Source organism: Anas acuta, chromosome 3 (assembly GCF_963932015.1).
Source record: "Anas acuta chromosome 3, bAnaAcu1.1, whole genome shotgun sequence".
NCBI classification, from domain to species: domain Eukaryota; kingdom Metazoa; phylum Chordata; class Aves; order Anseriformes; family Anatidae; genus Anas; species Anas acuta.
The window spans coordinates 117,658,365-117,941,616 of NC_088981.1; the positions used below are offsets into that span (position 1 = coordinate 117,658,365).

A 283,252-nucleotide genomic window follows, 5' to 3' on the forward strand; every position below is an offset into this window, starting at 1 on the left:
TCTGCAAGCAGGGAGAGTCATGTGCACCCCATGGACCTCCAGATGGCAATTTTTCATTGTGCTGATGATTTCATGAGACAGTACCTTTCATCCAAGCTTGCTTTCTGCCAGTTTGCACTACCCCTCCTGGTACCAAACCCGGGCACTTCACAGATAGAGTTCCCTCTCTGGTCCCTCAGCCAAATCAAGAAGAGCTGGAAAGGGACGGTGAGATCGGGAGAGCAGACGAGGATTAGCAGTCACAACAACAAACTCATTTATCAGGCAGAGATGCCCATCGTGTCCTTCCTCCGCATCGGCAGCTCTCCTTTCTCTTCCAAGTCTCAGCTCCTGAATGCCCTGCTGAGCAGGAAGAAACATGACACTTTTTTCCACCACCATTGCGAAGGCAGCACCAAAGACTGCTTCCTGATGAAAGGTGTTGTGGAGATCTCCTGGTACCTTCCCCGTGGTAGTGACAACGACAGCTTTAATGGCCCTGTTGCTTTCTGTAACCTGCATGGAGATGCGAGGGATCACGAACCCCAGCTGCAGTTTTTACAGGAGATCTCTACCGTGAACGTGGTTCTTGTTTCTGAGTTGGATCAGAGCAACGAGAAAAAAGGCAGGAGAATTTTACATGATCTGTGGCAGTCTCAGAGGCCTTTGGTTTGCCTTTTCACTGAGAAAGAGAGCGTTGCAGCTGTCCGATCTAGCCAAAACGTAAGAATAGGGATCAAGAACAGAAATGAAGCAGAATTAGTGGCTGAGCTGACAAAAACCATCCGAGACCTAGTGGAAGGGTCGAGCACGCTTGTTAGCCTCAATGCATGCCTGAGCACAGCTCGCCAGCACGGCTTCTTAGTCGATGAAGATGCAGAAGCGTGCGTGACAGCCAAAGAAACAGCAATCACACTGGTGAATCTGTTGAAGAAGGAGAAGTTGTCTGAGATCAAATCACAGCTACTGCCTCTTCAGGGAAAACTGTGGTACATGTGGTGTGAAAAGGACAAAGAACTCACTCGCTTGCAGGAAAAGGGGAACAAGAGCATAGAGCATCATCGGAGCCAAATTGAATTGGAGAAGTCTGCAATACGAAGAAAGCAACTAGGCAAAGCGTTTCCCCTCAATCAGCTGATGAAAACAGTCCTTGACTTTCTCCATTCACAGCCAGACAATACCAAGAAATTCTTTCTGCAGTGGATGAAGATCTTCATGGGCGACATCTCCTCTGATCGCCTTGATGAGCTGAAGAGAGAGTACCATCAGTTATGGTCTCAAATCCTGGCATTAAAGAAAAGCAATGAAAGCAACAACCTGAAAACTCTATTGGTTAAGAAATTAGATGCCCTTTCTGATGAAATCAATGATTCGTCCATTGGCCTTGAGCATATTTTGAGAGAGGTGGGGCAGATTTATGAGGCACTGGAATCAACATACTCCAAAGAAAATTGGTATGTCAAACTATCTGAAATTGCTGCCAATCTGATGGTTTTAGGGTATCCCATTGAGCTGATGGATGGCGATGCTTCTTATGTACCACTGCAATGGATTGGAGCCGTCTTTGACAGGTTAATTGAGAAGCTAGGGGACAAGCGAATATTTGTGCTTTCCGTGCTTGGCATCCAGAGCACAGGGAAGTCAACCCTGCTGAATGCCATGTTTGGTCTCCAGTTTAAGGTCAGCTCAGGGAGGTGCACCCAGGGAGCGTTTATGCAGCTCATTAAAGTGGACGAGAAGCTCCAACAGGATTTGAACTTTGATTACCTGCTTGTTGTTGACACAGAAGGACTTCGTGCCATAGAGATGGCCAATAAGCAGTCACTTAACCACGACAATGAGCTGGCCACCTTTGTCATTGGCATCGGAAACATGACTCTGATCAACATCTTTGGAGAAAATCCTTCGGAAATGCAAGACGTCCTTCAGATTGCTGTGCAGGCTTTCCTGAGGATGAAGCAAGTTAATATTTCCCCAGGCTGCCTCTTTGTGCACCAAAACGTGGGCGAAATAACCGCAAAGGAAAAGAACATGGAGGGACAAAGACGTCTGCAGGAAAAGCTGGATGAAATGACCGTGATTGCGGCCCAGCAGGAATTCTGTGACATCACCTGCTTCAGCGACGTCATCCGCTTTGACGTGAACACCCACATTCATTACTTTGCTCACCTGTGGGAAGGAAACCCACCGATGGCACCGCCCAACCCCACCTACAGCCAGAACGTCCAGGAATTAAAGAGCAAAATTCTTCAAGCTGCCAAGAAGGAATCGCACAGCAGCGTTTTGAGGCTCTCCAGCTTTAAAGTTCGTATTAGTGACCTGTGGAATGCCCTGCTGAATGAAAACTTTGTTTTCAGCTTCAAGAATTCAGTGGAGATTGCTGCCTACAAGAAACTGGAAACTGCATTTAGTCAGTGGACCTGGCAGCTGAGAAGTCACATCTTAGACTTGCAAATGAAACTGGAAAACAAGGTGCGGAACGGGGAGTTGGACAAGGTCACCACAGAACACCTTGAAAAACTGGTGCAAGAGAGAAGTGATGCCATCACCAAGAACATGGAAACGTTCTTCAGTGAAGACAGAGACCATGAAATACTGATCCAGTGGAAAAGCAGCACGGAACTGAAGCTGAAAGAACTGAGAGAGTCCCTTCTTGTTGAAATGCGAAGGAAGTGTGAGAAACTTCTAGAAGTAAAGAAGAGCCAGAGTAAAATGGATGAGAGGAAGTCTGAATATGAAAATGAGCTCCTGAGAAAGAGCAGAGAGTTGGCCTTGTCTCTAAAAGGCCAGAAATTAGGTGAAAGTGAACTGAGAAACCGCTTCAATTCTATCTGGATGGAGTGGCTTTATGAAGTCTCTTCTGCTGCTCCCCCTCAGGAAGAGGTGGACATTGATGTGGACATAGAAAATATCCTTCTAGATCACTTTAAGGAGCCTAATGTAGATAAACACATATTGAATTTATACCAAAATAATACATTTTCTCTTGACATAGAGAAACATGTGTCTAAGAAAAAAGGCTTCCGCATGTTTTATAAGGGTTTCAACGATGCCGATGTGAACAACATGCACCACATTACAGATAGCATCATAAAGCGTGTGAAGGAAAGCATTGAGAAGAAGGAAAAAGATAAAATGGATTACAGTCGAACTTTTATTCATGAAATACTAAACGAAGTGGAGGGAGGTATGAAGTCTGTTCCTAACACTGCAAATTACACTTTTAATAAAGATTACAAAATAGATTTATCACTGCACCTGTGCAGAATGGCAGCAGAAAGGTTTAAAGACATGCACACAGCATTCAGGAAAGCAAATGATCCAGTCGTCTACCTGGAGAGCAAGAGAGAAGACTTCTTTAAATGTTTCCAGATTTCCTGCCAAGGAGCCTCTTGTATCACAACATTTGCTGATTTCCTGTGCAGCAAGATTGCCCCAGCTCTTCGACACGCCATCTACGAGAAGACAGCTCTTGACATAGCTCGAGACGTGAAGGATAAAATTCCAGATTTCGGAGGCAATAGATCCACTCTGGAAGCTTGCATGCTGAAATACCTAGCAGAAAATGAACATTTTCAAAAATTCATGTATTATCTTAATGCCCCAGGAGAATTTTTAAATAATTACATTAAGACAAAAGTTGAGACGTACTGTTTAGATAAGAACAGAAGGCTAGAGATGTTTTTAAGAGAATCCCTCTCTCGTTACTATGAAAACATTCAGTCAGCTGTTTTTGCATCAACCACGGTTGTCAAAGACAGAAAAGACAGAAAGGATCAAATCTCTCTTTGGCTGGATGAATTCTGCAGAGCACTTGGAGACATGATAAGCTTGCCCAGGAGCGACCTGAAGGGCATTGAACGTCAGGAGATAACAGACATAGAGTTCCTGAATAATGCCATGACAGAAGCACTGTCTCCCGTTATTGATGATCTCAGGAAGGAGTTTAAAGAAGCTCGTATGAGCTCCTTTGAAAGGCAGCCTCACACAATAGTGGCTGAGCAGTTTGCAGGGTGCCAGGAGCAGTGTCCATTTTGTGAGGCTGTTTGCACTAACACTATGCCAAACCATGACGGAGACCACCGGGTTGTCTTCCATCGTCCACAAGCTTTCACAGGACTCAAATGGCATGAAAAAAGAGGATCTAAATGGCATGAAACAGACAACCTAGTCATTGATATTTGTTCTAGCAGTGTTTCAAGTGACTGCTCATTCAGGATTGGTGAAGACACATGGATCCCCTACAAGAAATACCGGGATGCAGGACCTCCATATTCCACTTGGAGCATTCCTCCTGATCCATCCATGCAAGCATACTGGAAATGGTTTGTGTCTTCTTTCAGGACACAGCTAGAACAATGCTACAATGGGAAATTTCATGGCAAAGGAGAAATTCCTGCTTCATGGCAAAGAGTTACAAAGCAGAATGCACTCGCTCAGCTGGAGAAATGTTAGGCTAAGTTGGTACGAAGGAAAAACTGCAAGTGCTTTGCATTTTAGAAGAACATAATACGGGGATAACCACAAAATCTTCTTGTAATGATTATGACTTAAACCTTGTCAATAAAACTAAATGTAATTGCTACAATATTGGGTGAACTGAGGAGTGCTTCTCATGCTGCTGCTCAGCGATTCCTTTGCTGTGTGATAAAGTCCAAGTCCTCTTCCTTTCTTGCCATAAATATTTACATCAGCTTTGTCTTAAAGCAAACTAGAAAAATATTCCGGTAGCAAGCAGTCATACCGCCAAGATCAAGACCAAGTGCCAGATGAAGAGCAAAGGCAGCATTAGCAAGTACCAGTTTTATCAACTGCTATGGGAAAAGAAATGACACTGGCAAAAGAACAGTTTCCCTGCAGCAATACTTGTCACACTTGCAGAAAGGACAGCGGGGTCTGCGAGCAGGTGAACATTTGTGGGGAACTTGGCTATTTTGTTTTTTGGGATTCTTATTTGCACTCATAAACTCAGTGCTCGGGTGCCGTTTTCTTTCTGATGTCATTAAAGCAATTAACGCAGCAGCCTATGTGGATTTAGACAGTGATTTTTGACTGTGTGGTTATTAGGTATATGTCCTAGGTTAAGATGTGCCCCCACTTCCATGAGCCATTCCTACTCATGAGCCTGGCAAAGTTCCCTCCAGCACCTAGCCACCCCAACTGCTTTTGCCAAACACTTCTGTGTTGGGTAAAAGCCCTTTATAACCAACGTAGAGAATTAGACAGCTTTGCAGCTTCCTCAGCAGCTGTCAGCAGTGCGTGAGCTTAGCATTTGTGCTGTCAAGACGGGCAGGTGACAACTGAAGAAAAAGGGTCTGGAGAACATGGAAGTGGCTCTGCCTGTACCAGCGCAGAGGGAGGGGGTGTTTACTGTGCACTTTTCCTGCAATCCTGCTGCAAACCCAATGACCAGAATCTCCTGAAGAACTGTCAAGAGTGGTGATTCATTATAATGCTTTGTAGTCTTTGCTAAGAAACTGTTTGAGTTGGACTGGACTAGTCTCTGTGTGCTTCATTTCAAGGTGAGTCACAATTCTCCTAGAATCATAAAATCAGAATGGTTTGGGTTGGAAAGGACTTTGAAGATCATCTAGTTCCAATCCCCCTGCTATGGGCAGGCCCACCTCCCACTAGATCAAGGTTGCTCAAAGCCCCATCCAGCCTGGCCTTGAACACCTCCAGGGATGGGGCATCCACAGCATCTCTAGGAAACCTGTGCCAGTGCCTTATTGCTGTCATATTAAAGATTTTCTTCCTTGTTTCTAATCTAAATCTCCCCTCTTTTAGTTTAAAGCCATTATCCCTTGTCCTATTGTTACACGTCCTGATAAAGAGTCCCACCCCAGCTTTCCTGTAGAATCCTAGAATCATGAAGCTTGGAAAAGCCCTCCAAGATCATCTGGTCTAACCATCACCTGATCACCAATGTCACCACCAAACCATGTCCCCAAGCACCACGTCCAACCTCTCCTTGAACACCCCCAGGGATGGTGATGCCACTGCCTCCCTGGGCAACCCATCCCAAGGCCTGACTGCTCTTTCTGAGCAGAAATGTCTCCTCATTTCCAGCATGAACCTCCCCTGGCACAACTTGGGCCCATTCCCTTCTTATCGATGGGTGTCACATTTGCAAGTCTCCAGTCATCTGCAACATCTCCAGTTGACTAGGCCCGCTGATACATGATGGAAATGATGGAGGGGATCCTTCCTCAGCACTGGTGAGGCCCCGTCTGCAGTACTGGGAACAGGTCTGGGCTCCCCAGGATGAGAGAGACCTGGACGTACGGGAAAGAGGCCATGAAGACACTGCATTCCTAACTCATCTAACAGTCCAGCCATCAAATTCATCTCTCTCCAAGACTGTTCTGTCCAAGGCCATTTCCAAAACCATCAACAATCGTCTCAGAGTTTGTGCAGGATGGGAAAAGCCCCCGCGCTGAAGCAGGCCAAGAGCAGCTGCTCCTGGCAGGAGGACCAGGGGTGAACAGGGACTCACAAGCCCCCCCGGCCCTAATTCATCTAATAGTCCGGTACATCTCGCACACCAGAGTAAATCAGGAAACAATAATTTTATACGCCCCCCGGGATAATAAGCTGATAAAAAATACAACCAGTATGCATTTGTCAAGACCAAATGCTATCCTGACAATCTAATTCCCTTCACTGATGGCTTAATTGGCCTTGAGGATGGGGAGACCAGGCTGAGCCTCACTATGACCAACTCCCAGGGCAGGATGAGGCCTTGGTGATGCAGCTTGGGGAAGGGTCTGCAAACCCCCAATCCCAACCTGCTTCCTAAATGCAAGGCTAGGTGGCAGCCAGCCTGGGGCTCTGGGAATGTGTGTCAGCTGTGCAAGGCTGCTCCAGAAGGGTAAAACCTCTAATTTTGAGGTGGATGTGGTGGGAGTGTTTTGGGGGAGGACAGAGCAAAGGCAGCAGTCCCTGGGCAGGACTCCGTACGATTTTACATTTGCATCCCACTAGGCCGGGGTGCGGGCCAGCACAGGCAGGCAGCAGAAAAAACAACAGACCCACAGCTGAAACACAAAGAGTAAATTTATTTTCATTACAGAATCACAGAATAGTCTAGTTTGGAAGAGACCTCCAAGATCACCTAGTCCAACCTCTGACCTAACACTAACCAGTCCTCCACTAAACCATACCACCAAGCTCTACATCTAAACGTCTTTTCAAGACCTCCAGGGATGGTGACTTAACCACTTCCCTGGGCAGCCCGTTCCAATGCCTAACAACCCTTTTGGTAAAGAAGTTTTCCCTAATATCCAACCTAAACCTCCCTTGGCACAACTTCAGCCCATTCCCTCTCATCCTATCATTGGTGTGTGTATATTTGATGCCATACTTCTGATGCAGCAACTGTTGATAAAATCACAGAAGCCCGGAGCAGTTTGGGCTGGCAGGGCCCTCAGAGCCCCCCCCAGTGCCACCCCCTGCAAGGTCTTAACACCCTTTGGTACATGTGTGTGATGTCGGTCTCTGACAGAAGATCTGCAGCTGGTAAGGGGCCTCTCAGCCTCCAGCAGTGTCCTGGAGAGCTGTCCCTGATCGTGGGGTGGCCGCCACCACGCGGCCCGCTGCTGTGCAGGGAAAGCCCCCAAAAGCTCATGCAGCCATATTTATGGAATAAAGCGGTTGGCTTGTAGTCAGACTACAAAAAATGGGAAAGGCAAGCACAACACTCCTTGCACCCACGACTTCTTTTACTCCCTGATAAATTAGTCTTGGAAGAACCTCCTGCTATTCGCTTGTTAATCACATGATGATGAAATGGCCTCAAGTTGCACGAGGGGACGTTTAGGTTGGATATTAGGGAAAATTTGTTCACTAAAGGGTTGCGAGGCATTGGAAGAGGATGCCCAGGAAAGTGGTTGGGCCACCATCCCTGGAGGTGTTCAAAAGGCGTGTAGAGGTGGCGCTTAGGGACATGGTGTAGTGGTAGACTGCTCAGTGCTAGGTTAACAGATGGACGTGGTGGTCTTGGAGGTCTGTGCCAACCTAAATGATTCCATGGTCCTGGGAACTGGTTTCCAGGCTGAAGAACATCAAAGCACACCACACAACCTGATTCAGGGGGGTTCCAAAGAACAGGCAGGAATCAAGGAAGTTCGTGGCCTGGTCAGGGCCTAGGCCTTTCTTTCTTGGGAGCCCGAGCCAAGCTGCTATGGGCTAGGTCAAGGAGTTGAGTGCATCCATCGCAGTTAACCGTAGGTATTCTTGTTAGTGGTGGTTGGCAGTAATCTGTAATCAGGTAGAGAAGCTTAGGGAATAAAGCCTCGGTGTCCTCATGTATCATGGACTCCTGTGAACCACCAGCTGCAATTTCCATGCACCCAAGGGTGACACAGGAAAGGTGTTGGGTGGCAGTGCCTGCAGGGTGGTAGGGGACATCCCTTGGCACAGATGTCCCTCCAGACATCTTCCAGTGCTTGTTTTACCACCTCTACCAGGGTGCACTTCCCCAGTTTGGTGCCTCTCAGCCCCAGTTTGGACCTGTTTGCCCTTTGGAGGATGCAGGCCTGAGCAGCTCCAAGGGGCAGGAGAAGGACAGCAGCTCAGCTCTGTGCTGATGTCCCAGGATCCCGGGACAGGAACAGCCGGATGGACTGCCACAATGCCCAGGACATCCCGAATCAACAGCCCCAGGAGGTCATACAGCAGCCAAGAAGAGGAAGCCTTGAGTGAGCATCCTCTTGTGCATCCCTCTGGAGCCCATGGTGCTGCAGGAGGTTACCAGCGTGAAGGCAGGGGAGACAAAGGAAGGGATGGGCAGCAGCTGGGGCACACCAGGAGATGTGCTGTAGAAATCCAGATTCTGAAGGAGCAGGGGCAACAGGACAGGGGACACACAGAGAGTGTCATCTGCCTGGATGCCCAAAACAGCCCCAACAGGATCCCTCAGCACAATGGCTTAGAAAGGTAAGGCTGGGATAAGAGAGAGGGTCCTAACATGGAAAAGCAGTTACTGAAAAGGGAGAAAGAACAAATGGTGAATTGTCACTGTGGAGGGAAGCCTCCGGGGAACACCCCCTGAATACTCAAGAGAAGATGGGAGCTGTGGTGGTGGCACTGACCAGTAGTAAGGGGCTGCAAAGGCTGTGGCAGGATGGAAGGAGACCGGCTGCTGAAAGGGCAGACTGCTCTGCAAAGAGATGCACACCCAAAAAGCAGGCTCAGCCTCACGCCTCCAGGGATGAATATGACGCCAGCTCCCCAGGCGAGACCTTGGGGTTGTAACAAGCAGGTCCACAATGGCAAAGATGTTCGAGCCAGGGAGCTGGGAAGAAACGTGTCTGCGGGGCAGGGGAAAATGTGCACGTGGCAAGGGTTTGCTGGGCCAGGAGCACGCTTGCTGGAAGCATCCTGCTTTGTGAAGCCTGGAGCAGACGGAGCTTTCTCCCACCTGACCGTGGGAGCAGAAAGGAGCCACCAGCACAAGGAGCTCCTGCCCCTGCAGCACCCCCACCGCCAGCAGGAGCACTGATTCCCACTCTGGGCATTCACATCTTCAACACGTGCTGCCCCCAGTGAGATTTGGGATTAGGGGAGGTGAGGTTTGGGATTGGGGGAGGTGAGATTTGGGATTAGGGGAGGTGAGATTTGGGATTTGGGGAGCCATGCCAGCAGGGACTACAGGAATAAAAGTACAAACGGGTGCAAAACCAGATGGCACAGCATGAAACAACCTGTGGTCCATGCAGGGGAGCAGCAGGACCTGGCCCCAGCCAGTGCTCCACTGCCCTATAAACTCGGGGTCCCCAGCCCCCTGCAAGCCCCAGCCCCCTACAAGCCCCAGCCCCGGCTCTTTGCAGAACAGAATGGGCAAATTGGGAGTGAGCCCCCATCACCCAGTAACTCCCCTGTCACCCACCACGCTGGCACCCTCAGGCTGCCCTGGCTGTGCCCCAGACCCCCGGGGGATCCAAGCACAACAGCAGTGCCAGGACCCCATATGCAGCTGGGCTGCTGTGCATGGGTACAACAGGCTCCCAGCAAGGAGTGGGGAACCTTCTACCTCATGCCCAAAGCCAAGGCTGCCTCTCCTCGCTGTCTGGGAGGCAGCAGGTCCCTCAAGCACAGCCACTCTGGAGGTTCCACAGCTCCAGCCACGTTTGTTGAGGCCCTCAGCCCTGCCCTGCTGCTCTGCACACCCTGCCAGCCCCGGGGTCGGAGGCAGAGGGTGCCCCAGCACCTCCTTCGTGGGCTCCCCCATCGATGCGCTGCTCCCGGGCACAGCCAAGGAAGGTGTCACACCTCCGTGTCCCCTCTCTGTATCCCTCACACCCTGGGGTTGCAGCAGGATCTGGTGGCTGGGGACAATCCCTGCTGTGTTATTGCCACAGGGCTCCCCACACCCCGCGGGGCGCAGTGGCACCTTGTGGGACCCGGTGTCACCCGGCAGCAGGTGGCTCACGGGGCGAGGGGCGAGGGCAGGCTCCTTCTCCTCGCGCAGCCCTGCCTCTCCAGCCAGGTTTGGGTTTTTCTGGGGGACACGGTAGCCTCGGGACTCCTTCCAGCACTGCTTCCATGTCGTGTGCTTAATTCCAGCCGCCGCTTTGTCATCCCATGGCATCGCCTCCCTGCTCGCAAGCTCCTGTCCACGTCACTCTGAGGACAGAGGTGACCGCAGACCATCTGGAGGCACCCCCGGCGTCCTCGCGGCCGGTGCCCCCCGTGGATGCGCTAAGGGGGATGCTCACCCCCGGCAATGCTCAGCAGCTCCTCCAGCTCCTGCTGCAGCCGCAGCCCCAGCAGCTCCCGCAGCAGCTCTCGGCGCCGGCTGCGGGGGGCGACCCCCATGCGCCGCAGGGTCCCCTCGGTCATTCGCAGTAGGGCCCGGCCGCTGACCCCGTGCTCGGCCGCCAGCTGCACCAGGTCCCCGTCCCCGCACCGCGCATCCAGCCAGGCGCACACCTCCGGCACTGACCACTGTGCTGGGGGCCCCTCCGAGACCTGCACCGGGAAGAGAGGGGTGAGCTGGGGTGTCCCCTCGCCCCCCCAGCCCGTCCCTCCAGCCCCGTGGGGGATACGGAGTCAGGCTGGCTGCTCCATGCCCAAATTCCACCCCTCCCCGAAATGGGACCCTTCTACCATCCCCGTGCCCATGCTGGTGCCGGTGCTCACATCCCCGTGGGGTCTCCCGTTCACCCCCGGGGACACTCCAGTCCCCAGTCCCCCAGCCCCCAGCCCCTGCCCTCACTCACCTCGGCCAGCGAACATCCCTCCGACAGAACCTCGGCACCATCCTGCACCTCGGCACCATCCTGCGCCTCGGTGTCCATGTGGGGGTCCGGCAGGGCGCGGGGGCAGCTGGGGCTCCCTACAGAGGGGGCTGCAAAAGCTGGGGTGAGCACAGCCCCCTGCACCCCTGTTCCACACCATCCCCTGGGGTGTGGTGGCTGCCCTCCCCCAGTGCAGACCCCTCCTGCCCACCCAATTCCCGTCCCCCCAGTTGGAACTGGGACAAGGCCCCAGCACCCATCCTGCCGCGTGGGCGCACGGAGCCGGGCACACCCGGGAAGCGAGACCAGCCCCAGCTCCCCACCACCTCCGCAAGCCCCGGGGGGCTCCGGCGTGCCCTGGCACCCCCAAGCCAGCCCAGACCCCTTCCCCAGCCCAACATCCTCCTCCCAACCACCCTGCAGCTCACACCTCCGCCCTGGGTCGAGCAGGAACCCACCGCATGGGAAGCAGGAGAGCAAAAGGAACCTTTGCCCGGGCGCTCCCTCTGCAGGCACCCCAACAGCACCCAGGGCTGCCAGGGGCGCGGCGGCTGCTCTGCGAGCTCCAATCGTGCTCCCCCTTCCTCTTTGCCCTACCCCAGCCCTGGCTTCACCCTCCCCACCCAGCTCCAGGGGTTGGCGAGACCCCAGCCAGAGCCAGACACAAGGTTTTCCAGGGGTTGGAGGAGGGCAGAGCGGGGCAGCATCCTTACCACAACCAGGTGCAGGAGCTCTGCAAAGGCTCCCCCCTCTCCCATCCCCGTTAGGTGCAGAAGGGGCCCATCGCAGCCCGTCCCACGGGGTAAAAGCCCCCACGCAGATCGGCACGGGGCGCACCGCAGCAGCCTCACCTCCAGCGCGAGCGCCAGAACAGGGCGAGCCCCGAGGATGAGTCACATCCCGAAGTGTTGCAGCCCTGCCCCTACCTGCAACAGTCCCCGCTGCCCGTGCCCCCCTTCCACGCAGCCCCGGGGGGGGTCCTGGGGCCAGCTCAGTGCCCACGCAGGCAGCGCCAGGCTGGGTAGCAAAGTGAGCAACCAGACATCGCTGTCGGGTGGCAAAATATCTTTAAAGGCTGCTGAAGCCAACACATCCCGCAAAGTAGGAGTGCACCAAGCTATTAAGCAACTTCCAGGGGTGGGGAGAAAAAAAAATAAAAGAAAAAAAAAAAGTCTTGTGCATCCAGGTAGACGCAGAGCTGGCAGGACGTTGACGGAGCCCTGGGAACGTGCTCCTACGTGTGTGGGAACGCCGGGGAGTGCAGTGGTGCTGCTTCACACTGTCCTACCCCAATGGGCTGGGAGGCATGGAAAGGAGGGTGGGGATCAGTGCCTGGTCTCCACAGCACCTCTCCCCATCCCCAGACCCCAAAAAGACCTCTGCCCCGTGAAGCTCTTGGTGACGTGGACGCCCCCAGCTACCCAAATGTGGGCAGAGGGATGGATTTTCAGCCACTCCAGCTGCCCAGAACGGTCCGACCGCAGCAGAGCCTCCCTCTGCTGGGACACCAGGTCCACAAAGCACACGAGGTGTTTATAGAAAACCAAAGTGCTGCCCCTGCTCCTCAGCTTCCCTCCCACCCACAGGCAGCTCGGCACAGAGCAGCAGCATTGCACAAGACTTTCAGCCAGCACCAAGCAGGCAGCACCCGCAGTCCCACCCAGCTCTTATCGCAGCTTTGCCTCCGCAATTGCAGGGCTGCTCAGCAGCAGGTGGCTGGCAGAGGCAAGGTTCCTTCCGTACAAGGGAGCCGAAGATTTTTGCAGGGTGTTTTGGAAGATTTCTGTAGTGCCTGGCATAGCCCTAGCCACCCTCATTGTAATAAAAACATGAAAAGATGAGGGAGGAAAATAACTCAGAACATTAACCAAAAGGGCAGGAACAACAATCTCATGTTCGCAAAATCCTGGGAGAATGACGAGTCTGCAGAACTGATGTTTGTTTGTCACCAGCTTGTTTCTGCCCAAGTGTTATCCTGTCCCTATTTCTGAATTTTAAAAACATCAGACACCAAAAACTGTGGAATTAGGGTGCACAGAGAGGCAAGGGAGAGGGGGGAAAAAAAACACCAGCCAAACTTTCTTTTCTCTCCTGGTTTATTGTGGCAAACATCAGCGAGATTCAATTCTGAGGCAATTTGCTCTTTCCATGCTGTTCAGACATCGTGCAATCTTTCCCCTTTGAACCAGGTCAGCCACTTGAGTTTAAACCTGCTTCTGAAGTTGTTACTCCCTACAACGGCACGTTACCCCACATCTCAGCCTGCCGACATTCAGCACTTTGTGGATCTCCTCACCTCTGAGCTTCATTCTTTGTACAGCACTTGGGAATCCTTCTTTTTTTCTTTTCCAGGGAAAAAGAAAATAATAAATCTTGCTTCCTGAAGAATTACAGTAGAAATCAGACTGGCTACAAGGACCTCGGAGACACTAAGAGCCACATTAACTTTTATTTTCCTCGACCTGGAATACGTCTTAGAGTGCGTTTATTAGCTGAAAATTACCAGCAGTGTAGCTAAAAGGTATTTACAAAGGCCACCAAAAATCCTTCCCAAGAAGGATTGTTTGTATCTTTTTATTAGTGCATTGAAATGGCATTGCCAGGCACAGAATACTTGTTGATGAATACTCGTTCAGCAGTCCCTTGTCCCATTACTGAGGGTAGAGCTCCACTAGCGTCGCGTGCCCCTAGAAATGGAGAGAAAAAGAGAACAGGCACAGAAAGGACTGGGTATTACAGGCAGCAGTCAACAGGAGATGCCCACCTCCCGCCCATACTAAAATAAAGGTGAGGTGGGAGCCCAGAGCTGACTCACGATCAGATTTGCTCTGGCAGCTCCGTGCCAGCACAGGGCTGCTCCAGGTGCCGAGGCAGACCAGCACACCACGCTGCTCCCAAGGCAGCCCCTAAAGCACTCAGCGAGGGGTGAGCCAGGGCCAGGTCCTCGGGTTACCCACAGAACTACCCCCAGGCAGCACAATGCTCAACCAGGGCTCCCATCCCCAACCTGATGGAAATCAGGAACATTCCATCTCCCACCCATTTTTCTTGTAGTGTGGGTGATTAGGGTCTGGTGGCCAGAAGATGTCGCGCTGTACGGAAAGGTGGAGCCTTTCCCCTGATGGACAGTAGCGCGTGGTCTGTGGCGTAAGCAAGCGGAAATGACGTTGTGGGCCTCGGCTATATAGCACTGTGTAACTCGGCAATAAACACCATTTGCCATCCAGCACATTGGTGTCTGTGAGCCGATGGACCGAGCGGCCTGGGGTTGGTCGCTGTGCCGTTCCTGAACAAGGTCGCCACTGCCCCTGAAGGCAACAAGTGGTGCCGAAACCCGGGAAAACTCCTGGATTCGGGTGAACAGCGGCCGGAGCGGCAGGACCAGCCCAGAGGGGAGGACGCTCCCAGCCCAACAAGGAAGATGGAAACCCTTGTGAAGGTCGTATCAAAATTACCCAAGCAATGGGGTGAGTTAGCTGAGGAAGCCAGGGGCGCCACTGGGGATCCAGGGTCTGATGAAATCTGGGCGAGACCACCGCCATATACGCCCCAAGACGGCGCCAAACTAGAAGACGAAGGGTGGGGCAAAGATGCCTCCTGCGTGAGCGGGGAGGAAGTGCTAGGTTTAACTAACACACGCAAATGGTGGAGGTGAACGAGAAAGAGAAGGGTTGTGGGGGCGACCGGGAAGGAGGTAGAAACGCAAGCGAGGGCCAGAGAGCCAATCAGAACGTCCATCCGAAAAAATGCTCTTGTGGGGCAAACACCTCACCAAGAAGAAGGCGGGGCGAGCCACGAGGGAGAGAACGGCCTGCCCACAAGGGTGGTGGGCTCGATGGAAGGGTACTGGAACTCGGAGGTGACTAGTCAGTAGAGTTCCGACTCTGGATCAGATACTGATTCAAATTCGGAGGAGGAGGAGGAAATGGGGACAGATAGAGTCAAAAGCAAAAATATCCCCATCCGAAATAAAGCAGAACCGTGAGGGGGAGAAATTTCTCTCATGGATTGGAGGAAAATTAAGATTGTGTGCGCTGACTGGGCCCCATTTGCCACACTAGCATTCCCGGTCCAGGTGACAGACGGGGGACAGAGGGTCCACTCGCCAATAAACCCTAAGAATGTACAAGCGATTGTTAAAGCCATCGCGGATAAAGGGCTTAATTCTGCAATGGTCTCCACCCTCATAGATGGTGTTTTTGGGGGAGACAATATGCTCCCGTTTGATATAAAACAAACTTGTAGACTGATCTTTGACGAGGAAGGGATGATCGTTTCTAAACAAGAATGGGAGGACAACTGTACGAGACAACTGGCCCAAGTAACTGGGGTGGATCACCCACTATATGGCTCTAGCCTGCAGCGGCTAATGGGTACGGACCCAACAATGATCACCCCCCAGGCGCAAGCCCAGGGCCTGCAGGCCCATGAAGTTATGGCAACTACTCCTGCGGCCAGAGAAGCTATTCATACAGCCTCTAGAGTTATTGCCAAACCATCGCCATGGTCAAAAATAAAACAAAGTGAAAGCGAGAGCTTTTCACAATTTGTAGATCGTCTCCAGGCAGCGGTCGACTCTTTGACACTGCCCATGGAGGCAAAAGGCCCAGTCGTAGCAGAATGCCTATGCCAGCAGTGTAATTCGGCAACCAAAGAAATCTTGCGATCACTGCCGGCGGGGTCTAGCATCGCGGACATGATTAAACATGTCGCAAAAGAAGAGCACCTAACCCCGATCCAGGTAGCTGTTCGCACCGCAATAGCTAACGTGATGGCATGTTTTAAATGTGGCCAGGCAGGCCACATCACGGCAAATTGCCCTCAGTTGGGGGGTCCGCCAACAGCGCTCCCCCCATGCCAAAACAGACCCAGAAGACTGTGTTGGGTCTGTGGAAAGAAAGGGCACTTTGCCAAGGAATGCAGATCTAAATCCCAGGGAAATGGGAGGGGGAGAGGGCAATTGGGCCACGCACAGCCCTCTCCCACTTGGGACATGAGGCGGTCCAACTATGCCAACCCCAGATGGGGTGCGGTGCCCCCGAACCCACTGCCCCCTCAAGAGGGGACCAATTTTATGGCTCAACCGACAGTCCAGCCAAACCTGTCCTTATCTCAGGGACAGCAAGGACCACCCTCTGGGGGCAAGACCCCAGGGTGGCCCTGGCAGTAAAGTGTGATAACCCGCCAGTGGTGTGGGGGATCTGTTCCCTTTATGATACCTTAAATGACACCACCATTAGTGTCTCCTTTTTGATTGATACTGGAGCAGACATTACAGTTATCCCTGAGACGAGCTGGCCTCCGAGTTGGAAATTGGAAGATGTCCCCATGGTGGGTGGAGTTGGGGGATTAACCCAAGCTCGCAAGAGCGCTCAATTGGTTGTAATCACGCTCCACACTAAAAAGGGACCGGAGAAAACCATTACTCTCTTCCCACATGTCATGTCAAAAGTCCCTCCCCTGTTGGGAAGGGACGCTTTAGCCCTATTAAAAGCCAGGGTGACAAATTTACCATAAGGGCCACTGCCGCATACCCACTTCCACCGATTAGACTGATGTGGAAATCGTCCGACCCAGTGTGGGTCGAGCAATGGCCGCTGTCGAGGCCTCGAATGGGTGCTCTTCTCGAGCTAGTCGACCGCGAACTACAACGAGGTCATATAGAGCCTTCTACTAGCCCATGGAACACTCCAGTTTTTGTAGTACCCAAGCGAACCAGTGAAGAATTTCGCCTCCTCCATGAGTAAAGTAAAGTAAAGTGAAGTAAACAAGATAATTCAACCAATGGGTCCTGTCCAAACGTTGTTGCCTATGAACTCTATGATACCGGAAGGGCAACCTTGTGCCGTCCTTGATATTAAGGACTGTTTTTTCTCGATACCTCTACATGAAGAAGACAAGGAGCGGTTTGCTTTCTCTGTTGTGTTTCCAAACAGCCAACGCCCCAACTTACGCTTCCAGTGGAAAGTGCTGCCTCAAGGAATGATCAACTCGCCTACTATCTGCCAGATCACGGTGGATCAGGCGCTGGCGCCAGTTCGGCGCAGTGACCCTACCGCGTCTATCATCCAGTACATGGACGATACCCTGATCGCTGCGCCGTCAGGAAGTCAAGTGGACCAGCTAGTGTCAACAGTCTCAGAAACTCTAAAAACAAACGGGTTTGAAATCGCGAGCGCAAAAATTAAAAAAGGACCATGTGTAAGTTTTTGGGGAGTGGGGATCACAAGTTCTTACATAACCTCCCCCCCCCCCCAGTTCGGAACATCAAAACGCTCCATGATATGCAACAATTAGTGGGATCCTTACAATGGCTCTGCAATATTGTCCTGATTCCTCCCGAAACCATGGCTCCCCTGTACGATCTTTTAAAAGGAAAAAAACCATGGGAGCAAAAGACTCTGACAACAGAAGCAATGAACTCTCTCGATTTTATCGAGCGAAAAGTATCATTAAGCATGCTCGCCAGGTGGAACCCGAATGAACCACTTGATCTGTATGTATACTTCACGGAAAGGGGGAGAGTAGGGGCACTAGCCAAGGGCCCCCCTCAAAAAGTTCAACCAATACAGTGGACAGTCCTAGGAAAACCGTCACGTGCATTCTCTCCAGGAGTCGAGTGCCTTGGTAACCTCATCATGAAAGGCCAAAAACTCGCCCTAAGACACCTAGGTATCGAACCCGCCACGATATATCTACCCTTTTGTAAACAGCTGCTACCGCAATCAGTAGTGATGTCGGAATCTCTAGCCATAGCCCTTGCCGGATTTCGCAGAGAAGTTCAATACGCTATTAAGCCCCCTTGGGCTCAAATGCTGAAAATTGTCAACATCGACCTCCAACGGAAGATCATGGACTGGCCCCAATGGGGACCAACGGTCTTCACAGGTGCATCCTCAGCAACCTCAACCGCAGCAGCGGTATGGCAATCGGGAGGAGAATGACACAGCATTAAAATGAACGATCGTGCGCTTTCAGTCCAGCAATTAGAAGCGACGGCCGTAGTACTAGCCTGTGGACTGTTCCCAATGGAACACCTCAACATAGTGACCGATTCAATGTTCGTAGCCAAACTTTGCTTGGCCATGTCGGGGCCCGGCGTGTCAACATCCACGGTCGCTCTAATGCTAGAAGAAGCACTTTTCTCCCGAAAAGGCACTATATCGGTCACCCACGTCAACAGCCACAACCCAATCAAAGGGTTTTACCAAATCAGTAACGACAAAGCAGACGCCGCTGCAAAAAGATTATGGACACTAAAAGATGCCCGCTAGCTACATGAGTCCCTCCACACTGGAGCTAAAGCGCTAGCTAAGAGATGTGGGATTTCGACCACCGACGCGAAACACATAGTAGCTACGTGTCCCCACTGTCAAAAAGCACTCCTATGGTCCAGTGGAGTCAACCCCAGAGGTCTCAAAGCCTCTGAGGTGTGGCAGACAGATTTTATGCTCTTTCAGTTGCTGAGACCTCGAGTGTGGCTAGCGGTAACCGTAGACGTATATAGCGGGGTGATCGTAGCCACACAACACTTTAAGGCCGATTCCAAAGCAACCATTCAACATTGGCTGACAGCCATGGCGTGGCTTGGCGTCCCTAATCAGATCAAAACGGACAATGGTTCGAATTTTGTGTCCAAATCAGCCCAGGCATTCGCTCAGAAATGAGGTATTACTCTAATATACGGCATCCCGTATAATAGTACAGGACAAGCCATAGTCGAACGAGTGAATCAAACTCTGAAATCTAAGTTAGAGGTATTAGCAAAAGCAGAAGGTTTTACCACCACCGTTCCCTCGGGAGACCAAGCACACTTGCTAGCGACCACTTTGTTAGCACTAAATCAATTCCCCAGGGGAGAGGAGGTGAATAGCCCCATCCAAAAACATTGGGCCACTCGAGCACAAGATGAAGGCCTGTCAGTTATAGTTAGAAACGAGCTGGGAGAATGGGAACAAGGGTGGAAATTAGTTCTGACAGGGCGAGGGTATGCTGCAGTCGAAAAAGATGGCAGGGTCAAATGGTGTCCGCTTAAGTCCATCAAACCGGACCTTCAGAATAAAACTAATGAAAACTGTGAGCTTCTGTTCACAGGAATGGATCATCGGATGCCCCTGCAATCTGTATACTCACGTGACAAGAGAAGCCAATAAGTCGGCAAGCGTCCTGTCTACGCCTGAGAGTTCCACACTGGCAGAATCCAGACAACAGCGAAGTGGCCTCCGTTGGGGGGAAGGGGAGGTTACTTTTTGTGATCTTTGGACCTTGTATACTAAATAATTTTGTGTCATTTGTTGGAAGCCGGTTAGAGAAAGTTGGCATTGTGTTGGTAGAACACCAACAACTACTTTAAGAGTATTTACTCAGGGTTATCCCCAGTTATCCCTAGTTATCCCAAGTTACACCCCACTGTTACCAGTTACCTCCTAGTTTTCTCCTGGTTATTGTGCCTTATGTTTTTTGTTAAAGTTATGATGTCTACCTCTTAAGATTGTTATAAAGTATAAAACTGAGACGGGAGCAGAATTGTTTTTTAGATTGTTATATTTTAGCTAATTTGGTTGTGCATAGGGAGGGGGGAAATGTGGGTGGTTAGGGTCTGGTGGCTGGAAGATGTCGCGCTGTACGGAAAGGCGGAGCCCCTCCCTTGATGGGCAGTAGCGCGTGGTCTGTGGCGTAAGCAAGCGGAAGTGACGTTGTGGGCATCAGCTATATAACACCATGTGACTCGACAATAAACGCCATTTGCCATCCACCACATTGGTGTCTGTGAGCTGATGGACCGAGCGGCATGGGGTTGGTCGCTGTGCCGCTCCTGAACCAGGTCGCCACTGCCCCCTGAAGGCAACACCGGAGAGGGCTGCTCCTCCGTCCCCTACCCCCGAGCAGAGCCCATTTCCCCTGTGCGAAAAGCCCTGCTGCCCTCCGGGCATCTCGCAGCCCAGTAGGATATGGGTGAAACAGCAAGCAGGAGGCCGCCAAGGGGTCTCCGCATGTGGCCCCTACCCTGCCCAGTGCATGTCAGCAGAGACCTACCTGCCCTCCCTGGTGCTCCGCAGCTCCAGTAGCATCTCAGCCGAGCTCCCGCACCATCTCAGCGCAGCCCCTTGTGGTGGTTTTACTCAGGTGGGCAGCCGAGCTCCACCACAACCGCTCTCTCACTCCCCCTCTCCTCAAAAAGGAAGGGGGAGAAAACACAACACAGAGAACTCGAGGTTTGAGATGAGAAAGGTTTAATTAAAGGGAAAGGGAATGGGGAGGAAAAACAGAAACAAAAGAAACAGTCAGTCCGCGCGGAAGCACAGAGAGAGGAAAAATTATTCTCTACTTCCCATCAGCAAGCGGTGTTCGGCCACGTCCTGGGAAGCAGGGCCTCAAACGCGTAGCGGTTGTTCAGGAGGAACAGCCCTCTCCCCCACGAGAGCCCCCCCTTTTATTGCTGAGTGTGACATCAGGTGTTATGGAATATCCCTTTGGTTGGTTTAGGTCAGCTGCCCTGGCAATGTCCCCTCCCCATCACTTGCCCACCCCCAGCCTGTTGGCTCTTGGGGGCTTGGAAGGAGTCCTGATGCCAGCACTACGCAGCAATAGACACAACACTGGAGTGATATCAGTCCTGTTCCAGCTACGAGTGCAGAGCACAGCACTGTGCGGGCTGCTGCAGGGAAAAGGTGACTCCAGCTCAGACAGACCCAACACATCATAGAAGGAGATAAGCTTGGTTTCATAACCTCTCCTGGCACCGAGGTCAAGCTCACAGGCCTTTAGTTCCCTGTGTCCTTCTTATGACTCTTCTTATAGATAGCCATCACATTTGCAAGTCTCCAGTCATCTGCGACATCTCCAGTTGACCAGGACCGCTGATATATGATGGAAATTGGCTCAGCAATCACATCTGCTAGTTCCCTCAGCACACTCAGGTGGATCCCATCTGGCCCCATGGACTTGTGACAGTCCAGGTGGAGCAGTAGGTCTCTTACTCTTTCTATCTGAACATATGTATATAAAGCAAGTGAGCTGTTTGGGGATGTCAAATACACTCACACACACACTTGAGCCATAGAACGAAACAACAAAGAATTTCTTAATGAGTTAGCTTGTTAAAATTAATGAGTTAATGAGTTAGCATTGTTATACCAACAATGCCTTTTTCAAATCAGACCAACCTAAAAGTTTTTAGTCCTAACACATGCCACTGCATGGTCTGAGAGTGGAACACGCTGGTACTCACCTACACATGGTACATGGTTTTGATACAGCATGGTGTCAAAATAGAGATGCTATGAAACTGCGTAAAAAGGATAGCAAGCATGGGCTACAACATGCAGCACAGGCAGATGCAGTGAGAACTAACAAAGTGTAGAGTGATCACTTTTGTAACCAAGGCCACCCCCAACGCCAGGACAAGCTGTTCCACAACAGACCAAACAACTTACACATGCCACCGCGTGGTCCACTGTTGGAAGAGATCGATATTCCACAATCCGTACTACACACTGTTGGAACAGAGAGTCTATTACTGATATCAGCCAGGGCAATAGACATGGAACACAGAATGCAATTCATAGGAGAATTACACAGTAGTTTTGTAGCCATGCCACCACCACCCCCCGCCCCACACACACACACCCGCCCCATACAGTCTCCAAATTGCTTCCTGCTATCATTCATCTTCAGTTGTTTGCTTAATTCTTCTCATTCCTTCACTGGTACCAACTGGGAATGATTGTACAACACATACCCCCAGAGTCCTCGCAACTGTGACCATGGACAAGTAACAAAAATCAATTGCAGTTCTATTTTGTAGCAAAGCATGCCTTATTAAATTTAGGCCAAGCAGCAAGCCAGATAGCGCATAGTGGCATTGCTAAATTTCCTTAGCCAGCACCTTAGGTGATTTAGGGTGGTTAACACTCAAGCACTAGCCAGGACAGGTTTCATACTATTCATCCACCATAAAACTAAGTCATTTTCCATGCATACATGAAAAATGTGCAATAGGTGACCGAGAACGAGCCCAGGAAGCTCAATCCTTGGGACAGGAGGATTGGTGTCTCCCAGCTCTGGATAACCAACCATTCCAGGAGTGACTCCAGGTCTCGCAGATTGACGCTCAGGACACGTATTGGCCACAAAAGTGGCTACCCATTGATTTCCCAAAGGGGCTCCAACCAGACAGGTGGAAAAAGGTTCTGCGGTGTAGCAAGACCCAGGCACGTGGTCTTGGCCTGGGGCATTAGTCTGGGTTACCATATGTTCTGTTGAGGGAGTGCGACGATCCAGGCCAACCTGAAAAACAGCCAGGGGGGATCAGGGGTGAAAGATAGCAGCTGGGAGAGAAACAGAAGTGATAAACACCCTTACAGACACTAAGGTCAGTGAAGAAGGAGGGAGAGGAAGTGTTGCAGGTGTCGGAGCTGAAGTTCCCCTGCGGCCTGTGGTGAGGACCGTGGTAAAGCAGAATGTCCCCCTGCAGCCCATGGAGTACCACGGTGGAGCAGGGTTCCACGCTGCAGCCTGTGGAGGAGACCACGCAGGAGCAGGTGGACCTCCACAGAACGAGACTGCCACCTGTGGAGGATCCCCACTGGAGCAGATTCCAGGCCGGACCTGTAGCCCGTGGAGAGGAGCCCAGGCAGGAGCAGGTGACCTGACAGGAGCTGCTGCCTGTGGGGGACCCATGCTGGAGCAGTTTGCTCCTGAGGGTTGGACCCCACGGTACAGACCCATATCTGGAGCAGTTTTGGAAGAGCTGCTGCCTGTGGGCAGCCCACACAGGATCAGTTCAGGAAGGACGGCATACTGTGGGAGGGACCCTGTGTGGAGCAGGGACAGAGAGTGACCAAGAACGAGCGGCAGAGACAAAGTGCCATAGACCAACCACAACTCCCATTCCCCCATTCCCCTGCATCTCGTGGGAAAGAAGGAGGTGGAGGAGGGTGGATGGGGAGAAGGCATTTTTGGTTCCTTTCCTTTGTTTCTCACTTCTCTAGACCATTCTTTTGCCTGTAATAGGCAACAAATTTTCTAATCTCCCTACTCTGAATCTGTTTTGCCCATCAACAATTTTGAGTAATTGTTGAGCAATGTCCTCGTCCTTATCTCAAGCCTTGAGCCCTTTGTATCATATTTTCTCCCCTTTTTCCTTTGAGGTGGAGGAGTGAGAGTGGCTGAGGTGGAGCTCGGCTGCCCATTCGAGCAAAACCACCACACATAACTACCTCGGTAGCAACTAGAATGTGAGCCTCCTCCACTATTTTTCCTACCCGGACTGCTTGCATTTGCAACTTGAGTTTCATGAGTTTCCCCGTGACTGGTTGCTCCCCTAGACCCCGAACCAGGCTTAAAGCTCCGTTATGTTTTCCTGGGTTACCATGTATAATACTGACCTCTGCCCCAGCGTCCACTAACGCCCTAATCAGTTGCTTGTTTATTTGGTTCCACCATGTAGTTCAAAGGATAAAGAGCTGTGGGTGCTGTCCAGTTACATAATTGTCCATAAGTTCTGGGGTGATTCGGGTCCCAGTGGGGGTCTGTCAGGGAAATACAAAGAATTTATTAATGAGTTAGCTTGTTAACATACCAACCCCAGGGTGATGACAAGGGTACTGATGTGCACAATGCTTTTCCCAGTCATTGGTGTCATAGATACTGTTAGAAATGGCTCATTCTTCAAAATAGGATTAAATAAAAAATAGGATTTATTAAAAGAATAGAGATAAGCAAACAGCGCTGGGTGCACCGGGAGTCTCCGCTCCACCAGGACGCACACCAGTTACATCAAGTAGCTGATTTTTATGCTCCTAGACTAATACATATTCATTACTACTTCTAAAAAAAATAGGTTATTATAATTAGCTTCCGGGACCCAGTCCCTCCTACTGGAGCATTTGCATCAGTCTCCGGTGGTCCCTCTGGGGGTTTCTAGGGGTCTTTCATGCTGAAGGCTCGTAGTCTTCCTCTCCAATTTTTTTCTCGTCCTTCCCCTTTGTACTTCCTTGGCACCGTGTCGAGTGTATACAGCATCCCCTGCAGGTCTTGTCTCCCAGCTGTCCTTCAGCTTCTTTTTTTTTCTTCTTCTTAATCTCTTGGCCACCTGGCCAGATATCAGAGGTTTGCATAGTATCCCATAACAGTCACTAGTTGTTATCAGTTGTTCTGAAACCCCCAGACATCAAAGACTTCATACAAACACAAGTAGCTTTCTTATTAAGACATTCCTCACCAGCCATTCACAGGGACAGTCACACCTATAGCAGTGTTAAGTTAATCTCGAAGAAGACAAAAAAAAGAAAGGCTGTAACTGTTAGAAATAGAAGTCCGGAATAACAAAAGCAAACAGGTTCATAAATTTGAGCAGTATTTTCTGAAGACTTGATAAATTGACTAGAATGAGGGGGAGACTGGGACACACTGCATCTGTGGTTCAAGAATTAAATTGCCAGTGCAGGACCCAGAGGCAGACAGGACTGTTCTTTATTGACACGAATTGTTAAAACATTCCTAACAATACTTAGCCAGGTCGTGGTCGGCATCCTGTTGGTGCGGTAGGCATCAATGTCTTGCAGGTTTCCCTGGGGAGGCAAAATTAACCTTGGTTGATGTTCCTGCCTCCCCCCCCCCCCGACACAGAGCAACTTGCTGTGTTTATAGGTTGTGCCCCTGCACAACCAAGGTAAACGACCTGATGTGATCTTCTTGGACTTTAGCAAAGCTTTTGACACAGTTTCCCATAGGATCCTGCTGGACAAAATGTCCAGCGTAGAGATAAAAAAAAAAAAAATCATACGATGGGTGAGCAATTGGCTGATGAGCAGGCCTCAAAGGGTTGTGGTAAATGGGGCCACTTCTGGATGGCAGATGGTCACTAGTGGGGTCCCCCAAGGCTCCACTTTAAAGAGTCAGTCCTCTTCAATCTTTTTATAAACAATTTGGATGTAGGATTAGAATGTGTTTGGAGCAAATTTGCCAACGACACCAAACGTGAAGGAGTTGTAGACTCGGATGAGGTTGGAAAGGCCTTGCAGAGAGATCTGGACAGACTGGAGAGCTGTGCGATCACCAACCACATGAAGTTTAACAAGAGCAAGTGCCAGGTCCTGCTCCTGGGATGGGGCAACCCTGGCTATACGTACAGACTGGGGGACGAAATGCTGTAGAGCAGCCCCACAGAGAGGGGTCTGGGGGTTGTGGTTGACAGCAAGTTGAATATGAGCCAGCAGTGTGCCCTGGCAGCCAGGAGTGCCAACCGTGTCCTGGGGTGCATCAAGCACGACATCTCCAGTTGGTCGAGGGAAGTGATTGTCCTGCTCTGCTCTGCTCTGCACTGGTGCAGCCTCTCCTTGAGTACTGTGTGCAGTTCTGGGCACCACAGTACAAGAAGGACATTAAACTGCTGGAGAGTGTCCAGAGGAGGGCGACGAAGATGGTGAAGGGCCTAGAGGGGAAGACGTATGAGGAACAGCTGAGGGCACTGGGCCTGTTCAGCCTCGAAAGAGGAGGCTGAGGGGAGACCTCATCGTAGAACAGCTTCCTCACTAGGGGGAGTGGAGGAGCAGGCGCCAATCTGTACTCCTTAATCACCAGTGATAGCACCTGTTGGAATTTTGTCAAGCTGAGGCAGGGGAGGTTTAGGCTAAACATCAGGAAGAGGTTCCTTACTGAGAGGGTGGTCGCACACTGGAACAGGCTCCCCAGGGATGTAGTCACTGCACCAAGCGTGTCGGAATTGCGCCAGGAGTTGGACTCAATGATCCGTACAGGTCCCTTCCAACTCAGGATATTCTATGATTCTCTGATTCTGTGCATAATCCCAAAGTCAGGGCAGCGCACAATTGGTGGCCGTGGCCTCACAGAGCACTTGGCAATACTTGACAGGCTACTGCGATAACGCACAGCCACGTGCCCAGGGTGTGCTGTGCTGATAGCAGTATTTTTTCAATCCAGGTGACTTGCAGCCTGGTGCCATAGTGCTGAACAAGCAATATGTACTATCAAAGGTTAGAGTTCTTCCTTGCTACTTTCACAGCAATCCCTGTTTCACATTGGACCAACCTAGCTGTTTAGTTCTAACACATACCCGTCCATTGGGATTTATTTCTTTTTCATCATTCTCTGTGAATAAACTGTTATTCTTTTTTCACAGGTCTTCAACTGCAATCCTAATTTGACTATTCAATCTCCCCCGAATTAATTTGTTCCTGCTTCAGGTACATGTAACAATTGCCAGGTGACCCTTTTAGTCTCCCAGTTTAATTCAGTAGACTCAAAAAGTGACACCAACATTCCAGACCTGTCTACCTCTGTTATTCTTAAGGTATTACTAGTCAAATTAAGTCCTGGTATCTTATAAGCTAAGGATGATTTGGCTGCCCCAAATTCTATCTGCTAAGAATACAGACTCCTTATTAGGCCCCACCTCCAAATTTATCAAGGGGTCTTGGTGGGACGACTCTTCAGAGAACCTCTGACTGCCCTATTCTGAGTTTTTGATAGTGAACAATCTCTCTTCCCTTTTCAGTTCAGGGCATTCTCCTTTAAAATGACCAATCTGCCTGCATTTCAAACATCTTCTCTGTACCTGTTCCTGTTGTGGCCGGGGAGCAGGTGGCCACTTTGATTTTCCATTCCTGTTTCCTTTTTCTTCTTGATTCTTCCAAAAGTGGAGATTTGTTATTAACATGTAAATTTAAGTCTTTCTCAGGCCTATATGCTGGCCAAACTACTGCAGGAGGCATTGTAGAACTGCAGGAGGCTCTTACTGACCCATTTCTCCAGGCTGGCTGGATCCCTTGGGTGGGCTGCAGCACCCTCTGGTGTATCCCCTGCTCCTGCCAGCTTTGTGCCATCTGAAGACCTGGTAAGGGCTCCCTCTGCGCCATCACCCACATCATCAATGAGGATTAAAGTCAAACTGAACCAGACCCGCTACTGACCCCAGGGTACTCTGCTGGTTACTGGCCTCCAACTAAACCAGTCCATGGCCTTTCAAACAGTTTTTGATCCACATCATGCTGCACATCCAGCCCAAACGCTGCCTGCTTGTCTATGAGGATCTGAGGGGAGCCAGGGTCAAAGTGCTGTCTGATAAAGCTTTCACATTTCTTACCCAGTGTGCAATACTCCAGATACACACAATAGGTTGTGATATTGGTTTTTAGAGCATTTCACAAATCTGAGTGCCAAGTTGCTTTTCCACAAAGCCGGCCCGAATCTTGACTTTCCCTGATGATTTTTATAAAATTCTACACAGTAGAATTTTAAACTTATAAACTCCCTTTTACCCAGGGAGTTTGTTGAGTCCACTTCTGTGGTGGTTTTACTTGGGTGGGCAGCTGAGCTCCACCACAGCCACTCTCTCGCTCCCCCTCCTCAGAGGGGAGCAGGGAGAAAATACGATGAAAAGGGCTCAAAGGTTGAGATAAGGACAAGGATATCACACAGTAATTATTGTGACGGGCAAAACAGACTTGGCATAGGGAGATAGTAAGATTTATTGCTTATTACTAAACAAGCTAGAGAACTGAGAAACAAAGGAGAGAAACCAAAGGCACCTTCCCCACATCCACCCTCTTCCAACTCCTTCCCCCAAGCAGCGCAGGGTAATGGGGGAATGGGAGTTGTGGTCAGTCTATGGCACTTTGTCTCTGCCGCTCCTTCTTGGTCACTCTCTGTCCCTGCTCCACGCGGGGTCCCACCCACGGGTTGCCATCCTTCCCAAACTGAGCCTGCGGGGGCTTCCCACAGGCAGCAGCTCTTCCAGAACTGCTCCAGATATGGGTCCATACCACGGGGTCCATCCCTGTGAGGGGAAGAAGAGGGGAAGGAGGGGGGGGGGGCTCTCATTATGAACACTTCTGTCCTCCCAAACAACTGCTATATGTATTGAGGCCCTGCATCCTGGGATTTAGCTGAACGTCATTCATTGATGGGAAGTAGACAGGAATTTCTTTTCTCTCTCCCTGTGCTTCCGCAAAGCCTTCACTTGTGTTTATTTTTTTCTGCTTGTTTTGGTTTTTCCTTCTTTTCCTTTTTTTCCCCATTAATTAAATTAGATTAAATTTAATTTAATTAAATTAGATTCAATTAGATTAAATTAAATTAGATTAAATTAGATTAAATTAAATTAATTTAAATTCGCTTATCTCAGTCCATGAGTTTTTTGGGTTTTGTTTTCTTTTAAGCATACTTTCTTCTCCACATCTTCTTCAAAGGAGGGGGAGTGAGAGCACATTGTGGTGGAGTTCAGCTGCCCAGCAAAGTAAAACCACCATACCCCCCTGCCTGGGGCTTGGGATGCAGATGCCCCAGCAGCCTGGCTCAGCCCCAGCACAACCTGCAGCTGCCAAATTTCACTTTCAGGTGCTGTATCATCTAATGTCCTGACTTCCAAGAAAGAAGAAAGCCTCTCCCTGCTGTGTAAACAGGAAGCTTCAACCAGTGCAGAGGCTTGGGGCTCTGTAAGGGGTGGGGTAAGAGCTGGACTTTGGCAGTGCAAGAGCTGGGCTGAGGCAGTGCAGCAGCTGGGCTGAGAGGCTGCCGGAGCTGGGCTGAGGCGGTGCAGAAGCTGCAGAGCACCAGGGAGGGCAGGTAGGTCCCCGCTGACTTGCGCTGGGCAGGGCAGGGGCCACACAGCGAGCCCCGTTTTCCCCCAGGCCTCTGGTGCCCAACCACCCTCTTGGTGAAGAACATTTTCCTGATATCCAGCCTGACCCTCCACTGTCCCAGCTCCATGCCGTTCCCTCGGGTCCTATTGCTGGTCACCAGAAAGCAGCACCTGCCCCTCCGCTCCACTCGTGAGGAAGTTGGAGGCCACTATGAGGTCTCCCCTCAATCTCCTCTTCTCCAGGCTGAACAATCCAAGTGACTTCAGCCGCTCCTCATATGTCTTCCCCTCTAGAAAATTTACCATCGTTGTTCCCTTAGTTAGTAGTTTTGCATGACAAAAGTGTAAGGGTATGTGGATGGCGAGAGTGTTGGCTTCATTAAGGTTATCCAGTCTCCAGTTGCTACTTGATGGGCCAGAGATTGCCTCTCTCCAGGCAATCCCTTTCTCTACCTCGTGTGGGCGAGTGCTCTAAGGATGAGGAGCCAGTGACGGGTGAGACCAGTCCTGCTAGGTTATACATGGGTGCTGTTGAAGACAGCGCCTTGTCCATGGCTATTTGTGCAGCCGTGCCAGTGGTTGCGTGTGTCTGTCTGTCTGTGTCTGCCTGTCTCGGGGGTGTCCGAGGCTGGGTTCCAGCAGCAGGGCAGAAGAAATGCGTGGGCCAGGAACTATGGAGAGGCCTCTTCGAAGGGGTGGTGGCCTCCTCTAACCTGATGTAACCAAAGTCTCTTTTCCCCTTCCACAGCCATGGAGTCACAGGAGGAGAGAGCAGATGCTGGGGATAAGGCACGAATTGCTAAGCAATTGCTGGCAGAAGCACTTGAGAAGGAAGGACTTGATGAAGAATACTGGCTCCCCAAACTGTCAGAGATATTGGGTGTTAAGTCAATAAATGCTTTGAAATATCTGCAATATGAAGACTACATTAAACTGGAGTGTGAAATACGGTCCCCCTGGGAGACCAAGGCACTCCGAAAGCTCTTGGGAACCACAGACAACGAAACAGCTGTTGATGAGCTGCAGAAGCAGCACTTGGAGATGATGAAGCAGAGACAAGAAGCAGCCAAGTCAATCCTACGGGAGCTGGAAGAAATGCAGAAGAGCCGCAGACACAGCAAGGAAAAGATAAGACAAAAAGAGACAGGACATGGGATTCCCAGGGAGTTCTGGGCACCACCAGTACTGGCACCACCAGTACCATTGCTGGATGAGCTGGTGAGCATCCAGAAGCAACTGGAGCAGCAGGAGAAGTCCATGGGGGAGAGGGAGAACGTCTCTGACGAGGAGGTCCTGAGGCGGGCATCGGGAGGCCTGGCTCTGCAGGGGATTTACCAAACCAAGAGCCTGGAGGATGTGCTGGCAAAGCGAGAGCAACTCATCAGGGTCCCTGATGGCTTCATGCTCACTGGTCCAGTGCAAGGGTCGCTGCTTGACAGGAAGGAGTTCTCCTCCTCTGCAGCAGAAGCCACTTTCACCAAGTCCATGGAGCAGCTGGGGTTCAGCATCAGCGCTTCTGCCAGTGACAGGTTCTCAGGGCTCATTGTTGAAAGAGGTGTAGATTCCAGCAAGTCCTCACAGTCAGAGGACTCCCGTTGGTCACACTCGGAGCAGGCGTACATTTGCACCACCATGTACCAGTACATGCCTCTGGCCTCCTACTACTTCCAAAAGGACCAGCTTCGCCTCTCAGACACAGCCCTGCGAGAGCTGCAAGACATCGAACAGCTTCTGAGCATCACCCAGGAGGCAGACAGGTTCCACCTACTGAAGAGCAGGTGCGCCAGCTTCTTCAGCAGGTTTGGGTCCCACGTGAACCAGGGACCCATCCACTTTGGGGGAATATTCTGGTGCAAAGCATCTGCCGAAGGTTTCAGGGCAGAGCAATGGGATGAGATGAAGCAACAAACATCTGAAGCACTGAACAGCTACGTCGGGGCTAGCTTCAGCGGCTTCGGTACCAAGTGGGGAGTGAAGGGGGATGCTTCAAAGTCCAGCTCACAGGCATCATTTCAGGGAAGAGACAGAAGCAGCACCCACAGAGCAGTTCAGCTCTATGTGACCAAAACAGGGGGCCCAGCAGAGACAGATTCCCTTCCCGAGTGGAAATGCGGGCTTGTGGCCAATAACACAACCTGGTGTGTGATCGACCGGGGCTCTCAGCTGATCCCAGTGTGGGACATAATCCTGTCCAACCACAGCAGCGATTTTAAATCCTCCCATCAAATGAGCAGCGGCCTCAGGACTGTCTACGAAGCGCTAACGAATCACAGCACCAGTGTGATCTTTGGAGAGGAACTGGCCAGTGCTGTAGAAGAGGCCAGAGCTTTCCTGGAACAAGTGAAGACCTGGATGGGGATAGTGGATGAAAAGAAACTGCTCATGTTGCTAGATTTTAAACAGGGTCTGAATAACAGAACAAAAAATCACAGTGTCTGGATCAACATATGTCTGTCAGACAAAGCATTGCAGGAGTTCCTGGTGAACACTGTTTCTTTTTGCCAGAAGTCTTCTCCAGAAAACACCACCTACATCAAATCTCTGCTGCAGTGCCTGCTTGATCCTCACATCTATTTTGTCAGGGACTTCCCCAGAGCTTCCTTTATTATGCAGTGGGTCTTCCAGAAGGAACAGACACTTCCCAAAATTTCCAATATTTCCAATCTTGAAGATCTCAATACGACACTGCTGCAAATGAAGGAGTACATCATGGAAGTCACCTACGCACCGGCAACTTCTGTATCTGCCATTCATGACGCAAAGATCAAAGCCACCTTCACTATAAGCCTGGCTGTTTCTTCCTTGCTCCAGTCTCTGCAGCAAAGGGCACAGGAAGACATAGAACTCTTAGTGCTCTTAGTTACAGCCAGCACGGGATACCAAGTAGAAAGCAGCACATTTCAGTGCCTCCTTGGGTGTCGAGAAATTAATTTCATGATACAGGAAATGCACGTGGCACATAACAAATATCAGAGCCTGAAGGAACAGGATGTTTACAGAGCTCAGGCCTTCCTGCTGCTGACGGGGCTCACCATAACTTCTGAAAACAAGAAGGTGACCCCTGAGCAGAAGAATGACCGCTTAGTTTTCATGAAAGAAAAGATGAAAAACACATGGTCCACAGAGATGAAAGCTCTCCTCGAAAAGCACAATGCATTCAAAGACTGGGAGATGCTGGAAAGAGATTTGCAATACTTCATCAATAGTCGAGTGGAGAACATATCTGAGAACCTGAAGAAAGACAGTATAACCAGAGATCTGGAAGATGCTTTTCAAGGCATGCAGCCTCCCAGTCACTGCAAACCCAAATCAGACAGCAGCAAATCCAAAGCAAGTCAAGCCATTACAAACCCAGAGTTCCTCAACTTACTTAAGCGCCTCGGGCTGGAAAGGTACTATCCAAGAAAAGTGGGCACAGAAGATTTCCACATAATACACCAGACATCTGTACACAACAGCCAGCCCAGCAAGGACAGCGAGCTACCATTTTACTTCCTGCAAAGGCTCCTGACCGTGGATTATCGGGTGAGGTACCTGACTTGCAAGGAGACGAGTAAGCCAGGAGTTGTTCCCACACCAAACACCTCAGCGGAGGAGCACGAGCCCTCTGATTCCTTTGATGACTTTCTCAGTGACTTGGACAAAGGAGCCCCTGAATCTGCAAGCAGGGAGAGTCATGTGCACCCCATGGACCTCCAGATGGCAATTTTTCATTGTGCTGATGATTTCATGAGACAGTACCTTTCATCCAAGCTCGCTTTCTGCCAGTTTGCACTACCCCTCCTGGTACCAAACCCGGGCACTTCACAGATAGAGTTCCCTCTCTGGTCCTTCAGCCAAATCAAGAAGAGCTGGAAATGGACGGAAGGATCGGGAGAGCAGATGAGCATTAGCAGTCACAACAACAAACTCATTTATCAGGCAGAGATGCCCATCGTGTCTTTCCTCCGCATCGGCAGCTCTCCTTCCTCTTCCAAGTCTCAGCTCCTGAATGCCCTGCTGAGCAGGAAGAAACACGACACTTTTTTCCACCGCCATTGCAAAGGCAGCACCAAAGACTGCTTCCTGATGAAAGGTGTTGTGGAGATCTCCTGGTACCTTCCCTGTGGTAGCGATGACGACAGCTTTAATGGCCCTGTTGCTTTCTGTAACCTGCACGGAGATGCAAGGGATCATGAACCCCAGCTGCAGTTTTTACAGGAGATCTCTGCTGTGATCGTGGTTCTTGTTTCGGAGTTGGATCAGAGCAACGAGAAGAAAGGCAGGAGAATTTTACATGATCTGTGGCAGTCTCAGAGGCCTTTGGTTTGCCTTTTCACTGAGAAAGAGAGCATTGCAGGTGGCCGATCTGGCCAAAACGTAAGAATAGGGATCAAGACCAGAAATGAAGCAGAATTAGTGGCTGAGCTGACAAAAACCATCCGAGACCTAGTGGAAGGGTCGAGCATGCTTGTTAGCCTCAATGAATGCCTGAGCACAGCTCGCCAGCACGGCTTCTTAGTCGATGAAGATGCAGAAGCGTGCATGACAGCCAAAGAAACAGCAATCAAACTGGTGAATCTGTTGAAGAAGGAGAAGTTGTCTGAGATCAAATCACAGCTACTGCCTCTTCAGGGAAAACTGTGGTACATGTGGTGTAAAAAGGATAAAGAACTCACTCGCTTGCAGGAAAAGAGGAACAAGAGCATAGAGCATCATCGAAGCCAAATTGAATCGGAGAAGTCAGCAATACGAAGAGAGCAACTAGGCAAAGCGTTTCCCCTCAATCAGCTGATGAAAACAGTCCTTGACTTTCTCCAGTCACAGCCAGACAATACCAAGAAATTCTTTCTGCAGTGGATGAAGATCTTCATGGACGACATGTCCTCTGATCGCCTTGATGAGCTGAAGAGAGAGTATCATCACTTATGGTCTCAAATCCTGGCATTAAAGAAAAACAATGAAAATAACAACCTGAAAACTCAATTGATGAAGAAATTAGATGCCCTTTCTGATGAAATCAATGATTCGTCCATTGGCCTTGAGCATATTTTGAGAGAGGTGGGGCAGATTTATGAGGCACTGGAATCAACAAACTCCAAAGAAAAATGGTATGTCAAACTATCTGAAATTGCTGCCGATCTGATGGTTTTAGGGTATCCCATTGAGCTGATGGATGGTGATGCTTCTTACGTACCACTGCAATGGATTGGAGCCGTCTTTGACAGGTTAATTGAGAAGCTAGGGGACAAGCGAGTATTTGTGCTTTCCGTGCTTGGCATCCAGAGCACAGGGAAGTCAACCCTGTTGAATGCCATGTTTGGTCTGCAGTTTAACGTCAGCGCAGGGAGGTGCACCCGGGGAGCGTTTATGCAGCTCATTAAAGTGGACGAGAAGCTCCAACAGGATTTGAACTTTGATTACCTGCTCGTTGTTGACACAGAAGGACTTCGTGCCATAGAGATGGCCAATAAGCAGTCACTTAACCATGACAATGAGCTGGCCACCTTTGTCATTGGCATCGGCAACATGACTCTGATCAACATCTTTGGAGAAAATCCTTCGGAAATGCAAGACGTCCTTCAGATTGCTGTGCAGGCTTTCCTGAGGATGAAACAAGTTAATCTTTCCCCAGGCTGCCTCTTTGTGCACCAAAACTTGGGCGAAATAACCGCAAAGGAACAGAACATGGAAGGACAAAGACGTCTGCATGAAAAGCTGGATGAAATGACCATGATTGCGGCCCAGCAGGAATTCTGTGACATCACCTGCTTCAGCGACGTCATCCGCTTTGACGTGAACACCCACATTCATTACTTTGCTCACCTGTGGGAAGGAAACCCACCGATGGCACCGCCCAACCCCACCTACAGCCAGAACGTCCAGGAATTAAAGAGCAAAATTCTCCAAGCTGCCAAGAAGGAATCGCACAGCAGCGTTTTGAGGCTCTCCAGCTTGAAAGTTCGTATTAATGACCTGTGGAATGCCTTGCTGAATGAAAACTTTGTTTTCAGCTTCAAGAATTCAGTGGAGATTGCTGCCTACAAGAAACTGGAAACTGCATTTAGTCAGTGGACCTGGCAGCTGAGAAGTCACATCTTAGACTTGCAAATGACACTGGAGAACAAGGTGCGGAATGGGGAGTTGGACAAGGTCACCATGGAACACCTTGAAAAACTGGTGCAAGAGAGAAGTGATGCCATCACCAAGAACATGGAAACATTCTTCAGTGAAGACAGAGACCGTGAAATACTGATCCAGTGGAAATGCAGCACAGAACTGAAGCTGAAAGAACTGAGAGAGTCCCTTCTTGCTGAAACGCGAAGGAAGTGTGAGAAACTTCTAGAAGTAAAGAAGAGCCAGAGTAAAATGGATGAGAGGAAGTCTGAATATGAAAACGAGCTCCTGAGAAAGAGCAGAGAGTTGGCCCTGTCTCTAAAAGGCCAGAAATTAGGTGAAAGTGAACTGAGAAACCACTTCAATTCCCTCTGGATACAGTGGGTTACTGAAGTGTCCTCTGCTGCTCCCCCTCTGGAACAGGTGGACATTGATGTGGACATAGAAGATGTGCTTCTAGATCACTTTAAGGAGCCTAAGGTAGATATACGAATCAGAATGTTTTCCCAAAAGACTGTCTTTTGTGTTGACAAAGAGAAACACGTGTCTAGGAAGAAAAGTTTTTTTGGCTTTTCTAAAAGTTTGGACGATGCAGATGAGAACAGCATGCAACGCATTACAGATAGCATCATAAAGCGTGTGAACGAAAACATTGAGAAGAAGGAAAAGGACAAAATGGATTACAGTCGAACTTTTATTCATGAAATACTAAATGAAGTGGAGGAAGGTATGAACTCTGTCCCTATCACTGCAAATTACAGTTTTAATAAAGATTACAAAATGGAAATATCACTGTACCTGTGCAGAATGGCAGCAGAAAGGTTTAAAGACATGCATGCAGCATTCAGGAAAGCAAATGATCCAGTCGTCTACCTGGAGAGCAAGAGAGAAGACTTCTTTAAATGTTTCCAGATTTCCTGCCAAGGAGCCTCTAGTATCACAACATTTGCTGATTTCCTGTGCAGCAAGATTGCCCCAGCTCTTCGACGTGCCATCTATGAGAAGACAGCTCTTGACATAGCTCGAGACGTGAAGGATAAAATTCCAGATTTCGGAGGCAATAGATCCACTCTGGAATATTACATGCTGAAATACCTAGCAGAAGAAGAAGAATTTGTGAATTTCATGTATTATCTTAATGCCCCAGGAGAATTTTTAAATAATTACATTAAAACAAAAGTTGAGACGTACTGTTTAGATAAGTACAGAAGGCTAGAGATTTTTTTGAGACAGTGCCTCTCTCATTACTATGAAAACATTCAGTCAGCTGTTTTTACATCAACCACGGTTGTCAAAGACAGAAAAGACAGAAAGGATAAAATCTCTCTTTGGCTGGATGAATTCTGCAGAGCACTTGGAGACGTGCTAAACTTGCCCAGGAGCGACCTGAAGGGCATTGAACATCAGGAGATAACATACGTAGAGTTCCTGAATAATGCCATGACAGAAGCACTGTCTCCCGTTATTGATGATCTCAGGAAGGAGTTTGAAGAAGCTCGTATGAGCTCCTTTGAAAGGCAGCCTCACACAATACTGGCTGAGCAGTTTGCAGGGTGCCAGGAGCAGTGTCCATTTTGTGGGGCTGTTTGCACTAACACTATGCCAAACCATGACGGAGACCACCGGGTTGTCTTCCATCGTCCACAAGTTTTGAGAGGATACAGATGGCATAAAACAGACAACCTAGTCATTGATATTTGTTCTAGCCTTGTTTCAAGTGATTGCATATTCAGGATTGGTGAAGACAGATGGATCCCCTACAAGAAATACCAGGATGCAGGACCTCCCTATTCCACTTGGAGCATTCTTCCTGATCCATCCATGCAAGCATACTGGAAATGGTTTGTGTCTTCTTTCAGGACACAGCTAGAACAATGCTACAATGGGAAATTTCATGGCAAAGGAGAAATCCCTGCTTCGTGGCAGGAAGTTACAAAGCAGAACGCACTCGCTGAACTGGAGAAATGTTAGGCTAAGTTGGTATGAAGGAGAAACTGCAAGTGCTTTGCATTTTAGTAGAACGTAATACGAGGATAACCACAAAATCTTCTTGTAATGATTATGACTTAAACCATGTCAATAAAATTAAATGTAATTGCTGCAACTTTGGGTAAACTAAGGAGTGCTTCTCATGCTGCTGCTCAGCAATTCCCTTGCTGTGTGATAAAGTCAAAGTCCTCTTCCTTTCTTGCCATAAATATTTACCTCAGCTTTGTCTTAAAGCAAACTAGAAGAACATTCCTGCAGGAAGAAGTCATACTGCCAAGATCAAGACCAAGTGCCAGATGAAGAGCAAAGGCAACATTAGCAAGTACCGGTTTTATCAGCTGCTATGGGAAAAGATATGACACTGGCAAAAGAACAGTTTCCCTGCAGCAATACTTGTCACACTTGCAGAAAGGACAGCGGGGTCTGCGAGCAGGTGAACATTTTTGGGGAACTTGGCTATTTTGGTTTTTGGGATTCTTATTTGCATTCATAAACTCAGTACTCAGGTGCTGTTCTCTTTCTGATGCCATTAAAGCAATTAACGCTGCAGCCTATGCGGATTTAGACAGTGATTTTAACTCTGTGGGTATTAGGTATAAGTCCTAGGTTAAGATGTGCCCCCACTTCCATGAGCCATTCCTACTCATGAGCCTGGCAAAGTTCCCTGCAGCTCCTAGCCACCCCAACTGCTTTTGCCAAGCACTTCTGTGTTGGGTAAAAGCCCTTTATAACCAATGTAGAGAATTAGACAGCTTTGCAGCTTCCTCAGCAGCTGTCAGCAGTGCATGATCTTAGCGTTTGTGCCTTCAAGATGGGCAGGTGGCAACTGAACAAAAATGGTATGGAGAACATGGAAGTGGCTCTGCCTGCACCAGTGCAGTGGCAGGGAGTGTTTACTGTGCACTTTTCCTGCAATCCTGCTGCAAACCCAATGACCAGAGTCTCCTGAAGAGCTGTCAAGAGTGGTGATTCATTATAATGCTTTGTAGTCTTTGCTAATAAACTGTTTGAGTTGGACTGGACTGGTCTCTGCGCGCTTCATTTCAAGGTGAGCTACAATTATCCTAGAATCATAAAATCAGAATGGTTTGGGTTGGAAAGAACTTTGAAGATCATCTAGTCCCAACCCCCCTGCTATGGGCAGGGCCACCTCCCACTAGATCAAGGTTGCTCAAAGCCCCATCCAGCCTGGCCTTGAACACCTCCAGGGATGGGGCATCCACAGCATCTCTAGGAAACCTGTGCCAGTGCCTCACTGCTGTCATAAAGATTTTCTTCCTAATTTCTAATCTAAATCTCCCCTCTTTTAGTTTAAAGCCATTACCCCTTGTCCTATTGCTACACGTCCTGATAGAGTCCCACCCCAGCTTTCCTGTAGAATCCTAGAATCATGAAGGTTGGAAAAGCCCACCAAGATCATCTGGTCCAACCATCACCTGATCACCAATGTCACCCACCAAACCATGTCCCCAAGCACCATGTCCAACCTCTCCTTGAACACCCCCAGGGATGGTAATGCCACTGCCTCCCTGGGAAACCCATCCCAATGCCTGACTGCTCTTTCTGAGCAGAAATGTCTCCTCATTTCCAGCATGAACCTCCCCTGGCACAACTTGGGCCCATTCCCTTCTTATCAATGGGTGTCACATTTGCACGTCTCCAGTCATCTGCAACATCTCCAGTTGACTAGTGATTTAAAGATCAAAGCCGAATTTCCTTAAGTGGTATATTCTTTATTGCAGCGCTGGATGCACGGGGGATCTTTCCACCAAAAACTCTGCTTATTTCCTTTGTATTATGATGGACAGTAATTAGAGTCTTTTCTCCATTTTCCTGAATGCCTTTTAAAATTTTAATTAGGTCTTGCTGTTTAACTAGTTGCTTCACTAGTGTGAGGTTCATCCCAATAGGTGTAGGTAGTAACTTATGATACATTGTGTTGTTAGACTTGATCAGCTCGTGGGATACCACTGGTGCCAAATATAGAAAATCACACCCGACGATTCTAACAAAATTACAAATACAAAAATTAGAATGATTTTTGCTATGGAGAGTTATATTCTCTTTGTCTATTTCTACAAAATCACAAGCAGTTCTTAAACACATGCACCCTTGACCAACATATACAAGCACAGTCTTTTGACCAGTATTTGGATGAATTTCAAAGTGGCAGATACCTTGCTCAGTGTCAAAACATACATCCTGAGCATCAATTGTATTACTTTCACAAATAAATCCTTGTTGTTCCCGGGTAACACATGATTCTAGATTTACAGACTGCCATTTCCCATTCTTCATTCGTGCGCATGTTCTATACTCCGAAGGATAAAGCACTGTCTTTTCATGGTTTAATCCTAGTGCAAGGATCGGGTGAATAACATGAACCATGGCATTACGTATAGTAAGCACGAAGGCAGTAGCCATGTTAACAACGGGATCATAAGTAAAAGACACCAGGTTCCACCAAGACTGGAACTTCTTCTCAAAATCATTGGTATTGTCCCAAACTGCCTTTCGGACTTCAGCTGGAAAAATGCCTTCACTTCCTTCCCTAATAATCAGAGCAGCCATTGCCTGCAACCATAACTGTCCTTGCATACAACTAAGAGCTAAGGATACATTATCTTGAACCATACTAAGTGCATCTATTATTAGTTTGTGGTCTTGGTCTTCTGCATTTTCCCATTTTGGTAACACCCTTGAAACTTGCCATTGGCTAGTTCCCAATGCCAATAAGGATGATTGTAGGGGTTGTTTTAATTTTGTCAAATCACTTGTTGCTGTGGCTAGCTTATTCATTAATATTTCTGAATCAATTCAATTTAAAATTCCTAACCCTGTTCCTAGCATTCCAGTTAAGTCTCTTCGTGTCCTGCCCCTGAAGTGTACTTGCTTCTGTGACCATATTGTCCAGTCTTCAAATGATGTTCTTAAGAAAGGAGAACAGGCTGGTTGAACTGCCGAGATGTTGATTTGTATTAGCAATTCAACACGCTTGAGTGACCATTCTGGATTAAATAACAATTGCTGTTGGCCCGTGTTCCTTACTATATACAGGCCTATTTCATAAATTTTGGGTTCCAGTTTAATTAGAGGTGGGGCATGGGTTGTAGAGGGTCTCACTGTTGTAGGAAGTGCCGCATATATTGTAAAATTTAATATGAGGCCCTCACCATTATTGACTTTGAACTGTTGGCCATTATTATTATTCCAAAAACACCTGATTTCTACATTCTGTGTTAATATAAAATTATACCAGCAATCCAATTTACCTGGGCGAATACAACCCTCTTGTTGTTCATTTTTGGAAATCGGTTTAACTAAAATCCCCGTTGCTTTCTTGTCGGTTGTTCCATTAAACATTCGACACCCTATTTTAATTTCACCCCCTATGGTTCTTTGGTGTGTCCACCCTTCCCATCATTTTCGCCATTCTGATGGTTTATATAAATAGTTACCATTTGTTCGCCAGATGACCATGACTGATAACTTTCCATTAAAATTCTTATCCTCTGTTGTTACGGCTTCAGTCCAAGGCCACCCACCATTCTCTATTATCACAGAGGCACCTTCTTGAATCACAATTACAACTATAAGCCATAAAAACAAAACAATTCTATGAACAAATCTTCTGCCAACCATATTACCAAATACTCCCAACCATAATGTCCTCATTTTGTTCAACTAAGCTTTAGTTTCAGTTCATCGTCACCTGGTGTTACTTTCCAAGGAGCTCCTGGAGCCTTCTTCACTCGGGAATAGTGGATCCAAGCAGCTTGTTCTCTAATCTTGATAGCAGTGTGAGTTGTCAGCAACACTTGATATGGTCCATTCCATTTTTCCTCTAGGGGTTGTCCTGAAAAAGTCTTTATATATATATAGTCCCCAGGCTTAAAGGGGTGGATTGGTTGATCCAACCCTCTAGCCCTGGTCCCTAACACAAATTTATGTACTTTATTTAATTGTTTTTGAAGTTCAGTTATATAAGTATATAAATATTCGGATCCCAGCTGCGTTAGATCCTCTCCACTAAATAGAAATTGATATGGCCTTCCATATAAAATTTCAAAGGGACTCAAATTCTCTTTTACTCTAGGTTTAACTCTAATTCTGAGTAATGCTAAAGGGAGGGATTGAGGCCATGACAAATTAGCCTCTTGTCAGATTTTAGCTATTTGTTGTTTAATTAAATGGTTCATTTTTTCTACCTGTCCACTTGCCTGTGGTCTATAAGGAGTATGTAGTTGCCAATCTATCTTTAAGATCTTACTTTTCTGTTGTACCACTTGTGCACAAAAATGTGAACCTCTATCAGAAGACATCGCTACTGGAATCCCGTAGCATGGTATTATTCCATTTAACAAGACTTTAACCACTTCTCTTGCTTTGTTTGTTTGACAGGGAAAAGCTTCAGGCCATCCTGAAAACGTGTCAGTCAGAACCAGTAAATAATGATACCCCCCTTTTCTAGGGAGTTCTGAAAAATCAATTTGCCACTGTTGTCCTGGATAATTTCCTTTACCAATTATTCCAAATTTTATTCTATTCTTAGTATTGGGGTTATTATGTAAACAGATGCTACATTGTTGAGTTACTTGTTTTATTGTTGTGTATAAATTTCGTCCCACTAATGTCTGACTCATGCTCTTATGCAATGTGTCAGCTCCCCAATGTGTTTTACTGTGTTCTGTAAGACCTATGGGCCATACCAAATTAGAGGTTATTATCACTCGGTTATCTTTTAAATATACCCATCCATCTGGTTTCCTTTTACCTTTCAAATCTTCAATTAATTTTAAGTCTTCTTTTGTATAATTTGGCTTTTGGTTCATGTATATAGTTTGGATTTTACCGTCTGGTATCAAAGACAATGCCTTCACCTCAATTATTTCAGCTGCCCGTTTAGCCTCCTGATCTGCCAATCGATTTCCAATTTCAAAATCGTCATTCCCCTTTTGGTGTCCCCGACAATGCATGATAGCTACCTTTTCTGGTTGTTTTACTGCCTCTAACAACCTTAAAATTTCTTCAGCATGTTTTATCTGTTTTCCCTGAGCAGTCAGCAATCCATGTTATTTCCAAATTTCTCCATGAGCATGTACCACACTGAATGCATATTTAGAATCTGTCCAAATAATTATTTTCCTTCCTGCTGCTAGTTCCAGTGCTCGCGTAAGAGCAATTATCTCTGCTTTCTGGGTGGATGTCCCGGGGGTAATTGTTTAGACTCGATTACCTGTTGAGCAGTTGTAACAGCATATCCTGCCTTACGTTGTCCTCGTTTTACAAAGCTGCTTCCATCAGTATACCAAGATTCATCAGCATCTTCTAAAGGTTCTTCCTTAAGATCGGCTCGACTAGAATACAGAGCCTCCATTGTTTCTATACAATCATGAGTTATAGGTTCATCCAGAGTTCCGCTAAGGAAAGAAGCTAGATTTACGACGTTAGTGCCCACAATTTCCACATCATCTTGTTCTACTCATATTGCTTGATATTTTAAAAATCTTTGTGGTGAAAGCCAATTATTTCCTTTTTGTTCCAAAACTGTTGAGACCGTATGGGAGACTAACACTGTCATTTTCTGTCCCATTGTAAACTTCCGAGCTTCTTGTATATTGATAACAACAGCTGCAACAGCTCGAAGGCATCCGGGCCATCCTTTACTTACTTCATCTAATTGTTTAGAGAAGTAAGCTACTGCTCGTTTATAGGGACCCAATCTTTATGCTAGTACTCCCAAAGCTATCCCTTGTCTCTCATGAGAAAACAACCAAAAGGGTTTTGAGAGATCCGGTAATCCCAAAGCCGGAGCTTGCATCAATTCTCGTTTAAGTTGTTTAAAGGCGTTTCGTGCTTCTCCAGTCCAGACTAACTTTGACTGATTACTCTTTATCAATTCATATAGAGGCTTTACCATTAGTCCATAATTATAAATCCAAAGGCGACACCAACCTGTCATTCCTAAAAAGGTTCGTAGCTCCTTTACCGTTTGGGGTTCTGGAGTCTGGCAAATGACTTCCTTACGTTCAGTTCCTAGTTCTCGCTGACCTCCCGAAATTCCAAATCCCAAGTAGGTTACGTGTTGTTGAACCAGCTGGACTTTCTGTTGAGAGACTCGATATCCATTTAAACCCAGAAAATTAAGGAGACTTATAGTCCATTGAATACAACTCTCTTTAGTCTTGGTAGCTATTAAGAGATCATCTACGTATTGTAACAAAGTCCCTTCAGTGTCCAGAGGTATCCAAGTTTCAAGTTCCTTTGCTAATTGGTTTCCAAATATAGTGGGGCTATTTTTGAATCCTTGAGGTAGCACTGTCCACGTTAGCTGTGTCTTTCTGCCTGAGTCAGGGTTTTCCCATTCAAAGGCAAATAGGTTTTGGCTTTCAGTGGCTAAAGGTAGGCAGAAGAAGGCATCTTTTAAATCCAGTACGGTAAACCAGACTTGACAATTCCTTAATTTAGTCAGCAAAGTATAAGGGTTTGCCACTACTGGATGTATATCCTCGGTGATCTTATTTATGGCCCTCAGATCCTGAACTAGCCTATATCTTTTTCCATCTGCCTTTTTAATTGGCAATATGGGTGTATTGTATTCTGATTCGCATTCAATCAATAATCCATACTGTATAAATCTATCAATTACCTCTTTAATTCCTTTCCTATCTTCTATCCTCAAAGGATATTGCTTAACCTTAACGGCTTTCTCTCCTGGCTTTAATTTAATAATTATTGGGGTCACATTTTTAGCTCTTCCAGGAACTTCAGTGGCCCAAACTCCTGGATATACTTGATTTATGATCTCTAAGGGCATTTCACTTTTAGGGTCCGTTTGTATTAGTGCCAAGCTTAACACGTTTATTAGTTGTTCTTCTCCTATCCTTAATTTCATTTTCCCCTTTTCAAAGATAATTTCTGCTTCTAATTGTTCTAACAAATCTCGACCTAATAGAGATTTTGGAGATCCAGGTAGGTATAAAAATCTATGTATTCCCATTTGTTTTCCCAATTTTTATTTCAATGGTTTTAAGAAAAAGGCTTTTTCTTGTTGGCCAGTGGCTCCCATCACAGTCACAAAGTCTTTATCTTCTGGTATTAGTTTCTGGTTCAGCACTGAGTAAGAAGCTCCCGTGTCTATTAAAAATTCCATCTCCTGTTCCAATTTCCCTAGCTTAATTTTAACCAGTGGATCTGCTAGGGTAGAGTCCTCCGGTCCCCCTCATTGGTTCGTAACCATTACTAGCTTGTTTCCCTGTTGCCGCTTCGGGCATTCATTTTTCCAATGTCCTACCCCTTTACAATAGGCGCTCTGTTCAGCCCGCAAGGAGGATCACATCATCCTTCCCCCCCTTCTCCTGCCTCGAAGAGGTTCTTTCTGTTTTCGTAGGGCTGCCACAGTGGCAGTCGCACTTGTTTCACCTAATTTTTGTCTTTCATTCCCCTCGCAATTTCTAAACACCCTCCAAGCTTCTTCTATTAATCTTTCTAAATCCCTTACGTCTGGTTCTTTCATTTTCTGAAGCTTTCTTCTAATATCTTCTGTCGATTGACCTAAAAATAGAGATACTAACCGAAGTCTACCCTCCTCTGAGGAAGGGTCTATAGTGGTAAACTTCTGCATTGCCGCCCTCAGCCTTTCAAGAAATTCTGATAGGGTTTCTGAGATTCCCTGTTTTATTGTATATAGTCTTGACCATTCCCTGTTTTATTGTATATAGTCTTGACCAATTCACAGACTTTGGTATTGCATTTTCTAAAGCAATCCTAATCCATTCTTGATATCGTTTTAGCATCCTATAATCATTTTCATCATTATAATCCCAATTAGGATCTGCCCTAGGCACATGTACTTCCACTGTGCCGGGCAGGACTCCTGAGGCTACCTGGGTTTGTACAAGCGTTCTTGCAGCTTTAACTATTAACTGTTTTTCAGTTTCTGATAATGCAGCCAACATTATCTCTATATCCCTCCAATCCGGGTCTAAGCTTTTCATGATCAATTCAAACCTTTTGGCCACCGCCTCTGGATCATCTCGATACCCTGTCACTGCCTCTTTCCAAGAGCCTAGTTCATTAGTTGTGAAGGGTACTTTAATTCTAGCAGGTCCATTAGCTCCCATAGCCTGCCACAGAGGGGCTTGGATTATCGGTCCTAATTTACTCCGTGTACAAGCAGTTATCGGAGTAAACCCCTTAGAGTCTATGTCATTTTCAACTCTTTCAACTTCTATTCCAGTACCTACATCACCAGTCTTAGGTGGCAAAACATAATCTTCCATCTTTTCCTCCGGCTCATTTAATTTTAAACATCTCTGCCCAATGCTACATGCCGAACAACACCTCCTTATCTTCACCGCTCCATCCCTCCTCATATCCTTTTCTATTGATAAGATTAAAGGGTCTTGTGGAGCCAGATTAATGCCACACTCCTTCTGCCATTCTGTGTGGTTTCTCAGAGTAAAAAACATATCCGCATATGGAGACTTCATCCCACTTTCCTTCCCTCCTTAAAAATAACATTAATTGCAATAGAGTGTTATAATTCAAACTCCCATTTCTAGGCCATTTTTCTCCATCTTCTAATTTGTAAAGAGGCCACCACTGATTACAATATTTTATCAGAGCTTTCTTATTTTCACCTCCACCCGGGACCCCTCCTATATCCTTCCAATGACTCAAAATACAGCCCAACGTACTTTTCTTAGGAATTTCACTGCTTTCTCGCCCCCCCCCCCCCCCATTTTCTAATTCACACTTTCAAAATATATGTATCACTTACAAAAATGTGGGCACGCAGGTATCTTTCAATAGCAATGTCACAAAACTACTATTATTACCAGGAGATATTGCCAAAGTCACAATAACAATAATCAGAGTCAAATTCCACATGCGATAGGTCAGAATACCGAAATATGTAACACTATAACAATATCTTTCTTATAACAATGTCACGAAACTACTATTATCACCAAGAAAATAGCCAAAATTGCAGTAACAATAACCAGAGTTAAATACCACACTCCATGAGTCAGAAAACCAAAATTGGCAACACAATTCTAGATGGACCTTAAAGCGAACTCTTTCCTTAAGGTCCCCAAATATACTTATGGTGCTTACCACAAAGTATATACCAAATACTGCCTTGCAGAAGATCACCTTCCAACTTACAGACAGTTCCAGATCCAGATGGACCTTAAGGTCCCCAAATATACTTGTGGTACTAACCACAAAGTATATACCAAATACTGTCCTGCAGAAGATCACCTTTTGGCTTAACAGACAGTTCGAGATGACCGGTTTACCAGAAAACCAAACCAGAATAAAGAATATACTCACTTACAATGATGGGGTCCTTGTCTGCCTCTGCAGTGATCCAGTGAGTCGAGGATTCCCTCCAGGAAATCCCGGGGGTACCCTAGAGAGTCCTGTCCCCAGCGGGTCCTGCGGACCGGCAGAGAGGTTGTCCCATCTGGGGTGCCAAATTGATTTAAAGATCAAAGCCGAATTTCCTTAACTGGTATATTCTTTATTGCAGCGCTGGATGCACGATAGGTGGAAAGATCCCCCGTGCATCCAGCGCTGCAATAAAGAATATACCACTTAAGGAAATTCGGCTTTGATCTTTAAATCACGAGGCCCACTGATACATGATGGAAATTGGCTCAGCAAACACATCTGCTAGTTCCCTCAGCACCCTCAGGTGGATCCCATCTGGCCCCATGGACTTGTGACAGTCCAGGTAGAGCAGCAGGTCTCTTACTCTTTCCACCTGAATTGTCGGGGGGTTATTCTGCTCCCCATTCCAGATTTCCAGGTCGGGAGCCTGAGACCCTGAGGCTGAGACCTGAGGATAACTGGTCTGACTGCTGAAGACAGATGTAAAGAAAGCATTGAGAATCTCAGCCTTTTCCTTATTCTCCGTAGTCATGTTCCAGTAAAAGATGGAGACTCTCTTTGGTCCTGCTTTTACTATTAGTATAGTTGTGAAAATGTTTTTTATTGTCTTTCACCACAGCTGCCAGATTGAGTTCATGCTGGCCTTTAGCCTTTCAGATTTTCTCTCTGCATATGCTAGCAAACTCCTTGTACTCTCCCTGAGTTCCCTGCTCCTTCTTCCAAAGGAGGCAAATGCTTTTTCCCTCAAAGACTCAGCAAAAGTTCCCTGATCATCCATGTCAGTCTTCCTCCCCAACAGCTCTTCTTAAGGCCCATGGGGACAGCCTGATCCTGCAAGTTGGAGTCCTATACGAGAGCAAGCACTGACGATTGCATGACTTCTGCCAGCTGCTTGTAGAATGCCTCTTAGAATCATGGAATCATAGAATGGCGTGGGTCGGAAGGGAGCTTAAAGACCATCTAGTTGAAACCGCCCTGCCATAGGCAGGGATGCCACCCACTAGATCAGGATTGCCAGGGCTTCATCCAGACTGACCCTGAACACCTCCAGGGATGGGGCATCCACAGCCTCTCTGGGCAACCAGTTCCTGTGCTTCTCCACCGTCTGCGTGAAGAATTTCTTCCTAACATCCAATCTAAATCTTCCCTCTTTCAGTTTAAAACCATTCCCCATTGTCCTACCATTATCTACCCAAGTAGAAAGTCCCTCTTCACCCTTTTTATAAGAACTCTTGAAGTATTGAAAGGCTGCGATGAGGTCCCCCCAGAGCATTCGCTTCTCCAGGCTGAACATCCCCAGCTCTCTCAACCTTTCTTCCTAGGAGAGGTGCTCCAGCCCTCTGATCATCTTTGTGGCCCTCCTCTGGACCCACTCCAATAGCCCCATATCTTTCTTGTGCTGGGGGCCCAGGACCTGGACGCAGCACTCCAAGGGGGACCTCACAAAGGCAGAATAGAGGAGGACAATCACCTCCCTTCACCTGCCGGCCATGTCTCTGTTGCTGCAGCCCAGGATGCAGTTGGCCTTCTGGGTTGCAAGTACACACTGACAGCTCACGTCGAGCTTCTCATCCACCAAAACCCCCAAATCCTCCTGCGCAGGGCTGCTCTCAATGAGTTCTTCTCCCAGCCTGTACTCATGTCCGGGATTGCCCCGTCCCAGGTGCAGCACCCTGCACTTGGACTTGTTGAACCTCATTCGGTTCACGGGGGAACACTTCTCAAACTTATCCAGGTCTCTTTGGATAGCATCCCTTCCTTCTGTCGCTCCCCTTCTCTGGTCATCCCTTTTCCAAGCTGTCAACTGACCAAGGCCTTCTCTGAGGTGTGCACTCACCAGGATCAAAACTGAGAGTTGGCCTCTGCCTGTCATTATTTATAAATCTTAGGTTTCCAAATAATTATGAATATCAAGAATAAGATGCATGCTTCTACAAGAATAAAAACCCCTTGCGGGCACTCCAATCCTGTATAAGCCAGTCCTTTCTCCCAGTCACAAGTCACATTCATTAGTTATGTGAGATATGTTCACCTGATTCGTGTCAGTATGGAACAATGCTAGGGCTGCATGGTATGATGAATGTGACCTTCTGTCTTACATACCCTTGTATAACCACAAGTCTAAGAAAAACAGAGTGGTTAATGTATATAATTCTTGGATCTTGCAAAGGAATGTTTGAGCAATTCATGTCGATAGAGCGCTTGAAGGGAAATGTATTTGTAGGTTTTTCCTTGAAGTCTCTGATATCTGCGAGGTTTCAGAATAACTGCTAACTATTATGATTATTGCATGGGACACTATGCAAGTCTCTGATATCTGCCCAGGAGATTAAGGAGATGGGGAAAGCTGAAGAACAACTAAAAGACAAAGCTTACAGGGGATGTTGCACAGTCTCTGACATCCAGCCAAGTTGGACAAAGGAGAAGGACAAGAGGGAGGAAGACTATGAGCCTTCAGCATGAGAGACCCCCAGAGACCCCCAGAGGGACCACCAGAGACTGATATGCATGCGCCAGTAGGAGGGTTTGGATTCCGGAAACTAATTATAATAACCCTGTTTTTTTTTAGAAGTAGTAATGAATATGTATTAGCCTTGCAGCATAAAAATCAGCTGCTTGATGTAACTGGTGTGCGTCTTGGTGGAGCGGAGGCTCCTGGCGCACCCAGCGCTGTTTGCTTACCTCTATTCCTTTAATAAATTGTAAAATTTGATTATAGACATATTTTGAAGACTGAGCCATTTATTACAGTTACCTCTGAAAATAAAAAGTTGATTTACAATTATAGTTTACAATTACACAAGTTTAGTCTCTAAAACCAGCTTTGACAGGTGTTTCTTTAATGTCTGATTCATTTGTTCCACTTTCCCAGAGGAGGAAGGATGCCATAGGGTATGAAACTAACATTTTATTCCTGAAGTTCTCATTAATCCTTGTAAAATATATGAAGGAAAATGACTCCCTTGATCTGAGTTTATATTTTCAACAATCCCATATTCAGGGATTATTTGTTCTGGAATTACCTTCTTCACCTGAATATTAGATGTCACTGATATTGAAGGAAAGCTTCTACCCATCCTGACAAATGGTCAGTTAAGCTAGCAACTTAAATCTGCCTACTTTACGTTATTCAGTAAAAGCTACCTGGAAGCTCTGAAAAGGTCAAAGTCCTGGCTCCCATCCACCCAGAGGCTGTTTCCACACAGCCTTCTTATTCACCCGTTGGTGTGTTATGCAACTGTTGCACACCTGCTTAACTATGGTAAACATTCCTACACTCACATATTTTCTCAGTACAACATCACACATTGCCTGGACTCCTCAGTGGCCTCCTTGATGTAGAACAGATAAAATTTCCCCCATTATTTGTTTATTTACTGTTTCTCTACCATCAAGGAGAGTCCACTGTCCTTCTGACTTCTTTGCTCCTAACTCCTTGAAGGTTTCTATCTCTTTTTCATCGAATATTTGCTTTTCAGGTGAAGGCTTTATTTCAGGTACAAGAAACAGCTTCATTTCTACTCCTAATTGCAAGGACAATTCTTCAGCCTTTTCATCTGCAATTCTGTTTCCCCATTCGACTAGGGAGTTTCCCTTTGATGTCCTCTCACATGCACCATAGCAATCTCTTTTTCAGATTTTCCAAAATCTGTCTAATTGATTCTTCATGGACCAATTCTTTTCCCTTACTGTTTACTGAACCCCTTTCTTCCCAAATGATTTCCAAATGTATTTACCACCCCATATGTGTATCAAGAATCTGTCTATATAGTTCCCTGTTTCCCTTGTAACAACTTAAATGCTTGATTTAATGCATATAATTCACAAGTTTGAGCTGGCCAATTAATAGGCAGTCTTCCCACTTCCTCAGCTTTCCCAACTATCCCTTTGACAATGGCATAACAATTGCATAGCCTTCCTTGTATCATCCTAGAAGATCCGTCTGTGAACAATGTTTCCCCTTCTTCATCCAAGGGTACATCTTGTAAATCTAATCTGATCTTTGTTTGCTCATTTCTTAGACCTAAGCAGTTATGTTCCACATCCATTGGATCTTCACTTCCCTTTGACAAGAAGGACGAAGGATTCAAAACAGATTCAGGGGTTACAGTTAAATCATCCTTTTCAGTCAGGACAGCTTCATATTTCAGTATTTTAGAGTCTATCAGCCACCTTCCTGCTTTCTGAGTAAGGATGGTCTTCACTTGGTGAGGGGTAACAACACTGCATTGTCCCCCTGTGGTTAATTCTTTCCTGCTCTCTTCCACCAGTAAGGCAGTTGTTGCCACTGCCTGAATACACTCGCCAGTCCCGGTATACAGCATCTAATAATTTAGACAGATATGCTACAGGTTTTCTTGTCTCGTCCCATTCTTCATCTTCATCTGATCTTCATCAGATCTTGTTTTAACTGTTCCTCTATTTATTTTTCTTCTTCTGTCCAATTCAATGCATTAAGGTTTTCCTTCAGTAATTTGAGATATAACTTGTTTGTTGTCTGCGCATATGCCTCTATCCAAAATCTGCTATATCCATTTAAACCTAAAACTTTTCTTAATTCTTTCTTTGTTCGAGGTAGAGGAAGTTGCACAATTCCCTGAATCCTTTCAGGGTTTATTCTCCGTCTGCCCTCAGAGACTAACTCTTCCAAATATCTTACTTCTTTTTCCACATATTGTAATTTAACCTTAGATATATTTGGCCAATGTTCTCTTAAAAAAACTCAAGAGTTCGTTTGTGGCTTCTTTTACCTTTGATTTTTCTACCCCTAGATATCAACAAATCATCTACGTATTGTAACAATGTCACCCCTTCTGGGACCTGAAATGTTTCTAAAATCTTTCCCAATAGTCAGCCAAACAAACTGGGGGATTCAGTGAATCCTTGAGGCAAAACAGTCCAACAAACAACAAAATATTGTTGTTTCTGGGTCTTCCCATTCAAATGCAAAAATATCCTGACTTTCAGGGTCCAATGGGCAAGCCCAAAAAACATCCTTGAAATATGTAACAGTGAACCATTCGTGCTCATAAGGAATTTGACCCATCAGGGTGTAAGGGTTAGGAACCACAGGGTGGTGTTTTCATTCTATCTCATCAACCTTTCTCAGGTCTTGCACCAATCAGTACAAGTCGTCTGGCTTTCATACTGGTAAAACTGGAGTGTTATAAGGTGACATACAAGGCTCCAAAAGACCATCCCTAATTAAAGTTTGCAGTACAAGATTCAGGCCCATTTTTCCTTCAAAAGGCATAGGCTACCGCCATTGTTTCACTATTCCACTCCCTTCTTGAACAGTTGTTTTAAAGGAGCTATATTAAGTCCCCCACAATTTTTTTCCCTTACCCTCTTCTAGTTAGATTTCAGGGGCAGAAGCTGAATGGTTCAGCCCAGCAATGATCAGACAACAGCTATATATACATATGTATATAAAGCAAGTGAGCTGTTTGGGGATGTCAAATACACTCACACACACACTTGAGCGATAGAATGACAAAGAATTTATTAATGAGTTAGCTTGTTAACATACCAACAATGCCTGTTTCAAATCAGACCAACCCAACGGTTTTTAGTCCTAACACATGCCACCGCATGGCCTGAGAGTGGAACACGCTGGTACTCACCTACACATGGTACATGGTTTCGATACAGCATGGTGTCAAAATAGAGATGCCATGAAACTGCGTAAAAAGGATAGCAAGCGTGGGCTACAACATGCAGTACAGGCAGATGCAGTGAGAACTAACAAAGTGTAGAGTGACCATTTTTGTAACCAAGGCCACCCCAACGCCAGGACAAGCTTTTCCACAATAGACCAAACAACTTACACATGCCACCGCGTGGTCCACTGTTGGAAGAGATCGATATTCCACAATCCGTACTACACACTGTTGGAACAGAGAGTCTGTTACTGATATCAGCCAGGGCAATAGACATGGAACACAGAATGCAATTCACAGGAGAATTACACAGTAGGTTTGTAGCCATGCCACCTCCCCGCACACACACGCCCCCACCCCATACAGTCTCCAAATGGGTTCCTGCTATCATTCATCTTCAGTTGTTTACTTAATTCTTATTCCTTCACTGGTACCAACTGGGAATGATCGTACAACACATACCCCCAGAGTCCTCGCAACTGTGACCATGGACAAGTAACAAAAATCAATCGCAGTTCTATTTTGTAGCATAGCATGCCTTATTAAGTTTAGGTCAAGCAGCAAGCCAGATAGCGTAGCCCTAGTGGCATTGCTAAATTTCCTTAGCCAGTACCTTAGGTGATTCAGGGTGGTTGACACCCAAGCACTCCCAAGCACTAGCCACGCCAGGTTTCATACTGTTCATTCACAATGAAACTAAGTCATTTTCCATGCATACTGCAGATGACACCAAGCTAGGTGCGTGTGTTGATCTTCTCGAGGGTAGGGAGGCTCTGCAGGAGGATCTGGATAGGCTGCACCGATGGGCTGAGGTCAACTGCATGAAGTTCAACAAGGCCAAGTGCCGGGTCCTGCACCTGGGGCGCAATAACTCCAAGCAGAGCTACAGGCTGGGAGATGAGTGGTTGGAGAGCTGCCAGGCAGAGAAGGACCTGGGAGTGATGGTGGATAGTCGGCTGAATATGAGCCAGCAGTGTGCTCAGGTGGCCAAGAAGGCCAACGGCATCCTGGCTTGTATCAGAAACAGTGTGACCAGCAGGGCTAGGGAGGTGATCGTCCCCCTGTACTCGGCTCTGGTGAGGCCTCACCTCGAGTACTGTGTTCAGTTTTGGGCCCCTCGCTACAAGAAGGACATCGAGGTGCTTGAGTGGGTGTAGAGAAGGGCGACGAAGCTGGTGAGGGACCTGGAGAACAAGACCTACGAGGAGCGGCTGAGGGAGCTGGGCTTGTTCAGCCTGGAGAAAAGGAGGCTCAGGGGTGACCTTATTGCTCTCTACAGGCACCTCAAAGGAGGCTGTAGCGAGGTGGGCGTTGGTCTGTTCTCCCATGTGCCTGGTGATAGGACGAGGGGGAATGGGCTTAAGTTGCGCCAGGGGAGTTTTAGGTTAGATGTTAGGAAAAACTTCTTTACCGAAAGGGTTGTTAGGCACTGGAACAGGCTGCCCAGGGAAGTGGTGGAGTCACCATCCCTGGAAGTCTTTAAAAGACGTTTAGATGTAGAGCTTAGGGATATGGTTTAGTGGGGACTGTTAGTGTTAGGTCAGAGGTTGGACTCGATGATCTTGAGGTCTCTTCCAACCTAGAAATTCTGTGATTCTGTGTGCATACATGAAAAATGTGCAATAGGTGACCGACAACGGGTCCAGGAAGCTCAATCCTTGGGACAGGAGGCTTGGTGTCTCCCAGCTCTGGATAATCAACCATTCCAGGAGTCACTCCAGGTCTCGCAGATTGACGCTCAGGATACGTATTGGCCACAAAAGTGGCTACCCATTGCTTTCCCTATGGGGCTCCAACCAGACAGGTGGAAAAAGGTTCTGAGTTGTAGCAAGACCCAGGCACGTAGCATCTTGGCTTGGGGCATTAGTCTGGGTTACCCTATGTTCTGCTGAGGGAATGCGACGACCCAGGCCAACCTGAAAAACAGCCAGGGGGGATCAGGGGTGAAAGACAGCAGCTGGGAGAGAAACAGAAGTGATGAACACCCTTACAGACACTAAGGTCAGTGAAGAAGGAGGGGGAGGAAGTGTTCCAGGTGTCGGAGCTGAAGTTCCCCTGCGGCCTGTGGTAAAGCCCATGGTGAAGCTGGCTGTCCCACTGCAGCCCATGGAGTACCACAGTGGAGCAGGGTTCCACGCTGCAGCCTGTGCAGGAGACCACGCAGGAGCAGGTGGACCTCCACAGAACGAGACTGCCGCCTGTGGAGGTTCCCCACTGGAGCAGATTCCAGGCCGGACCTGTAGCCCATGGAGAGGAGCAGGTGACCTGGCAGGAGCTGCTGCCCGTGGGGGAGCCTGGTTGGAGCAGTTTTCTCCTGAGGGATGGACCCTACGGTATGGACCCATATCTGGAGCAGTTCTTGAAGAGCTGCTGCCTGTGAGAAGCTCACACAGGATCAGTTCAGGAAGGACGGCATCCTGTGGGAGGGACCCCGCGTGGAGCAGGGACAGAGAGTGACCGAGAAGGAGCGGCGGAGAAGAAGTGCCATAGACCGACCACAACTCCCATTCCCCCATTCCCCTGTGTGAGATATGTTCATCTGATTCGTGTCAGTATGGAACAATGCTAGGGCTGCATGGTATGATGAATGTGACCTTCTGTCTTACATACCCTTGTATAACCGCAAGTCTAAGAAAAACAGAATGGTTAATGTATATAGTTCTTGTACCTTGCAAAAGAATATTTTAACAATTTGTGTCAATAGAGAACAGTTCTGTCTGTCTCTGGGTCCTGCACTGGCAATTTAATTCTTCCACAGATGTGATTTCTTCCCTTTCCTCCCAGTGTCCCAGTCTCCCCCTCATTATAGTCAATTTATCAAATCTTCAGAAATATTCCTCAAATCGATGAGCCTATTTGCTTTTGTTATTCCAAACTCTTATTCCTAACAGTTACAGCCTTTTTGCCTTCTTTGTGGTTGATTTAGCACTGCTATAGATGTGACTGGAGTGTTCCTGTGAATGGCCTGTGAGGAATGTTTTAACAACACGTGAAGTGTCAATAGAGAGCTATTTGGATTTGTATGTTCTTTCTTTGAAGTCTCTGATGTCTGGGGGTTTCAGAACAACGGCTAACAACTAGTGGCTGTTATGGCTTCTGAATGGGACACTATGCAAGCCCCTGATATCTGGCCAGGTGGCCAGGAGATTAAGGAGAAGAAAGAAGCTGAAGGACGGCTAGAAGACAAAACTTGCAGGGAACGCTGTGTAAGCTTTTGACATGCTGCCAAGGAGTAAAAAGGGGAACGACAAGAAAAAAACTTGGAGAGGAAGACTACGAGCCTTCAGCATGAAAGACCCCCAGAGACACCCAGGGGGACCACTGGAGACTGATATGCATGCGCCAGTAGGAGGGTTTGGATCCCAGAAGCTAATTATAATAACCCTGTTTTTTTTTTAGAAGTAGTAATGAATATGTATCAGCCTAGGAGCATAAAAATCAGCTGCTTGATGTAACTGGTGTGCGTCTTGGTGGAGCGGAGGCTCCTGGCGCACCCAGCGCTGTTTGCTTACCTCTATTCCTTTAATAAATTGTAAAATTTGATTATAATCCTTTTTTGGGACTAAGCAATTTATAACACCTGCATCTCATGGGGGAAGGAGGTGGAGGAGGTTGGATGGGGAGAAGGCGTTTTTGGTTTCTTTCCTTTGTTTCTCACTTCTCTAGCCTGTTCTTTTGCCTGTAATAGGCAAAAAAAAAAAAAAAAAAAAATCTCCCTACTCTGAATCTGTTTTGCCCATCACAGTAATTGTTGAGCAATCTCCTCATCCTTATCTCAAGCCTTGAGCCCTTTGTATCATATTTTCTCCCCTTTTTCCTTTGAGGAGGAGGAGTGAGAGTGGCTGAGGTGGAGCTCAGCTGCCCGTTCGAGTAAAACCACCACACATAACTACCTCAGTAGCAACTAGATTGTGAGCCTCCTCCACTATTTTTCCTACCCGGACTGCTTGCATTTACAACTTGAGTTTCATGAGCTTCCCCATGACTGGTTGCTCCCCTAGACCCCGCACCAGGCTTAAAGTTCCGTTATGTTTTCCTGGGTTGCCATGTATAATACTGACCTCTGCCCCAGCGTCCACTAACGCCCTAATCAGTTGCTTGTTTATTTGGGTCCACCATGTAGTACAAAGGATAAAGAGCTGTGGGTGCTGTCCAGTTACATAATTGTCCATAAGTTCTGGGGTGATTTGGGTCCCAGTGGGGGTCTGTCAGGGGAACACAAACAATTTATTAATGAGTTAGCTTGTTAACATACCGACCCCAGGGTGATGACAAGGGTACCGATGTGCACAATGCTTTTCCCAGTCATTGGTGTCATAGATACTTAGCCAGGTCGTGGTCGGCATCCCGTTGGTGCGGTAGGCATCAATGTCTTGCAGGTTTCCCTGCAGAGGTAACATTAACCTCGGTTGATGTTCCTGCCCACCCTCCCCCCCCCCCCCCTCCTGACACAGAGCAACTTGCTCTGTTTATAGGTTGTGCCCCTGCACAACCAAGGTAAACGACCTGATGTGATCTTCTTGGACTTCAGCAAAGCTTTTGACACAGTTTCCCATAGGATCCTGCTGGACAAAATGTCCAGCGTAGAGATAAAAAAAAAAAAATCATACGATGGGTGAGCAATTGGCTGATGAGCAGGCCTCAAAGGGTTGTGGTAAATGGGGCCACTTCTGGCTGGCAGATGGTCGCTAGTGGGATCCCCCAAGGCTCCACTTTAGGGAGTCAGTCCTCTTCAATCTTATTATAAACAATTTGGATGTAGGATTAGAAGGTGTTTGGAGCAAATTTGCCAACGACACCAAACTTGGAGTAATTGTGGACTTTGTTGAAAGTGGAAAGGCCTTGCAGAGAGACCTGGACAGACTGGAGAGCTGGGCGATCACCAACCACATGAAGTTTAACAAGAGCAAGTGCCAGGTCCTGCTCCTGGGACGGGGCAACCCTGGCTATACATACAGACTGGGGGACGAAACGCTGGAGAGCAGCCCCGCAGAGAGGGGTCTGGGGGTTGTGGTTGACAGCAAGTTGAATATGAGCCAGCAGTGTGCCCTGGCAGCCAGGAGTGCCAACCGTGTCCTGGGGTGCATCAAGCATGGCATCGCTAGTTGGCTGAGGGAAGTGATTGTCCTGCTCTGCTCTGCGCTGGTGTGGCCTCTCCTCGAGTACTGCATGCAGTTCTGGACACCACAGTACAAGAAGGACAATAAACTGTTGGAGAGTGTCCAGGGGAGGGCGAAGAAGATGTTCAACGGCCTAGAGGGGAAGATGTATGAGGAGCGGCTGAGGGCACTTGGCCTGTTCAGCCTCGAAAGAGGAGGTGTGGTGGTTTTACCGTGCTGGGCAGCTAAACCCCACAACCGCTCTCTCATCTCCCCTCCTTTAGATGAGGAGGGGGAGAAGTAAAGCAAAGAACAACTCACGGGTTGAGATAAGGATAATTTAATTAAAGGGAAATAATTATAATAATTAAATAAAGACTACCATGAACCAAACAATTTAACTGAGGGGAAATAAAAAGGGAAAGGGGAAAAGGGAGGGGAAAAGGAAAAATAAACAGAAGGGAGGAAAACAAACAAACAAAATAAATGAAGGCTATATGGAAGTGCAGAGGAAAGAAATTACTCTCTACTTCCCACAAATGAGCAATGATTGACCACGTCCTTGAAGCAAGGCCTCAACGCACGCAGCCGGTGTTGAGAGGAGGACCGACGTCTTCTCAACAAGAGCCCACCCCCCCCCTCTTCTTCCTGTTTCCACCTTTCATTGCTGAGTGTGACAACACATGGTATGGAATATCCCTTTGATTGGTTTAGGTCAGCTGCCCTAGTAATGTTTCTCTCCTCACTTTTTGCCCACCCCCTAGGAGGGTTAGAGAAAGGTCCAATGCTGTGCCACTGCTGCTCAGTAGTAGACACAACACTGGTGTGATACCACTGCTGTTCCAGCTACAAGTACAGAGTACGGCAATGTATGGGCTGCTGCCGGGAAAGTTAACATTCCAGCCAGACCCAATACAACCTCCACCTCTTATTCCACTTATTCCATAACATTTGTGTCACACTCAGATCCCCATACTTCAGCATACAAGCGTTCTCATCATTATTCCTTGTCCTTTAACAGGACAAGGATTTAACAGGACAGGATTAATAGGCAGGTGTATCTTTTCATTCCATAGGTCTTTCTTGGAAAATGTTCATAAGAACTGTTGACGATTAGGTCTTCATCTGCCAAAGTGGCCACTCAAGGCAGGTGGAGTTGGATGTCTGGACACCAGCACCAGCTTAGCTCGAGTCCTTGTTGCACTGCCCGGCTCCTTGCAAAGTTGACCTGTCGTTGATCCTATAGCATCTTCCTACAACATATAACTTAGATTACAGATTAGTTTTCTTTCAATGTCAAATCTCCTTGAGGCACACACTTGATATCCCCATTCTTTTGCATGACCCACCAGGTAGACCCTGGTCCTTGGGCAAAGACAACCCCATGAGTGGGTTTGCCTTTTCCCGAGGCAGGAGCAACCCACACTGCCTTCCCCATCCACCTTCCTATATGCACTACGGGAACTTTACCTCCTTTCACAGTGTGTAGGGGTTTTGTTTCGGCAGGACCAGCATGGCTGTCAGACCCCCTGTTGATAACTAACAAAGTGGCTTCTGGTAGATTTGTGTCCCATTGTTTCCACGTCCCAGCACCTAATTATTGTAACATAGTCTTTAACAGTCCATTGTACTTCTCAACCTTCCCAGAGGCTTGTGGGTGATAGGGGATGTGGTACACCCATTCAATACCACGCCTCTTTGCCCAGAAGGTAACAAGATTGTTTTGGAAATGACTCCCATTGTCAGACTCAATTCTTCTGGTGTACCATGACGCCACAATACCTGTCTTTCCAGGCCCAAGATAGTGTTTCGGGCCGTGGCATGGTTTACTGGATATGTTTCCAGCCACCCAGTAGTTGCTTCTACCATGGTGAGTATGTACCGTTTGCCTTGGCGAGTTTTTGGGAGTGGTCTGATATAGTCAATTTGCCAGGCCTCACCATATTGAAACCCTAGCCATCTCCCCCTGTTCCAGGGAGGTTTTACCTTCATGGCTTTCTTGATTGCAGCACAAGTCTCACACTCCTGGGTAACCTGTGTGATGGCCTCAATGGTCAAGTCCACCCCTCGATCACGAGCCCATCTATAAGTGGCATCCCTCCCCAGATGTCCTGATGTTTCATGGGCCCATCAAGCTACAAACAGCTCACCCTTACGTTCCCAGTCTAGGTCCACCTGAGCCACTTCAATTTTGGAAGCTTGATCCACTTCTTCGTTGTTCTGATGTTCTTCAGTAGCGCAACTCTTGGGCATGTGAGCATCTACATGACGTACCTTTACAGCCAGGTTTTCTACCTGGGCAGAAATATCTTGCCACAGTGTAGCAGCCCAGATAGGTTTACCTCTGCGCTGCCAGTTGTTCTGTTTCCATTTTTGCAGCCACCCCTACAGAGCATTTGCATCCATGCGTCAGTGTAGAGATACAATACTGGCCCTTTTTCTCTTTCAGCAATTTCTAGGACCAGTTGTAGAGCTTTCACTTCTGCATCCTGACTCGACTCACCTTCCTCTTCCATGGCCTCCACAACTTGTCGTGTGGGACTCCACACAGCAGCTTTCCATTTCCTACCACACGGCAGGATCCGTCAGTGAACAACACATACTGCTTTCTGTCTTCTGGAAACTCATTGTATGGTGGTGCTTCTTCCGCACAAGTTACTTCTTCTGTCGGTACTCCGAAATCCCTGCCCTCTGGCCAGTTCATAATCTCTTCCAGGATTCCTGGGCGGTTGGGTTTCCCCATTCGAGCCCGCTGTGTAATTAACGCTACCCATTTACTCCACGTAGTGTCGGTTGCATGATGTGTAGTGGGGATTTTCTCTTTGAACATCCAATGTAACACAGGTAGCCGTGGGGCCAGGAGGAGTTGTGCTTCTGTACCAACAACTTCTGAAGCGGCTCGAATCCCCTCATATGCTGTTAATATTTCCTTTTCAGTTGGGGTGTAATTGGCTTCTGATCCTCGATAGCCTCGGCTCCAGAACCCCAGAGGTCGGCCTCGAGTTTCTCCTGGGGTCTTGTGCCAGAGGCTCCAGGTGAGCCCATGCTCCCCAGCTTCAGTGTACAGTATGTTTTGCACAGCTGGTCCGGTACGGACAGGCCAAAGGGCTACTGCACGAGCTATTTCTTGTTTGAGTTGTTCAAAGGCCTGTTGTTGCTCAGGGCCCCACTCAAAATAGTTTCTCTTTCGAGTCACTTGATATAGAGGACTCACAAGCTGACTATAGCCGGGCACATGCATTCTCCAGAATCCCACGAGGCCTAGGAAAGCTTGTGTTTCCTTTTTGCTAGTTGGCGGAGACATTGCTGTTATTTTATTGATCACATCCGTTGGAATGTGGCGACGTGCATCCTGCCATTTTACCCCCAAGAACTGTATTTCCTGTGCAGGTCCCTTGACCTTATTCTGTTTAATGGCAAAACCAGCTTTCAGGAGAATTTGGATTATTTTCTTCCCTTTCTCAAAAACTTCTTCTGCTGTTTTGCCCCACACGAGGATGTCGTCAATGTACTGAAGGTGCTCAGGAGCTCCCCCTTGCTCCAGTGCAGACTGGATCAGTCCATGGCAAATGGTAGGGCTGTGTTTCCACCCCTGGGGCAGCCGATTCCAGGTGTATTGGATGCCCCTCCAAGTGAAAGCAAACTGCGGCCTGCATGCTGCTGCCAAAGGGATGGACATTAGCAATATCAATTGTGGCGTACCATTTGGCTGCCTTTGACTCTAGTTCATACTGAAGTTCTAGCATGTCTGGCACTGCAGCACTCAGTGGTGGCGTGACTTCATTCAGGCCTTGATAGTCCACTGTTAGCCTCCACTCGCCATTAGACTTTCGTACTGGCCATATAGGACTATTAAAGGGTGAGCGAGTCTTGCTGATTACTCCCTGACTCTGCAGTCGGTGAACCAACTCATGGATGGGAATCAGGGAGTCTCAGTTGGTGCGATATTGTCGTCAGTGCACCGTTGTAGTAGCAATTGGTACCTGTTGTTCTTCAACCTTCAGCAATCCTACAACAGAAGGGTCTTCTGAAAGGCCAGGCAGGGTAGACAGCTGCCTAATCTTCTCTGTGCTCAAAGCAGCTATGCCAAAAGCCCACCAGTATCCTTTTGGATTCTTGAAGTACCCTCTCTTGAGATAGTCTCTGCCAAGGATACACGGAGCCTCTGGGCCAGTCACAATGGGATGCTTTTGCCACTCATTCCCAGTTAGACTCACTTCAGCTTCCAGTACAGATAGTTGTTGGGATCCCCCTGTCACTCCAGAGATAGAGGTGAGTTCTGTCCCTTGGTAGCCTGATGGCATTAAGGTACATTGTGCGCCAGTGTCCACTAAAGCTTTGTATTCTTGTGGTTCTGATGTGCCAGGCCATCGGATCCACACAGTCCAATAAATCCGGTTATCCCTCTCCTCTACCTGGCCAGAGGCAGGGCCCCTCTAGTCCTGGCTGGAGCGTCTGCCACTTAATTCTTGCAAATGAGAGGTAGAGGTCCCTTCATCAGGGTCAAGAATAATATCAGCTCTTCTACTGCCTCTGGGGTACTGCCCAATAGAAACTGGAGCAGCATTTCCCTTAGGAGCCCCTCTTCTTGCTGCTGTATTTCCTTTCAGTTCACGTACTCGAGCAGCTAGGGTTGAAGTAGGTACACCATCCCATTTCCTCATATCTTCCCCATGGTCACGCAGATAAAACCACAAGGTGCCATGTGATGTACGTCTTGGGTACTCTCTCTCTTGAGCAGGTGAATGCTGATTCTTAGTGGCTGAATTATCACTCTGTCTAAATGAGGGGGAATATACTTGTTCCACGAGCTTGTCAAGTCCTTTAGACAGCTTCTCCACAGCTGAGACACAGGACTCTAGCGGAGCAGAGAGATTGTCTTCATATTGTTGAAGCTGGCAGGACACATCATACATTGTTGGTCCTATCCCCTCGTCCCAGCGAATTGCTGCCAGGGTACTGGCATGTGCTGATGGTGCACTCCGCACAAATTTACGCCACATGGATGTTGTGCACTGGACTTCATCGGGGTCTTGAGGTGTCTGGGCATTGTCCAAATCACTATAAATCATCTCCCACACAGCTAATTCCCGCAGATGCTGGAGACCTTTATCCATAGTGGTCCACTTGCCTATGTGATATACAGTATCTTCCTTATGGGGATATCTTTCTCTCATAGCTGCCAGGAGTCGTCTCCAGAGGCTGAGGGCCTGTGCTCCTCTCCTGATTACTTTGTCGATTACTTTTTCTCTAGAGAGGGATCCCAGCTGCTTGGCTTCATTGCCTTCTAATTGTAGGCTATTGGCCCCAGCATCCCAGCATCGGAGCAGCCAAGTGAGGATGTGTTCACCTGGGCGTCGACCATAATCCTTTCGTATTTCTCGCAACTCACTCAGGGATAAGGATCGAGTGATTTCTGATTCCTTTATGATTTCCGTCTCTTCTTCCTGCTGTTTTTGTGATGGCTCTGCTTTAGAGGTGCCTGCCATTTCCCCTTCTCCCTCCTTCTTAGGAGAGCCTTCTTCCCTTACTAAACGAGCTGACCTCCGTTTCCATTGTTTTGACTTGACTATGGGGGCGACTGATACCATAGTTGGTTGGTCCTCTGGGTCAGCCACAGCATGTGTTACTTGGTCATCAGATTCAGAGACTTCCTCCCTCTCTTCAAGTTGCTGGATGATGTTAAACAGTGTTTGATAGGAATAAGCCAGGACCCAGCACAATGCTTCAAGCTGTCGTTCTCCAGCATTATCAGGGTCAGGACATACAACTCTCAAACATTCTACCAAGTTTTTAGGATTTAGCACTTGCTCAGGGGTGAAGTTCAAAACTATTGGAGGAGACACTCGTGACAGGTATCTGCCAACATCATCCCACACACCTTGCCACTCACCACAAGACTGTTTCGGGACAGATTCCCAAGTAAGTTTTCTAAACAATCGACTAATCTTAGAGAGAAAATGAAACCTGTTATTCAGAATTAGAAATAGCAATACATGGGTTACAGATGGATCTTCAAAATACTCCCAAACTGTTGTAATTAGCCCACTGTGGAAGAAGGGAAAGATACCATTCCTAATATTGTTAATAAACTGGTGTCCAGATGAGAAAAGGAAGGCAGTGTAGTTCTGAATATTCTCTGAAAGATAGTTTCCATGGGACCCAAATGATAACAGCGCAGAGCCTGAATTCCAGATTAAACCCAAGGTCAGTGCTTGGCAGCACAGCGAATTAAAAAAAGTGAACACAGATTGTAGCACTTTGTTGGATCGGATACATAGGAGAAAGGAGAATATGACACGGATTGCATGACATATGAACAAAGCTATTATTATTAACAGGACAATGGACATGGTTACTAGCAAGCAAGTGTGTTAGTTGTATGCGTTTAATCAATTCTATTGTTATCCCAACCCTTCGAGCCCCACGTTAGGCGCCAAAAAGGACTGTGGTGGTTTTACCGTACTGGGCAGCTAAACCCCACAACCGCTCTCTCACTCCCCCTCCTTTAGATGAGGAGGGGGAGAAGTAAGGCAAAGAACTATTCACGGGTTGAGATAAGGATAATTTAATTAAAGGGAAATAATTATAATAATTAAATAAAGACTACCATGAACTAAACAATTTAACTAAGGGGAAATAAAAAGGGAAAGGGGAGGGGAAAAGGAAAAATAAACAGAAGGGAGGAAAACAAACAAACAAAATAAATGAAGGCTACATGGAAGCGCAGAGGAAAGAAATTAATCTCTACTTCCCACAAATGAGCGATGATTGACCACGTCCTTGAAGCAAGGCCTCAATGCACGTAGCCGGTGTTCAAGAGGACGACTGACGTTTTCTCAACAAGAGCCCACCCCCCCCCTCTTCTTCCTGTTTCCACCTTTTATTGCTGAGTGTGACATCACATGGTATGGAATATCCCTTTGATTGGTTTAGGTCAGCTGCCCTAGTAATGTTTCTCTCCTCACTTTTTGCCCACCCCCTAGGAGGGTTAGAGAAAGGCCCAATGCTGTGCCACTGCTGCTCAGTAGTAGACACAACACTGGTGTGATACCACTGCTGTTCCAGCTACAAGTACAGAGTACGGCAATGTATGGGCTGCTGCCGGGAAAGTTAACATTCCAGCCAGACCCAGTACAGCCATCCACATAGCCTTACACTTTTGTCATGCAAAACTACTAACTAAGGGAACAACGATGGTAAATTTTCTAGAGGGGAAGACATATGAGGATCGGCTGAAGTCACTTGGATTGTTCAGCCTGGAGAAGAGAAGACTGAGGGGAGACCTTGTGGTGGCCTCCAACTTCCTCATGAGGGGAGCAGTGGGGCAGGTGCCGCTCTCTGCTCTCTGTTGACCAGCAATAGGACCTGAGGGAACAGCATGGAGCTGGGATAGGGGAGGTTCAGGCTGGATATCAGGAAAACATTCTTCACCGAGAGGGTGGTCGGGCACTGGAACAGGTTCCCCCGGGGAAGTGGTCACGTCACCGAGCCTGCCAGAGTTCAAGTGTTTGTACAATGCTCTCAGACACATGGTCTGATTTTTATTTATTTTTTGGGTGTTTCTCTGGTGGCCCAGGAGTTGGATTCAATGAGTCTTGTGGGTTCCCTAACTTGCATATTTTATGATTGTATGTATCTAATGGGAGGTGTCCCTGCCCAGGGCAGCTAATTGGAATTGGATGATTGTAGTGGGTTTACGTGGCAAGGTTTTGGTAGCAGGGGGCCATAGCGGTGGTTTCTGTGAGAAGGATCTAGAAGCTGCCCCAAGTTTGGTAACGGCCCCACTGCTGACCAGAGCTGAGCCAATAAGCGATGTTGTTTTGCGCCTCTGTGAGAGCATATTTAAGACAGGGAAAAAAACGCTGTGCCATAAAGCAGCTGGGAGAGTGAGAGGAGTGAGGAAAATCACAGAATCGCAGAACTGTAGGGGTTGGAAGGGTCCTCGAAAGATCATCGGGTCCAACCCCCCTGCCAAAGCAGGTTCCTCAGAGCAGACTGCCCAGGTAGTGTCTCAGCTCAGCTCCTGCACCATCTCAGCGCAGCCCCTGCACAGCCTCAGCCCACCCCTGACCCCACTCTTTATAGAACCTCAAGCCTCTGCACTGGCCGCAGTTTATTGGTTACACGGCAGGGAGATATTTTTTGCTTTCCTGGAAGTCAGGCTGTTATCTTTCAGGCAGTGCCAGAAAGTGAAACTTGGCAGTTGCTGACTGTGCTGGAGCAGCCACATCCCCAGGCACTCAGAATCACAGAATCATGGAATCACAGAATTTCTAGGTTGGAAGAGACCTCAAGATCATCAAGTCCAACCTCTGACCTAACACTAACAGTCCCCACTAAACCATATCCCTAAGCTCTACATCTAAACGTCTTTTAAAGACTTCCAGGGATGGTGACTCCACCACTTCCCTGGGCAGCCTGTTCCAATGTCTAACAACCCTTTCAGTAAAGAAGTTCTTCCTAACATCTAACCTAAAACTCCCCTGGCGCAACTTTAGCCCATTCCCCCTCGTCCTGTCACCAGGCACGTGGGAGAACAGAACAACGCCTAGCTCGCTACAGCCTCCTTTGAGGTACCTGTAGAGAGCAATAAGGTCACCCCTGAGCCTCCTTTTCTCCAGGCTGAACAAGCCCAGCTCCCTCAGCCGCTCCTCGTAGGACTTGTTCTCCAGGCCCCTCGCCAGCTTCGTCGCCCTTCTCTGGACCCACTCAAGCACCTCGATGTCCTTCTTGTAGCGAGGGGCCCAAAACTGAACACAGTACTCGAGGTGTGGCCTCACCAGAGCCGAGTACAGGGGGACGATCACCTCCCTAGCCCTGCTGGTCACAGGAACAAATTAATTAGGGGGTGATTGAATAGTCAAATTAGGATTGCAGTTGAAGACCTGTGAAAAAAGAGTAACAGTCTCAATGAATTTATTTACAGAGAATGATGAAAATGAAATAAATCCCAATGGACGGGTATGTGTTAGAACTGTTATAAATGGCTCAGTCTTCAAATTAGGATTATAATCAAAGTTTACAATTTATTAAAGGAATAGAGGTAAGCAAACAGCGCTGGGTGCACCGGGAGTCTCTGCTCCACCAGGACGCACAGCAGTTACATCAAGTAGATGATTTTTATGCTCCTAGACTAATACATATTCATTACTACTTCTAAAAAAAATGGGTTATTATAATTAGCTTCCGGGACCCAGTCCCTCCTACTGGAGCCTGCGCATCAGTCTCCGGTGGTCCCTCTGGGGGTCTCTAGGGGTCTTTCATGCTGAAGGCTCGTAGTCTTCCTCTCCAAGATTTTTTCTTGTCCTTCCCCTTTGTACTCCTTGGCAGCGTGTCAAGTTTACACAGCATCCCCTGCAGGTCTTGTCTCCTAGCCATCCTTCAGCTTCTTTTTTTTTCTTCTTCTTAATCTCTTGGCCACCTGGCCAGGTATCAGAGACTTGCATAGTATACCATAACAGTCACTAGTTGTTATCAGTTGTTCTGAAACCCCCAGACATTAAAGACTTCACACAAACACAAATAGCTTTCTTATTGACACTTCACGAGTAATTAAAACATTCCTCACCAGCCATTCCCAGGGACAGTCACACCTATAGCAGTGTTAAGTTAATCTCGAAGAAGACAAAAAAAAAGGCTGTAACTGTTAGAAATTGAAGTTCGGAATAACAAAAGCAAACAGGTTCATAGATTTGAGGAGTATTTTCTGAAGACTTGATAAATTGACTAGAATGAGGGGGAGACTGGGACACACTGCATCTGTGGTTCAAGAATTAAATTGCCAGTGCAGGACCCAGAGGCAGACAGGACTGTTCTTTATTGACACGAACTGTTAAAACATTCCTCACAGAACTAAACAGTTAGGTTGGTCCAATGTGAAACAGGGATTGTTGTGAAAGTGGCAAGGAAGAACTCTAACCTTTGATAGTACATATTGCTTGTTCAGCACTATGGCACCAGGCTGCAAGTCACCTGTGTTAGGAATGTGAACGGGAACTTCAGCTCCAGCACCTGGAACACTTCCTCCCCCTCCTACTTCACTGCCCTTAGTGTCTGTAAGGGTGTTTATCACTTCTGTTTCTCTCCCAGCTGCTGTCTTTCACCCCTGATTCCCCCCGGCTGTTTTTCAGGTCAGCCTGGGTCGTTGCACTCCCTCAACAGAACATATGGTAACCCGGGCTAATGCCCCAAGCCAAGATTCTACGTGCCTGGGTCTTGCTATACTGCAGAACCTTTTTCCACCTGTCTGGTTGGAGCCCCATTAGGAAAGCAATGGGTAGCCACTTTTGTGGCCAATACGTGTCCTGAGTGTCAATCTGTGAGCCCTGGAGTGACTCCTGGAATGGTTGGTTATCCAGAGCTGGGGAGACACCAAGCCTCACGCCCCAAGGATTGAGCTTCCTGGGCTCGTTCTCGGTCACCTATTGCACATTTTTCATGTATGCATGGAAAAGGACTTAGTTTCATGGTGGATGGATAGTATGAAACCTGGCGTGGCTAGTGCTTGAGCGTTAACCACCCTGAATCACCTAAGGTGCTGGCTAAGGAAATTTAGCAATGCCACTAGGGCTGCGCTATCTGGCTTGCTGCTTGACCTAAACTTAATAAGGCATGCTATGCTACAAAATAGAACTGCGATTGATTTTTGTTACTTGTCCATGGTCACAGTTGCGAGGACTCTGGGGGTATGTGTTGTACGATCATTCCCAGTTGGTACCAGTGAAGGAATGAGAAGAATTAAGCAAACAACTGAAGATGAATGATAGCAGGAACCCATTTGGAGACTGTATGGGGTGTCTGTGTGTGTGTGGGGGGGGGGGGGGGGGGTGGCATGGCTACAAAACTACTGTGTAATTCTCCTATGAATTGCATTCTGTGTTCCATGTCTATTGCCCCGGCTGATATCAGTAACAGACTCTCTGTTTCAACAGCGTGTAGTACGGATTGTGGAATATCGATCTCTTCCAACAGTGGACCACGCGGTGGCATGTGTAAGGTTGGTCTGTTGTGGAACAGCTTGTCCTGGCATTGGGGGTGGACTTTTTCCAAATTGATCACTCTACACTTTGTTAGTTCTCACTGCATCTGCCTGTACATCATGTTGTAGCCCATGCTTGCTATCCTTTTTATGCAAATATTTTTAACATTTTTATGCAGTTTCATGGCATCTCTATTTTGACACCATGCTGTATCGAAACCATGTACCATGTGTAGGTGAGTACCAGCGTGTTCCACTCTCAGGCCATGCGGTGGCATGTGTTAGGACTAAAAACCGTTGGGTTGGTCTGATTTGAAACAGGCATTGTTGGTATGTTAACAAGCTAACTCATTAATAAATTCTTTGTCATTCTATCGCTCAAGTGTGTGTGTGAGTGTATTTGACATCCCCAAACAGCTCACTTGCTTTATATACATATGTATATATAGCTGTTGTCTGATCATTGCTGGGCTGAACCAATCAGCTTCTGCCCCGGAATCTAACTAGAAGAGGGTAAGGGAAGAAAATTGTGGGGGACTTAATATAGCTCCTTTAAAACAACTGTTCAAGAAGGGAGTGGAATAGTGAAACAATGGCGGTAGCCTATGCCTTTTGAAGGAAAAATGGGCCTGAATCTTGTACTGCAAACTTTAATTAGGGATGGTCTTTTGGAGCCTTGTATGTCACCTTATAACACTCCAGTTTTACCAGTATGAAAGCCAGACGACTTGTACTGATTGGTGCAAGACCTGAGAAAGGTTGATGAGATAGAATGAAAACGCCACCCTGTGGTTCCTAACCCTTACACCCTGATGGGTCAAATTCCTTATGAGCACGAATGGTTCACTGTTACATATTTCAAGGATGCCTTTTGGGCTTGCCCATTGGATCCTGAAAGTCAGGATATTTTTGCATTTGAATGGGAAGACCCAGAAACAGGCCGTGAACAACAATATTTTGTTGTTTGTTGCACTGGTTTGCCTCAAGGATTCACTGAATCCCCCAGTTTGTTTGGCCAAATATTGGAAAAGATTTTAGAAACATTTCAGATCCCAGAAGGGGAGACATTGTTACAATATGTAGATGATTTGTTGATATCTAGGGGTAAAAAAATCAAAGGTAAAAGAAGCCACAAATGAACTCTTGAGTTTTTTTAAGAGAACATGGGCTAAAAGTATCTAAGGTTAAATTACAATATGTAGAAAAAGAAGTCAGATAGAGGGTAGATGGAGAATAAACGCTGAAAGGATTCAGGGAATTGTGCAACTTCCTCTACCTAGAACAAAGAAAGAAGAAAAGTTTTAGGTTTAAACGGATATAGCAGATTTTGGATAGAGGCATATGCACAGACAACAAAGAACTTATATCTCAAATTATTGGAGGAAAACCTCAATGCATTGAATTGGACAGAAGAAGAAAAAGAAATAGAGGAACAGTTAAAACAAGATCTGATTACAGCACCAGTCTTAGCTCTTCCTGCCCTAAAGAAATCATTTCATCCTTTCATAACTGCAAGTGAGGGTGCTGCTTTGGGGGTCTTAACCCAAGAATGGGACGAGACAAGAAAACCTGTAGCATATCTGTCTAAATTATTAGATGCTGTATACCGGGACTGGCGAGTGTATTCAGGCAGTGGCAACAACTGCCTTACTGGTAGAAGAGAGCAGGAAAGAATTAACCACTGGGGGGCAATGCAGTGTTGTTACCCCTCACCAAGTGAAGACCATCCTTACTCAGAAAGCAGGAAGGTGGCTGATAGACTTTAAAATACTGAAATATGAAGCTGTCCTGACTGAAAAGGATGATTTAACTGTAACTCCTGAATCTGTTTTGAATCCTGCCTACTTCTTGTCAAAGGGAAGTGAAGATCCAATGGATGTGGAACATAACTGCTTAGGTCTAAGAAATGAGCAAACAAAGATCAGATTAGATTTACAAGATGTACCCTTGGACGAAGGGGAAATATTGTTCACAGACGGATCTTCTAGGATGATACAAGGAAGGCTATGCCATTGTTAAAGGGGCAGATGGGAAAGCTGAGGAAGTGGGAAGACTGCCTATTAATGGGCCAGCTCAAACTTGTGAATTATATGCATTAAATCAAGCATTTAAGTTGTTACAAGGGAAACAGGGAACTATATAGACAGATTCTTGATACACATATGGGGTGGTAAATACATTTGGAAATCATTTGGGAAGAAAGGGGTTCAGTAAACAGTAAGGGAAAAGAATTGGTCCATGAAGAATCAATTAGACAGATTTTGGAAAATCTGAAAAAGAGATTGCTATGGTGCATGTGAGAGGACATCAAAGGGAAACTCCCTAGTCGAATGGGGAAACAGAATTGCGTATGAAAAGGCTGAAGAATTGTCTTTGCAATTAGGAGTAGAAATGAAGCTGTTTCTTGTACCTGAAATAAAGCCTTCACCTGAAAAGCAAATATTCGATGAAAAAGAGATAGAAACCTTCAAGGAGTTAGGAGCAAAGAAGTCAGAAGGACAGTGGACTCTCCCTGATGGTAGAGAAACGGTAAATAAACAAATAATGGGGGAAATTTTATCTGTTCTACAACAAGGAGGCCACTGGGGAGTCCAGGCAATGTGTGATGTTGTACTGAGAAAATATGTGAGTGTAGGAATGTTTACCATAGTTAAGCAGGTGTGCAACAGTTGCATATCACACCAACGGGTGAATAAGAAGGCTGTGTGGAAACAGCCTCTGGGTGGATGGGAGCCAGGACTTTGACCTTTTCAGAGCTTCCAGGTAGCTTTTACTGAATAACGTAAAGTAGGCAGATTTAAGTTGCTAGCTTAACTGACCATTTGTCAGGATGGGTAGAAGCTTTTCCTTCAATATCAGTGACATCTAATATTCAGGTGAAGAAGGTAATTCCAGAACAAATAATCCCTAGATATGGGATTGTTGAAAATATAAAGTCAGATCAAGGGAGTCATTTTCCTTCATACATGTATGTTTTACAAAGATTAATGAGAACTTCAGGAATAAAATGGTAGTTTCATACCCCATGGCATTCTTCCTCCTCTGGGAAAGTGGAACAAATGAATCAGACATTAAAGAAACACCTGTCAAAACTGGTTTTAGAGACTAAACTTGTATAATTGTAAACTATAATGGTAAATCAACTTTTTATTTTCAGAGGTAACTACTGAATGTGACTTTTGACTGGGAGAAAGGACTTGCTTATACAGGATTGGAGTGCCCGCAAGGGGTTTATATTCTTGTAGAAGCATGCATCTTATTCTTGATATTCATAATTATTTGGAAACCTAAGATTTATAAATAATGACAGGCAGAGGCCAACTGTTAGTTGTGATCCTGGTGAGTGTACACCTCAGAGAAGGCCTTGGTCAGTTGACAGCTTGGAAAAGGGATGACCAGAGAAGGGGAGCAACAGAAGGAAGGGATGCTATACAAAGAGACCTGGATAAGTTTGAGAAGTGTTCCCCCGTGAACCGAATGAGGTTCAACAAGTCCAAGTGCAGGGTGCTGCACCTGGGACGGGACAATCCCAGACATGAGTACAGGCTGGCAGAAGAACTCATTGAGAGCAGCCCTGTGCAGAAGGATTTGGGGGTTTTGGTGGATGAGAAGCTCGACGTGAGCCGGCAGTGTGTACTTGCAACCCAGAAGGCCAACTGCATCCTGGGCTGCACCAGCAGAGGCATGGCTGGCAGGTGGAGGAAGGTGATTGTCCCCCTCTATTCTGCCCTTGTGAGGCCCCCCTTGGAGTGCTGCGTCCAGGTCCTGGTCCCCCAGCACAAGAAAGATATGGGGCTATTAGAGTGGGTCCAGAGGAGGGCCACAGAGATGATCAAAGGGCTGGAGCACCTCTCCTAGGAAGAAAGGCTGAGAGAGCTGGGGATGTTCAGCCTGGTGAAGCGAATGCTCTGGGGGGACCTCATCGCAGCCTTTCAATACTTCAAGAGTTCTTATAAAAAGGGTGAAGAGGGACTTTTTACTTGGGTAGATAATGGTAGGACAATGGGGGATGGTTTTAAACTGAAAGAGGGGAGATTTAGATTGGATGTTAGGAAGAAATTCTTCACGCAGACGGTGGAGAAGCACAGGAACTGGTTGCCCAGAGAGGCTCTGGATGCCCCATCCCTGGAGGTGTTCAGGGTCAGTCTGGAAGAAGCCCTGGCATTCCTGATCTAGTGGGTGGCATCCCTGCCTATGGCAGGGGGTTGCAACTAGATGGTCTTTAAGCTCCCTTCCAACCCACGCCATTCCATGATTCCATGATTCTAAGAGGCATTCTACAAGTAGCTGGCAGAAGTCATGCAATCGTCAGTGCTTGCTCTCGTAGGGAACTTCAGCTTGCAGGATCAGGCTGTCCCCATGGGCCTTAAGAAGAGCTGTTGAGGAGGAAGACTGACATGGCTGAACAGGGAACGTTTGCTGAGTCTTTGAGGGAAAAAGCGTTATCCTCCTGTGGAAGAAGGAACGGGGAACTCAGGGAGAGTACAAGGAGTTTGCTAGCATATGCAGAGAGAAAATCTGAAAGGCTAAAGGCCAGCATGAACTCAATCTGGCAGCTGTGGTGAAAGACAATAAAAAACATTTTCACAACTATACTAACAGTAAAAGCAGGACCAAGGAGAGTCTCCATCTTTTACTGGAACATGACTACGGAGGATAAGGAAAAGGCTGAGATTCTCAATGCCTTCTTTACATCTGTCTTCAGCAGTCAGACCAGTAATCCTCAGGTCTCAGCCTCAGGGTCTCAGGCTCCTGACCTGGAAGACTGGGACGGGGAGCAGAATAACCCCTCCACAGTTCAGGTGGAAAGAGCAAGAGACCTGCTGCTCCACCTGGACTGTCACAAGTCCATGGGGCCAGATGGGATCCACCTGAGGGTGCTGAGGGAACTAGCAGATGTGATTGCTGAGCCAATTTCCATCATGTATCAGCGGGCCTAGTCAACTGGAGATGTTGCAGATGACTGGAGACTTGCAAATGTGACACCCATCGATAAGAAGGGAATGGGCCCAAGTTGTGCCAGGGGAGGTTCATGCTGGAAATGAGGAGACATTTCTGCTCAGAAAGAGCAGTCAGGCATTGGGATGGTTGCCCAGGGAGGTGGTGGAGTCACCGTTCCTGGGGGTGTTCAAGGAGAGTTTGGACGTGGTGCTTGGGGACATGGTTTGGTGGGTGACATTGGTGATCGGGTGATGGTTGGACCAGATGATCTTGGAGGGCTTTTCCAACCTTCATGATTCTAGGATTCTACAGGAAAGCTGGGGTGGGACTCTTTATCAGGACGTGTAACAATAGGACAAGGGATAATGGCTTTAAACTAAAAGAGGGGAGATTTAGACTAGAAACAAGGAAGAAAATCTTTAATATGACAGCAATGAGGTACTGGCACAGGTTTCCTAGAGATGCTGTGGATGCCCCATCCCTGGAGGTGTTCCAGGCCAGGCTGGATGGGGCTTTGAGCAACCTGGACTAGAGGGAGGTGGCCCTGCCCGTAGCAGGGGGATTGGAACTAGATGATCCTCAAAGTCCGTTCCAACCGAAACCATTCTGATTTTATGATTCTAGGATAATTGTGGCTCACATTGAAATTAAGCACGCAGAGACCGGTCCAGTCCAACTCAGTTTATTAGCAAAGACTACAAAGCATTATAATGAATCACCACTCCTGACAGCTCTTCAGGAGACTCTGGTCACTGGGTTTCCAGCAGGATTGCAGGAAAAGTGCACAGTAAACACCCCCTGCCACTGCACTGGTGCAGGCAGAGCCACTTCCATGTTCTCCAGACCATTTTTGTTCAGTTGCCACCTGCCCGTCTTGACAGCACAAACACTAAGCTCATGCACTGCTGACAGCTGCTGAGGAAGCTGCAAAGCTGTCTAATTCTCTACATTGGTTATAAAGGGCTTTTACACAACACAGAAATGCTTGGCAAAAGCAACTGGGGTGGCTAGGAGCTGCAAGGAACTTTGCCAGGCCCAGGCTCATGAATAGGAATGGCTCATGGAAGTGGGGGCACATCTTAACCTAGGACTTATACCTAATAACCACAGAGTTAAAATCACTGTCTAAATCCGCATAGGCTGCTGCGTTAATTGCTTTAATGGCATCAAAAAGAGAACAGCACCTGAGTACTGAGTTTATGAATGCAAATAAGAATCCCAAAAACCAAAATAGCCAAGTTCCCCACAAATGTTCACCTGCTCACAGACCCCTCTGTCCTTTCTGCAAGTGTGACAAGTATTGCTGCAGGGAAACTGTTCTTTTGCCAGTGTCATTTCTTTTCCCATAGCAGCTGATAAAAGTGGTACTTGCTAATGCTGCCTTTGCTCTTCATCTGGCACTTGGTCTTGATCTTGGTGGTATGACTGCTCGCTACCGGAATGTTTTTCTAGTTTGCTTTAAGAGAAAGCTGAGGTAAATATTTATGGCAAGAAAGGAAGAGGACTTTGATGTTATCACAAAGCAAGGGAATCGCTGAGCAGTGGCATGAGAAGCACTTCTTAGTTCGTCCAATGTTGCAGCAATTACATTTAGTTTTATTGACATGGTTTAAGTCTTAATCATTACAACAAGATTTTGTGGTTATCCTTGTATTATGTTCTTCTAAAATACAAAGCACTTGCAGTTTTTCCTTCATACCAACTTAGCCTAACATTTGATTTCCTGCTCCTTGGCAGGAAATCTGGAAACATTTGAAGAAGTCTTCTCTCTTGCTCTCCAGGTAGACGACTGGATCATTTGCTTTCCTGAATGCTGCATGCATGTCTTTAAACCTTTCTGCTGCCATTCTGCACAGGTACAGTGATAAATCTATTTTGTAATCTTTATTAAAAGTGTAATTTGCAGTGGTAGGGACAGAATTCAAAACTTCCTCAACTTCATTTAGTATTTCATGAATAAAAGTTTGACTGTAATCCATTTTGTCCTTTTCCTTCTTCTCAATATTTGCCTTTACACGCTTTATGATGCTCTCTGTAATGCGTTGCATGCTGTTCTCATCTGCATCGTCCAAACTTTTAGAAAAGCCAAAAAAACTTTTCTTCCTAGACACGTGTTTCTCTTTGTCAACACAAAAGACAGTCTTTTGGGAAAATTTTCTGATTCGTATATCTACCTTAGGCTCCTTAAAGTGATCTAGAAGGACATTTTCTATATCCACATCGATGTCCACCTGTTCCAGAGGGGGAGCAGCAGAGGACACTTCAGTAACCCACTGTATCCAGAGGGAATTGAAGTGGTTTCTCAGTTCACTTTCACCTAATTTCTGGCCTTTTAGAGACAGGGCCAACTCTCTGCTCTTTCTCAGGAGCTCGTTTTCATATTCAGTCTTCCTCTCATCCATTTTACTCTGGCTCTTCTTTACTTCTAGAAGTTTCGCACACTTCCTTCGCGTTTCAGCAAGAAGGGACTCTCTCAGTTCTTTCAGCTTCAGTTCTGTGCTGCATTTCCACTGGATCAGTATTTCACGGTCTCTGTCTTCACTGAAGAATGTTTCCATGTTCTTGGTGATGGCATCACTTCTCTCTTGCACCAGTTTTTCAAGGTGTTCCATGGTGACCTTGTCCAACTCCCCATTCCGCACCTTGTTCTCCAGTGTCATTTGCAAGTCTAAGATGTGACTTCTCAGCTGCCAGGTCCACTGACTAAATGCAGTTTCCAGTTTCTTGTAGGCAGCAATCTCCACTGAATTCTTGAAGCTGAAAAGGAAGTTTTCATTCAGCAAGGCATTCCACAGGTCATTAATACGAACTTTCAAGCTGGAGAGCCTCAAAACGCTGCTGTGCGATTCCTTCTTGGCAGCTTGGAGAATTTTGCTCTTTAATTCCTGGACGTTCTGGCTGTAGGTGGGGTTGGGCGGTGCCATCGGTGGGTTTCCTTCCCACAGGTGAGCAAAGTAATGAATGTGGGTGTTCACGTCAAAGCGGATGACGTCGCTGAAGCAGGTGATGTCACAGAATTCCTGCTGGGCCGCGGTCACGGTCATTTCATCCAGCTTTTCCTGCAGACGTCTTTGTCCCTCCATGTTCTGTTCCTTTGCAGTTATTTCGCCCACGTTTTGGTGCACAAAGAGGCAGCTTGGGGAAAGATTGACTTTCTTCATCCTCAGGAAAGCCTGCACAGCAATCTGAAGGATGTCTTGCATTTCTGAAAGATTTTCTCCAAAGATGTTGATCAGAGTCATGTTGCCGATGCCAATGACAAAGGTGGCCAGCTCATTGTCATGGTTAAGTGACTGCTTATTGGCCATCTCTATGGCACAAAGTCCTTCTGTGTCAACAACGAGCAGGTAATCAAAGTTCAAATCCTGTTGGAGCTTCTCGTCCACTTTAATGAGCTGCATAAACACTCCCCGGGTGCACCTCCCTGCGCTGACGTTAAACTGGAGACCAAACATGGCATTCAGCAGGGTTGACTTCCCTGTTCTCTGGATGCCAAGCACGGAAAGCACAAATACTCGCTTGTCCCCTAGCTTCTCAATTAACCTGTCAAAGACGGCTCCAATCCATTGCAGTGGTACGTAAGAAGTATCACCATCCATCAGCTCAATGGGATACCCTAAAACCATCAGATTGGCAGCAATTTCAGGTAGTTTGATAAAGCATTTTTCTTTGGAGTTTGTTGATTCCAGTGCCTCATAAATCTGCCCCACCTCTCTCAAAATATGCTCAAGGCCAATGGATGAATCATTGATTTCATCAGAAAGGGCATCTAATTTCTTCATCAATTGCGTTTTCAGGTTGTTATTTCCATTGCTTTTCTTTAATGCCAGGATTTGAGACCATACCTGATGGTACTCTCTCTTCAGCTTTTCAAGGTGATCAGAGGAGATGTCGTCCATGAAGATCTTCATCCACTGCAGAAAGAATTTCTTGGTATTGTCTGGCTGTGACTGGAGAAAGCCAAGGACTGTTTTCATCAGCTGATTGAGGGGAAACGCTTTGCCTAGTTGCTTTCTTCGTATTGCAGACTTCTCCAATTCAATTTGGCTCCGATGATGCTCTATGCTCTTGTTCCCCTTTTCCTGCAAGCGAGTGAGTTCTTTGTCCTTTTTACACCACAGGTACCACAGTTTTCCCTGAAGAGGCAGTAGCTGTGATTTGATCTCAGACAACTTCTCCTTCTTCAACAGATTCACCAGTTTGATTGCCGTTTCTTTGGCTGTCACGCACGCTTCTGCATTTTCCTCAACTAAGAAGCCGTGCTGGCGAGCTGTGCTCAGGCATGCATTGAGGCTAACAAGCGTGCTCGACCCTTCCACTAGGTCTCGGATGGTTTTTGTCAGCTCACCCACTAATTCTGCTTCATTTCTGTTCTTGATCCCTATTCTTATGTTTTGTCTATATCGGCCAGCTGCAATGCTCTCTTTCTCAGTGAAAAGGCAAACCAAAGGCCTCTGAGACTCCCACAGATCATGTAAAATTTTCCTGCCTTTCTCATTGCTCTGATCCAACTCAGAAACAAGAACCACGATCACGGCAGAGATCTCCTGTAAAAACTGCAGCTGGGGTTTATGATCCCTTGCATCTCCGTGCAGGTTACAGAAAGCAACAGGGCCGTTAAAGCTGTCGTCGTCTCTACCACAGGGAAGGTACCAGGAGATCTCCACAACACCTTTCATCAGGAAGCAGTCTTTGGTGCTGCCTTCACAATGTCGGTGGAAAAAAGTGTCGTGTTTCTTCCTGCTCAGCAGGGCATTCAGGAGCTGAGACTTGGAAGAGGAAGGAGAGCTGCCGATGCGGAGGAAGGACACGATGGGCATCTCTGCCTGATAAATGAGTTTGTTGTTGTGACTGCTAATCCTCGTCTGCTCTCCCGATCTCACCGTCCCTTTCCAGCTCTTCTTGATTTGGCTGAGGGACCAGAGAGGGAACTCTATCTGTGAAGTGCCCGGGTTTGGTACCAGGAGGGGTAGTGCAAACTGGCAGAAAGCGAGCTTGGATGAAAGGTACTGTCTCATGAAATCATCAGCACAATGAAAAATTGCCATCTGGAGGTCCATGGGGTGCACATGACTCTCCCTGCTTGCAGATTCAGGGGCTCCTTTGTCCAAGTCACTGAGAAAGTCATCAAAGGAATCAGAGGACTCATGCTCCTCCGCTGAGGTGTTTGGTGTGGGAACAACTCCTGGCTTACTCGCCTCCTTGCAAGTCAGGTACCTCACCCGATAATCCACGGTCAGGAGCCTTTGCAGGAAATAAAATGGTAGCTCGCTGTCCTTGCTGGGCTGGCTGTTGTGTACAGATGTCTGGTGTATTATGTGGAAATCTTCTGTGCCCATTTTTCTTGGATAGTACCTTTCCAGCCCGAGGCGCTTAAGTAAGTTGAGGAGCTCTGGGCTTGCAGCGGCTTGACTTGCTTTGGAATTGCTGCTGTCTGATTTGGGATTGCGCTGACTGGGAGGCTGCATGCCTTGAAAAGCATCTTTCATGTCTTTGATTCTATTGCCTTTCTTCAGGTTGCCAGATGTGTCTTCCAGTTGCCCATCGATGAAGGATTGCAAATCTCTTTCCAGCATCTCCCAGTCTCTGAATGCACTGTGCTTTTTGAGGAGAGCTTTCATCTCTGTGGACCATGTGTTTTTTAACTTTTCTTTCATGAAAACTAAGCGGTCATTCTTCTGCTCAGGGGTGACCTTCTTGTTTTCGGATGTTATGGTGAGCCCCGTCAGCAGTAGGAAGGCCTGAGCTCTGCAAGCATCCTGTTCCTTCAGGCTCTGATACTCGTTATGTGCCACGTGCATTTCCTGTATCATGAAATTAATTTCTCGACACCCAAGGAGGTACTGAAAAGTGCCGCTTTCTACTTGGTATCCCGTGCTGGTTGTAACTAAGAGCACTAGGAGTTCTATGTCTTCCTGTGCCCTTTGCTGCAGAGACCGGAGCAAGGATGAAACAGACTGGCTTATAGTGAAGGTGGCTTTGATCTTTGCCTCATGAATGGCAGATACAGAAGTTGCCGGTGCGTAGGTGACTTCCATGATGTACTCCTTCATTTGCAGCAGTGTCATATTGAGATCTTCAAGACTGGAAATATTGAGAGTTTGGGGAAGTGTCTGAACCTTGTGGAAGAGCCATTGCATAATGAAGGAAGTCTTGGGGAAGTCCCTGACAGAATAGATGTGAGGATCCAGCAGGCACTGCAGCAGAGATTTGATGTAGTTGGTGTTTTCCGGAGAAGACTTCTGGCAAAAAGAAACAGTGTTCACCAGGAACTCCTGCAATGCTTTGTCTGACAGACATATGTTGATCCAGACACTGTGATTTTTTGTTCTCTTATTCAGACCCTGTTTAAAATCTAGCAACATGAGAAGTTTCTTTTCATCCACTGTCCCCTCCCAGGTCTTCACTTGCTCCAGGAAAGCTCTGGCCTCTTCTACGGCACTGGCCAGTTCCTCTCCAAAGCTCACGCCGGAGCTGTGATTTGTTAGCGCTTCGTAGACAGTCCTGAGGCTGCTGCCCATTTGATGGGAGGCTTTAAAATCGCTGCTGTGGTTGGACAGGATTATGTCCCACACTGGGATCAGCTGAGAGCCCCGGTCAATCACACACCAGGTTGTGTTATTGGCCACAAGCCTGCATTTCCACTCGGGAAGGGAATCCGTCTCTGCTGGGCCCCCTGTTTTGGTCACATAGAGCTGAACTGCTGTGTGGGTGCTGCTTCTGTCTCTTCCCTGAAATGATGCCTGTGAGCTGGAGTTTGAAGCATCCCCTTTCACTCCCCACTTGGTACTGAAGCCGCTGAAGCTAGCCCCGACGTAGCTGTTCAGTGCTTCAGATGTTTGTTGCTTCATCTCATCCCATTGCTCTGCCCTGAAACCTTCGGCAGATGCTTTCCACCAGAATATTCCCCCAAAGTGGAGGGGTCCCTGGTTCACGTGGGACCCAAACCTGCTGAAGAAGCTGGCGCACCTGCTCTTCAGTAGGTGGAACCTGTCTGCCTCCTGGGTGATGCTCAGAAGCTTTTCCATGTCTTGCAGCTCTCGCAGGGCTGCGTCTGAGAGGCGAAGCTGGTCCTTTTGGAAGTAGTAGGAGGCCAGAGGGATGTACTGGTACATGGTGATGCAAATGTACGCCTGCTCCGAGCGTGACCGACGGGAGTCCTCTGACTGTGAGGACTTGCTGGAATCTACTCCTGTTTCAACACTGAACCCCCAGAACCCAGCTTTGGCAGAAGTGCTGATGCTGAACCCCAGCTGCTCCATGGACTTGGTGAAAGTGGCTTCTGCTGCAGAGGAGGAGAACTCCTTCCTGTCAAGCAGCGACCCTTGCACTGGACCAGTGAGCATGAAGCCATCAGGGACCCTGATGAGTTGCTCTCGCTTTGCCAGCGCATCCTCCAGGCTCTTGGTTTGGTAAATCCCCTGCAGAGCCAGGCCTCCCGATGCCCGCCTCAGGACCTCCTCGTCAGAGACGTTCTCCCTCTTCCCCATGGACTTCTCCTGCTGCTCCAGTTGCTTCCGGATGCTCACCAGCTCATCCAGCAATGCCTTCTCTGGAGGTGCCCAGTACTCCTTGGGAATGTCCATGGCTTGCTGTAGGGCCTCCTCTTTCTGTCTTATCATTTCCTTGCTGTGGCTGCGGCTCTTCTGCATTTCTTCCAGCTCCCGTAGGATTGACTTGGCTTCTTCTTGTCTCTGCTTCATCACATCCAAGCGCTGCTTCTGTACTTCATCAACAGCTCTTTTGTTGTCTGCGATTCCTAGGAGCCTTTGGAGTGCCTTGGTCTCCCAAGGGTACCGTACTTCGCACTCCAGTTTAAGGCAGTCTTCATATTGCAGATGTTTCAAAGCATTTATTGACTTAACACCCAATATCTCTGACAGTTTGGGGAGCCAGTATTCTTCATCAAGTCCTTCCTTCTCAAATGCTTCTGCCAGCAATTGCTTAGCAATTCGTGCCTTTTCCCCAGCATCTGCTCTCTCCTCCTGTGACTCCATGGCTGTGGAAGGGGAAAAGAGACTTTTGTTACATCAGGTTAGAGGAGGCCACCACCCCTTAGAAGAGGCCTCTCCATAGTTCCTGGCTCAGGGATTTCTTCTGCCCTGCTGCTGGAACCCAGCCTCGGGCACCCCCGAGATAGGCAGACACAGACAGACAGACACACGCAACCACTGGCACGGCTACACAAATAGCCATGGACAAGGCGCTGCCTTCAACAGCACCCATGTATAAGCTGCTGTGATGGTTCCGCTCGAGTGGACAGCTGAGCTCCACCACAGCCGGTTTCTCACTCCCCCTCCTCAAAGAGGAAAGGAGAGAAAATGCGATGAAAATAGCTCAAAGGTTGAGAAATAGACAAGAAGTTCATGCAGTAATTATTTGTGAGAGGAAAACAGACACAGCATAGGGAGACACAACTGTAGGGGTTGGAAGGGTCCTCAAAAGATCATCGGGTCCAACCCCCCTGCCAAAGCAGGTTCTTCAGAGCAGGCTGCCCAGATAGGCATCCAGACAGGCCTTGAATATCTCCAGAGAAGGAGACTCCACAACCTCCCTAGGCAGCCTGTTCCAATGCTCCGTCACCGCCACTGTGAAGAAGTTCTTTCGCATGTCAGTGCAGAACTGCCTGGGCTCTAACTTGCAGCCATTGCCCTTTGGCCTATCCTCACAAACCACTGAGAAGAGGTTGGCTACATCCTTCTGTCCCCCACCCCTCAGATATATACACTGAGGAGATCCCCTCTCAGTCTTCTCTTCTCCAGGCTGAACAGACCCAGGTCTCTCAGCCTTTCTTCATAGGGAAGATGTTCCAGGCCCATTATCATCTTTGTGGCCCTCTGCTGGACTCTTTCCAGGAGATCCCTGTCTTTTTTGTACCGGGGAGCCCAGAACTGGACACGGTACTCCAGGTGAGGCCTGACCAGGGCAGAGTAGAGGGGGAGGATCACCTCCCTTGACCTGCTGGCATCACTCCTTTTAATGCACGCCAGGATCCCATTAGCCCTCTTGGCCACCAGGGCACAGTGCTGGCTCATGGTCAACCTGTCGTCCACCAGGACCCCCAGGTCCTTCTCCTCAGAGCTTCTCTCCAGCAGGTCATCCTGTAGTGATACATGCGGTTGTTCCTTCCCAGGTGCAGGCCCCAAAACTCGCTCTTATTAAATCTCATTTGGCTTCTTCCTGCCCATCTGTCCAGCCAGTCCTGGTCTTACTGAATGGCAGCACAGCCTTCTGGTGTGTCAGCCACTCCTCCCAGCTTTGTGTCATCGGTGTACTTGCTGAGGGCAGACAATATTCCCTCATCAAGGTCGTCGATGAAGATGTTGAACAAGACCGGACCCAGCACCGACCCCTGGGGAACACCGCTAGTCACAGGCCTCCAGGCAGACTCTGCTCCGCCAATCACCACCCTCTGAGCTTGGCCACTCAGCCAGTTCTCAACCCACCTTACTGTCCACTCCTCTATCCCACACTTTCTCAGCTTTGCTATCAGGATGTCATGGGAGACAGTACCAAAAGCCTTGCTAAAGTCAAGGTAGATGACATCCACCACTCTCCCCCCATCTACCCAGCTGGTGATGCCATCATAGAAGGCAACGAGGTTGGTCGAGGATGACTTCCCCTCAATGAATCCATGCTGACTACTCCTCATAGCCTTCTTCTCTTCCAATTGCTTGGAGATGGCATCCAGAACAAGCTGCTCCAACACCTTTCCAGGGACAGAGGTGAGACTGACTGGCCTGTAGTTTCCCAAATCCTCCTTCCTGCCCTTCTTGAAGACCGGAGTGACATTGGCTATCCTCTAGTCTTCAGGCACCTCACCCATTCTTCAGGACCTTTCAAAGATGATAGAGAGCGGTTCGGCGATCACAGCTGCCAGCTCCCTTAGCACACGTGGATGCATCCCATTGGGACCCATGGATTTGTGTGTGTTGAGCCCACTCAGACACTCCTGAACCACTCCCATGTCCACCAGGGGGGAGCCCTCCATTTCCCAGACCCTTTGTCCTCTTGTCAGGGGCGAGCAGTCTCGGGGAAGTGTCCTTGGAGCAAAGACTGAAGCAAAGAAAGCATTCAGTATCTCTGCCTTCTCAGTGTCTCCTGTGACCAGGACACCTCCCTCATTCAGCAAGGGACTCACATTATCCCTAGTCTTCCTCTTGCTGCTTACATACTTGAAAAAACCCTTCTTATTATCCTTTATCTCTTTCGCAAGCCTCATCTCTAGGTGGACTTTAGCCTTCCTCATTGCGTCCCTGCAGGCCCTGAAAACACATTGTGTTGGGTCTGTCTGAGCTGGAGTCACCTTTTCCCTGCAGCACCCCGCACAGTGCTGTGCTCTGCACTTGTAGCTGGAACAGCACTGATATCACTCCAGTGTTGTGTCTATTGCTGCGTAGTGCTGGCACAGCATCAGGACTCCTTCCAAGCCCCCAAGAGCCAGCAGGCTGGGGGTGGGCAAGTGATGGGGAGGGGACATTGCCGGGGCAGCTGACCTAAACCAACCAAAGGGATATTCCATAACACCTGATGTCACACTCAGCAATAAAAGGGGGGGCTCTCGTGGGGGAGGGGGCTGTTCCTCCTGAACAACCACTACGCGTTTTGAGGCCCTGCTTCCCAGGACGTGGCCGAACACCGCTCGTTGATGGGAAGTAGAGAATAATTTGGTTTTTCTCTCTCTCTGTGCTTCCGCGCGGACTGATTGCTTCTTTTGTTTCTGTTTTTCCTCCCCATTCCCTTTCCCTTTAATTAAACCTTTCTCATCTCAAACCTCGAGTTCTCTGTGTTGTATTTTCTCCCCCTTCCTCTTTGAGGAGAGGGGGAGTGAGAGAGCGGTTGTGGTGGAGCTCGGCTGCCCACCTGAGTAAAACCACCACACACATCTATACTCCTCCCAAGAGGACAGGCCCTTTTTCCACATTTCACAGACCTTCCTCTTCCTTTTATTCTTATTGATGAACTCCTTGCTCATCCACGCGGGCTTCCTGCCCCCCTTCCCCGATTTCCTATTCCTCGGGATGCACTGACCCTGAGCATGGAAGAAGTGCTGCTTAAATGTAGCCGAGCTCTCACAAGCACCCTTGCCTTCTAGCAACCTATCCCATGAGATACTCCCAAGCAGGTCCCAGAAGAGGTCAAAGTTGGCTCTTCGGAAGTCCAGGGTAGCAATCCTGCTTTTAGCTTTACTTCCTTTGCCTAGTTCTATCTGGAACTCCACCATCTCATGGTCACTGCATCCCAAGCTGCCCCCAACCTTCACATCGCTAACAAGGCCATCCCTGTTGCTAAGAACGAGGTCCAGGAGCACCCTCTGCCTCGTCGGCTCCTCTACCACCTGCATCAGAAAATTGTCCTCAACACTTTGTAGGAACCCTTTGGACTGCTTGTGCCTGGCCGAGTCGCTTACCCAGCAGATGTCTGGGTAACTGAAGTTCCCCATGAGGACCAGCGCTTGTGATCGTGAGGCTACTAGCAGCTGCTCGTAGAAGGCCTCATCGACTTCCTCCTCCTGATCTGGAGACCTGTAGTAGACCCCCGCCACTGTGTCTCCCATACCAGCCCACCCCTTAATTCTCACCCACAAGCTCTCCACTTGTCCCTCACTCTCCCCCAGCTGGAGCTGGGTACACTCTAATTGCTCCCTCACATAAAGGGCAGCCCAACCCCCTCGCTTCCCCAGCCTGCCTTTCCTAAAGAGGACATAGCCCTCCATGACTGCGTTCCAGTCATGCGAGCTGTCCCACCACGTCTCAGTGATCGTACCGAGATCGTGGCCTCTCGACCGAACACAGATCTCGAGCTCATCCTGCTTGTTTCCCATGCTCCGTGCATTGGTGTACAGGCACTTTAGGGAAGCAGCAGGTGCAGTTACCCCTGGGGGGATGCAAGAAGAAGATACTGGACAGGGGATCGGGAACGCTACCTTCTCTGAGGAGCCCTCAGACAATCCTATGGGAGAGCTGAGAAGTTTTTCCCTGTCTTCAACAGTGACAGCAGTGATGACTTCCCCCAGCCCTTCTCTGTCACCTTTAGCTCCCCTCCCTTCCCCCATCAAACCTAGTTTAAAGCCCTGGTAATCAGCCCAGAGAGCTTGCTCCCCAACACACTTGCGCCCCACTTGGTGTCTGTCCATAGCCCACATACCCAACCTCTCAAAGGACGGCCCAAGATCAAAATACCCAAATCCCTAGTCCAGACACCACCCCGCCAGCCAGTCATTTCTCTGTAAAAGCCTTGCAGGCGCAAAGGTCAGTGAAGAAGGAGGGGGAGAGGTGCTCCAGGCGCCGGAGCAGAAGTCCCCTGCGGCCTGTGGTGAGGCCCATGGTGAAGCAGGATGTCCCCCTGCAGCACATGGAGTACCACGGTGGAGCAGGGTTCCACGCTGCAGCCCGTGGAGGAGACCACGGTGGAGCAGGTGGCCCTGCACCAATGGAGGCTGCCGCCTGTGGAAGACCCCTGCCGGAGCAGATTCCAGGCCGGACCTGTAGCCTGTAGAGAGGAGCCCACGCAGGAGCAGGTGACCTGGGAGGAGCTGCTGCCCGTGGGGGAGCCAGGTTGGAGCAGTTTTCTCCTGAGGGATGGACCCCGTGGTACGGACCCATATCTGGACCAGCTCTGGAAGAGCTGCTGCATGTGGGCAGCCCACGCCGGATCAGTTCGTCAAGGACTGCATCCCATGGGAGGGACCCCACAGCACAGGGGACGAGAGTGACCGAGAAGGAGTGGCGGAGAAGTGCTGTAGACTGACCATAACCCCCATTCCCCCGTTCCCCCGTGCCGCTCGGGGGGAGGAGGTGGAAGACGGTGGGTGGGGGGGGAAGGTGCTTTTGGTTTCTTTCCTTTGTTTCTCACTTCTCTAGTTTGTTAGTAATAAGCAATAAATCTTACTGTCTCCCTATGCTGAGTCTGTTTTCCCCTCACAAATAATTACTGTGTGATCTTCTTGTCCTTATCTCAACCTTTGAGCCCTTTTCATTGTATTTTCTCCCCATTCCTCTTTGAGGAGGTGGAGTGAGAGAGTGGCTGTGGTGGAGCTCAGCTGCCCACTCGAGCAGAACAACCACAATGATCTGTAATATGTCTTCCATCTCAAACCATTTTAGGATTCTTTAGCATTTGGAGCCTTGGTTTCTCATGGTCGGGAAGATGACCTGGCAATGCACAGACTATGCCTCTGGGGCTGTTTTCAGAGCACGATGCAGGGAGCAGCCAATGCCTGCCCAGGGCCATGGTGGAAGGGCCCTGGGGGAGCTGCCAGAGGAGCATGAAGCCCACTGGGGTGGTGTTGGAGGATGTTGTGGTTTAACCAGGCAGGCAGCAAAGCACCACACAGCTGTTTGCTGGCTCCCCCCACCCCCACAGCAGGATGGGGGAGGGAACTGAAGAAAAAAAAATTAAAGGGCAAAAAAAAATCCAGATGCTCTTAGAAGCTTATCTAAGCGCACTTGTTGAGTGATCTCCCTGTCCTTATCTCAACCCATGAGCCCTTTTCATAGCATTTTCTCCCACTTTTCCTATGAGGACGGGGAGAGAGAGAGCAGTTATGGTAGAGCTCAAATGCTTAGAAGAACAGTACCACCACAGTCCCTTCCAATCGAAACCAATTTAGGATACTATGAAGTGCTAAAAACCTGCGTGTTGAGAAGAAGACAGTTTAATAGGACAGAAAAGGAAGGGATAATGATGATGATGGTGATAATAATAAACCAACAAATATCCAAAGCAAGTGATACACAGTGCAATTGGTCACCAACCACTGACTGAAGCCTAACCCTCGCTTTAGCGGCAGCTGCCCCCCACCCGAGCCAGCTCCCCTAGATTTTATTGCTGAGCAGTACGCCCTCTGGGATGGGACATCCTTTGGTTCCTTGGGGTCAGCTGTCCTGGTTCTGTCCCCTCCTGGCTCATTGTGCACCCTGGGCTCCTCGCTGCCAGGGCAGTATGAGGAGCAGGAAAGTCCTTCGCTCTGTGCAAGCACTGCTCCGCAACAACTAACACATTGGTGCTGTCAGCATCCTTCTCATCCTAAATCAAACCCATAGCCCATAGCAGCTACAAGGAAAAAAATTACTCCATCCTGACCGTGCCTCTGCCTGCTGTGGGTAATGCTGCAGCCCCCAAGGCAGGGAGAGGACTCCTGTGCTGGGTTGGCCCCGGCCAACAAGGAGCACCCAGCAGCTGCTCCCCTGCTCCCCACCAAAAGGACTGGGAGAAAAGTGGAGACACAAAAGCAAGACAAGCTCGTGGGTCAAGGTAAGGAGAGTTTAGCAATCACTGCCCTATGTAGCCCCACCACCAGGCTTCTTCGCACCTCTGCGGGGCATTGGGCTGTCCCAGGGGGCCTCCTGCTTACCTGCCTGCTCCTGCCCCGGCCCCCAGATCCTCCCTGCCCCCCAGGGCAGCCCTTGCAGCACGCCCCCCCACATCCTGCAGCAGCCTGACTGGAGGGGGTTGCTCCTCCGTCCCCGACACCCGAGCAGAGCCCATTTCCCCTGTGTGAAAAGCCCTGCTGCCCTCCTGGCATCTCGCAGCCCAACAGGAGATGGGTGAAACAGTGAGCAGGAGGCCAAGGGGTCTCCGCACGTGGCCTCTTCCCTGCCCATTGCATGTCAGCTGGGACCCACCTGCCCTCCCTAGTGCTCTGCAGCTCCAGTAGCGTCTCAGCCCAGCTCCCGCACCATCTCAGCGCAGCCCCTGCACAGCCTCAGCCCACCCCTGACCCCACTCTTTATAGAGCCCCAAGCCCCTGCACTGGCCACAGTTTATTGGTTGCATGGCGGGGAGATATTTTTTGCTTTCCTGGAAGTCAGGCTGTTATCTTTCAGGCAGTGCCAGAAAGTGAAACTTGGCAGTTGCTGGCTGTGCTGGAGCAGCCACATCCCCAAGCACTCCTCCAGGGAAGGGAAGAGGAAGAAGCAGGCAGCTTGTGGTGGTTTTACCATGCTGGGCAGCTAAACCCCACAACTGCTGTCTCACTTCCCCTCTTTTAGATGAGGAGGGGGAGAAGTAAAGCAAAGAACAACTCACGGGTTGAGATAAGGATAATTTAATTAAAGGGAAATAATAATAATAATTAAATAAATATTATTATGAACTACACAATTTAACTAAAGGGAAATAAAAGGGGAAGGGGAAAAGGGAGAGGGAAAGGGAAAAAATAAAAAGAAGGGAGGAAAACAAAGAAATAAAATAAATGAAGGCTATATGGAAGTCCAGAGGAAAGAATTTACTCTCTCCTTCCCACAAGTGAGCGATGATTGACTACGTCCTTGAAGCAGGGCCTCAATGCACGTAGCCGGTGTTCGAGAGGAGGACCGACGTTTTCCCAACGAGAACCCACCCCTCCCCTCTTCTTCCTGTTTCCAGCTTTTATTGCTGAGTGTGACATCACATGTGACATCCACATTGGACCTACCTGCCCTCCCTGGTGCTCTGCAGCTCCAGTAGCGTCTCAGCCCAGCTCCTGCACCATCTCAGCGCAGCCCCTGCACAGCCTCAGCCCACCCCTGACCCCACTCTTTATAGAGCCCCAAGCCCCTGCACTGGCCACAGTTTATTGGTTGCATGGCGGGGAGATATTTTTTGCTTTCCTGGAAGTCAGGCTGTTATCTTTCAGGCAGTGCCAGAAAGTGAAACTTGACAGTTGCTGGCTGAGCTGGAGCAGCCACATCCCCAGGCACTCAGAATCACAGAATCACGGAATCACAGAATTTCTAGGTTGGAAGAGACCTCAAGATCATCAAGTCCAACCTCTGACCTAACACTAACAAGTCCTCCACTAAACCATATCGCTAAGCTCTACATCTAAACGTCTTTTAAAGACTTCCAGGGATGGTGACTCCACCACTTCCCTGGGCAGCCTGTTCCAATGCCTCACAACCCTTTCAGTAAAGAAGTTCTTCCTAACATCTAACCTAAAACTCCCCTGGCGCAACTTTAGCCCATTCCCCCTCGTCCTGTCACCAGGCACGTGGGAGAACAGACCAATGCCTAGCTCGCTACAGCCTCCTTTGAGGTACCTGTAGAGAGCAATAAGGTCACTCCTGAGCCTCCTTTTCTCCAGGCTGAACAAGCCCAGCTCCCTCAGCCGCTCCTCGTAGGACTTGTTCTCCAGGCCCCTCACCAGCTTCGTCGCCCTTCTCTGGACCCGCTCAAGCACCTCGATGTCCTTCTTGTAGCGAGGGGCCCAAAACTGAACACAGTACTTGAGGTGTGGCCTCACCAGAGCCGAGTACAGGGGGATGATCACCTCCCTAGCCCTGCTGGTCACAGGAACAAATTAATTAGGGGGTGATTGAATAGTCAAATTAGGATTGCAGTTGAAGACCTGTGAAAAAAGAGTAACAGTCTCAATGAATTTATTTACAGAGAATGATGAAAATGAAATAAATCCCAATGGACGGGTATGTGTTAGAACTGTTATAAATGGCTCAGTCTTCAAATTAGGATTATAATCAAAGTTTACAATTTATTAAAGGAATAGAGGTAAGCAAATAGCGCTGGGTGCACCGGGAGTCTCTGCTCCACCAGGACGCACAGCAGTTACATCAAGTAGATGATTTTTATGCTCCTAGACTAATACATATTCATTACTACTTCTAAAAAAAATGGGTTATTATAATTAGCTTCTGGGACCCAGTTCCTCCTACTGGAGCCTGCGCATCAGTCTCCGGTGGTCCCTCTGGGGATCTCTAGGGGTCTTTCATGCTGAAGGCTCGTAGTCTTCCTCTCCAAGATTTTTTCTTGTCCTTCCCCTTTGTACTCCTTGGCAGCGTGTCAAGTTAAACAGTATCCCCTGCAGGTCTTGTCTCCTAGCCGTCCTTCAGCTTCTTTTTTTTTCTTCTTCTTAATCTCTTGGCCACCTGGCCAGATATCAGAGGCTTGCATAGTATACCATAACAGTCACTAGTTGTTATCAGTTGTTCTGAAACCCCCAGACATTAAAGACTTCACACAAACACAAATAGCTTTCTTATTGACACTTCACGAGTAATTAAAACATTCCTCACCAGCCATTCCCAGGGACAGTCACACCTATAGCAGTGTTAAGTTAATCTCGAAGAAGACAAAAAAAAAGGCTGTAACTGTTAGAAATTGAAGTTCGGAATAACAAAAGCAAACAGGTTCATAGATTTGAGGAGTATTTTCTGAAGACTTGATAAATTGACTAGAATGAGGGGGAGACTGGGACACACTGCATCTGTGGTTCAAGAATTCAATTGCCAGTGCAGGACCCAGAGGCAGACAGGACTGTTCTTTATTGACACGAATTGTTAAAACATTCCTCACAGAACTAAACAGTTAGGTTGGTCCAATGTGAAACAGGGATTGCTGTGAAAGTAGCAAGGCAGAACTCTAACCTTTGATAGTACATATTGCTTGTTCAGCATTATGGCACCAGGCTGCAAGTCACCTGTGTTAGGAATGTGAACGGGAACTTCAGCTCCAGCACCTGGAACACTTCCTCCCCCTCCTACTTCACTGACCTTAGTGTCTGTAAGGGTGTTTATCACTTCTGTTTCTCTCCCAGCTGCTGTCTTTCACCCCTGATTCCCCCCGGCTGTTTTTCAGGTCAGCCTGGGTCGTTGCACTCCCTCAACAGAACATATGGTAACCCGGGCTAATGCCCCAAGCCAAGATTCTACGTGCCTGTGTCTTGCTATACTGCAGAACCTTTTTCCACCTGTCTGGTTGGAACCCCATTAGGAAAGCAATGGGTAGCCACTTTTGTGGCCAATACGTGTCCTGAGTGTCAATCTGTGAGCTCTGGAGTGACTCCTGGAATGGTTGGTTATCCAGAGCTGGGGAGACACCAAGCCTCCTGCCCCAAGGACTGAGCTTCCTGGGCTTGTTCTCGGTCACCTATTGCACATTTTTCATGTATGCATGGAAAAGGACTTAGTTTCATGGTGGATGGATAGTATGAAACCTGGCATGGCTAGTGCTTGAGTGTTAACCACCCTGAATCACCTAAGGTGCTGGCTAAGGAAATTTAGCAATGCCACTAGGGCTGCGCTATCTGGCTTGCTGCTTGACCTAAACTTAATAAGGCATGCTACGCTACAAAATAGAACTGCGATTGATTTTTGTTACTTGCCCATGGTCACAGTTGCGAGGACTCTGGGGGTATGTGTTGTACGATCATTCCCAGTTGGTACCAGTGAAGGAATGAGAAGAATTAAGCAAACAACTGAAGAGGAATGATAGCAGGAACCCATTTGGAGACTGTATGGGGTGTCTGTGTGTGTGTGGGGAGGGGGGGGTGGCATGGCTACAAAACTACTGTGTAATTCTCCTATGAATTGCATTCTGTGTTCCATGTCTATTGCCCCGGCTGATACCAGTAACAGACTCTCTGTTTCAACAGCGTGTAGTACGGATTGTGGAATATCGATCTCTTCCAACAGTGGACCACGCGGTGGCATGTGTAAGTTGTTTGGTCTGTTGTGGAAAAGCTTGTCCTGGCATTGGGGGTGGCCTTGGTTACAAAAATGGTCACTCTACACTTTGTTAGTTCTCACTGCATCTGCCTGTACATCATGTTGTAGCCCATGCTTACTATCCTTTTTATGCAAATATTTTTAACATTTTTATACAGTTTCATGGCATCTCTATTTTGACACCATGCTGTATCGAAACAATGTACCATGTGTAGGTGAGTACCAGCCTGTTCCACTCTCAGGCCATGCGGTGGCATCTGTTAGGACTAAAAACCTTTAGGTTGGTCTGATTTGAAACAGGCATTGTTGGTATGTTAACAAGCTAACTCATTAATAAATTCTTTGTCATTCTATTGCTCGTGTGTGTGTGTGAGTGTATTTGACATCCCCAAACAGCTCACTTGCTTTATATACATATGTATATATAGCTGTTGTCTGATCATTGCTGGGCTGAACCATTCAGCTTCTGCCCCGGAATCTAACTAGAAGAGGGTAAGGGAAGAAAATTGTGGGGGACTTAATATAGCTCCTTTAAAACAACTGTTCAAGAAGGGAGTGGAATAGTGAAACAATGGCGGTAGCCTATGCCTTTTGAAGGAAAAATGGGCCTGAATCTTGTATCGCAAACTTTAATTAGGGATGGTCTTTTGGAGCCTTGTATGTCACCTTATAACACTCCAGTTTTACCAGTATGAAAGACAGACGATTTGTACTGATTGGTGCAAGACCTCAGAAAGGTTGATGAGATAGTATGAAAACTCCACCCTGTGGTTCCTAACCCTTACACTGTGATGGGTCAAATTCCTTATGAGCACGAATGGTTCACTGTTACATATTTCAAGGATGCCTTTTGGGCTTGCCCATTGGATCCTGAAAGTCAGGATATTTTTGCATTTGAATGGGAAGACCCAGAAACAGGCCGTGAACAACAATATTTTGTTGTTTGTTGCACTGGTTTACCTCAAGGATTCACTGAATCCCCCAGTTTGTTTGGCTGACTATTGGGAAAGATTTTAGAAACATTTCATATCCCAGAAGGGGTGACATTGTTACAATATGTAGATGATTTGTTGATATCTAGGGGTAGAAAAATCAAAGGTAAAAGAAGCCACAAACAAACTCTTGAGTTTTTTTAAGAGAACATGGGCTAAAAGTATCTAAGGTTAAATTACAATATGTAGAAATAGAAGTCAGATAGATAGTAGATGGAGAATAAACGCTGAAAGGATTCAGGGAATTGTGCAACTTTCTCTACCTAGAACAAAGAAAGAAGAAAAGTTTTAGGTTTAAACGGATATAGTAGATTTTGGATAGAGGCATATACGCAGACAACAAAGAAGTTATATCTCAAATTATTGGAGGAAAATCTCAATGCATTGAATTGGACAAAAGAAGAAAAAGAAATAGAGGAACAGTTAAAACAAGATCTGATTACAGCACCGGTCTTAGCTCTTCCTGCCCTAAAGAAATCATTTAATCCTTTCATAACTGCAAGTGAGGGTGCTGCTTTGGGGGTCTTAACCCAAGAATGGGACAAGACAAGAAAACCTGTAGCATAACTGTCTAAATTATTAGATGCTGTATACCGGGACTGGCGAGTGTATTCAGGCAGTGGCAACAACTGCCTTACTGGTGGAAGAGAGCAGGAAAGAATTAACCACTGGGGGGCAATGCAGTGTTGTTACCCCTCACCAAGTGAAGACCATCCTTACTCAGAAAGCAGGAAGGTGGCTGATAGACTCTAAAATACTGAAATATGAAGGTGTCCTGACTGAAAAGGATGATTTAACTGTAACTCCTGAATCTGTTTTGAATCCTGCCTCCTTCTTGTCAAAGGGAAGTGAATATCCAATGGATGTGGAACATAACTGCTTAGGTCTAAGAAATGAGCAAACAAAGATCAGATTAGATTTACAAGATGTACCCTTGGACGAAGGGGAAATATTGTTCACAGACGGATCTTCTAGGACGATACAAGGAAGGCTATGCCATTGTTAAAGGGATAGATGGGAAAGCTAAGGAAGTGGGAAGACTGCCTATTAATCGGCCAGCTCAAACTTGTGAATTATATGCATTAAATCAAGCATTTAAGTTGTTACAAGGGAAACAGGGAACTATATAAACAGATTCTTGATACACATATGGGGTGGTAAATACATTTGGAAATCATTTGGGAAGAAAGGGGTTTAGTAAACAGTAAGGGAAAAGAATTGGTCCATGAAGAATCAATTAGACAGATTCTGGAAAATCTGAAAAAGAGATTGCTATGGTGCATGTGAGAGGACATCAAAAGGAAACTCCCTAGTCGAATGGGGAAACAGAATTGCAGATGAAAAGGCTGAAGAATTGTCCTTGCAATTAGGAGTAGAAATGAAGCTGTTTCTTGTACCTGAAATAAAGCCTTCACCTGAAAAGCAAATATTCGATGAAAAAGAGATAGAAACCTTCAAGGAGTTAGGAGCAAAGAAGTCAGAAGGACAGTGGACTCTCCCTGATGGTAGAGAAATGGTAAATAAGCAAATAACGAGGGAAATAGTATCTGTTCTACATCAAGGAGGCCACTGGGGAGTCCAGGCAATGTGTGATGCTGTACTGAGAAAATATGTGAGTGTAGGAATGTTTACCATAGCTAAGCAGGTGTGTAATAGTTGCATAACACGCCAGCGGGTGAATAAGAAGGCTGTGTGGAAACAGCCTCTGGGTGGATGGGAGCCAGGACTTTGACCATTTCAGAGCTTCCAGGTAGCTTTTACTGAATAACGTAAAGTAGGCAGATTTAAGTTGCTGGCTTAACTGACCATTTGTCAGGATGGGTAGAAGCTTTTCCTTCAATATCAGTGACATCTAATATTCAGGTGAAGAAGGTAATTCCAGAACAAATAATCCCTAGATATGGGATTGTTGAAAATATAAAGTCAGATCAAGGGAGTCATTTTCCTTCATACATGTATATTTTAGAAAGATTAATGAGAACTTCAGGAATAAAATGGTAGTTTCATCCCCATGGCATCCTTCCTCCTCTGGGAAAGTGGAACAAATGAATCAGACATTAAAGAAACACCTGTCAAAGCTGGTTTTAGAGACTAAACTTGTATAATTGTAAACTATAATTGTAAATCAACTTTTTATTTTCAGAGGTAACTACTGAATGTGACTTGCGACTGGGAGAAAGGACTGGCTTATACAGGCTTGGAGTGCCCGCAAGGGGTTTTTATTCTAGTAGAAGCATGCATCTTATTCTTGATTTTCATAATTATTTGGAAACCTAAGATTTATAAATAATGACAGGCAGAGGCCAACTGTTAGTTTTGGTCCTGGTGAGTGCACACCTCAGAGAAGGCCTGCACCAACAGAGGCATGGCTGGCAGGTGGAGGGATGTGATTGTCCAGCTCTATTCTGCCCTTGTGAGGCCCCCCTTGGAGTGCTGCGTCCAGGTCCTGGGCCCCCAGCACAAGAAAGATATGGGGCTATTAGAGTGGGTCCAGAGGAGGGCCACAGAGATGATCAGAGGGCTGGGGCACCTCTCCTAGGAAGAAAGGCTGAGAGAGCTGGGGATGTTCAGCCTGGTGAAGCGAATGCTCTGGGGGGACCTCATCACAGCCTTTCAATACTTCAAGAGTTCTTATAAAAAGGGTGAAGAGGGACTTTTTACTTGGGTAGATAATGATAGGACAATGGGGGATGGTTTTAAACTGAAAGAGGGAAGATATAGATTGGATGTTAGGGAGAAATTCTTAACACAGAGGGTGGAGAAGCACTGACACTGGTTGCCCAGAGAGGTTGTGGATGCCCCATCCCTGGAGGTGTTCAGGGTCAGTCTGGATGAGGCCCTGGCAAACCTGATCTAGTGGGTGGCATCCCTGCCTATGGCAGGGGGGTTGCAACTAGATGGTCTTTAAGCTCCCTTCCAACCCACGCCATTCTATGATTCCATGATTCTAAGAGGCATTCTACAAGTAGCTGGCAGAAGTCATGCAATCGTCAGTGCTTGCTCTTGTAGGGGACTTCAACTTGCAGCAGCAGGCTGTCCCCATGGGCCTTAAGAAGAGCTGTTGGGGAGGAAGACCGACATGGATGATCAGGGAACTTTTGCTAAGTCTTTGAGGGAAAAAGTGTTATCCTCCTGTGGAAGAAGGAACAGAGAACTCAGGGAGAGTACAAGGAGTTTGCTAGCATATGCAGAGAGAAAATCTGAAAGGCTAAAGGCCAGCATGAACTCAATCTGGCAGCTGTGGTGAAAGACAATAAAAAACATTTTCACAACTATACTAACAGTAAGAGCAGGACCAAGGAGAGTCTCCATCTTTTACTGGAACATGACTACGGAGGATAAGGAAAAGGCTGAGATTCTCAATGCCTTCTTTACATCTGTCTTCAGCAGTCAGACCAGTTATCCTCAGGGTCTCAGGCTCCCGACCTGGAAGTGTGGGACGGGGAGCAGAATAACCCCTCCACAGTTCAGTTGGAAAGAGTAAGAGACCTGCTGCTCCACCTGGACTGTCACAAGTCCATGGGGCCAGATGGGATCCACCTGAGGGTGCTAAGGGAACTAGCAGATGTGATTGCTGAGCCAATTTCCATCATGTATCAGCAGGCCTAGTGAACTGGAGATGTTGCAGATGACTGGAGACTTGCAAATGTGACACCCGTCGATAAGAAGGGAATGGGCACAAGTTGTACCAGGGGAGGTTCATGCTGGAAATGAGGAGACATTTCTGCTCAGAAAGAGCAGTCAGGCATTGGGATGGTTGCCCAGGGAGGTGGTGGAGTCCCCATCCCTGGGGGGTGGTGGACAAAGGGTAATGGCTTTAAGCTAAGAGGGGAGATTTAGATTAGAAATTAGGAAGAAAATCTTTAATATGACAGCAGTGAGGCACTGGCACAGGTTTCCTAGAGATGCTGTGGATGCCCCATCCCTGGAGGTGTTCAAGGCCAGGCTGGATGGGGCTTTGAGCAACCTTGATCTAGTGGGAGGTGGGCCTGCCCATAGCAGGGGGGTTGGAACTAGATGATCTTCAAAGTCCTTTCCAACCCAAACCATTCTGATTTTATGATTCTAGGAGAATTGTGGCTCACCTTGAAATGAAGCACGCAGTGACCAGTCCAGTCCAACTCAGTTTATTAGCAAAGACTACAAAGCATTATAATGAATCACCACTCTTGACACCTCTTCAGGAGACTCTGGTCATTGGGTTTGCAGCAAGATTGCAGAAAAAGTGCACAGTAAACACCCCCTGCCACTGCACTGGTGCAGGCAGAGCCACTTCCATGTTCTCCAGACCATTTTTGTTCAGTTGCCACCTGCCTGTCTTGACAGCACAAACGCTAAGCTCACACACTGCTGACAGCTGCTGAGGAAGCTGCAAAGTTGTCTAATTCTCCATATTGGTTATAAAGGGCTTTTACCCAACACAGAAGTGCTTGGCAAAAGCAGTTGGGGTGGCTAGGTGCTGGAGGGAACTTTGCCAGGCCCAGGCTCATGAGTAGGAATGGCTCATGGAAGTGGGGGCACATCTTAACCTAGGACTTATACCTAATAACCACAGAGTTAAAATCACTGTCTAAATCTGCATAGGCTGCTGCGTTAATTGCTTTAATGGCATCAGAAAGAGAACAGCACCTGAGTACTGACTTTATGAATGCAAACAAAATCCCCAGAAACAAAATAGCTGAGTTCCCCACAAATATTCACCTGCTCACAGACCCCGCTGGCCTTTCTGCAAGTGTGACAAGTATTGCTGCAGGGAAACTGTTCTTTTGCCAGTGTCATTTCTTTTCCCATAGCAGCTGATAAAACTGGTCCTTTCTAATGCTGCCTTTGCTCTTCATCTGGCACTTGGTCTTGATCTTGGCGGTATGACTGCGTGCTACTGGAATGTTTTTCTAGTTTGCTTTAAGACAAAGCTGAGGTAAATATTTATGGCAAGAAAGGGAGAGGACTTTGACTTTATCACACAGCAAGAGAATCGCTGAGCAGCGGCATGAGAAGTACTCCTTAGTTCACCCAAATTTACAGCAATTACATTTAGTTATATTGACATGGTTTAAGGTCACAATCTTTTCAACAAGATTTTGTGATTATCCTCGTATTATGATCCTCTAAAAGGCAAAGCACTTGCAGTTTTTCCTTCATACCAACTTAGCCTAATATTTCTCCAGTTCAGCGAGTGCATTCTGCTTTGTAACTGTCTTCCAGGAAGCAGGGATTTCTCCTCTGCCATGAAATTTCCCATTGTAGCGTTGTTCTAGCTGTGTCCTGAAATAAGACACAAACCATTTCCAGTATGCTTGCATGGATGGATCAGGAGGAATGCTCCAAGTGGAATATGGAGGTCCTGCATCCCGGTATTTCTTGTAGGGGATCCATGTGTCTTCACCAACCAGAAATAAACAGCCACTTGAAACAAGGCTAGAACAAATATCAATGACAAGGTTGTCTGTTTTATGTCTTTTAGATCCTATCATTTCATACCATATGCGTCCTCTTAAAAATTGTGGACGATGGAAGACAACCCGGTGGTCTCCATCATGGTTTGGCATAGTGTTAGTGCAAACAGCCCCACAAAATGGACACTGCTCCTGGCACCCTGCAAACTGCTCAGCCACTATTGTGTGAGGCTGCCTTTCAAAGGAGCTCATACAAGCTTCTTCAAACTCCTTCCTGAGATCATCAATAACGGGAGACAGTGCTTCTGTCATGGCATTATTCAGGAACTCTACGTCTGTTATCTCCTGATGTTCAATGCCCTTCAGGTCACTCCTGGGCAAGCTTAGCACATCTCCGAGTACTCTGCAGAATTCATCCAGCCAAAGAGAGATTTTATCCTTTCTGTCTCTTCTGTCTTTGACAACCGTGGTTGATGCAAAAACAGCTGACTGAATGTTTTCAGAGTAACGAGAGAGGGATTCTCTTAAAAACATCTCTAGCCTTCTGTTCTTATCTAAACAGTATGTCTCAACTTTTGTCTTAATGTAATTATTTAAAAAGTCTCCTGGGGCATTAAGATAATACATGAATTTTTCAAAATTCTCTTCTTCTGCTAGGTATTTCAGCATGTAATATTCCAGAGTGGATCTGTTGCCTCTGAAATCTGGAATTTTATCCTTCACGTCTCGAGCTATGTCAAGAGCTGTCTTCTCATAGATGGCGTGTCGAAGAGCTGGGGCAATCTTGCTGCACAGGAAATCAGCAAATGTTGTGATACAAGAGGCTCCTTGGCAGGAAATCTGGAAACATTTGAAGAAGTCTTCTCTCTTGCTCTCCAGGTAGATGACTGGATCATTTGCTTTCCTGAATGCTGCATGCATGTCTTTAAACCTTTCTGCTGCCATTCTGCACAGGTACAGTGATAATTCCATTTTGTAATCTTTATTAAAACTGTAATTTGCAGTGTTAGGAACAGACTTCATACCTTCCTCCACTTCATTTAGTATTTCATGAATAAAAGTTCGACTGTAATCCATTTTGTCCTTTTCCTTCTTCTCAATGTTTGCCTTCACACGCATTTTGATGCTCTCTGTAATGCGGTGCATGCTGTTCTCATCTGCATCGTCCAAACTTTTAGAAAGGCCAAAAAAATTTTTCTTCCTAGACACGTGTTTCTCTATGTCAAGACAAAAGACTGTCTTTTGGGAAAACTTTCTGATTCGTTTATCTACCTTAGGCTCCTTAAAGTGATCTAGAAGGACATTTTCTATATCCACGTCGATGTCCACCTCTTCCAGAGGGGGAGTATCAGAGGACACTTCAGCAACCCACTGCTTCCAGATAGAATTGAAGTGGTTTCTCAGTTCACTTTCACCTAATTTCTGGCCTTTTAGAGACAGGGCCAACTCTCTGCTCTTTCTCAGGAGCTCATTTTCATATGTGGACTTCCTCTCATCCAGTTTACTCTGGCTCTTCTTTACTTCTAGAAGTTTCTCACACTTTCTTCGCGTTTCAACAAGAAGGGACTCTCTCAGTTCTTTCAGCTTCAGTTCCGTGCTGCTTTTCCACTGGATCAGTATTTCATGGTCTCTGTCTTCACTGAAAAACATTTCCATGTTCTTGATGATGGCATCACTTCTCTCTTGCACCAGTTTCTCAAGGTGTTCCATGGTGACCTTGCCCAACTCCCCGTTCCGCACCTTGTTTTCCAGTTTCATTTGCAAGTCTAAGATGTGACTTCTCAGCTGCCAGGTCCACTGACTAAATGCAGTTTCCAGTTTCTTGTAGGCAGCAATCTCCACTGAATTCTTGAAGCTGAAAACAAAGTTTTCATTCAGCAGGGCATTCCACAGGTCACTAATACGAACTTTCAAGCTGGAGAGCCTCAAAACGCTGCTGTGCGATTCCTTCTTGGCAGCTTGGAGAATTTTGCTCTTTAATTCCTGGATGTTCTGGCTGTAGGTGGGGTTGGGCGGTGCCATCGGTGGGTTTCCTTCCCACAGGTGAGCAAAGTAATGAATGTGGGTGTTCACGTCAAAGCGGATGACGTCGCTGAAGCAGGTGATGTCACAGAATTCCTGCTGGGCCGCGGTCACGGTCATTTCATCCAGCTTTTCCTGCAGACGTCTTTGTCCTTCCATGTTCTGTTCCTTTGCGGTTATTTCACCCACGTTTTGGTGCACAAAGAGGCAGCCTGGGGAAATATTAACTTGCTTCATCCTCAGGAAAGCCTGCACAGCAATCTGAAGGACGTCTTGCATTTCCGAAGGATTTTCTCCAAAGATGTTGATCAGAGTCATGTTGCCGATGCCAATGACAAAGGTGGCCAGCTCATTGTCATGGTTAAGTGACTGCTTATTGGCAATCTCCATGGCACGAAGTCCTTCTGTGTCAACAACGAGCATGTAATCAAAGTTCAAATCCTGTTGGAGCTTCTCGTCCACTTTAATGAGCTGCATAAACGCTCCCCGGGTGCACCTCCCTGCGCTGACGTTAAACTGCAGACCAAACATGGCATTCAGCAGGGTTGACTTCCCTGTGCTCTGGATGCCAAGCACGGAAAGCACAAATACTCGCTTGTCCCCTAGCTTCTCAATTAACCTGTCAAAGACGGCTCCAATCCACTGCAGTGGTACGTAAGAAGCATCACCATCCATCAGCTCAACGGGATACCCTAAAAGCATCAGATTGGCAGCAATTTCAGGTAGTTTGACATACCATTTTTCTTTGGAGTTTGTTGATTCCAGTGCCTCATAAATCTGCCCCACCTCTCTCAAAATATGCTCAAGGCCAATGGACGAATCATTGATTTCATCGGAAAGGTCATTCAATTTCTTCATCAGTTGAGTTTTCAGGTTGTTGTTTTCATTGCTTTTCTTTAATGCCAGGATTTGAGACCATAAGTGATGATACTTTCTCTTCAGCTCATCAAGGTGATCAGAGGAGATATCGTCCATGAAGATCTTCATCCACTGCAGAAAGAATTTTTTGGTATTGTCTGGCTGTGACTGGAGAAAGCCAAGGACTGTTTTCATCAGCTGATTGAGGGGAAACGCTTTGCCTAGTTGCTTTCTTCGTATTGCAGACTTCTCCAATTCAATTTGGCTCCGATGATGCTCTATGCTCTTGTTCCTCTTTTCCTGCAAGCGAGTGAGTTCTTTGTCCTTTTTACACCACATGTACCACAGTTTTCCCTGAAGAGGCAGTAGCTGTGATTTGATCTCAGACAACTTCTCCTTCTTCAACAGATTCACCAGTGTGATTGCTGTTTCTTTGGCTGTCACACACGCTTCTGTATCTTCATCGACTAAGAAGCCGTGCTGGCGAGCTGTGCTCAGGCATGCATTGAGGCTAACAAGCATGCTCGACCCTTCCACTAGGTCTCGGATGGTTTTTGTCAGCTCAGCCACTAATTCTGCTTCATTTCTGTTCTTGATCCCTATTCTTACGTTTTGGCTAGATCGGCCAGCTGCAATGCTCTCTTTCTCAGTGAAAAGGCAAACCAAAGGCCTCTGAGACTGCCACAGATCATGTAAAATTTTCCTGCCTTTCTTCTCGTTGCTCTGATCAGACTCAGAAACAAGAACCACGTTCACGGCAGAGATCTCCTTTAAAAACTGCAGCTGGGGTTCATGATCCCTCGCATCTCCGTGCAGGTTACAGAAAGCAACAGGGCTGGTAAAACTGTCATCGTCGCTACCACGGGGAAGGTACCAGGAGATCTCCACAACACCTTTCATCAGGAAGCAGTCTTTGCTGCTGCCTTTGCAATGGCGGTGGAAAAAAGTGTCGTGTTTTTTCATGCTCAGCAGGGCATTCAGGAGCTGAGACTTGGAAGAGGAAGGAGAGCTGCCGATGCGGAGGAAGGACACAATAGGCATCTCTGCCTGATAAATGAGTTTGTTATTGTGACTGCTAATCCTCGTCTGCTCTCCCGATTTCAACGTCCCTTTCCAGCTCTTCTTGATTTGGCTGAGGGACCAGAGAGGGAACTCTATCTGTGAAGTGCCCGGGTTTGGTACCAGGAGGGGTAGTGCAAACTGGCAGAAAGCGAGCTTGGATGAAAGGTACTGTCTCATGAAATCATCAGCACAATGAAAAATTGCCATCTGGAGGTCCATGGGGTGCACATGACTCTCCCTGCTTGCAGATTCAGGGGCTCCTTTGTCCAAGTCACTGAGAAAGTCATCAAAGGAATCAAAGGGCTCGTGCTCCTCCCCTGAGGTGTTTGGTGTGGGAACAACTCCTGGCTTACTCGCCTCCTTGCAAGTCAGGTACCTCACCCGATAATCCACGGTCAGGAGCCTTTGCAGGAAGTAAAATGGTAGCTCGCTGTCCTTGCTGGGCTGGCTGTTGTGTACAGATGTCTGGTGTATTATGTGGAAATCTTCTGTGCCCATTTTTCTTGGATAGTACCTTTCCAGCCCGAGGCGCTTAAGTAAGTTGAGGAACTCCGGGTTTGCAGTGGTTTGATTTGCTTTGGATTTGCTGCTGTCCGATTTGGGATTGCACTGACTGGGAGGCTGCATGCCTTGAAAAGCATCTTCCAGGTCTTTCATTATATCGTCTTTGTTCAGGTTGTCAGATGTGTCCTCCAGTTGCCCATCGATGAAGGATTGCAAATCTCTTTCCAGCATCTCCCAGTCTCTGAATGCATTGTGCTTTTCGAGGAGAGCTTTCATCTCTGTGGACCATGTGTTTTTCATCTTTTCTTTCATAAAAACTAAGCGTTCATGCTTCTGCTCAGGGGTCACCTTCTTGTTTTCGGATGTTATGGTGAGCCCCGTCAGCAGCAGGAAGGCCTGAGCTCTGTAAACATCCTGTTCCTTCAGGCTCTGATACTCGTTATGTGCCACGCGCATTTCCTGTATCATGAAATTAATTTCTGGACACCCAAGGAGGTACTGAAAAGTGCTGCTTTCTACTTGGTATCCCGTGCTGGTTGTAACTAAGAGCACTAAGAGTTCTATGTCTTCCTGTGCCCTTTGCTGCAGAGACTGGAGCAAGGAAGAAACAGACTGGCTTACAGTGAAGGTGGCTTTGATCTTTGCCTCATGAATGGCAGATGCAGAAGTTGCCGGTGCGTAGGTGACTTCCTGCATGTACTCCTTCATTTGTAGCAGTGTCGTATTGAGATCATCAAGACTGGAAATACTGGGAGTTTGGGGAAGTGTCTGATCCTTGTGGAAGACCCATTGCATAATGAAGGAAGCCCTAGGGAAGTCCTTGACAGAATAGATGTGAGGATCCAGCAGGCACTGCAGCAGAGATTTGATGTAGGTGGTGTTTTCCGGAGAAGACTTCTGGCAAATAGAAACAGTGTTCACCAGGAACTCCTGCAATGCTTTGTCTGACAGGCATATGTTGATCCAGACACTGTGATTTTTTGTTCTGTTATTCAGACCCTGTTTAAAATCTAGCAACATGAGAAGTTTCTTTTCATCCACCATCCCCTCCCAGGTCTTCACTTGCTCCAGGAAAGCTCTGGACTCTTCTACAGCACTGGCCAGTTCCTCTCCAAAGATCACACTGGTGCTATGATTCGTTAGTGCTTCGTAAACAGCCCTGAGGCCGCTGCCCATTTGATGGGAGGCTTTAAAATCGCTGCTGTGGTTGGACAGGATTATGTCCCACACTGGGATCAGCTGAAAGCCCCGGTCGATCACACACCAGGTTGTGTTATTGGCCACAAGCCCGCATTTCCACTCGGGAAGGGAATCCGTCTCTGCTGGGCCCCCTGTTTTGGTCACATAGAGCTGAACTGCTCTGTGGGTGCTGCTTCTGTCTCTTCCCTGAAATGATGCCTGTGAGCTGGACTTTGAAGCATCCCCTTTCACTCCCCACTTGGTACCGAAGCCGCTGAAGCTAGCCCCGACGTAGCTGTTCAGTGCTTCAGATGTTTGTTGCTTCATCTCATCCCATTGCTCTGCCCTGAAACCTTCGGCAGATGCTTTCCACCAGAATATTCCCCCAAAGTGGATGGGTCCCTGGTTCACGTGGGACCCAAACCTGCTGAAGAAGCTGGCGCACCTGCTCTTCAGTAGGTGGGACCTGTCTGCCTCCTGGGTGATGCTCAGAAGCTGTTCGATGTCTTGCAGCTCTCGCAGGGCTGCGTCTGAGAGGCGAAGCTGGTCCTTTTGGAAGTAGTAGGAGGCCACAGGGATGTATTGGTACTTGGTGGTGCAAATGTACGCCTGCTCCGAGCGTGACCGACGGGAGTCCTCTGACTGTGAGGACTTGCCGTAATCCACACCTGTTTCAACACTGAACCCCCAGAAACCAGCTTTGACAGAAGCATTGATGCTGAACCCCAGCTGCTCCATGGACTTGGTGAAAGTGGCTTCTGCTGCAGAGGAGGAGAACTCCTTCCTGTCAAGCAGCGACCCTTGCACTGGACCAGTGAGCATGAAGCCATCAGGGACCCTGATGAGTTGCTCTCGCTTTGCCAGCACGTCCTCCAGGCTCTTGGTTTGGTAAATTCCCTGCAGAGCCAGGCCTCCCGATGCCTGCCTCAGGACCTCCTCGTCAGAGACGTTCTCCCTCTTCCCCATGGACTTCTCCTGCTGCTCCAGTTGCTTCCGGATGCTCACCAGCTCATCCAGCAATACCTTCTCTGGAGGTGCCCAGTACTCCTTGGGAATGTCCATGGCTTGCTGTAGGGCCTCCTCTTTCTGTCTTATCATTTCCTTGCTGTGGCTGCGGCTCTTCTGCATTTCTTCCAGTTCCTGTAGGATTGACTTGGCTTCTTCTTGTCTCTGCTTCATCACATCCAAGCGCTGCTTCTGTACTTCATCAACAGCTCTTTTGTTGTCTGTGATTCCTAGGAGCCTTTGGAGTGCCTTGGTCTCCCAGGGGTACCGTACTTCGCACTCCAGTTTAAGGCAGTCTTCATATTGCAGATGTTTCAAAGCATTTATTGACTTAACACCCAATATCTCTGACAGTTTGGGGAGCCAGTATTCTTCATCAAGTCCTTCCTTCTCAAATGCTTCTGCCAGCAATTGCTTAGCAATTCGTGCCTTTTCCCCAGCATCTGCTCTATCCTCCTGTGACTCCATGGCTGTGGAAGGGGAAAAGAGACTTTTGTTACATCAGGTTAGAGGAGGCCACCACCCCTTAGAAGAGGCCTCTCCATAGTTCCTGGCTCAGGGATTTCTTCTGCCTTGCTGCTGGAACCCAGCCTCGGGCACCCCCGAGATAGGCAGACACAGACAGACAGACACACGCAACCACTGGCACGGCTGCACAAATAGCCATGGACAAGGTGCTGCCTTCAACAGCACCCATGTATAAGCTGCTGTGATGGTTCCGCTCGAGTGGACAGCTGAGCTCCACCACAGCCAGTTTCTCACTCCCCCTCCTCAAAGAGGAAGGAGAGAAAATGCGATGAAAATGGCTCAAAGGTTGAGAAAAGGACAAGAAGGTCATGCAGTAATTATTTGTGAGGGGAAAACAGACACAGCATAGGGAGACACAACTGTAGGGGTTGGAAGGGTCCTCGAAAGATCATCGGGTCCAACCCCCCTGCCAAAGCAGGTTCCTCAAAGCAGGCTGCCCAGATAGGCGTCCAGACAGGCCTTGAATATCTCCAGAGAAGGAGACTCCACAACCTCCCTAGGCAGCCTGTTCCAATGCTCCGTCACCGCCACTGTGAAGAAGTTCTTTCGCATGTCAGTGCAGAACTGCCTGGGCTCTAACTTGCAGCCATTACCCCTTGGCCTATCCCCACAAACCACTGAGAAGAGTTTGGCTACATCCTATTGTCCCCCACCCCTCAGATATATACACTGAGGAGATCCCCTCTCAGTCTTCTCTTCTCCAGGCTGAACAGACCCAGGTCTCTCAGATTTTCTTCATAGGGAAGATGCTCCAGGCCCCGTATCATCTTTGTGGCCCTCTGCTGGACTCTTTCCAGGAGATCCCTGTCTTTCTTGTACTGGGGAACCCAGAACTGGACACAGTACTCCAGGTGAGGCCTGACCAGGCCAGAGTAGAGGGGGAGGATCACCTCCCTTGACCTGCTGGCCACGCTCCTTTTAATGCACGCCAGGATCCCATTAGCCCTCTTGGCCACAAGGGCATAGTGCTGGCTCATGGTCAACCTGTCGTCCACCAGGACCCCCAGGTCCTTCTCCTCAGAGCTTCTCTCCAGCAGGTCATCCTGTAATGATACATGCGGTTGTTCCTTCCCAGGTGCAGGCCCCAAAACTTGCTCTTATTAAATCTCATTTGGCTTCTTCCTGCCCATCTGTCCAGCCAGTCCCGGTCTCACTGAATGGCAGCACAGCCTTCTGGTGTGTCAGCCACTCCTCCCAGCTTTGTGTCATCGGTGTACTTGCTGAGGGCAGACAATATTCCCTCATCAAGTTCGTCGATGAAGATGTTGAACAAGACTGGACCCAGCACCGGCCCCTGGGGAACACCGCTAGTCACAGGCCTCCAGCCAGACCCTGCTCCTCCTATCACCACCCTCTGAGCTTGGCCACTCAGCCAGTTCTCAACCCACCTTACTGTCCACTCCTCTATCCCACACTTTCTCAGCTTTGCTATCAGGATGTCATGGGAGACAGTACCAAGAGCCTTGCTAAAGTCAAGGTAGATGACATCCACCGCTCTCCCCCCATCTACCCAGCTGGTGATGCCATCATAGAAGGCAACGAGGTTGGTCGAGGATGACTTCCCCTCAATGAATCCATGCTGACTACTCCTCATAGCCTTCTTCTCTTCCAATTGCTTGGAGATGGCATCCAGAACAAGCTGCTCCAATACCTTTCCAGGGACAGAGGTGAGACTGACTGGCCTGTAGTTTCCCAAATCCTCCTTCCTGCCCTTCTTGAAGACCAGAATGACATTGGCTGTCCTCTAGTCTTCAGGCACCTCACCATTCTCCAGGACCTTTCAAAGATGATAGAGAGCGGTTCAGCGATCACAGCTGCCAGCTCCCTTAGCACACGTGGATGCATCCCATTGGGACCCATGGATTTGTGTGTGTTGAGACCACTCAGACACTCCTGAACCACTCCCATGTCCACCAGGGGGGAGCCCTCCATTTCCCAGACCCTTTGTCCTCTTGTCAGGGGCGAGCAGTCCCGGGGAAGTGTCCTTGGAGCAAAGACTGAAGCAAAGAAAGAATTCAGTATCTCTGCCTTCTCAGTGTCTCCTGTGACCAGGACACCTCCCTCATTCAGCAAGGGACCCACATTATCCCTAGTCTTCCTCTTGCTGCTTACATACTTGAAAAAAACCCTTCTTATTATCCTTTATCTCTTTCGCAAGCCTCATCTCTAGGTGGACTTTAGCCTTCCTCGTTGCGTCCCTGCAGGCCCTGACAACACATTGTGTTGGGTCTGTCTGAGCTGGAGTCACCTTTTCCCTGCAGCACCCCGCACAGTGCTGTGCTCTGCACTTGTAGCTGGAACAGCACTGATATCACTCCAGTGTTGTGTCTATTGCTGCTTGGTGCTGGCACAGCATCAGGACTCTTTCCAAGCCCCCAAGAGCCAGCAGGCTGGGGGTGGGCAAGTGATGGGGAAGGGACATTGCCGGGGCAGCTGACCTAAACCAACCAAAGGGATATTCCATAACACCTGATGTCACACTCAGCAATAAAAGGGGGGGCTCTCGTGGGGGAGGGGGCTGTTCCTCCTGAACAACCACTACGCGTTTTGAGGCCCTGCTTCCCAGGACGTGGCCGAACACCGCTCGTTGATGGGAAGTAGAGAATAATTTGTTTTTTCTCTCTCTCTGTGCTTCCGCGCGGACTGATTGTTTCTTTTGTTTCTGTTTTTCCTCCCCATTCCCTTTCCCTTTAATTAAACCTTTCTCATCTCAAACCTCGAGTTCTCTGTGTTGTATTTTCTCCCCCTTCCTCTTTGAGGAGAGGGGGAGTGAGAGAGCGGTTGTGGTGGAGCTCGGCTGCCCACCTGAGTAAAACCACCACAGTCCTTTTTGGCGCCCAACGTGGGGCTCGAGGGTTGAGATAACAATAGCATTGATTGAAGTATTTATAACTAACATATTGGTAGTCATAATGCTTGGTTTTCTGGTAATACTTTTCTGTGTGGATATGTTGTATGTAGCCCACTCTCTGTTTTCTTTTTTCCTTTACATCCGATCGGAGAAAGTGTTGAAGTCTGTGCTTGTTTTTTTTATCATGTTGTGCTGTCACATACTGGCCTTCAGTTTTGTTTGGTATTCAGGCCCGGCATTGTTATCCTCCTGGTCTCATGGAGATTATCTTATTGAAAATATTAAGAATTACAGTGCCTTCATTTTTGCCCCTAGCAGTCAATCAGTGAATAATATCGGGTGTGGTGCCTTCTACTTTTCTCCCTGTGGGCTAATTACAGCAGCCTTTCAGTATCTTGGATACCCTTGGTCAGATATTATCCTCCTCTTACTAGGTCTTGTGTTTGTCTTCTTCCCCAAGGTAAAGCAATTTATTAAGAATATTATCCAAGGACCTGTCCCCAGACAAAGTAGTTGTGGGTGGCAAGGTGTGGGGGGGTATTTGGGCAGGTACCTATCATGGTTTTCTCCTCCAATGGTTCTAAATTTCACCCCTGAACAAGTACAAAATCCAAGAAAACTGGTAGAATGTTTGAAAGATGTATGTCCTGACCCTGGCAATACTAGAGAACTCCACCAGCTTGCTGCACTCTGCTGGGGTCTGGCTTACGCCTATCAGATGTCAATTAATATTGCCCAGCACCCTCAATGGGATAGGGAGGTTCCTGAATTTGATGATGAGACAGCACACACTGTGACCACCCCAGAGGACTGACCATCTATGGTATCACTCGCCCCTGTAGTAAAGACAAAACAGTGGAAACGGAGATCAGGTCGTTTAGTAAGGGAAGAAGCTCCTCCTACGGATGAGGGAGAAGAGGAAAAGGCAAGCAGCTCTAAAGCAGCGTCATCACGGCAATATCACGAAGAAGAGACTGAAATCATAGATGAATCAGAAACTACTTGGTCTCTATCTTTGAGTGAGCTGCGAGAAATACGAAAAGACTTCAGTCGCCATCCAGGTGAGCACATCCTCAGTTGGCTGCTTTGATGCTGGGATAGTGGGGCCAATACCCAACAGCTAGAAGGCAATGAAGCCAAGCAGCTGGCATCCCTTTCTAGAGAAAGGCTCATTGATGGAGTAATTGGAAGAGAGGCACAAGTTATCAGCCTCTGGAGGCGAATCCTAACAGCTGTGAAAGAAAGGTATCCCCACAAAGAGGATATTGTATACCAAGTAAGCAAATGGACCACTATGGATAAGGGCCTCCAGCAGCTGCAGGAATTAGCTGTGCTGGAGATGCGCTATAGCGGTTTAAACAACGCCCAGGTACCTAAAGACCCTGATGAAGTTCAATGCACAACGTCCATGTGGCGGAAGTTTGTACGGGCTGCACCCCCAACACATGCCAGCACACTGGCAGTAATGGGTTGGGAGGAGGGGATGGGGCCAACTGTGGACACCGTGTCCAATCAACTTCATAAATATGAAGAAAATCTCTCTGCCCCAGTACGGGGCTGCATTTCAGCTGTGGAGAGACTGTCCCAACGGTTAGATGAACACATAGCTTCATCCTCACCTAAACGGAAAAATCTTTCGGCCATCAAGCGCCAGCAGTCCCCGGCTCAAACAAGGGAGAATCCGGGACGCACACCACGAGGTACCTTGTGGTTTTATTTACGTGACCATGGGGAAGATATGAGGAAGTGGGACAGTGAACCGACCTCGGCCCTAGCTGCTCGGGTACGTGAGCTACGGAAAGATACAGCAGCAACAAAGAGGGCCCCTAGGAGGATTGCTGCTCCAGTTTCTGTTGAACAGTCCCCCAGAGGCAGTAGAAGGAATAGTATTACTCCTGACCCTGACAAAGAGACTTCTGCTTCACATTTGGAAGAATTAATTGATAGATACTCCGGCCAAGACTAGTGGGGCCCTGCCTCTGGCGAGGTAGAGGAGAGGAACAACCAGATTTACTGGACTGTGTGGATTAGATGGCCTGGCACACCGGAACCGCAAAAATATAAAGCTTTAGTGGACACAGGCGCACAGTGTACCCTAATGCCGTCAGGCCACCAAGGGGCAGAACCCATCTCTATCTCTGGAGTGACGGGGGGATCCCAAGAGCTAACCATATTGGAAGCTGAAGTGAGTCTAACTGGGAATGAGTGGCAAAAGCACCCCATCATGACTGGCCCAGAAGCTCCGTGCATCCTCGGCATAGACTACCTCAGGAAAGGGTACTTCAAGGATCCAAAAGAGTACCTACCGGTGGGCTTTTGGCATAGCTGCCTTGAGCACAGAGACGATTAAGCAGCTGTCTATCCTGCCTGGTCTCTCACAAGACCCTTCTGCTGTAGGATTGCTGAGGACTGAAGAACAGCAAGTGCCAATTGCGACTACAACTGTGCACCGGCAGCAATATCGCACCAACCCAGACTCCCTGACTCCTATCCATGAGTTAGTTCACCATCTGGAGAGCCAAGGAGTGATCAGCAAGACTCATTCACCTTTTAACAGTCCTATATGGCCAGTGCGAAAGTCCAATGGTGAGTGGAGGCTAACAGTGGACTATTGGGGCCTGAATGAAGTCACACCACCACTAAGTGCAACAGTGCCAGGCATGCTAGAACTCCAGTACGAACTAGAGTCAAAGGCAGCCAAGTGGTATGCTACAATCGATATTGCTAATGCATTTTTCTCTGTCCCTCTAGCAGCAGCATGCAGGCCACAATTTGCTTTCACTTGGAGGGGCATTCAGTATACTTGGAATCGACTGCCCCAGGGGTGGAAACACAGCCCTACCATTAGCCATGGACTGATCCAGATGACACTGCAACAGGGGAACGCTCCTGAACACCTGCAGTACATCGATGATATCATTGTATGGGGTAACACAGCAGAAGAAGTTTTTGGGAAAGGGAAGAAAATAATTTAAATTCTCCTGAAAGCTGGCTTTGCCATTAAACAGAATAAGGTCAAGGGACCTGCACAGGAAATCCAGTTCTTGGAGGTAAAATGGCAGGATGGACGTCACCACATTCCAACGGATGTGATCAACAAAATAACAGTTATGTCTCCACCAACTAGCAAAAAAGAAACACAAGCTTTCCAAGGCCTCGAGGGATTCTGGAGAATGCATGTGCCCGGCTATAGTCAGCTTGTGAGTCCTCTATATCAAGTGACTCGAAAGAGGAACACTTTTGAGTGGGGCCCCGAGCAACAACAGGCCTTTGAACAACTCAAACAAGAAATAGCTCGTGCAGTAGCCCTTGGGCCTGTCCGTACCGGACCAGCTGTGCAAAACATACTGTACGCTGAAGCTGGGGAGCATGGGCTCACCTGGAGCCTCTGGCACAAGACCCCAGGAGAAACTCGAGGCCGACCTCGGGGGTTCTGGAGCCGGGGCTGTCGAGGATCAGAAGCCAATTACACCCCAACTGAAAAGGAAATATTAACAGCATATGAGGGGATTCGAGCCGCTTCAGAAGTTGTTGGTACAGAAGCACAACTTCTCTTGGCCCCACGGCTACCTGTGTTACATTGGATGTTCAAAGGGAAAAAACCCACTACACACCATGCAACCGACACTATGTGGAGTAAATGGGTAGCATTAATTACACAGCGGGCTTGAACGAGGAATGCCAACCACCTGGGAATCCTGGAAGAGATTATGAACTGGCCGGAGGGCAGGGATTTTGGAGTACTGACAGAAGAGGTAACTTGTGCTGAAGAGGCACCACCATACAATGAGTTTCCAGAAGACAGAAAGCAGAAGACAGAAATGTGTTGTTTACTGACGGATTCTGCTGTGTGGTAGGGAGCCATCGGGAGTGGAAAGCTGCTGTGTGGAGTCCCACACGACAAGTTGTGGAGGCCATGGAAGGGGAAGGTGAGTCGAGTCAGGATGCAGAAGTGAAAGCTCTACAACTGGTCCTAAAAATTGCTGAAAGAGAAAAGTGGCCGGTAATGTATCTCTACACTGACTCATGGATGGTGGCAAATGCGCTGTGGGGGTGGCTGCAACAATGGAAAGAGAACAACTGGCAGCGCAGAGGTAAACCTATCTGGGCTGCTACCCTGTGGCAAGATATTGCTGCCCGGGTAGAAAACCTAGCTGTAAAGGTACGTCATGTAGATGCCCATATGCCTAAGAATCGTGCTACTGAAGAACATCAGAACAACGAAGAAGTAGATCGAGCTTCCAAAATTGAAATAGCTCAGGTGGACCTGGACTGGGGACGTAAGGGTGAGCTCTTTGTAGCTCGATGGGCCCATGAAACATCAGGACATCTGGGGAGGGATGCCACTTACAGACGGGCTCGTGATTGAGGGGTGGACCTGACCATTGAGGCCATCACACAGGTTACCCAGGAGTGTGAGACTTGTGCTGCAATCAAGCAAGCCATGAGGGTAAAGTCTCCCTGGAACAGGGGGAGATGGCTAGGGTTTCAATATGGTGAGGCCTGGCAAATTGACTATATCAGACCACTCCCAAAAACTCGCCAAGGCAAACGGTACATACTCACCATGGTAGAAGCAACTACTGGGTGGCTGAAAACATATCCAGTAAACCATGCCACGGCCCGAAACACTGTCTTGGGCCTTAAAAGACAAGTGCTGTGGCGACATGGTACACCAGAAAGAATTGTGTCCGACAATGGGAGTCACTTCTGAAACAATTTGATCACTTTCTGGGCCAAGAGACATGGCATTGAATGGGTGTATCACATCCCTTATCACCCACAAGCCTCTGGGAAGGTTGAGAGGTACAATGGACTGTTAAAAACTATGCTGCGAGCATTGGGTGCTGGGACATGGAAACACTGGGATATAAATCTACCAGAGGCCACTTGGCTAGTTAACAACAGGGGGTCTGACAGCCGTCCTGGTCCTGCTGAAACAAAACCCCTACACACTGTGGGAGAAGCTGAAGTCCCTGTAGTGCATGTGGGGAAGTGGATGGGGAAGGCAGTGTGGGTTGCCCCTGCCATGGGAAAAGGAAAACCCGCTCATGGGATTGTCTTTTCCCAACGACCAGGGTATACCTGGTGGGTCATGCAAAAGAATGGGGATATCAAGTGTGTGCCTCAAGGAGATTTAACACTGGGAGAAAATTAATCTGTCATCCAAGTTATGTGTTGTAGGAGGACACTGCAGAACCAATGACAGGTCAACTTTGCAAGGAACTGGGCAAGTGCAACAGTGATGTGAGCTAAGCTGGTGCTGGTGTCAAGAAAACCAACTTCGCCTGCCCTGAGTGACCACTTTGACAGATGAAGCTGAAACCATCAACAGTTTTTATGAGCATTTTGGGAAAAGACCTATAGAATAAAGAGAAGTACAGACATAAAAATGCTTCAATGGACAGAAAACAATGGTGATGAGAACTTCTATATACTAAACCGTACCTGATTGTGACACAAATGTTATGGAATAAGGGGTGGAAGTTGTGTTGGGTCTGTCTGAGCTGGAGTCACCTTTTCCCTGCAGCAGCCTGCACAGTGCTGTGCTCTGCACTCGTAGCTGGAACAGCACTGATATCACTCCAGTGTTGTGTCTATTGCTGCGTAGTGCTGGCACAGCATCAGGACTCCTTCCAAGCCCCCAAGAGCCAGCAGGCTGGGGGTGGGCAAGTGATGGGGAGGGGACATTGCCGGGGCAGCTGACCTAAACCAACCAAAGGGATATTCCATAACACCTGATGTCACACTCAGCAATAAAAGGGGGGGCTCTCGTGGGGGAGGGGGCTGTTCCTCCTGAACAACCACTACGCGTTTTGAGGCCCTGCTTCCCAGGACGTGGCCGAACACCGCTCGTTGATGGGAAGTAGAGAATAATTTGTTTTTTCTCTCTCTCTGTGCTTCCGCGCGGACTGATTGCTTCTTTTGTTTCTGTTTTTCCTCCCCATTCCCTTTCCCTTTAATTAAACCTTTCTCATCTCAAACCTCGAGTTCTCTGTGTTGTATTTTCTCCCCCTTCCTCTTTGAGGAGAGGGGGAGTGAGAGAGCGGTTGTGGTGGAGCTCGGCTGCCCACCTGAGTAAAACCACCACACACATCTATCCTCCTCCCAAGAGGACAGGCCCTTTTTCCACATTTCACAGACCTTCCTCTTCCTTTTGATCTTATTGATGAATTCCTTGCTCATCCACGCGGGCTTCCTGCCCCCCTTCCCCGATTTCCTATTCCTCGGGATGCACTGACCCTGAGCATGGAAGAAGTGCTGCTTAAATGTAGCCGAGCTCTCACAAGCACCCTTGCCTTCTAGCAACCTATCCCATGAGATACTCCCAAGCAGGTCCCGGAAGAGGTCAAAGTTGGCTCTTCGGAAGTCCAGGGTAGCAATCCTGCTTTCAGCCTTTCTTCCTTTGCCTAGTTCCATCTGGAACTCCACCATCTCATGGTCACTGCATCCCAAGCTGCCCCCAACCTTCACATCCCTAACAAGGCCATCCCTGTTGCTAAGAACGAGGTCCAGGAGCACCCTATGCCTCGTCGGCTCCTCCACCACCTGCATCAGAAAATTGTCCTCAACACATTGTAGAAACCCTTTGGACTGCTCGTGCCTGGCCGAGTTGCTTACCCAGCAGATGTCTGGGTAATTGAAGTCCCCCATGAGGACCAGCGCTCGTGATCGTGAGGCTACTAGCAGCTGCTCGTAGAAGGCCTCATCAACTTCCTCCTCCTGATCTGGAGACCTGTAGTAGACCCCCACCACTGTGTCTCCCATACCAGCCCACCCCTTAATTCTCACCCACAAGCTCTCCACTTGTCCCTCACTCTCCCCCAGCTGGAGCTGGGTACGCTCTAATTGCTCCCTCACATAAAGGGCAACCCCACCCCCTCACTTCCCCAGCCTGCCTTTCCTAAAGAGGACATAGCCCTCCATGACTGCGTTCCAGTCATGCGAGCTGTCCCACCACGTCTCAGTGATCGTACCGAGATCGTGGCCCCTCGACCGAATACAGATCTCGAGCTCATCCTGTTTGTTTCCCATGCTCCGTGCATTGGTGTACAGGCACTTTAGGGAAGCAGCAGGTGCAGTTACTCCTGGGGGGATGCAAGAAGAAGATACTGGATGGGGGATCGGGAACGCTACCTTCTCTGAGGAGCCCTCAGACAATCCTATGGGAGAGCTGAGAAGTTTTTCCCTGTCTTCAACAGTGACAGCAGTGATGACTTCCCTCAGCCCTTCTCTGTCACCTTTAGCTTTCCTCCCTTCCCCCATCAAACCTAGTTTAAAGCCCTGGTAATCAGCCCAGAGAGCTTGCTCCCCAACACACTTGCGCCCCACTTGGTGTCTGTCCATAGCCCACATACCCAACCTCTCAAAGGACGACCCAAGATCAAAATACCCAAATCCCTGGTCCAGACACCACCCCGCCAGCCAGTCATTTCTCTGTAAAAGCCTTGCAGGCGCCAAGGTCAGTGAAGAAGGAGGGGGGAGAGGTGCTCCAGGCGCCGGAGCAGAAGTCCCCTGCGGCCTGTGGTGAGGACCATGGTGAAGCAGGATGTCCCCCTGCAGCCCATGGAGTGCCACGGTGGAGCAGGGTTCCACGCTGCAGCCCGTGGAGGAGACCACGGTGGAGCAGGTGGCCCTGCACCAACGGAGGCTGCCGCCTGTGGAAGAACCCTGCCGGAGCAGATTCCAGGCCGGACCTGTAGCCTGTAGAGAGGAGCCCACGCAGGAGCAGGTGACCTGGCAGGAGCTGCTGCCCGTGGGGGAGCTAGGTCGGAGCAGTTTTCTCCTGAGGGATGGACCCCGTGGTACGGACCCATATCTGGAGCAGTTCTGGAAGAGCTGCTGCCTGTGGGCAGCCCACGCCAGATCAGTTCATCAAGGACTGCATCCCGTGGGAGGGACCCCACAGCACAGGGGACGAGAGTGACTGAGAAGGAGCGGCGGAGAAGTGCTGTAGGCTGACCATAACCCCCATTCCCACTGTTCCTCTGAACCGCAGGGGGGGAGGAAGTGGAAGAGGGTGGATGGGGGGGGGAAGGTGCTTTTGGTTTCTTTCCTTTGTTTCTCACTTCTCTAGTTTGTTAGTAGTAAGCAATAAACCTTACTGTCTCCCTATGCTGTGTCTGTTTTCCCCTCACAAATAATTACTGTGTGATCTTCTTGTCCTTATCTCAACCTTTGAGCCCTTTTCATTGTATTTCCTCCCTATTCCTCTTTGAGGACGGGGAGTGAGAAAGGGGCTGTGGTGGAGCTGAGCTGCCCACTCAAGCAGAACCACCACAATGATCTATAATATGTCTTCCCTCTCAAACCATTTTAGGATTCTTTAGCATTTGGAGCCTTGGTTTCTCATGGTCGGGTAGATGACCTGGCAATGCACAGACTATGCCTCTGGGGCTGTTTTCAGAGCATGATGCAGGGAGCAGCCAACGCCTGCCCAGGGCCATGGTGGAAGGGCCCTGGGGGAGCTGCCAGAGGAGCATGAAACCCACTGGGGTGGTGTTGGAAGATGTTGTGGTTTAACCAGGCAGGCAGCAAAGCACCACACAGCCCTTTGCTGGCTCCCCCCACCCCCACAGCAGGATGGGGGACGGAACTGAAGAAAAAAAAAGTTAAAGGGCAAAAAAAAATCCAGATGCTCTTAGAAGCTCATCTAAGCGCACTTGTTGAGTGATCTCCCTGTCCTTATCTCAATCCATGAGCCCTTTTCATTGCATTTTCTCCCACTTTTCCTATGAGGACGGGGAGAGAGAGAGCAGTTATGGTAGAGCTCAAATGCTTAGAAGAACAGTACCACCACAGTCCCTTCCAATCCAAACCAGTTTAGGATACTATGAAGTGCTAAAAACCTGAGTGTTGAGAAGAAGACAGTTTAATAGGACAGAAAAGGAAGGGATAATGATGATGATGGTGATAATAATAAACCATCAAATATCCAAAGCGAGTGATACACAGTGCAATTGGTCACCAACCACTGACTGAAGCCTAACCCTCGCTTTAGCGGCTGCTGCCCCCCACCCGAGCCAGCTCCCCTAGATTTTATTGCTGAGCAGTACGCCCTCTGGGATGGGATATCCTTTGGTTCCTTGGGGTTAGCTGTCCTGCTTCTGTCCCCTCCTGGCTCATTGTGCACCCTGGGCTCCTCGCTGCTAGGGCAGTATGAGGAGCAGGAAAGTCCTTGGCTCTGTGCAAGCACTGCTCCGCAACAACTAACACATTGGTGCTGTCAGCATCCTTCTCATCCTAAATCAAACCCATAGCCCATAGCAGCTACAAGGAAAAAAAATACTCCATCCTGACTGTGCCTCTGCCTGCTGTGGGTGATGCGGCAGCCCCCAAGGCAGGAAGAGGACCCCTGTGCTGGGTTGGCCCCGGCCAACAAGGAGCACCCAGCAGCTGCTCCCCCGCTCCCCACCAAAAGGACTGGGAGAAAAGTGGAGACACAAAAGCAAGACAAGCTCGTGGGTCAAGGTAAGGAGAGTTTAACAATCACTGCCCTATCTAGCCCCACCGCCAGGCTTCGCACCTCTGCGGGGCATTGGGCTGTCCCAGGGGGCCTCCTGCTTACCTGCCTGCTCCTGCCCCGGCCCCCAGATCCTCCCTGCCCTCCAGGGCAGCCCTTGCAGCACGCCCCCCCACATCCTGCAGCAGCCTGACTGGAGGGAGCTGCTCCTCCGTCCCCGACACCCGAGCAGAGCCCATTTCCCCTGAGCGAAAAGCCCTGCTGCCCTCCTGGCATCTCGCAGCCCAGCAGGAGATGGGTGAAACAGCGAGCAGGAGGCCAAGGGGTCACCGCATGTGGCCCCTGCCGTGCCCAGCGCATGTCAGCTGGGACCCACCTGCCCTCCCTGGTGCTCTGCAGCTCCAGTAGCGTCTCAGCTCAGCTCCCGCGCCATCTCAGCGCAGTTCCTTCACAGCCTCAGCCCACCCCTGACCCCACTCTTTATAGAGCCCCAAGACTCTGCACTGGTCGCAGTTTATTGGTTACATGGCAGGGAGATATTTTTTGCTTTCCTGGAAGTCAGGCTGTTATCTTTCAGGCAGTGCCAGAAAGTGAAACTTGGCAGTTGCTGGCTGTGCTGGAGCAGCCACATCCCCAAGCACTCCTCCAGGGAAGGGAAGAGGAAGTGGAAGAAGCAGGCAGCTTGTGGTGTTTTTACTGTGCTGGGCAGCTAAACTCCACAACTGCTGTCTCACTTCCCCTCTTTTAGATGAGGAGGGGGAGAAGTAAAGCAAAGAACAACTCACGGGTTGAGATAAGGATAATTTAATTAAAGGGAAATAATAATAATAATTAAATAAATATTATTATGAACTACACAATTTAACTAAAGGGAAATAAAAGGGGAAGGGGAAAAGGGAGAGGGAAAGGGAAAAAATAAAAAGAAGGGAGGAAAACAAAGAAATAAAATAAATGAAGGCTATATGGAAGTCCAGAGGAAAGAATTTACTCTCACCTTCCCACAAGTGAGTGATGATTGACTACGTCCTTGAAGCAGGGCCTCAATGCACATAGCCAGTGTTCGAGAGGAGGACCGACGTTTTCCCAACGAGAACCCACCCCTCCCCTCTTCTTCCTGTTTCCACCTTTTATTGCTGACATCCTCCTCGTAGGACTTGTTCTCCAGGTCCCTCACCAGCTTCGTCGCCCTTCTCTGGACCCGCTCAAGCACCTTGATGTCCTTCTTGTAGTGAGGGGCCCAAAACTGAACACAGTACTCGAGGTGTGGCCTCACCAGAGCCAAGTACAGGGGGACGATCACCTCCCTAGCCCTGCTGGTCACAGGAACAAATTAATTAGGGGGTGATTGCATAGTCAAATTAGGATTGCAGTTGAAGACCTGTGAAAAAAGCGTAACAGTCTCAATGAATTTATTTACAGAGAATGATGAAAAAGAAATAAATCCCAATGGACGGGTATGTGTTAGAACTGTTATAAATGGCTCAGTCTTCAAATTAGGATTATAATCAAAGTTTACAATTTATTAAAGGAATAGAGGTAAGCAAACAGCGCTGGGTGCACTGGGAGTCTCTGCTCCACCAGGACGCACAGCAGTTACATCAAGTAGATGATTTTTATGCTCCTAGACTAATACATATTTATTACTAATTCTAAAAAAAATGGGTTATTGTAATTAGCTTCCGGGACCCAGTCCCTCCTACTGGAGCCTGCGCATCAGTCTCCGGTGGTCCCTCTGGGGATCTCTAGGGGTCTTTCATGCTGAAGGCTCGTAGTCTTCCTCTCCAAGATTTTTTCTTGTCCTTCCCCTTTGTACTCCTTGGCAGCGTGTCAAGTTTACACAGCATCCCCTGCAGGTCTTGTCTCCTAGCCATCCTTCAGCTTCTTTTTTTTTCTTCTTCTTAATCTCTTGGCCACCTGGCCAGATATCAGAGGCTTGCATAGTATACCATAACAGTCACTAGTTGTTATCAGTTGTTCTGAAACCCCCAGATATTAAAGACTTCACACAAACACAAATAGATTTCTTATTGACACTTCACGAGTAATTAAAACAGTCTTCACCAGCCATTCCCAGGGACAGTCACACCTATAGTTAATCTCGAAGAAGACAAAAAAAAAGGCTGTAACTGTTAGAAATAGAAGTTCGGAATAACAAAAGCAAACAGGTTCATAGATTTGAGGAGTATTTTCTGAAGACTTGATAAATTGACTAGAATGAGGGGGAGACTGGGACACACTGCATCTGTGGTTCAAGAATTCAATTGCCAGTGCAGGACCCAGAGGCAGACAGGACTGTTCTTTATTGACACCAATTGTTAAAACATTCCTCACAGAACTAAACAGTTAGGTTGGTCCAATGTGAAGTGTGTTCGAGTACTGTGTTCAGTTTTGTGCCCCTCGCTACAAGAAGGACATCGAGGTGCTTGAGCGGGTCCAAAGAAGGGCGACGAAGCTGGTGAGGGGCCTGGAGAGCAAGTCCTATGAGGAGCGGCTGAAGGAGCTGGGCTTGTTCAGCCTAGAGAAGAGGAGGCTCAGGGGTGACCTTATTGCTCTGTATAAGTACATTAAAGGAGGCTGTAGCGAGGTGGGGGTTGGCCTGTTCTCCCATGTGCCTGGTGACAGGACGAGGGGGAATGGGCTAAAGTTACACCAGGGGAGTTTTAGGTTAGATGTTAGGAAGAATTTCTTTACTGAAAGGGTTGTTAGGCACTGGAACGGGCTGTCCAGGGAGGTGGTGGAGTCACCATCCCTGGAAGTCTTCAAAAGACGTTTAGATGTAGAGCTTAGGGATATGGTTTAGTGGGTACTGTTAGTGTTAGGTCAGAGGTTGGACTCGATGATCTTGAGGTCTCTTCCAACCTAGAAATTCTGTGATTCTGTGATTCTGTGATTCTGTGAAAGGCTGAGAGAGCTGGGGATGTTCAGCCTGGTGAAGCGAATGCTCTGGGGGGACCTCATCACAGCCTTTCAATACTTCAAGAGTTCTTATAAAAAGGATGAAAAGGGACATTTTACTTGGGCAGATAATGGTAGGACAATGGGGGATGGTTTTAAACTGAAAGAAGGGAGACTTAGATTCGATGTTAGGTAGAAATTCTTCACGCAGAGGGTGGAGAAGCACAGGAACTGGTTGCCCAGAGAGGCTGTGGATGCCCCATCCCTGGAGGTGTTCAGGGTCAGTCTGGATGAGGCCCTGGCAAACCTGATCTAGTGGGTGGCATCCCTGCCTATGGCAGGGGGTTGCAACTAGATGGTCTTTAAGCTCCCTTCCAACCCACGCCATTCCATGATTCCATGATTCTAAGAGGCATTCTACAAGTAGCTGGCAGAAGTCATGCAATCGTCAGTGCTTGCTCTCGTAGGGGACTTCAACTTGCAGGAGCAGGCTGTCCCCATGGGCCTTAAGAAGAGCTGTTGAGGAGGAAGACTGACATGGATGATCAGGGAACTTTTGCTAAGTCTTTGAGGGAAAAAGCGTTAGCCTCCTGTGGAAGAAGGAACAGGGAACTCAGGGAGAGTACAAGGAGTTTGCTAGCATATGCAGAGAGAAAATCTGAAAGGCTAAAGGCCAGCATGAACTCAATCTGGCAGCTGTGGTGAAAGACAATAAAAAACATTTTCACAACAATACTAACAGTAAAAGCAGGACGAAGGAGAGTCTCCATCTTTTACTGGAACATGACTACGGAGGATAAGGAAAAGGCTGAGATTCTCAATGCTTTCTTTACATCTGTCTTCAGCAGTCAGACCAGTTATCCTCAGGTCTCAGCCTCAGGGTCTCAGGCTCCCAACCTGGAAATCTGGAACGGGGAGCAGAATAACCCCCCCACAGATCAGGTGGAAACAGTAAGAGACCTGCTGCTCTACCTGGACTGTCACAAGTCCATGGGGCCAGATGGGATCCACCCAAGGGTGCTGAGGGAGCTAGCAGATGTGATTGCTGAGCCACTTTCAATCATCTATCAGCGGTCCTGGTCAACTGGAAATGTTGCAGATGACTGGAGACTTGCAAATGTGACACCCATCGATAAGAAGGCTGGAAATGAGGAGACATTTCTGCTCAGCAAGAGCAGTCAGGCATTGGGATGGGTTTCCCAGGGAGGCAGTGGCATCACCGTCCCTGGGGGTGTTCAAGGAGAGGTTGGACGTGGTGCTTGGGGACACAGTTTGGTGGGTGACATTGGTGATGGGGTGATGGTTGGACCAGATGATCTTGGAGGGCTTTTCCAACCTTCATGATTCTAGGATTCTACAGGAAAGCTGAGGTGGGACTCTTTATCAGGACGTGTAACAATAGGACAAGGGGGAATGGCTTTAAACTAAAAGAGGGGAGATTTAGATTAGAAATTAGGAGGAAAATCTTTAATATGACAGCAGTGAGGCACTGGCACAGGTTTCCTAGAGATGCTGTGGATGCCCCATCCCTGGAGGTGTTCAAGGCCAGGCTGGATGGGGCTTTGAGCAACCTGATCTAGTGGGAGGTGGGCCTGCCCATAGCAGGGGGATTGGAACTAGATGATCTTCAAAGTCCTTTCCAACCCAAACCATTCTGATTTTATGATTCTAGGAGAATTGTGGCTCAACTTGAAATGAAGCACGCAGAGACCAGTCCAGTCCAACTCAAACAGTTTATTAGCAAAGACTACAAAGCATTATAATGAATCACCACTCTTGACAGTGTGAGGAATGTGTTAACAATTCGTGTCCATAAAGAACAATTCTGTTTGAATCCTGTCTGCCTCTGGGTCCTGCACTGGCAATTTAATTCTTGAACCACAGATGCAGTGTGTCCCAGTCTCCCCCTCATTCTAGTCAATTTATCACGTCTTCAGAAAACACTCCCTAAATTTATGAACCTGTTTGCTTTTGTTATTCCGGACTTCTATTTCTAACAGTTACAGCCTTTTTTTTTGTCTTCTTCGAGATTAACTTAACACTGCTATAGATGTGTCTGTGAATGGCTGGGGAAGAATGTTTTAATTACTCGTGAAGCGTCAAATAAGAAAGCTGTTTGTGTTTGATGTCTGGGAGTTTCAGAACAACTGATAACAACTAGTGACTGTTATGGGATACTATGAGGATCCTTGGTATCTGGCCAGGGGGGGCCAAGAGATTAAGAGGAAGAAAAAAGAAGCTGAAGGACGGTTGGGAGACAAGACCTGCAGAGAGTGTACAGAGAGTGTTCCATAAACTTGGAATAGTGCCGAGTAAGTACAAAGGTGAGAGGAAGACTACGAGCCTTCAGCATGAAAGACCCCTAGAGACCCCCAGAGGAGACTGATGCGCATGCTCCAGTAGGAGGAACTGGACCCCGGAAGCTAATTATAATAATCTATTTTTTTAGAAGTAGTAATGAATATGTATTAGTCTAGGTGCATAAAAATCAGCTGCTTGATGTAACTTGTGTGTGTCCTGGTGGAGCGGAGACTCCAGGTGCACCCAGCACTGTTTGCTTACCTCTATTCCTTTATATTCTTTTAATAAATCCTATTTTTTTATTTAATCCTAATTTGAATCCTGAGCCATTTATAACAACAGTTCTTCAGGCAGAACTCTCCCTCTGTGCTGGTGCAGGCAGAGCCACTTCCATGTTCTCCAGACCCTTTTTGTTCAGTTGCCATCTGTCCGTCTTGACAGCACAAACGCTAAGCTCACGCACTGCTGACAGCTGCTGGGGAAGCTGCAAAGCTGTCGAATTCTCTACGTTGGTTATAAAGGGCTTTTACCCAACACAGAAGTGCTTGGCAAAAGGAATTGGGGTGGCTAGGTGCTGGAGGGAACTTTGCCAGGCCCAGGCTCATGAATAGGAATGGCTCATGGAAGTGGGGGTACATCTTAACCTAGGACATATACCTAATAACCACAGAGTTAAAATCACTGTCTAAATCCGCATAGGCTGCTGTGTTAATTGCTTTAATGGCATCAGAAAGAGAACAGCACCTGAGTACTAAGTTTATGAATGCAAACAATAATCCCAAAAAACAAAACAGCCAAGTTCCCCACAAATGTTCACCTGCTCGCAGACCCCGCTGTCCTTTCTGCAAGTGTGACAAGTATTGCTTCAGGGAAACTGTTCTTTTGCCAGAGTCCATTCTTTTCCCATAGCAGCTGATAAAAGTGGTACTTGCTAATGCTGCCTTTGCTCTTCATCTGGCACTTGGTCTTGATCTTGGCGGTATGACTGCTTGCTACCGGAATATTTTTCTAGTTTGCTTTAAGACAAAGCTGAGGTAAATATTTATGGCAAGAAAGGAAGAGGACTTTGACTTTATCACACAGCAAGGGAATCGCTGAGCAGCAGCATGAGAAGCACTCCTTAGTTTGCCCAACGATGCAGCAATTACATTTAGTTTTATTGACATGGTTTAAGTCATAATCATTACAAGAAGATTTTGTGGTTATCCTCGTATTATGTTCTTCTAAAATGCAAAGCACTTGCAGTTTTTCCTTCATACCAACTTACCCTAACATTTCTCCAGTTCAGCGAGTGCATCCCTTTTTGAAACTGTGTGCCATGAAGCAGGGATTTCTCCTTTGCCATGAAATTTCCCATTGTAGCATTGTTCTAGCTGTGTCCTGAAAGAAGACACAAACCATTTCCAGTATGCTTGCATGGATGGATCAGGAAGAATGCTCCAAGTGGAATAGGGAGGTCCTGCATCCTGGTATTTCTTGTAGGGGATCCATCTGTCTTCACCAATCCTGAATATGCAGTCACTTGAAACAAGGCTAGAACAAATATCAATGACTAGGTTGTCTGTTTTATGCCATCTGCATCCTTTAAAAACTTGTGGACGATGGAAGACAACCCGGTGGTCTCCGTCATGGTTTGGCATAGTGTTAGTGCAAACAGCCCCACAAAATGGACACCGCTCCTGGCACCCGGCAAACTGCTCAGCCAGTATTGTGTGAGGCTGCCTTTCAAAGGAGCTCATACGAGCTTCTTCAAACTCTTTCCTAAGATCATCAATAACGGGAGACAGTGCTTCTGTCATGGCATTATTCAGGAACTCTACGTCTGTTATCTCCTGATGTTCAATGCCCTTCAGGTCACTCCTGGGCAAGCTTAGCACATCTCCGAGTACTCTGCAGAATTCATCCAGCCAAAGAGAGATTTGATCCTTTCTGTCTTTTCTGTCTTTGACAACCGTGGTTGATGCAAAAACTGCTGACTGAATGTTTTCAGAGTAACGAGAGAGGGAGTCTCTTAAAAACATCTCTAGCCTTCTGTTCTTATCTAAACAGTATGTCTCAACTTTTGTCTTAATGTAATTATTTAAGAAGTCTCCTGGGGCATTAAGATAATACATGAAAGTTTCAAATTTTTCTTCTTCTGCTAGGTATTTCAGCATGTAATATTCCAGAGTGGATCTATTGCCTCCGAAATCTGGAATTTTATCCTTCACGTCTCGAGCTATGTCAAGAGCTGTCTTCTCATAGATGGCATGTCGGAGAGCTGGGGCAATCTTGCTGCACAGGAAATCAGCAAATGTTGTGATACAAGAGGCTCCTTGGCAGGAAATCTGGAAACATTTGAAGAAGTCTTCTCTCTTGCTCTCCAGGTAGACGACTGGATCATTTGCTTTCCTGAATGCTGCATGCATGTCTTTAAACCTTTCTGCTGCCATTCTGCACAGGTACAGTGATAATTCCATTCTGTAATCTTTATTAAAACTGTAATTTGCAGTGGTAGGGACAGAGTTCATACCTTCCTTCACTTCATTTAGTATTTCATGAATAAAAGTTCGACTGTAATCCATTTTGTCCTTTTCCTTCTTCTCAATGTTTGCCTTCACACGCATTATGATGCTCTCTGTAATGCGTTGCATGCTGTTCTCATCTGCATCGTCCAAACTTTTAGAAAAGCCAAAAAAACTTTTCTTCCTAGACACGTGTTTCTCTTTGTCAACACAAAAGACAGTCTTTTGGGAAAACATTCTGATTCGTATATCTACCTTGGGCTCCTTAAAGTGATCTAGAAGCACATCTTCTATGTCCACATCAATGTCCACCTGTTCCAGAGGGGGAGCAGCAGAGGACACTTCAGTAACCCACTGTATCCAGAGGGAATTGAAGTGGTTTCTCAGTTCACTTTCACCTAATTTCTGGCCTTTTAGAGACAGGGCCAACTCTCTGCTCTTTCTCAGGAGCTCGTTTTCATATTCAGACTTCCTCTCATCCATTTTACTCTGGCTCTTCTTTACTTCTAGAAGTTTCTCACACTTCCTTCGCGTTTCAACAAGAAGGGACTCTCTCAGTTCTTTCAGCTTCAGTTCTGTGCTGCATTTCCACTGGATCAGTATTTCACGGTCTTTGTCTTCACTGAAGAATGTTTCCATGTTCTTGGTGATGGCATCACTTCTCTCTTGCACCAGTTTTTCAAGGTGTTCCGTGGTGACCTTACCCAACTCCCCGTTCCGCACCTTGTTTTCCAGTTTCATTTGCAAGTCTAAGGCGTGACTTCTCAGCTGCCAGGTCCACTGACTAAATGCAGTTTCCAGTTTCTTGTAGGCAGCAATCTCCACTGAATTCTTGAAGCTGAAAACAAAGTTTTCATTCAGCAGGGCATTCCACAGGTCACTAATACGAACTTTCAAGCTGGAGAGCCTCAAAACGCTGCTGTGCGATTCCTTCTTGGCAGCTTGGAGAATTTTGCTCTTTAGTTCCTGGACGTTCTGGCTGTAGGTGGGGTTGGGCGGTGCCATCGGTGGGTTTCCTTCCCACAGGTGAGCAAAGTAATGAATGTGGGTGTTCACGTCAAAGCGGATGACGTCGCTGAAGCAGGTGATGTCACAGAATTCCTGCTGGGCCGCGGTCACGGTCATTTCATCCAGCTTTTCCTGCAGACGTCTTTGTCCTTCCATGTTCTGTTCCTTTGCAGTTATTTCACCCACGTTTTGGTGCACAAAGAGGCAGCCTGGGGAAATATTAACTTGCTTCATCCTCAGGAAAGCCTGCACAGCAATCTGAAGGACGTCTTGCATTTCTGAAGGATTTTCTCCAAAGATGTTGATCAGAGTCATGTTGCCGATGCCAATGACAAAGGTGGCCAGCTCATTGTCATGGTTAAGTGACTGCTTATTGGCCATCTCTATGGCACGAAGTCCTTCTGTGTCAACAACGAGCATGTAATCAAAGTTCAAATCCTGTTGGAGCTTCTCATCCACTTTAATGAGCTGCATAAACGCTCCCCGGGTGCACCTCCCTGAGCTGACGTTAAACTGGAGACCAAACATGGCATTCAGCAGGGTTGACTTCCCTGTGCTCTGGATGCCAAGCACGGAAAGCACAAATAGTCGCTTGTCCCCTAGCTTCTCAATTAACCTGTCAAAGATGGCTCCAATCCATTGCAGTGGTACGTAAGAAGCATCACCATCCATCAGCTCAATGGGATACCCTAAAACCATCAGATTGGCAGCAATTTCAGGTAGTTTGACATACCATTTTTCTTTGGAGTTTGTTGATTCCAGTGCCTCATAAATCTGCCCCACCTCTCTCAAAATATGCTCAAGGCCAATGGACGAATCATTGATTTCATCAGAAAGGGCATCTAATTTCTTCATCAATTGAGTTTTCAGGTCGCTTTTTCCATTGCTTTTCTTTAATGCCAGGATTTGAGACCATAACTGATGATACTCTCTCTTCAGCTTCTCAAGGTGATCAGAGGAGATGTCCTCCATGAAGATCTTCATCCACTGCAGAAAGAATTTCTTGGTATTGTCTGGCTGTGACTGGAGAAAGCCAAGGACTGTTTTCATCAGCTGATTGAGGGGAAACGCTTTGCCTAGTTGCTTTCTTCGTATTGCTGACTTCTCCAATTCAATTTGGCTCCGATGATGCTCTATGCTCTTGTTCCTCTTTTCCTGCAAGCGAGTGAGTTCTTTGTCCTTTTTACACCACAGGTACCACAGTTTTCCCTGAAGAGACAGTAGCTGTGATTTGATCTCAGTCAACTTCTCCTTCTTCAACAGATTCACCAGTTTGATTGCCAATTCTTTGGCTGTCACGCACGCTTCTGCATCTTCATCGACTAAGAAGCCGTGCTGGCGAGCTGTGCTCAGGCATGCATTGAGGCTAACAAGCGTGCTCGACCCTTCCACTAGGTCTCGGATGGTTTTTGTCAGCTCACCCACTAATTCTGCTTCATTTCTGTTCTTGATCCCTATTCTTACGTTTTGGCCAGATCGACCAGCTGCAATGCTCTCTTTCTCAGTGAAAAGGCAAACCAAAGGCCTCTGAGACTGCCACAGATCATGTAAAATTCTCCTGCCTTTCTTCTCGTTGCTCTGATCAGACTCAGAAACAAGAACCACATTCACGGCAGAGATCTCCTGTAAAAACTGCAGCTGGGGTTCGTGATCCCTTGCATCTCCGTGCAGGTTACAGAAAGCAACAGGGCCGTTAAAGCTGTCGTCATCACCACCACGAGGAAGGTACCAGGAGATCTCCACAACACCTTTCATCAGGAAGCAGTCTTTGGTGCTGCCTTTGCAATGGCGGTGGAAAAAAGTGTCGTGTTTTCTCATGCTCAGCAGGGCATTCAGGAGCTGAGACTTGGAAGAGGAAGGAGAGCTGCCGATGCGGAGGAAGGACACGATGGGCATCTCTGCCTGATAAATGAGTTTGTTTTTGTGACTGCTAGTCCTCGTCTGCTCTCCCGATCCCTCCGTCCATTTCCAGCTCTTCTTGATTTGGCTGAGGGACCAGAGAGGGAACTCTATCTGTGAAGTGCCTGGGTTTGGTACCAGGAGGGGTAGTGCAAACTGGCAGAAAGCGAGCTTGGATGAAAGGTACTGTCTCATGAAATCATCAGCACAATGAAAAATTGCCATCTGGAGGTCCATGGGGTGCACATGACTCTCCCTGCTTGCAGATTCAGGGGCTCCTTTGTCCAAGTCACTGAGAAAGTCATCAAAGGAATCAGAGGGCTCGTGCTCCTCCGCTGAGGTGTTTGGTGTGGGAACAACTCCTGGCTTACTCGCCTCCTTGCAAGTCAGGTACCTCACCCGATAATCCACGGTCAGGAGCCTTTGCAGGAAGTAAAATGGTAGCTCGCTGTCCTTGCTGGGCTGGCTGTTGTGTACAGATGTCTGGTGTATTATGTGGAAATCTTCTGTGCCCATTTTTCTTGGATAGTACCTTTCCAGCCCGAGGCGCTTAAGTAAGTTGAGGAACTCCGGGCTTGCAGCGGCTTGATTTGCTTTGGATTTGCTGCTGTCTGATTTAGGTTTGCACTGACTTGGAGGCTGCATGCCTTGAAAAGCATCTTCCAGGTCTTTCATTATACTGTCTTTGTTCAGGTTGCCAGATGTGTCCTCCACTTGCCCATCGATGAAGGATTGCAAATCTCTTTCCAGCATCTCCCAGTCTTTGAATGATATGTGCTTTTTGAGGAGAGCTTTCATCTCTGTGGACCATGTGTTTTTCATCTTTTCTTTCATGAAAACTAAGCGGTCATTCTTCTTCTCAGGGGTCACCTTTGTGTTTTTGGATGTTATGGTGAGCCCCGTCAGCAGCAGGAAGGCCTGAGCTCTGTAAACATCCTGTTCCTTCAGGCTCTGATACTCGTTATGTGCCATGCGCATTTCCTGTATCATGAAATTAATTTCTGGACACCCAAGGAGGTACTGAAAAGTGCTGCTTTCTACTTGGTATCCCGTGCTGGTTGTAACTAAGAGCACTAAGAGTTCTATGTCTTCCTGTGCCCTTTGCTGCAGAGACTGGAGCAAGGAAGAAACAGACTGGCTTATAGTGAAGGTGGCTTTGATCTTTGCCTCATGAATGGCAGATGCAGAAGTTGCCGGTGCATAGGTGACTTCCTGGATGTACTCCTTCATCTGCTGCAGGGTTGTATTGAGATCTTCAAGACTGGAAATACTGGGAGTTTGGGGAAGTGTGTGCTCCTTCTGGAAGACCCATTGCATAATGAAGGAAGCCCTGGGGAAGTCCCTGACAGAGTAGATGTGAGGATCCAGCAGGCACTGCAGCAGAGATTTGATGTAGGTGGTGTTTTCCGGAGAAGACTTCTGGCAAAAAGAAACAGTGTTCACCAGGAACTCCTGCAATGCTTTGTCTGACAGACATATGTTGATCCAGACACTGTGATTCTTTGTTCTCTTATTCAGACCCTGTTGAAAATCTAGCAACATGAGCAGTTTCTTTTCATCCACTGTCCCCTCCCAGGTCTTCACTTGCTCCAGGAAAGCTCTGGCCTCTTCTACGACACTGGCCAGTTCCTCTCCAAAGATCACACCGGTGCTGTGATTTGTTAGCGCTCCGTAGACACTCCTGAGGCCGCTGCCCATTTGATGGGAGGCTTTAAAATCGCTGCTGTGGTTGGACACGATTATGTCCCACACTGGGATCAGCTGAAAGCCCCGGTCGATCACACACCAGGTTGTGTTATTGGCCACAAGCCCGCATTTCCACTCGGGAAGGGAATCTGTCTCTGCTGGGCCCCCTGTTTTGGTCACATAGAGCTGAACTGCTGTGTGGGTGCTGCTTCTGTCTCTTCCCTGAAATGATGCCTGTGAGATGGAGTTTGAAGCATCCCCCTTCACTCCCCACTTGGTACCGAAGCCGCTGAAGCTAGCCCCGACGTAGCTGTTCAGTGCTTCAGATGTTTGTTGCTTCATCTCATCCCATTGCTCTGCCCTGAAACCTTCGGCAGATGCTTTCCACCAGAATATTCCCCCAAAGTGGATGGGTCCCTGGTTCACGTGGGACCCAAACCTGCTGAAGAAGCTGGCGCACCTGCTCTTCAGTAGGTGGAACCTGTCTGCCTCCTGGGTGATGCTCAGAAGCTGTTCGATGTCTTGCAGCTCTCGCAGGGCTGCGTCTGAGAGGCGAAGCTGGTCCTTTTGGAAGTAGTAGGAGGCCACAGGGATGTATTGGTACTTGGTGGTGCAAATGTACGCCTGCTCTGAGTGTGACCAACGGGAGTCCTCTGACTGTGAGGACTTGCTGGAATCTACACCTGTTTCAACACTGAACCCCCAGAACCCAGCTTTGGCAGAAGTGCTGATGCTGAACCCCAGCTGCTCCATGGACTTGGTGAAAGTGGCTTCTGCTGCAGAGGAGGAGAACTCCTTCCTCTCAAGCAGCGACCCTTGCACTGGACCAGTGAGCATGAAGCCATCAGGGACCCTGATGAGTTGCTCTCGCTTTGCCAGCACATCCTCCAGGCTCTTGGTTTGGTAAATCCCCTGCAGAGCCAGGCCTCCTGATGCCCGCCTCAGGACCTCCTCATCAGAGACGTTCTCCCTCTTCCCCATGGACTTCTCCTGCTGCTCCAGTTGCTTCTGGATGCTCACCAGCTCATCCAGCAATGCCTTCTCTGGAGGTGCCCAGTACTCCTTGGGAATGTCCATGGCTTGCCATAGGGCCTCCTCTTTCTGTCTTATCATTTCCTTGCTGTGGCTGCCGCTCTTCTGCATTTCTTCCAGTTCCTGTAGGATTGACTTGGCTGCTTCTTGTCTCTGCTTCATCCACTCCAAGCGCTGCTTCTGTACTTCATCAACAGCTCTTTTGTTGTCTGTGATTCCTAGGAGCCTTTGGAGTGCCTTGGTCTCCCAAGGGTACCGTACTTCGCACTCCAGTTTAAGGTAGTCTTCATATTGCAGATGTTTCAAAGCATCTCTTGACTTAACACCCAATATCTCTGACAGTTTTGGGAGCCAGTATTCTTCGTCAAGTCCTTCCTTCTCAAATGCTTCTGCCAGCAATTGCTTAGCAAGTTGTGCCTTTTCCCCAGCATCTGCTCTCTCCTCCTGTGACTCCATGGCTGTGGAAGGGGAAAAGAGACTTTTGTTACATTAGGTGAGAGGAGGCCACCACCCCTTCAAAGAGGCCTCTCCATAGTTCCTGGCTCAGGGATTTCTTCTACCCTGCTGCTGGAACCCAGCCTCGGGCACCCCCGAGATAGGCAGACACAGACCGACAGAGTACCATGGGGTCCATCCCTCAGGAGCTAACTGCTCCAACCTGGCTTCCCCACGGGCAGCAGCTCCTGCCAGGTCACCTGCTCCTGCGTGGGCTCCTCTCCACGGGCTACAGGTCCAGCCTGGAATCTGCTCCGGCAGGGGTCTTCCACAGGCGGCAGCCTCCATCGGTGCAGGGCCACCTGCTCCACCGTGGTCTCCTCCACGGGCTGCAGCGTGGAACCCTGCTCCACCGTGGTAGTCCATGGGCTGCAGGGGGACATCCTGCTTCACCATGGTCCTCATCACAGGCCGCAGGGGACTTCTGCTCCAGCGCCTGGAGCACCTCTCCCCCTCCTTCTGCACTGACCTTGGCGCCTGCAAGGCTTTTCCTCACTTCTCTCACTCTCTCAGCTGCTGTGTGGTGCAGTGTTTTTTTCCCTGTCTTAAATAAGCTCTCACAGAGACGCAAAAAGTGATGGGTGAGACCAGTCCTGGCAGCTGTAGTGGGTTTACGTGGCAAGGTTTTGGTAGCAGGGGGCCATAGGGGTGTTTTCTGTGAGAAGGATCTAGAAGCTTCCCCAAGTTTGGTAAGGGCCCCACTGCTGACCAGAGCTGAGCCAATAAGCGATGTTGTTTTGCACCTCTGTGAGAGCATATTTAAGACAGGGAAAAAAACGCTGTGCCATAAAGCAGCTGAGAGAGTGAGAGGAGTGAGGAAAATCACAGAATCACAGAACTGTAGGGGATGGAAGGGACCTCGAAAGACCATCGGGTCCAACCCCCCTGCCAAAGCAGGTTCCTCAGAGCAGGCTGCCCAGATAGGCGTCCAGACAGGCCTTGAATATCTCCAGAGAAGGAGACTCCACAACCTCCCTAGGCAGCCTGTTCCAATGCTCCGTCACCGCCACTGTGAAGAAGTTCTTTCGCATGTCAGTGCAGAACTGCCTGGGCTCTAACTTGCAGCCATTGACCCTTGGCCTATCCCCACAAACCACTGAGAAGAGGTTGGCTACATCCTATTGTCCCCCACCCCTCTGATATATACACTGAGGAGATCCCCTCTCAGTCTCCTCTTCTCCAGGCTGAACAGACCCAGGTCTCTCAGCTTTTCTTCATAGGGAAGATGTTCCAGGCCCCGTATCATCTTTGTGGCCCTCCGCTGGACTCTTTCCAGGAGATCCCTGTCCTTTCTGTACCAGGAAGCCCAGAACTGGACACAGTACTCCAGGTGAGGCCTGACCAGGGCAGAGTAGAGGGGGAGGATCACCTCCCTTGACCTGCTGGCCACGCTCCCCTTAATGCACACCAGGATCCCATTTGCCTTCTTGGACACCAGGGCACAGTGCTGGCTCATGGTCAACCTGTCGTGCACCAGGACCCCCAGGTCCTTCTCCTCAGAGCTCCTCTCCAGCAGGTTGTCCCCCAGCCTGTACTGATACATGTGGTTGTTCCTTCCCAGGTGCAGGCCCCAAAACTGGCTCTTATTAAATCTCATATGGCTTCTTCCTGCCCATCTGTCCAGCCAGTCCAGGTCTCACTGAATGGCAGCACAGCCTTCTGGCGTGTCAGCCACTCCTCCCAGCTTTGTGTCATCGGTGTACTTGCTGAGGGCAGACAATATTCCCTCATCAAGGTCGTCGATGAAGATGTTGAACAAGACCGGACCCAGCACCGACCCCTGGGGAACACCGCTAGTCACAGGCCTCCAGCCAGACTCTGCTCCCCCGATCACCACCCTCTTTAGCCTTGCTAAAGTCAAGGTAGATGACATCCACCGCTCTCCCCCCACCTACCCAGCTGGTGATGACATCAAGGCAACGAGGTTGGTCGAGGATGACTTCCCCTCGATGAATCCATGCTGACTACTCCTCATAGCCTTCTTCTCTTCCAATTGCTTGGAGATGGCATCTAGAAAAAGCTGCTCCAATACCTTTCCAGGGACAGAGGTGAGACTGACTGGCCTGTAGTTTCCCAAATCCTCCTTCCTGCCCTTCTTAAAGACCAGAGTGACATTGGCTGTCCTCTAGTCTTCAGACACCTCACCCATTCTCCAGGACCTTTCAAAGATGATAAAGAGTGGTTTGGTGATCACAACTGCCAGCTCCCTTAGCACACATGGATGCATCCCATTGGGACCCATGGATTTGTGTGCGTTGAGCCCACTCAGACACTCCTGAACCACTCCCATGTCCACCAGGGGGGAGCCCTCCATTTCCCAGATCTATTTGTCCTATTGTCAGGGGTGAGGAGTCCGGGGGGAGTGTCCTTGGAGCAAAGACTGAAGCAAAGAAAGCATTCAGTATCTCTGCCTTCTCAGCGTCTCCTGTGACCAGGACACCCCCTCATTCAGCAAGGGACCCACATTATCCTTAGTCCTCCTCTTGCTGTTTACATACTTGAAAAAAAACCTCTTATTATCCTTTATCTCTTTTACAAGCCTCATCTCTAGGTGGACTTTAGCCTTCCTCGTTGCGTCCCTGCAGGCCCTGACAACACATTGTGTTGGGTCTGTCTGAGCTGGAGTCACCTTTTCCCTGCAGCAGCCCGCACAGCGCTGTGCTCTGCACTCGTAGCTGGAACAGCACTGATATCACTCCAGTGTTGTGTCTATTGCTGCGTAGTGCTGGCACAGCATCAGGACTCCTTCCAAGCCCCCAAGAGCCAGCAGGCTGGGGGTGGGCAAGTGATGGGGAGGGGACATTGCAGGGGCAGCTGACCTAAACCAACCAAAGGGATATTCCATAACACCTGATGTCACACTCAGCAATAAAAGGGGGGGCTCTCGTGGGGGAGGGGGCTGTTCCTCCTGAACAACCACTACGCGTTTTAAGGCCCTGCTTCCCAGGACGTGGCCGAACACCGCTCGTTGATGGGAAGTAGAGAATAATTTGGTTTTTCTCTCTCTCTGTGCTTCCGCGCGGACTGATTGCTTCTTTTGTTTCTGTTTTTCCTCCCCATTCCCTTTCCCTTTAATTAAACCTTTCTCATCTCAAACCTCGAGTTCTCTGTGTTGTATTTTCTCCCCCTTCCTCTTTGAGGAGAGGGGGAGTGAGAGAGCAGTTGTGGTGGAGCTCGGCTGCCCACCTGAGTAAGACCACCACAGTCCTTTTTGGCGCCCAACGTGGGGCTCGAGGGTTGAGATAACGATAGCATTGATTGAAGTATTTACAACTAACATATTGATAGTCATAATGCTTGGTTTTCTGGTAATACTTTTCTGTGTGGATATGTTGTATGTAGCCCACTCTCTGTTTTCTTTTTTTCTTTACATCCGATTGGAGAAAGTGTTGAAGTCTGTGCTTGTTTTTTTTTATCATGTTGTGCTGTCACATACTGGCCTTCAGTTTTGTTTGGTATTCAGGCCCGGCCTTGTTATCCTCATGGTCTCCTGGAGATTATCTTATTGAAAATATTAAGAATTACAGCGCCTTCTTTTTTGCCCCTAGCAGTCAATCAGTGAATAATATCGGGTGTGGTGCCTTCTCCTTTTCTCCCTGTGGGCTAATTACAGCAGCCTTTCAGTATCTTGGATACCCTCGGTCATATATTATCCTCCTCTTACTAGGTCTAGTGTTTGTCTTCTTCCCCAAGGTAAAGCAATTTATTAAGAATATTATCACAGAATCACAGAATCACAGAATCACAGAATTTCTAGGTTGGAAGAGACCTCAAGATCATCAAGTCCAACCTCTGACCTAACACTAACAGTACCCACTAAACCATATCCCTAAGCTCTACATCTAAACGTCTTTTGAAGACTTCCAGGGATGGTGACTCCACCACCTCCCTGGGCAGCCCGTTCCAGTGCCTAACAACCCTTTCAGTAAAGAAATTCTTCCTAACATCTAACCTAAAACTCCCCTGGCGTAACTTTAGCCCATTCCCCCTCGTCCTGTCACCAGGCACATGGGAGAACAGGCCAACCCCCACCTCGCTACAGCCTCCTTTAATGTACTTATACAGAGCAATAAGGTCACCCCTGAGCCTCCTCTTCTCTAGGCTGAACAAGCCCAGCTCCTTCAGCCGCTCCTCATAGGACTTGCTCTCCAGGCCCCTCACCAGCTTCGTCGCCCTGAACACCAGCTTCGTCCCCCTGTCGGTCCTTATCCAAGGACCTGTCCCCAGACAAAGTAGTTGTGGGTGGCAAGGTGTGTGGGGGTATTTGGGCAGGTACCTATCATGGTTTTCTCCTCCAATGGTTCTAAATTTCACCCCTGAACAAGTACAAAATCCAAGAAAACTGGTAGAATGTTTGAAAGATGTATGTCCTGACCCTGGCAATCCTAGAGAACTCCACCAGCTTGCTGCACTCTGCTGGGGTCTGGCTTACGCCTATCAGATGTCAATTAACATTGCCCAGCACCCTCAATGGGATAGGGAGGTTCCTGAATTTGATGATGAGACAGCACACACTGTGACCACCCCAGAGGACTGACCATCTATGGTATCAGTCGCCCCTGTAGTAAAGACAAAACAGTGGAAACGGAGATCAGGTCGTTTAGTAAGGGAAGAAGCTCCTCCTACGGATGAGGGAGAAGAGGAAAAGGCAGGCAGCTCTAAAGCAGCGTCATCACGGCAATATCACGAAGAAGAGACTGAAATCATAGATGAATCAGAAACTACTCGGTCTCTATCTTTGAGTGAGCTGCGAGAAATACGAAAAGACTTCAGTCGCCATCCAGGTGAGCACATCCTCAGTTGGCTGCTTCGATGCTGGGATAGTGGGGCCAATACCCAACAGCTAGAAGGCAATGAAGCCAAGCAGCTGTCATCCCTTTCTAGAGAAAGGCTCATTGATAGAGTAATTGGAAGAGAGGCACAAGTTATCAGCCTCTGGAGGCGAATCCTAACAGCTGTGAAAGAAAGGTATCCCCACAAAGAGGATATTGTATACCAAGTAAGCAAATGGACCACTATGGATAAGGGCCTCCAGCAGCTGCAGGAATTAGCTGTGCTGGAGATGCGCTATAGCGGTTTAAACAACGCCCAGGTACCTAAAGACCCTGATGAAGTTCAATGCACAACGTCCATGTGGCGGAAGTTTGTACGGGCTGCACCCCCAACACATGCCAGCACACTGGCAGTAATGGGTTGGGAGGAGGGGATGGGGCCAACTGTGGACAACGTGTCCAATCAACTTCATAAATATGAAGAAAATCTCTCTGCCCCAGTACGGGGCTGCATTTCAGCTGTGGAGAGACTGTCCCAACGGCTAGATGAACACATAGCTTTGTCCTCACCTAGACGGAAAAATCTTTCGGCCATCAAGCACCAGCAGTCCCCGGCTCAAACAAGGGAGAATCCGGGACGCACACCGCGAGGTACCTTGTGGTTTTATTTACGTGACCACGGGGAAGATATGAGGAAGTGGGACGGTGAACCGACCTCGGCCCTAGCTGCTCGGGTATGTGAGCTACGGAAAGATACAGCAGCAACAAAGAGGGCCCCTAGGAGGATTGTTGCCCCAGTTTCTGTTGGACAGTCCCCCAGAGGCAGTAGAAGGGATAGTATTACTCCTGACCCTGATGAAAAGACTTCTGCTTCACATTTGGAAGAATTAATTGATAGATACTCAGACCAGGACTAGTGGGGCCCTGCCTCTGGCCAGGTAGAGGAGAGGGACAACCGGATTTACTGGATTGTGTGGATTCGATGGCCTGGCACACCAGAACCGCAAAAATATAAAGCTTTAGTGGACACAGGCGCACAGTGTACCTTAATGCCATCAGGCCACCAAGGGGCAGAACCCACCTCTATCTCTGGAGTGACGGGGGGATCCCAAGAGCTAACCATATTGGAAGCTGAAGTGAGTCTCACTGGGAATGAGTGGCAAAAGCACCCCATCATGACTGGCCCAGAAGCTCCGTGCATCCTCGGCATAGACTACCTCAGGAAAGGGTACTTCAAGGATCCAAAAGGGTACCTACCGGTGGGCTTTTGGCATAGCTGCCTTGAGCACAGAGACGATTAAGCAGCTGTCTATCCTGCCTGGTCTCTCACAAGACCCTTCTGCTGTAGGATTGCTGAGGACTGAAGAACAGCAAGTGCCAATTGCGACTACAACTGTGCACCGGCGGCAATATCGCACCAACCCAGACTCCCTGACTCCTATCCATGAGTTAGTTCACCATCTGGAGAGCCAAGGAGTGATCAGCAAGACTCATTCACCTTTTAACAGTCCTATATGGCCAGTGCGAAAGTCCAATGGTGAGTGGAGGCTAACAGTGGACTATCGGGGCCTGAATGAAGTCACACCACCACTAAGTGCAACAGTGCCAGACATGCTAGAACTCCAGTACGAACTAGAGTCAAAGGCAGCCAAGTGGTATGCTACAATCGATATTGCTAATGCATTTTTCTCTGTCCCTCTAGCAGCAGCATGCAGGCCACAATTTGCTTTCACTTGGAGGGGCATTCAGTATACTTGGAATCGACTGCCCCAGGGGTGGAAACACAGCCCTACCATTAGCCATGGACTGATCCAGATGACACTGCAACAGGGGAACGCTCCTGAACACCTGCAGTACATCGATGATATCATCGTATGGAGTAACACAGCAGAAGAAGTTTTTGGGAAAGGGAAGAAAATAATTCAAATTCTCCTGAAAGCTGGCTTTGCCATTAAACAGAATAAGGTCAAGGGACCTGCACAGGAAATCCAGTTCTTGGGGGTAAAATGGCAGGATGCACGTCGCCACATTCCAACGGATGTGATCAACAAAATAACAGTTATGTCTCCACCAACTAGCAAAAAAGAAACACAAGCTTTCCAAGGCCTCGTGGGATTCTGGAGAATGCATGTGCCCGGCTATAGTCAGCTTGTGAGTCCTCTATCTCGAGTGACTCAAAAGAGGAACACTTTCGAGTGGGGCCCCAAGCAACAACAGGCCTTTGAACAACTCAAACAAGAAATAGCTCGTGCAGTAGCCCTTGGGCCTGTCCGTACCGGACCAGCTGTGCAAAACATACTGTACACTGAAGCTGGGGAGCATGGGCTCACCTGGAACCTCTGGCACAAGACCCCAGGAGAAACTCGAGGCCGATCTCTGGGGTTCTGGAGCCGGGGCTATCGAGGATCAGAAGCCAATTACACCCCAACTGAAAAGGAAATATTAACAGCATATGAGGGGATTCGAGCCGCTTCAGAAGTTGTTGGTACAGAAGCACAACTTCTCTTGGCCCCACGGCTACCTGTGTTACATTGGATGTTCAAAGGGAAAAAACCCACTACACACCATGCAACCGACACTATGTGGAGTAAATGGGTAGCGTTAATTACACAGCGGGCTTGAACGGGGAATGCCAACCACCTGGGAATCCTGGAAGAGATTATGAACTGGCCGGGGGGCAGGGATTTTGGAGTACCGACAGAAGAGGTAACTTGTGCTGAAGAGGCACCACCATACAATGAGTTTCCAGAAGACAGAAAGCAGAAGACAGAAATGCGTTGTTTACTGACGGATCCTGCCGTGTGGTAGGGAGCCATCGGGAGTGGAAAGCTGCTGTGTGGAGTCCCACATGACAAGTTGTGGAGGCCATGGAAGGGGAAGGCAAGTCGAGTCAGGATGCAGAAGTGAAAGCTCTACAACTGGTCCTAAAAATTGCTAAAAGAGAAAACTGGCCGGTACTGTATCTCTACACTGACTCATGGATGGTGGCAAATGCTCTGTGGGGGTGGCTGCAACAATGGAAACAGAACAACTGGCAGCGCAGAGGTAAACCTATCTGGGCTGCTACCCTGTGGCAAGATATTGCTGCCCGGGTAGAAAACCTGGCTGTAAAGGTACGTCATGTAGATGCTCACATGCCTAAGAATCGTGCTACTGAAGAACATCAGAACAACGAAGAAGTAGATCGAGCTTCAAAAATTGAAATACCTCAGGTGGACCTGGACTGGGGACGTAAGGGTGAGCTCTTTGTAGCTCGATGGGCCCATGAAACATCAGGACATCTGGGGAGGGATGCCACTTACAGACGGGCTTGTGATCGAGGGGTGGACCTGACCATTGAGGCCATCACACAGGTTACCCAGGAGTGTGAGACTTGTGCTGCAATCAAGCAAGCCATGAGGGTAAAGTCTCCCTGGAACAGGGGGAGATGGCTAGGGTTTCAATATGGTGAGGCCTGGCAAATTGACTATATCAGACCACTCCCAAAAACTCGCCAAGGCAAACGGTACATACTCACCATGGTAGAAGCAACTACTGGGTGGCTGGAAACATATCCAGTAAACCATGCCACGGCCTGAAGCACTACCTTGGGCCTGGAAAGACAAGTGTTGTGGCGACATGGTACACCAGAAAGAATTGAGTCCGACAATGGGAGTCACTTCTGAAACAATTTGATCACTTTCTGGGCCAAGAGACATGGCATTGAATGGGTGTGTCACATCCCTTATCACCCACAAGCCTCTGGGAAGGTTGAGAGGTACAATGGACTGTTAAAAACTATGTTGCGAGCATTGGGTGCTGGGACGTGGAAACACTGGGATATAAATCTACCAGAGGCCACTTGGCTAGTTAACAAGAGGGGGTCTGACAGCCGTCCTGGTCCTGCTGAAACAAAACCCCTACACACTGTGGGAGAAGCTGAAGTCCCTGTAGTGCATGTGGGAAAGTGGATGGGGAAGGCAGTGTGGGTCGCCCCTGCCATGGGAAAAGGCAAACCCACTCATGGGATTGTCTTTGCCCAAGGACCAGGGTCTACCTGGTGGGTCATGCAAAAGAATGGGGATATCAAGTGTGTGCCTCAAGGAGATTTAACACTGGGAGAAAATTAATCTGTCATCCAAGTTATGTGTTGTAGGAGGACACTGCAGAACCAATGACAGGTCAACTTTGCAAGGAACTGGGCAAGTGCAACAGTGATGTGAGCTAAGCTGGTGCTGGTGTCAAGAAAACCTTCGCCTGCCCTGAGTGACCACTTTGACAGATGAAGCTGAAACCATCAACAGTTTTTATGAGCATTTTGGGAAAAGACCTATAGAATAAAGAGAAGTACAGACATAAAAATGCTTCAATGGACAGAAAACAATGGTGATGAGAACTTCTATATACTAAACCGCACCTGATTGTGACACAAATGTTATGGAATAAGGGGTGGAAGTTGTGTTGGGTCTGTCTGAGCTGGAGTCACCTTTTCCCTGCAGCAGCCTGCACAGTGCTGTGCTCTGCACTCGTAGCTGGAACAGCACTGATATCACTCCAGTGTTGTGTCTATTGCTGCGTAGTGCTGGCACAGCATCAGGACTCCTTCCAAGCCCCCAAGAGCCAGCAGGCTGGGGGTGGGCAAGTGATGGGGAGGGGACATTGCCGGGGCAGCTGACCTAAACCAACCAAAGGGATATTCCATAACACCTGATGTCACACTCAGCAATAAAAGGGGGGGCTCTCGTGGGGGAGGGGGCTGTTCCTCCTGAACAACCACTACGTGTTTTGAGGCCCTGCTTCCCAGGACGTGGCCGAACACCGCTCGTTGATGGGAAGTAGAGAATAATTTGGTTTTTCTCTCTCTCTGTGCTTCCGCGCGGACTGATTGCTTCTTTTGTTTCTGTTTTTCCTCCCCATTCCCTTTCCCTTTAATTAAACCTTTCTCATCTCAAACCTCGAGTTCTCTGTGTTGTATTTTCTCCCCCTTCCTCTTTGAGGAGAGGGGGAGTGAGAGAGCGGTTGTGGTGGAGCTCGGCTGCCCACCTGAGTAAAACCACCACACACATCTATACTCCTCCCAAGAGGACAGGCCCTTTTTCCACATTTCACAGACCTTCCTCTTCCTTTTATTCTTATTGATGAACTCCTTGCTCATCCACACGGGCTTCCTGCCCCCCTTCCCCGATTTCCTATTCCTCGGGATGCACTGACCCTGAGCATGGAAGAAGTGCTGCTTAAATGTAGCCGAGCTCTCACAAGCACCCTTGCCTTCTAGCAACCTATCCCATGAGATACTCCCAAGCAGGTCCCAGAAGAGGTCAAAGTTGGCTCTTCGGAAGTCCAGGGTAGCAATCCTGCTTTTAGCTTTACTTCCTTTGCCTAGTTCCATCTGGAACTCCACCATCTCATGGTCACTGCATCCCAAGCTGCCCCCAACCTTCACATCGCTAACAAGGCCATCCCTGTTGCTAAGAACGAGGTCCAGGAGCACCCTCTGCCTCGTCGGCTCCTCTACCACCTGCATCAGAAAATTGTCCTCAACACTTTGTAGGAACCCTTTGGACTGCTTGTGCCTGGCCGAGTCGCTTACCCAGCAGATGTCTGGGTAACTGAAGTTCCCCATGAGGACCAGCGCTTGTGATCGTGAGGCTACTAGCAGCTGCTCGTAGAAGGCCTCATCGACTTCCTCCTCCTGATCTGGAGACCTGTAGTAGACCCCCGCAACCGTGTCTCCCATACCAGCCCACCCCTTAATTCTCACCCACAATCTCTCCACTTGTCCCTCACTCTCCCCCAGCTGGAGCTGGGTACACTCTAATTGCTCCCTTACATAAAGGGCAGCCCAACCCCCTCGCTTCCCCAGCCTGCCTTTCCTAAAGAGGACATAGCCCTCCATGACTGCGTTCCAGTCATGCGAGCTGTCCCACCACGTCTCAGTGATCGTACCGAGATCGTGGCCTCTCGACCGAACACAGATCTCGAGCTCATCCTGCTTGTTTCCCATGCTCCGTGCATTGGTGTACAGGCACTTTAGGGAAGCAGCAGGTGCAGTTACCCCTGGGGGGATGCAAGAAGAAGATACTGGACAGGGGATCGGGAACGCTACCTTCTCTGAGGAGCCCTCAGACAATCCTATGGGAGAGCTGAGAAGTTTTTCCCTGTCTTCAACAGTGACAGCAGTGATGACTTCCCCCAGCCCTTCTCTGTCACCTTTAGCTCCCCTCCCTTCCCCCATCAAACCTAGTTTAAAGCCCTGGTAATCAGCCCAGAGAGCTTGCTCCCCAACACACTTGCGCCCCACTTGGTGTCTGTCCATAGCCCACATACCCAACCTCTCAAAGGACGGCCCAAGATCAAAATACCCAAATCCCTAGTCCAGACACCACCCCGCCAGCCAATCATTTACCTGTAAAAGCCTTGCAGGTGCCAAGGTCAGTGAAGAAGGAGGGGGAGAGGTGCTCCAGGCGCCGGAGCAGAAGTCCCCTGAGGCCTGTGGTGAGGCCCATGGTGAAGCAGGATGTCCCCCTGCAGCCCATGGACTACCACGGTGGAGCAGGGTTCCACGCTGCAGCCCGTGGAGGAGACCACGGTGGAGCAGGTGGCCCTGCACCGACGGAGGCTGCTGCCTGTGGAAGACCCCTGCCGGAGCAGATTCCGGGCCGGACCTGTAGCCCGTGGAGAGGAGCCCACGCAGGAGCAGGTGACCTGGCAGGAGCTGCTGCCCATGGGGGAGCCAGGTTGGAGCAGTTTGCTCCTGAGGGATGGACCCCGTGGTACGGACCCATATCTGGAGCAGTTCTGGAAGAGCTGCTGCCTGTGGGCAGCCCACGCCGGATCAGTTCATCAAGGACTGCATCCCGTGGGAGGGACCCCACAGCACAGGGGACGAGAGTGACTGAGAAGGAGCGGCAGAGAAGTGCTGTAGGCTGACCATAACCCCCATTCCCACTGTTCCTCTGAACCGCAGGGGGGGAGGAAGTGGAAGAGGGTGGATGGGGGGGAAGGTGCTTTTGGTTTCTTTCCTTTGTTTCTCACTTCTTTAGTTTGTTAGTAATAAGCAATAAACCTTACTGTCTCCCTATGCTGTGTCTGTTTTCCCCTCACAAATAATTACTGTGTGATCTTCTTGTCCTTATCTCAACCTTTGAGCCTTTTTCATTGTATTTTCTCCCCATTCCTCTTTGAGGAGGGGGAGTGAGACAGTGGCTGTGGTGGAGCTCAGCTGCCCACTCGAGCAGAACAACCACAATGATCTATAATATGTCTTCCATCTCAAACCATTTTAGAATCATAGAATCATAGAATATCCTGAGTTGGAAGGGACCCTTAAGGATCATCAAGTCCAACTCTTGTCACTGCACAGGTCTACCCAAAAGTTCAGACCATGTGACTAAGTGCACAGTCCAAACTCTTCTTAAATTCAGTCAGGCTCGGCGCAGTGACCACTTCCCTGGGGAGCCTGTTCCAGTGTGCAACCACCCTCTCTGTGAAGAACCCCCTCCTGATGTCAAGCCTAAACTTCCCCTGCCTCAGCTTAACCCCGTTCCCGCGGGTCCTGTCACTGGTGTTAATGGAGAAAAGGTCTCCTGCCTCTCGACACCCCCTTACGAGGAAGTTGTAGACTGCGATGAGGTCTCCCCTCAGCCTCCTCTTCTCCAGGCTGAACAGGCCCAGTGCTCTCAGCCGTTCCTCGTACGTCTTCCCCTCCAGGCCTTTCACCATCTTCGTAGCCCTCCTCCGGACACTCTCCAACAGTTTCATGTCCTTTTTATACTGTGGTGCCCAGAACTGCACACAGTACTCAAGGTGAGGCCGCACCAGCGCAGAGTAGAGCGGGACAATCACCTCCCTCGACCTACTAGCGATGCCGTGCTTGATGCACCCCAGGACACGGTTGGCCCTCCTGGCTGCCAGGGCACACTGCTGGCTCATATTCAACTTGTTGTCTACCACAACCCCCAGATCCCTCTCTTCTAGGCTGCTCTCCAGCGTCTCATCGCCCAGTCTGTACGTGCAGCCAGGGTTTCCCCGTCCCAGGTGCAGGACCCGGCACTTGCTCTTATTGAACTTCATGCGGTTGGCGATCGCCCAGCTCTCCAACCTATCCAGATCCCTCTGCAAGGCCTTTCCACCCTCATCCGAGTCCACAACTCCTCCAAGTTTGGTGTCATCAGCAAACTTGCTCAAAATACCTTCTATTCCTACATCCAGATCGTTTATAAAAATATTGAAAAGTACCGGCCCTAAAATGGAGCCTTGAGGGACCCCACTGGTGACCGCCCGCCAGCCTGACGCAGCCCCATTCACCATAACCCTTTGGGCCCTGCCCGTTAGCCAATTGCTCACCCATCGTATGATGTTTTTATTTAGCTGTATGGTGGACATTTTGTCCAGTAGGATCCTATGGGAAACTGTGTCAAAAGCCTTGCTGAAGTCCAAAAAAATCACATCAGCTGGTTTCCCTTGGTCCACCATATGGGTGATCTTATCATAAAAGGAAATCAGGTTAGTTAGGCAGGACCTACCCTTCACAAACCCATGCTGGCTGGGACCAATGATTGCTTTGTCCCCCAGGTGCGCCTCAATAAGTTCGAGAACCATCTTCTCCATGATTTTACCAGGCACTGACGTGAGACTGACAGGCCTGTAATTGCTAGGGTCTTCTTTCTGACCCTTCTTGAAAATCGGCACAACATTTGCCAGCTTCCAGTCTACCGGGACCTCTCCAGACTCCCAGGATCGTTGAAAAATAATTGAGAGAGGTTCCGCGATGACGTCCGCCAGCTCTTTCAGCACCCGGGGATGAATCCCATCCGGACCCATGGACTTGTAGGGATCCAGGTGGAGTAGCAAATCCCGCACACGTTCAGGGTCGGTTGGGAGTTTGTCATCCCCACCGTCCCGGTCCTCCAGCTCAGGGCACCCTGGGTCCCGAAGCCCATCATCGGCATTGAAGACAGAGGCAAAGAAGGCGTTAAGCGTCTCTGCTTTGCCTATGTCATTGTCTGTGAGGAGACCTTCCCTATCAAGGAGCGGCCCTATGTATTCTTTAGTTCTCCTTTTTCCATTCACATATCTAAAAAAACCCTTTTTATTTTCTCTCACAGACACAGCCAGCTTCAACTCTAGGTGTGCTTTAGCCACACGAATTTTCTTCCTACAAACATGAACAGCATCCCTGTATTCTTTCCATGTCACCTGGCCCTCCTTCCAGTAGCGAAACACTCTCTGTTTCCGCCTAATCTCCATAAGAATGTTCCTGGTCAGCCACGCCGGCCTCCTGCCGCGCCTGCCTGACTTGCGATATTTAGGAATTGCCTGATCTTGTGCTTCTAGGAGGCATCGCTTAAAGAATGACCAGCACTGGTGGACATCGAGGCCTTCAAGAGCAGCTTCCCAGGGGACCTTGCTGACTAGTTCCCCGAGCAGCCTGAAGTCCGCCTTCCCCATATCTAGGGATGAGGTTTTGGTGGCACTTTTCCTTCTGTCAACCACTTTTGAACTCAACCACTTCATGGTCACTATGACCGAGGCGGCCACCAATCACCACATCTGCCACCAGACCCTCTCTGTTTTCTAGCAACAGGTCTAGGAGGGCACCTTTCCTAGTTGGCTCCGTTAGCACCTGCACCAAGAAGTTATCATCTAGGTGCTTCATGAACCTCCTGGACTTGCTCGTGTCAGCCGTGTGGCACTCCCAGTTAACGTCTGGCAAGTTGAAGTCCCCCATAAGGACAAGGGGAGTTAATCTCGAGGCCTCTCTTAGTTCTGTAAAGAATAATTTATCGGCGCTATCGTCCTGGCCAGGCGGTCTGTAATAGACTCCCACAACGACATCCCCTTTATTCGTTCGTCCCTTGATCCTTACCCAGAGGCTCTCAACTTTGCCATCGCCAACCTGAAGTTCCACACAGTCCAGCCCCTGCTTCACATACATCACCACCCCACCACCTCGCCTACCCTGCCTGTCCCTCCTGAAGAGCCTGTAACCATCTATCGCAACACCCCAGTCACAGGACTCATCCCACCAGGTTTCGCTTATGCCGATGATGTCATAGTTGCGGGACTGGGCCAGTACTTCTAGCTCATCCATTTTATTCCTCATACTGCGTGCGTTCGTGTAGAAGCACTTCAGGTGCATCTCCTTACACTCAGCACCTTGTGGATCTAACCGAAGGACCTCACTGGCACACAGCCCCTCTGATTCTAGCGTACCATCCCTTAGGTCTTCACCGGCGCGCCTGGTTTTAGCCCCTTCCCCCTTCGACTCTAGTTTAAAGCCCTATCTATCAGCCCTGCCAACTCCTGACCCAAGATCCTTACCCCTCTCCGAGAGAGGCCCATCCCATTCTGTGCCATCAGGCCCGGTGTAGCATAGACCTTCCCGTGATCAAAGAACCCAAAGTTCTGCCGGTCACACCAGTCTCGAAGCCACGAGTTTATGTGAACAGCACGCCTTTCAGCTTCGATCCCCCCTATCGGAAGGACAGAGGCAAACACAACCTGCGTGCCTGATCCTCTAAGTAGTCGCCCCAAATCCCTAAAGTCTCTTTTGATCGCCTTCGGACTTCTCTTTGCTACTTCATCGCTACCAGCCTGAAAGACCAGTAGCGGGTAGTAGTCAGTGGGCCATACCAGGCGCTTGACTTTCTTGGCAACGTCCCTGACCCTGGCCCCAGGGAGGCAGCAGACTTCCCTACGGGTAGGGTCAGGCCGACAAATAGGGCCCTCTGTTCCCCTAAGGACAGAGTCTCCCACAACAATCACCCTCCTGTCTTTCTTGGTGGAGGCAGTCCTGATGCGTGGAGTTGACCTCCTCGCCCTAGGCATCCTCCTGGGAACACTTTCTATCTCTTCCTCAGTTGCTGGTCTCTCAATCTCCAGGGCCTCAAACCTGTTGTGTAAGGGCACCTGGGAAGGTGGGGCCGGAAGGGGAGGGCATCGCCTGCCATGTCGAGCAGGGACCTGTCTCCATTCCTCCTCAACTCCCAGATCCCCTCCCTCTGCCCGACGGTGACAGGGCAGGGGGTCCACCCCCGTTTGGGGTGTCTCACCCCGGTACCTCTCCTTGAGGCCCTGCAGGGAGTTACTCCACAAGTCTATCTCCCGCTCACACTCCCTGATGGCCCTCAACCTCTCGACCTCCTCCTTGAGCTCCGCCACCATGCGGATCAGGTCATCCACCTGCTCACACCTCACGCACGCAGCGTCTCTGCCTCCCGCCGATGGCAGCAGCAGGCTCTGACACTCCCTGCATGCGGTGACCTGAACCACTGCATTCTTTAACGAGCAGTCGGTCTGGGTGTATACCGACCTCCTGGAGAGTACACCGTGCCTGGTGGAGACCATTATCGCCTAGCTAACGGCTGTCGTTAAGAGGTGCTCATATGGGAGGGGGTTCCTCTCCGCCCTTCCTGCTCGCCCTGCCTGCGCGAACTGCTGCACCACTCCCTTCTGACGCGCCACGCCCTGTTTGCCCGTCCTGGTCGCCGCGCTCCCTAGGGGCTGCTTTTGAACGGCCGGGGAGGGGGCGCTGCTGGCTCCGCCTTCGCCTCGTCAGCCTCCCTCACGAGGGCTGCCGGCTCCTGGCGGCTCCCTGAAGTCGGCTCGATGCCGAAAAATGAGTCCTGCCTGGCCTGATCCCCCGCTCCACTGCAGAACCCGTCTGCCCCGGAGCCGATCGCCTCGGCAAAATGGATTCTTTAGGATTTGGAGCCTTGGTTTCTCATGGTCGGGAGGATGACCTGGCAATGCACAGACTATGCCTCTGGGGCTGTTTTCAGAGCATGATGCAGGGAGCAGCCAATGCCTGCCCAGGGCCATGGTGGAAGGGCCCTGGGGGAGCTGCCAGAGGAGCATGAAGCCCACTGGGGTGGTGTTGGAGGATGTTGTGGTTTAACCAGGCAGGCAGCAAAGCACCACACAGCCGTTTGCTGGCTCCCCCCACACCCACAGCAGGATGGGGGAGGGAACTGAAGAAAAAAAAGTTAAAGGGAAAAAACAATCCAGATCCTCTTAGAAGCTCATCAGAGCGCACTTGTTGAGTGATCTCCCTGTCCTTATCTCAACCCATGAGCCCTTTTCATTGCATTTTCTCCCACTTTTCCTATGAGGACGGGGAGAGAGAGAGCAGTTGTGGTGGAGCTCAAATGCTTAGAAGAACAGTACCACCACAGTCCCTTCCAATCCAAACCAATTTAGGATACTATGAAGTGCTAAAAACCTGCGTGTTGAGAAGAAGACAGTTTAATAGGACAGAAAAGGAAGGGATAATGATGATGATGGTGATAATAATAAACCAACAAATATCCAAAGCAAGTGATACACAGTGCAATTGGTCACCAACCACTGTCTGAAGCCTAACCCTCGCTTTAGCGGCGGCCGCCCCCCACCCGAGCCAGCTCCCCTAGATTTTATTGCTGAGCAGTACGCCCTCTGGAATGGGACATCCTTTGGTTCCTTGGGGTCAGCTGTCCTGCTTCTGTCCCCTCCTGGCTCATTGTGCACCCTGGGCTCCTCGCTGCCAGGACAGCATGAGGAGCAGGAAAGTCCTTGGCTCTGTGCAAGCACTGCTCCGCAACAACTAACACATTGGTGCTGTCAGCATCCTTCTCATCCTAAATCAAACCCATAGCCTATAGCAGCTACAAGGAAAAAAATTACTCCACCCTGACTGTGCCTCTGCCTGCTGTGGGTGATGCGGCAGCCCCCAAGACAGGGAGAGGACCCCTGTGCTGGGTTGGCCCCGGCCAACAAGGAGAACCCAGCAGCTGCTCCCCCGCTCCCCACCAAAAGGACTGGGAGAAAAGTGGAGACACAAAAGCAAGACAAGCTCGTGGGTCAAGGTAAGGAGAGTTTAGCAATCACTGCCCTATCTAGCCCCACCACCAGGCTTCGCACCTCTGCGGGGCATTGGGCTGTCCCAGGGGGCCTCCTGCTTACCTGCCTGCTCCTGCCCCGGCCCCCAGATCCTCCCTGCCCTCCAGGGCAGCCCTTGCAGCACGCCCCCCCACATCCTGCAGCAGCCTGACTGGAGGGAGCTGCTCCTCCATCCCCGACACCCGAGCAGAGCCCGTTTCCCCTGTGTGAAAAGCCCTTCTGCCCTCCTGGCATCTCGCAGCCCAGCAGGAGATGGGTGAAACAGCGAGCAGGAGGCCAAGGGGTCTCCGCATGTGGCCCCTACCCTGCCCAGTGCATGTCAGCAGGGACCTACCTGCCCTCCCTGGTGCTCTGCAGCTCCAGTAGCGTCTCAGCCCAGCTCCCGCGCCATCTCAGCGCAGCCCCTGCACAGCCTCAGCCCTTTCCTGACCCCACTCTTTATAGAGCCCCAAGCCCCTGCACTAGCCACAGTTTATTGGTTACACAGCAGGGAGATATTTTTTCCTTTCCTGGAAGTCAGGCTATTACCTTTCAGGCAGTGCCAGAAAGTGAAACTTGGCAGTTGCTGGCTGTGCTGGAGCAGCCACATCCCCAAGCACTCCTCCACGGAAGGAAAGGGTGTTGCAGGAAGCACGGCTGAATGCATGACAGACACCAGGAGAGTCAGATCACGCTCCATTTTATTGCCCGAATAGCCTAACTTTTAGAGTGAACTTAACAGGGGCGGACAGTGTTTCACACAAGATTATTGCTCAAAAGCACTCAGACAAACAACTACAAGAAAACAACCCCACCTGCAAGAAAACTTGTGATTAGCAGTCACATAGACCTTGTCCTTGAAGCCAGCTACTGGTAACAATATTTTTCTGAATTCCTCAATTGGGCGATGTGGGAACACTGTCATGGGAACTTCTCATAGTTGCCCTGGTAGCTTGGTTTGCTCAGCTACAGCAAGCCATGGGATCTTTGCTGTTTCAAAAAATCCCGCAACAGAAGGGGAAGTGGAAGAAGCAGGCAGCTCTAAAGCAGAGCCATCACAGAAATGGGAGGGAGAAGAGACAGAAATCGTAGCAGAGTCAGAATCCACATGAACCCTATCCCTGAGAGAGGTGCGAGGTAGCAAAAGGATTTCAGCTGTCACCTACATGAGCACATTTTCACCTGGCTGCTCTGATGCTGGGATACTGGGGCTGGTAGCTGGGAATCAGAAGGCAAGGAAGCCAAGCAGCTGTAATCCCTCTCTAGGAAAAGGGTCCTTGCAAAGTGATTGGGAAAGGGCACAAGTCCTTAGCATCTGGAGATGGCCCACGTCAGGCGTGAAGGAAAGGTATCCATCCCCTCAAGGAAGGTACTGTACATCAGCCAGGCAAGTCGACCACCGTGGAGAAAGGTCTCCAGTACCTGAGGGAATGAGCTGTGCTCGAGACGGTTTATGGTGATGTGGACGATGACCAGGCACCCAAGGATCCAGATGAAATTTGTTCCACATGGTGGAAGTTTATACAGAGCACCACCATCGTGTGCCAGCATGCTGGCAGTGATGAACTGGATTGATGGGATGGGACCAACAGTGTTTAGTGTCCGGCTAACTCCAGAATTATGAAGACAGTGGACTAATGGCATGCAGGCCCCAGTTTGCTTTCCCTTGCAGGGGCGTCCAGTCCACCTGGAATCGACTGCCCCAGGGGTGGAAACGCAGCCCCACTGTTTGCCTTGGACTGATCCAGGCAACACCACAAGTCCATGGGGCTAGATGGGATCCACCGGAGGGTGCTGAGGGAGCTAGCAGATGTGATTGCTGAGCCAATCTTCTCAACCTGCGTGTTGAGAAGAAGACAGTTTAATAGGACAGAAAAGGAATGGATAATGATGATGATGGTGATTAATAATAAACCAACAAATACCCAAAGCAAGTGATACACAGTGCAATTGGTCACCAACCACTGACTGAAGCCTAACCCTTGCTTTAGCAGTGGCAGCCCCCCACCCAGGCTAGCTCCCCTAGATTTTATTGTTGAGCAGTACGCCCTGTCACAGAATCACAGAATTTCTAGGTTGGAAGAGACCTCAAGATCATCGAGTCCAACCTCTGACCTAACACAAACAGTCCCCACTAAACCATATCCCTACGCTCTACATCTAAACGTCTTTTAAAGACTTCCAGGGATGGTGACTCCACCACTTCCCTGGGCAGCCTGTTCCAGTGCCTAACAACCCTTTTGGTAAAGAAGTTCTTCCTAACATCCAACATAAAACTCCCCTGGCGTAACTTTAGCCCATTCCCCTTCGTCCTGTCACCAGGCACGTGGGAAAATAGGCCAAACCCCACCTCTCTACACCCTCCTTTAAGGTACCTATAGAGAGCGATAAGGTCACCCCTGAGCCTCCTCTTCTCCAGGCTGAACAAGCCCAGCTCCCTCAGACGCTCCTTGTAGGACTTGTTCTCCAGGCCCCTCACCAGCTTCGTCGCCCTTCTCTGCACCCGCTCAAGCACCTCGATGTCCTTCTTGTAGCGAGGGGCCCAAAACTGAACACAGTACTCGAGGTGCGGCCTCACCAGAGCCGAGTACAGGGGGACGATCACCTCCCTAGCCCTGCTGGTCACACTGTTTCTGATACAAGCCAGGATGCCGTTGGCCTTCTTGGCCACCTGAGCACACTGCTGGCTCATATTCAGCCGACTGTCCACCATCACTCCCAGGTCCTTCTCTGCCTGGCAGCTCTCCAACCACTCCTCTCCCAGCCTGTAGCTCTGCTTGGAGTTATTGCGCCCCAGGTGCAGGACCCGGCACTTGGCCTTGTTGAACTTCATGCAGTTGACCTCAGCCCATCGGTGCAGCCTATCCAGATCCTCCTGCAGAGCCTTCCTATCCTCGAGCAGATCGACACATGCACCTAACTTGGTGTCATCTGCGAACTTAATGAAGAGTGCGCCAGTCCAAGCCAAGAGCAGCCAGTTTCTTGAGGAGAATGCTGTGGGAAACAGTGTCAAAAGCCTTGCTGAAGTCAAGGTAGACCACATCCACAGTCTTTCCCTCATCCACCCAGCGCATCAGTTTGTCACAGAAGGAGATCAGGTTTGTCAAGCAGGACCTGCCTTTCTTAAACCCATGCTGACTGGGCCTGATCACCTGCTTGCCCTGCAAGTGCTGCGTGATGACTCTCAAAAGCGCCTGCCAGCTCCAGCAACGCCAGCCACCAGCCCACAAACAGCTCCTGGGCTCACCACGGAGATTTTTGGAAGGTTCCCTTCACGGGACAGTGTATTGGGTCTGGCTGGAATGTTAACTTTCCCAGCAGCAGCCCATACAGTGCCGTACTCTGTACTTGTAGCTGGAACAGCAGTGTTATCACACCAGTGTTGTGTCTGCTGCTGAGCAGCAGTGGCACAGTATTAGGCCTTTCTCTAACCCTCCTAGGGGGTGGGCAAAAGGTGAGGAGAGAAACATCACTAGGGCAGCTGGCCTAAACCAATCAAAGGGATATTCCATACCATGTGATGTCACACTCAGCAATAAAAGGTGGAAACAGGAAGAAGAGGGGAGGGGTGGGCTCTCGTTTGGAAGACGTCGGTCCTCCTCTCGAACACCGGCTGCGTGCGTTGAGGCCTTGCTTCAAGGACGTGGTCAATCATCGCTCATTTGTGGGAAGTAGAGAGTAATTTCTTTCCTCTGCACTTCCATATAGCCTTCATTTATTTTGTTTGTTTGTTTTCCTCCCTTCTTTTTATTTTCCTTTTTTTCCCCCTCCCTTTCCCCTTTCCCTTTTTATTTTCCCCTTAGTTAAATTGTTAGTTCATGGTAGTCTTTATTTAATTATTAAAATTATTTCCCTTTAATTAAATTATCCTTATCTCAACCCGTGAGTTGTTCTTTGCTTTACTTCTCCCCCTCCTCATCTAAAGGAGGGGGAGTGAGAGAGCGGTTGTGGGGTTTAGCTGCCCAGTACGGTAAAACCACCACAGACAGGCAGAGGAGACCTCCACAGGCAGCACAGGGAGCATTCTTGGCCAGCCAGAGGAATTGCAGCCGCACCGTGGACAGCTTGATGCAACCTGCCCTGCCTGCCTGCCCCCTGCCAAGTCCTGCCCCAGCTCTCAGAGCCACGCAGCTCTCCCAGAGGAGCAGGACCAGGGACCTCCTGGGCCCCCCTAAAACAGGAGACAGGTCACCAACAGGGTGCTGGTGTGGTTCAGAATAACCCACTGGGATCGCAGCTCTGTGCCACTCACCTCCTGTTGCTTGGAAGAGACCTTCTCCTTCCAGAAAGACAGAATTTGTCTCTGAGCAAGACCTTCAGCCCCCTCCCTCGTCCTGCAGATACCCTGAAACGCCACAGACACCACCCCACATCCACGAGCATCCCCGAATCCTGCACGCCCTGCTGCAGGTCAAGCAGCAGAGGATGATTTATTCGGCAGCGAGGAGAAGAGGGGCACAGACCCCAGCTCTGGAAGGAGACGTGGGGCTCCCGGCAGAAGGCTCCTCTCCACCACAAAGCCAAGATTCCTGCAGAGGGAAGGGGGAAGCAGGAGATCTTACCCCTCACCCCAAAGCTTTTTGATCCTCAGAGGTGGCTGAGGATACCCTGATATCCTTACCCCACAACCCCGAGCTGGAGGCCGTGTGAGACGAGGCCTCAGCCCCGAGGAATTTCCATCCCAGCTTAATTCAGCGGCGGAGGACAGAACGCCGGACGCCTTACGAGATAATAGGCTTTGGAGTAACCACCAGATAGGGGAGGAAGAGGGCTGCAGGCCCATTAAATCTCATTATCCCCGTCACGGCCTCGAACGAGGGAACAAACGCCACACCAGGAGCGAGGCAGGGGAAGCCCCCTGCAGTTTGTCTGCTGGGGCTGTGCCCTGGGGAAGGTCCCAGCTCTTTCCCCTCTCCCCATTTCCCCATCTCAGCGATCCCATGGCCAGCACAGTGCAGCAGCAGCCTCCCTGCACCCCGTAGCCCCCACAGAGCCACCCTGCAACTCCCAGCCACGTCCCTCCAGCCACACGGATGGGACACGTCCCCTCAGCTCAAAGATTCACCCCCAGGGAGGCTTCTTCCAAGCAGAGGGCCACAGTCTCCTTAAAACAATCTCCTTAAAAAAACCCTACCAGGATGAGGGGCCCTCTGTCCAGCTCCGCTGCCCCCCATCTCCAGCCCCTGCTGGGTGACGTTTCCAAAAGCAGCTGCTCCTACGCACAAAAAAAGCCGTAAATAGGCAATTTGATTGATCTCAGCGTAATTTACACTCGGAAACTCTTTACCTGGACGCGTGAGCTCGCGGAGGCTCTTGGCACAGCTGATGAGCACGGTTCTGGGGAAGGGGCACCACACGCACACCCCGTACCTAACACGGCACTGATAAAGGCAGCAAGGAGCCCAACGCTCTGGTGCTAAGCCAGAGCCCATCAGTGGGGTCACGCTGCGTGCACCGAGGCAGCCTTCAGCCTCCCTCCTCACACGAAGAAGCCAGCTGGGGGGTTTCTGAGGAGTACTCAGGACCAGCACGGCCTGCAAGGGACAACTTGGTGCCACCACGGCACTGAGCTGCCTGCCATCGTTACGGGGTTTAGAGACACGAGCGGCTCGCAGAGCTTACACCCAACGTTCAGCACCAAACCAGGACGTTTCCGCAGGATCCAATTACGTGCGTGAGGAAGAAAACGCAGATTTACAGCCCAGATTCCACTAATAGCTTTCCCGGGCAGAAAAACACCGCGGCTTTTCAGTAATCCCATTAGCGGGAGGCAGCAGCAGACAGCACCCTGCTGTGCAGGCGCCCCGGCCTCAAACACCCGGAGGGGGCTGGGGGAGCCCCGAGGCAGGAGCAAGGCAGCGTGCGCTCGGCAAAGCAGCCTCAGAACATCCAGGAGGCCGTTTCCTACAATCCCCCTTCGGTACGAGGGGGGCAGCTTGCCCCATGGGGGCTGAGAGGAGGCAGCGAGCCCGGCAGGCCCCAGGACCCGCAGCCGAGCTGTGCCAGGGCAAACAAACCCCCCCTGCACTCTGCCCGTGCTCTGCTGCCACGCTTTAAGGGCGTTCAGTGCCACCGACCTGTTTGTTTTCCCCGAGGTCACTTCTCTGCTGGCACCAGGAGGGAGCGCGGGGGCAGCGAGGAGCGTGCAGGGAAGGGTGCGAGGGGCGGCCGGTGGCAGGGAGGACGCACGGGGCAGCGGGACGCTGGGGAGGAGGTGCTCGAGGTGCCCCCCAGCCTCGCTGCCTGCCCCATTTCCCTCCTCTCACCCGTTTTCACACGTTGCTGATGTCCACGAGCAGGGCTGAAGCCCCTCTGCTGTGAGAGGAGCTGCTGTGGCGAGCAGAAGCCTCGTCCAGTTCCCCAAACCCCAAAGCCGAGGCTCCTTGCTCATCCGGAGCGGGAATCGCAGGATCAGAGCAGGGATAGGGGAGGGAAACAAGGCAGAAATAGAAATGCACGAACAGGAACCTGACAGAACAGCCTTGTGACAGCCAAACAAAGCTTTTACGCTCATCTACAGCCCGCCAGGGATCTGGAGGGGAAGGCTGCAGGGCCCAGAGGGGGATCGGTCCCGAGCAGGCAGCTCTGCGAGCCCACTCCTGGTGCTGAGTTTCAAGATGTGACCTGAAAGAGACAAAACTTTTTTTTTTTTCCCCCCAAAAAAAACCCATAACCCTCCGGCTCTGTTTGCAGAGAGGAGAAACGAGGGCTAGAGGAGGTTCACAACTACGAGAACCAGGCAGTGACTTTTTGGATGGAGCTCCTCGCAGCCACGATCCGACACGCAGCAACGAACAAAGCAGCAGGATTTCAGTGCCACAAAGAAGACCCGAGATGGGCTGACCCTCCCTTGGGTTTCTCCTACCCCACAGCAGAAGGGAAAGCTTCTCACGGCAGAGTTTGGGCCTCCCTGGGAAGCTACAAGCCCTCTGTCCTGCCATCACCTCCCTCTGCGTCCCCGCAGCCACGACTCAGGACGAGACGCACAAGATGCACCCGGCCATCCCAGCAGGCTCTTGAGGAAGGCGCACGCGAATATCTCAGATATTTGGAGCAAAAACAAAAAGTAAAAGACAGAGCTTTTGGTTTCGTTTGCTTTAAAGGCAACCTGAAGAGCAAAACACTACTAAGAAGCAGCTCTGCTTTCCCACCCCTCTGTTACACGCATCCAGGAGGAAGGCACCCGGCTCCAGCAGCCGTCCCGTCCCTCTCTGTCGGGACAAAGGACGCAGAGGGATGCTGGTGGCAGGCGGCTGAGCAAAGCTGGGAGGGCTCCTGCTGCAGGATGAGGCAAGGAGCCTGCTACCTGCAACCCTCGCACCCAGTTCACACCTTGAACACGACTGCAGTGGTCCCCGAGCACAGAGGGCTTCGTGTGTGGCTGGGAACGGCGATGCCACCGCCGCCTGCAGCCCCGGTTTTCACCCAACAGGGGGCTTTCAGACAGGCAAGGGATGCTCTGAGCTGGGCTGAGGTTTCAGCCCCTCAATTTCCCTGCAGAACAGGAGAAAAAGAAGGAAGCAGCTCCACCTCACAGCTGCTCACCTGGAAGTATTGAAGGCCAGGAGGATGCTGAGCTTACGGCTCCCTGTGCAAGCGGCGCCTTGGGAAGGAGATGTTTAAAGGCAGGCACACGCGGGAGCCTCAGAGCAATTAGGGAGCCCTTGGGGAAGGAGTTAAGTGATTCAGGAACAGGGCTCAAAGGCTTCTCCTCCTCCACACCCTTCCCAGGAAGGGCCCTGCAGGAGAAGACAAGCGGTTTGCCCGGGGGTGGTGAGGACCGGCCTTTTTGTAGCTTCAAGCCTCCCATCCGGGTCGCTACCATCAAAAATCTCCCCGCCAGCTGCGGTGTTGTTCTGCAGAGCCTGCTCGCCAGAGCAAGCCCTGCGGAGATCTTTTTAGGGCTCGTATTTCCAGACGAGCCTCTGCGAGGCTGCCAGGACAGCCGCCAGCCACCTGCTTCCCGCAGCGCCACATCTGCAGCCCTGTTTGGAGGCTGTGGGGAAAAGGATTTCCTCCTGGGAGAGGGGGCACCCTCTTTTTTGGGGGCAGAGGACACCGCACGGGACTGGTGCTCCCTTCCAGCTGCTCCCCAGTCTCAGCCCTGCAGACACGTGAGAACCACGAGGGCTTCGTTTCAGCGCCCACGCAGGTAAGGAGACAAAGAGCCTCTCACGAGAGCCGCCACCGAGCGCGCTGCTGCCCGCCGCCCCCGCACCGCTGCCTCTAGACACGGCCCCAGAAGATTTTCGGGGTGCGGCAGCTCTGAAAGGCACTTCCCAAACCCCAATTCCCTCTCCCCTCGCCGAGTTTGTGAGGTGAGACAGCGTCCTGCCCCACCTTTGGACCCGAGCAGGCCACGTGGCGCTGCCGCAGCTCGGTGCCAGCGCCCTGCTCCGCTGGCGCTCCCCCCAGACCGTTGCCCCCGGGGCATCGCCTCCCTGCGCAGGGAGCCAAGGTCCAGCAGCAGCTCGCCAGGTGAGGATGACGCCAGGTAGCCCTGTGGCAAGAGCCTCGTGCGCAGCTTTTATCACCTGAGAGCTTCCTCTGCTCCTCCTGCAGCAGCTGGATGAGAGCTGCGCCCTGGGCACCGCGCAGCGGAGGCGCAAAACTCACACGAGGGCGAGAGAAGAGAAAGGAAGAGGAGGAGCAGGCGCCTCCGTGAGCGTCCCGCACCCGTTTTCTCCCCTGGCCACAGTTTTCTAGGAGGAGGTTGCCCAGGAGCCTGCCAGAAATAGATTTGGAGATGGGTTTTTCAAGCAGCAGCTCGTGCCTTCTGGCAGCCAGCCGCAAGGTCTGCGCTCCTGAACAGCGGAGCCGCGCTGCATCCCTCCCGGCACGGGGTGCTCAGCGCCCAACAACACCCAACAGAGCGCCTGCTTTGGGCTCTGATGGCTTTGGGGACGTGCTCCGGGCACAAAACACCTCCTCCAGGGCTGAACGCAGGCTGCTGAGGGGATGAGGCAGAGGAAGCAGCACTGCAAAAGCTGAAAGAAACCTGCTGTTTTGCACCGTCACCTACCCGCACCCCAAAAGCAGCAGCCTCCTCGCTCCCTCTTTTGGGGCCACGCTGTGCCCTGATGGAGTTTCCCGGGCCCCAGCATCGGTGGAGATGCTCCAGAAACGTGCTCCGTCACAGCCCCTATTGATTCAGGGAAACCACAGCCTCCTGAGCGCAGCTACTGCTGCCAGCACGACCGCAGGCCTGCCCCGGGGGCACGCGCCGCTGGCTGGGCTCCTGCCGGCCCCACGCTGCCTCCCAGTAAGGCCAGTAAGAGCAACTGGTGCTGCCAGTATGCGGCCAGAGCTGGAAGAACTGGGCAGGACCCAAGCTCCAGCTGCACGAAGCGTGGATGGAAAGCTGAGAGGGGCCTGGAGCAGCCTCCCTGCGAGGAGAGGAGGAGAGACCTGGGGAAAAGAGACCGAGAGGGGATCTCAGCAATGTGCATAAATACCTGAGGGGTGGGAGGCAGAGGGGTTTGGCCAACCTCTTTTCAGTGGTTTTTGGGGACAGGACAAGGGGTAATGGGCACGAAACGGAGCCCAGGCAGTTCCGCACCAACACACGAAGGAACTTCTTCACGGTGAGGGTGCTGGAGTGCTGGGACAGGCTGCCCAGGGAGGCTGGGGGGTCTCCTCCTCTGGAGATGCTCAAGGCCCGTCTGGACGCCTCCCCACAAAGACCAAGACGCCCCCCCTAAGGAGCAGAGCCCCCCCCCAGCACCAAGACACCCCCCAAAGCACTAGGACCGCCCCCCCCCAAGCACCAGGACCCTTGGCACCAAGACCTGACCCCCCCACACACTGTACCAGGACCCCCTCCCACGACACTACGACCTGCCCCCCCCAAACACCAGGACCCCCCCCCCAGAGCTCCAGGACCCCTGGCACCAAAACCTGACTCCCCCTCAATAACCAAGACCCCCCCACTACAGACAAGGACCCCTCTACAGCACCACAACCCCCAGCACCAGGACCCCCGGCATCAAGACCTGACCCCCCCACAAAGCACCACGACCCCCTCCCTGGTACCACGACTCCCCCCCAGCACCAGGACCCCCGGCATCAAGACCTGACCCCTCCCAAGCACATAGGACCCCCCCCCCCAAAGAACTGAAACCCCCTCTCCAAGCACCAGGACCCCCTCCCCAAGAACCGAGACCCCCTCCCAAGCACCGGGACCCCCTCCCCAAGCACCGGGACCCCCTCCCCAAGCACCGGGACCCCCTCCCCAAGCACCGGGACCCCCCCCCCCCACTGCACCAGGGCCCCCGGCACCAGGCCCCGACCCCCCCCCCCAAGCACCGGGCCGACCCCCCCGGCACCACGACCCCCTCCCACACCCAGCAGACCCCCCCCGCGGCCCCTCACCTTGTACTTGCCGAAGCCGGCCAGCTGCTCTCCCGTCACGTACCCCATGGCGTCCCCCCCCCCCCGGCACCGCGCCCGCCGCCTCACGGCGCCTCCCGCCGCCGCCTCGGCCCACCGGGCGTGCCCGTGACGTCACCGCCGCCCCCCCCTCCCACAGCCCTCCCCACAGCGCCCCCTAGCGGCCTGGAGGACCCTGAGGGGGGGGGGGGGGGGGGCAGGAACATGGCTGCCATTTCCCCCCCCCCCCCCTCCCTCAGCCCCATCCAGCCTGGCCTTGGGCACCCCCAGGGATGGGGCAGCCTCCACCAGGGCCTCACCACCCTCAGAATAAAGGATTTCGTCCTTGCACCTGTCCCAAACGTGCCCTCCTTCATTTCATCGCCTTCACGGGGGGTGCTTGGTGTTTTGGGCATAAAAACGTTGTTTTGGGACATTTACGTGGGTGAGAGGGAAGGAAGGAAGGTGGTGTTGGGGCACGCTCGCAGCGATCAGAAAGCGCAGCAGGCGACCTTGTAAAATGCAGGCCACCGCAAAGAGTGTCAAAGGCAACAGAAATCCGACTCGTAACGGGACGGCAGCTGAAAGCCATGTATTGGCTGTGAAGCACCGGATAGGCTGTGAACCTGGATTATTACCCAGTCAAGGGGGAAACAGGAGGGTCCCGGACCTCAAGAGAAAAAATAAATAAATAAATAAATATATATATATATATATAAACTGTGTTATGGAACTGCTTCAAAGATCGAAGCCGAAATTTCCTTAAGTGGTATATTCTTTATTGCAGCGCTGGATGCACGGGGGATCTCTCCACCTATCGTGCATACCCAAAGCGGAAAGCAGTCTTGAATTTATACAATCAATCTATCAATATTCTACAAGCGCCTATACATATGCATTACCTATCCCCGCCTTCCCTCGCTTCTCATGCTAATTAGCCTTTTGGCACCTTGCGCCTGCGTAGAGCCTCCCAAGAATTGTGGGCGGGGGTCTTTGGGACGTGGGCAGGGGTCTTTGAGAGGAAGACCCCGAGTCTTCCTCACAGTATACTTTTCACCTTTGGTCAGGAATCTGCTGAGTTGGCATGTTTCTTAATTGCAACAGCTGGTCGTTGCTAATTCTTCTGTTTGTTGTATCTTTATAATGAATTCCAATGTCCAGTTTCGAGATTTATAGTCCTTACATTTGTTTCTCTGTCCGTCTGCTGCTTCCTTATCATGAGTTCCAGTGTCTTGTAGCTTCAGTTGTGTGATGCATAGCAGGGATTCTCCCTTTAAACACAGAATCATAGAATCATAAAATATCCCGAGTTGGAAGAGACCCATAAGGATCATGGAGTCCAACTTCTGGCACCGCACAGGTCTGCCCAAAAGTTTAGACCATGTGCCTAAGTGCACAGTCCAAATGCTTCTTAAATTCCGACAGGCTTGCTGCAGTGACTACGTCCCTGGGGAGCCTGTTCCAGTGTGCAACCACCCTCTCGGTGAAGAACCTCTTCCTGATGTCCAGCCTAAACTTCCCCTGCCTCAGCTTAACACCATTCCTGTGGGTCCTATCACTGGTGTTTACAGAGAATAGGTCACCTGCCTATCCACTCCCCCTCGTGAGGAAGTCGTAAATGGTGATGAAGTCCCCTCTTGGCCTCCTCTTCTCCAGGCTGAACAGGCCCAGTGCCCTCAGCTGCTCCTCACACGTCTTCCCCTCTAGGCCCTTCACCATCTTCGTCGCCCTCCTCTGGACACTCTCCAACAGTTTAATGTCCTTCTTGTACTGTGGTGCCCAGAACTGCACCCAGTACTCGAGGAGAGGCCACACCACTGCAGAGCAGAGCAGGACAATCACTTCCCTCGACCAACTGGAGATGTCGTGCTTGATGCACCCCAGGGTATGGTTGGCCCTCCTGGCTGCCAGGGCACACTGCTGGCTCATATTCAACTTGCTGTCAGCCACAGCCCCCAGATCTCTCTCTGCAGGGCTGCTCTCCAGCGTTTTGATCCCCAGTCTGGACGTATAGCCAGGGTTGCCCCATCCCAGGAGCAGGACCTCGCACTTGCTCTTGTTAAACTTCATGTGGTTGGTGACCGCCCAGCTCCCCAGTCTGTCGAGATCCTTCTGCAAGGCCTTTCCACCCTCATCTGAGTCCACAATTCCTCCAAGTTTGGTGTCGTTGGCAAATTTGCTCCAAACACCCTCTAGTCCTACATCCAAATCGTTTATAAAGACATTGAAGAGGACTGGCTCTAAAATGGAGCTTTGGTGGAACCCACTAGTGACAATCCACCAGCCAGATATGGCCCCATTAACTGCAACCCTTTGAGCCCTGCCCCTCAGCCAATTGCTCACCCATGGTATGATGTTTTTGCTAAATTTTATGCTGGACATTTTGTCCAGTAGGATCCTATGGGAAACTGTGTCAAAAGCTTTGTGAAGTCCAAAAAGATCAAATCAGGTGATTTCCCTTGATTGACTAGAAGGGTGAACTTATCATGGCCCCAGTTGACTGGCGGCTAGCAAACGTGACACCCATCTACAAGAAGGACCGGAGGGCAGACCCGGGAAACTACAGGCCTGTCAGTTTGACCTCAGTACCAGGGAAGCTCATGGAGCAGATCCTCTTGAGAGTCATCACGCAGCACTTGCAGGGCAAGCAGGCGATCAGGCCCAGTCAGCATGGGTTTATGAAAGGCAGGTCCTGCTTGATGAACCTGATCTCCTTCTATGACAAAGTGACGCGCTGGGTGGACGAGGGAAAGGCTGCGGATGTGCTCTACCTTGACTTCAGCAAGGCTTTTGACACCATCTCCCACAGCATTCTCCTCAAGAAACTGGCTGCTCATGGCTTGGACTGGCGTATGCTTTGTTGAGTTAGAAACTGGCTGGATAGCCGGGCCCAAAGAGTCATGGTGAATGGAATCAAATCCATTTGGAGGCCGGTCACTAGTGGCGTTCCCCAGGGCTCGGTGCTGGGGCCGGTCCTCTTTAATATCTTCATCGATGATCTGGACGAGGGCATTGAGTGCACCCTCAGTAAGTTTGCAGATGACACCAAGCTAGGTGCGTGTGTCGATCTGCTCGAGGGTAGGAAAGCTCTGCAGGAGGATCTGGATAGGCTGCACCGATGGGCTGAGGTCAACTGCATGAAGTTCAACAAGGCCAAGTGCCGGGTCCTGCACCTGGGGCGCAATAACTCCAAGCAGAACTACAGGCTGGGAGACGAGTGGTTGGAGAGCTGCCAGGCAGAGAAGGACCTGGGAGTGATGGTGGACAGTCGGCTGAATATGAGCCAGCAGTGTGCTCAGGTGGCCAAGAAGGCCAACAGCATCCTGGCTTGTATCAGAAACAGTGTGACCAGCAGGGCTAGGGAGGTGATCGTCCCCCTGTACTCGGCTCTGGTGAGGCCACACCTCGAGTACTGTGTTCAGTTTTGGGCCCCTCGCTACAAGAAGGACATCGAGGTGCTTGAGCGGGTGCAGAGAAGGGCGACGAAGCTGGTGAGGGGCCTGGAGAACAAGTCCTACGAGGAGCGTCTGAGGGAGCTGGGCTTGTTCAGCCTGGCTCAGGGGCGACCTTATCGCTCTCTACAGATACCTTAAAGGAGGCTGTAGTGAGGTGGGGTTTGGCCTGTTCTCCCACGTGCCTGGTGACAGGACGAGGGGGAATGGGCTTAAGTTGCACCAGGGGAGTTTTAGGTTGGATGTTAGGAAGAACTTCTTTACCGAAAGGGTTGTTAGACACTGGAACAGGCTGCTCAGGGAAGTGGTGGAGTCCCCATCCCTGGAAGTCTTTAAAAGACATTTAGATGTAGAGCTTAGGGATATGGTTTAGTGGGGACTGTTAGTGTTAGGTTAGAGGTTGGACTCGATGATCTTGAGGTCTCTTCCAACCTAGAAATTCTGTGATTCTGTGATTCTGTAAAAGGAAATCAAATTTGTTAGGCAGGACCTACCCCTCATGAACCCATGTTGGCTGGAACGTATGACTGCATTGTCCCCCAGCTGTGCTTCAATAACTTCAAGGATCATCTTCTTCATAATTTTACCAGGCAGTGACGTGAGACAAATGTAGTACAGGCAGCCATGGTGCCAAGAGGAGTTGTGCTTCTGCACCAACAACCTCTGAAGTGGCTCAAACCCCACATACAATGTTAGTGTCTCCTTTTCAGTTGGGATGTAGTGGGCTTCTGATCCTTGATAACCCTGGCTCCAGAACTCCAGAGGTCAACCTCAGGTTTCTGCTGAGATTTTCTGCCAGAAGCTCCAGCTGAGGCCATGTGTATTGTGTTTATGTGGCAAGGGCTCTTATTGCTCTCTACAACCAACTGTAAGGAAGGTGTGGGGAGCTGTAGGTCTCTTCTCACAGGTAACTAGTGATAGGACTAGAGGGAATGGTCTCAAGTTGTGCCAGGGGAGGTTCAGGTTGGAAATGAGGAGACATTTCTGCTCAGCAAGAGAAGTCAGGTGTTGGGACAGGTTGCCCAGGGAGGTGGTGGAGTCACCGTCCCTGGGGGTGTTCGAGGAGAGGTTGGACATGGTGCTTGGGGAAAGGGTTTAGTGGGTGGCATTGGTGGTAGGGGGATGGTTAAACAAAATGATCTTGGAGGACTTTTCCAACTGTAATGATTCTAGGATTCTAGGATTCTAAGGGCTTGTATTGGGTTGGTATTGGGTTTATGTGGGTTATTTATGTATTGATGTTGGGTTTATTTGGCTTGTATTAGGTTTATGTGGCTTATGTGCAGGTTGGGCTACAGGGGAGGCCTCTACAGAGCCCAGCAGCTGCCCCAGGTCAGATCAGAGCCAGCTCCAGATGGCTCCAAAGGAACCCGCTGCTGTCCAGAGCCAACCCAGTGAGCAACGCTGTGAGAAGAGGTTGTGGAAAGGGGGAAAAGCAGGAAAGGGGGAAATTTGAGGAAAAGGGCAGAGAGGGACGTGAAGCAGCGGCGGGGGCAAAACATCAGGGACTGACTGCAGCCCCCATTCCCGTGTCCCCTGCTCCACTTGGGAGGAGAAGACAGAAGAGGGTGGGTGGGAGGAAGGTGTCCGTAGTTTCCTTTTAGTTTCTCAGCGCTGCAGTCTGCTAGGTCAATAAATTGTATTTATCTCCTTGTGCTGAGATTGTTTTGCCCGTGACAATAATTACTGAGTGATCTCCCTGTCCTTATCTCAGCCCTTGAGCCCTTTCCATTATATTTTTGCCCCTTTTTCCTTTGAAGAGAGGGAGTGAGAGAGCGGTTGCGGTGGAGCTCAGCAGCCCTGCAGGGTAGAACCACCACACCGTGCTTCCTAGGTGCAGTGTAAAGCAGGTTTTGCATAGCTGGCCTCGTACAGACAGCCCCAAGAGCTGCTGCACGAGCAGTTTCCTCTTTAGTCCATTCAAAAAGGCTTGTTGATGCTCAGGGCTGCACTCATCATAGTTTCTCTAGCGAGTCTCTTAATATAGAGTCACAAACTGAGCATGCATTCTCCAGAATCCCACAAGGCCTAGGAAAGCTTGTGTTTTTCTCTTGTTAGTTGGTGGGGACATAGCTGTTATCTAATTGGTCACATCCACCCTGCCCTTTTACTCACAAGAACTGGATCTCGTGTGTGAGTCCTTTGATCTTGTTTTGCTTTATAGCAGAACCAGCTCTCAGAATGTTCTAGTTTCAGTTAGGATAGAGTTAATTTCCCTTCTAGTAGCTGGTAGGGTGCTATATTTTGGATTAGGATGAGAAGAGTGCTGATAACATGCTGATGTTTTAATTGTTGCAGAGCAGTGCTTACGCTAAGCCAAGGATTTTCGAGCTCCTCGTGCTGCCCTGCCAGCGGGCAAACTGGGGGTGCGGCAGGAGCTGGGAGCGGACAGACCCAGGACAGCTGACCCAAATTAGCCATAGGGGTATTCCATCTCATATGGGGTCATGCTAAACAATATATAGGGGTGGCTAGCTGGGTTGGGGGGCTGGCTGCTCAGGGATAGGCTGGGCATTGGTCATCGGGTGGTGAGCAATTGCATTGTACATCACTTGTTTCGTACACATTGTTGTTGTTGTTGTTATTATTATTATTATTATTATTGTAATTATTTTCCTATCTTAATAAACTGTCTTTATCTCAACTCACAGGCTTCACTTTTCCATTTCTCTCCCCTATCCCAGAGAGGGAATGGGGAGGGAGAGAGAACATGGTGTTTAGCTGCTGACCGTGTTAAACCACAACAGGCCACACCAACCCCACACAGCGCTACAGGCTTGGGGCAGAGTGTCTGGAAAGCTGTGCAGAGGAAAAGGATCTGAGGGTGCTGGTCAATGCTCACCTGAACATGAGCCGCAGTGTGCCCAGGGGCCCAAGAAGGCCAAGGGCATCCTGGTTGTGTCAGGAGCAGTGCAGCCAGCAGGAGCAGGGAGGTGATAGTCCCTCTGGGCTCTGCTCTGGTAAGGCCAAACCTTGAGTGCTGGGTTCAGCTTTGGGCCCCTCACTACCAGAAGGACATCGAGGCCCTGGAGCGTGGCCAGAGCAGGGCTACGAAGCTGGGGAAGGGCCTGGAGCACAAGTCCTGTGAGGGGCGGCTGAGGGAACTGGGGGTGTTTGGTCTGGAGAAGAGGAGGCTCAGGGTAGAACTCATTGCTATCTACAATGACCTGAAAGGAAGGTCTGGAGAGCTTGGAGTTAGCCTCTTCTTGTGGGAAACCAGTGACAGGACCAGAGGGAATGGGCCCAAGTTGTTCCAGGGGAGGTTCATGCTGGAAATGAGGAGACATTTCTGCTCAGAAAGAGCAGTCAGGCCTTGGGATGGGTTGCTGAGGGAAGTGGTGAGGTCACACTCCTGGGAGTGTTTAAGGAGAGGTTGGACATGGTGCTTAAGGACGTGGTTTAGTGGTGACATTGGTGATCGGGTGATGGTTGGACCAGATGATCTTGGAGGGCTTTTCCAACCTTCATGATTCTAGGATTCTACAGGAAAGCTGGGGTGGGACAGCACAAACGCTAAGCTCACGCACTGCTAACAGCTGCTGAGGAAGCTGCAAAGCTGTCTAATTCTCCACATTGGTTATAAAGGGCTTTTACCCAACACAGGAGTGCTTGGCAAAAGCAGTTGGGGTGGCTAGGAGCTGGAGGAACGTTGCCAGGCCCAGGCTCATGAATAGGAGTGGCTCATGGAAGTGGGGGCACATCTTAACCTAGGACATACACTTAATAACCACAGAGTTAATATCACTGTCTAAATCGGCATAGGCTGCTGCATTAATTGCTTTAATGGCATCAGAAAGAGAACAGCACCTGAGTACTGAGTTTATGAATGCAAACAACAATCCCAAAAAACAAAATAGCCAAGTTCCCCACAAATGTTCACCTGCTCGCAGACCCCTCTGTCCTTTCTGCAAGTGTGACAAGTATTGCTGCAGGGAAACTGTTCTTTTGCCAGTGTCATTTCTTTTCCCATAGCAGCTGATAAAACTGGTACTTGCTAATGCTGCCTTTGCTCTTCATCTGGCACTTGGTCTTGATCTTGGCGGTATGACTGCTTGCTACCGGAATGTTTTTCTAGTTTGCTTTAAGACAAAGCTGAGGTAAATATTTATGGCAAGAAAGGGAGAGGACTTTGACTTTATCACGCAGCAAGGGAATCAGCGGCATGAGAAGCACTCCTTAGTTCACCCAATGTTGCAGCAGTTACATTTAGTTATATTGACATGGTTTAAGGTCACAATCTTTTCAACAAGATTTTGTGGTTATCCTCGTATTTTTTTCTTCTAAAATGCAAAGCACTTGCAGTTTTTCCTTCATACCAACTTAGCCTAATATTTCTCCAGTTCATCGAGTGCATTCTGCTTTGTAACTGTCTTCCAGGAAGCAGGGATTTCTCCTCTGCCATGAAATTTCCCACTGTAGCATTGTTCTAGCTGTGTCCTGAAAGAAGACACAAACCATTTCCAGTATGCTTGCATGGATGGATCAGGAGGAATGCTCCAAGTGGAATAGGGATGTCCTGCATCCTGGTATTTCTTGAAGGGGATCCATCTGTCTTCACCAATCCTGAATAAGCAGTCACTTGAAACACTGCTAGAACAAATATCAATGACTAGGTTGTCTGTTTTATGCCATCTGCATCCTTTAAAAACTTGTGGACGATGGAAGACAACCCGGTGGTGTCCATCATGGTTTGGCATAGTGTTAGTGCAAACAGCCCCACAAAATGGACACTGCTCCTGGCACCCTGCAAACTGCTCAGCCAGTATTGTGTGAGGCTGCCTTTCAAAGGAGCTCATACGAGCTTCTTTAAACTTTTTCCTGAGATCATCAATAATGGGAGACAGTGCTTCTGTCATGGCATTATTCAGGAACTCTATGTCTGTTATCTCCTGATGTTCAATGCCCTTCAGGTCGCTCCTGGGCAAGCTTAGCACATCTCCGAGTACTCTGCAGAATTCATCCAACCAAAGAGAGATTTGATCCTTTCTGTCTTTTCTGTCTTTGACAATTGTGGTTGATGCAAAAACAGCTGACTGAATGTTTTCAGAGTAACGAGAGAGGGAGTCTCTTAAAAACATCTCTAACCTTCTGTTCTCGTCTAAACAGTACGTCTCAACTTTTGTCTTAATGTAATTATTTAAAAAGTCTCCTGGGGCCTTAAGATAATGCATGAAAGTTTCAAATTTTTCTTCTTCTGCTAGGTATTTCAGCATGTAATTTTCCAGAGTGGATCTATTGCCTCTGAAATCTGCAATTTTATCCTTCACGTCTCGAGCTATGTCAAGAGCTGTCTTCTCATAGATGGCGTGTCGAAGAGCTGGGGCAATCTTGCTGCACAGGAAATCAGCAAATGTTGTGATACAAGAGGCTCCTTGGCAGGAAATCTGGAAACATTTGAAGAAGTCTTCTCTCTTGCTCTCCAGGTAGATGACTGGATCATTTGCTTTCCTGAATGCTGCATGCATGTCTTTAAACCTTTCTGCTGCCATTCTGCACAGGTACAGTGATAATTCCATTCTGTAATCTTTATTAAAACTGTAATTTGCAGTGTTAGGAACAGACTTCATACCTTCCTCCACTTCATTTAGTATTTCATGAATAAAAGTTCGACTGTAATCCATTTTGTCCTTTTCCTTCTTCTCAATGTTTGCCTTCACACGCATTATGATGCTCTCTGTAATGCGGTGCATGCTGTTCTCATCTGCATTGTCCAATCTCTTAGATAAGACGATGAAAGTTTTCTTCCTAGACACGTGTTTCTCTATGTCAAGACAAAAGACAGTCTTTTGGGAAAACTTTCTGATTTGTTTATCTACCTTGGGCTCCTTAAAGTGATCTAGAAGGACATTTTCTATATCCACATCGATGTCCACCTCTTCCAGAGGGGGAGTAGCAGAGGACACTTCAGCAACCCACTGCTTCCAGATAGAATTGAAGTGGTTTCTCAGTTCACTTTCACCTAATTTCTGGCCTTTTAGAGACAGGGCCAACTCTCTGCTCTTTCTCAGGAGCTCATTTTCATATTCAGACTTCCTCTCATCCAGTTTACTCTGGCTCTTCTTTACTTCTAGAAGTTTCTCACACTTCCTTCGCGTTTCAACAAGAAGGGACTCTCTCAGTTCTTTCAGCTTCAGTTCTGTGCTGCTTTTCCACTGGATCAGTATTTCATGGTCTTTGTCTTCACTGAAGAATGTTTCCATGTTCTTGGTGATGGCATCACTTCTCTCTTGCACCAGTTTTTCAAGGTGTTCCGTGGTGACCTTGCCCAACTCCCCATTCCGCACCATGTTTTCCAGTTTCATTTGCAAGTCTAAGATGTGACTTCTCAGCTGCCAGGTCCACTGACTAAATGCAGTTTCCAGTTTCTTGTAGGCAGCAATCTCCACTGAATTCTTGAAGCTGAAAACAAAGTTTTCATTCAGCAGGGCATTCCACAGGTCACTAATACGAACTTTCAAGCTGGAGAGCCTCAAAACGCTGCTGTGCGATTCCTTCTTGGCAGCTTGGAGAATTTTGCTCTTTAATTCCTGGACGTTCTGGCTGTAGGTGGGGTTGGGCGGTGCCATCGGTGGGTTTCCTTCCCACAGGTGAGCAAAGTAATGAATGTGGGTGTTCACGTCAAAGCGGATGACGTCGCTGAAGCAGGTGATGTCACAGAATTCCTGCTGGGCCGCGGTCACGGTCATTTCATCCAGCTTTTCCTGCAGACGTCTTTGTCCTTCCATGTTCTGTTCCTTTGCGGTTATTTCGCCCACATTTTGGTGCACAAAGAGGCAGGCTGGGGAAATATTAACTTGCTTCATCCTCAGGAAAGCCTGCACAGCAATCTGAAGGACGTCTTGCATTTCCGAAGGATTTTCTCCAAAGATGTTGATCAGAGTCATGTTGCCGATGCCAATGACAAAGGTGGCCAGCTCATTGTCATGGTTAAGTGACTGCTTATTGGCCATCTCTATGGCACGAAGTCCTTCTGTGTCAACAACGAGCAGGTAATCAAAGTTCAAATCCTGTTGGAGCTTCTCGTCCACTTTAATGAGCTGCATAAACGCTCCCCGGGTGCACCTCCCTGCGCTGACGTTAAACTGCAGACCAAACATGGCATTCAGCAGGGTTGACTTCCCTGTGCTCTGGATGCCAAGCACGGAAAGCACAAATACTCGCTTGTCCCCTAGCTTCTCAATTAACATGTCAAAGACGGCTCCAATCCATTGCAGTGGTACGTAAGAAGCATCACCATCCATCAGCTCAATGGGATACCCTAAAATCATCAGATTGGCAGCAATTTCAGGTAGTTTGACATACCATTTTTCTTTGGAGTTTGTTGATTCCAGTGCCTCATAAATCTGCCCCACCTCTCTCAAAATATGCTCAAGGCCAATGGACGAATCATTGATTTCATCAGAAAGGGCATCTAATTTCTTCATCAACTGAGTTTTCAGGTTGTTATTTTCATTGTTTTTCTTTAATGCCAGGATTTGAGACCATAACTGATGATACTTTCTCTTCAGCTCATCAAGGTGATCAGAGGAGATGTCGTCCATGAAGATCTTCATCCACTGCAGAAAGAATTTCTTGGTGTTGTCTGGCTGTGACTGGAGAAAGCCAAGGACTGTTTTCATCAGCTGATTGAGGGGAAACGCTTTGCCTAGTTGCTTTCTTCGTATTGCAGACTTCTGCGATTCAATTTGGCTCCGATGATGCTCTATGCTCTTGTTCCTTTTTTCCTGCAAGCGAGTGAGTTCTTTGTCCTTTTTACACCACAGGTACCACAGTTTTCCCTGAAGAGGCAGTAGCTGTGATTTGATCTCAGACAACTTCTCTTTCCTCAACAGATTCACCAGTTTGATTGCTGTTTCTTTGGCTGTCACACACGCTTCTGTATCTTCATCAACTAAGAAGCCGTGCTGGCGAGCTGTGCTCAGGCATGCATTGAGGCTAACAAGCGTGCTCGACCCTTCCACTAGGTTTCGGATGGTTTTTGTCAGCTCATCCACTAATTCTGCTTCATTTCTGTTCTTGATCCCTATTCTTATGTTTTGGCTAGATCGGCCAGCTGCAATGCTCTCTTTCTCAGTGAAAAGGCAAACCAAAGGCCTCTGAGACTGCCACAGATCACGTAAAATTCTCCTGCCTTTCTTCTCGTTGCTCTGATCAGACTCAGAAACAAGAACCACATTCACGGCAGAGATCTCCTGTAAAAACTGCAACTGGGGTTCATGATCCCTCGCATCTCCGTGCAGGTTACAGAAAGCAACAGGGCCGTTAAAGCTGTCATCGTCGCTACCACGGGGAATGTACCAGGAGATCTCCACAAGACCTTTCATCAGGAAGCAGTCTTTGGTGCTGCCTTTGCAATGGCGGTGGAAAAAAGTGTCGTGTTTTTTCATGCTCAGCAGGGCATTCAGGAGCTGAGACTTGGAAGAGGAAGGAGAGCTGCCGATGCGGAGGAAGGACACGATGGGCATCTCTGCCTGATAAATGAGTTTGTTTTTGTGACTGCTAGTCCTCGTCTGCTCTCCCGATCTCACCGTCCCTTTCCAGCTCTTCTTGATTTGGCTGAGGGACCAGAGAGGGAACTCTATCTGTGAAGTGCCCGGGTTTGGTACCAGGAGGGGTAGTGCAAACTGGCAGAAAGCGAGCTTGGATGAAAGGTACTGTCTCATGAAATCATCAGCACAATGAAAAATTGCCATCTGCAGGTCCATGGGGTGCACATGAGTCTCCTTGCTTGCAGATTCAGGGTCTCCTTTGTCCAAGTCACTGAGAAAGTCATCAAAGGAATCAGAGGGCTCGTGCTCCTCCGCTGAGGTGTTTGGTGTGGGAACAACTCCCGGCTTACTCGCCTCCTTGCAAGTCAGGTACCTCACCCGATAATCCACGGTCAGGAGCCTTTGCAGGAAGTAAAATGGTAGCTCGCTGTCCTTGCTGGGCTGGCTGTCATGTACAGATGTCTGGTGTATTATGTGGAAATCTTCTGTGCCCATTTTTCTTGGATAGTACCTTTCCAGCCCGAGGCGCTTAAGTAAGTGGAGGAACTCAGGGTTTGCATTGGTTTGACTTGCTTTGGATTCGCTGCTGTCTGATTCGGGATTGCACTGACTGGGAGGCTGCATGCCTTGAAAAGCATCTTCCAGGTCTTTCATTATATCATCTTTGTTCAGGTTGCCAGATGCGTCCTCCACTTGCCCATCGATGAAGGATTGCAAATCTCTTTCCAGCATCTCCCAGTCTCTGAATGCATTGTGCTTTTCGAGGAGAGCTTTCATCTCTGTGGACCATGTGTTTTTCATCTTTTCTTTCATGAAAACTAGGCGGTCATTCTTCTGCTCATGGGTGACCTTCTTGTTTTCGGATGTTATGGTGAGCCCCGTCAGCAGCAGGAAGGCCTGAGCTCTGTAAACATCCTGTTCCTTCAGGCTCTGATACTCGTTATGTGCCATGTGCATTTCCTTTCTCATGAAATTAATTTCTGGACACCCAAGGAGGTACTGAAAAGTGCTGCTTTCTACTTGGTATCCCGTGCTGGTTGTAACTAAGAGCACTAGGAGTTCTATGTCTTCCTGTGCCCTTTGCTGCAGAGACTGGAGCAAGGAAGAAACAGACTGGCTTACAGTGAAGGTGGCTTTGATCTTTGCCTCATGAATGGCAGATGCAGAAGTTGCCGGTGCGTAGGTGACTTCCATGATGTACTCCTTCATCTGCTGCAGTGTCATATTGAGATCTTCAAGACTGGAAGTACTGGGAGTTTGGGGAAGTGTCTGATCCTTCTGGAAGACCCATTGCATAATAAAGGAAGCCCTGGGGAAGTCCCTGACAGAATAGATGTGAGGATCCAGCAGGCTCTGCAGCAGAGATTTGATGTAGGTGGTGTTTTCTGGAGAAGACTTCTGGCAAAAAGAAACAGTGTTCCCCAGGAACTCCTGCAATGCTTTGTCTGACAGACATATGTTGATCCAGACACTGTGATTCTTTGTTCTGTTATTCAGACCCTGTTTAAAATCTAGCAACATGAGCAGTTTCTTTTCATCCACTGTCCCCTCCCAGGTCTTCACTTGCTCCAGGAAAGCTCTGGCCTCTTCTACGGCACTGGCCAGTTCCTCTCCAAAGATCACACTGGTGCTGTGATTCGTTAGGCCTTCATAGACAGCCCTGAGGCCGCTGCCCATTTGATGGGAGGCTTTAAAATCGCTGCTGTGGTTGGACAGAATTATGTCCCACACTGGGATCAGCTGAAAGCCCCGGTCGATCACACACCAGGTTGTGTTATTGGCCACAAGCCCGCATTTCCACTCGGGAAGGGAATCTGTCTCTGCTGGGCCCCCTGTTTTGGTCACATAGAGCTGAACTACTCTGTGGGTGCTGCTTCTGTCTCTTCCCTGAAATGATGCCTGTGAGCTGGACTTTGAAGCATCCCCCTTCACTCCCCACTTGGTACCGAAGCCGCTGAAGCTAGCCCCGACGTAGCTGTTCAGTGCTTCAGATGTTTGTTGCTTCATCTCATCCCATTGCTCTGCCCTGAAACCTTCGGCAGATGCTTTCCACCAGAATATTCCCCCAAAGTGGAGGGGTCCCTGGTTCACGTGGGACCCAAACCTGCTGAAGAAGCTGGCGCACCTGCTCTTCAGTAGGTGGAACCTGTCTGCCTCCTGGGTGATGCTCAGAAGCTGTTCGATGTCTTGCAGCTCTCGCAGGGCTGCGTCTGAGAGGCGAAGCTGGTCCTTTTGGAAGTAGTAGGAGGCCAGAGGGATGTATTGGTACTTGGTGGTGCAAATGTATGCCTGCTCCGAGCGTGACCGATGGGAGTCCTCTGACTGTGAGGACTTGCCGTAATCTACACCTGTTTCAAAACTGAACCCCCAGAACCCACCTTTGGCAGAAGCATTGATGCTGAACCCCAGCTGCTCCATGGACTTGGTGAAAGTGGCTTCTGCTGCAGAGGAGGAGAACTCCTTCCTCTCAAGCAGCGACCCTTGCACTGGACCAGTGAGCATGAAGCCATCAGGGACCCTGATGAGTTGCTCTCGCTTTGCCAGCACATCCTCCAGGCTCTTGGTTTGGTAAATCCCCTGCAGAGCCAGGCCTCCCGATGCCCGCCTCAGGACCTCCTCGTCAGAGACGTTCTCCCTCTCCCCCATGGACTTCTCCTGCTGCTCCAGTTGCTTCCGGATGCTCACCAGCTCATCCAGCAATGCCTTCCCTGGAGGTGCCCAGTACTCCTTGGGAATGTCCATGGCTTGCTGTAGGGCCTCCTCTTTCTTACTTATCATTTCTTTGCTGTTGCTGCAGCTCTTCTGCATTTCTTCTAGCTCCCGTAGAATTGACTTGGCTTCTTCTTGCCTCTGCTTCATCATCTCCAAGTGCTGTTTCTGCAGCTCATCAACACCTGCTTCATTACTTGTGATTCCTAGGAGCCTTTGGAGTGCCTTGGTCTCCCAGGGGTACCGTATTTTGCACTCCAGTTTAAGGTAGTCTTCATATTGCAGATGTTTCCAAGCATTTATTGACTTAACACCCAATATCTCTGACAGTTTGGGGAGCCAGTATTCTTCATCAAGTCCTTCCTTCTCAAATGCTTCTGCCAGCAATTGCTGAGCAAGTTGATTCTTTTCCCCAGCATCTGCTCTCTCCTCCTGTGACTCCATGGCTGTGGAAGGGGAAAAGAGACTTTTGTTACATCAGGTTAGAGGAGGCCACCACCCCTTAGAAGAGGCCTCTCCATAGTTCCCGGCCCATGGATTTCTTCTGCCCTGCTGCTGGAACCCAGCCTCAGGCACCCCTGAGATAGGCAGACACAGACAGACAGACACACGCAACCACTGGCACGGCTACACAAATGCCATGGACAAGGCGCTGCCTTCAACAGCACCCATGTATAAGCTGTCAGGACTGGTCTCACCCGTCACTCACTCCTCGTGCTTAGAGCAATCGCCCACACAAGGTAGAGAAAGGGAGGGAGGGAGGCAATCTCTGGCCTATCAAGTAGTGATATGGGGAAGATGCTAAAACTTACACAAATTAATATTTAGCTACATATATGGTAAAATATCCTAATTATTGGGGATGTGGATGAGAAGCTAAAAATATTCTAATTATAGGAATGTAGATGAGAACATTATGAGAAGCAGATGTAAAAAAGAAGATATCACTCAAGGCCTACGGATGAGGGAAGTACGAACAACTCATTAGGGAAGGATGAACAACTTGTTGGCTCCTTTGGTGTAATTGCCTGAAGTAACTAGGAAAATAAAAATAACATTCATATTTTTAAGGAAAATGTACAGCTTTAAAAGGCTTTCAGGGTAGGGCATAGCTGCATTACCTGAGCATTCCCTGGACTTCCAACCTTAGATGCTATCGCGCTGGGAAAACTTGGTGTGCTAGCCCTAAGGAACAGTACGGAGCGTAGAGTGGAGTGGAGACACCATGGTTAGGCTCTGTAACCAGGTGGGGACTTTATTGTTCTTGTGCCCACCGAGACTGATAAGCTGCACTTTTGCCACCCTGAGCCAAGGATCTGTCATGCTTTGACAAATGCTGTACCCTAGTGTACTTTTTGCTCATTATAATATCATTATAATACCAAAACACACTTCCATCCCAAAAGCTACCCACCTCCAAGGTGCGACCGCCCCTCACTGAGCATGCGCTCTGAATTTCTCGGAGCCTATTACTTTAAATGGAGATGGGAGAACTTTTCACCAATCATAACTAAGATATGCTTGACTAGAGTCACTCAAGCTCCGCCTAAAAGACAGAAACTCTATAGTCTTTGATCCTTTTAACGCGTTTATTTCTAGGCCATGCACCTGTAACACCTGTAACACCTGAGTATTTCATGCATGCTAGTTTGCTGTTGCAGACAGTAACTATCACCAGCAATCCGAAAGAACCTGGTTATCTGTTGCTGTGAGAAACCATATTTGATTGCGTTGTGATAACTCTCATTAAGTGCAACTAGGGTAAGGGTGGTTATCCATGACTGTGATAGTTCTGAATCTAGCTGGACCCCCCAGACGGTTAACGTGTTATTGGTGAATGTCCAGCCGGACCCCCAGACAGTTAATGTGTTATTGATGAATGTCTGACTTGATCCCCAGACAGTTAATGCATTATTGGTGAATGTCCGACTGGTTCAGTACCCTGAATCCAACCGGGCCCATAACAGTTAATCAGCTACACCCCTTAACGTGACAGCAGGAAACAAGGCAAAGATAAACAAAAAACTTCGAAATACTGTCCAACAGCAGGTCAAAGTCCAGAAAGGTAAAAAGTTTAACCTCCTCTTACTCATCGCCTTCATCCTGAAAGACCCTTGCCCACGACCACAAGGCTACATGATGCAGGCGCAACCAGATGGAGCTAAGGGTGGGGAGTATGGAAATGAGTACTTGGAAGAGGTCCGCCTTTTGGGGGAAAATAATGAATATGTATTAGAGCTCATGTAATATGTAACAGTATTCGTGTATAAAGTTGTGAGAGACGACCGGGCAGGCGCGCACCTTTTTGAGGGAAGCTATTCCCAGTGCGCCCGGTGCACCGCAATAAAGTATACCTACTTTACAACCCTATGGTTGTAGAGTCTTTTCCTCACATCAGTAGCAACTGGAGACTGGATAACCTTAATGAAGCCAATACTCTCACCATCCACATATCCTTATAGTTTTTCATGCACTAAACAAAGCTACTAAATAAAGGTACACAACTAAAACTACTAAATAACGGAACAAAGATGGTAAATCAACTAAAGAGGAAGACATATGAGGAGTGGCTGAAGTCACTTGGATTGTTCAGCCTGGAGAAGAGGAGACCGAGAGGAGACCTCGTGGTGGCCTCCAACTTCCTCACGAGGGGAGCAGAGGGGCAGGCACTGAGCTCTGCTCTCTGGTGACCAGCAAGAGGACCCGAGGGAACGGCATGGAGATGTGCCAGGGGAAGTTCTGGCTGGATATCAGGAAAAGGTGTTTAAGGAAAGGGTGTTGCAGGCACTGGAGGCCAAGGAGGTCTAGGGGCCTCCGCTGTGGCCCCTGCCCTGCCCAGCGCAAGTCAGCGGGGACCTACCTGCCCTCCCTGGTGCTCTGCAGCTTCTGCACTGCCTCAGCGCAGCTCCAGCAGCCTCTCAGCCCAGCTACTGCACTGCCTAAGCCCAGCTCTGACCCCACTTTTATAAAGGCCCAAGCTTCTTCACAGGTTGCGGTTTCCTGTTTACACAGCAGGGAGAGGCTTGCTTCTTTCTTGGAAGTCAGGCCATTAGATGATACAGCACCAGAAAGTGAAACTTGGCAGCTGCTGGCTGTGCTGCGGCTGAGCCAGGCTGCTGGGGCATCCGCATCCCCAGGTACACCCTGTGCCCCTGGTGTGCAGGTACGGGGGTTTTACTTTGCTGGGCAGCTGCACTCCTGTGGTGTAATTGCCTGAGGTAACTAGGGAAATAAAACTAACATTCACATTTTAAAGAAAATGTACAGCATTGAAGAGGCTTTCAGGGTAGGGCATAGCTGCATTACCTGAGCGTTCCCTGGACTTCCAACCTTAGATGCTATCGCTCTGGGGAAACTTGGTGTGCTAGCCCTAAGGAACAGCACGGAGCGTAGAGTGGAGTGGAGACACCACGGCTAGGCTCTGTAACCAGGTGGGGACTTTATTGTTCTTGTGCCCACCAAGACTGATAAGCTGCACTTTTGCCACCCTGAGCCAAGGATCTGTCATGCTTTGAGAAATGCTGTACCCTAGTGTACTTTTTACTCATTATAATATCATTATAATACCAAAACACACTTCCATCCCAAAAGCTACCCGCCTCCAAGGTGCGACCGCCCCTCACTGAGCATGCACCCTGAATTTCTCGGAGCCTATTACTTTAAACGGAGACGGGAGAACTTTTCACCAATCATAACTAAGATATGCTTGACTAGAGTCACTCACGCTCCACCTAAAAGATAGAAAATAATATGAATTGGCCCAAGAGAGAGGGGATGTTAGGGAAGATATCACCGTCAGGGGAGATACCATCCTGAGGAAATACAACATCCTTAGGACCTCCTGACTCCTGGGATCAGCATCTTTTTCCCCCCCATTGGGACGCCTTTGGGTGAGATCTGAATACTTGCTTATAAATCTCTCTAGAGTCCTTGATCCTTTTAATGTGTTTATTTCTAGGCTGCGCACCTGTAACACCTGTAACACCTGTGTATTTCATGCATGCTAGCTTGCTTTTGCAGACAGTCACTATCGCCAGCAATCCAAAAGAACCTGGTTATCTGTTGCTGTAATAAACCATACTTGATTGCATTGTGATAGCTCTCATTAAGCGCAACTAGGGTAAGGGTGGTTATCTGTGACTGTGATAGTTCAGTGTTCTGAATCCAACCAGACCCTCCAGACGGTTAACGTGTTATTGGTGAATGTGCGACCGGACCCCCAGATCCGACTGGTTCAGTACCCTGAATTCGACCGGGCCCATAATGTTTTACCAGCTACACCCCTTAACGCGACAGTAAAATTGGTGTAGTCGGCAGGATTGCTATGGATAAACTACTGCAAAATTAGAAATGTGCCCCTTCCCAGGCAGGGAAGGAGTTTTCCCAATTGTTTTGGAAAGATGAGGAGAAAGTGGTAGAGCGCATTGAGCAGTGTCAGGCTTCACGAAAGGTTGGTCAAAGAAAGGGTAAAGGTGCAATTTGTGCTGTGTTAGGAGCCTGTTTGTCTTGTGCTCAGCAAGAAGCTAAGGAAACTCCTGCTCCCAAACTGATCTCTGATGCGGAACATTCAGCTTTGAAATCAGAGAATGAGCTATGGAAGTCATCATTGGCCTTGGAAAGGGAGATGGGAAAACCATTAGGAATCAAGAGTGGATAAACTTTCGATTGAGGATGACAAACTTGTGACTGAAAATGATAAACCTGTGCATGAGAATAATCATCTTAAACAATTGCTGGAGAGGTTTAGTCATCTGTTAAATAAAGTACAGCCTTGCACTACGGTCAAGCAGATTCGTAGATTGCTGCATAGTGCATAGCCTGAAAGCTGGGATAGTGATTTCTGGTCTGACAGTGATGATGGTGTTGAAGAGATTTCTGATTCTGAACCTCAATTGATTTCCTTGAGACCTTTGGTTAAGACTGAGACTGCTGTTGATGATAATGAGGAAATCCGCACTACTGTGCGAACGATTCCGTGGTCACCGGCAGAGTTGGTTAAAATACAAGAGAAGTTCTCAAGGCGGACAGGGGAATCGGAAGTTGAGTATGTGTGTCGAGTTTCTCTTAAAGGAGGAGATCGAATGATGTTGAGTGAGGAAGAGGTAGGAGGCTTTTGGAGACCTGGAGTATTTTTAACCACCACACCAGGAGCTGACCTGACTGTAGCAGTACAGAAAGCAGCCTGCATTCAGGCGATATATGAAAGAGATGAATTAACGAAATCCCCGATGTTAGCTCCTATTGACCCAGTTCAATTAACCCCTCTCATCCGTGGACTCCCTGATTGTCTTAAGATGTTTGTAGCAAACACCCAAGATGGCACACAAGCTGCTCGTAGGGATGATGATAGTGGTTGTAGGCAAAATTTGAACTCCCCCATTCCTGCCTGTAGTGAATTTGTCCGAATGGGCTGGATAAGTTCAGCCAGTATTAAATCCCAAGACCACTCTCGGCGAGTCCACCAAATCCACACTCAAAATCCCAGATACCTCAAATTCAAAGAGAGGTTCAAACCTAATAGGGAATGGAGTGAGTTGTGGTGTCAGCAAAAAAACTCCTATGCCCGGGGAGGGCAGTGAGCCACCCTGCTTGGCAGGTATTAGCAATTCAATGGCTCTCTAATGAACACTCTGACCATATCACTGCCATTCCTGTTGAACCCCCCAAAATATTGGTAAATTTTCTTATTGATACCAGGACCCAAATGTCAGTAATTACACATGAGACGGCACAAACCCTGAGCATAACACCTGGTCAACACAGGGTTAAATTCACGGGAATCAATGGTGTGGAAAAACAATGCCCCACTGCAAAAATTTCACTCTGGTTGCCAGAGGAACAAAAATTAACCAGGGTAGAAGTATTAGTTGGTGCTGCATATACTAATATTTTAGGATTTGACATACTGCATGGTCGTATGTGGAAACTCCCTGATGGAACTGTGTGGAGTTTTGTGACACATCAAAGGGATTCAGGCACTGTGAGATTGAGCCTGTTACAAACATCAATATCCTTATCCCCCACTAAAATCATTAATGTTCGGCAATATCTGTTGTCAGCAGCAGCACTTATGGGGATTGACAGGGTGGTAACAGAATTGGAAGAAAGAGGCATTATTAAAAGCACTTAACTCACCTTACAATTCACTGGTTTGGCCGGTAAAGAAACCAACCAGGCAATGGCATTTTACAGTGGATTATCTAACAGTAGTAATAGTGCTAACTACTCCCAAATATCTCTATGCATGGGAAAACAAAGATTGCTATTTCACCCTCTTTCTAACCCTGCCAGTTGAATACAACTGAGCATATTTTACTTTCTTTTGTGTTCACAGGAACCCTGAGCGAACTGTATATGGACAGCTGGAGGATGACGAATCAACAGTTTGGATTAATAATGCTATGCTTTACCCTGACCTTGATGCAATTACAGGCCTTAAAGGAAATTTAGCTACTGTGTTTGTGCATGGAGCTGAGGTGTTTCACCATGGCATCTAACCATGTATTGTCACAGTATAGCACAATCACTGGAACATCTCAAAACAGAAAGGACCCAAATCTCTCTACTTTAGTTCTACATGGAAACAAAATATTTTCAAAAGATGAATGGAGTTGGAATGATTCTCTAAGAATGCCTGAACTTTAAGCCACATCTGGCCAGACAATACAAATTGGTTGCCGAATAACTAATGGATCCACTTATAATTGGCCGACTGAAATTCCAAAATAACTGAACCAAATTTTGATTGCTGGTAATTTCACCAAACTTATAATTGTGTACTGTCTTTGGGGTTACAGAGGCACAGAATTACTATTTGAATTCATGGCTAATACAGAAACATCATTGACTACAAAGGATAAGAAGCCTCTGCCTCCGCAGATACTTGAAAACGAACCAACTCAGCCTCCCATTGGTCTAACTCCTTCCATCTTCAACACAGCTCCTTACATAATTAAAAATGTGGGGCAACAACAAATTCTCTTTAACCCTAGTTGGTCCCTAAAAAGGGTAGAGCTAGCGCTGCACATTAATATTTCTGAAATCAACTCAAAATGTACCACCCTTTTGAGAACTGTCTACACCGGCTGGTTAGCATGGTTACATGGACGTTCTCTGAAACAATCTCAGCGCGTGCCATGGGATGCAACTGGGTTATTGGGAAAAGGATTAGGTATATTAAATAGCATTGATGCTGAGGTCCTAATGAACAGAATAAGTGCTACTACAGATGACCTAAGGAAACTGGAACCACCAATAAAATCATCCTTATTGGCTTTAGGAGCAAATCAATGGCTTCTATCAGATGTTTTGCCCCATTGGGAACAAATTGAGGAAAATTATCATCAATTAATTGTAAATGCCCTTGCAAAAACCCAAGGCAATACCTCCCTTGCCTTCAGCTGCATCCAAGCTCAGTTATGGATGCAATCTGTAGCAGCAGCTATTATTAGAGAGGGAGAAGGAAAAACTTTGCCCACTGAAATTCGAAAATTGATTTGGGATAATGCTTCAGAATTTGAAAAAGAGTTTCATGCATGGTGGCAATTAGTCAACTTTACCCATTATGCCTTTATACTTACCATAAGTAATGCCACCATAATATGTCTTCCATCTCAAACCATTTTAGGATTCTTTAGGATTTGGAGCCTTGGTTTCTCATGGTCGAGTAGATGACCTGGCAATGCACAGACTATGCCTCTGGGGCTGTTTTCAGAGCACGATGCAGGGAGCAGCCAATGCCTGCCCAGGGCCATGGTGGAAGGGCCCTGGGGGAGCTGCCAGAGGAGCATGAAGCCCACTGGGGTGGTGTTGGAGGATGTTGTGGTTTAACCAGGCAGGCAGCAAAGCACCACACAGCCGTTCGCTGGCTCCCCCCACCCCCACAGCAGGATGGGGGAGGGAACTGAAGAAAAAAAAAGTTAAAGGGCAAAAAAAAATCCAGATGCTCTTAGAAGTTTATCTAAGTGCACTTGTTGAGTGATCTCCCTGTCCTTATCTCAACCCATGAGCCCTTTTCATTGCATTTTCTCCTACTTTTCCTATGAGGACGGGGAGAGAGAGAGCAGTTATGGTAGAGCTCAAATGCTTAGAAGAACAGTACGACCAGAGTCCCTTCCAATCCAAACCAATTTAGGATACTATGAAGTGCTAAAAACCTGCGTGTTGAGAAGAAGACAGTTTAATAGGACAGAAAAGGAAGGGATAATGATGATGATGGTGATAATAATAAACCAACAAATATCCAAAGCAAGTGATACACAGTGCAATTGGTCACCAACCACTGACTGAAGCCTAACACTCGCTTTAGCGGCGGCCGCCCCCCACCACAGCCAGCTCCCCTAGATTTTATTGCTGAGCAGTATGCCCTCTGGGATGGGATATCCTTTGGTTCCTTGGGGTCAGCTGTCCTGCTTCTGTCCCCTCCTGGCTCATTGTGCACCCTGGGCTCCTCGCTGCCAGGGCAGTGTGAGGAGCAGGAAAGTCCTTGGCTCTGTGCAAGCACTGCTCCGCAACAACTAACACATTGGTGCTGTCAGCATCCTTCTCATCCTAAATCAAACCCATAGCCCATAGCAGCTACAAGGAAAAAAATTACTCCACCCTGACTGTGCCTCTGCCTGCTGTGGGTGATGCGGCAGCCCCCAAGACAGGGAGAGGACCCCTGTGCTGGGTTGGCCCCGGCCAACAAGGAGCACCCAGCAGCTGCTCCCCCACTCCCCACCAACAGGACTGGGAGAAAAGTGGAGACACAAAAGCAAGACAAGCTCGTGGGTCAAGGTAAGGAGAGTTTAGCAATCACTGCCCTATCTAGCCCCACCACCAGGCTTCGCACCTCTGCGGGGCATTGGGCTGTCCCAGGGGGCCTCCTGCTTACCTGCCTGCTCCTGCCCCGGCCCCCAGATCCTCCCTGCCCTCCAGGGCAGCCCTTGCAGCACGCCCCCCCACATCCTGCAGCAGCCTGACTGGAGGGAGCTGCTCCTCCATCCCCGACACCCGAGCAGAGCCCATTTCCCCTGTGTGAAAAGCCCTGCTGCCCTCCTGGCATCTCGCAGCCCAGCAGGAGATGGGTGAAACAGCGAGCAGGAGGCCAAGGGGTCTCCGCATGTGGCCCCTACCCTGCCCAGTGCATGTCAGCTGGGACCCACCTTCCTTCCCTGGTGCTCTGCAGCTCCAGTAACGTCTCAGCTCAGCTCCTGCACCATCTCAGCGCAGCCCCTGCACAGCCTCAGCCCATCCCTGACCCCACTCTTTATAGAGCCTCAAGCCTCTGCACTGGCCGCAGTTTATTGGTTACACGGCAGGGAGATATTTTTTGCTTTCCTGGAAGTCAGGCTGTTATCTTTCAGGCAGTGCCAGAAAGTGAAACTTGGCAGTTGCTGGCTGTGCTGGAGCAGCCACATCCCCAAGCACTCCTCCAGGGAAGGGAAGAGGAAGTGGAAGAAGCAGGCAGCTTGTGGTGTTTTTACCGTGCTGGGCAGCTAAACTCCACAACTGCTGTCTCACTTCCCCTCTTTTAGATGAGGAGGGGGAGAAGTAAAGCAAAGAACAACTCACGGGTTGAGATAAGGATAATTTAATTAAAGGGAAATAATAATAATAATTAAATAAATATTATTATGAACTACACAATTTAACTAAAGGGAAATAAAAGGGGAAGGGGAAAAGGGAGAGGGAAAGGGAAAAAATAAAAAGAAGGGAGGAAAACAAAGAAATAAAATAAATGAAGGCTATATGAAAGTCCAGAGGAAAGAATTTACTCTCACCTTCTCACAAGTGAGTGATGATTGACTACGTCCTTGAAGCAGGGCCTCAATGCACATAGCCAGTGTTCGAGAGGAGGACCGACGTTTTCCCAACGAGAACCCACCCCTCCCCTCTTCTTCCTGTTTCCACCTTTTATTGCTGACATCCTCCTCGTAGGACTTGTTCTCCAGGTCCCTCACCAGCTTCGTCGCCCTTCTCTGGACCCGCTCAAGCACCTTGATGTCCTTCTTGTAGTGAGGGGCCCAAAACTGAACACAGTACTCGAGGTGTGGCCTCACCAGAGCCGAGTACAGGGGGACGATCACCTCCCTAGCCCTGCTGGTCACAGGAACAAATTAATTAGGGGGTGATTGCATAGTCAAATTAGGATTGCAGTTGAAGACCTGTGAAAAAAGAGTAACAGTCTCAATGAATTTATTTACAGAGAATGATGAAAAAGAAATAAATCCCAATGGACGGGTATGTGTTAGAACTGTTATAAATGGCTCAGTCTTCAAATTAGGATTATAATCAAAGTTTACAATTTATTAAAGGAATAGAGGTAAGCAAACAGCGCTGGGTGCACTGGGAGTCTCTGCTCCACCAGGACGCACAGCAGTTACATCAAGTAGATGATTTTTATGCTCCTAGACTAATACATATTTATTACTAATTCTAAAAAAAATGGGTTATTGTAATTAGCTTCCGGGACCCAGTCCCTCCTACTGGAGCCTGCGCATCAGTCTCCGGTGGTCCCTCTGGGGATCTCTAGGAGTCTTTCATGCTGAAGGCTCGTAGTCTTCCTCTCCAAGATTTTTTCTTGTCCTTCCCCTTTGTACTCCTTGGCAGCGTGTCAAGTTTACACAGCATCCCCTGCAGGTCTTGTCTCCTAGCCATCCTTCAGCTTCTTTTTTTTTCTTCTTCTTAATCTCTTGGCCACCTGGCCAGATATCAGAGGCTTGCATAGTATACCATAACAGTCACTAGTTGTTATCAGTTGTTCTGAAACCCCCAGATATTAAAGACTTCACACAAACACAAATAGCTTTCTTATTGACACTTCACGAGTAATTAAAACATTCTTCACCAGCCATTCCCAGGGACAGTCACACCTATAGTTAATCTCGAAGAAGACAAAAAAAAAGGCTGTAACTGTTAGAAATAGAAGTTCGGAATAACAAAAGCAAACAGGTTCATAGATTTGAGGAGTATTTTCTGAAGACTTGATAAATTGACTAGAATGAGGGGGAGACTGGGACACACTGCATCTGTGGTTCAAGAATTAAATTGCCAGTGCAGGACCCAGAGGCAGACAGGACTGTTCTTTATTGACACCAATTGTTAAAACATTCCTCACAGAACTAAACAGTTAGGTTGGTCCAATGTGAAGTGTGTTCGAGTACTGTGTTCAGTTTTGTGCCCCTCGCTACAAGAAGGACATCGAGGTGCTTGAGCGGGTCCAAAGAAGGGCGACGAAGCTGGTGAGGGGCCTGGAGAGCAAGTCCTATGAGGAGCGGCTGAAGGAGCTGGGCTTGTTCAGCCTAGAGAAGAGGAGGCTCAGGGGTGACCTTATTGCTCTGTATAAGTACATTAAAGGAGGCTGTAGCGAGGTGGGGGTTGGCCTGTTCTCCCATGTGCCTGGTGACAGGACGAGGGGGAATGGGCTAAAGTTACACCAGGGGAGTTTTAGGTTAGATGTTAGGAAGAATTTCTTTACTGAAAGGGTTGTTAGGCACTGGAACGGGCTGTCCAGGGAGGTGGTGGAGTCACCATCCCTGGAAGTCTTCAAAAGACGTTTAGATGTAGAGCTTAGGGATATGGTTTAGTGGGTACTGTTAGTGTTAGGTCAGAGGTTGGACTCGATGATCTTGAGGTCTCTTCCAACCTAGAAATTCTGTGATTCTGTGATTCTGTGATTCTGTGAAAGGCTCAGAGAGCTGGGGATGTTCAGCCTGGTGAAGCGAATGCTCTGGGGGGACCTCATCACAGCCTTTCAATACTTCAAGAGTTCTTATAAAAAGGATGAAAAGGGACATTTTACTTGGGCAGATAATGGTGGGACAATGGGGGATGGTTTTAAACTGAAAGAAGGGAGACTTAGATTCGATGTTAGGTAGAAATTCTTCACGCAGAGGGTGGAGAAGCACAGGAACTGGTTGCCCAGAGAGGCTGTGGATGCCCCATCCCTGGAGGTGTTCAGGGTCAGTCTGGATGAGGCCCTGGCAAACCTGATCTAGTGGGTGGCATCCCTGCCTATGGCAGGGGGTTGCAACTAGATGGTCTTTAAGCTCCCTTCCAACCCACGCCATTCCATGATTCCATGATTCTAAGAGGCATTCTACAAGTAGCTGGCAGAAGTCATGCAATCGTCAGTGCTTGCTCTCGTAGGGGACTTCAACTTGCAGGAGCAGGCTGTCCCCATGGGCCTTAAGAAGAGCTGTTGAGGAGGAAGACTGACATGGATGATCAGGGAACTTTTGCTAAGTCTTTGAGGGAAAAAGCGTTAGCCTCCTGTGGAAGAAGGAACAGGGAACTCAGGGAGAGTACAAGGAGTTTGCTAGCATATGCAGAGAGAAAATCTGAAAGGCTAAAGGCCAGCATGAACTCAATCTGGCAGCTGTGGTGAAAGACAATAAAAAACATTTTCACAACAATACTAACAGTAAAAGCAGGACGAAGGAGAGTCTCCATCTTTTTCTGGAACATGACTACGGAGGATAAGGAAAAGGCTGAGATTCTCAATGCTTTCTTTACATCTGTCTTCAGCAGTCAGACCAGTTATCCTCAGGTCTCAGCCTCAGGGTCTCAGGCTCCCAACCTGGAAATCTGGAACGGGGAGCAGAATAACCCCCCCACAGATCAGGTGGAAACAGTAAGAGACCTGCTGCTCTACCTGGACTGTCACAAGTCCATGGGGCCAGATGGGATCCACCCAAGGGTGCTGAGGGAGCTAGCAGATGTGATTGCTGAGCCACTTTCAATCATCTATCAGCGGTCCTGGTCAACTGGAGATGTTGCAGATGACTGGAGACTTGCAAATGTGACACCCATCGATAAGAAGGCTGGAAATGAGGAGACATTTCTGCTCAGCAAGAGCAGTCAGGCATTGGGATGGGTTTCCCAGGGAGGCAGTGGCATCACCGTCCCTGGGGGTGTTCAAGGAGAGGTTGGACGTGGTGCTTGGGGACACAGTTTGGTGGGTGACATTGGTGATGGGGTGATGGTTGGACCAGATGATCTTGGAGGGCTTTTCCAACCTTCATGATTCTAGGATTCTACAGGAAAGCTGAGGTGGGACTCTTTATCAGGACGTGTAACAATAGGACAAGGGGGAATGGCTTTAAACTAAAAGAGGGGAGATTTAGATTAGAAATTAGGAAGAAAATCTTGAATATGACAGCAGTGAGGCACTGGCACAGGTTTCCTAGAGATGCTGTGGATGCCCCATCCCTGGAGGTGTTCAAGGCCAGGCTGGATGGGGCTTTGAGCAACCTGGACTAGTGGGAGGTGGGCCTGCCCATAGCAGGGGGATTGGAACTAGATGATCTTCAAAGTCCTTTCCAACCCAAACCATTCTGATTTTATGATTCTAGGAGAATTGTGGCTCAACTTGAAATGAAGCACGCAGAGACCAGTCCAGTCCAACTCAAACAGTTTATTAGCAAAGACTACAAAGCATTATAATGAATCACCACTCTTGACAGTGTGAGGAATGTGTTAACAATTCGTGTCCATAAAGAACAATTCTGTTTGAATCCTGTCTGCCTCTGGGTCCTGCACTGGCAATTTAATTCTTGAACCACAGATGCAGTGTGTCCCAGTCTCCCCCTCATTCTAGTCAATTTATCACGTCTTCAGAAAACACTCCCTAAATTTATGAACCTGTTTGCTTTTGTTATTCCAGACTTCTATTTCTAACAGTTACAGCCTTTTTTTTTGTCTTCTTCGAGATTAACTTAACACTGCTATAGATGTGTCTGTGAATGGCTGGGGAAGAATGTTTTAATTACTCGTGAAGCGTCAAATAAGAAAGCTGTTTGTGTTTGATGTCTGGGAGTTTCAGAACAACTGATAACAACTAGTGACTGTTATGGGATACTATGAGGATCCTTGGTATCTGGCCAGGGGGGGCCAAGAGATTAAGAGGAAGAAAAAAGAAGCTGAAGGACGGTTGGGAGACAAGACCTGCAGAGAGTGTACAGAGAGTGTTCCATAAACTTGGAATAGTGCCGAGTAAGTACAAAGGTGAGAGGAAGACTACGAGCCTTCAGCATGAAAGACCCCTAGAGACCCCCAGAGGAGACTGATGCGCATGCTCCAGTAGGAGGAACTGGACCCCGGAAGCTAATTATAATAATCTATTTTTTTAGAAGTAGTAATGAATATGTATTTGTCTAGGTGCATAAAAATCAGCTGCTTGATGTAACTTGTGTGTGTCCTGGTGGAGCGGAGACTCCCGGTGCACCCAGCACTGTTTGCTTACCTCTATTCCTTTATATTCTTTTAATAAATCCTATTTTTTTATTTAATCCTAATTTGAATCCTGAGCCATTTATAACAACAGTTCTTCAGGCAGAACTCTCCCTCTGCAGTGGTGCAGGCAGAGCCACTTCCATGTTCTCCAGACCCTTTTTGTTCAGTTGCCATCTGTCCGTCTTGACAACACAAACGCTAAGCTCACGCACTGCTGACAGCTGCTGGGGAAGCTGCAAAGCTGTCGAATTCTCTACGTTGGTTATAAAGGGCTTTTACCCAACACAGAAGTGCTTGGCAAAAGGAATTGGGGTGGCTAGGTGCTGGAGGGAACTTTGCCAGGCCCAGGCTCATGAATAGGAATGGCTCATGGAAGTGGGGGTACATCTTAACCTAGGACATATACCTAATAACCACAGAGTTAAAATCACTGTCTAAATCCGCATAGGCTGCTGTGTTAATTGCTTTAATGGCATCAGAAAGAGAACAGCACCTGAGTACTAAGTTTATGAATGCAAACAATAATCCCAAAAATCAAAACAGCCAAGTTCCCCACAAATGTTCACCTGCTCGCAGACCCCGCTGTCCTTTCTGCAAGTGTGACAAGTATTGCTGCAGGGAAACTGTTCTTTTGCCAGAGTCCATTCTTTTCCCATAGCAGCTGATAAAACTGGTACTTGCTAATGCTGCCTTTGCTCTTCATCTGGCACTTGGTCTTGATCTTGGCGGTATGACTGCTTGCTACCGGAATGTTTTTCTAGTTTGCTTTAAGACAAAGCTGAGGTAAATATTTATGGCAAGAAAGGAAGAGGACTTTGACTTTATCACACAGCAAGGGAATCGCTGAGCAGCAGCATGAGAAGCACTCCTTAGTTTGCCCAACGATGCAGCAATTACATTTAGTTTTATTGACATGGTTTAAGTCATAATCATTACAAGAAGATTTTGTGGTTATCCTCGTATTATGTTCTTCTAAAATGCAAAGCACTTGCAGTTTTTCCTTCATACCAACTTAGCCTAACATTTCTCCAGTTCAGCAAGTGCATCCCTTTTTGAAACTGTGTGCCATGAAGCAGGGATTTCTCCTTTGCCATGAAATTTCCCATTGTAGCATTGTTCTAGCTGTGTCCTGAAAGAAGACACAAACCATTTCCAGTATGCTTGCATGGATGGATCAGGAAGAATGCTCCAAGTGGAATAGGGAGGTCCTGCATCCTGGTATTTCTTGTAGGGGATCCATCTGTCTTCACCAATCCTGAATATGCAGTCACTTGAAACAAGGCTAGAACAAATATCAATGACTAGGTTGTCTGTTTTATGCCATCTGCATCCTTTAAAAACTTGTGGACGATGGAAGACAACCCGGTGGTCTCCGTCATGGTTTGGCATAGTGTTAGTGCAAACAGCCCCACAAAATGGACACCGCTCCTGGCACCCGGCAAACTGCTCAGCCAGTATTGTGTGAGGCTGCCTTTCAAAGGAGCTCATACGAGCTTCTTCAAACTCTTTCCTAAGATCATCAATAACGGGAGACAGTGCTTCTGTCATGGCATTATTCAGGAACTCTACGTCTGTTATCTCCTGATGTTCAATGCCCTTCAGGTCACTCCTGGGCAAGCTTAGCACATCTCCGAGTACTCTGCAGAATTCATCCAGCCAAAGAGAGATTTGATCCTTTCTGTCTTTTCTGTCTTTGACAACCGTGGTTGATGCAAAAACTGCTGACTGAATGTTTTCAGAGTAACGAGAGAGGGAGTCTCTTAAAAACATCTCTAGCCTTCTGTTCTTATCTAAACAGTATGTCTCAACTTTTGTCTTAATGTAATTATTTAAGAAGTCTCCTGGGGCATTAAGATAATACATGAAAGTTTCAAATTTTTCTTCTTCTGCTAGGTATTTCAGCATGTAATATTCCAGAGTGGATCTATTGCCTCCGAAATCTGGAATTTTATCCTTCACGTCTCGAGCTATGTCAAGAGCTGTCTTCTCATAGATGGCATGTTGGAGAGCTGGGGCAATCTTGCTGCACAGGAAATCAGCAAATGTTGTGATGCAAGAGGCTCCTTGGCAGGAAATCTGGAAACATTTGAAGAAGTCTTCTCTCTTGCTCTCCAGGTAGACGACTGGATCATTTGCTTTCCTGAATGCTGCATGCATGTCTTTAAACCTTTCTGCTGCCATTCTGCACAGGTACAGTGATAATTCCATTCTGTAATCTTTATTAAAACTGTAATTTGCAGTGGTAGGGACAGAGTTCATACCTTCCTTCACTTCATTTAGTATTTCATGAATAAAAGTTCGACTGTAATCCATTTTGTCCTTTTCCTTCTTCTCAATGTTTGCCTTCACACGCATTATGATGCTCTCTGTAATGCGTTGCATGCTGTTCTCATCTGCATCGTCCAAACTTTTAGAAAAGCCAAAAAAACTTTTCTTCCTAGACACGTGTTTCTCTTTGTCAACACAAAAGACAGTCTTTTGGGAAAACATTCTGATTCGTATATCTACCTTGGGCTCCTTAAAGTGATCTAGAAGCACATCTTCTATGTCCACATCAATGTCCACCTGTTCCAGAGGGGGAGCAGCAGAGGACACTTCAGTAACCCACTGTATCCAGAGGGAATTGAAGTGGTTTCTCAGTTCACTTTCACCTAATTTCTGGCCTTTTAGAGACAGGGCCAACTCTCTGCTCTTTCTCAGGAGCTCGTTTTCATATTCAGACTTCCTCTCATCCATTTTACTCTGGCTCTTCTTTACTTCTAGAAGTTTCTCACACTTCCTTCGCGTTTCAACAAGAAGGGACTCTCTCAGTTCTTTCAGCTTCAGTTCTGTGCTGCATTTCCACTGGATCAGTATTTCACGGTCTTTGTCTTCACTGAAGAATGTTTCCATGTTCTTGGTGATGGCATCACTTCTCTCTTGCACCAGTTTTTCAAGGTGTTCCGTGGTGACCTTACCCAACTCCCCGTTCCGCACCTTGTTTTCCAGTTTCATTTGCAAGTCTAAGGCGTGACTTCTCAGCTGCCAGGTCCACTGACTAAATGCAGTTTCCAGTTTCTTGTAGGCAGCAATCTCCACTGAATTCTTGAAGCTGAAAACAAAGTTTTCATTCAGCAGGGCATTCCACAGGTCACTAATACGAACTTTCAAGCTGGAGAGCCTCAAAACGCTGCTGTGCGATTCCTTCTTGGCAGCTTGGAGAATTTTGCTCTTTAATTCCTGGACGTTCTGGCTGTAGGTGGGGTTGGGCGGTGCCATCGGTGGGTTTCCTTCCCACAGGTGAGCAAAGTAATGAATGTGGGTGTTCACGTCAAAGCGGATGACGTCGCTGAAGCAGGTGATGTCACAGAATTCCTGCTGGGCCGCGGTCACGGTCATTTCATCCAGCTTTTCCTGCAGACGTCTTTGTCCTTCCATGTTCTGTTCCTTTGCAGTTATTTCGCCCACGTTTTGGTGCACAAAGAGGCAGCCTGGGGAAATATTAACTTGCTTCATCCTCAGGAAAGCCTGCACAGCAATCTGAAGGACGTCTTGCATTTCTGAAGGATTTTCTCCAAAGATGTTGATCAGAGTCATGTTGCCGATGCCAATGACAAAGGTGGCCAGCTCATTGTCATGGTTAAGTGACTGCTTATTGGCCATCTCTATGGCACGAAGTCCTTCTGTGTCAACAACGAGCATGTAATCAAAGTTCAAATCCTGTTGGAGCTTCTCATCCACTTTAATGAGCTGCATAAACGCTCCCCGGGTGCACCTCCCTGCGCTGACGTTAAACTGGAGACCAAACATGGCATTCAGCAGGGTTGACTTCCCTGTGCTCTGGATGCCAAGCACGGAAAGCACAAATAGTCGCTTGTCCCCTAGCTTCTCAATTAACCTGTCAAAGATGGCTCCAATCCATTGCAGTGGTACGTAAGAAGCATCACCATCCATCAGCTCAATGGGATACCCTAAAACCATCAGATTGGCAGCAATTTCAGGTAGTTTGACATACCATTTTTCTTTGGAGTTTGTTGATTCCAGTGCCTCATAAATCTGCCCCACCTCTCTCAAAATATGCTCAAGGCCAATGGACGAATCATTGATTTCATCAGAAAGGGCATCTAATTTCTTCATCAATTGAGTTTTCAGGTCGCTTTTTCCATTGCTTTTCTTTAATGCCAGGATTTGAGACCATAACTGATGATACTCTCTCTTCAGCTTCTCAAGGTGATCAGAGGAGATGTCCTCCATGAAGATCTTCATCCACTGCAGAAAGAATTTCTTGGTATTGTCTGGCTGTGACTGGAGAAAGCCAAGGACTGTTTTCATCAGCTGATTGAGGGGAAACGCTTTGCCTAGTTGCTTTCTTCGTATTGCTGACTTCTCCAATTCAATTTGGCTCCGATGATGCTCTATGCTCTTGTTCCTCTTTTCCTGCAAGCGAGTGAGTTCTTTGTCCTTTTTACACCACAGGTACCACAGTTTTCCCTGAAGAGGCAGTAGCTGTGATTTGATCTCAGTCAACTTCTCCTTCTTCAACAGATTCACCAGTTTGATTGCCAATTCTTTGGCTGTCACGCACGCTTCTGCATCTTCATCGACTAAGAAGCCGTGCTGGCGAGCTGTGCTCAGGCATGCATTGAGGCTAACAAGCGTGCTCGACCCTTCCACTAGGTCTCGGATGGTTTTTGTCAGCTCACCCACTAATTCTGCTTCATTTCTGTTCTTGATCCCTATTCTTACGTTTTGGCCAGATCGGCCAGCTGCAATGCTCTCTTTCTCAGCGAAAAGGCAAACCAAAGGCCTCTGAGACTGCCACAGATCACGTAAAATTCTCCTGTCTTGCTCGTTGCTCTGATCCAACTCAGAAACAAGAACCACATTCACGGCAGAGATCTCCTGTAAAAACTGCAGCTGGGGTTCGTGATCCCTTGCATCTCCGTGCAGGTTACAGAAAGCAACAGGGCCGTTAAAGCTGTCGTCGTCGCTACCACGAGGAAGGTACCAGGAGATCTCCACAACACCTTTCATCAGGAAGCAGTCTTTGGTGCTGCCTTTGCAATGGCGGTGGAAAAAAGTGTCGTGTTTTCTCATGCTCAGCAGGGCATTCAGGAGCTGAGACTTGGAAGAGGAAGGAGAGCTGCCGATGCGGAGGAAGGACACGATGGGCATCTCTGCCTGATAAATGAGTTTGTTTTTGTGACTGCTAGTCCTCGTCTGCTCTCCCGATCCCTCCGTCCATTTCCAGCTCTTCTTGATTTGGCTGAGGGACCAGAGAGGGAACTCTATCTGTGAAGTGCCCGGGTTTGGTACCAGGAGGGGTAGTGCAAACTGGCAGAAAGCGAGCTTGGATGAAAGGTACTGTCTCATAAAATCATCAGCACAATGAAAAATTGCCATCTGGAGGTCCATGGGGTGCACATGACTCTCCCTGCTTGCAGATTCAGGGGCTCCTTTGTCCAAGTCACTGAGAAAGTCATCAAAGGAATCAGAGGGCTCGTGCTCCTCCGCTGAGGTGTTTGGTGTGGGAACAACTCCTGGCTTACTCGCCTCCTTGCAAGTCAGGTACCTCACCCGATAATCCACGGTCAGGAGCCTTTGCAGGAAGTAAAATGGTAGCTCGCTGTCCTTGCTGGGCTGGCTGTTGTGTACAGATGTCTGGTGTATTATGTGGAAATCTTCTGTGCCCATTTTTCTTGGATAGTACCTTTCCAGCCCGAGGCGCTTAAGTAAGTTGAGGAACTCCGGGCTTGCAGCGGCTTGATTTGCTTTGGATTTGCTGCTGTCTGATTTAGGTTTGCACTGACTTGGAGGCTGCATGCCTTGAAAAGCATCTTCCAGGTCTTTCATTATACTGTCTTTGTTCAGGTTGCCAGATGTGTCCTCCACTTGCCCATCGATGAAGGATTGCAAATCTCTTTCCAGCATCTCCCAGTCTTTGAATGCATTGTGCTTTTTGAGGAGAGCTTTCATCTCTGTGGACCATGTGTTTTTCATCTTTTCTTTCATGAAAACTAAGCGGTCATTCTTCTGCTCAGGGGTCACCTTTGTGTTTTTGGATGTTATGGTGAGCCCCGTCAGCAGCAGGAAGGCCTGAGCTCTGTAAACATCCTGTTCCTTCAGGCTCTGATACTCGTTATGTGCCAGGCGCATTTCCTGTATCATGAAATTAATTTCTGGACACCCAAGGAGGTACTGAAAAGTGCTGCTTTCTACTTGGTATCCCGTGCTGGTTGTAACTAAGAGCACTAAGAGTTCTATGTCTTCCTGTGCCCTTTGCTGCAGAGACTGGAGCAAGGAAGAAACAGACTGGCTTATAGTGAAGGTGGCTTTGATCTTTGCCTCATGAATGGCAGATGCAGAAGTTGCCGGTGCATAGGTGACTTCCTGGATGTACTCCTTCATCTGCTGCAGGGTTGTATTGAGATCTTCAAGACTGGAAATACTGGGAGTTTGGGGAAGTGTGTGCTCCTTCTGGAAGACCCATTGCATAATGAAGGAAGCCCTGGGGAAGTCCCTGACAGAGTAGATGTGAGGATCCAGCAGGCACTGCAGCAGAGATTTGATGTAGGTGGTGTTTTCTGGAGAAGACTTCTGGCAAAAAGAAACAGTGTTCACCAGGAACTCCTGCAATGCTTTGTCTGACAGACATATGTTGATCCAGACACTGTGATTCTTTGTTCTGTTATTCAGACCCTGTTGAAAATCTAGCAACATGAGCAGTTTCTTTTCATCCACTGTCCCCTCCCAGGTCTTCACTTGCTCCAGGAAAGCTCTGGCCTCTTCTATGGCACTGGCCAGTTCCTCTCCAAAGATCACACCGGTGCTGTGATTTGTTAGCGCTTGGTAGACAGTCCTGAGGCCGCTGCCCATTTGATGGGAGGCTTTAAAATCGCTGCTGTGGTTGGACACGATTATGTCCCACACTGGGATCAGCTGAAAGCCCCGGTCGATCACACACCAGGTTGTGTTATTGGCCACAAGCCCGCATTTCCACTTGGGAAGGGAATCCGTCTCTGCTGGGCCCCCTGTTTTGGTCACATAGAGCTGAACTGCTCTGTGGGTGCTGCTTCTGTCTCTTCCCTGAAATGATGCCTGTGAGATGGAGTTTGAAGCATCCCCCTTCACTCCCCACTTGGTACCGAAGCCGCTGAAGCTAGCCCCGACGTAGCTGTTCAGTGCTTCAGATGTTTGTTGCTTCATCTCATCCCATTGCTCTGCCCTGAAACCTTCGGCAGATGCTTTCCACCAGAATATTCCCCCAAAGTGGATGGGTCCCTGGTTCACGTGGGACCCAAACCTGCTGAAGAAGCTGGCGCACCTGCTCTTCAGTAGGTGGAACCTGTCTGCCTCCTGGGTGATGCTCAGAAGCTGTTCGATGTCTTGCAGCTCTCGCAGGGCTGCGTCTGAGAGGCGAAGCTGGTCCTTTTGGAAGTAGTAGGAGGCCACAGGGATGTATTGGTACTTGGTGGTGCAAATGTACGCCTGCTCTGAGTGTGACCAACGGGAGTCCTCTGACTGTGAGGACTTGCTGAAATCTACTCCTGTTTCAACACTGAACCCCCAGAACCCAGCTTTGGCAGAAGTGCTGATGCTGAACCCCAGCTGCTCCATGGACTTGGTGAAAGTGGCTTCTGCTGCAGAGGAGGAGAACTCCTTCCTCTCAAGCAGTGACCCTTGCACTGGACCAGTGAGCATGAAGCCATCAGGGACCCTGATGAGTTGCTCTCGCTTTGCCAGCACATCCTCCAGGCTCTTGGTTTGGTAAATCCCCTGCAGAGCCAGGCCTCCTGATGCCCGCCTCAGGACCTCCTCATCAGAGACGTTCTCCCTCTTCCCCATGGACTTCTCCTGCTGCTCCAGTTGCTTCTGGATGCTCACCAGCTCATCCAGCAATGCCTTCTCTGGAGGTGCCCAGTACTCCTTGGGAATGTCCATGGCTTGCCATAGGGCCTCCTCTTTCTGTCTTATCATTTCCTTGCTGTGGCTGCCGCTCTTCTGCATTTCTTCCAGCTCCTGTAGGATTGACTTGGCTGCTTCTTGTCTCTGCTTCATCCTCTCCAAGCACTGCTTCTGTACTTCATCAACAGCTCTTTTGTTGTCTGTGATTCCTAGGAGCCTTTGGAGTGCCTTGGTCTCCCAAGGGTACCGTACTTCGCACTCCAGTTTAAGGTAGTCTTCATATTGCAGATGTTTCAAAGCATCTCTTGACTTAACACCCAATATCTCTGACAGTTTGGGGAGCCAGTATTCTTCGTCAAGTCCTTCCTTCTCAAATGCTTCTGCCAGCAATTGCTTAGCAAGTTGTGCCTTTTCCCCAGCATCTGCTCTCTCCTCCTGTGACTCCATGGCTGTGGAAGGGGAAAAGAGACTTTTGTTACATTAGGTGAGAGGAGGCCACCACCCCTTCAAAGAGGCCTCTCCATAGTTCCTGGCTCAGGGATTTCTTCTACCCTGCTGCTGGAACCCAGCCTCGGGCACCCCCGAGATAGGCAGACACAGACCGACAGAGTACCATGGGGTCCATCCCTCAGGAGCTAACTGCTCCAACCTGGCTTCCCCACGGGCAGCAGCTCCTGCCAGGTCACCTGCTCCTGCGTGGGCTCCTCTCCACGGGCTACAGGTCCAGCCTGGAATCTGCTGAGGCAGGGGTCTTCCACAGGCGGCAGCCTCCATCGGTGCAGGGCCACCTGCTCCACCGTGGTCTCCTCCACGGGCTGCAGCGTGGAACCCTGCTCCACCGTGGTAGTCCATGGGCTGCAGGGGGACATCCTGCTTCACCATGGTCCTCATCACAGGCCGCAGGGGACTTCTGCTCCAGCGCCTGGAGCACCTCTCCCCCTCCTTCTGCACTGACCTTGGCGCCTGCAAGGCTTTTCCTCACTTCTCTCACTCTCTCAGCTGCTGTGTGGTGCAGTGTTTTTTTCCCTGTCTTAAATAAGCTCTCACAGAGACGCAAAAAGTGATGGGTGAGACCAGTCCTGGCAGCTGTAGTGGGTTTACGTGGCAAGGTTTTGGTAGCAGGGGGCCATAGGGGTGTTTTCTGTGAGAAGGATCTAGAAGCTGCCCCAAGTTTGGTAAGGGCCCCACTGCTGACCAGAGCTGAGCCAATAAGCGATGTTGTTTTGCACCTCTGTGAGAGCATATTTAAGACAGGGAAAAAAACGCTGTGCCATAAAGCAGCTGAGAGAGTGAGAGGAGTGAGGAAAATCACAGAATCACAGAACTGTAGGGGATGGAAGGGACCTCGAAAGACCATCGGGTCCAACCCCCCTGCCAAAGCAGGTTCCTCAGAGCAGGCTGCCCAGATAGGCGTCCAGACAGGCCTTGAATATCTCCAGAGAAGGAGACTCCACAACCTCCCTAGGCAGCCTGTTCCAATGCTCCGTCACCGCCACTGTGAAGAAGTTCTTTCGCATGTCAGTGCAGAACTGCCTGGGCTCTAACTTGCAGCCATTGCCCCTTGGCCTATCCCCACAAACCACTGAGAAGAGGTTGGCTACATCCTATTGTCCCCCACCCCTCAGATATATACACTGAGGAGATCCCCTCTCAGTCTCCTCTTCTCCAGGCTGAACAGACCCAGGTCTCTCAGCTTTTCTTCATAGGGAAGATGCTCCAGGCCCCGTATCATCTTTGTGGCCCTCCGCTGGACTCTTTCCAGGAGATCCCTGTCCTTTCTGTACCAGGAAGCCCAGAACTGGACACAGTACTCCAGGTGAGGCCTGACCAGGGCAGAGTAGAGGGGGAGGATCACCTCCCTTGACCTGCTGGCCACGCTCCCCTTAATGCACACCAGGATCCCATTTGCCTTCTTGGACACCAGGGCACAGTGCTGGCTCATGGTCAACCTGTCGTGCACCAGGACCCCCAGGTCCTTCTCCTCAGAGCTCCTCTCCAGCAGGTTGTCCCCCAGCCTGTACTGATACATGTGGTTGTTCCTTCCCAGGTGCAGGCCCCAAAACTGGCTCTTATTAAATCTCATATGGCTTCTTCCTGCCCATCTGTCCAGCCAGTCCCGGTCTCACTGAACGGCAGCACAGCCTTCTGGCGTGTCAGCCACTCCTCCCAGCTTTGTGTCATCGGTGTACTTGCTGAGGGCAGACAATATTCCCTCATCAAGGTCGTCGATGAAGATGTTGAACAAGACCGGACCCAGCACCGACCCCTGGGGAACACCGCTAGTCAGAGGCCTCCAGCCAGACTCTGCTCCCCTGATCACCACCCTCTTTAGCCTTGCTAAAGTCAAGGTAGATGACATCCACCGCTCTCCCCCCACCTACCCAGCTGGTGATGACATCAAGGCAACGAGGTTGGTCGAGGATGACTTCCCCTCGATGAATCCATGCTGACTACTCCTCATAGCCTTCTTCTCTTCCAATTGCTTGGAGATGGCATCCAGAGCAAGTTGCTCCAATACCTTTCCAGGGACAGAGGTGAGACTGACTGGCCTGTAGTTTCCCGAATCCTCCTTCCTGCCCTTCTTAAAGACCAGAGTGACATTGGCTGTCCTCTAGTCTTCAGACACCTCACCCATTCTCCAGGACCTTTCAAAGATGATAAAGAGTGGTTTGGTGATCACAACTGCCAGCTCCCTTAGCACACGTGGATGCATCCCATTGGGACCCATGGATTTGTGTGCGTTGAGCCCACTCAGACACTCCTGAACCACTCCCATGTCCACCAGGGGGGAGCCCTCCATTTCCCAGACCCTTTGTCCTATTGTCAGGGGTGAGGAGTCCTGGGGGAGTGTCCTTGGAGCAAAGACTGAAGCAAAGAAAGCATTCAGTATCTCTGCCTTCTCAGTGTCTCCTGTGACCAGGACACCCCCTCATTCAGCAAGGGACCCACATTATCCCTAGTCCTCCTCTTGCTGTTTACATACTTGAAAAAACCCTCTTATTATCCTTTATCTCTTTTACAAGCCTCATCTCTAGGTGGACTTTAGCCTTCCTCGTTGCGTCCCTGCAGGCCCTGACAACACATTGTGTTGGGTCTGTCTGAGCTGGAGTCACCTTTTCCCTGCAGCAGCCCGCACAGTGCTGTGCTCTGCACTCGTAGCTGGAACAGCACTGATATCACTCCAGTGGTGTGTCTATTGCTGCGTAGTGCTGGCACAGCATCAGGACTCCTTCCAAGCCCCCAAGAGCCAGCAGGCTGGGGGTGGGCAAGTGATGGGGAGGGGACATTGCCGGGGCAGCTGACCTAAACCAACCAAAGGGATATTCCATAACACCTGATGTCACACTCAGCAATAAAAGGGGGGGCTCTCGTGGGGGAGGGGGCTGTTCCTCCTGAACAACCACTACGCGTTTTGAGGCCCTGCTTCCCAGGACGTGGCCGAACACCGCTCGTTGATGGGAAGTAGAGAATAATTTGTTTTTTCTCTCTCTCTGTGCTTCCGCGCGGACTGATTGTTTCTTTTGTTTCTGTTTTTCCTTCCCATTCCCTTTCCCTTTAATTAAACCTTTCTCATCTCAAACCTCGAGTTCTCTGTGTTGTATTTTCTCCCCCTTCCTCTTTGAGGAGAGGGGGAGTGAGAGAGCGGTTGTGGTGGAGCTCGGCTGCCCACCTGAGTAAAACCACCACACACATCTATACTCCTCCCAAGAGGACAGGCCCTTTTTCCACATTTCACAGACCTTCCTCTTCCTTTTATTCTTATTGATGAACTCCTTGCTCATCCACGCGGGCTTCCTGCCCCCCTTCCCCGATTTCCTATTCCTCGGGATGCACTGACCCTGAGCATGGAAGAAGTGCTGCTTAAATGTAGCCGAGCTCTCACAAGCACCCTTGCCTTCTAGCAACCTATCCCATGAGATACTTCCAAGCAGGTCCCAGAAGAGGTCAAAGTTGGCTCTTCGGAAGTCCGGGGTAGCAATCCTGCTTTTAGCTTTACTTCCTTCGCCTAGTTCTATCTGGAACTCCACCATCTCATGGTCACTGCATCCCAAGCTGCCCCCAACCTTCACATCGCTAACAAGGCCATCCCTGTTGCTAAGAACGAGGTCCAGGAGCACCCTCTGCCTCGTCGGCTCCTCCACCACCTGCATCAGAAAATTGTCCTCAACACTTTGTAGGAACCCTTTGGACTGCTTGTGCCTGGCCGAGTCGCTTACCCAGCAGATGTCTGGGTAATTGAAGTCCCCCATGAGGACCAGCGCTCGTGATCGTGAGGCTACTAGCAGCTGCTCGTAGAAGGCCTCATTGACTTCCTCCTCCTGATCTGGAGACCTGTAGTAGACCCCCACCACTGTGTCTCCCATACCATACCTCTTTGAGGAGAGGGGGAGTGAGAGAGCGGTTGTGGTGGAGCTCGGCTGCCCACCTGAGTAAAACCACCACAGTCCTTTTTGGCGCCCAACGTGGGGCTCGAGGATTGAGATAACAATAGCATTGATTGAAGTATTTACAACTAACATATTGATAGTCATAATGCTTGGTTTTCTGGTAATACTTTTCTGTGTGGATATGTTGTATGTAGCCCACTCTCTGTTTTCTTTTTTCCTTTACATCCGATTGGAGAAAGTGTTGAAGTCTGTGCTTGTTTTTTTTATCATGTTGTGCTGTCACATACTGGCCTTCAGTTTTGTTTGGTATTCAGGCCCGGCCTTGTTATCCTCCTGGTCTCATGGAGATTATCTTATTGAAAATATTAAGAATTACAGTGCCTTCTTTTTTGCCCCTAGCAGTCAATCAGTGAATAATATCGGGTGTGGTGCCTTCTCCTTTTCTCCCTGTGGGCTAATTACAGCAGCCTTTCAGTATCTTGGATACCCTCGGTCAGATATTATCCTCCTCTTACTAGGTCTAGTGTTTGTCTTCTTCCCCAAGGTAAAGCAATTTATTAAGAATATTATCCAAGGACCTGTCCCCAGACAAAGTAGTTGTGGGTGGCAAGGTGTGTGGGGGTATTTGGGCAGGTACCTATCATGGTTTTCTCCTCCAATGGTTCTAAATTTCACCCCTGAACAAGTACAAAATCCAAGAAAACTGGTAGAATGTTTGAAAGATGTATGTCCTGACCCTGGCAATCCTAGAGAACTCCACCAGCTTGCTGCACTCTGCTGGGGTCTGGCTTACGCCTATCAGATGTCAATTAACATTGCCCAGCACCCTCAAGGGGATAGGGAGGTTCCTGAATTTGATGATGAGACAGCACACACTGTGACCACCCCAGAGGACTGACCATCTATGGTATCAGTCGCCCCTGTAGTAAAGACAAAACAGTGGAAACGGAGATCAGGTTGTTTAGTAAGGGAAGAAGCTCCTCCTACGGATGAGGGAGAAGAGGAAAAGGCAGGCAGCTCTAAAGCAGCGTCATCACGGCAATATCACGAAGAAGAGACTGAAATCATAGATGAATCAGAAACTACTCGGTCTCTATCTTTGAGTGAGCTGCGAGAAATACGAAAAGACTTCAGTCGCCATCCAGGTGAGCACATCCTCAGTTGGCTGCTTCGATGCTGGGATAGTGGGGCCAATACCCAACAGCTAGAAGGCAATGAAGCCAAGCAGCTGTCATCCCTTTCTAGAGAAAGGCTCATTGATAGAGTAATTGGAAGAGAGGCACAAGTTATCAGCCTCTGGAGGCGAATCCTAACAGCTGTGAAAGAAAGGTATCCCCACAAAGAGGATATTGTATACCAAGTAAGCAAATGGACCACTATGGATAAGGGCCTCCAGCAGCTGCAGGAATTAGCTGTGCTGGAGATGCGCTATAGTGGTTTAAACAACGCCCAGGTACCTAAAGACCCTGATGAAGTTCAATGCACAACGTCCATGTGGCGGAAGTTTGTACGGGCTGCACCCCCAACACATGCCAGCACACTGGCAGTAATGGGTTGGGAGGAGGGGATGGGGCCAACTGTGGACAACGTGTCCAATCAACTTCATAAATATGAAGAAAATCTCTCTGCCCCAGTACGGGGCCGCATTTCAGCTGTGGAGAGACTGTCCCAACGGCTAGATGAACACATAGCTTCGTCCTCACCTAGACGGAAAAATCTTTCGGCCATCAAGCACCAGCAGTCCCCGGCTCAAACAAGGGAGAATCTGGGACGCACACCGCGAGGTACCTTGTGGTTTTATTTACGTGACCACGGGGAAGATATGAGGAAGTGGGACGGTGAACCGACCTCGGCCCTAGCTGCTCGGGTATGTGAGCTACGGAAAGATACAGCAGCAACAAAGAGGGCCCCTAGGAGGATTGTTGCCCCAGTTTCTGTTGGACAGTCCCCCAGAGGCAGTAGAAGGGATAGTATTACTCCTGACCCTGACGAAAAGACTTCTGCTTCACATTTGGAAGAATTAATTGATAGATACTCCGACCAGGACTAGTGGGGCCCTGCCTCTGGCCAGGTAGAGGAGAGGGACAACCGGATTTACTGGATTGTGTGGATTCGATGGCCTGGCACACCAGAACCGCAAAAATATAAAGCTTTAGTGGACACAGGCGCACAGTGTACCTTAATGCCATCAGGCCACCAAGGGGCAGAACCCACCTCTATCTCTGGAGTGACGGGGGGATCCCAAGAGCTAACCATATTGGAAGCTGAAGTGAGTCTCACTGGGAATGAGTGGCAAAAGCACCCCATCATGACTGGCCCAGAAGCTCCGTGCATCCTCGGCATAGACTACCTCAGGAAAGGGTACTTCAAGGATCCAAAAGGGTACCTACCGGTGGGCTTTTGGCATAGCTGCCTTGAGCACAGAGACGATTAAGCAGCTGTCTATCCTGCCTGGTCTCTCACAAGACCCTTCTGCTGTAGGATTGCTGAGGACTGAAGAACAGCAAGTGCCAATTGCGACTACAACTGTGCGCCGGCGGCAATATCGCACCAACCCAGACTCCCTGACACCTATCCATGAGTTAGTTCACCATCTGGAGAGCCAAGGAGTGATCAGCAAGACTCATTCACCTTTTAACAGTCCTATATGACCAGTGCGAAAGTCCAATGGTGAGTGGAGGCTAACAGTGGACTATCGGGGCCTGAATGAAGTCACACCACCACTAAGTGCAACAGTGCCAGACATGCTAGAACTCCAGTACGAACTAGAGTCAAAGGCAGCCAAGTGGTATGCTACAATCGATATTGCTAATGCATTTTTCTCTGTCCCTCTAGCAGCAGCATGCAGGCCACAATTTGCTTTCACTTGGAGGGGCATTCAGTATACTTGGAATCGACTGCCCCAGGGGTGGAAACACAGCCCTACCATTAGCCACGGACTGATCCAGATGACACTGCAACAGGGGAACGCTCCTGAACACCTGCAGTACATCGATGATATCATCGTATGGGGTAACACAGCAGAAGAAGTTTTTGGGAAAGGGAAGAAAATAATTCAAATTCTCCTGAAAGCTGGCTTTGCCATTAAACAGAATAAGGTCAAGGGACCTGCACAGGAAATCCAGTTCTTGGGGGTAAAATGGCAGGATGGACGTCGCCACATTCCAACGGATGTGATCAACAAAATAACAGTTATGTCTCCACCAACTAGCAAAAAAGAAACACAAGCTTTCCAAGGCCTCGTGGGATTCTGGAGAATGCATGTGCCCGGCTATAGTCAGCTTGTGAGTCCTCTATCTCGAGTGACTCAAAAGAGGAACACTTTCGAGTGGGGCCCCGAGCAACAACAGGCCTTTGAACAACTCAAACAAGAAATAGCTCGTGCAGTAGCCCTCGGGCCTGTCCGTACCGGACCAGCTGTGCAAAACATACTGTACACTGAAGCTGGGGAGCATGGGCTCACCTGGAGCCTCTGGCACAAGACCCCAGGAGAAACTCGAGGCCGACCTCTGGGGTTCTGGAGCCGGGGCTATCGAGGATCAGAATCCGATTACACCCCAACTGAAAAGGAAATATTAACAGCATATGAGGGGATTCAAGCCACTTCAGAAGTTGTTGGTACAGAAGCACAACTCCTCCTGGCCCCACGGCTACCTGTGTTACATTGGATGTTCAAAGAGAAAATCCCCACTACACATCATGCAACCGACACTATGTGGAGTAAATGGGTAGCGTTAATTACACAGTGGGCTTGAATGGGGAAAGCCAACCACCTGGGAATCCTGGAAGAGATTATGAACTGGCCGGAGGGCAGGGATTTTGGAGTACCGACAGAAGAAGTAACTTGTGCTGAAGAGGCACCACCATACAATGAGTTTCCAGAAGACAGAAAGCAGTATGCGTTGTTTACTGACGGATCCTGCCGTGTGGTAGGGAGCCATCGGAAGTGGAAAGCTGCTGTGTGGAGTCCCACACGACAAGTTGTGGAGGCCATGGAAGGGGAAGGCAAGTCGAGTCAGTATGCAGAAGTGAAAGCTCTACAACTGGTCCTAGAAATTGCTGAAAGAGAAAAATGGCCAGTAATGTATCTCTACACTGACGCATGGGTGGTGGCAAATGCTCTGTATGGGTGACTGCTACAATGGAAACAGAACAACTGGCAGCGCAGAGGTAAACCTATCTGGGCTGCTACCCTGTGGAAAGATATTGCTGCCCGGGTAGAAAACCTGGCTGTAAATGTACGTCATGTAGATGCTCACATGCCTAAGAATCATGCCACCGAAGAACATCTGAACAATGAAGAAGTAGATCGAGCTTCCAAAATTGAAATACCTCAGGTGGACCTAGACTGGGGGCGTAAGGGTGAGCTGTTTGTAGCTCGATGGGCCCATGAAACATCAGGACATCTGGGGAGGGATGCCACATACAGATGGGCTCGTGATCGAGGGGTGGACCTGACCATTGAGGCTATTACACAGGTTACCCATCAGTGTGAGACTTGTGCTGCAATCAAGCAAGCCATGAGGGTAAAATCTCCCTGGAACAGGGGGAGATGGCTAGGGTTTCAATATGGTGAGGCCTGGCAAATTGACTATATCAGACCACTCCCAAAAACTCGCCAAGGCAAACGGTACATACTCACCATGGTAGAAGCAACTACTGGGTGGCTGGAAACATATCCAGTAAACCATGCCACGGCCCGAAACACTACCTTGGGCCTGGAAAGACAAGTGTTGTGGCGACATGGTACACCAGAAAGAATTGAGTCCGACAATGGGAGTCACTTCTGAAACAATTTGATCACTTTCTGGGCCATGAGACATGGCATTGAATGGGTGTATCACATCCCTTATCACCCACAAGCCTCTGGGAAGGTTGAGAGGTACAATGGACTGTTAAAAACTATGTTGCGAGCATTGGGTGCTGGGACGTGGAAACACTGGGATATAAATCTACCAGAGGCCACTTGGCTAGTTTACAACAGGGGGTCTGACAGCCGTCCTGGTCCTGCTGAAACAAAACCCCTACACACTGTGGGAGAAGCTGAAGTCCCTGTAGTGCATGTGGGAAAGTGGATGGGGAAGGCAGTGTGGGTCGCCCCTGCCATGGGAAAAGGCAAACCCACTCATGGGATTGTCTTTGCCCAAGGACCAGGGTCTACCTGGTGGGTCATGCAAAAGAATGGGGATATCAAATGTGTGCCTCAAGGAGATTTAACACTGGGAGAAAATTAATCTGTCATCCAAGTTATGTGTTGTAGGAGGACACTGCAGAACCAATGACAGGTCAACTTTACAAGGAACTGGGCAAGTGCAACAGTGATGTGAGCTAAGCTGGTGCTGGTGTCAAGAAAACCAACTTCGCCTGCCCTGAGTGACCACTTTGACAGATGAAGCTGAAACCATCAACAGTTTTTATGAGCATTTTGGGAAAAGACCTATAGAATAAAGAGAAGTACAGACATAAAAATTCTTCAATGGACAGAAAACAATGGTGATGAGAACTTCTATATACTAAACTGCACCTGATTGTGACACAAATGTTATGGAATAAGGGGTGGAAGTTGTGTTGGGTCTGTCTGAGCTGGAGTCACCTTTTCCCTGCAGCAGCCCGCACAGTGCTGTGCTCTGCACTCGTAGCTGGAACAGCACTGATGTCACTCCAGTGTTGTGTCTATTGCTGCGTAGTGCTGTCACAGCATCAGGACTCCTTCCAAGCCCCCAAGAGCCAGCAGGCTGGGGGTGGGCAAGTGATGGGGAGGGGACATTGCCGGGGCAGCTGACCTAAACCAACCAAAGGGATATTCCATAACACCTGATGTCACACTCAGCAATAAAAGGGGGGGCTCTCGTGGGGGAGGGGGCTGTTCCTCCTGAACAACCACTACGCGTTTTGAGGCCCTGCTTCCCAGGACGTGGCCGAACACCGCTCGTTGATGGGAAGTAGAGAATATTTTTTTTTCTCTCTCTCTGTGCTTCCGCGCGGACTGATTGTTTCTTTTGTTTCTGTTTTTCCTCCCCATTCCCTTTCCCTTTAATTAAACCTTTCTCATCTCAAACCTCGAGTTCTCTGTGTTGTATTTTCTCCCCCTTCCTCTTTGAGGAGAGGGGGAGTGAGAGAGCGGTTGTGGTGGAGCTCGGCTGCCCACCTGAGTAAAACCACCACACACATCTATACTCCTCCCAAGAGGACAGGCCCTTTTTCCACATTTCACAGACCTTCCTCTTCCTTTTATTCTTATTGATGAACTCCTTGCTCATCCACGTGGGCTTCCTGCCCCCCTTCCCCGATTTCCTATTCCTCGGGATGCACTGACCCTGAGCATGGAAGAAGTGCTGCTTAAATGTAGCCGAGCTCTCACAAGCAGCCTTGCCTTCTAGCAACCTATCCCATGAGATACTCCCAAGCAGGTCCCAAAAGAGGTCAAAGTTGGCTCTTCGGAAGTCCAGGGTAGCAATCCTGCTTTTAGCTTTACTTCCTTTGCCTAGTTCTATCTGGAACTCCACCATCTCATGGTCACTGCATCCCAAGCTGCCCCCAACCTTCACATCGCTAACAAGGCCATCCCTGTTGCTAAGAACGAGGTCCAGGAGCACCCTCTGCCTCGTCGGCTCCTCCACCACCTGCATCAGAAAATTGTCCTCAACACTTTGTAGGAACCCTTTGGACTGCTTGTGCCTGGCCGAGTCGCTTACCCAGCAGATGTCTGGGTAACTGAAGTCCCCCATGAGGACCAGCGCTTGTGATTGTGAGGCTACTAGCAGCTGCTCGTAGAAGGCCACATCGACTTTCTCCTCCTGATCTGGAGACCTGTAGTAGACCCCCACCACCGTGTCTCCCATACCAGCCCACCCCTTAATTCTCACCCACAATCTCTCCACTTGTCCCTCACTCTCCCCCAGCTGGAGCTGGGTACACTCTAATTGCTCCCTCACATAAAGGGCAGCCCAACCCCCTCGCTTCCCCAGCCTGCCTTTCCTAAAGAGGACATAGCCCTCCATGACTGCGTTCCAGTCATGCGAGCTGTCCCACCACGTCTCAGTGATCGTACCGAGATCGTGGCCTCTCGACCAAACACAGATCTCGAGCTCATCCTGCTTGTTTCCCATGCTCCGTGCATTGGTGTACAGGCACTTTAGGGAAGCAGCAGGTGCAGTTACCCCTGGGGGGATGCAAGAAGAAGATACTGGACAGGGGATGGGGAACGCTACCTTCTCTGAGGAGCCCTCAGACAATGCTATGGGAGAGCTCAGAAGTTTTTCCCTATCTTCAACAGTGACAGCAGTGATGACTTCCCCAAGCCCTTCTCTGTCACCTTTAGCTCCCCTCCCTTCCCCCATCAAACCTAGTTTAAAGCCCTGGTAATCAGCCCAGAGAGCTTGCTCCCCAATAAACTTGCGCCCCACTTGGTGTCTGTCCATAGCCCACATACCCAACCTCTCAAAGGACGGCCCAAGATCAAAATACCCAAATCCCTGGTCCAGACACCACCCCGTCAGCCAGTCATTTCTCTGTAAAAGCCTTGCAGGCGCCAAGGTCAGTGAAGAAGGAGGGGGGAGAGGTGCTCCAGGCGCCGGAGCAGAAGTCCCCTGCGGCCTGTGGTGAGGACCATGGTGAAGCAGGATGTCCCCCTGCAGCCCATGGACTACCACGGTGGAGCAGGGTTCCACGCTGCAGCCCGTGGAGGAGACCACGGTGGAGCAGGTGGCCCTGCACCGATGGAGGCTGCCGCCTGTGGAAGACCCCTGCCGGAGCAGATTCCAGGCCGGACCTGTAGCCTGTAGAGAGGAGCCCACGCAGGAGCAGGTGACCTGGCAGGAGCTGCTGCCCGTGGGGGAGCTAGGTCGGAGCAGTTTTCTCCTGAGGGATGGACCCCGTGGTACGGACCCATATCTGGACCAGCTCTGGAAGAGCTGCTGCATGTGGGCAGCCCACGCCGGATCAGTTCGTCAAGGACTGCATCCCATGGGAGGGACCCCACAGCACAGGGGACGAGAGTGACCGAGAAGGAGTGGCGGAGAAGTGCTGTAGGCTGACCATAACCCCCATTCCCCCGTTCCCCCGCGCCGCTCGGGGGGAGGAGGTGGAAGACGGTGGGTGGGGGGGGAAGGTGCTTTTGGTTTCTTTCCTTTGTTTCTCACTTCTCTAGTTTGTTAGTAATAAGCAATAAATCTTACTGTCTCCCTATGCTGAGTCTGTTTTCCCCTCACAAATAATTACTGTGTGATCTTCTTGTCCTTATCTCAACCTTTGAGCCCTTTTCATTGTATTTTCTCCCCATTCCTCTTTGAGGAGGGGGAGTGAGAGAGTGGCTGTGGTGGAGCTCAGCTGCCCACTCGAGCAGAACAACCACAATGATCTATAATATGTCTTCCATCTCAAACCATTTTAGGATTCTTTAGCATTTGGAGCCTTGGTTTCTCATGGTCGGGAAGATGACCTGGCAATGCACAGACTATGCCTCTGGGGCTGTTTTCAGAGCACGATGCAGGGAGCAGCCAACGCCTGCCCAGGGCCATGGTGGAAGGGCCCTGGGGGAGCTGCCAGAGGAGCATGAAGCCCACTGGGGTGGTGTTGGAGGATGTTGTGGTTTAACCAGGCAGGCAGCAAAGCACCACACAGCCCTTTGCTGGCTCCCCCCACCCCCACAGCAGGATGGGGGAGGGAACTGAAGAAAAAAAAATTAAAGGGCAAAAAAAAATCCAGATGCTCTTAGAAGCTTATCTAAGCGCACTTGTTGAGTGATCTCCCTGTCCTTATCTCAACCCATGAGCCCTTTTCATTGCATTTTCTCCCACTTTTCCTATGAGGACGGGGAGAGAGAGAGCAGTTATGGTAGAGCTCAAATGCTTAGAAGAACAGTACCACCACAGTCCCTTCCAATCGAAACCAATTTAGGATACTATGAAGTGCTAAAAACCTGCGTGTTGAGAAGAAGACAGTTTAATAGGACAGAAAAGGAATGGATAATGATGATGATGGTGATAATAATAAACCAACAAATATCCAAAGCAAGTGATACACAGTGCAATTGGTCACCAACCACTGACTGAAGCCTAACCCTCGCTTTAGCGGCAGCTGCCCCCCACCCGAGCCAGCTCCCCTAGATTTTATTGCTGAGCAGTACGTCCTCTGGGATGGGACATCCTTTGGTTCCTTGGGGTCAGCTGTCGTGCTTCTGTCCCCTCCTGGCTCATTGTGCACCCTGGGCTCCTCTCTGCCAGGACAGCATGAGGAGCAGGAAAGTCCTTGGCTCTGTGCAAGCACTGCTCCGCAACAACTAACACATTGGTGCTGTCAGCATCCTTCTCATCCTAAATCAAACCCATAGCCTATAGCAGCTACAAGGAAAAAAATTACTCCATCCTGACTGTGCCTCTGCCTGCTGTGGGTGATGCGGCAGCCCCCAAGACAGGGAGAGGACCCCTGTGCTGAGTTGGCCCCGGCCAACAAGGAGAACCCAGCAGCTGCTCCCCCGCTCCCCACCAACAGGACTGGGAGAAAAGCGGAGACACAAAAGCAAGACAAGCTCGTGGGTCAAGGTAAGGAGAGTTTAGCAATCACTGCCCTATCTAGCCCCACCGCCAGGCTTCGCACCTCTGCGGGGCATTGGGCTGTCCCAGGGGGCCTCCTGCTTACCTGCCTGCTGCTGCCCCGGCCCCCAGATCCTCCCTGCCCTCCAGGGCAGCCCTTGCAGCACGCCCCCCCACATCCTGCAGCAGCCTGACTGGAGGGAGCTGCTCCTCCGTCCCCGACACCCGAGCAGAGCCCATTTCCCCTGTGTGAAAAGCCCTGCTGCCCTCCTGGCATCTCGCAGCCCAGCAGGAGATGGGTGAAACAGCGAGCAGGAGGCCAAGGGGTCTCCGCATGTGGCCCCTACCCTGCCCAGTGCATGTCAGCAGGGACCTACCTGCCCTCCCTGGTGCTCTGCAGCTCCAGTAGCGTCTCAGCCCAGCTCCCGTGCCATCTCAGCGCAGCCCCTGCACAGCCTCAGCCCACCCCTGACCCCACTCTTTATAGAGCCCCAAGCCCCTGCACTAGCCACAGTTTATTGGTTACACAGCAGGGAGGTATTTTTTCCTTTCCTGGAAGTCAGGCTATTACCTTTCAGGCAGTGCCAGAAAGTGAAACTTGGCAGTTGCTGGCTGTGCTGGAGCAGCCACATCCCCAAGCACTCCTCCACGGAAGGAAAGGGTGTTGCAGGAAGCACGGTTGAATGCATGACAGACACCAGGAGAGTCAGATCACGCTCCATTTTATTGCCCGAATAGCCTAACTTTTAGAGTGAACTTAACAGGGGCGGACAGTGTTTCACACAAGATTATTGCTCAAAAGCACTCAGACAAACAACTACAAGAAAACAACCCCACCTGCAAGAAAACTTGTGATTAGCAGTCACATAGACCTTGTCCTTGAAGCCAGCTACTGGTAACAATATTTTTCTGAATTCCTCAATTGGGCGATGTGGGAACACTGTCATGGGAACTTCTCATAGTTGCCCTGGTAGCTTGGTTTGCTCAGCTACAGCAAGCCATGGGATCTTTGCCGTTTCAAAAAATCCCGCAACAGAAGGGGAAGTGGAAGAAGCAGGCAGCTCTAAAGCAGAGCCATCACAGAAATGGGAGGGAGAAGAGACAGAAATCGTAGCAGAGTCAGAAGCCACATGAACCCTATCCCTGAGAGGGGTGCGAGGTAGCAAAAGGATTTCAGCTGTCACCTACGTGAGCACATTTTCACCTGGCTGCTCTGATGCTGGGATACTGGGGCTGGTAGCTGGGAATCAGAAGGCAAGGAAGCCAAGCAGCTGCAATCCCTCTCTAGGAAAAGGGTCCTTGCAAAGTGATTGGGAAAGGGCACAAGTCCTTAGCATCTGGAGATGGCCCACGTCAGGCGTGAAGGAAAGGTATCCATCCCCTCAAGGAAGGTACTGTACATCAGCCAGGCAAGTCGACCACCGTGGAGAAAGGTCTCCAGTACCTGAGGGAATGAGCTGTGCTCGAGACAGTTTATGGTGATGTGGATGATGACCAGGCACCCAAGGATCCAGATGAAATTTGTTCCACATGGTGGAAGTTTATACAGAGCACCACCGTCGTGTGCCAGCATGCTGGCAGTGATGAACTGGATTGATGGGATGGGACCAACAGTGTTTAGTGTCCGGCTAACTCCAGAATTATGAAGACAGTGGACTAATGGCATGCAGGCCCCAGTTTGCTTTCCCTTGCAGGGGCGTCCAGTCCACCTGGAATCGACTGCCCCAGGGGTGGAAACGCAGCCCCACTGTTTGCCTTGGACTGATCCAGGCAACACCACAAGTCCATGGGGCTAGATGGGATCCACCGGAGGGTGCTGAGGGAGCTAGCAGATGTGATTGCTGAGCCAATCTTCTCAACCTGCGTGTTGAGAAGAAGACAGTTTAATAGGACAGAAAAGGAATGGATAATGATGATGATGGTGATTAATAATAAACCAACAAATACCCAAAGCAAGTGATACACAGTGCAATTGGTCACCAACCACTGACTGAAGCCTAACCCTTGCTTTAGCAGTGGCAGCCCCCCACCCAGGCTAGCTCCCCTAGATTTTATTGTTGAGCAGTACGCCCTGTCACAGAATCACAGAATTTCTAGGTTGGAAGAGACCTCAAGATCATCGAGTCCAACCTCTGACCTAACACTAACAGTCCCCACTAAACCATATCCCTAAGCTCTACATCTAAACGTCTTTTAAAGACTTCCAGGGATGGGGACTCCACCACTTCCCTGGGCAGCCTGTTCCAGTGTCTAACAATCCTTTCAGTAAAGAAGTTCTTCCTAACATCCAACCTAAAACTCCCCTGGCGCAAGTTTAGCCCATTCCCCTTCGTCCTGTCACCAGGCACGTGGGAGAACAGGCCAACCCCCACCTCACTACAGCCTCCTTTAAGGTACCTATAGAGAGCGATAAGGTCACCCCTGAGCCTCCTCTTCTCCAGGCTGAACAAGCCCAGCTCCCTCAGACGCTCCTTGTAGGACTTGTTCTCCAGGCCCCTCACCAGCTTCGTCGCCCTTCTCTGCACCCGCTCAAGCACCTCGATGTCCTTCTTGTAGCGAGGGGCCCAAAACTGAACACAGTACTCGAGGTGCGGCCTCACTAGAGCCGAGTACAGGGGGACGATCACCTCCCTAGCCCTGCTGGTCACACTGTTTCTGATACAAGCCAGGATGCCGTTGGCCTTCTTGGCCACCTGAGCACACTGCTGGCTCATATTCAGCCGACTGTCCACCATCACTCCCAGGTCCTTCTCTGCCTGGCAGCTCTCCAACCACTCATCTCCCAGCCTGTAGCTCTGCTTGGGGTTATTGCGCCCCAGGTGCAGGACCCGGCACTTGGCCTTGTTGAACTTCATGCAGTTGACCTCAGCCCATCGGTGCAGCCTATCCAGATCCTCCTGCAGAGCCTTCCTACCCTCGAGCAGATCGACACATGCACCTAACTTGGTGTCATCTGCGAACTTAATGAAGAGTGCGCCAGTCCAAGCCAAGAGCAGCCAGTTTCTTGAGGAGAATGCTGTGGGAAACAGTGTCAAAAGCCTTGCTGAAGTCAAGGTAGACCACGTCCACAGCCTTTCCCTCATCCACCCAGCGCGTCACTTTGTCATAGAAGGAGATCAGGTTTGTCAAGCAGGACCTGCCTTTCTTAAACCCATGCTGACTGGGCCTGATCACCTGCTTGCCCTGCAAGTGCTGTGTGATGACTCTCAAAAGCGCCTGCCAGCTCCAGCAATGCCAGCCACCAGCCCACAAACAGCTCCTGGGCTCACCACGGAGATTTTTGGAAGGTTCCCTTCACGGGACAGGCAGAGGAGACCTCCACGGGCAGCACAGGGAGCATTCTTGGACAGCCAGAGGAATTGCAGCTGCACCGTGGACAGCTTGATGCACCCTGCCTGCCTGCCTGCCCCCTGCCAAGTCCTGCCCCAGCTCTCAGAGCCACGCGGCTCTCCCAGAGGAGCAGGACCAGGGACCTCCTGGGCCCCCCTAAAACAGGAGACAGGTCACCAACAGGGTGCTGGTGTGGTTCAGAATAACCCACTGGGATCGCAGCTCTGTGCCACTCACCTCCTGTTGCTTGGAAGTGACCTTCCCCTTCCAAAAAGGCATAATTTGTTTATGAGCAAGACCTTCAGCCCCCTCCCTCATCCTGCAGGACCTGCAGACACCCCAAAATGCCACAGACACGACCCCACATCCACGAGCATCCCCGAATCCCACATGCCCTGCTGCAGGTCAAGCAGCAGAGGATGATTTATTCAGCAGCGAGGAGAAGAGGGACACAGACCCCAGCTCTGGAAGGAGACGTGGGGCTCCCGGCAGAAGGCTCCTCTCCACCACAAAGCCAAGATTCCTGCAGAGGGAAGGGGGAAGCAGGAGATCTTACCCCTCACCCCAAAGCTTTTTGATCCTCAGAGGTGGCTGAGGATACCCTGATATCCTTACCCCACAACCCCGAGCTGGAGGCCGTGTGAGACGAGGCCTCAGCCCCGAGGAATTTCCATCCCAGCTTAATTCAGCGGCGGAGGACAGAACGCCGGACGCCTTACGAGATAATAGGCTTTGGAGTAACCACCAGATAGGGGAGGAGGAGGGCTGCAGGCCCATTAAATCTCATTATCCCCGTCACGGCCTCGAACGAGGGAACAAACGCCACACCAGGAGCGAGGCAGGGGAAGCCCCCTGCAGTTTGTCTGCTGGGGCTGTGCCCTGGGGAAGGTCCCAGCTCTTTCCCCTCTCCCCATTTCCCCATCTCAGCGATCCCATGGCCAGCACAGTGCAGCAGCAGCCTCCCTGCACCCCGTAGCCCCCACAGAGCCACCCTGCAACTCCCAGCCACGTCCCTCCAGCCACACGGATGGGACACGTCCCCTCAGCTCAAAGATTCACCCCCAGGGAGGCTTCTTCCAAGCAGAGGGCCACAATCTCCTTAAAACAATCTCCTTAAAAAAACCCTACCAGGATGAGGGACCCTCTGTCCAGCTCCGCCGCCCCCCCTCTCCAGCCCCTGCTGGGTGGCGTTTCCAAAGGCAGCTGCTCCCATGCACAAAAAAAAGCTATTAACAGGCAATTTGATGGATCTCAGCGTAATTTACACTCGGAAACTCTTTACCTGGACGTGTGAGCTCGTGCAGGCTCTTGGCACAGCTGATGAGCATGGTTCTGGGGAAGGGGCACCACGTGCACACCCCGTACCTAACACGGCACCGATAAAGGTAGCAGGGAGGCCGGTGCTAGGAGCTCTGGTGCTAAGCCAGAGCCCATCAGTGGGGTCACGCTGCGTGCACCGAGGGCACCCAAGGCAGCCTTCAGCCTCCCTCCTCGCACGAAGAAGCCACCTGGGGGGTTCTGAGGAGTACTCAGGACCAGCACGGCCTGCAAGGGACAACTTGGTGCCACCACGGCACTGAGCTGCCTGCCATCGTTACGGGGTTTAGAGACACGAGCGGCTCGCAGAGCTTACACCCAACCTTCAGCACCAAACCAGGACGTTTCCGCAGGATCCAATTACGTGCGCGAGGAAGAAAACGCAGATTTACAGCCCAGATTCCACTAATAGCTTTCCCGGGCAGAAAAACACCGTGGCTTTTCAGTAATCCCATTAGCGGGAGGCAGCAGCAGACAGCACCCTGCTGTGCAGGCGCCCCGGCCTCAAACACCCGGAGGGGGCTGGGGGAGCCCCGAGGCAGGAGCAAGGCAGCGGGCGCTCGGCACAGCGGCCCCAGAACATCCAGGAGGCCGTTTCCTACAATCCCCCTTCGGTACGAGGGGGGCAGCTTGCCCCACGGGGGCTGAGAGGAGGCAGCGAGCCCGGCAGGCCCCAGGACCCGCAGCCGAGCCGTGCCAGGGCAAACAAACCCCCCCTGCACTATGCCCGTGCTCTGCTGCCATGCTTTAAGGGCGTTCAGTGCCACCGACCTGTTTGTTTTCCCCGAGGTCACTTCTCTGCTGGCACCAGGAGGGAGCGCGGGGGCAGCGAGGAGCGTGCAGGGAAGGGTGCGAGGGGTGGCCGGCGGCAGGGAGGACGCACGGGGCAGCGGGACACTGGGGAGGAGGTGCTCGAGGTGCCCCCCAGCCTCGCTGCCTGCCCCATTTCCCTCTTCTCACCCGTTTTCACACGTTGCTGATGTCCACGAGCAGGCCTGAAGTCCCTCTGCTGTGAGAGGAGCTGCCACGGCGAGCAGAAGCCTCGTCCAGCTCCCCGAACCCCAAAGCCGAGTCTCCTTGCTCCTCCAGAGCAGGAATCGCAGGATCAGAGCAGGGATAGGGGAGGGAAACAAGGCAGAAATAGAAATGCACGAACAGGAACCTGACAGAACAGCCTTGTGACAGCCGAACAAAGCTTTTACGCTCATCTACAGCCCGCCAGGGATCTGGAGGGGAGGGCTGCAGGGCCCAGAGGGGGATCGGTCCCGAGCAGGCAGCTCTGCGAGCCCGCTCCTGGTGCCGAGTTTCAAGATGTGACCTGAAAGAGACAAAACATTTTTTTTCCCCCCCCAAAAAAACACATAACCCTCCGGCTCTGTTTGCAGAGAGGAGGAATGAGGGCTAGAGGAGGTTCACAACTACGAGAACCAGGCAGTGACTTTTTGGATGGAGCTCCTCGCAGCTACGATTCGACACTCAATGAACAAAGCATCAGGCTTTCAGTGCCACAAAGAAGACCCGAGATGGGCTGACCCTCCCTTGGGTTTCTCCTACCCCACAGCAGAAGGGAAAGCTTCTCACGGCAGAGTTTGGGCCTCCCTGGGAAGCTGCAAGCCCTCTGCCCTGCCGTCACTTCCCTCTGCGTCCCCGCAGCCACGACTCGGGACGAGATGCACAAGATGCACCCGGCCATCCCAGCAGGCTCAGCAGGAAGGCGCACATGAATATCTCAGATATTTGGAGCAAAAACAAAAAGTAAAAGACAGAGCTTTTGGTTTCGTTTGCTTTAAAGTGAACCTGAAGAGCAAAACGCCGCCAAGATGCGGCTCTGCTTTCCCACCCCTCTGTTACACGCATCCAGGAGGAAGGCACCCGGCTCCAGGAGCCATCCCGTCCCTCTCTGTTGGGACAAAGGACGCAGAGGGATGCTGGTGGCAGGCGGCTGAGCAAAGCTGGGAGGGCTCCTGCTGCAGGATGAGGCAAGGAGCCTGCTACCTGCACCCCTCGCACCCAGTTCACACCTTGAACAGGACTGCAGTGGTCCCTGAGCACAGAGGGCTTCGTGTGTGGCTGGGAACGGCGATGCCACCACCGCCTGCAGCCCCGGCAGCTGGGTGGTTTTCACCCAAGAGGGGGCTTTCAGACAGGCAAGGGATGCTCTGAGCTGGGCTGAGGTTTCAGCCCCTCAATTTCCCTGCAGAACTGGAGAAAAAGAAGGAAGCAGCTCCACCTCACAGCTGCTCACCTGGAAGTATTGAAGGCCAGGAGGATGCTGAGCTTACGGCTCCCTGTGCAAGCGGCGCCTTGGGAAGGAGATGTTTAAAGGCAGGCACACGCGGGAGCCTCAGAGCAATTAGGGAGCCCTTGGGGAAGGAGTTAAGCGCTATCTGGCTTGCTGCTTGACCTAAATTTAATAAGGCATGCTACGCTACAAAATAGAACTGCGATTGATTTTTGTTACTTGTCCATGGTCACAGTTGCGAGGACTCTGGGGGTATGTGTTGTACGATCATTCCCAGCTGGTACCAGTGAAGGAATGACAAGAATTAAGCAAAGAACTGAAGATGAATGATTGCAGGAACCAATTTGGAGACTGTATGGGGCGTGTGTGTGTGTGTGTGGATGGGGTGGCATGGCTACAAAACTACTGTGTAATTCTCCTATGAATTGCATTCTGTGTTCCATGTCTATTGCCCCGGCTGATATCAGTAATAGACTCTCTGTTTCAACAGCGTGTAGTACGGATTGTGGAATATCGATCTCTTCCAACAGTGGACCACGCGGTGGCATGTGTAAGGTTGGTCTGTTGTGGAACAGCTTGTCCTGGCGTTGGGGGTGGCCTTGGTTACAAAAATGGTCACTCTACACTTTGTTAATTCTCACTGCATCTGCCTGTACTGCATGTTGTAGCCCATGCTTGCTATCCTTTATACGCAGTTTCATGGCATCTCTATTTTGACACCATGCTGTATCGAAACCATGTACCGTGTGTAGGTGAGTACCAGCGTGTTCCACTCTCAGACCATGCGGTGGCATGTGTTAGGACTAAAAACTGTTGTGTTGGTCTGATTTGAAACAGGCATTGTTGGTATGTTAACAAGCTAACTCATTAATAATTTCTTTGTCGTTCTATCGCTCGTGTGTGTGTGTGAGTGTATTTGACATCCCCAAACAGCTCACTTGCTTTATATACATATGTATATATAGCTGTTGTCTGATCATTGCTGGGCTGAACCCATCAGCTTCTGCCCCGGAATCTAACTAGAAGAGGGTAAGGGAAGAAAATTGTGGGGAACTTAATATAGCTCCTTTAAAACAACTGTTCAAGAAGGGAGTGGAATAGTGAAACAATGGCGGTAGCCTATGCCTTTTGGAGGAAAAATGGGCCTGAATCTTGTACTGCAAACTTTAATTAGGGATGGTCTTTTGGAGCCTTGTATGTCACCTTATAACACTCCAGTTTTACCAGTACAAAAGCCAGACGACTTGTACTGATTGGTGCAAGACCTCAGAAAGGTTGATGAGATAGTATGAAAACTCCACCCTGTGGTTCCTAACCCTTATACCCTGATGGGTCAAATTCCTTATGAGCACGAATGGTTCACTGTTACATATTTCAAGGATGCCTTTTGGGCTTGCCCATTGGATCCTGAAAGTCAGGATATTTTTGCATTTGAATGGGAAGACCCAGAAACAGGCCGTGAACAACAATATTTTGTTGTTTGTTGCACTGTTTTGCCTCAAGGATTCACTGAATCCCCCAGTTTGTTTGGCCAAATATTGGAAAAGATTTTAGAAACATTTCAGATCCCAGAAGGGGTGACATTGTTACAATATGTAGATGATTTGTTGATATCTAGGGGTAGAAAAATCAAAGGTAAAAGAAGCCACAAATGAACTCTTGAGTTTTTTAAGAGAACATGGGCTAAAAGTATCTAAGGTTAAATTAAAATATGTAGAAAAAGAAGTCAGATAGACGGCAGACGGAGAATAAACCCTGAAAGGATTCAGGGAATTGTGCAACTTCCTCTACCTAGAACAAAGAAAGAATTAAGAAAAGTTTTAGGTTTAAATGGATATAGCAGATTTTGGATAGAGGCATATGCGCAGACAACAAAGAAGTGATATCTCAAATTATTAGAGGAAAACCTCAGTGTATTGAACTGGACTGAAGAAGAAAAAGAAATAGAGGAACAGTTAAAACAACTGCAGCACCAGTCTTAGCTCTTCCTGCCCTAAAGAAATCATTTCATCCTTTCATAACTGCAAGTGACGGTGCTGCTTTGGGGGTCTTAACCCAAGAATGGGACGAGACAAGAAAACCTGTAGCATATCTGTCTAAATTATTAGATGCTGTATACCGGGACTGGCGAGTGTATTCAGGCAGTGGCAACAACTGCCTTACTGGTGGAAGAGAGCAGGAAAGAATTAACCACTGGGGGGCAATGCAGTGTTGTTACCCCTCACCAAGTGAAGACCATCCTTACTCAGAAAGCAGGAAGGTGGCTGATAGACTCTAAAATACTGAAATATGAAGCTGTCCTGACTGAAAAGGATGATTTAACTGTAACTCCTGAATCTGTTTTGAATCCTGCCTCCTTCATGTCAAAGGGAATTGAAGATCCAAAGGATGTGGAACATAACTGCTTAGGTCTAAGAAATGAGCAAACAAAGATCAGATTAGATTTACAAGATGTACCCTTGGATGAAGGGGAAATATTGTTCACAGACGGATCTTCTAGGATGATACAAGGAAGGCTATGCAATGGTTATGCCATTGTTAAAGGAATAGACGGGAAAGCTGAGGAAGTGGGAAGACTGCCTATTAATCGGCCAGCTCAAACTTGTGAATTATATGCATTAAATCAAGCATTTAAGTTGCTACAAGGGAAACAGGGAACTATATATACAGATTCTTGATATACATATGGGGTGGTAAATACATTTGGAAATAATTTGGGAAGAAAGGGGTTTGGTTAAGGGAACAGAGGTAAATGTAACAAATGGCTCAGTCTTCAAAATAGGACTATATTTTTATTTTAAAATATTTTATTTATAAAAAAAAATATATAAAATATTTTATTTATTAAATGTAACTATTACGTTTACAATTTATTAAAGGAATAGAGGTAAGCAACCAACACTGGGTGCGCCGGGAGTCTGTGCTCCACCAAGATGCACACCAGTTACATCAAGCAGCTGATTTTTATGCTGCTAGGCTAATACATATTCATTACTACTTCTAAAAAAAACAGGGCTATTATAATTAGTTTCCGGAATCCAAGCCCTCCTACTGGAGCATGCGTATCAGTCTCTGGTGGTCCCTCTGGGGGTCTCTGGGGGTCTCTCATGCTGAAGGCTCATCGTCTTCCTCCCTCTTGTCCTTCTCCTTTGTCCAACTTGGCTGGATGTCAGAGACTGTGCAACATCCCCTGCAAGCTTTGTCTTTTAGTTGTTCTTCAGCTCTCCCCGTCTCCCTAATCTCCTGGCCAGTTATCAGAGACTTGCATAGTGTCCCATGCAATAGTCATAACAGTTAGCAGTTATTCTGAAACCCCCCAGATATCAGAGACTTCAAGGAAAAGCCTACAAATACATTTCCCTTCAAGCTCTCTATTGACACGAAATGCTAAAACATTCCTTTGCAAAATACAAGAATTATATACATTAACCACTCTGTTTTTCTTAGACTTGTGGTTATACAAGGGTATGTAAGACAGAAGGTCACATTCATCATACCATGATGCCCTAGCATTGTTCCATACTGACACGAATCAGGTGAACATATCTCACATAACTACTGAATGTGACTTGTGACTGGGGCCAGATGGGATCCACCTGAGAGTGCTGAGGGAACTAGCAGATGTGATTGCTGAGCCAATTTCCATCATGTATCAGCGGGCCTAGTCAACTGGAGATGTTGCAGATGACTGGAGTCTTGCAAATGTGACACCCATCGATAAGAAGGGAATGGGCCCAAGTTGTGCCAGGGGAGGTTCAGGCTGGAAATGAGGAGACATTTCTGCTCAGAAAGAGCAGTCAGGCATTGGGATGGTTGCCCAGGGAGGTGGTGGAGTCACCATCCCTGGGGGGTGGTAGACAAAGGGTAATGACTTTAAACTAAGAGGGGAGATTTAGATTAGAAATTAGGAAGAAAATCTTTAATATGACAGCAGTGAGGCACTGGCACAGGTTTTCTAGAGATGCTGTGGATGCCCCATCCCTGGAGATGTTCAAGGCCAGGCTGGATGGGGCTTTGAGCAACCTTAATCTAGTGGGAAGGTGGGCCTGCCCATAGCAGGGGGATTGGAACTAGATGATCTTCAAAGTCCTTTCCAACCCAAACCATTCTGATTTTATGATTCTAGGAGAATTGTGGCTCACCTTGAAATGAAGCACGCAGTGACCATTCCAGTCCAACTCAGATTCTTAGCAAAGACTACAAAGCATTATAATGAATCACCACTCTTGACAGCTCTTCAGGAGACTCTGGTCATTGGGTTTGCAGCAAGATTGCAGGAAAAGTGCACAGTAAACACCCCCTCCCACTGCACTGGTACAGGCAGAGACACTTCCATGTTCTCCAGACCCTTTTTGTTCAGGTGCCACCTGCCTGTCTTGACAACACAAACGCTAAGCTCACGCACTGCTGACAGCTGCTGGGGAAGCTGCAAAGCTGTCTAATTCTCTACATTGGTTATAAAGGGCTTTTACCCAACACAGGAGTGCTTGGCAAAAGCAGTTGGGGTGGCTAGGAGCTGCAGGGAAGTTTGCCAGGCTCATGAGTAGGGATGGCTCATGGAAGTGGGGGCACATCTTAACCTAGGACATATACCTAATAACCACAGAGTTAAAATCACTGTCTAAATCTGCATAGGCTGCTGTGTTAATTGCTTTAATGGCATCAGAAAGAGAACAGCACCTGAGTACTAAGTTTATGAATGCAAACAATAATCCCAAAAAACAAAATAGCCAAGTTCCCCACAAATGTTCACCTGCTCGCAGACCCCGCTGTCCTTTCTGCAAGTGTGACAAGTATTGCTGCAGGGAAACTGTTCTTTTGCAAGTGTCATTTCTTTTCCCATAGCAGCTGATAAAACTGGTACTTGCTAATGCTGCCTTTGCTCTTCATCTGGCACTTGGTCTTGATCTTGGCGGTATGACTGCTTGCTACCGGAATATTTTTCTAGTTTGCTTTAAGACAAAGCTGGTGTAAATATTTATGGCAAAAAAGGAAGAGGACTTTGACTTTATCACACAGCAAGGGAATCGCTGAGCAGCAGCATGAGAAGCACTCCTTAGTTCACCCAATATTGCAGCAATTACATTTTGTTTTATTGACATGTTAAAAGTCATAATCATTACAAGAAGATTTTGTGGTTATCCTCGTATTATGTTCTTCTAAAATGCAAAGCACTTGCAGTTTTTCCTTCATACCAACCTAGCCTACCATTTCTCCAGTTCAGCGAGTGCATTCTGCTTTGTAACTGTCTTCCAGGAAGCAGGGATTTCTCCTTTGCCATGAAATTTCCCATTGTAGTATTGTTCTAGCTGTGTCCTGAAAGAAGACACAAACCATTTCCAGTATGCTGGCATGGATGGATCAGGAGGAATGTTCCAAGTGGAATAGGGATGTCCCGCATCCCGGTATTTCTTGTAGGGGATTGATCTGTCTTCACCAATCCTGAATAAGCAGTCACTTGAAACACTGCTAGAACAAATATCAATTTTAAAGTTGTCTGTTTTATGCCATTTAAATAGTCTCCTTTTATACCATTTGCATCCTACCAAAAATTGTGGACGATGGAAGACAACCTGGTGGTCTCCGTCATGGTTTGGCATAGTGTTAGTGCAAACAGCCCCACAAAATGGACACTGCTCCTGGCACCCTGCAAACTGCTCAGCCACTATTGTGTGAGGCTGCCTTTCAAAGGAGCTCATACGAGCTTCTTCAAACTCTTTCCTGAGATCATCAATAACGGGAGACAGTGCTTCTGTCATGGCATTATTCAGGAACTCTATGTCTGTTATCTCCTGATGTTCAATGCCCTTCAGGTCGCTCCTGGGCAAGCTTAGCACATCTCCGAGTGCTCTGCAGAATTCATCCAGCCAAAGAGAGATTTTATCTTTTCTGTCTTTTCTGTCTTTGACAACCATGGTTAATGCAAAAACTGCTGACTGAATGTTTTCATAGTAACGAGAGAGGGAGTCTCTTAAAAACATCTCTAGCCTTCTGTTCTTATCTAAACAGTATGTCTCAACTTTTGTCTTAATGTAATTATTTAAAAACTCTCCTGGGGCATTAAGGTAATACATGAAATTTTCAAAATTTTCTTCTTCTGCTAGGTATTTCAGCATGTAATTTTCCAGAGTGGATCTATTGCCTCTGAAATCTGGAATTTTATCCTTCACGTCTCGAGCTATGTCAAGAGCTGTCTTCTCATAGATGGCGTGTCGAAGAGCCGGGGCAATCTTTCTGCACAGGAAATCAGCAAATGTTGTGATACTAGAGGCTCCTTGGCAGGAAATCTGGAAACATTTGAAGAAGTCTTCTCTCTTGCTCTCCAGGTAGATGACTGGATCATTTGCTTTCCTGAACGCTGCATGCATGTCTTTAAACCTTTCTGCTGCCATTCTGCACAGGTACAGTGATAATTCCATTCTGTAATCTTTATTAAAACTGTAATTTGCAGTTGTAGGGACAGAGTTCATACCTTCCTTCACTTCATTTAGTATTTCATGAATAAAAGTTCGACTGTAATCCATTTTGTCCCTTTCCTTCTTCTCAATGTTTGCCTTCACACGCATTATGATGCTCTCTGTAATGTGGTGCATATTGTTCACGTCGGCATCGTCCAAACTCTTAGAAAAGATGCGGAAGCCTTTTTTCTTAGACACGTGTTTCTCTATGTCAAGACAAAAGACATTCTTTTGGGAAAACTTTCTGATTCGTTTATCTACCTTGGGCTCCTTAAAGTGATCTAGAAGGACATTTTCTATATCCACATCGATGTCCACCTCTTCCAGAGGGGGAGTAGCAGAGGACACTTCAGTAACCCACTGCTTCCAGATAGAATTGAAGTGGTTTCTCAGTTCACTTTCACCTAATTTCTGGCCTTTTAGAGACAGGGCCAACTCTCTGCTCTTTCTCAGGAGCTCGTTTTCATATTCAGACTTCCTCTCATCCAGTTTACTCTGGCTCTTCTTTACTTCTAGAAGTTTCTCACACTTCCTTCGCGTTTCAACAAGAAGGGACTCTCTCAGTTCTTTCAGCTTCAGTTCCGTGCTGCTTTTCCACTGGATCAGTATTTCATGGTCTTTGTCTTCACTGAAGAATGTTTCCATGTTCTTGGTGATGGCATCACTTCTCTCTTGCACCAGTTTTTCAAGGTGTTCCGTGGTGACTTTCCCCAACTCCCCATTCCGCACCTTGTTTTCCAGTTTCATTTGCAAGTCTAAGATGTGACTTCTCAACTGCCAGGTCCACTGACTAAATGCAGTTTCCAGTTTCTTGTAGGCAGCAATCTCCACTGAATTCTTGAAGCTGAAAACAAAGTTTTCATTCAGCAGGGCATTCCACAGGTCACTAATACGAACTTTCAGGCTGGAGAGCCTCAAAACGCTGTTGTGCGATTCCTTCTTGGCAGCTTGGAGAATTTTGCTCTTTAATTCCTGGACGTTCTGGCTGTAGGTGGGGTTGGGCGGTGCCATCGGTGGGTTTCCTTCCCACAGGTGAGCAAAGTAATGAATGTGGGTGTTCATGTCAAAGCGGATGACGTCGTTGAAGCAGGTGATGTCACAGAATTCCTGCTGGGCCGCGGTCACGGTCATTTCATCCAGCTTTTCCTGCAGACGTCTTTGTCCTTCCATGTTCTGTTCCTTTGCGGTTATTTCGCCCACGTTTTGGTGCACAAAGAGGCAGGCTGGGGAAATATTAACTTGCTTCATCCTCAGGAAAGCCTGCACAGCAATCTGAAGGACGTCTTGCATTTCCGAAGGATTTTCTCCAAAGATGTTGATCAGAGTCATGTTGCCGATGCCGATGACAAAGGTGGCCAGCTCATTGTCATGGTTAAGTGACTGCTTATTGGCCATCTCTATGGCACGAAGTCCTTCTGTGTCAACAACGAGCATGTAATCAAAGTTCAAATCCTGTTGGAGCTTCTCATCCACTGTAATGAGCTGCATAAACGCTCCCCGGGTGCACCTCCCTGCGCTGACGTTAAACTGGAGACCAAACATGGCATTCAGCAGGGTTGACTTCCCTGTGCTCTGGATGCCAAGCACGGAAAGCACAAATACTCGCTTGTCCCCTAGCTTCTCAATTAACCTGTCAAAGATGGCTCCAATCCATTGCAGTGGTATGTAAGAAGCATCACCGTCCATCAGCTCAATGGGATACCCTAAAAGCATCAGATTGGCAGCAATTTCAGGTAGTTTGACATACCATTTTTCTTTGGAGTTTGTTGATTCCAGTGCCTCATAAATCTGCCCCACCTCTCTCAAAATATGCTCAAGGCCAATGGACGAATCATTGATTTCATCAGACAGGGCATCTAATTTCTTCATCAATTGAGTTTTCAGGTTGTTATTTGCATTGTTTTTCTTTAATGCCAGGATTTGAGACCATAACTGATGATACTTTCTCTTCAGCTCATCAAGGTGATCAGAGGAGATGTCGTCCATGAAGATCTTCATCCACTGCAGAAAGAATTTCTTGGTATTGTCTGGCTGTGACTGGAGAAAGCCAAGGACTGTTTTTATCAGCTGATTGAGGGGAAACGCTTTGCCTAGTTGCTTTCTTCGTATTGCTGACTTCTCCAATTCAATTTGGCTCCGATGATGCTCTATGCTCTTGTTCCTCTTTTCCTGCAAGCGAGTGAGTTCTTTGTCCTTTTTACACCACAGGTACCACAGTTTTCCCTGAAGAGGCAGTAGCTGTGATTTGATCTCAGACAACTTCTCCTTCTTCAACAGATTCACCAGTTTGATTGCCGTTTCTTTGGCTGTCACGCACGCTTCTGCATCTTCATCGACTTGGAAGCCGTGCTGGTGAGCTGTGCTCAGGCATGCATTGAGGCTAACAAGCGTGCTCGACCCTTCCACTAGGTCTCGGATGGTTTTTGTCAGCTCAGCCACTAATTCTGCTTCATTTCTGTTCTTGATCCCTATTCTTATGTTTTGGCTAGATCGGCCAGCTGCAATGCTCTCTTTCTCAGTGAAAAGGCAAACCAAAGGTCTCTGAGACTGCCACAGATCACGTAAAATTCTCCTGCCTTTCTTCTCATTACTCTGATCAGACTCAGAAACAAGAACCACGTTCACGGCAGAGATCTCCTGTAAAAACTGCAGCTGGGGTTCGTGATCCCTTGCATCTCCATGCAGGTTACAGAAAGCAACAGGGCCGTTAAAGCTGTCATCGTCGCTACCACGTGGAATGTACCAGGAGATCTCCACAACACCTTTCATCAGGAAGCAGTCTTTGGTGCTGCCTTTGCAATGGCGGTGGAAAAAAGTGTCGTGTTTTCTCATGCTCAGCAGGGCATTCAGGAGCTGAGACTTGGAAGAGGAAGGAGAGCTGCCGATGCGGAGGAAGGACACGACGGGCATCTCTGCCTGATAAATGAGTTTGTTTTTGTGACTGCTAATGCTCGTCTCCTCTCCCGATCTCACCGTCCCTTTCCAGCTCTTCTTGATTTGGCTGAGGGACCAGAGAGGGAACTCTATCTGTGAAGTGCCTGGGTTTGGTACCAGGAGGGGTAGTGCAAACTGGCAGAAAGCGAGCTTGGATGAAAGGTACTGTCTCATGAAATCATCAGCACAATGAAAAATTGCCATCTGGAGGTCCATGGGGTGCACATGACTCTCCCTGCTTGCAGATTCAGGGGCTCCTTTGTCCAAGTCACTGAAAAAGTCATCAAAGGAATCAAAGGGCTCGTGCTCCTCCCCTGAGGTGTTTGGTGTGGGAACAACTCCTGGCTTACTTGTCTCCTTGCAAGTCAGGTACCTCACCCGGTAATCCACGGTCAGGAGCCTTTTCAGGAAGTAAAATGGTAGCTCGCTGTCCTTGCTGGGCTGGCTGTCGTGTACAGATGTCTGGTGTATTCTGTGGAAATCTTCTGTACCCATTTTTCTTGGATAGTACCTTTCCAGCCCGAGGCGCTTAAGTAAGTTGAGGAACTCCGGGTTTGCAGTGGTTTGATTTGCTTTGGATTTGCTGCTGTCTGATTTGGGATTGCACTGACTGGGAGGCTGCATGCCTTGAAAAGCATCTTCCAGGTCTTTCATTATACTGTCTTTGTTCAGGTTGCCAGATGTGTCCTCCACTTGCCCATCGATGAAGGATTGCAAATCTCTTTCCAGCATCTCCCAGTCTCTGAATGCACTGTGCTTTTCGAGGAGAGCTTTCATCTCTGTGGACCATGTGTTTTTCATCTTTTCTTTCATGAAAACTAAGCGGTCATTCTTCTGCTCAGGGGTCACCTTCTTGTTTTCGGATGTTACGTTGAGCCCCGTCAGCAGCAGGAAGGCCTGAGCTCTGCAAGCATCCTGTTCCTTCAGGCTCTGATACTCGTTATGTGCCACGCGCATTTCCTCTATCATGAAATTAATTTCTGGACACCCAAGGAGGCACTGAAAAGTGCCGCTTTCTACTTGGTATCCTGTGCTGGTTGTAACTAAGAGCACTAAGAGTTCTATGTCTTCCTGTGCCCTTTGCTGCAGAGACTGGAGCAAGGAAGAAACAGACTGGCTTACAGTGAAGGTGGCTTTGATCTTTGCCTCATGAATGGCAGATGCAGAAGTTGCCGGTGCGTAGGTGACTTCCATGATGTACTCCTTCATTTGCAGCAGTGTTATATTGAGATCTTCAAGACTGGAAATACTGGGAGTTTTGGGAAGTGTGTGCTCCTTCTGGAAGACCCATTGCATAATGAAGGAAGCCCTGGGGAAGTCCCTGACAGAATAGATGTGAGGATCCAGCAGGCACTGCAGCAGAGATTTGATGTAGGTGGTGTTTTCTGGAGAAGACCTCTGGCAAAAAGAAACAGTGTTCACCAGGAACTCCTGCAATGCTTTGTCTGACAGACATATGTTGATCCAGACACTGTGATTCTTTGTTCTCTTATTCAGACCCTGTTTAAAATCTATCAACGTGAGCAGTTTCTTTTCATCAACTGTCCCCTCCCAGGTCTTCACTTGCTCCAGGAAAGCTCTGGCCTCTTCTATGGCACTGGCCAGTTCCTCTCCAAAGATCACACTGGTGCTGTGGTCCATTAGCGCTTCATAGACAGTCCTGAGGCCGCTGCCCATTTGATGGGAGGCTTTAAAATCGCTGCTGTGGTTGGACAGGATTATGTCCCACACTGGGATCAGCTGAAAGCCCCGGTCAATCACACACCAGGTTGTGTTATTGGCCACAAGCCCGCATTTCCACTCGGGAAGGGAATCCGTCTCTGCTGGGCCCCCTGTTTTGGTCACATAGAGCTGAACTGCTCTGTGGGTGCTGCTTCTGTCTCTTCCCTGAAATGATGCCTGTGAGCTGGAGTTTGAAGCATCCCCCTTCACTCCCCACTTGGTACCGAAGCCGCTGAAGCTAGCCCCGACGTAGCTGTTCAGTGCTTCAGATGTTTGTTGCTTCATCTCATCCCATTGCTCTGCCCTGAAACCTTCGGCAGATGCTTTCCACCAGAATATTCCCCCAAAGTGGAGGGGTCCCTGGTTCACGTGGGACCCAAACCTGCTGAAGAAGCTGGAGCACCTGCTCTTCAGTAGGTGGAACCTGTCTGCCTCCTGGGTGATGCTCAGAAGCTTTTCGATGTCTTGCAGCTCTCGCAGGGCTGCGTCTGAGAGGCGAAGCTGGTCCATTTGGAAGTAGTAGGAGGCCAGAGGGATGTATTGGTACTTGGTGGTGCAAATGTACGCCTGCTCGGAGCATGACCGACGGGAGTCCTCTGACTGTGAGGACTTGCTGTAATCTACACCTGTTTCAACACTGAACCTCCAGAACCCAGCTTTGACAGAAGCATTGATGCTGAACCCCAGCTGCTCCATGGACTTGGTGAAAGTGGCTTCTGCTGCAGAGGAGGAGAACTCCTTCCTCTCAAGCAGCGACCCTTGCACTGGACCAGTAAGCATGAAGCCATCAGGGACCCTGATGAGTTGCTCTCGCTTTGCCAGCACATCCTCCAGGCTCTTGGTTTGGTAAATCCCCTGCAGAGCCAGGCCTCCCGATGCCCGCCTCAGGACCTCCTCATCAGAGACGTTCTCCCTCTTCCCCATGGACTTCTCCTGCTGCTCCAGTTGCTTCCGGATGCTCACCAGCTCATCCAGCAATGCCTTCTCTGGAGGTGCCCAGTACTCCTTGGGAATGTCCATGGCTTGCCATAGGGCCTCCTCTTTCTGTCTTATCATTTCCTTGCTGTGGCTGCAGCTCTTCTGCATTTCTTCCAGCTCCTGTAGGATTGACTTGGCTTCTTCTTGTCTCTGCTTCATCACATCCAAGCGCTGCTTCTGTACTTCATCAACAGCTCTTTTGTTGTCTGTGATTCCTAGGAGCCTTTGGATTGCCTTGGTCTCCCAAGGGTACCGTACTTCGCACTCCAGTTTAAGGCAGTCTTCATATTGCAGATGTTTCAAAGCATCTCTTGACTTAACACCCAATATCTCTGACAGTTTGGGGAGCCAGTATTCTTCATCAAGTCCTTCCTTCTCAAATGCTTCTGCCAGCAATTGCTTAGCAATTCGTGCCTTTTCCCCAGCATCTGCTCTCTCCTCCTGTGACTCCATGGCTGTGGAAGGGGAAAAGAGACTTTGGTTACATCAGGTTAGAGGAGGCCACCACCCCTTCAAAGAGGCCTCTCCATAGTTCCTGGCTCAGGGATTTCTTTTGCCTTGCTGCTGGAACCCAGCCTCGGGCACCCCCGAGATAGGCAGACACAGACAGAGAGACACACGCAACCACTGGCACGGCTACACAAATAGCCATGGACAAGGCGCTGCCTTCAACAGCACCCATGTATAAGCTGCTGTGATGGTTCCGCTCGAGTGGACAGCTGAGCTCCACCACAGCCGGTTTCTCACTCCCCCTCCTCAAAGAGGAAAGGAGAGAAAATGCGATGAAAATGGCTCAAAGGTTGAGAAAAGGACAAGAAGGTCATGCAGTAATTATTTGTGAGGGGAAAACAGACACAGCATAGGGAGACAGAACTGTAGGGGTTGGAAGGGTCCTCGAAAGACCATCGGGTCCAACCCCCCTGCCAAAGCAGGTTCCTCAAAGCAGGCTGCCCAGATAGGCGTCCAGAAAAGCCTTGAATATCTCCAGAGAAGGAGACTCCACAACCTCCCTAGGCAGCCTGTTCCAATGCTCCGTCACCGCCACTGTGAAGAAGTTCTTTCGCATGTCAGTGCAGAACTGCCTGGGCTCTAACTTGCAGCCATTGACCCTTGGCCTATCCCCACAAACCACTGAGAAGAGGTTGGCTACATCCTTCTGTCCCCCACCCCTCAGATATATACACTGAGGAGATCCCCTCTCTGTCTTCTCTTCTCCAGGCTGAACAGACCCAGGTCTCTCAGCCTTTCTTCATAGGGAAGATGCTCCAGGCCCCGTATCAACTTTGTGGCCCTCCGCTGGACTCTTTCCAGGAGATCCCTGTCTTTTTTGTACCGGGGAGCCCAGAACTGGACACGGTACTCCAGGTGAGGCCTGACCAGGGCAGAGTAGAGGGGGAGGATCACCTCCCTTGACCTGCTGGCCACGCTCCCCTTAATGCATGCCAGGATCCCATTAGCCCTCTTGGCCACAAGGGCACAGTGCTGGCTCATGGTCAACCTGTCGTCCACCAGGACCCCCAGGTCCTTCTCCTCAGAGCTTCTCTCCAGCAGGTCATCCTGTAGTGATCCATGCGGTTGTTCCTTCCCAGGTGCAGGCCCCAAAACTCGCTCTTATTAAATCTCATTTGGCTTCTTCCTGCCCATCTGTCCAGCCAGTCCCGGTCTCGCTGAATGGCAGCACAGCCTTCTGGTGTGTCAGCCACTCCTCCCAGCTTTGTGTCATTGGTGTACTTGCTGAGGGCAGACAATATTCCCTCATCAAGGTCGTCGATGAAGATGTTGAACAAGACCGGACCCAGCACCGGCCCCTGGGGAACACCGCTAGTCACAGGCCTCCAGCCAGACCCTGCTCCTCCGATCACCACCCTCTGAGCTTGGCCAGTCAGACAGTTCTCAACCCACCTTACTGTCCACTCCTCTATCCCACACTTTCTCAGCTTTGCTATCAGGATGTCATGGGAGACAGTACCAAAAGCCTTGCTAAAGTCAAGGTAGATGACATCCACCGCTCTCCCCCCATCTACCCAGCTGGTGATGCCATCATAGAAGGCAACGAGGTTGGTCGAGCACGACTTCCCCTCAATGAATCCATGCTGACTACTCCTCATAGCCTTCTTCTCTTCCAATTGCTTGGAGATGGCATCCAGAACAAGCTGCTCCAATACCTTTCCAGGGACAAAGGTCAGACTGACTGGCCTGTAGTTTCCCGAATCCTCCTTCCTGCCCTTCTTGAAGACCGGAATGACATTGGCTGTCCTCTAGTCTTCAGACACCTCACCCGTTCTCCAGGACCTTTAAAGATGATAGAGAGCCGTTCGGCGATCACAGCTGCCAACTCCCTTAGCACACGTGGATGCATCCCATTGGGACCCATGGATTTGTGTGTGTTGAGCCCACTCAGACACTCCTGAACCACTCCCATGTCCACCAGGGGGGAGCCCTCCATTTCCCAGACCCTTTGTCCTATTGTCAGGGGTGAGGAGTCCGGGGGGAGTGTCCTTGGAGCAAAGACTGAAGCAAAGAAAGCATTCAGTATCTCTGCCTTCTCAGCGTCTCCTCTGACCAGGACACCCCCTCATTCAGCAAGGGACCCACATTATCCCTAGTCCTCCTCTTGCTGTTTACATACTTGAAAAAACCCTCTTATTATCCTTTATCTCTTTTACAAGCCTCATCTCTAGGTGGACTTTAGCCTTCCTCGTTGCGTCCCTGCAGGCCCTGACAACACATTGTGTTGGGTCTGTCTGAGCTGGAGTCACCTTTTCCCTGCAGCAGCCCGCACAGTGCTGTGCTCTGCACTCGTAGCTGGAACAGCACTGATATCACTTCAGTGGTGTGTCTATTGCTGCGTAGTGCTGGCACAGCATCAGGACTCCTTCCAAGCCCCCAAGAGCCAGCAGGCTGGGGGTGGGCAAGTGATGGGGAGGGGACATTGCCGGGGCAGCTGACCTAAACCAACCAAAGGGATATTCCATAACACCTGATGTCACACTCAGCAATAAAAGGGGGGGCTCTCGTGGGGGAGGGGGCTGTTCCTCCTGAACAACCACTACGCGTTTTGAGGCCCTGCTTCCCAGGACGTGGCCGAACACCGCTCGTTGATGGGAAGTAGAGAATAATTTGTTTTTTCTCTCTCTCTGTGCTTCCGCGCGGACTGATTGTTTCTTTTGTTTCTGTTTTTCCTTCCCATTCCCTTTCCCTTTAATTAAACCTTTCTCATCTCAAACCTCGAGTTCTCTGTGTTGTATTTTCTCCCCCTTCCTCTTTGAGGAGAGGGGGAGTGAGAGAGCGGTTGTGGTGGAGCTCGTCTGCCCACCTGAGTAAAACCACCACACACATCTATACTCCTCCCAAGAGGACAGGCCCTTTTTCCACATTTCACAGATCTTCCTCTTCCTTTTATTCTTATTGATGAACTCCTTGCTCATCCACACGGGCTTCCTGCCCCCCTTCCCCGATTTCCTATTCCTCGGGATGCACTGACCCTGAGCATGGAAGAAGTGCTGCTTAAATGTAGCCGAGCTCTCACAAGCACCCTTGCCTTCTAGCAACCTATCCCATGAGATACTTCCAAGCAGGTCCCAGAAGAGGTCAAAGTTGGCTCTTCGGAAGTCCAGGGTAGCAATCCTGCTTTTAGCTTTACTTCCTTTGCCTAGTTCTATCTGGAACTCCACCATCTCATGGTCACTGCATCCCAAGCTGCCCCCAACCTTCACATCGCTAACAAGGCCATCCCTGTTGCTAAGAACGAGGTCCAGGAGCACCCTCTGCCTCGTCGGCTCCTCCACCACCTGCATCAGAAAATTGTCCTCAACACTTTGTAGGAACCCTTTGGACTGCTTGTGCCTGGCCGAGTCGCTTACCCAGCAGATGTCTGGGTAATTGAAGTCCCCCATGAGGACCAGCGCTCGTGATCGTGAGGCTACTAGCAGCTGCTCGTAGAAGGCCTCATTGACTTCCTCCTCCTGATCTGGAGACCTGTAGTAGACCCCCACCACTGTGTCTCCCATACCAGCCCACCCCTTAATTCTCACCCACAAGCTCTCCACTTGTCCTTCACCCTCCCCCAGCTGGAGCTGGGTACACTCTAATTGCTCCCTCACATAAAGGGCAGCCCAACCCCCTCTCTTCCCCAGCCTGCCTTTCCTAAAGAGGACATAGCCCTCCATGACTGCGTTCCAGTCATGCGAGCTGTCCCACCACGTCTCAGTGATCGTACTGAGATCGTGGCCCCTCGACCGAACACAGATCTCAAGCTCATCCTGTTTGTTTCCCATGCTCCGTGCATTGGTGTACAGGCACTTTAGGGAAGCAGCAGGTGCAGTTACTCCTGGGGGGATGCAAGAAGAAGATACTGGACAGGGGATTGGGAATGCTACCTTCTCTGAGGAGCCCTCAGACAATCCTATGGGAGAGCTGAGAAGTTTTTCCCTGTCTTCAACAGTGACAGCAGTGATGACTTCACAGAATCACAGAATCACAGAATTTCTAGGTTGGAAGAGACCTCAAGATCATCGAGTCCAACCTCTGACCTAACACAAACAGTCCCCACTAAACCATATCCCTAAGCTCTACATCTAAACGTCTTTTGAAGACTTCCAGGGATGGTGACTCCACCACCTCCCTGGGCAGCCCGTTCCAGTGCCTAACAACCCTTTCAGTAAAGAAATTCTTCCTAACATCTAACCTAAAACTCCCCTGGCGTAACTTTAGCCCATTCCCCCTCGTCCTGTCACCAGGCACATGGGAGAACAGGCCAACCCCCACCTCACTACAGCCTCCTTTAATGTACTTATACAGAGCAATAAGGTCACCCCTGAGCCTCCTCTTCTCCAGGCTGAACAAGCCCAGCTCCTTCAGCCGCTCCTCATAGGACTTGCTCTCCAGGCCCCTCACCAGCTTCGTCGCCCTTCTTTGGACCCCCTCAAGCACCTCCATGTCCTTCTTGTAGCGAGGGGCCCAAAACTGAACACAGTACTCGAGGTGCGGCCTCACCAGAGCCGAGTACAGGGGGACGATCACCTCCCCAGCCCTGCTGGTCACACTGTTTCTGATACAAGCCAGGATGCCGTTGGCCTTCTTGGCCACCTGAGCACACTGCTGGCTCATATTCAGCCGACTGTCCACCATCACTCCCAGGTCCTTCTCTGCCTGGCAGCTCTCCAACCATTCCTCTCCCAGCCTGTAGTTCTGCTTGGGGTTATTGCATCCCAGGTGCAGGACCCGGCACTTGGCCTTGGTGAACTTCATGCAGTTGACCTCAGCCCATCGGTGCAGCCTATCCAGATCCTCCTGCAGAGCCTTCCTACCCTTGAGCAGATCGACTTCCCCCAGCCCTTCTCTGTCACCTTTAGCTCCCCTCCCTTCCCCCATCAAACCTAGTTTAAAGCCCTGGTAATCAGCCCAGAAAGCTTGCTCCCCAAAAAAATTGCGCCCCACTTGGTGTCTGTCCATAGCCCACATACCCAACCTCTCAAAGGACGGCCCAAGATCAAAATACCAAAATCCCTGGTCCAGACACCACCCCGTCAGCCAGTCATTTCTCTGTAAAAGCCTTGCAGGTGCCAAGGTCAGTGAAGAAGGAGGGGGAGAGGTGCTCCAGGCGCCGGAGCAGAAGTCCCCTGTGGCCTGTGGTTAGGCCCATGGTGAAGCAGGATGTCCCCCTGCAGCCCATGGACTACCACGGTGGAGCAGGGTTCCACGCTGCAGCCCGTGGAGGAGACCACGCAGGAGCAGGTGACCTGGCAGGAGCTGCTGCCCGTGGGGGAGCCAGGTTGGAGCAGTTTTCTGCCGAGGGATGGACCTCGTGGTACGGACCCATATCTGGAGCAGTTCTGGAAGAGCTGCTGCCTGTGGGCAGCCCACGCCGGATCAGTTCATCAAGGACTGCATCCCATGGGAGGGACCCCACAGCACAGGGGACGAGAGTGACCGAGAAGGAGTGGCGGAGAAGTGCTGTAGGCTGACCATAACCCCCATTCCCACTGTTCCTCTGAACCGCAGGGGGGGAGGAAGTGGAAGAGGGTGGATGGGGGGGAAGGTGCTTTTGGTTTCTTTCCTTTGTTTCTCACTTCTCTAGTTTGTTAGTAATAAGCAATAAACCTTACTCTCTCCCTATGCTGTGTCTGTTTTCCCCTCACAAATAATTACTGTGTGATCTTCTTGTCCTTATCTCAACCTTTGAGCCTTTTTCATCGTATTTTCTCCCCATTCCTCTTTGAGGAGGGGGAGTGAGAGTGTGGCTGTGGTGGAGCTCAGCTGCACACTCGAGCAGAACAACCACAATGATCTATAATATGTCTTCCATCTCAAACCATTTTAGAATCATAGAATCATAGAATATCCTGAGTTGGAAGGGACCCTTAAGGATCATCAAGTCCAACTCTTGACACCGCACAGGTCTACCCAAAAGCTCAGACCATGTGACTAAGCGCACAGTCCAATCTCTTCTTAAATTCAGTCAGGCTCGGCGCAGTGACCACTTCCCTGGGGAGCCTGTTCCAGTGTGCAACCACCCTCTCTGTGAAGAACTTCCTCCTGATGTCAAGCCTAAACTTCCCCTGCCTCAGCTTAACCCCGTTCCCGCGGGTCCTGTCGCTGGTGTTAATGGAGAAAAGGTCTCCTGCCTCTCGACACCCCCTTACGAGGAAGTTGTAGACTGCGATGAGGTCTCCCCTCAGCCTCCTCTTCTCCAGGCTGAACAGGCCCAGTGCCCTCAGCCGTTCCTCGTACGTCTTCCCCTCCAGGCCTTTCACCATCTTCGTAGCCCTCCTCTGGATACTCTCCAACAGTTTCATGTCCTTTTTATACTGTGGTGCCCAGAACTGCACACAGTACTCGAGGTGAGGCCGCACCAGCGCAGAGTAGAGCGGGACAATCACCTCCCTCGACCTACTAGCGATGCCGTGCTTGATGCACCCCAGGACACGGTTGGCCCTCCTGGCTGCCAGGGCACACTGCTGGCTCATATTCAACTTGTTGTCTACCACGACCCCCAGATCCCTCTCTTCTAGGCTGCTCTCCAGCGTCTCATCGCCCAGTCTGTACGTGCAGCCAGGGTTTCCCCGTCCCAGGTGCAGGACCCGGCACTTGCTCTTATTGAACTTCATGCGGTTGGCAATCGCCCAGCTCTCCAACCTATCCAGATCCCTCTGCAAGGCCTTTCCACCCTCATCCGAGTCCACAACTCCTCCAAGTTTGGTGTCATCAGCAAACTTGCTCAAAATACCTTCTATTCCTACATCCAGATCGTTTATAAAAATATTGAAAAGTACCGGCCCTAAAATGGAGCCTTGAGGGACCCCACTGGTGACCACCCGCCAGCCTGACGCAGCCCCATTCACCATAACCCTTTGGGCCCTGCCCGTTAGCCAATTGCTCACCCATCGTATGATGTTTTTATTTAGCTGTATGGTGGACATTTTGTCCAGTAGGATCCTATGGGAAACTGTGTCAAAAGCCTTGCTGAAGTCCAAAAAAATCACATCAGCTGGTTTCCCTTGGTCCACCATACGGGTGATCTTATCATAAAAGGAAATCAGGTTAGTTAGGCAGGACCTACCCTTCACAAACCCATGCTGGCTGGGACCAATGATTGCTTTGTCCCCCAGGTGCGCCTCAATAAGTTCGAGAACCATCTTCTCCATGATTTTACCAGGCACTGACGTGAGACTGACAGGCCTGTAATTGCTAGGGTCTTCTTTCTGACCCTTCTTGAAAATCGGCACAACATTTGCCAGCTTCCAGTCTACCGGGACCTCTCCAGACTCCCAGGATCGTTGAAAAATAATTGAGAGAGGTTCCGCGATGACGTCCGCCAGCTCTTTCAGCACCCGGGGATGAATCCCATCCGGACCCATGGACTTGTAGGGATCCAGGTGGAGTAGCAAATCCCGCACACGTTCAGGATCGGTTGATCGGTCATCCGCACCGTCCCGGTCCTCCAGCTCAGGGCACCCTGGGTCCCGAAGCCCATCATCGGCATTGAAGACAGAGGCAAAGAAGGCGTTAAGCGTCTCTGCTTTGCCTATGTCATTGTCTGTGAGGAGACCTTCCCTATCAAGGAGCGGCCCTATGTATTCTTTAGTTCTCCTTTTTCCATTCACATATCTAAAAAAACCCTTTTTATTTTCTCTCACAGACACAGCCAGCTTCAACTCTAGGTGTGCTTTAGCCACACGAATTTTCTTCCTACAAACACGAACAGCATCCCTGTATTCTTTCCATGTCACCTGGCCCTCCTTCCAGTAGCGAAACACTCTCTGTTTCCGCCTAATCTCCATAAGAATGTTCCTGGTCAGCCATGCCGGCCTCCTGCCGCGCCTGCCTGACTTGCGATATTTAGGAATTGCCTGATCCTGTGCTTCTAGGAGGCATCGCTTAAAGAATGACCAGCACTGGTGGACATCGAGGCCTTCAAGAGCAGCTTCCCAGGGGACCTTGCTGACTAGTTCCCCGAGCAGCCTGAAGTCTGCCTTCCCCATATCTAGGGATGAGGTTTTGGTGGCACTTTTCCTTCTGTCACCGTAAATTTTGAACTCAACCACTTCATGGTCACTATGACCGAGGCGGCCACCAATCACCACATCTCCCACCAGACCCTCTCTGCTTTCTAGCAACAGGTCTAGGAGGGCACCTTTCCTAGTTGGCTCCGTTAGCACCTGCACCAAGAAGTTATCATCTAGGTGCTTCATGAACCTCCTGGACTTGCTCGTGTCAGCCGTGTGGCACTCCCAGTTAACGTCTGGCAAGTTGAAGTCCCCCATAAGGACAAGTGGAGTTAATCTCGAGGCCTCTCTTAGTTCTGTAAAGAATAATTTATCGGTGCTATCGTCCTGGCCAGGCGGTCTGTAATAGACTCCCACAACGACATCCCCTTTATTCGTTCGTCCCTTGATCCTTACCCAGAGGCTCTCAACTTTGCCATCGCCGACCTGAAGTTCCACACAGTCCAGCCCCTGCTTCACATACATCGCCACCCCACCACCTCGCCTACCCTGCCTGTCCCTCCTGAAGAGCCTGTAACCATCTATTGCAACACCCCAGTCACAGGACTCATCCCACCAGGTTTCGCTTATGCCGATGATGTCGTAGTTGCGGGACTGGGCCAGTACTTCTAGCTCATCCATTTTATTCCTCATACTGCGTGCGTTCGTGTAGAAGCACTTCAGGTGCGTCTCCTTACACTCAGCACCTTGTGGATCTAACCGAAGGACCTCACTGGCACACAGCCCCTCTGATTCTAGCGTACCATCCCTTAGGTCTTCACCGGCGCGCCTGGTTTTAGCCCCTTCCCCCTTCGACTCTAGTTTAAAGCCCTATCTATCAGCCCTGCCAACTCCTGACCAAAGATACTTACCCCTCTCTGAGAGAGGCCCATCCCATTCTGTGCCATCAGGCCCGGTGTAGCATAGACCTTCCCGTGATCAAAGAACCCAAAGTTCTGCTGGTCACACCAGTCTCAAAGCCTCTGTTTATGTGAACAGCACGCCTTTCAGCTTCGATCCCCCCTATCGGAAGGACAGAGGCAAACACAACCTGCGCCCCTGATCCTCTAAGTAGTCGCCCCAAATCCCTAAAGTCTCTTTTGATCGCCTTCGGACTTCTCTTTGCTACTTCATCGCTACCAGCCTGAAAGACCAGTAGCGGGTAGTAGTCAGTGGGCCGTACCAGGCGCTTGACTTTCTTGGCAACGTCCCTGACCCTGGCCCCAGGGAGGCAGCAGACTTCCCTACGGGTAGGGTCAGGCCGACAAATAGGGCCCTCTGGTTCCCCTAAGGACAGAGTCTCCCACAACAATCACCCTCCTGTCTTTCTTGGTGGAGGCAGTCCTGATGCGTGGAGTCGACCTCCTCGCCCTAGGCATCCTCCTGGGAACACTTTCTATCTCTTCCTCAGTTGCTGGTCTCTCAATCTCCAGGGCCTCAAACCTGTTGTGTAAGGGCACCTGGGAAGGTGGGGCTGGAAGGGGAGGGCATCACCTGCCATGTCGAGCAGGGACCTGTCTCCATTCCTCCTCAACTCCCAGATCCCCTCCCTCTGCCCGACAGCGACAGGGCAGGGGGTCCACCCCCATTTGGGGTGTCTCAGCCCGGTACCTCTCCTTGAGGCCCTGCAGGGAGTTACTCCACAAGTCTATCTCCCACTCACACTCCCTGATGGCCCTCAACCTCTCCACCTCCTCCTTGAGCTCCGCCACCATGCGGATCAGGTCATCCACCTGCTCACACCTCACGCACGCAGCGTCTCTGCCTCCCGCCGATGGCAGCAGCAGGCTCTGACACTCCCTGCATGCGGTGACCTGAACCGCTGCATTCTTTAACGGGCAGTCGGTCTGGGTGTGTACCGACCTCCTGGAGAGCGCACCGTGCCTGGTGGAGACCATTATCACCTAGCTAACGGCTGTCATTAAGTGTTCGTATGGGAGGGGGTTCCTCTCCGCCCTTCCTGCTCGCCCTTCCTGCGCGAACTGCTGCACCACTCCCCTCTGCCGCGCCACGCCCTGTTTGCCCGTCCTGGTCGCCGCGCTCCCTAGGGGCTGCTTTTGAACGGCCGGGGAGGGGGCGCTGCTGGCTCCGCCTTCGCCTCGTCAGCCTCCCTCACGAGGGCTGCCGGCTCCTGGCGGCTCCCTGAAGTCGGCTCGATGCCGGAAAATGAGTCCTGCCTGGCCTGATCCCCCGCTCCGCTGCAGAACCCGTCTGCCCCGGAGCCGATCGCCTCGGCAAAATGGATTCTTTAGGATTTGGAGCCTTGGTTTCTCATGGTCGGGTAGATGACCTGGCAATGCACAGACTATGCCTCTGGGGCTGTTTTCAGAGCACGATGCAGGGAGCAGCCAACGCCTGCCCAGGGCCATGGTGGAAGGGCCCTGGGGGAGCTGCCAGAGGAGCATGAAGCCCACTGGGGTGGTGTTGGAGGATGTTGTGGTTTAACCAGGCAGGCAGCAAAGCACCACACAGCCGTTTGCTGGCTCCCCCCACACCCACAGCAGGATGGGGGAGGGAACTGAAGAAAAAAAAAGTTAAAGGGCAAAAAAAAATCCAGATGCTCTTAGAAGCTTATCTAAGCGCACTTGTTGAGTGATCTCCCTGTCCTTATCTCAACCCATGAGCCCTTTTCATTGCATTTTCTCCCACTTTTCCTATGAGGACGGGGAGAGAGAGAGCAGTTATGGTAGAGCTCAAATGCTTAGAAGAACAGTACCACCACAGTCCCTTCCAATCGAAACCAATTTAGGATACTATGAAGTGCTAAAAACCTGCGTGTTGAGAAGAAGACAGTTTAATAGGACAGAAAAGGAAGGGATAATGATGATGATGGTGATAATAATAAACCAACAAATATCCAAAGCAAGTGATACACAGTGCAATTGGTCACCAACCACTGACTGAAGCCTAACCCTTGCTTTAGCAGTGGCAGCCCCCCACCCAGGCTAGCTCCCCTAGATTTTATTGCTGAGCAGTATGCCCTCTGGGATGGGACATCCTTTGGTTCCTTGGGGTCAGCTGTCGTGCTTCTGTCCCCTCCTGGCTCATTGTGCACCCTGGGCTCCTCGCTGCCAGGGCAGTGTGAGGAGCAGGAAAGTCCTTGGCTCTGTGCAAGCACTGCTCCGCAACAACTAACAAATTGGTGCTGTCAGCATCCTTCTCATCCTAAATCAAACCCATAGCCTATAGCAGCTACAAGGAAAAAAAATACTCCATCCTGACTGTGCCTCTGCCTGCTGTGGGTGATGCAGCAGCCCCCAAGGCAGGGAGAGGACTCCTGTGCTGGGTTGGCCCCGGCCAACAAGGAGCACCCAGCAGCTGCTCCCCCGCTCCGCACCAACAGGACTGGGAGAAAAGCGGAGACACAAAAGCAAGACAAGCTCGTGGGTCAAGGTAAGGAGAGTTTAGCAATCACTGCCCTATCTAGCCCCACCACCAGGCTTCGCACCTCTGCGGGGCATTGGGCTGTCCCAGGGGGCCTCCTGCTTACCTGCCTGCTGCTGCCCCGGCCCCCAGATCCTCCCTGCCCTCCAGGGCAGCCCTTGCAGCACGCCCCCCCACATCCTGCAGCAGCCTGACTGGAGGGAGCTGCTCCTCCATCCCCGACACCCGAGCAGAGCCCGTTTCCCCTGTGTGAAAAGCCCTGCTGCCCTCCTGGCATCTCGCAGCCCAGCAGGAGATGGGTGAAACAGCGAGCAGGAGGCCAAGGGGTCTCCGCATGTGGCCCCTACCGTGCCCAGTGCATGTCAGCAGGGACCTACCTGCCCTCCCTGGTGCTCTGCAGCTCCAGTAGCGTCTCAGCCCAGCTCCCGCGCCATCTCAGCGCAGCCCCTGCACAGCCTCAGCCCACCCCTGACCCCACTCTTTATAGAGCCCCAAGCCCCTGCACTAGCCACAGTTTATTGGTTACACAGCAGGGAGATATTTTTTCCTTTCCTGGAAGTCAGGCTATTACCTTTCAGGCAGTGCCAGAAAGTGAAACTTGGCAGTTGCTGGCTGTGCTGGAGCAGCCACATCCCCAAGCACTCCTCCACGGAAGGAAAGGGTGTTGCAGGAAGCACGGCTGAATGCATGACAGACACCAGGAGAGTCAGATCACGCTCCATTTTATTGCCCGAATAGCCTAACTTTTAGAGTGAACTTAACAGGGGCGGACAGTGTTTCACACAAGACTATTGCTCAAAAGCACTCAGACAAACAACTACAAGAAAACAACCCCACCTGCAAGAAAACTTGTGATTAGCAGTCACATAGACCTTGTCCTTGAAGCCAGCTACTGGTAACAATATTTTTCTGAATTCCTCAATTGGGCGATGTGGGAACACTGTCACGGGAACTTCTCATAGTTGCCCTGGTAGCTTGGTTTGCTCGGCTACAGCAAGCCATGGGATCTTTGCCGTTTCAAAAAATCCCGCAACAGAAGGGGAAGTGGAAGAAGCAGGCAGCTCTAAAGCAGAGCCATCACAGAAATGGGAGGGAGAAGAGACAAATCGTAGCAGAGTCAGAAGCCACATGAACCCTATCCCTAAGAGAGGTGCGAGGTAGCAAAAGGATTTCAGCTGTCACCTACGTGAGCACATTTTCACCTGGCTGCTCTGATGCTGGGATACTGGGGCTGGTAGCTGGGAATCAGAAGGCAAGGAAGCCAAGCAGCTGCAATCCCTCTCTAGGAAAAGGGTCCTTGCAAAGTGATTGGGAAAGGGCACAAGTCCTTAACATCTGGAGATGGCCCACGTCAGGCGTGAAGGAAAGGTATCCATCCCCTCAAGGAAGGTTCTGTACATCAGCCAGGCAAGTCGACCACCGTGGAGAAAGGTCTCCAGTACCTGAGGGAATCAGCTGTGCTCGAGACGGTTTATGGTGATGTGGACGATGACCAGGCACCCAAGGATCCAGATGAAATTTGTTCCACATGGTGGAAGTTTATACAGAGCACCACCGTCGTGTGCCAGCATGCTGGCAGTGATGAACTGGATTGATGGGATGGGACCAACAGTGTTTAGTGTCCGGCTAACTCCAGAATTATGAAGACAGTGGACTAATGGCATGCAGGCCCCAGTTTGCTTTCCCTTGCAGGGGCGTCCAGTCCACCTGGAATCGACTGCCCCAGGGGTGGAAACGCAGCCCCACTGTTTGCCTTGGACTGATCCAGGCAACACCACAAGTCCATGGGGTCAGATGGGATCCACCAGAGGGTGCTGAGGGAGCTAGCAGATGTGATTGCTGAGCCAATCTTCTCAACCTGCGTGTTGAGAAGAAGACAGTTTAATATGACCGAAAAGGAAGGGATAATGATGATGATGGTGATAATAATAAACCAACAAATACCCAAAGCAGGTGATACACAGTGCAATTGGTCACCAACCACTGACTGAAGCCTAACCCTTGCTTTAGCAGTGGCAGCCCCCCACCCAGGCTACCTCCCCTAGATTTTATTGTTGAGCAGTACGCCCTCTGGGATGGGACATCCCTTTGGTTCCTTGGGGTCAGCTGTCCTGCTTCTCCGTCCCCTACCCCCGAGCAGAGCCCATTTCCTCTGAGCGAAAAGCCCTGCTGCCCTCCTGGCATCTCGCAGCCCAGCAGGAGATGGGTGAAACAGCGAGCAGGAGGCCAAGGAGTGCATGGGCATGTGGCCCCTACCCTGCCCAGCGCATGTCAGCAGGGACCTACCTGCCCTCCCTGGTGCTCTGCAGCTCCAGTAGCGTCTCAGCCCAGCTCCCGCACCATCTCAGCGCAGCCCCTGCACAGCCTCAGCCCACCCCTGACCCCACTCTTTATAGAGCCCCAAGCCCCTGCACTAGCCACAGTTTATTGGTTACACGGCAGGGAGATATTTTTTGCTTTCCTTGAAGTCAGGCTGTTATCTTTCAGGCAGTGCCAGAAAGTGAAACTTGGCAGTTGCTGGCTGTGCTGGAGCAGCCACATCCCCAGGCACTCAGAGTCACAGAATCACAGAATTTCTAGGTTGGAAGAGACCTCCAGATCATCGAGTCCAACCTCTGACCTAACACTAACAGTCCCCACTAAACCATATCGCTAAGCTCTACATCTAAACATCTTTTAAAGTCTTCCAGGGATGGTGACTCCACCACCTCCCTGGGCAGCCTGTTCCAGTGCCTAACAACCCTTTCAGTAAAGAAGTTCTTCCTAACATCCAACCTAAAACTCCCCTGGTGCAACTTAAGCCCATTCCCCCTCGTCCTGTCACCAGGCACGTGGGAGAACAGACCAATGCCTAGCTCGCTACAGCCTCCTTTGAGGTACCTGTAGAGAGCAATAAGGTCACCCCTGAGCCTCCTCTTCTCCAGGCTGAACAAGCCCAGCTCCCTCAGCCGCTCCTCATAGGACTTGTTCTCCAGGCCCCTCACCAGCTTCATTGCCCTTCTCTGGACCCACTCAAGCACCTCGATGTCCTTCTTGTAGCGAGGGGCCCAAAACTGAACACAGTACTCGAGGTGTGGCCTCACCAGAGCCAAGTACAGGGGGACGATCACCTCCCTAGCCCTGCTGGTCACAGGAACAAATTAATTAGGGGGTGATTGAATAGTCAAATTAGGATTGCAGTTGAAGACCTGTGAAAAAAGAGTAACAGTCTCAATGAATTTATTTACAGAGAATGATGAAAAAGAAATAAATCCCAATGGACGGGTATGTGTTAGAACTGTTATAAATGGCTCAGTCTTCAAATTAGGATTATAATCAAAGTTTACAATTTATTAAAGGAATAGAGGTAAGCAAACAGCGCTGGGTGCACCGGGAGTCTCTGCTCCACCAGGACGCACACCAGTTACATCAAGTAGATGATTTTTATGCTCCTAGACTAATACATATTCATTACTAGTTCTAAAAAAAATGGGTTATTATAATTAGCTTCCGGGACCCAGTCCCTCCTACTGGAGCCTGCGCATCAGTCTCCGGTGGTCCCTCTGGGGATCTCTAGGGGTCTTTCATGCTGAAGGCTCGTAGTCTTCCTCTCCAAGATTTTTTCTTGTCCTTCCCCTTTGTACTCCTTGGCAGCGTGTCAAGTTTACACAGCATCCCCTGCAGGTCTTGTCTCCTAGCCGTCCTTCAGCTTCTTTTTTTTTCTTCTTCTTAATCTCTTGGCCACCTGGCCAGATATCAGAGGTTTGCATAGTATCCCATAACAGTCATTAGTTGTTATCAGTTGTTCTGAAACCCCCAGACATTAAAGACTTCACACAAACACAAATAGCTTTCTTATTGACACTTCACGAGTAATTAAAACATTCCTCACCAGCCATTCCCAGGGACAGTCACACCTATAGCAGTGTTAAGTTAATCTCGAAGAAGACAAAAAAAAAGGCTGTAACTGTTAGAAATAGAAGTTCGGAATAACAAAAGCAAACAGGTTCATAGATTTGAGGAGTATCTTCTGAAGACTTGATAAATTGACTAGAATGAGGGGGAGACTGGGACACACTGCATCTGTGGTTCAAGAATTAAATTGCCAGTGCAGGACCCAGAGGCAGACAGGACTGTTCTTTATTGACAAAAATTGTTAAAACATTCCTCACAGAACTAAACAGTTAGGTTGGTCCAATGTGAAACAGGGATTGCTATGAAAGTAGCAAGGCAGAACTCTAACCTTTGAAAGTACATATTGCTTGTTCAGCAATATGGCACCAGGCTGCAAGTCACCTGTGTTAGGAATGTTTTGATTGCTTGCCCATCATATGATTTATTCTTTTTTTAGCTCATTTTGTCCAGTAGGATCCCATGGGAAACTGTGTCAAAAGCTTTGCTAAAGTCCAAGAAGATTACATCACGTCGTTTACCTTGGTTGTGCAGGGGCACAACCCATAAAAAGAGCAAGTTGCTCTGTGTCGGCAGGGCGGGGGGGCAGGAACATCAACTGAGGTTAATGTTACCTCCGCAGGGAAACCTGCAAGACATTGATGCCTACCACACCAACGGGATGCCGACCACGACCTGGCTAAGTATCTATGACACCAATGACTGGGAAAAGCATCGTGCACATCAGTACCCTTGTCATCACCCTGGGGTCGGTATGTTAACAAGCTAACTCATTAATAAATTCTTTGTGTTCCCCTGACAGACCCCCACTTGGACCCTAATCCCCCCAGAACATATGGACAATTATGTAACTGGACAGCACCCACAGCTCTTTATCCTTTGTACTACATGGTGGACCCAAATAAACAAGCAACTGATTAGGTCGTTAGTGGACGCTGGGGCGGAGGTCAGTATTATACATGGCAACCCAGGAAAACATAACGGAACTTTAAGCCCGGTGCGGGGTCTAGGGGAGCAACCAGTCACGGGGAAACTCATGAAACGCAAGTTGCAAATAGGCAATTGGCTACCTCATGACTATCAGGTCATGATTGCTGAAGTTGAAGAGTTTATGACTGGCATGGATATACTCTGAGGAGGTGCACTAGAAATAGGAGGCACCCTACGGGCATTGGGCACCACACAGTGGCTGCATATGCAAGCAGTCCGGGTAGGGAAAATAGTGGAGGAGGCTCACATTCCAGTTGCTACTGAGGTAGTTATGTGTGGTGGTTTTACTCGGATGGGCAGCCGAGCTCCACCTCAGCCACTCTCACTCCTCCTCCTCAAAGGGAAAGGGGAGGAAAATACGATGCAAAGGTGTGTTGGGTCTGTCTGAGCTGGAGTCACCTTTTTCCTGCAGCAGCCCACACAGTGCTGTGCTCTGCACTCGTAGCTGTAACAACACTGATATCACCCTAGTATGGTGGCAAATGCTCTCTGGGGGTGGCTGCTACAATGGAAACAGAACAACTGGCAGCGCAGGGGTAAACCTACCTGGGCTGCTACCCTGTGGCAAGATATTGCTGCCCGGGTAGAAAACCTGGCTGTAAATGTACGTCATGTAGATGCTCACATGCCTAAGAATCATGCCACCGAAGAACATCTGAACAATGAAGAAGTAGATCGAGCTTCCAAAATTGAAATACCTCAGGTGGACCTAGACTGGGGGCGTAAGGGTGAGCCGTCTGTAGCTCGATGGGCCCATGAAATATCAGGACATCTGGGGAGGGATGCCACTTACAGATGGGCTTGTGATCGAGGTGTGGACCTGACCATTGAGGCCATCACACAGGTTACCCATCAGTGTGAGATCTGTGCTGCAATCAAGCAAGCCATGAGGGTAAAGTCTCCCTGGAACAGGGGGAGATGGCTTGGATTTCGAAATGGTGAGGCCTGGCAGATTGATTACATTGGACCACTTCCACAAAGCTGCCAAGGTAAACGTTACATACTCACCATGGTAGAAGCAACTACTGGGTGGCTGGAAACATATCCAGTAAACCATGCCACGGCCTGAAAGGAAAACTACGATGCAAAGGGCTCAAGGCTTGAGATAAGGATGAGGAGATTGCTCAACAATTGCTGTGATGGGCAAAACAGATTCAACGTAGGGAGATAATAAAATTCGTTGCCTCTTACTAACAGGCTAGAGAAGTGAGAAACAAAGGAAAGAAACCAAAAACGCCTTCTCCCCATCCACCCTCCTCCACCTCCTTCCCCCAAGATTTGCAGGGGAATGGGGGAATGGGAGTTGTGGTCAGTCTATGGCACTTGGTCTCTGCCGCTCCTTCTTGGCCACTCTCTGTCCCTGCTCCACGCGGGGTCCCTCCCACAGGATGCCGTCCTTCCTGAACTGATCCTGTGTGGGCTTCCCATAGGCAGCAGCTCTTCCAGAACTGCTCCAGATATGGGTCCGTACCACGGGGTCCATCCCTCAGGAGAAAACTGCTCCAACCTGGCTCCCCCACGGGCAGAAGCTCCTGCCAGGTCACCTGCTCCTGCGTGGTCTCCTCTCCACGGGCTACAGGTCTGGCCTGGAATCTGCTCCAGTGGGGATCCTCCACAGGTCGCAGTCTCGTTCTGTGGAGGTCCACCTGCTTCTGCGTGGTCTCCTGCACAGGCTGCAGTGTGGAACCCTGCTCCACTGTGGTACTCCATGGTCTGCAGGCGGACAGCCTGCTTCACCATGGTCCTCACCACAGGCCGCAGGGGAACTTCTGCTCCGGCGCCTGGAGCACCTCTCTCCCTCCTTCTTCACTGACCTTAGTGTCTGTAAGGGTGTTTATCACTTCTCTCTCTTTCCCAGCTTCTGTCTTTCTCCCCTGATCCCCCCCGGCTGTTTTTCAGGTCGGCCTGGGTCGTCGCATTCCCTCAACAGAACATATGGTAACCTGGACTAATGCCCCAAGCCAAGATACTACGTGCCTGGGTCTTGCTACACCTCAGAACCTTTTTTCACCTGTCTGGTTGGAGCCCCATAGGGAAAGCAATGGGTAGCCACTTTTGTGGCCAATACGTGTCCTGAGCGTCAATCTGCAAGACCTGGAGTTACTCCTGGAATGGTTGGTTATCCAGAGCTGGGGAGACACCAAGCCTCCTGTCCAAAGACTGAGCTTCCTGGGCTTGTTGTCGGTTACCTATTGCACATTTTTCATGTATGCATGGAAAATGACTTAGTTTCATGGTGAATGAACAGTATGAAACCTGGTGTGGCTAGTGCTTGAGCATTAACCACCCTGAATCACCTAAGGTGCTGGCTAAGGAAATTTAGCAATGCCACTAGGGCTGCGCTATCTGGCTTGCTGCTTGACATAAACTTAATAAGGCATGCTTTGCTACAAAATAGAACTGCGATTGATTTTTGTTACTTGTCCATGGTCACAGTTGCGAGGACTCTGGGGGTATGTGTTGTACGATCATTCCCAGTTGGTACCAGTGAAGGAATGAGAAGAATTAAGCAAACAACTGAAGATGAATGACAGCAGGAACCCATTTGGAGACTGTATGGGGCGGGTGTGTGTGTGGGGGGGGGGCGGAGTGGCATGGCTACAAAACTACTGTGTAATTCTCCTATGAATTGCATTCTGTGTTCCATGTCTATTGCCCTGGCTGATATCGGTAATAGACTCTCTGTTTCAACAGCGTGTAGTACGGATTGTGGAATATCGATCTCTTCCAACAGTGGACCACGCAGTGGCATGTGTAAGTTGTTTGGTCTGTTGTGGAACAGCTTGTCCTGGCGTTGGGGGTGGCCTTGGTTACAAAAATGGTCACTCTACACTTTGTTAGTTCTCACTGCATCTGCCTGTACTGCATGTTGTAGCCCAGGCTTGCTATCCTTTTTATGCAGTTTCATGGCATCTCTATTTTGACACCATGCTGTATCGAAACCATGTACCGTGTGTAGGTGAGTACCGGCCTGTTCAACTCTCAGACCATGTGGTGGCATGTGTTAGGACTAAAAACCTTTAGGTTGGTCCGATTTGAAACAGGCATTGTTGGTATAACAATGCTAAAAAGCTAACTCATTAATGTTAACAAGCTAACTCATTAATAAATTCTTTGTCATTCTATCGCTCAAGTGTGTGTGTGTGAGTGTATTTGACATCCCCAAACAGCTCACTTGCTTTATATACATATGTATATATAGCTGTTGTCTGATCATTGCTGGGCTGAACCATTCAGCTTCTGCCCCTGAAATCTAACTAGAAGAGGGTAAGGGAAGAAAATTGTGGGGAACTTAATATAGCTCCTTTAAAACAAGTGTTCAAGAAGGGAGTGGAATAGTGAAACAATGGCGGTAGCCTCTGTCTTTTGAAGGAAAAATGGGCCTGAATCTTGTATCGCAAACTTTAATTAGGGATGGTCTTTTGGAGCCTTGTATGTCACCTTATAACACTCCAGTTTTACCAGTATGAAAGCCAGACGACTTGTACTGATTGGTGCAAGACCTCAGAAAGGTTGATGAGATAGTATGCAAACGCCACCCTGTGGTTCCTAACCCTTACACCCTGATGGGTCAAATTCCTTATGAGCACGAATGGTTCACTGTTACGTATTTCAAGGATGCTTTTTGGGCTTGCCCATTGGATCCTGAAAGTCAGGATATTTTTGCATTTGAATGGGAAGACGCAGAAACAGGCTGTGAACAACAATATTTTGTTGTTTGTTGCACTGTTTTGCCTCAAGGATTCATTGAATCCCCCAGTTTCTTTGGCTGACTATTGGGAAAGATTACAAGGATTAATGAGAACTTCAGGAATAAAATGGCAGTTTCATACCCCATGGCATCCTTCCTCCTCTGGGAAGGTGGAACAAATGAATCGGACATTAAAGAAACACCTGTCAAAACTGGTTTTAGAGACTAAACTTGTATAATTGTAAACTATAATTGTAAATCAACTTTTTATTTTCAGAGGTAACTACTGAATGTGACTTGTGACTGGGAGAAAGGACTGGCTTATACAGGACTGGAGTGCCCACAAGTGGTTTTTATTCTTGTAGAAGCGTGCATCTTATTCTTTACATTCATAATTATTTGGAAACCTAAGATTTATAAATAATGACAGGCAGAGGCAAACTGTTAGTTGTGATCCTGGTGAGTGTACACCTCAGAGAAGGCCTTGGTCAGTTGACAGCTTGGAAAAGGGATGACCAGAGAAGGGGAGCGAAAGAAGGAAGGGATGCTGTCCAAAGAGACCTGGGTAAGTTTGAGAAGTGGACCCCCGTGATCCAAATGAGTTTCAACAAGTCCAAGTGCAGGGTGCTGCACCTGGGACGGGGCAATCCCAGACATGAGTACGGGCTGGGAGAAGAACTCATTGAGAGCAACCCTGCGCAGAAGGATTTGGGGGTTTTGGTGGATGAGAAACTCAATGTGAGCCGGCAGCGTGTACTTGCAACCCAGAAGGCCAACTGCATCCTGGGCTGCAGCAACAGAGGCATGGCTGGCAGGTGGAGGAAGGTGATTGTCCTCCTCTATTCTGCCTTTGTGAGGCCCCCCTTGGAGTGCTGCGTCCAGGTCCTGGTCCTCCAGCACAAGAAAGATATGGGGCTATTAGAGTGGGTCCAAAGGAGGGACACAGAGATGATCAGAGGGCTGGAGCACCTCTCCTAGGAAGAAAGGCTGAGAGAGCTGGGGATGTTCAGCCTGGAGAAGCGAATGCTCTGGGGGGACCTCATCACAGCCTTTCAATACTTCAAGAGTTCTTATAAAAAGGGTGAAAAGGGACTTTTTACTTGGGCAGATAATGGTAGGACAATGGGGGATGGTTTTAAACTGAAAGAAGGGAGACTTAGATTCGATGTTAGGTAGAAATTCTTCACGCAGAGGGTGGAGAAACACAGGAACTGGTTGCCCAGAGAGGCTGTGGATGCCCCATCCCTGGAGGTGTTCAGGGTCAGTCTGGATGAGGCCCTGACAAACCTGATCTAGTGGGTGGCATCCCTGCCTATGGCAGGGGGGTTGCAACTAGATGGTCTTTAAGCTCCCTTCCAACCCACACCATTCTATGATTCCATGAGTCTAAGAGGCATTCTACAAGTAGCTGGCACAAGTCATGCAATCGTCAGTGCTTGCTCTCATAGGGGACTTCAAATTGCAGGATCAGGCTGTCCCCATGGGCCTTAAGAAGAGCTGTTGGGGAGGAAGACCGACATGGATGATCAAGGAACTTTTGCTAAGTCTTTGAGGGAAAAAACGTTTTCCTCCTGTGGAAGAAGGAACAGGGAACTCAGGGAGAGTACAAGGAGTTTGCTAGCATATGCAGAGAGAAAATCTGAAAGGCTAAAGGCCAGCATGAACTCAATCTGGCAGCTGTGGTGAAAGACAATAAAAAACATTTTCACAACTATACTAACAGTAAAAGCAGGACGAAGGAGAGTCTCCATCTTTTACTGGAACATGACTACGGAGGATAAGGAAAAGGCTGAGATTCTCAATGCTTTCTTTACATCTGTCTTCAGCAGTCAGACCAGTTATCCTCAGGTCTCAGCCTCAGGGTCTCAGGCTCCCAACCTGGAAATCTGGAACGGGGAGCAGAATAACCCCCCCACAGATCAGGTGGAAAGAGTAAGAGACCTGCTGCTCTACCTGGACTGTCACAAGTCCATGGGGCCAGATGGGATCCACCCAAGGGTGCTGAGGGAGCTAGCAGATGTGATTGCTGAGCCACTTTCAATCATCTATCAGCGTTCCTGGTCAACTGGAGATGTTGCAGATGACTGGAGACTTGCAAATGTGACATCCATCGATAAGAAGGCTGGAAATGAGGAGACATTTCTGCTCAGCAAGAGCAGTCAGGCATTGGGATGGGTTTCCCAGGGAGGCAGTGGCATCACCGTCCCTGAGGGTGTTCAAGGAGAGGTTGGACGTGGTGCTTGGGGACACGGTTTGGTGGGTGACATTGGTGATGGGGTGATGGTTGGACCAGATGATCTTGGAGGGCTTTTCCAACCTTCATGATTCTAGGATTCTACAGGAAAGCTGGGGTGGGACTCTTTATCAGGACGTGTAACAATAGGACAAGGGATAATGGCTTTAAACTAAAAGAGGGGAGATTTAGCTTAGAAATGAGGAAGAAAATCTTTAATATGACAGCAGTGAGGCACTGGCACAGGTTTCCTAGAGATGCTGTGGATGCCCCATCCCTGGAGGTGTTCAAGGCCAGGCTGGATGGGGCTTTGAGCAACCTGGACTAGAGGGAGGTGGCCCTGCCCATAGCAAGGGGATTGGAACTAGATGATCTTCAAAGTCCTTTCCAACCCAAACCATTCTGATTTTATGATTCTAGGAGAATTGTGGCTCACCTTGAAATGAAGCATGCAGTGACCAGTCCAGTCCTACTCAAACAGTTTACTAGCAAAGACTACAAAGCATTATAATGAATCACCACTCTTGACAGCTCTTCAGGAGACACTGGTCAATGGGTTAGCAGCAGGATTGAAGGAAAAGTGCACAGTAAACACCCCCTCCCACTGCACTAGTGCAGGCAGAGCCACTTCCATGTTCTCCAGACCCTTTTTGTTCAGTTGCCACCTGCCTGTCTTGACAGCACAGACGCTAAGCTCACGCACTGCTGACAGCTGCTGAGGAAGCTGCAAAGCTGTCTAATTCTCCACATTGGTTATAAAGGGCTTTTACCCAACACAGAAGTGCTTGGCAAAAGCAATTGGGGTGGTTAGGAGCTGCAGGGAACTTTGCCAGTCCCAAGCTCATGAGTAGGAATGGCTCATGGAAGTGGGGGCACATCTTAACCTAGGACTTATACCTAATAACCACACAGTTAAAAGTCACTGTCTAAATCTGCATAGGCTGCTGCGTTAATTGCTTTAATGGCATCAGAAAAAGAACAGAACCTGAGTACTGAGTTTATGAATGCAAACAATCCCAAAAAACAAAATAGCCAAGTTCCCCACAAATGTTCACCTGCTCACAGACCCCGCTGTACTTTCTGCAAGTGTGACAAGTATTGCTGCAGGGAAACTGTTCTTTTGCCAGTGTCATTTCTTTTCCCATAGCAGTTGATAAAACTGGTCCTTTCTAATGCTGCCTTTGCTCTTCATCTGGCACTTGGTCTTGATCTTGGCGGTATGACTGCTTCCTGCAGGAATATTTTTCTAGTTTGCTTTAAGACAAAGCTGAGGTAAATATTTCTGGCAAGAAAGGGAGAGGACTTTGACTTTATCACACTGCAAGGGAATAGCTGAGCAGCGGCATGAGAAGCAGTCCTTAGTTCACCCAACGTTGCAGTAATTACATTTAGTTTTATTGACATGGTTAAATCATAATCATTACAACAAGAAGATTTTGTGGTTATCCTCGTATTATGTTCTTCTAAAATGCAAAGCACTTGCAGTTTTTCCTTCATACCAATTTAGCCTAACATTTCTCCAGTTCAGCGAGTGCATTCTGCTTTGTAACTGTGTGCCATGAAGCAGGGATTTCTCCTTTGCCATGAAATTTCCCATTGTAGCAATGTTCTAGCTGTGTCCTGAAAGAAGACACAAACCATTTCCAGTATGCTTGCATGGATGGGTCAGGAGGAATGCTCCAAGTGGAATAGGGATGTCCTGCATCCCGGTATTTCTTGTAGGGGATCCATGTGTCTTCACCAACCACAAATGTGCAGTCACTTGAAACAAGGCTAGAACAAATATCAGTGATTAGGTTGTCTGTTTTATGACATTTAGATCCTCTGATTTCATACCATATTAATCCTCTCAAAACTTGCGGACGATGGAAGACAACCCGGTGGTCTCCGTCATGGTTTGGCATAGTGTTAGTGCAAACAGCCCCACAAAATGGACACTGCTCCTGGCACCCTGCAAACTGCTCAGCCACTATTGTGTGAGGCTGCCTTTCAAAGGAGTTCATACGAGCTTCTTCAAACTCTTTCCTGAGATCATACATAATGGGAGACAGTGCTTTTGTGATGGCATTATTCAGGAACTCTACGTCTGTTATCTCCTGATGTTCAATGCCCTTCAGGTCGCTCCTGGGCAAGCTTAGCACATCTCCAAGTGCTCTGCAGAATTCATCCAGCCAAAGAGAGATTTTATCCTTTCTGTCTTTTCTGTCTTTGACAACCGTGGTTGATGCAAAAACAGCTGACTGAATGTTTTCATAGTAACGAGAGAGGGAGTCTCTTAAAAACATCTCTAGCCTTCTGTTCTTATCTAAACAGTACGTCTCAACTTTTGTCTTAATGTAATTATTTAAAAAGTCTCCTGGGGCATTAAGATAATACATGAATTTTTCAAATTTTTCTTCTTCTGCTAGGTATTTCAGCATGTAATATTCCAGAGTGGATCTATTGCCTCTGAAATCTGGAATTTTATCCTTCACGTCTCGAGCTATGTCAAGAGCTGTCTTCTCATAGATGGCGTGTCGAAGAGCTGGGGCAATCTTGCTGCACAGGAAATCAGTAAATGTTGTGATACAAGAGTCTCCTTGGCAGGAAATCTGGAAACATTTAAAGAAGTCTTCTCTCTTGCTCTCCAGGTAGACGACTGGATCATTTGCTTTCCTGAATGCTGTGTGCATGTCTTTAAACCTTTCTGCTGCCATTCTGCACAGGTACAGTGATAAATCTATTCTGTAATCTTTATTAAAAGTGTAATTTGCAGTGTTAGGAACAGAGTTCATACCTTTCCCCACTTCTTTTAGTATTTCATGAATAAAAGTTCGACTGTAATCCATTTTGTCCTTTTCCTTCTTCTCAATGTTTGCCTTCACACGCATTATGATGCTCTCTGTAATGTGGTGCATGTTGTTCACATCGGCATCGTCCAAACTCTTAGAAAAGATGCGGAAGCCTTTTTTCTTAGACACATGTTTCTCTATGTCAAGAGAAAATATGTTATTTTGGTATAAATTCAATATTTGTTTTACTACATTAGGCTCCTTAAAGTGATCTAGAAGGACATTTTCTATGTCCACATCGATGTCCACCTCTTCCAGAGGGGGAGCAGCAGAGGACACTTCAGTAACCCACTGCTTCCAGATAGAATTGAAGCGGTTTCTCAGTTCGCTTTCACCTAATTTCTGGCCTTTTAGAAACGGGGCCAACTCTCTGCTCTTTCTCAGGAGCTCGTTTTCATATTCAGACTTCCTCTCATCCAGTTTACTCTGGCTCTTCTTTACTTCTAGAAGTTTCTCACACTTCCTTCGCGTTTCAACAAGAAGGGACTCTCTCAGTTCTTTCAGCTTCAGTTCTGTGCTGCATTTCCACTGGATCAGTATTTCACGGTCTCTGTCTTCACCGAAGAATGTTTCCATGTTCTTGGTGATGGCATCACTTCTCTTTTGCACCAGTTTTTCAAGGTGTTTTGTGCTGACCTTGCCCAACTCCCCGTTCCGCACCTTGTTTTCCAGTTTCATTTGCAAGTCTAAGATGTGACTTCTCAGCTGCCAGGTCCACTGACTAAATGCAGTTTCCAGTTTCTTGTAGGCAGCAATCTCCACTGAATTCTTGAAGCTGAAAACAAAGTTTTCATTCAGCAGGGCATTCCACAGGTCACTAATACGAACTTTCAAGCTGGAGAGCCTCAAAACGCTGCTGTGCGATTCCTTCTTGGCAGCTTGGAGAATTTTGCTCTTTAATTCCTGGACGTTCTGGCTGTAGGTGGGGTTGGGCGGTGCCATCGGTGGGTTTCCTTCCCACAGGTGAGCAAAGTAATGAATGTGGGTGTTCACGTCAAAGCAGATGACATCGCTGAAGCAGGTGATGTCACAGAATTCCTGCTGGGCCGAAATCAGGGTCATTTCATCCAGCTTTTCCTGCAGACGTCTTTGTCCTTCCATGTTCTTTTCCTTTGCAGTTATTTCACCCACGTGATGCACAAAGAGGAAGCGTAGCGAAATATTAACTTGCTTCATCCTCAGGAAAGCATGCAATGCAATCTGAAGGATGTCTTGCATTTCCGAAAGATTTTCTCCAAAGATGTTGATCAGAGTCATGTTGCTGATGCCAGTGACAAAGGTGGCCAGCTCATTGTCGTGGTTAAGTGACTGCTTATTGGCCATCTCTATGGCACGAAGTCCTTCTGTGTCAACAATGAGCAGGTAATCAAAGTTCAAATCCTGTTGGAGCTTCTCGTCCACTTTAATGAGCTGCATAAACGCTCCCCGGGTGCACCTTCCTGCGCTGACGTTAAACTGCAGACCAAACATGGCATTCAGCAGGGTTGACTTCCCTGTGCTCTGGATGCCAAGCACGGAAAGCACAAAAACTCGCTTGTCCCCTAGCTTCTCAATTAACCTGTCAAAGACGGCTCCAATCCATTGCAGTGGTACATAAGAAGCATCACCATCCATCAGCTCAATGGGATACCCTAAAACCATCAGATCAGCAGCAATTTCAGGTAGTTTGACATACCATTTTTCTTTGGAGTTTGTTGATTCCAGTGCCTCATAAATCTGCCCCACCTCTCTCAAAATATGCTCAAGGCCAATGGATGAATCATTGATTTCATCAGAAAGGGCATCTAATTTCTTCATCAATTGAGTTTTCAGGTTGTTATTTGCATTGTTTTTCTTTAATGCCAGGATTTGAGACCATAACTGATGATACTTTCTCTTCAGCTCATCAAGGCGATCAGAGGACATGTCGTCCATAAAGATCTTCATCCACTGCAGAAAGAATTTCTTGGTATTGTCTGGCTGTGACTGGAAAAAGTAAAGGACTGTTTTCATCAGCTGATTGAGGGGAAACGCTTTCCTTAGTTGCTCTTGTCGTATTGCTGACTTCTCCAATTCAATTTGGCTCCGATGATGCTCTATGCTCTTGTTCCCCTTTTCCTGCAAGCGAGTGAGTTCTTTGTCCTTTTTACACCACATGTACCACAGTTTTCCCTGAAGAGGCAGTAGCTGTGATTTGATCTCAGACAACTTCTCCTTCTTCAACAGATTCACCAGTTTGATTGCCGTTCTTTTGGCTGTCACACACGCTTCTGCATCTTCATCGACTAAGAAGCCGCGCTGGCGAGCTGTGCTCAGGCATGCATTGAGGCTAACAAGCATGCTCGACCCTTCCACTAGGTCTCGGATGTTTTTTGTCAGCTCAGCCACTAATTCTGCTTCATTTCTGTTCTTGATCCCTATTCTTACGTTTTGGCCAGATCGGCCAGCTGCAATGCTCTCTTTCTCAGTGAAAAGGCAAACCAAAGGCCTCTGAGACTGCCACAGATCATGTAAAATTTTCCTGCCTTTCTCATTGCTCTGATCCAACTCAGAAACAAGAACCACGTTCACGGCAGAGATCTCCTGTAAAAACTGCAGCTGGGGTTCATAATCTCTCGCATCTCCGTGCAGGTTACAGAAAGCAACAGGGCCGTTAAAGCTGTCGTTGTCGCTACCACGGGGAAGGTACCAGGAGATCTCCACAACACCTTTCATCAGGAAGCAGTCTTTGGTGCTGCCTTCGCAATGGCGGTGGAAAAAAGTGTCGTGTTTCCTCCTGCTCAGCAGGGCATTCAGGAGCTGAGACTTAGAAGAGGAAGGAGAGCTGCCGATGCGGAGGAAGGACACGATGGGCATCTCTGCCTGATAAATGAGTTTGTTTTTGTGACTGCTAATCCTCGTCTCCTCTCCCGATCTCACCATCCCTTTCCAGCTCTTCTTGATTTGGCTGAGGGACCAGAGAGGGAACTCTATCTGTGAAGTGCCCGGGTTTGGTACCAGGAGGGGTAGTGCAAACTGGCAGAAAGCAAGCTTGGATGAAAGGTACTGTCTCATGAAATCATCAGCACAATGAAAAATTGCCATCTGGAGGTCCATGGGGTGCACATGACTCTCCCTGCTTGCAGATTCAGGGGCTCCTTTGTCCAAGTCACTGAGAAAGTCATCAAAGGAATCAGAGGGCTCGTGCTCCTCTGCTGAGGTGTTTGGTGTGGGAACAACTCCTGGCTTACTGGCCTCCTTGCAAGTCAGGTACCTCACCCGATAATCCATGGTCAGGAGCCTTTGCAGGAAGTAAAATGGTAGCTCGCTGTCCTTGCTGGGCTGGCTGTTGTGTACAGATGTCTGGTGTATTATGTGGAAATCTTCTGTGCCCATTTTTCTTGGATAGTACCTTTCCAGCCTGAGGCGCTTAAGTAAGTTGAGGAACTCTGGGTTTGTAATGGTTTGACTTGCTTTGGATTTGCTGCTGTCTGATTTGGGTTTGCACTGACTGGGAGGCTGCATGCCTTGAAAAGCATCTTCCAGGTGTCTGGTTATTCTGTCTTTGTTCAGGTTGCCAGATGTGTCCTCCAGTTGCCCATCGATGAAGGATTGCAAATCTCTTTCCAGCCTCTCCCAGTCTTTGAATGCATTGTGCTTTTCAAGGAGAGCTTTCATCTCTGTGGACCATGTGTTTTTCATCTTTTCTTTCATGAAAACTAAGCGGTCATGCTTCTGCTCAGGGGTGACCTTCTTGTTTTCGGATGTTATGGTGAGCCCCGTCAGCAGCAGGAAGGCCTGAGCTCTGCAAACATCCTGTTCCTTCAGGCTCTGATACTCGTTATGTGCCACGCGCATTTCCTGTATCATGAAATTAATTTCTCGACACCCAAGGAGGCACTGAAAAGTGCTGCTTTCTACTTGGTATCCCGTGCTGGTTGTAACTAAGAGCACTAAGAGTTCTATGTCTTCCTGTGCCCTTTGCTGCAGAGACTGGAGCAAGGAAGAAACAGACTGGCTTATAGTGAAGGTGGCGTTGATCTTTGCGTCATAAATGGCAGATACAGAAGTTGCCGGTGCGTAGGTGACTTCCATGATGTACTCCTTCATTTGCAGCAGTGTCGTATTGAGATCATCAAGACTGGAAATACTGTGAGTTTGGGGAAGTGTCTGATCCTTGTGGAAGACCCATTGCATAATGAAGGAAGCCCTGGGGAAGTCCCTGACAGAATAGATGTGAGGATCCAGCAGGCACTGCAGCAGAGATTTGATGTAGGTGGTGTTTTCCGGAGAAGACTTCTGGCAAAAAGAAACAGTGTTCACCAGGAACTCCTGCAATGCTTTGTCTGACAGACATATGTTGATCCAGATGCTGTGATTCTTTGTTCTGTTATTCAGACCCTGTTGAAAATCTAGCAACATAAGCAGTTTCTTTTCATCCACTGTCCCCTCCCAGGTCTTCACTTGCTCCAGGAAAGCTCTGGCCTCTTCTATGGCACTGGCCAGTTCCTCTCCAAAGATCACACTGGTGCTGTGGTCCATTAGCGCTTCATAGACAGTCCTGAGGCTGCTGCCCATTTGATGGGAGGCTTTAAAATCGCTGCTGTGGTTGGACAGGATTATGTCCCACACTGGGATCAGCTGAAAGCCCCGGTCGATCACACACCAGGTTGTGTTATTGGCCACAAGCCCGCATTTCCACTCGGGAAGGGAATCCGTCTCTGATGGGCCCCCTGTTTTGGTCACATAGAGCTGAGGAGCAGCTGAAGTCACTTGGATTGTTCAGCCTGGAGAAGAGGAGACTGGGGGAAGACCTCATAGTGGCCTCCAACTTCCTCACGAGGGGAGCGGAGGGGCAGCTGCTGCTCTCTGGTGACCAGCAATAGGACCCGAGGGAACGGCATGGAGCTGGGACAGGGGAGGGTCAGGCTGGATATCAGGAAAAGGTTCTTCACCAACAGGGTGGTTGGGCACCAGAGGCCTAGGGGAAAGAAGAGGGGGCTCCCTGTGTGGCCCCTGCCCTGCCCAGCGCAAGTCAGCGGGGACCTACCTGCCCACCCTGGTGCTCTGCAGCTGCTGCACCGCCTCAGCCCAACTCTTGCACTGCCAAAGTCCAGCTCTTACCCCACCCCTTACAGTGCCCCAAGCCTCTGCACTGGTTGAAGCTTCCTGTTTACACAGCAGGGAGAGGCTTTCTTCTTTCTTGGAAGTCAGGCCATTAGATGATACGGCACCTGAAAGTGAAATTTGGCAGCTGCTGGTTGTGCTGGGGCGGAGCCAGGCTGCTGGGGCATCTGCATCCCAAGCTCCAGCCAAGGGGGTATGGTGATTTTACTTTGCTGGGCATCTGAACTCCACCACAATGTGCTCTCACTCCCCCTCCTTTGAAGAAGATGTGGAGAAGAAAGTATGCTTAAAAGAAAACAAAACCCAAAAAACTCATGGACTGAGATAGTGATTTTAATCTAATCTAATTTAATTATTTTTAATTTAATTTAATTTAATTTAATTAATTAGTGTTAGGTCAGAGGTTGGACTCGATGATCTTGAGGTCTCTTCCAACTTAGAAATTCTGTGATGCTGTGATTCTGTGACCATGGTGCAGCAGGCTGTCCCCTTGCAGCCCATGGAGTGCCACGGTGGAACAGGGTTCCACGCTGCAGCCCGTGGAGGGGACTATAGTGCCATAGACCGACCACAACTTCCATTCCTCCATTCCCCTGCGCTGCTTGGGGGAAAGAGGTGGAAGAGGGTGGATGGGGGAAAGGTGCTTTTGGGTTCTCTCCTTTGTTTCTCACTTCTCTAGCTTGTTAGCAATAAGCAATAAATCTTACTATCTCCCTATGTAGAGTCTGTTTTGCCCGTCACAATAAGTACTGTGTGATATCCTTGTCCTTATCTCAACCTTTGAGCCCTTTTCATCGTATTTTCTCCCTGCTCCCCTTTGAGGAGGGGGAGTGAGAGAGTGGCTGTGGTGGAGCTCGGCCGCCCACCCAAGTAAAACCACCACAGAAGTAGACTCAACAAACTCCCTGGGTAAAAGGGAGGTTATAAATTTAAAATTCTACTGTGTAGAATTTTATAAAAATCAACAGGGAAAGTCCAGAGTCGGGCCAGCTTTGTGGAAGAGCAACTTGGCACTGAGATTTGTGAAATGCTGTAAAAACCAATACCACGACCTATTGTGTGTATCTGGAGTATTGCACACTGCATAAGATACGCGAACACTTTATCAGACAGCACTTTGACCCTGGCTCCCCTCAGATCCTCATAGACAAGCAGACGGCGTTTGGGCTGGATGGGCAGCATGTGGTGGATCAAAAACTGTCTTCAAGGCCACGGCCTGGTTTAGTTGGAGGCCAGTAAGCAGCAGAGTACCCTGGGGTCAGTAGCGGGTCTGGTTCAGTTTGACTTCAATACTCATTGATGATGAGGGTCATGGGGCAGAGGGAGCCCTTACCAGGTCTGCAGATGGCACAAAGCTGACAGGAGCAGGGGATACACCAGAGGGTGCTGCAGCCGACCCGAGGGATCCGGCCAGCCTGGAGAAATGGGTCAGTAAGAGCCTCCTGCAGTTCCACAATGCCTCCTGCAGTAGTTTGGCCAGCATATAGGTCTGAGAAAGACTTAAATTTATAATTTATATGTACTTTGATAGTACATATTGCTTGTTCAGCACTATGGCACCAGGCTGCAAGTCACCTGGATTGAAAAAATACTGCCATCAGCACAGCAGCCCTGGGCACGTGGCTGTGCGTTATCGCTGTAGCCTGTCAAGGATTGCCAAGTGCTCTGTGAGGCCAGGGCCACCAATTGTGCGCTGCCCTGACTTTGGGATTATGCACAGAATCAGAGAATCATAGAATATCCTGAGTTGGAAGGGACCCGTAAGAATCATCGAGTCCAACTACTGGCACCACAGAGATCTACCCAAAATTTTAGACCATGTGACTAAGCACACAGTCCAAATGCTTCTTCAATTCCGACAGGCTTGGTGCAGTGAATACTTCCCTGGGGAGCCTGTTCCAGTGTGCGACCACCCTCTCAGTAAGGAACCTCTTCCTGATGTTTAGCCTAAACCTCCCCTGCCTCAGCTTGACAAAATTCCCACAGGTGCTATCACTGGTGATTAAGGAGAACAGATTGGCGCCTACTCCTCCACTCCCCCTAGTGAGGAAGCTGTTCTACGATGAGGTCCCCCCTCAGCCTCCTCTTCTCCAGGCTGAACAGGCCCAGTGCCATCAGCCGCTCCTCATAAGTCTTCCCCTCTAGGCCCTTGAACATCTTCGTCGCCCTCCCCTGGACACTCTCCAACATGTCCTTCTTGTTAATGTCCTTCTTGTACTGTGGTGCCCAGAACTGCACACAGTACTTGAGGTGAGGCCGCACCAGCGCAGAGCAGAGCAGGACAGTCACTTCCCTTGACCAACTAGCGATGTCCTGCTTGATGCACCCCAGGGTACGGTTGGCCCTCCTGGCTGCCAGGGCACACTGCTGGCTCATATTCAACTTGCTGTCAACCACAACCCCCAGACCCCTCTCTATGGGGCTGCTCTCCAGCGTTTCGTCCCCCAGTCTGTACGTATAGCCAGGGTCGCCCCGTCCCAGGAGCAGGACCTGGCACTTGCTCTTGTTAAACTTCATGTGGTTGTTGATCGCCCAGCTCTCCAGTCTGTCCAGGTCTCTCTGCAAGGCCTTTCCAACCTCATCCGAGTCTACAACTCCTTCAAGGTTGGTGTCGTTGGCAAATTTGCTCCAAACATATTCTAATCCTACATCCAAATTGTTTATAATAAGATTGAAGAGGACTGACTCCCTAAAGTGGAGCCTTGGGGGACCCCACTAGCGACCATCTGCCAGCCAGAAGTGGCCCCATTTACCACAACCCTTTGAGCCCTGCTCATCAGCCAATTGCTCGCCCATCGTATGATTTTTTGTTTTTATCTCTATGCTGGACATTTTGTCCAGTAGGATCCTATGGGAAACTGTGTCAAAAGCTTTGCTGAAGTCCAAGAAGATCACATCAGGTCGTTTACCTTGGTTGTGCAGGGGCACAACCTATAAACACAGCAAGTTGCTCTGTGTCAGGAGGGGGGGGGGGGGGGGAGGCAGGAACATCAACCGAGGTTAATGTTACCTCCGCAGGGAAACCTGCAAGACATTGATGTCTACCGCACCAATGGGATGCCGACCACGACCTGGCTAAGTATCTATGACACCAATGACTGGGAAAAGCATTGTGCACATCAGTACCCTTGTCATCACGCTGGGGTCGGTATGTTAACAAGCTAACTCATTAATAAATTCTTTGTGTTCCCCTGACAGACCCCCACCGGGACCCTAATCACCCCAGAACTTATGGACAATGATGTAACTGGACAGCACCCACAGCTGTTTATCCTTTGTACTACATGGTGGACCCAAATAAACAAGCAACTGATTAGGGCGTTAGTGGACGCTGGGGCGGAGGTCAGTATTATACATGTGTGGTGTAATTGCCTGAAGTAACTAGGGAAATAAAACTAACATTCACACTTTTAAGGAAAAGGTACAGCATTGAAGAGGCTTTCAGGGTAGGGCATAACTGCATTACCTGAGTGTTCCCTAGGCTACCAACCTTAGATGCTGTCGCGCTGGGGAAACTTGGTGTGCTAGCTCTAAGGAACACCATGGAGCGTAGAGTGGAGTGGAGACACCACCGCTAGGCTCTGTAATCAGTGGGGCCTCGATTGTTCTTGAGCACAAAGCTGCACTTTTTGCCACCCTAAGCCAAAGACCTGTCATGTTTTGACAAATGCTGTACCCTAGTGTACTTTTTGCTCATTATAATATCATTATAATACCAAAACACACCTCCATCCCAAAAGCTACCCGCCTCCAAGGTGCGACCACCCCTCACTGAGCATGCGCCCTGAATTTCTGGAAGCCTATTACTTTAAACGGAGTTGGGAAAACTTTACTCCAATCATAACTAAGATATGCTTGACTAGAGCCACTCAAGCTCCACCTAAAAGACAGAAAATAATATAAATTGGCCCAAGAGAGAGGGGATGTTAGGGAAGATACCACCGTCAGGGGAGATACCATCCCGAGGAAATACAACATCCTTAGGACCTCCTGACTCCTGGGATCAGTCGACGGGCTGAGCCTCTCTTCCCCCCCCATTGGGACGCCTTTGGGTGAGATCTGAATACTTGCTTATAAATCTCTATAGAGTCTTTGATCCTTTTAACGAGTTTTATTTCTAGGCTGCACACCTGTAATACCTGTAACATCTATAAAATCTGTAACATCTACAACATCTGTAACATCTACAACACCTATAACACCTGTGTATTTCATGCATACTAGCTTGCTTTTGCAGACAGGCACTATTGCTGGCAATCCAACAGAACCTGATTATCTGTTGCTGTAATAAACCATACTTGATTGCATTGTGATAGCTCTCATTAATGCAACTAGGGTGAGGGTGGTTATCCGTGATAGTTCAGTGTTCTGAATCTAACCAGACCCCCAGACAGTTAATGCGTTTTTGGTGAATGTCTGAATGGACCCCCAGATGGTTAACGTGTTTTTGGTGAATGTCCGACTGGTTCAGTACTCTGAATCTGACCGGGCCCATAATGGTTAATCAGCTACACCCCTTAACGCGACAGGGCAGGAAGAGCTAAGACTGGTGCTCTAATCAGATCTTGTTTTAACTGTTCCTCTATTTCTTTTTCTTCTTCTGTCCAATTCAATGCATTGAGATTTTCCTCCAATAATTTGAGATATAACTTCTTTGTTGTCTGCGCATATGCCTCTATCCAAAATCTGCTATATCCAATTAAACCTAAAACTTTTCTTAAGTCTTTCTTTGTTCGAGGTAGAGGAAGTTGCACAATTCCCTGAATCCTTTCAGGGTTTATTCTCCATCTACGCTCTATCTGACTTCTTTTTCCACATATTTTAATTTAACCTTAGATACTTTTAGCCCATGTTCTCTTAAAGAATCTCAAGAGTTCGTTTGTTGCTTCTTTTACCTTTGATTTTTCTACCCCTAGATATCAAAAAATCATCTACGTATTGTAACAATGTCACCCCTTCTGGGATCTGAAATGTTTCTAAAATCTTTTCCAATAGTCGGTCAAACAATTTGGGGCATTCAGCGAATCCTTGAGGCAAAACAGTCCAACAAACAACAAAGTATTGTTGTTCACGGCCTGTTTCTAGGTCTTCCCATTCAAATGCAAAAATATCCTGACTTTCAGGATCCAATGGGCAAGCCCAAAAAGCATCCTTGAAATATGTAACAGTGAACCATTTGTGCTCATAAGGAATTTGACCCATCAGAGTATAAGGGTTAGGAACCACTGGGTGGCGATTTCATACTATCTTATCAACCTTTCTGAGGTCTTGCACCAATCAGTACAAGTCGTCTGGCTTTCGTACTGGTAAAACTGGAGTGTTATAAGGTGACATACAAGGCTCCAAAAGACCATCCCTAATTAAAGTTTGCGATACAAGATTCAGGCCCATTTTTCCTTAAAAGGCATAGGCTACCGCCATTGTTTCACTATTCCACTCCCTTCTTGAACAGTTGTTTTAAAGGAGCTATCTTAAGTCCCCCACAATTTTCTTCCCTTACCCTCTTCTAGTTAGGTTCCGGGACAGAAGCTGAATGGTTCAGCACAGCAATGATCAGACAACAGCTATATATACATATGTATATAAAGCAAGTGAGCTGTTTGGGGATGTCAAATACACTCACACACACACTTGAGCGATAGAACGAAATGACAAAGAATTTATTAATGAGTTAGCTTGTTAACATTAATGAGTTAGCTTGTTAGCATTGTTATAGCAACAATGCCTTTTTCAAAACAGACCAGCGTAACAGTTTTTAGTCCTAACACATGCGTGGTCCACTGTTGGAAGAGATTGATATTCCACAATCCATACTACACGCTGTTGAAACAGAGACTCTATTACTGATATCAGCCGGGGCAATAGTCATGGAACACAGAATGCAATTCATAGGAGAATTACACAGTAGTTTTGTAGCCATGCCACCCCCGCACACAACGTTCCTGCTATCATTCATCTTCAGTTGTTTGCTTAATTCTTCTCATTCCTTCACTGGTACCAACTGGGAATGATCGTACAACACATACCCCCAGAGTCCTCGCAACTGTGACCATGGACAAGTAACAAAAATCAATTGCAGTTCTATTTTGTAGCATAGCATGCCTTATTAAGTTTACGTCAAGCAGCAAGCCAGATAGCGCAGCCCTAGTGGCATTGCTAAATTTCCTTAGCCAGCACCTTAGATAATTCAGGGTGGTTAACGCTCAAGCACTAGCCACGCCAGGTTTCATAGTATTCATCCACCATAAAACTAAGTCCTTTTCCATGCATACATGAAAAATGTGCAATAGGTGACCGACAACGATCCCAGGAAGCTCAATCCTTGGGACAGGAGGCTTGGTGTCTCCCCAGCTCTGGATAACCAACCATTCCAGGAGTGACTCCAGGGCTCACAGATTGACGTTCAGGACACGTATTGGCCACAAAAGTGGCTACCCATTGCTTTCCCAATAGGGCTCCATGCAGACAGGTGGAAAAAGGTTCTGAGGTGTAGCAAGACCCAGGCACGTAGTATCTTGGCCTGGGGCATTAGCCCGGGTTACCATATGTTCTGTTTAGGGAATGCGACGACCCAGGCCGACCTGAAAAACAGTCGGAGGGGATCAGGGGTGAAAGACAGCAGCTGGGAGAGAAACAGAATTGATAAACACCCTTACAGACACTAAGGTCAGTGAAGAAGGAGGGGGAGGAAGTGTTCCAGGTGTCAGAGCTGAAGTTCCTCTGTGGCCTGTGGTGAGGACCGTGGTAAAGCAGGCTGTCCCCCTGCAGCCCATGGAGTACCACAGTGGAGCAGGGTTCCACGCTGCAGCCTGTGCAGGAGACCACCCAGGAGCAGGTGGACCTCCACAGAACGAGACTGCGACCTGTGGAGGATCCCCACTGGAGCAGATTCCAGGCCGGACCTGTAGCCCATGGAGTGGAGCCCACACAGGAGCAGGTGACCTGGCAGGAGCTGCTGCCCGTGGGGGAGCCAGGTTGGAGCAGTTTGCTCCTAAGGGATGGACCCCGTGGTACAGACCCATATCTGGAGCAGTTCTGGAAGAGCTGCTGCCTGTGGGCAGCCCACACAGGATCAGTTCAGGAAGCACGGCATCCTGTGGGAGGGACCCTGCGTGGAGCAGGGACAGAGAGTGACCAAGAAGGAGCGGCAGAGACAAAGTGCCATAGACCAATCACAACTCCCATTCCCCCATTCCCCTGCATCTTGTGGGGGAAGGAGGTGGAGGAGGGTGGATGGGGAGAAGGCGTTTTTGGTTTCTTTCCTTTGTTTCTCACTTCTCTAGCCCGTTCTTTTGCCTGTAATAGGCAACAAATTTTATTATCTCCCTGCTCTGAATCTGTTTTGCCCATCAACAATTTTGAGTAATTGTTGAGCAATATCCTCATCCTTATCTCAAGCCTTGAGCCCTTTGTATTGTATTTTCTCCCCTTTTCCCTTTGAGGAGGAAGAGGAGTGAGAGTGGCTGAGGTGGAGCGCAGCTGCCCATCCGTGTAAAACCACCACACATAACTACCTCAGTAGCAACTGGAATGTTAGCCTCCTCCGCTATTTACCCTATCCGGACTGCTTGCATATGCAGCCACTGTGTGGTGCTGAATACCCCTAGGGAGCCTCCTATTGCTAGTGCACCTCCTCAGAGTATATCCATGCCAGTCATAAACTCTTCAACTTCGGCAATCATGACCTGATAGTCACGAGGTAGCCAATTGGCTATTTGCAACTTGCATTTCATGAGTTTCCCCGTGACTGGTTGCTCCCCTAGACCCCGCACCAGGGTTAAAGTTCTGTTATGTTTTCCTGGGTTGCCATGTATAATACTGACCTCCGCCCCAGCGTCCACTAACGCCCTAATCAGTTGCTTGTTTATTTGGGTCCACCATGTAGTACAAAGGATAAACAGCTGTGGGTGCTGTCCAGTTACATCATTGTCCATAAGTTCTGGGGTGATTAGGGTCCCGGTGGGGGTCTGTCAGGGGAACACAAAGAATTTATTAATGAGTTAGCTTGTTAACATACCGACCCCAGCGTGATGACAAGGGTACTGATGTGCACAATGCTTTTCCCAGTCATTGGTGTCATAGATACTTAGCCAGGTCGTGGTCGGCATCCCGTTGGTGCGGTAGGCATCAATGTCTTGCAGGTTTCCCTGGGGAGGTAACATTAACCTCGGTTGATGTTCCTGCCTCCCGCCCCCCCCCTCCTGACACAGAGCAACTTGCTCTGTTTATAGGTTGTGCCCCTGCACGACCAAGGTAAACGACCTGATCTGATCTTCTTGGACTTCAGCAAAGCTTTTGACACAGTTTCCCATAGGATTCTACTGGACAAAATGTCCAGCATAGAGATAAAAACAAAAAATCATACGATGGGTGAGCAATAGGTTGATGAGCAGGGCTCAAAGGGTTGTGGTAAATGGGGCCACTTCTGGCTGGCAGATGGTCGCTAGTGGGGTCCCCCAAGGCTCCACTTTAGGGAGTCAGTCCTCTTCAATCTTTTTATAAACGATTTCGATGCAGCAGTAGAAGGTGTTTGGAGCAAATTTGCCAACGACACCAAGCTTGGAGGAGTTGTGGACTTTGTTGAAGGTGGAAAGGCCTTGCAGAGAGACCTGGACAGACTGGAGAGCTGGGCAATCACCAACCACATGAAGTTTAACAAGAGCAAGTGCCAGGTCCTGCTCCTGGGACGGGGCGACCCTGGCTATACGTACAGACTGGGGGACGAAACGCTGGAGAGCAAGCCTGCAGAGACAGGTCTGGGGGTTGTGGTTGACAGCAAGTTGAATATGAGCCAGCAGTGTGCCCTGGCAGCCAGGAGGGCCAGCTGTACCCTGGGGTGCATCAAGCATGACATCGCTAGTTGTTCGAGGGAAGTGATTATCCTGCTCTGCTCTGCGCTGGTGTGGCCTCTCCTCGAGTACTGGGTGCAGTTCTGGGCACCACAGTGCAAGAAGGACATTAAACTGTTGGAGAGTGTCCAGGGGAGGGCGACGAAAATGGTGAAGGGCCTAGAGGGGAATATGTATGAGGAGCAGCTGAGGGCACTTGGCCTGTTCAGCCTGGAGAAGAGGAGGCTGAGGGGGGACCTCATCGTAGAACAGCTTCCTCACTAGGGGGAGTGGAGGAGCAGGCGCCAATCTGTTCTCCTTAATCACCAGTGATAGCACCTGTTGGAATTTTGTCAAGCTGAGGAGCTTGGGCTAAATTTATGCTAAACATCAAGAAGAGGTTCCTTACTGAGAGGGTGGTCGCACACTGGAACAGGCTCCCCAGGGAAGTAGTCACTGCACCAAGCCTGTCGGAATTGAAGAAGCATTTGGACTGTGTGCTTAGTCACATGGTCTAAAATTTTGGGTAGAATTCTGTGGTGCCAGGAGTTGGACTCGATGATCCTTACCCTTACGGGTCCCTTCCAACTCAGGATATTCTATGATTCTCTGATTCTGTGCATAATCCCAAAGTCAGGGCAGCGCACAATTGGTTTCCCTGGCATCACAGAGCACTTGGCAATCCTTGACAGGCTACTGCAATAACGCACAGCCACGTGCCCAGGGCGTGCTGTGCTGATGGCAGTATTTTTTCAATCCAGATGACTTGCAGCCTGATATGATATGTACTATCAAAGGTTAGAGTTCTGCCCTGCTACTTTCATAACAATCCCTGTTTCACATTGGACCAAGCTAACTGTTTAGTTCTAACACATACCCATCTATTGGGATTTATTTCTTTTTCATCATTCTCTGTAAATAAATTAATTGAGAATGTTATTCTTTTTTTCACTGGTCTTCAACTGCAATCCTAATTTGACTATTCAATCTCCCCCTAATTAATTTGTTCCTGCTTCAGGTACATGTAACAATTGCCAGGTGACCCTTTTAGTCTCCCAGTTTAATTCAGTAGACTCAAAAAGTGACACCAACATTCCAGACCTGTCTACCCCTGTTACTCTTAAGCTATTACTAGTCAAATTAAGACCTGGTATCTTATAAGCTAAGGATGATTTGGCTGCCCCAAATTCTATCTGCTAAGAATACAGACTCCTTATTAGGCCCCACCTCCAAATTTATCAGGGGGTCTTGGTGGAACGACTCTTCAGAGAACCTCTGACTGCCCTATTCTTAGTTTTTGATACTCTGCTGGTTACTGGCCTCCAACTAAACCAGGCCGTGGCCTTGAAGCCAGTTTTTGATCCACCTCATGCTGCCCATCCAGCCCAAACGCCGTCTGCTTGTCTATGAGGATCTGAGGGGAGCCAGGGTCAAAGTGCTGTCTGATAAAGTGTTCGCGTATCTTATGCAGTGTGCAATACTCCAGATACACACAATAGGTCGTGGTATTGGTTTTTACAGCATTGCACAAATCTGAGTGCCAAGTTGCTTTTCCACAAAGCTGGCCCGACTCTGGACTTTCCCTGTTGATTTTTATAAAATACTACACAGTAGAATTTTAAACTTATAACCTCCCTTTTACCCAGGGAGTTTGTTGAGTCTACTTCTGTGGTGGTTTTACTTGGGTGGGCGGCCGAGCTCCACCACAGCCACTCTCTCACTCCCCCTCCTCAGAGGGGAGCAGGGAGAAAATACGATGAAAAGGGCTCAAAGGTTGAGATAAGGACAAGGATATCACACAGTAATTATTTTGATGGGCAAAACAAACTTGGCATAGGGAGATAGTAAGATTTATTGCTTATTACTAAACAAGCTAGAGAAGTGAGAAACAAAGGAGAGAAACCAAAGGCACCTTCCCCCCATCCACCCTGTTTCACCTCCTTCCCCCACGCAGCACAGGGGAATGGGGGAATGGGAGTTGTGTTCAGTCTAATGCACTTTGTCTCCGCCGCTCCTTCTTGGTCACTCTCTGGCCCTGCTCCATGCGGGGTCCCTCCCACGGGTTGCCATCCTTCCCAAACTGAGCCTGAGGGGGCTGCCCACAGGCAGCAGCTCTTCCAGAACTGCTCCAGATATGGGTCCGTACCACGGGGTCCATCCCCGTGAGGGGAAGAAGAGGGGAAGGAGAGGGGGGGGCTCTCATTATGAACACTTCTGTCTTCCCAAACAACTGCTATATGTATTGAGGACCTGCATCCTGGGATTTAGCTGAACGTCATTCATTGATGGGAAGTAGACAGGTATTTATTTTCTCTCTCCCTGTGCTTCCGCACAGCCTTCACTTGTGTTTATTTTTTCTGCTTGTTTTGTTTTTTCCTTCATTTCTTTTTCCTCTTCCTTTCCCCATTAATTAAATTAGATTAAATTAAATTTAATTAAATTAGATTAAATTAAATTAATTTTAATTCACTTATCTCAGTCCATGAGTTTTTGGGGTTTTGTTTTCTTTTAAGCATAATTTTTTCTCCCCATCTTCTTCAAAGGAGGGGGAGTGAGAGCACATTGTGGTGGAGTTCAGCTGCCCAGCAAAGTAAAACCACCATACCCCCCTGGCTGGGGCTTGGGATGCAGATGCCCCAGCAGCCTGGCTCAGCCCCAGCACAACCAGCAGCTGCCAAATTTCACTTTCAGGTGCCGTATCATCTAATGGCCTGACTTCCAAGAAAGAAGAAAGCCTCTCCCTGCTGTGTAAACAGGAAGCTTCAACCAGTGCAGAGGCTTGGGGCACTGTAAGGGGTGGGGTAAGAGCTGGACTTTGGCAGTGCAAGAGCTGGGCTGAGGTGGTGCAGCAGCTGGGCTGAGAGGCTGCCAGAGCTGGGCTGAGGCGGTGCAGAAGCTGCAGAGCACCAGGGAGGGCAGGTAGGTCCTCGCTGACTTGCGCTGGGCAGGGCAGGGGCCACACAGGGAGCCCCCTCTTCCCCCTAGGCCTCTGGTGCCCAACCACCCTCTTGGTGAAGAACCTTTTCCTGATATCCAGCCTGACCCTCCCCTGTCCCAGCTCCATGCCGTTCCCTCGGGTCCTGTTGCTGTTCACCAGAGAGCAGCACCTGCCCCTCTGCTCCAATCCTGAGGAAGTTGGAGGCCACCACGAGGTCTCCCCTCAGTCTTCTCTTCTCCAGGCTGAACAATCCAAGTGACTTCAGCTGCTCCTCATATGTCTTCCCCTCTAGAAAATTTACCATCGTTGTTCCCTTAATTAGTAGTTTTGCATGACAAAAGTGTAAGGGTATGTGGATGGCAAGAGCGTTGGCTTCATTAAGGTTATCCAGTCTCCAGTCGCGTCTTGATGGGCCAGAGATTGCCTCTCTCCACGCAATCCCTTTCTCTACCTCGTGTGCGCGAGTGCTGTAAGGACGAGGAGCCAGTGATGGGTGAGACCAGTCCTGCTAGGTTATACATGGGTGCTGTTGAAGGCAGCGCCTTGTCCATGGCTATTTGTGCAGCCGTGCCAGTGGTTGCGTGTGTCTGTCTGTCTGTGTCTGCCTATCTCGGGGGTGCCCGAGGCTGGGTTCCAGCAGCAGGGCAGAAGAAATCCATGGGCCGGGAACTATGGAGAGGCCTCTTCTAAGGGGTGGTGGCCTCCTCTAACCTGATGTAACAAAAGTCTCTTTTCCCCTTCCACAGCCATGGAGTCACAGGAGGAGAGAGCAGCTGCTAGGGAAAAGGCACGAATTGCTAAGAAATTGCTGGCAGAAGCATTAGAGAAGGAAGGACTTGATGAAGAATACTGGCTCCCCAAACTGTCAGAGATACTGGGTGTTAAGTCAATAAATGCTTTGAAACATCTGCAATATGAAGACTACCTTAAACTGGCACGTGAAGGACGGTATAACTGGGAGACCAAGGCACTCCAAAGGCTCCTAGGAATCACAGGCAATGAAACAGCTGTTGATGAGCTGCAGAAACAGCACTTGGATGTGATGAAGCAGAGACAAGAAGAAGACAAGTCAATTCTACGGGAGCTGGAAGAAATGCAGAAGAGCTGCAGCAACAGCAAAGAAATGATAAGTAAGAAAGAGGAGGCCCCACAGCAAGCCATGGACATTCCCAGGGAGTACTGGGCACCTCCAGTGAAGGCATTGCTGGATGAGGTGGTGAGCATCCGGAAGCATCTGGAGCAGCAGGAGAAGTCCATGGGGAAGAGGGAGAATGTCTCTGACGAGGAGGTCCTGAGGCGGGCATCGGGAGGCCTGGCTCTGCAGGGGATTTACCAAACCAAGAGCCTGGAGGATGTGCTGGCAAAGCGAGAGCAACTCATCAGGGTCCCTGATGGCTTCATGCTCACTGGTCCAGTGCAAGGGTCGCTGCTTGAGAGGAAGGAGTTCTCCTCCTCTGAAGAAGAAGCCACTTTCACCAAGTGCATGGAGCAGCTGGGGTTCAGCATCAGTGCTTCTGCCAGTGACAGGTTCTCAGGGCTCATTGTTGAAAGAGGTGTAGATTACAGCCAGTCCTCACAGTCAGAGGACTCCCGTCAGTCACACTCAGAGCAGGCGTACATTTGCATCACCAAGTACCAATACATCCCTCTGGCCTCCTACTACTTCCAAAAGGACCAGCTTCGCCTCTCAGACGCAGCCCTGCGAGAGCTGCAAGACATCGAACAGCTTCTGAGCATCACCCAGGAGGCAGACAGGTTCCACCTACTGAAGAGCAGGTGCGCCAGCTTCTTCAGCAGGTTTGGGTCCCACGTGAACCAGGGACCCCTCCACTTTGGGGGAATATTCTGGTGGAAAGCATCTGCCGAAGATTTCAGGGCAGAGCAATGGGATGAGATGAAGCAACAAACATCTGAAGCACTGAACAGCTACGTCGGGGCTAGCTTCAGCGGCTTCAGTACCAAGAGGGGAGTGAAAGGGGATGCTTCAAAGTCCAGCTCACAGGCATCATTTCAGGGAAGAGACGGAAGCAGCACCCACACAGCAGTTCAGCTCTACGTGACCAAAACAGGGGGCCCAGCAGAGACGGATTCCCTTCCCGAGTGGAAATGCGGGCTTGTGGCCAATAACACAACCTGGTGTGTGATCGACCGGGGCTCTCAGCTGACCCCAGTGTGGGACATAATCCTGTCCAACCACAGCAGCGATTTTAAAGCCTCCCATCAAATGGGCAGCAGCCTCAGGACTGTCTACAAAGCGCTAACGAATCACAGCTCCGGCATAAGCTTTGGAGAGGAACTAGCCAGTGCTGTAGAAGAGGCCAGAGCTTTCCTGGAGCAAGTGAAGACCTGGGAGGGGACAGTGGATGAAAAGAAACTGCTCATGTTGCTAGATTTTCAACAGGGTCTGAATAAGAGAACAAAGAATCACAGTGTCTGGATCAACATATGTCTGTCAGACAAAGCATTGCAGGAGTTCCTGGTGAACACTGTTTCGTTTTGCCAGAAGTCTTCTCCAGAAAACACCACCTACATCAAATCTCTGCTGCAGCGCCTGCTGGATCCTCACATCTATTCTGTCAGGGACTTCCCCAACACTTCTTTCATTATGCAGTGGGTCTTCCACAAGGATCAGACACTTCCCCAAACTCCCAGTATTTCCAGTCTTGATGATCTCAATACGACACTGCTACAAATGAAGGAGTACATCCAGGAAGTCACCTACGCACCGGCAACTTCTGCATCTAACATTTATGAGGCAAAGATCAAAGCCACCTTCATTGTAAGTCAGTCTGTTTCTTCCTTGCTTCAGTCTCTGCAGCAAAGGGCACAGGAAGACATAGAACTCTTAGTGCTCTTAGTTACAACCAGCACGGGATACCAAGTAGAAAGCAGCACATTTCAGTGCCTCCTTGGGTGTCGAGAAATTAATTTCATGATACAGGAAATGCGCGTGGCACATAACAAGTATCAGAGCCTGAAGGAACAGGATGTTTGCAGAGCTCAGGCCTTCCTGCTGCTGAGGGGGCTCACCATAACATCCGAACACAAGAAGGTCACCCCTGAGCAGAAGAATGACCGCTTAGTTTTCATGAAAGAAAAGATGAAAAACACATGGTCCACAGAGATGAAAGCTCTCCTCAAAAAGCACAATGCATTCAAAGACTGGGGGAGGCTGGAAAGAGATTTGCAATCCTTCATCGATGGGCAACTGGAGGACACATCTCACAAACTGAAGAAAGACAATAGAATCAAAGTCATGAAAGATGCTTTTCAAGGCATGCAGCCTCCCAGTCACTGCAATCCCAAATCAGACAGCAGCAAATCCAAAGCAAGTCAAGCCACTGCAAGCCCAGAGCTCCTCAACTTACTTAAGCGCCTTGGGCTGGAAAGGTACTATCCAAGAAAAATGGGCATAGAAGATTTCCACATAATACACCAGACATCTGTACACGACAGCCAGCCGAGCAAGGACAGCGAGCTACCATTTTACTTCCTGCAAAGGCTCCTGACCGTGGATTATCGGGTGAGGTACCTGACTTGCAAGGAGGCGAGTAAGCCAGGAGTTGTGCCCACACCAAACACCTCAGCGGAGGAGCACGAGCCCTCTGATTCCTTTGATGACTTTCTCAGTGACTTGGACAAAGGAGCCCCTGAATCTGCAAGCAGGGAGAGTCATGTGCACCCCATGGACCTCCAGATGGCAATTTTTCATTGTGCTGATGATTTCATGAGACAGTACCTTTCATCCAAGCTCGCTTTCTGCCAGTTTGCACTACCCCTCCTGGTACCAAACCCGGGCACTTCACAGATAGAGTTCCCTCTCTGGTCCCTCAGCCAAATCAAGAAGAGCTGGAAAGGGACGGTGAAATCGGGAGAGCAGACAAGGCTTAGCAGTCACGACAACAAACTCATTTATCAGGCAGAGACACCCATCGTGTCCTTCCTCCGCATCGGCAGCTCTCCTTCCTCTTCCAAGTCTCAGCTCCTGAATGCCCTGCTGAGCAGGAAGAAACACGACACTTTTTTCCACCGCCATTGTGAAGGCAGCACCAAAGACTGCTTCCTGATGCAAGGTGTTGTGGAGATCTCCTGGTACCTTCCCCGTGGTAGCGACGATGACAGCTTTAATGGCCCTGTTGCTTTCTGTAACCTGCACGGAGATGCAAGTGATCACGAACCCCAGCTGCAGTTTTTACAGGAGATCTCTGCCGTGAATGTGGTTCTTGTTTCTGAGTTGGATCAGAGCAACGAGAAAGGCAGGAAAATTTTACATGATCTGTGGGAGTCTCAGAGGCCTTTGGTTTGCCTTTTCACTGAGAAAGAGAGCATTGCAGCTGGCCGATCTGGCCAAAACGTAAGAATAGGGATCAAGAACAGAAATGAAGCAGAATTAGTGGCTGAGCTGACAAAAACCATCCGAGACCTAGTGGAAGGGTCGAGCACGCTTGTTAGCCTCAATGCATGCCTGAGCACAGCTCGCCAGCACGGCTTCTTAGTCGATGAAGATGCAGAAGCGTGCGTAACAGCCAAAGAAACAGCAATCAAACTGGTGAATCTGTTGAAGAAAGAGAAGTTGTCTGAGATCAAATCACAGCTACTGCCTCTTCAGGGAAAACTGTGGTACCTGTGGTGTAAAAAGGACAAAGAACTCACTCGCTTGCAGGAAAAGGGGAACAAGAGCATAGAGCATCATCGGAGCCAAATTGAATCGGAGAAGTCTGCAATACGACAAGAGCAACTAGGCAAAGCATTTCCCCTCAATCAGCTGATGAAAACAGTCCTCGGCTTTCTCCAATCACAGCCAGACAATACCAAGAAATTCTTTCTGCAGTGGATGAAGATCTTCATGGATGACATCTCCCCTGATCACCTTAATGATCTGAACAGAAAGTACCATGAGGTATGGTATCAAATTGTATCAATAAAGAAAAAAAATGAAAAAACCAACCAGAAAACTCAATTCATGAAGAAATTAAATGCCCTTTCCGATGAAATCAATGATTCGTCCATTGGCCTTGAGCATATTTTGAGAGAGGTGGGGCAGATTTATGAGGCACTGGAATCAACAAACTCCAAAGAAAATTGGTATGTCAAACTACCTGAAATTGCTGCCAATCTGATGGTTTTAGGGTATCCCATTGAGCTGATGGATGGTGATGCTTCTTACATACCACTGCAATGGATTGGAGCCGTCTTTGACAGGTTAATTGAGAAGCTAGGGGACAAGCGGGTATTTGTGCTTTCCGTGCTTGGCATCCAGAGCACAGGGAAGTCAACCCTGCTGAATGCCATGTTTGGTCTCCAGTTTAACGTCAGCGCAGGGAGGTGCACCCGGGGAGCGTTTATGCAGCTCATTAAAGTGGACGAGAAGCTCCAACAGGATTTGAACTTTGACTACCTGCTCGTTGTTGATACAGAAGGACTTCGTGCCATAGAGATGGCCAATAAGCAGTCACTTAATCATGACAATGAGCTGGCCACCTTTGTCATTGGCATCGGCAACATGACTCTGATCAACATCTTTGGAGAAAATCCTTCAGAAATGCAAGACGTCCTTCAGATTGCTGTGCAGGCTTTCCTGAGGATGAAGCAAGTTAATATTTCCCCAGGCTGCCTCTTTGTGCACCAAAACGTGGGCGAAATAACCGCAAAGGAAAAGAACATGGAAGGACAAAGACGTCTGCAGGAAAAGCTGGATGAAATGACCATGATTGCGGCCCAGCAGGAATTCTGTGACATCACCTGCTTCAGCGACGTCATCCGCTTTGACGTGAACACCCACATTCATTACTTTGCTCACCTGTGGGAAGGAAACCCACCGATGGCACCGCCCAACCCCACCTACAGCCAGAAAGTCCAGGAATTAAAGAGCAAAATTCTCCAAGCTGCCAAGAAGGAATCGCACAGCAGCGTTTTGAGGCTCTCCAGCCTGAAAGTTCGTATTAGTGACCTGTGGAATGCCTTGCTGAATGAAAACTTCGTTTTCAGCTTCAAGAATTCAGTGGAGATTGCTGCCTACAAGAAACTGGAAACTGCATTTAGTCAGTGGACCTGGCAGCTGAGAAGTCACATCTTAGACTTGCAAATGAAACTGGAAAACAAGGTGCGGAATGGGGAGTTGGGCAAGGTCACCACAGAACACCTTGAAAAATTGGTGCAAGAGAAAAGTGATGCCATCACCAAGAACATGAAAACATTCTTCAGTGAAGACAGAGACCATGAAATACTGATCCAGTGGAAATGCAGCACAGAACTGAAGCTGAAAGAACTGAGAGAGTCCCTTCTTGTTGAAACACGAAGGAAGTGTGAGAAACTTCTAGAAGTAAAGAAGAGCCAGAGTAAACTGGATGAGAGGAAGTCCACATATGAAAATGAGCTCCTGAGAAAGAGCAGAGAGTTGGCCCTGTCTCTAAAAGGCCAGAAATTAGGTGAAAGTGAACTGAGAAACCGCTTCAATTCTATCTGGAAGCAGTGGGTTACTGAAGTGTCCTCTGCTACTCCCCCTCTGGAAAAGGTGGACATTGATGTGGACATAGAAGATGTGCTTCTAGATCACTTTAAGGAGCCTAATGCAGTTAAACAAATATTGAATTTACACCAAAATAATACATTTTCTCTTGACAGAGAGAAACACGTGTCTAAGAAAAAAGGCTTCCGCATCTTTTCTAAGAGTTTGGACGATGCCGATGTAAACAACATGCACCGCATTACAGAGAGCATCATAATGCATGTGAAGGCAAACATTGAGAAGAAGGAAAAAGATAAAATGGATTACAGTCAAACTTTTATTCATGAAATACTAAATGAAGTGGAGGGAGGTATGAACTCTGTCCCTACCACTGCAAATTACAGTTTTAATAAAGAATACAAAATGGAATTATCACTGTACCTTTGCAGAATGGCAGCAGGAAGGTTTAAAGACATGCATGCAGCATTCAGGAAAGCAAATGATCCAGTCGTCTACCTGGAGAGCAAGAGAGAAGACTTCTTCAAATGTTTCCAGATTTCCTGCCAAGGAGCCTCTTGCATCACAACATTTGCTGATTTCCTGTGCAGCAAGATTGCCCCAGCTCTTCGACACGCCGTCTATGAGAAGACAGCTCTTGACATAGCTCGAGACGTGAAGGATAAAATTCCAGATTTCAGAGGCAATAGATCCACTCTGGAATATTACATGCTGAAATACCTAGCAGAAGAAGAAAATTTTGAAAATTTCAAGCATTACCTTAAAGCCCCAGGAGACTTTTTAAATAATTACATTAAGACAAAAGTTGAGACGTACTGTTTAGATAAGAACAGAAGGCTAGAGATGTTTTTAAGTGACTCCCTCTCTCATTACTATGAAAGCATAAAGTCAGCTGTTTTTGCATCAACCACGGTTGTCAAAGACAGAAAAGACAGAAAGGACAAAATCTCTCTTTGGCTGGATGAATTCTGCAGAGCACTTGGAGACGTGCTAAACTTGCCCAGGAGCGACCTGAAGGGCATTGAACATCAGGAGATAACAGACATAGAGTTCCTGAATAATGCCATGACAGAAGCACTGTCTCCCATTATTGATGATCTCAGGAAAGGGTTTGAAGAAGCTCGTATGAGCTCCTTTGAAAGGCAGCCTCACACAATACTGGCTGAGCAGTTTGCAGGGTGCCAGGAGCGGTGTCCATTTTGTGGGGCTGTTTGCACTAACACTATGCCAAACCATGATGGAGACCACCGGGTTGTCTTCCATCGTCCGCAAGTTTTGAGAGGATTTATATGGTATGAAACGATAGGATCTAAAAGACATAAAACAGACAACCTAGTCATTGATATTTGTTCTAGCCTTGTTTCAAGTGACTGCTCATTCAAGATTGGTGAAGACACATGGATCCCCTACAAGACATACCGGGATGCAGGACCTCCCTGTTCCACTTGGAGTATTCTTCCTGATCCATCCACGCAAGCATACTGGAAATGGTTTGTGTCTTCTTTCAGGACACAGCTAGAACAATACTACAATGGGAAATTTCATGGCAGAGGAGAAATCCCTGCTTCGTGGCAGGAAGTTACAAAGCAGAATGCACTCGCTGAACTGGAGAAATGTTAGGCTAAGTTGGTATGAAGGAAAAACTGCAAGTGCTTTGCATTTCAGAAGAACATAATACAAGGATAACCAAAAAATCTTGTTGTAATGATTATGACTTAAACCATGTCAATAAAACTAAATGTAATTGCTGCAACATTGGGTGAACTAAGGAGTGCTTCTCATGCCGCTGCTCAGCGATTCCCTTGCAGTGTGATAAAGTCAAAGTCCTTTTCCTTTCTTGCCATAAATATTTACATCAGCTTTGTCTTAACGCAAACTAGAAAAATAATCTTGTAGCAAGCAGTCATACCGCCAAGATCAAGACCAAGTGCCAGATGAAGAGCAAAGGCAGCATTAGCAAGTACCAGTTTTATCAGCTGCTATGGGAAAAGAAATGACACTGCCAAAAGAACAGTTTCCCTGCAGCAATACTTGTCACACTTGCAGAAAGGACAGCAGGGTCTGCGAGCAGGTAAACATTTGTGGGGAACTTGGCTATTTTGGTTTTTGGGATTATTGTTTGCATTCATAAACCCAGTACTCAGGTGCTGTTCTCTTTCTGATGCTATTAAAGCAATTAATGCAGCAGCCTATGCGGATTTAGACAGTGATTTTAACTCTGTGGTTATTAGGTATAAGTCCTAGGTTAAGATATGCCCCCACTTCCATGATCCATTCCTACTCATGAGCCTGGCAAAGTTCCCTCCAGCTCCTAGCCACCCCAACTGCTTTTGCCAAGCACTCCTGTGTTGGGTAAAAGCCCTTTATTACCAATGTAGAGAATTAGACAGCTTTGCAGCTTCCTCAGCAGCTGTCAGCAGTGCGTGAGCTTAGCATTTGTGCTGTCAAGACAGGCAGGTGGCAACTGAACAAAAAGGGTCTGGAGAACATGGAAGTGGCTCTGCCTGCACCAGTGCAGTGGGAGGGGGTGTTTACTCTGCACTTTTTCCTGCAATCCTGCTGCAAACCCATAGACCATAGTCTCCTGAAGAGCTGTCAAGACTGGTGATTCATTATAATGCTTTGTAGTCTTTGCTAATAAACTGTTTCAGTTGGACTGGACTGGTGTCTGGGTGCTTCATTTCAAGGTGAGCCTAGAATCATAAAATCAGAATGTTTTGGGTTGGAAAGGACTTTGAAGATAATCTAGTTCCAATCCCCCTGCTATGGGCAGGCCCACCTCCCACTAGATCAAGGTTGCTCAAAGCCCCATCTAGCCTGGCCTTGAACACCTCCAGGGATGGGGCATCCACAGCATCTCTAGGAAACCTGTGCCAGTACCTCATTGCTGTCATATTAAAGATATTCTTCCTTGTTTCTAATCTAAATCTCCCTTCTTTTAGTTTAAATTCATTATCCCTTGTCCTATTGTTACACGTCCTGATAAAGAGTCCCGCCCCAGCTTTCCTGTAGAATCCTAGAAACCCGAAGGTTGGAAAAGCCCTCCACGATCATTTGGTCCAACCATCACCTGATCACCTATGTCACCTACCAAACCATGTCCCCAAGCACCACATCCAACCTCTCCTTGAACACCCCCAGGGATGGTGATGCCACTGCCTCCCTGGGCAACCCATCCCAATGCCTGACTGCTCTTTCTGAGCAGAAATGTCTCCTCATTTCCAACCTGAACCTCCCCTGGCACAACTTGGGCCCATTCCCTTCTTATCGATGGGTGTCACATTTGCAAGTCTCCAGTCATCTGCAACATTTCCAGTTGACTAGGCCCACTGATAGATGCCGCTATCAATGGCTCATCAATCACATCTGCTAGCTCCCTCAGCACCCTCAGGTGGATCCCATATGGCCCCATGGACTTGTGACAGTCCAGGTGGAGCAGCAGGTCTCTTACTCTTTCCACCTGAACTGTTGGGGGGTTATTCTGCTCCCCGTCCCAGACTTCCAGGTCGGGAGCCTGAGCCCCTGAGGATAACTGGTCTGACTGCTGAAGAGAGATGTAAAGAAAGCATTGAGAATCTCAGCCTTTTCCTTATTCTCCGTAGTCATGTTCCAGTAAAAGATGGAGACTCTCCTTGGTCCTGCTCTTACTGTTAGTATAGTTGTGAAAATGTTTTTTATTGTCTTTCACCACAGCTGCCAGACTGAGTTCATGCTGGCCTTTAGCCTTTCAGATTTTCTCTCTGCATATGCTAGCAAACTCCTTGTACTCTCCCTGAGTTCCCTGTTCCTTCTTCCACAGGAGGCAAACAGTTTTTCCCTCAAAGACTCAGCAAATGTTCCCTGTTCAGCCATGTCAGTCTTCCTCCCCAACAGCTCTTCTTAAGGCCCATGGGGACAGCCTGATCCTGCAAGTTGAAGTCCCCTACGAGAGCAAGCACTGACGATTGCATGACTTCTGCCAGCTACTTGTAGAATGCCTCTTAGAATCATGGAATCATAGAATGGCATGGGTTGGAAGGGAGCTTAAAGACCATCTAGTTGCAACCCCCCTGCCATAGGCAGGGATGCCACCCACTAGATCAGGTTTGCCAGGGCCTCATCCAGACTGACCCTGAACACCTCCAGGGATGGGGCATCCACAGCCTCTCTGGGCAACCTGTGCCAGTGCTTCTCCACCCTCTGCGTGAAGAATTTCTTCCTAACATCCAATCTAAATCTTCCCTCTTTCAGTTTAAAACCATTCCCCCTTGTCCTATCATTATCTACCCAAGTAGAAAGTCCCTCTTCACCCTATTTATAAGAACTCTTGAAGTATTGAAAGGCTGCGATGAAGTCCCCCCAGAGAATTCGCTTCTTCAGGCTGAACATCCCCAGCTCTCTCAGCCTTTCTTCCTAGGAGAGGTGCCCCAGCCCTCTGATCATCTCTGTGGCCCTCCTCTGGACCCACTCTAATAGCCCCATATCTTTCTTGTGCTAGGGGACCAGGACCTGGACGCAGCACTCCAAGGGGGGCCTCACAAGGGCAGAATAGAAGGGGACAATCACCTCCCTCCACCAGCCACCCACGCCTCTGCTGGTGCAGCCCAGGACGCAGTTGGCCTTCTGGGTTGCAAGTACACACTTGACGGCTCACGTCGAGCTTCTCATCCACCAAACCCCCAAATCCTTCTGCGCAGGGCTGCTCTCAATGAGTTCTTCTCCCAGCCTGTACTCATGTCTGGGATTGCCCCGTCCCAGGTGCAGCACCCTGCACTTGGACTTGTTGAACCTCATTCGGTTCACGGGGGAACACTTCTCAAACTTATCCAGGTCTCTTTGGACAGCATCCCTTCCTTCTGTCGCTCCCCTTCTCTGGTCATCCCTTTTCTAAGCTGTCAACTGACCAAGGCCGTCTCTGAGGTGTACACTCACCAGGATCAAAACTAACAGTTGTCCTCTGCCTGTCATTATTTATAAATCTTAGGTTTCCAAATAATTATGTATATCAAGAATAAGATGCATGCTTCTACAAGAATAAAAACCCCTTGCGGGCACTCCAATCCTGTATAAGCCAGTCCTTTCTCCCAGTCACAAGTCACATTCATTAGTTATGTGACATATGTACATCTGATTTGTGTCAGTATGGACCAATGCTAGGACCTCATGGTATGATGAATGTGACCTTCTGTCTTACATACCCTTGTATAACCACAAGCCTATGAAAAACAGAGTGGTTAATGTATATAATTATTGGCTCTTGCAAAGGAATGTTTTAGCAACTCATGTCAATAGAGAGCTTGAAGGGAAATGTATTTGTAGGTTTTTCCTTGAAATCTCTGATATCTGCGGGGTTTCAGAAGAACTGCTAACTAGTATGACTATTGCATGGGACACTATGCAAGTCTCTGGTATCTGCCCAGGAGATTAGGGAGACGGGGAGAGCTGAAGAACAACTAAAAGACAAAGCTTGCAGGGGACGCTGCACAAGTATCTGACATCCAGCCAAGCTGGACAAAGGAGAAGGACAAGAGGGAGGAAGACTATGAGCCTCAGCATGAGAGACCCCCAGAAACCCCCAGAGGGACCACCGGAGACTGATACGCATGCTCTAGTAGGGGGATTTGGATTCCGGAAACTAATTATAATAACCCTGATTTTTTTAGAAGTAGTAATGAATATGTATTAGCCTAGGAGCATAAAAACCAGCT

The 283,252-nt window shown here is 49.1% G+C and overlaps 13 protein-coding genes across 26 annotated transcripts in view; 3 read left to right on the top strand and 10 right to left on the bottom strand.

Annotated features, from left to right (window-relative positions):
* Window positions 1–5,614, top strand: part of LOC137854992 (interferon-induced very large GTPase 1-like) — an 8,679-nt gene extending 3,065 nt beyond the window's left edge. Inside the window, exon 1 of the mRNA XM_068679050.1 lies at window positions 1–5,614. This exon is cut by the window's left edge and continues 3,065 nt beyond it. Within this exon, the coding sequence (XP_068535151.1) occupies window positions 1–4,434 (4,434 nt within the window). The 3' untranslated portion in view covers window positions 4,435–5,614.
* Window positions 5,615–10,088: 4,474 nt separating this feature from the next.
* Window positions 10,089–12,742, bottom strand: LOC137854993 (sterile alpha motif domain-containing protein 12-like). Of its 5 annotated transcripts, XR_011095479.1 has the most exons (4): window positions 12,597–12,742; window positions 12,071–12,516; window positions 11,202–11,329; window positions 10,089–10,950 (listed from the first exon to the last, which is right to left on the bottom strand). XR_011095479.1 is itself a non-coding variant. In XM_068679051.1 (3 exons), exons 1-3 carry the CDS (start codon window positions 11,277–11,279, stop codon window positions 10,601–10,603), a joined length of 336 nt encoding a protein of 111 aa, XP_068535152.1. In that variant the 5' UTR covers window positions 11,280–11,641; the 3' UTR covers window positions 10,089–10,600. The 5 variants fall into 5 exon arrangements, 1 of the variants encoding a protein (XP_068535152.1); XR_011095478.1 differs by lacking the exon at window positions 12,597–12,742 and having other exon boundaries at window positions 12,146–12,164; XR_011095477.1 differs by lacking the exon at window positions 12,597–12,742 and having other exon boundaries at window positions 11,933–12,071.
* Window positions 12,743–28,653: 15,911 nt separating this feature from the next.
* On the top strand, window positions 28,654–37,984 carry LOC137854994 (interferon-induced very large GTPase 1-like). Its single transcript, XM_068679052.1, has 2 exons — window positions 28,654–28,808; window positions 29,573–37,984. Exon 2 carries the CDS (start codon window positions 29,575–29,577, stop codon window positions 36,889–36,891), a length of 7,317 nt encoding a protein of 2,438 aa, XP_068535153.1. The 5' UTR covers window positions 28,654–28,808; window positions 29,573–29,574; the 3' UTR covers window positions 36,892–37,984.
* Window positions 37,985–73,685: 35,701 nt separating this feature from the next.
* Window positions 73,686–88,500, bottom strand: LOC137855006 (interferon-induced very large GTPase 1-like). 2 transcript variants are annotated; one of them, XM_068679073.1, is made up of 2 exons: window positions 88,408–88,500; window positions 73,686–80,988 (listed from the first exon to the last, which is right to left on the bottom strand). In XM_068679073.1, the coding sequence occupies exon 2, from the start codon at window positions 80,984–80,986 to the stop codon at window positions 74,693–74,695; it is 6,294 nt and encodes a 2,097-aa protein (XP_068535174.1). In that variant the 5' UTR covers window positions 80,987–80,988; window positions 88,408–88,500; the 3' UTR covers window positions 73,686–74,692. The 2 variants fall into 2 exon arrangements, with proteins under 2 accessions (XP_068535174.1, XP_068535175.1); XM_068679074.1 differs by lacking the exon at window positions 88,408–88,500 and adding an exon at window positions 87,617–87,865.
* Window positions 82,819–85,562, bottom strand: LOC137852918 (uncharacterized). The gene is made up of 2 exons (XM_068675075.1): window positions 83,867–85,562; window positions 82,819–83,245 (listed from the first exon to the last, which is right to left on the bottom strand). Exons 1-2 carry the CDS (start codon window positions 85,132–85,134, stop codon window positions 82,819–82,821), a joined length of 1,695 nt encoding a protein of 564 aa, XP_068531176.1. The 5' UTR covers window positions 85,135–85,562.
* An 8,035-nt stretch (window positions 88,501–96,535) lies between the features above and the next one.
* Window positions 96,536–117,757, bottom strand: LOC137854997 (interferon-induced very large GTPase 1-like). The gene is made up of 2 exons (XM_068679059.1): window positions 117,669–117,757; window positions 96,536–104,920 (listed from the first exon to the last, which is right to left on the bottom strand). Exon 2 carries the CDS (start codon window positions 104,916–104,918, stop codon window positions 97,578–97,580), a length of 7,341 nt encoding a protein of 2,446 aa, XP_068535160.1. The 5' UTR covers window positions 104,919–104,920; window positions 117,669–117,757; the 3' UTR covers window positions 96,536–97,577.
* A 4,144-nt stretch (window positions 117,758–121,901) lies between these two features.
* Window positions 121,902–159,229, bottom strand: LOC137855000 (interferon-induced very large GTPase 1-like). 5 transcript variants are annotated; one of them, XM_068679067.1, is made up of 4 exons: window positions 159,093–159,198; window positions 151,097–151,715; window positions 149,077–150,559; window positions 121,902–131,075 (listed from the first exon to the last, which is right to left on the bottom strand). In XM_068679067.1, exon 4 carries the CDS (start codon window positions 131,071–131,073, stop codon window positions 123,757–123,759), a length of 7,317 nt encoding a protein of 2,438 aa, XP_068535168.1. In that variant the 5' UTR covers window positions 131,074–131,075; window positions 149,077–150,559; window positions 151,097–151,715; window positions 159,093–159,198; the 3' UTR covers window positions 121,902–123,756. The 5 variants fall into 5 exon arrangements, 3 of the variants coding, with proteins under 3 accessions (XP_068535168.1, XP_068535166.1, XP_068535169.1); XM_068679065.1 differs by lacking the exon at window positions 151,097–151,715 and having other exon boundaries at window positions 159,093–159,229; XR_011095485.1 differs by lacking the exons at window positions 121,902–131,075; window positions 149,077–150,559; window positions 151,097–151,715 and adding exons at window positions 152,712–157,446; window positions 157,744–158,129 and having other exon boundaries at window positions 159,093–159,212.
* A 7,061-nt stretch (window positions 159,230–166,290) lies between these two features.
* LOC137855002 (interferon-induced very large GTPase 1-like) lies at window positions 166,291–183,025 on the bottom strand. The gene is made up of 2 exons (XM_068679071.1): window positions 182,886–183,025; window positions 166,291–174,185 (listed from the first exon to the last, which is right to left on the bottom strand). The coding sequence occupies exon 2, from the start codon at window positions 174,181–174,183 to the stop codon at window positions 166,867–166,869; it is 7,317 nt and encodes a 2,438-aa protein (XP_068535172.1). The 5' UTR covers window positions 174,184–174,185; window positions 182,886–183,025; the 3' UTR covers window positions 166,291–166,866.
* A 4,098-nt stretch (window positions 183,026–187,123) lies between these two features.
* Window positions 187,124–210,246, bottom strand: LOC137855010 (interferon-induced very large GTPase 1-like). 2 transcript variants are annotated; one of them, XM_068679081.1, is made up of 3 exons: window positions 200,212–200,311; window positions 198,222–199,455; window positions 187,124–196,289 (listed from the first exon to the last, which is right to left on the bottom strand). In XM_068679081.1, the coding sequence occupies exon 3, from the start codon at window positions 196,285–196,287 to the stop codon at window positions 188,974–188,976; it is 7,314 nt and encodes a 2,437-aa protein (XP_068535182.1). In that variant the 5' UTR covers window positions 196,288–196,289; window positions 198,222–199,455; window positions 200,212–200,311; the 3' UTR covers window positions 187,124–188,973. The 2 variants fall into 2 exon arrangements, with proteins under 2 accessions (XP_068535182.1, XP_068535181.1); XM_068679080.1 differs by lacking the exons at window positions 198,222–199,455; window positions 200,212–200,311 and adding an exon at window positions 210,139–210,246.
* A 221-nt stretch (window positions 210,247–210,467) lies between these two features.
* Window positions 210,468–216,289, bottom strand: LOC137855011 (uncharacterized). Of its 2 annotated transcripts, none has more exons than XR_011095487.1 (2): window positions 214,374–216,289; window positions 210,468–211,621 (listed from the first exon to the last, which is right to left on the bottom strand). XR_011095487.1 is itself a non-coding variant. In XM_068679082.1 (2 exons), exons 1-2 carry the CDS (start codon window positions 212,842–212,844, stop codon window positions 211,402–211,404), a joined length of 906 nt encoding a protein of 301 aa, XP_068535183.1. In that variant the 5' UTR covers window positions 212,845–213,465; the 3' UTR covers window positions 210,468–211,401. The 2 variants fall into 2 exon arrangements, 1 of the variants encoding a protein (XP_068535183.1); XM_068679082.1 differs by lacking the exon at window positions 214,374–216,289 and adding an exon at window positions 212,159–213,465.
* Window positions 216,290–221,721: 5,432 nt separating this feature from the next.
* Window positions 221,722–259,298, bottom strand: LOC137855012 (interferon-induced very large GTPase 1-like). Of its 3 annotated transcripts, XM_068679083.1 has the most exons (3): window positions 243,493–243,652; window positions 240,990–242,470; window positions 221,722–229,197 (listed from the first exon to the last, which is right to left on the bottom strand). In XM_068679083.1, the coding sequence occupies exon 3, from the start codon at window positions 229,193–229,195 to the stop codon at window positions 221,855–221,857; it is 7,341 nt and encodes a 2,446-aa protein (XP_068535184.1). In that variant the 5' UTR covers window positions 229,196–229,197; window positions 240,990–242,470; window positions 243,493–243,652; the 3' UTR covers window positions 221,722–221,854. The 3 variants fall into 3 exon arrangements, with proteins under 3 accessions (XP_068535184.1, XP_068535185.1, XP_068535186.1); XM_068679084.1 differs by lacking the exons at window positions 240,990–242,470; window positions 243,493–243,652 and adding an exon at window positions 259,257–259,298; XM_068679085.1 differs by lacking the exons at window positions 240,990–242,470; window positions 243,493–243,652 and adding an exon at window positions 242,899–243,383.
* LOC137855014 (interferon-induced very large GTPase 1-like) lies at window positions 243,922–259,330 on the bottom strand. Its single transcript, XM_068679086.1, has one exon. It carries the CDS (start codon window positions 258,782–258,784, stop codon window positions 252,926–252,928), a length of 5,859 nt encoding a protein of 1,952 aa, XP_068535187.1. The 5' UTR covers window positions 258,785–259,330; the 3' UTR covers window positions 243,922–252,925.
* An 11,611-nt stretch (window positions 259,331–270,941) lies between these two features.
* LOC137855016 (interferon-induced very large GTPase 1-like) lies at window positions 270,942–279,318 on the top strand. Its single transcript, XM_068679092.1, has 2 exons — window positions 270,942–271,080; window positions 271,846–279,318. The coding sequence occupies exon 2, from the start codon at window positions 271,848–271,850 to the stop codon at window positions 279,183–279,185; it is 7,338 nt and encodes a 2,445-aa protein (XP_068535193.1). The 5' UTR covers window positions 270,942–271,080; window positions 271,846–271,847; the 3' UTR covers window positions 279,186–279,318.
* The last annotated feature ends 3,934 nt before the right edge of the window (window positions 279,319–283,252 follow it).

Coding starts and splice junctions, on each gene's coding strand:
- LOC137855006 (XM_068679073.1), bottom strand. CDS start 80,986: ATGGAGTCACAGGAGGAGAGAGCAGATGCTGGGGAAAAGGCACGAATT.
- LOC137855002 (XM_068679071.1), bottom strand. CDS start 174,183: ATGGAGTCACAGGAGGAGAGAGCAGATGCTGGGGAAAAGAATCAACTT.
- LOC137855012 (XM_068679084.1), bottom strand. CDS start 229,195: ATGGAGTCACAGGAGGAGAGAGCAGATGCTGGGGAAAAGGCACGAATT.
- LOC137855016 (XM_068679092.1), top strand. CDS start 271,848: ATGGAGTCACAGGAGGAGAGAGCAGCTGCTAGGGAAAAGGCACGAATT.
- LOC137854994 (XM_068679052.1), top strand. CDS start 29,575: ATGGAGTCACAGGAGGAGAGAGCAGATGCTGGGGATAAGGCACGAATT.
- LOC137854997 (XM_068679059.1), bottom strand. CDS start 104,918: ATGGAGTCACAGGAGGATAGAGCAGATGCTGGGGAAAAGGCACGAATT.
- LOC137852918 (XM_068675075.1), bottom strand. CDS start 85,134: ATGTGGGCTATGGACAGACACCAAGTGGGGCGCAAGTGTGTTGGGGAG. Junction 83,246..83,866: donor GAGGAGTATAGATGTGTGTG/GTGGTTTTACTC, acceptor CAGGGCCTGCAG/GGACGCAATGAGGAAGGCTA.
- LOC137855014 (XM_068679086.1), bottom strand. CDS start 258,784: ATGGGCAGCAGCCTCAGGACTGTCTATGAAGCGCTAATGGACCACAGC.
- LOC137855011 (XM_068679082.1), bottom strand. CDS start 212,844: ATGAGGGAAAGGCTGTGGACGTGGTCTACCTTGACTTCAGCAAGGCTT. Junction 211,622..212,158: donor GACCTTATCGCTCTCTATAG/GTACCTTAAAGG, acceptor CTCAACACGCAG/GTTGAGAAGATTGGCTCAGC.
- LOC137855010 (XM_068679080.1), bottom strand. CDS start 196,287: ATGGAGTCACAGGAGGAGAGAGCAGATGCTGGGGAAAAGGCACAACTT.
- LOC137854993 (XM_068679051.1), bottom strand. CDS start 11,279: ATGGACACCGAGGCGCAGGATGGTGCCGAGGTGCAGGATGGTGCCGAG. Junction 10,951..11,201: donor AGGGATGTTCGCTGGCCGAG/GTGAGTGAGGGC, acceptor TTCCCGGTGCAG/GTCTCGGAGGGGCCCCCAGC.
- LOC137855000 (XM_068679065.1), bottom strand. CDS start 131,073: ATGGAGTCACAGGAGGAGAGAGCAGATGCTGGGGAAAAGGCACAACTT.